The following is a 288,358-nucleotide window of genomic DNA, read 5'->3' on the forward strand; positions in this document are numbered from 1 at the left end:
ACACAGGGATCCTGTACAATTACCCTTACCCTGAATACACACGTACCCTGTACAGTGACCCTTACCCTGAATACACAGGGATCGTGTAAAATAGCCCTTACCCTGAATACACAGGGACCCTGTACAGTAACCCTTACCCTGAATACACAGGTATCCTGTACAGTGACCCTTACCCTGAATAAACAGCGATCCTGTACAATAACCCTTACCCTGAATACACAGGGACCCTATACAGTGACCCTTACACTGAATACACATGGATCCTGTACAATAACCCTTACCCTGAATACACAGGGACCCTGTACAGTAACCCTTACCATGAATACACAGGGGCACTGTACAATGACTCTTACCCTGAATATACAGGGACCCTGTACAGTAAACCTTACCCTGAAAACACAGGGGCCCTGTACAGTAAACCTTACCCTGAATACACAGGGACCCTGTACAGTAACCCTTACCCTGAATACACAGGGAGCCTGTACAGTAACCCTTACCCTGAATAAACAGGGACCCTGTACAGTAATCCTTATCCTGAATACACAGGGACCCTTTACAGTGACCCTTACCTTGAATTCACAGGGACCCTTTACAGTAACCCTTACCCTGAATACACAGGTATCCTGTACAATAACCCTTACCCTGAATACACAGGGACCCTGTACAGTAACCCTTACCCTGAATACACAGAGACCCGGTACAGTGACCCTTACCCTGAATACACAGGGAACCTGTACAGTGACCCTTACCCTGAATACATAGGGATCCGTACAGTGACCCTTACCCTGAATACACAGGGGCACTGTACAGTGACACTTAACCTGAATACGCAGGGACCCTGTAAGCGACCCTTACCCTGAATACACAGGGACCCTGTACAGTAACCATTACCCTGAATACACAGGGACCCTGTACAGTGAACCTTACCCTGAATACACAGTGACCCTGTACAGTGACACTTACGCTGAATACACAGGGTCTCTGTACAGTAACCCTTACCCTGAATACACAGGGAGCTGTACAGTGACTCTTACCCTGAATACACAGGGACCCTGTACAGTGATACTTACCCTGAATACACAGAGAGCCTGTACAGTAACCCTTACGCTGAATACACAGGGATCCTGTACAGTGACCCTTACTCTGAATACACAGGGTCCCTGTACTGTAACCCTTACCCTGAATACACAGGGATCCTGTACAATAGCCCTTACCCTGAATACACAGGGATCCTGTACAATAACCCTTACACTGAATACACAGAGACCCTGTACAGTAACCCTTACCCTGAATACACAGGGACCCTGTACACTGACCCTTACCCTGAATACACGGACTCTGTACAGTAACCCTTACCCTGAATACACAGGGATCCTGTACAATAACCCTTACCCTGAATACACAGGGACCCTGTACAGTAACCCTTACCCTGAATACACAGAGACCCTGTACAGTGACCCTTACCCTTAATACACAGGGACCCTGTACAGTGACCCTTACCCGGAATACACAGGGACCTGTACAGTGACCCTTAACCTGAATACACAGGGACACTCTATAGTGAAACTTAACCGGAATACACAGGGACCCTATAAGCGAACCTTACCCTGAATACACAGGGACCCTGTACAGTAACCCTTACCCTGAATACACAGTGACCTGTACAGTGACCCTTACCCTGAATACACAGGGACCCTGTACAGTGACACTTACCCTGAATACACAGGGACACTGTAAAGTAACACTTACCCTGAATACACAGGAATCCGGTACAATAACCCTTACCCTGAATACACAGGGACCCTGTACAGTAACCCTTACCCTGAATACAGAGGGACCCTGTACAGTGTCCCATACCCTGAATACACAGGGATCCTGTACAATAATCCTTACCCTGAATACACAGGGACCCTGTACAGTAACCCTTACCCTGAATACACAAGGACCCTGTACAGTGACCCTTACCTTGAATACACAGGGACCCTTTACAGTAACCCTTACCCTGAATACACAGGTATCCTTTAAATAACCCTTACCCTGAATACACAGGGACCCTGTACAGTAACCCTTACCCTGAATACACAGGGACCGTGTACAGTGACCCTTACCCTGAATACACAGGGACCCTGTACAGTGACCCTTACCCTGAATACACAGGGATCTGTACTGTGACCCTTACCCTGAATAGACAGGGGCACTGTACAGTGACACTTAACCTGAATACGCAGGGACCCTGTAAGCGATCCTTACCCTGAATACACAGGGATCCTGTACAGTAACCCTTACCCTGAATACTCAGGGACCTGTACAGTGAACATTACCCTGAATACACAGGGACTCTGTACAGTGACACTTACCCTGAATAAACAGGGACCCTGTACAGTGACACTTACCCTGAATACACAGTGACCCTGTACAGTGACACTTACGCTGAATACACAGGGTCTCTGTACAGTAACCCTTACCCTGAATACACAGGGAGCTGTACAGTGACTCTTACCCTGAATACACAGGGACCCTGTACAGTGATACTTACCCTGAATACACAGAGAGCCTGTACAGTAACCCTTACGCTGAATACACAGGGATCCTGTACAGTGACCCTTACTCTGAATACACAGGGTCCCTGTACTGTAACCCTTACCCTGAATACACAGGGATCCTGTACAATAGCCCTTACCCTGAATACACAGGGATCCTGTACAATAACCCTTACACTGAATACACAGAGACCCTGTACAGTAACCCTTACCCTGAATACACAGGGACCCTGTACACTGACCCTTACCCTGAATACACGGACTCTGTACAGTAACCCTTACCCTGAATACACAGGGATCCTGTACAATAACCCTTACCCTGAATACACAGGGACCCTGTACAGTAACCCTTACCCTGAATACACAGAGACCCTGTACAGTGACCCTTACCCTTAATACACAGGGACCCTGTACAGTGACCCTTACCCGGAATACACAGGGACCTGTACAGTGACCCTTAACCTGAATACACAGGGACACTCTATAGTGAAACTTAACCGGAATACACAGGGACCCTATAAGCGAACCTTACCCTGAATACACAGGGACCCTGTACAGTAACCCTTACCCTGAATACACAGTGACCTGTACAGTGACCCTTACCCTGAATACACAGGGACCCTGTACAGTGACACTTACCCTGAATACACAGGGACCCTGTAAAGTAACACTTACCCTGAATACACAGGAATCCGGTACAATAACCCTTACCCTGAATACACAGGGACCCTGTACAGTAACCCTTACCCTGAATACAGAGGGACCCTGTACAGTGTCCCATACCCTGAATACACAGGGATCCTGTACAATAATCCTTACCCTGAATACACAGGGACCCTGTACAGTAACCCTTACCCTGAATACACAAGGACCCTGTACAGTGACCCTTACCTTGAATACACAGGGACCCTTTACAGTAACCCTTACCCTGAATACACAGGTATCCTTTAAATAACCCTTACCCTGAATACACAGGGACCCTGTACAGTAACCCTTACCCTGAATACACAGGGACCGTGTACAGTGACCCTTACCCTGAATACACAGGGACCCTGTACAGTGACCCTTACCCTGAATACACAGGGATCTGTACTGTGACCCTTACCCTGAATAGACAGGGGCACTGTACAGTGACACTTAACCTGAATACGCAGGGACCCTGTAAGCGATCCTTACCCTGAATACACAGGGATCCTGTACAGTAACCCTTACCCTGAATACTCAGGGACCTGTACAGTGAACATTACCCTGAATACACAGGGACTCTGTACAGTGACACTTACCCTGAATAAACAGGGACCCTGTACAGTGACACTTACCCTGAATACACAGGGACCCTCTACAGTGATACTTACTCTGAATACAGAGGGTCCCTGTACAGTAACCCTTACCCTGAATACACAGGGACCCTCTACAGTGATACTTACTCTGAATACAGAGGGTCCCTGTACAGTAACCCTTACCCTGAATACACAGGGTCCCTGTACCGTAACCCTTACCCTGAATACACAGGGATCCTGTACAATAGCCCTTACCCTGAATACACAGGGACCCTGTACAGTAACCCTTACCATGAATACAAAGGGACCCTGTACAGTGACCCTTACCCTGAATACACAGGGATCCTGTACAATAAACCTTACCGTGAATACACAGGGACCCTTTATAGTGACCCTAACCCTGAATACACAGGGATCCTGTACAATAACCCTTACCCTGAATACACAGCGACCCTGTACAGTAACCATTACCATGAATACACAGGGTCACAGTACAGTGACCCATACCCTGAATATACAGGGACCCTGTACAGTAACCCTTACCCTGAATACACAGGGAACTTTTACAGTAAACCTTACCCTGAATACACAGGGTCCCTGTACAGTGACCCTTACCCTGAATAAACAGGGACACAGTACAGTAACCCTTACCCTGAATACACAGGGACCCTGTGCAGTGACACTTACCCTGAATACACAGGGACCCTGTACAGTAACCCTTACCCTGAATACACAGGAATCCTGTACAATAAACCTTACCCTGAATACACAGGGACCCTGTACAGTAACCCTTACCCTGAATACACAGGGACCCTGCACAGTGACGCTTACCCTGAATACACAGGGACCCTGTACAGTGATCCTTACACTGAATACACAGGGATCTGTACAGTGACCCTTACCCTGAATACACAGGGGCACTGTACAGTGACACTTAACCTGAATACGCAGGGATCCTGTAAGCAACCCTTACCCTGAATACACAGGGACCCTGTACAGTAAACCTTACCCTGAATACACAGGGACCTGTACAGTAAACCTTACCCTGAATACACAGGGACCCTGTACAATGACACTTACCCTGAATACACAGGGTCCCTGTACAGTAACCCTTACCCTGAATACACAGGGAGCTGTACAGTGACACTTACCCTGAATACACAGCGACCCTGTACAGTAACCCTTACGCTGAATACACAGGGATGCTGCAGAGTAACCCTTACCCTGAATACACAGGGTCCCTGTACCGTAACCCTTACCCTGAATACACAGGGATCCTGTACAATAGCCCTTACCCTGAATACACAGGGACCCTGTACAGTAACCCTTACCCTGAATACAAAGGGACCCTGTACAGTGACCCTTACCCTGAATACACAGGGATCCTGTACAATAACCCTTACCGTGAATACACAGGGACCCTGTATAGTGACCCTAACCCTGAATACACAGGGATCCTGTACAATAACCCTTACCCTGAATACACAGCGACCCTCTACAGTAACCCTTACCATGAATACGCAGGAATCCTGTACAATAACCCTTACCCTGAATACTCAGGGACCCTGTACAGTAACCCTTACCCTGAATAAAGAGGGACCCTGTACAGTGACCCTTACCCTGAATACACAGGGATCCTGTACAATAACCCTTACCCTGAATACACAGGGACCCTGTACAGTAACCCTTACCCTGAATACACAGGGACACTGTACAGTGACCCTTACCCTGAATACACAGGGATCCTGTACAATAACCCTTACCCTGAATACACAGGGACCCTGTACAGTGACCCTAACCCTGAATACACAGGGACCCTGTACAGTGATCCTTACCATGAATATACAGGGACCCTGTACAGTATCCCTTACCCTGAATACATAGGGACCCTGTACAGTAACCCTTACCCTGAATACACAGGGACCCTGTACAGTGATCCTTACCCTGAATACACAGGGATCCTGTAAATTACCCTTACCCTGAATACACACGTACCCTGTTCAGTGACCCTTACCCTGAATACACAGGGTTAGTTTACAATAGCCTTTACCCTGAATACACAGGGACCCTGTACAGTAATATTTACCCTGAATACACAGGTATCCTGTACAGTGACCCTTACCCTGAATAAACAGCGATCCTGTACAATAACCCTTACCCTGCATACACAGGGACCCTATACAGTGACCCTTACACTGAATACACAGGGATCCTGTACAATAACCCTTACCCTGAATACACAGGGACCCTGTACAGTAAAACTTACCATGAATACACAGGGACACTGTACAATGACTCTTACCCTGAATATACAGGGACCCTGTACAGTAAACCTTACCCTGAAAACACAAGGGCCCTGTACAGTAACCCTTACCCTGAATACACAGGGACCCTGTACAGTAACCCTTACCCTGAAAACACAGGGAGCCTGTACAGTAACCCTTACCCTGAATACACAGGGACCCTGTACAGTAACCCTTACCATGAATACACAGGGACCCTTTACAGTGACTCTTACCCTGAATACACAGGGACCCTTTACAGTAACCCTTACCCTGAATACACAGGTATCCTGTACAATAAACCTTACCCTGAATACACAGGGTCCCTGTACAGTAACCCTTACCCTGAATACATAGGGACCCGGTAGAGTGACCCTTACCCTGAATACACAGGGAACCTGTACAGTGACCCTTACCCTGAATACACAGGGATCTGTACAGTGACCCTTACCCTGAATACACAGGGGCACTGTACAGTGACACTTAACCTGAATAGGCAGGGACCCTGTAAGCGACCCTTACCCTGAATACACAGAGACCCTGTACAGTAACCCTTACCCTGAATACACAGGGACCCTGTACAGTGAACCTTACCCTGAATACACAGTGACCCTTTACAGTGACACTTACCCTGAATACACAGGGACCCTGTACAGTAACCCTTACGCTGAATACATAGGGATCCTGTACAGTGACCCTTACCCTGAATACACAGGGTCCCTGTACTGTAACCCTTACCCGGAATACACAGGGATCCTGTACAATAGCCCTTACCCTGAATACACAGGGATCCTGTACAATAAACCTTACCCTGAATACACAGAGACCCTGTACAGTAACCCTTACCCTGAATACACAGGGACCCTGTACACTGACCCTTACCCTGAATACACAGGGACTCTGTACCGTAACCCTTACCCTGAATACACAGGTATCCTGCACAGTGACCCTTATCCTGAATAAACAGCGATCCTGTACAATAACCCTTACCCTGAATACACAGGGACCCTATACAGTGACCCTTACACTGAATACACATGGATCCTGTACAATAAACCTTACCCTGAATACACAGGGACCCTGTACAGTAACCCTTACCCTGAATACACAGAGACCCTGTACAGTGACCCTTACCCTTAATACACAGGGACCCTGTACAGTGACACTTACCCTGAATACACAGGGACCCTGTACAGTTACCCTTACGCTGAATACACAGGGATCCTGTACAGTGACCCTTACCCTGAATACACAGGGTCCCTGTACAGTAACCCTTACCCTGAATACACAGAGATCCTGTACAGTGACCCTTACCCTTATTACACAGGGACCCTTTACAGTGACCCTTACACTGAATACACAGGGATCTCTACAGTGACCCTTACCCTGAATACACATGGACCCTGTACAGTGATCCTTACCCTGAATACACAGGGACACTGTACATTAACCCTTACCCTGAATACACACGGACACTTTACAGTAACCCATAGCCTGAATACACAGGGACCCTGTACAGTAACCCTTACCCAGAATACACAGGGACACTGTACACTGACCCTTACCCTGAATACACAGGGACCGTGTACAGTAACCTTTACCCTGAATACACAGGTACCCTGTACAGTAACCCTTACCCTGAATACACAGGGACCCTGTACAGTAACCCTTACCCTGAATACACAGGGACAATGTTCACTGACCCTTACCCTGAATACACAGGGACCGTGTACAGTAACCCATACCCTGAATACACAGGGACCCTGTACAGTAACCCTTACCCTGAATACACAGGGACTCTGTACAGTAAACCCTACCCTGAATAGACAGGGACCCTGTACAGTAACCCTTATCCTGAATACACAGGGTCCTGTACAATAACCCTTACCCTGAATACACAGGGACACTCTACAGTGACCCTTATCCTGAATACACAGGGTCCTGTACAATAACCCTTACCCTGAATACAGAGGGACCCTGTACAGTGTCCCATACCCTGAATACACAGGGATCCTGTACAATTACCCTTACCCTGAATACACACGTACCCTGTACAGTGACCCTTACCCTGAATACACAGGGATCGTGTAAAATAGCCCTTACCCTGAATACACAGGGACCCTGTACAGTAACCCTTACCCTGAATACACAGGTATCCTGTACAGTGACCCTTACCCTGAATAAACAGCGATCCTGTACAATAACCCTTACCCTGAATACACAGGGACCCTATACAGTGACCCTTACACTGAATACACATGGATCCTGTACAATAACCCTTACCCTGAATACACAGGGACCCTGTACAGTAACCCTTACCATGAATACACAGGGGCACTGTACAATGACTCTTACCCTGAATATACAGGGACCCTGTACAGTAAACCTTACCCTGAAAACACAGGGGCCCTGTACAGTAAACCTTACCCTGAATACACAGGGACCCTGTACAGTAACCCTTACCCTGAATACACAGGGAGCCTGTACAGTAACCCTTACCCTGAATAAACAGGGACCCTGTACAGTAATCCTTATCCTGAATACACAGGGACCCTTTACAGTGACCCTTACCTTGAATTCACAGGGACCCTTTACAGTAACCCTTACCCTGAATACACAGGTATCCTGTACAATAACCCTTACCCTGAATACACAGGGACCCTGTACAGTAACCCTTACCCTGAATACACAGAGACCCGGTACAGTGACCCTTACCCTGAATACACAGGGAACCTGTACAGTGACCCTTACCCTGAATACATAGGGATCCGTACAGTGACCCTTACCCTGAATACACAGGGGCACTGTACAGTGACACTTAACCTGAATACGCAGGGACCCTGTAAGCGACCCTTACCCTGAATACACAGGGACCCTGTACAGTAACCATTACCCTGAATACACAGGGACCCTGTACAGTGAACCTTACCCTGAATACACAGTGACCCTGTACAGTGACACTTACGCTGAATACACAGGGTCTCTGTACAGTAACCCTTACCCTGAATACACAGGGAGCTGTACAGTGACTCTTACCCTGAATACACAGGGACCCTGTACAGTGATACTTACCCTGAATACACAGAGAGCCTGTACAGTAACCCTTACGCTGAATACACAGGGATCCTGTACAGTGACCCTTACTCTGAATACACAGGGTCCCTGTACTGTAACCCTTACCCTGAATACACAGGGATCCTGTACAATAGCCCTTACCCTGAATACACAGGGATCCTGTACAATAACCCTTACACTGAATACACAGAGACCCTGTACAGTAACCCTTACCCTGAATACACAGGGACCCTGTACACTGACCCTTACCCTGAATACACGGACTCTGTACAGTAACCCTTACCCTGAATACACAGGGATCCTGTACAATAACCCTTACCCTGAATACACAGGGACCCTGTACAGTAACCCTTACCCTGAATACACAGAGACCCTGTACAGTGACCCTTACCCTTAATACACAGGGACCCTGTACAGTGACCCTTACCCGGAATACACAGGGACCTGTACAGTGACCCTTAACCTGAATACACAGGGACACTCTATAGTGAAACTTAACCGGAATACACAGGGACCCTATAAGCGAACCTTACCCTGAATACACAGGGACCCTGTACAGTAACCCTTACCCTGAATACACAGTGACCTGTACAGTGACCCTTACCCTGAATACACAGGGACCCTGTACAGTGACACTTACCCTGAATACACAGGGACCCTGTAAAGTAACACTTACCCTGAATACACAGGAATCCGGTACAATAACCCTTACCCTGAATACACAGGGACCCTGTACAGTAACCCTTACCCTGAATACAGAGGGACCCTGTACAGTGTCCCATACCCTGAATACACAGGGATCCTGTACAATAATCCTTACCCTGAATACACAGGGACCCTGTACAGTAACCCTTACCCTGAATACACAAGGACCCTGTACAGTGACCCTTACCTTGAATACACAGGGACCCTTTACAGTAACCCTTACCCTGAATACACAGGTATCCTTTAAATAACCCTTACCCTGAATACACAGGGACCCTGTACAGTAACCCTTACCCTGAATACACAGGGACCGTGTACAGTGACCCTTACCCTGAATACACAGGGACCCTGTACAGTGACCCTTACCCTGAATACACAGGGATCTGTACTGTGACCCTTACCCTGAATAGACAGGGGCACTGTACAGTGACACTTAACCTGAATACGCAGGGACCCTGTAAGCGATCCTTACCCTGAATACACAGGGATCCTGTACAGTAACCCTTACCCTGAATACTCAGGGACCTGTACAGTGAACATTACCCTGAATACACAGGGACTCTGTACAGTGACACTTACCCTGAATAAACAGGGACCCTGTACAGTGACACTTACCCTGAATACACAGGGACCCTCTACAGTGATACTTACTCTGAATACAGAGGGTCCCTGTACAGTAACCCTTACCCTGAATACACAGGGACCCTCTACAGTGATACTTACTCTGAATACAGAGGGTCCCTGTACAGTAACCCTTACCCTGAATACACAGGGTCCCTGTACCGTAACCCTTACCCTGAATACACAGGGATCCTGTACAATAGCCCTTACCCTGAATACACAGGGACCCTGTACAGTAACCCTTACCATGAATACAAAGGGACCCTGTACAGTGACCCTTACCCTGAATACACAGGGATCCTGTACAATAAACCTTACCGTGAATACACAGGGACCCTTTATAGTGACCCTAACCCTGAATACACAGGGATCCTGTACAATAACCCTTACCCTGAATACACAGCGACCCTGTACAGTAACCCTTACCATGAATACACAGGGTCACAGTACAGTGACCCATACCCTGAATATACAGGGACCCTGTACAGTAACCCTTACCCTGAATACACAGGGAACTTTTACAGTAAACCTTACCCTGAATACACAGGGTCCCTGTACAGTGACCCTTACCCTGAATAAACAGGGACACAGTACAGTAACCCTTACCCTGAATACACAGGGACCCTGTGCAGTGACACTTACCCTGAATACACAGGGACCCTGTACAGTAACCCTTACCCTGAATACACAGGAATCCTGTACAATATCCCTTACCCTGAATACACAGGGACCCTGTACAGTAATCCTTACCCTGAATACAGAGGGACCCTGTACAGTGACCCTTACCCTGAATACACAGGGATGCTGTACAATAACCCTTACCCTGAATACACAGGGACCCTGTACAGTAACCCTTACCCTGAATACACAGGGACCCTGTACAGTGACCCTTACCCTGAATACACAGGGACCCTTTACAGTAACCCTTACCCTGAATACACAGGTCTCCTGTACAATAAACCTTACCCTGAATACACAGGGACCCTGTACAGTAACCCTTACCCTGAATACACAGGGACCCTGCACAGTGACGCTTACCCTGAATACACAGGGACCCTGTACAGTGATCCTTACCCTGAATACACAGGGATCTGTACAGTGACCCTTAACCTGAATACACAGGTGCACTGTACAGTGACACTTAACCTGAATACGCAGGGATCCTGTAAGCACCCCTTACCCTGAATACACAGGGACCCTGTACAGTAAACCTTACCCTGAATACACAGGGACCTGTACAGTAAACCTTACCCTGAATACACAGGGACCCTGTACAATGACACTTACCCTGAATACACAGGGTCCCTGTACAGTAACCCTTACCCTGAATACACAGGGAGCTGTACAGTGACACTTACCCTGAATACACAGCGACCCTGTACAGTAACCCTTACGCTGAATACACAGGGATGCTGCAGAGTAACCCTTACCCTGAATACACAGGGTCCCTGTACCGTAACCCTTACCCTGAATACACAGGGATCCTGTACAATAGCCCTTACCCTGAATACACAGGGACCCTGTACAGTAACCCTTACCCTGAATACAAAGGGACCCTGTACAGTGACCCTTACCCTGAATACACAGGGATCCTGTACAATAACCCTTACCGTGAATACACAGGGACCCTGTATAGTGACCCTAACCCTGAATACACAGGGATCCTGTACAATAACCCTTACCCTGAATACACAGCGACCCTCTACAGTAACCCTTACCATGAATACGCAGGAATCCTGTACAATAACCCTTACCCTGAATACTCAGGGACCCTGTACAGTAACCCTTACCCTGAATAAAGACGGACCCTGTACAGTGACCCTTACCCTGAATACACAGGGATCCTGTACAATAACCTTTACCCTGAATACACAGGGACCCTGTACAGTAACCCTTACCCTGAATACACAGGGACACTGTACAGTGACCCTTACCCTGAATACACAGGGATCCTGTACAATAACCCTTACCCTGAATACACAGGGACCCTGTACAGTGACCCTAACCCTGAATACACAGGGATCCTGTACAATAACCCTTACCCTGAATACACAGGTACCCTGTACAGTAACCCTTACCCTGAATACACACCGACACTGTACAGTGTTCCTTACCATGAATATACAGGGACCCTGTACAGTATCCCTTACCCTGAATACATAGGGACCCTGTACAGTAACCCTTACCCTGAATACACAGGGACCCTGTACAGTGATCCTTACCCTGAATACACAGGGATCCTGTAAATTACCCTTACCCTGAATACACACGTACCCTGTTCAGTGACCCTTACCCTGAATACACAGGGTTAGTTTACAATAGCCCTTACCCTGAATACACAGGGACCCTGTACAGTAATATTTACCCTGAATACACAGGTATCCTGTACAGTGACCCTTACACTGAATAAACAGCGATCCTGTACAATAACCCTTACCCTGCATACACAGGGACCCTATACAGTGACCCTTACACTGAATACACAGGGATCCTGTACAATAACCCTTACCCTGAATACACAGGGACCCTGTACAGTAAAACTTACCATGAATACACAGGGACACTGTACAATGACTCTTACCCTGAATATACAGGGACCCTGTACAGTAAACCTTACCCTGAAAACACAAGGGCCCTGTACAGTAACCCTTACCCTGAATACACAGGGACCCTGTACAGTAACCCTTACCCTGAAAACACAGGGAGCCTGTACAGTAACCCTTACCCTGAATACACAGGGACCCTGTACAGTAACCCTTACCATGAATACACAGGGACCCTTTACAGTGACTCTTACCCTGAATACACAGGGACCCTTTACAGTAACCCTTACCCTGAATACACAGGTATCCTGTACAATAACCCTTACCCTGAATACACAGGGTCCCTGTACAGTAACCCTTACCCTGAATACATAGGGACCCGGTAGAGGGACCCTTACCCTGAATACACAGGGAACCTGTACAGTGACCCTTACCCTGAATACACAGGGATCTGTACAGTGACCCTTACCCTGAATACACAGGGGCACTGTACAGTGACACTTAACCTGAATAGGCAGGGACCCTGTAAGCGACCCTTACCCTGAATACACAGAGACCCTGTACAGTAACCCTTACCCTGAATACACAGGGACCCTGTACAGTGAACCTTACCCTGAATACACAGTGACCCTTTACAGTGACACTTACCCTGAATACACAGGGTCTCTGTACAGTAACCCTTACCCTGAATACACAGGGAGCTGTACAGTGACTCTTACCCTGAATACACAGGGACCCTGTACAGTGACACTTACCCTGAATACACAGGGACCCTGTACAGTAATCCTTACGCTGAATACACAGGGATCCTGTACAGTGACCCTTACCCTGAATACACAGGGTCCCTGTACTGTAACCCTTACCCTGAATACACAGGGATCCTGTACAATAGCCCTTACCCTGAATACACAGGGATCCTGTACAATAACCCTTACCCTGAATACACAGAGACCCTGTACAGTAACCCTTACCCTGAATACACAGGGACCCTGTACACAGACCCTTACCCTGAATACACAGGGACTCTATACAGTAACCCTTACCCTGAATACACAGGGATCCTGTAAAATAACCCTTACCCTGAATACACAGGTACCCTGTACAGTAACCCTTACCCTGAATACACAGAGACCCTGTACAGTGACCCTTACCCTTAATACACAGGGACCCTGTACAGTGACCCTTACCCTGAATACACGGGGACCTGTACAGTGACCCTTAACCTGAATACACAGGGACACTCCATAGTGAAACTTAACCGGAATACACAGGGACCCTATAAGCGAACCTTACCCTGAATACACAGGGACCCTGTACAGTAACCCTTACCCTGAATACACAGTGACCTGTACAGTGACCCTTACCCTGAATACACAGGGACCCTGTACAGTGACACTTACCCTGAATACACAGGGACCCTGTACAGTAACCCTTATCCTGAATATACAGGGACTCTGTACAGTAAACTTTACCCTGAATACACAGGGACCCGGTACAATAACCCTTACCCTAAATACACAGGTACCCTGTGCAGTGACCCTTACCCTGAATACACAGAGACCCTGTACAGTAACCCTTACCCTGAATACACAGGGACCCTGTACAGTGATCCTTACCCTGAATACACAGGGATCTGTACAGTGACCCTTACCCTGAATACACAGGGGCACTGTACAGTGACACTTAACCTGAATACGCAGGGACCCTGTAAGCACCCCTTACCCTGAATACACAGGGACCCTGAACAGTAAACCTTACCATGAATACACAGGGACCTGTACAGTAAACCTTACCCTGAATACACAGGGACCCTGTACAATGACACTTACCCTGAATACACAGGGTCCCTGTACAGTAACCCTTACCCTGAATACACAGGGAGCTGTACAGTGACTCTTACCCTGAATACACAGGGACCCTGTACAGTGACACTTACCCTGAATACACAGCGACCCTGTACAGTAACCCTTACGCTGAATACACAGGGATGCTGCAGAGTAACCCTTACCCTGAATACACAGGGTCCCTGTACCGTAACCCTTACCCTGAATACACAGAGATCCTGTACAATAGCCCTTACCCTGAATACACAGGGACCCTGTACAGTAACCCTTACCCTGAATACAAAGGGACCCTGTACAGTGACCCTTACCCTGAATACACAGGGATCCTGTACAATAACCCTTACCGTGAATACACAGGGACCCTGTATAGTGACCCTAACCCTGAATACACAGGGATCCTGTACAATAACCCTTACCCTGAATACACAGCGACCCTCTACAGTAACCCTTACCCTGAATACTCAGGGACCTGTACAGTGAACCTTAACCTGAATACACAGGGACTCTGTACAGTGACACTTACCCTGAATAAACAGGGACCCTGTACAGTGACACTTACCCTGAATACACAGGGACCCTCTACAGTGATACTTACCCTGAATACAGAGGGTCCCTGTACAGTAACCCTTACCCTGAATACACAGGGACCCTCTACAGTGATACTTACCCTGAATACAGAGGGTCCCTGTACAGTAACCCTTACCCTGAATACACAGGGTCCCTGTACCGTAACCCTTACCCTGAATACACAGAGATCCTGTACAATAGACCTTACCCTGAATACACAGGGACCCTGTACAGTAACCCTTACCCTGAATACAAAGGGACCCTGTACAGTGACCCTTACCCTGAATACACAGGGATCCTGTACAATAACCCTTACCGTGAATACACAGGGACCCTGTATAGTGACCCTAACCCTGAATACACAGGGATCCTGTACAATAACCCTTACCCTGAATACACAGCGACCCTCTACAGTAACCCTTACCCTGAATACTCAGGGACCTGTACAGTGAACCTTACCCTGAATACACAGGGACTCTGTACAGTGACACTTACCCTGAATAAACAGGGACCCTGTACAGTGACACTTACCCTGAATACACAGGGACCCTCTACAGTGATACTTACCCTGAATACAGAGGGTCCCTGTACAGTAACCCTTACCCTGAATACACAGGGACCCTCTACAGTGATACTTACCCTGAATACAGAGGGTCCCTGTACAGTAACCCTTACCCTGAATACACAGGGTCCCTGTACCGTAACCCTTACCCTGAATACACAGGGATCCTGTACAATAGCCCTTACCCTGAATACACAGGGACCCTGTACAGTAACCCTTACCATGAATACAAAGGGACCCTGTACAGTGACCCTTACCCTGAATACACAGGGATCCTGTACAATAAACCTTACCGTGAATACACAGGGACCCTTTATAGTGACCCTAACCCTGAATACACAGGGATCCTGTACAATAACCCTTACCCTGAATACACAGCGACCCTGTACAGTAACCCTTACCATGAATACACAGGGTCACAGTACAGTGACCCATACCCTGAATATACAGGGACCCTGTACATTAACCCTTACCCTGAATACACAGGGAACTTTTACAGTAAACCTTACCCTGAATACACAGGGTCCCTGTACAGTGACCCTTACCCTGAATAAACAGGGACACAGTACAGTAACCCTTACCCTGAATACACAGGGACCCTGTGCAGTGACACTTACCCTGAATACACAGGGACCCTGTACAGTAACCCTTACCCTGAATACACAGGAATCCTGTACAATATCCCTTACCCTCAATACACAGGGACCCTGTACAGTAATCCTTACCCTGAATACAGAGGGACCCTGTACAGTGACCCTTACCCTGAATACACAGGGATGCTGTACAATAACCCTTACCCTGAATACACAGGGACCCTGTACAGTAACCCTTACCCTGAATACACAGGGACCCTGTACAGTGACCCTTACCCTGAATACACAGGGACCCTTTACAGTAACCCTTACCCTGAATACACAGGTCTCCTGTACAATAAACCTTACCCTGAATACACAGGGACCCTGTACAGTAACCCTTACCCTGAATACACAGGGACCCTGCACAGTGACGCTTACCCTGAATACACAGGTACCCTGTACAGTGATCCTTACCCTGAATACACAGGGATCTGTACAGTGACCCTTACCCTGAATACACAGGGGCACTGTACAGTGACACTTAACCTGAATACGCAGGGACCCTGTAAGCACCCCTTACCCTGAATACACAGGGACCCTGTACAGTAAACCTTACCCTGAATACACAGGGACCTGTACAGTAAACCTTACCCTGAATACACAGGGACCCTGTACAATGACACTTACCCTGAATACACAGGGTCCCTGTACAGTAACCCTTACCCTGAATACACAGGGAGCTGTACAGTGACTCTTACCCTGAATACACAGGGACCCTGTACAGTGAAACTTACCCTGAATACACAGCGACCCTGTACAGTAACCCTTACGCTGAATACACAGGGATGCTGCAGAGTAACCCTTACCCTGAATACACAGGGTCCCTGTACCGTAACCCTTACCCTGAATACACAGGGATCCTGTACAATAGCCCTTACCCTGAATACACAGGGACCCTGTACAGTAACCCTTACCCTGAATACAAAGGGACCCTGTACAGTGACCCTTACCCTGAATACACAGGGATCCTGTACAATAACCCTTACCGTGAATACACAGGGACCCTGTATAGTGACCCTAACCCTGAATACACAGGGATCCTGTACAATAACCCTTACCCTGAATACACAGCGACCCTCTACAGTAACCCTTACCATGAATACGCAGGAATCCTGTACAATAACCCTTACCCTGAATACTCAGGGACCCTGTACAGTAACCCTTACCCTGAATAAAGAGGGACCCTGTACAGTGACCCTTACCCTGAATACACAGGGATCCTGTACAATAACCCTTACCCTGAATACACAGGGACCCTGTACAGTAACCCTTACCCTGAATACACAGGGACACTGTACAGTGACCCTTACCCTGAATACACAGGGATCCTGTACAATAACCCTTACCCTGAATACACAGGGACCCTGTACAGTGACCCTAACCCTGAATACACAGGGATCCTGTACAATAACCCTTACCCTGAATACACAGGTACCCTGTACAGTAACCCTTACCCTGAATACACACCGACACTGTACAGTGTTCCTTACCATGAATATACAGGGACCCTGTACAGTATCCCTTACCCTGAATACATAGGGACCCTGTACAGTAACCCTTACCCTGAATACACAGGGACCCTGTACAGTGATCCTTACCCTGAATACACAGGGATCCTGTAAATTACCCTTACCCTGAATACACACGTACCCTGTTCAGTGACCCTTACCCTGAATACACAGGGTTAGTTTACAATAGCCCTTACCCTGAATACACAGGGACCCTGTACAGTAATATTTACCTTGAATACACAGGTATCCTGTACAGTGACCCTTACCCTGAATAAACAGCGATCCTGTACAATAACCCTTACCCTGCATACACAGGGACCCTATACAGTGACCCTTACACTGAATACACAGGGTCCTGTACAATAACCCTTACCCTGAATACACAGGGACCCTGTACAGTAAAACTTACCATGAATACACAGGGACACTGTACAATGACTTTTACCCTGAATATACAGGGACCCTGTACAGTAAACCTTACCCTGAAAACACAAGGGCCCTGTACGGTAAACCTTACCCTGAATACACAGGGACCCTGTACAGTAACCCTTACCCTGAAAACACAGGGAGCCTGTACAGTAACCCTTACCCTGAATACACAGGGACCCTGTACAGTAACCCTTACCATGAATACACAGGGACCCTTTACAGTGACTCTTACCCTGAATACACAGGGACCCTTTACAGTAACCCTTACCCTGAATACACAGGTATCCTGTACAATAACCCTTACCCTGAATACACAGGGTCCCTGTACAGTAACCCTTACCCTGAATACATAGGGACCCGGTAGAGTGACCTTACCCTGAATACACAGGGAACCTGTACAGTGACCCTTACCCTGAATACACAGGGATCTGTACAGTGACCCTTACCCTGAATACACAGGGGCACTGTACAGTGACACTTAACCTGAATAGGCAGGGACCCTGTAAGCGAACCTTACCCTGAATACACAGAGACCCTGTACAGTAACCCTTACCCTGAATACACAGGGACCCTGTACAGTGAACCTTACCCTGAATACACAGTGACCCTTTACAGTGACACTTACCCTGAATACACAGGGTCTCTGTACAGTAACCCTTACCCTGAATACACAGGGAGCTGTACAGTGACTCTTACCCTGAATACACAGGGACCCTGTACAGTGACACTTACCCTGAATACACAGGGACCCTGTACAGTAATCCTTACGCTGAATACACAGGGATCCTGTACAGTGACCCTTACCCTGAATACACAGGGTCCCTGTACTGTAACCCTTACCCTGAATACACAGGGATCCTGTACAATAGCCCTTACCCTGAATACACAGGGATCCTGTACAATAACCCTTACCCTGAATACACAGAGACCCTGTACAGTAACCCTTACCCTGAATACACAGGGACCCTGTACACTGACCCTTACCCTGAATACACAGGGACTCTATACAGTAACCCTTACCCTGAATACACAGGGATCCTGTAAAATAACCCTTACCCTGAATACACAGGTACCCTGTACAGTAACCCTTACCCTGAATACACAGAGACCCTGTACAGTGACCCTTACCCTTAATACACTGGGACCCTGTACAGTGACCCTTACCCTGAATACACGGGGACCTGTACAGTGACCCTTAACCTGAATACACAGGGACACTCCATAGTGAAACTTAACCGGAATACACAGGGACCCTATAAGCGAACCTTACCCTGAATACACAGGGACCCTGTACAGTGAACCTTACCCTGAATACACAGTGACCTGTACAGTGACCCTTACCCTGAATACACAGGGACCCTGTACAGTGACACTTACCCTGAATACACAGGGACCCTGTACAGTAACCCTTATCCTGAATATACAGGGACTCTGTACAGTAAACGTTACCCTGAATACACAGGGACCCGGTACAATAACCCTTACCCTAAATACACAGGTACCCTGTGCAGTGACCCTTACCCTGAATCCACAGAGACCCTGTACAGTAACCCTTACCCGGAATACACAGGGATCCTGTACAGTGATCCTTACCCTGAATACACAGGGATCTGTACAGTGACCCTTACCCTGAATACACAGGGGCACTGTACAGTGACACTTAACCTGAATACGCAGGGACCCTGTAAGCACCCCTTACCCTGAATACACAGGGACCCTGTACAGTAAACATTACCCTGAATACACAGGGACCTGTACAGTAAACCTTACCCTGAATACACAGGGACCCTGTACAATGACACTTACCCTGAATACACAGGGTCCCTGTACAGTAACCCTTACCCTGAATACACAGGGAGCTGTACAGTGACTCTTACCCTGAATACACAGGGACCCTGTACAGTGACACTTACCCTGAATACACAGCGACCCTGTACAGTAACCCTTACGCTGAATACACAGGGATGCTGCAGAGTAACCCTTACCCTGAATACACAGGGTCCCTGTACCGTAACCCTTACCCTGAATACACAGAGATCCTGTACAATAGCCCTTACCCTGAATACACAGGGACCCTGTACAGTAACCCTTACCCTGAATACAAAGGGACCCTGTACAGTGACCCTTACCCTGAATACACAGGGATCCTGTACAATAACCCTTACCGTGAATACACAGGGACCCTGTATAGTGACCCTAACCCTGAATACACAGGGATCCTGTACAATAACCCTAACCCTGAATACACAGCGACCCTCTACAGTAACCCTTACCATGAATACGCAGGAATCCTGTACAATAACCCTTACCCTGAATACTCAGGGACACTGTACAGTAACCCTTACCCTGAATAAAGAGGGACCCTGTACAGTGACCATTACCCTGAATACACAGGGATCCTGTACAATAACCCTTACCCTGAATACACAGGGACCCTATACAGTAACCCTTACCCTGAATACACAGAGACACTGTACAGTGACCCTTACCCTGAATACACAGGGATCCTGTACAATAACCCTTACCCTGAATACACAGGGACCCTGTACAGTGACTCTAACCCTGAATACATAGGGATCCTGTACAATAACCCTTACCCTGAATACACAGGTACCCTGTACAGTAACCCTTACCCTGAATACACACCGACACTGTACAGTGTTCCTTACCATGAATATACAGGGACCCTGTACAGTATCCCTTACCCTGAATACATAGGGACCCTGTACAGTAACACTTACCCTGAATACACAGGGACCCTGTACAGTGATCCTTACCCTGAATACACAGGGATCCTGTAAATTACCCTTACCCTGAATACACACGTACCCTGTTCAGTGACCCTTACCCTGAATACACAGGGTTAGTTTACAATAGCCCTTACCCTGAATACACAGGGACCCTGTACAGTAATATTTACCCTGAATACACAGGTATCCTGTACAGTGACCCTTACCCTGAATAAACAGCGATCCTGTACAATAACCCTTACCCTGCATACACAGGGACCCTATACAGTGACCCTTACACTGAATACACAGGGATCCTGTACAATAACCCTTATCCTGAATACACAGGGACCCTGTACAGTAAAACTTACCATGAATACACAGGGACACTGTACAATGACTCTTACCCTGAATATACAGGGACCCTGTACAGTAAACCTTACCCTGAAAACACAAGGGCCCTGTACAGTAACCCTTACCCTGAATACACAGGGACCCTGTACAGTAACCCTTACCCTGAATACACAGGGAGCCTGTACAGTAACCCTTACCCTGAATACACAGGGACCCTGTACAGTAACCCTTACCATGAATACACAGGGACCCTTTACAGTGACTCTTACCCTGAATACACAGGGACCCTTTACAGTAACCCTTACCCTGAATACACAGGTATCCTGTACAATAACCCTTACCCTGAATACACAGGGTCCCTGTACAGTAACCCTTACCCTGAATACATAGGGACCCGGTAGAGTGACCCTTACCCTGAATACACAGGGAACCTGTACAGTGACCCTTACCCTGAATAAACAGGGATCTGTACAGTGACCCTTACCCTGAATACACAGGGGCACTGTACAGTGACACTTAACCTGAATAGGCAGGGACCCTGTAAGCGACCCTTACCCTGAATACACAGAGACCCTGTACAGTAACCCTTACCCTGAATACACAGGGACCCTGTACAGTGAACCTTACCCTGAATACACAGTGACCCTTTACAGTGACACTTACCCTGAATACACAGGGTCTCTGTACAGTAACCCTTACCCTGAATACACAGGGAGCTGTACAGTGACTCTTACCCTGAATACACAGGGACCCTGTACAGTGACACTTACCCTGAATACACAGGGACCCTGTACAGTAATCCTTACGCTGAATACACAGGGATCCTGTACAGTGACCCTTACCCTGAATACACAGGGTCCCTGTACTGTAACCCTTACCCTGAATACACAGGGATCCTGTACAATAGCCCTTACCCTGAATACACAGGGATCCTGTACAATAACCCTTACCCTGAATACACAGAGACCCTGTACAGTAACCCTTACCCTGAATACACAGGGACCCTGTACACTGACCCTTACCCTGAATACACAGGGACTCTATACAGTAACCCTTACCCTGAATACACAGGGATCCCGTAAAATAACCCTTACCCTGAATACACAGGTACCCTGTACAGTAACCCTTACCCTGAATACACAGAGACCCTGTACAGTGACCCTTACCCTTAATACACAGGGACCCTGTACAGTGACCCTTACCCTGAATACACGGGGACCTGTACAGTGACCCTTAACCTGAATACACAGGGACACTCCATAGTGAAACTTAACCGGAATACACAGGGACCCTATAAGCGAACCTTACCCTGAATACACAGGGACCCTGTACAGTGACCCTTACCCTGAATACACAGTGACCTGTACAGTGACCCTTACCCTGAATACACAGGGACCCTGTACAGTGACACTTACCCTGAATACACAGGGACCCTGTACAGTAACCCTTACCCTGAATACACAGGAATCATGTACAATAACCCTTACCCTGAATAAACAGGGACCCATTACAGTAACCCTTACCTTGAATACAGAGGGACCCTGTACAGTGTCCCTTACCCTTAATACACAGGGATCCTGTACAATAACACTTACCCTGAATACACAGGGACCCTGTACAGTAACCCTTACCCTGAATACACAGGAACCCTGTACAGTGACCCTTACCTTGAATACACAGGTATCCTTTACAATAACCCTTACCCTGAATACTCAGGGACCCTGTACAGTAACCCTTACCCTGAATACACAGGGACCGTGTACAGTGACCCTTACCCTGAATACACAGGGACCCTGTACAGTGACCCTTAAACTGAATACACAGGGATCTGTACAGTGACCCTTACCCTGAATACACAGGGGCACTGTACAGTGACACTTAACCTGAATACGCAGGGAACCTGTAAGCGATCCTTACCCTGAATACACAGGGACCCTGTACAGTAATCCTTACCCTGAATACACAGGGACCTGTACAGTGAACCTTACCCTGAATAAACAGGGACTCTGTACAGTGACACTTACCCTGAATACACAGGGTCCCTGTACAGTAACCCTTACCCTGAATACACAGGGAGCTGTACAGTGACTCTTACCCTGAATAAACAGGGACCCTGTACAGTGACACTTACCCTGAATACACAGGGAGCCTGTACAGTAACCCTTACGCTGAATACACAGGGATCCTGTACATTGACCCTTACCCTGAATACACAGGGTCCCTGTACCGTAAACCTTACCCTGAATACACAGGGATCCTGTACAATAGCCCTTACCCTGAATACACAGGGACCCTGTACAGTAACCCTTACCATGAATACAAAGGGACACTGTACAGTGACCCTTACCCTGAATACACAGGGATCCTGTACAATAACCCTTACCGTGAATACACAGGGACCCTGTATAGTGACCCTAACCCTGAATACACAGGGATCCTGTACAATAATCCTTACCCTGAATAAACAGGAACCCTGTACAATAACCCTTACCCTGAATACACAGCGACTCTGTACAGTAACCCTTACCCTGAATACACAGGTACCCTGTACAGTAAGCCTTACCCTGAAAACACAGGGAACTTGTACAGTAAACCTTACCCTGAATACACAGGGTCCGTGTACAGTGACCCTTACCCTGAATAAACAGGGACACAGTACAGTAACCCTTACCCTGAATACACAGGGTCCCTGTACAGTGACCATTACCCTGAATACACAGGGACCCTGTACAGTAACCCTCACCCTGCATACACAGGGACCTGTACAGTGACCCTTACCCTGAATACACAGGGACCCTGTGCAGTGACACTTACCCTGAATACACAGGGACCCTGTACAGTAACCCTTACCCTGAATACACAGGAATCCTGTACAATAACCCTTACCCTGAATACACAGGGAACCTGTACAGTAACCCTTACCCTGAATACAGAGGGACCCTGTACAGTGACCCTTACCCTGAATAAACAGGGATGCTGTACAATAACACTTACGCTGAATACACAGGGACCCTGTACAGTAACCCTTACCCTGAATACACAGGGACCCTGTACAGTGACCCTTACCCTGAATACACAGGGACCCTTTACAGTAACCCTTACCCTGAATATACAGGTATCCTGTACAATAAACCTTACCCTGAATACACAGGGACCTTGTACAGTAACCCTTACCCTGAATACACAGGGACCCTGCACAGTGACCCTTACCCTGAATACACAGGGACCCTGTACAGTGACCCTTACCCTGAATACACAGGGATCTGTACAGTGACCCTTACCCTGAATACACAGGGGCACTGTACAGTGAAACTTAACCGGAATACGCAGGGACCCTGTAAGCGACCCTTACCCTGAATACACAGGGACCCTGTACAGTAACCCTTACCCTGAATACACAGGGACCTGTACAGTAAACCTTACCCTGAATACACAGGGACACTGTACAGTGACACTTACCCTGAATACACACGGTCCCTGTACAGTAACCCTTACCCTGAATACACAGGGAGCTGTACAGTGACTCTTACCCTGAATACACAGGGACCCTGTACAGTGACACTTACCCTGAATACACAGCGACCCTTTACAATAACCCTTACGCTGAATACACAGGGATGCTGTAGAGTGATCCTTACCCTGAATACACAGGGTCCCTGTACCGTAACCCTTACCCTGAATACACAGGGATCCTGTACAATAGCCCTTACCATTAATACACAGGGACCCTGTACAGTAACCCATACCCTGAATACAAAGGGACCCTGTACAGTGACCCTTACCCTGAATACACAGGGATCCTGTACAATAACCCTTACCGTGAATACACAGGGACCCTGTGTAGTGACCCTAACCCTGAATACACAGGGATCCTGTACAATAACCCTTACCCTGAATACACAGCGACCCTGTACAGTAACCCTTACCCTGAATACACAGGGACCCTGTACAGTGACCCGTAACCTGAATACACAGGGACCCTTTACAGTAACCCTTACCCTGAATAAACAGTTATCCTGAACAATAACCCTTACCCTGAATACTCAGGGACCAGGTACAGTAACCCTTACCCTGAATACACAGGGACCCTGTACAGTGACCCGTAACCTGAATACACAGTGACCCTTTACAGTAACCCTTACCCTGAATAAACAGTTATCCTGAACAATAACCCTTACCCTGAATACTCAGGGACCAGGTACAGTAACCCTTACCCTGAATACACAGGGACCGTGTACAGTGACCCTTACCCTGAATACACAGGGACCATGTACAGTGACCCTTACCCTGAATACACAGGGATCTGTACCGTGACCCTTACCCTGAATACACAGGGGCACTGTACAATGACACTTAACCTGAATACGCAGGCACCCTGTAAGGGACGCTTAACCTGAATACACAGGGACCCTGTACAGTAACCCTTACCCTGAATACTCAGGGACCTGTACAGTGAACCTTACCCTGAATACACAGGGACCCTGTACAGTGACACTTACCCTGAATACACAGGTTCTCTGTACAGTAACCCTTACCCTGAATACACAGGGAGCTGTACAGTGAATCTTACGCTGAATACACAGGGACCCTGTACAGTGACACTTACCCTGAATACACAGGGACCCTGTACAGTAAACCTTACACTGAATACACAGGGAACCTGTACAATAACCCTTACCGTGAATACACAGGGATCCTGTATAGTGACCCTAACCCTGAATACACAGGGATCCTGTACAATAACCCTTACCCTGAATACACAGCGACCCTGTACAGTAACCCTTACCATGAATACGCAGGAATCCTGTACAATAACCCTTACCCTGAATATACAGGGACCCTGTACAGTAACCCTTACACTGAATACAGAGGGACCCTGTACAGTGAATCGTACCCTGAATACACAGGGACCCTGTACAGTGACCCTTACCCTGAATACACAGGGACCTGTACAATGACACTTAACCTGAATACGCAGGGACCCTGTAAGCGACCCTTACCCTGAATACACAGGGACCCTGTACAGTAACCCTTACCCTGACTACACAGGAAACTGTACAGTGACCCTTACCCTGAATACACAGGGACCCTGTACAGTGACACTTACCCTGAATACACAGGGACACTGTAAGCGACCCTTACCCTGAATACACAGGGACCCTGTACAGTAACCCTTACCCTGAATACAAAGGGACCCTGTACAGTGACCCTTACCCTGAATACACAGGGATCCTGTACAATAACACTTACAGTGAATACACAGGGAGCCTTATAGTGACCCTAACCCTGAATACACTGGGATCCTGTACAGCAACCCTTACCCTGAATACACAGGGACCTGTACAGTGACCCTTACCCTGAATACACAGTGACCCTGTACAGTGACATTTACCCTGAATACACAGCGACCCTGTACAGTAACCCTTACCCTGAATACACAGGGACCCTGTACAGTGACCCTTAACCTGAATACACAGGGACCCTTTACAGTAACCCTTACCCTGAATAAACAGGTATCCTGTACAATAACCCTTACCCTGAATACTCAGGGACCAGGTACAGTAAACCTTACCCAGAATACACAGGGACCCTGTACAGTGACCCTTACCCTGAATACACAGGGAACATGTACAGTGACCCTTACCCTGAATACACAGGGATCTGTACCATGACCCTTACCCTGAATACACAGGGGCACTGTACAATGACACTTAACCTGAATACGCAGGCACCCTGTAAGGGACGCTTAACCTGAATACACAGGGACCCTGTACAGTAACCCTTACCCTGAATACTCAGGGACCTGTACAGTGAACCTTACCCTGAATACACAGGGACCCTGTACAGTGACACTTACCCTGAATACACAGGGTCCCTGTACAGTAACCCTTACCCTGAATACACAGGGAGCTGTACAGTGAATCTTACGCTGAATACACAGGGACCCTGTACAGTGACACTTACCCTGAATACACAGGGACCCTGTACAGTAAACCTTACACAGAATACACAGGGAACCTGTACAATAACCCTTACCGTGAATACACAGGGATCCTGTATAGTGACCCGAACCCTGAATACACAGGGATCCTGTACAATAACCCTTACCCTGAATATACAGCGACCCTGTACAGTAACCCTTACCATGAATACAGAGGGACCCTGTACAGTGAATCGTACCCTGAATACACAGGGACCCTGTACAGTGACCCTTACCCTGAATACACAGGGGCACTGTACAATGACACTTAACCTGAATACGCAGGGACCCTGTAAGCGACCCTTACCCTGAATACACAGGGACCCTGTACAGTAACCCTTACCCTGAATACACAGGGACCTGTACAGTGACCCTTACCCTGAATACACAGGGACCCTGTACAGTGACACTTACCCTGAATACACAGGGTCCCTGTACAGTAACCCTTACCCTGAATACACAGGGAGCTGTACAGTGAATCTTACCCTGAATACACAGGGACCCTGTACAGTAACACTTACCCTGAATACACAGGGACCCTGTACAGTAAACCTTACACTGAATACACAGGGAACCTGTACAATAACCCTTACCGTGAATACACAGGGATCCTGTATAGTGACCCTAACCCTGAATACACAGGGATCCTGTACAATAACCCTTACCCTGAATACACAGCGACCCTGTACAGTAACCCTTACCATGAATACGCAGGAATCCTGTACAATAACCCTTACCCTGAATATACAGGGACCCTATACAGTAACCCTTACACTGAATACAGAGGGACCCTGTACAGTGAATCGTACCCTGAATACACTGGGACCCTGTACAGTGACCCTTACCCTGAATACACAGGGGAACTGTACAATGACACTTAACCTGAATACGCAGGGACCCTGTAAGCGACCCTTACCCTGAATACACAGGGACCCTGTACAGTAACCCTTACCCTGAATACACAGGGACCTGTACAGTGACCCTTACCCTGAATACACAGGGACCCTGTACAGTGACACTTACCCTGAATACACAGGGGCCCTGTACAGTAACCCTTACCCTGAATACACAGGGAGCTGTACAGTGACTCTTACCCTGAATACACAGGGACCCTGTACAGTGACACTTACCCTGAATACACAGGGTCCCTGTACAGTAACCCTTACCCTGAATACACAGGGACCCTGTACCGTAACCCTTACCCTGAATACACATGGATCCTGTACAATAGCCCTTACCCTGAATACACAGGGACCCTGTACAGTAACCCTTACCCTGAATACAAAGGGACCCTGTACAGTGACCCTTACCCTGAATACACAGGGATCCTGTACAATAACACTTACCGTGAATACACAGGGACCCTTATAGTGACCCTAACCCTGAATACACTGGGATCCTGTACAATAAACCTTACCCTGAATACATTGCGACCCTCTACAGTAACCCTTACCATGAATACACAGGGTCACTGTACAGTGACCCATACCCTGAATATACAGGGACCTGTACAGTAACCCTTACCCTGAATACACAGGGAACTTGTACAGTAACCCTTACCCTGAATACACAGGGACCCTGTACAGTGACCCTTACCCTGAATAAACAGGGACACTGTACTGTATCCCTTACACTGAATACACAGGGACCCTGTACTGTGACCCTAACCCTGAATACACAGGTACCCAGTAAAGTGATCCTTACCCTGAATACACAGGGACCCTGTACTGTAACCCATTCCCTGATTACACAGGGATCCTGTACAGTGACCCTAACCCTGAATACACAGGTACCCTGAGCAGTGACCCTTACCCTGAATACACAGGGACCCTGTACAGTGATCCTTACCCTGAATACACAGGGACTCTGTACATTAACCCTTACCCTGAATACACACGGACACTTTACAGTAACCCATACCCTGAATACACAGGGACCCTGTACAGTAACCCTTACCCAGAATACACAGGGTCCCTGTACAGTGACCCTTACCCTGAATAGACAGGGACCCTGTACAGTAACCCTTCCCCTGAATACACAGGGACCCTGTACTGTGACCCTAACCCTGAATACACAGGTACCCAGTAAAGTGATCCTTACCCTGAATACACAGGGACCCTGTACTGTAACCCATTCCCTGAATACACAGGGATCCTGTACAGTGACCCTAACCCTGAATACACAGGTACCCTGTGCAGTGACCCTTACCCTGAATACACAGGGACCCTGTACAGTGATCCTTACCCTGAATACACAGGGACTCTGTACATTAACCCTTACCCTGAATACACACGGACACTTTACAGTAACCCATACCCTGAATACACAGGGACCCTGTACAATAACCCTTACTCAGAATACACAGGGACACTGTACACTGACCGTTACCCTGAATACACAGGGACCGTGTACAGTAACCTTTACCCTGAATACACAGGTACCCTGTACAGTAACCCTTACCCTGAATACACAGGGACCCTGTACAGTAACCCTTACCCTGAATACACAGGAACAATGTTCACTGACCCTTACCCTGAATACACAGGGACCGTGTACAGTAACCCATACCCTGAATACACAGGGACCCTGTACAGTAAACCTTACCCTGAATACACAGCGACTCTGTACAGTAACCCTTACCCTGAATACACAGGGACCCTGTACAATAACCCTTACCCTGAATACACAGCGACTCTGTACAGTAACCCTTACCCTGAATACACAGGGACACTGTACAGTAAGCCTTACTCTGAAAACACAGGGAACTTGTACAGTAAACCTTACCCTGAATACACAGGGTCCGTGTACAGTGACCCTTACCCTGAATAAACAGGGACACAGTACATTAATCCTTACCCTGAATACACAGGGTCCCTGTACAGTGACCATTACCCTGAATACACAGGGACCCTGTACAGTAACCCTCACCCTGCATACACAGGAACCTGTACAGTGACCCTTACCCTGAATACACAGGGACCCTGTGCAGTGAAACTTACCCTGAATACACAGGGACCCTGTACAGTAACCCTTACCCTGAATACACAGGAATCCTGTACAATAACCCTTACCCTGAATACACAGGGAACCTGTACAGTAACCCTTACCCTGAATACAGAGGGACCCTGTACAGTGACCCTTACGCTGAATACACAGGGATGCTGTACAATAACACTTACCCTGAATACACAGGGACCCTGTACAGTAACCCTTACCCTGAATACACAGGGACCCTGTACAGTGACCCTTACCCTGAATACACAGGGACCTTTTACAGTAACCCTTACCCTGAATACACAGGTATCCTGTAAAATAAACCTTACCCTGAATACACAGGGACCTTGTACAGTAATCCTTACCCTGAATACACAGGGACCCTGCACAGTGACCCTTACCCTGAATACACAGGGACCCTGTACAGTGAACCTTACCCTGAATACACAGGGATCTGTACAGTGACCCTTACCCTGAATACACAGGGGCACTGTACAGTGAAACTTAACCGGAATACGCAGGGACCCTGTAAGCGACCCTTACCCTGAATACACAGGGACCCTGTACAGTAACCCTTACCTTGAATACACAGGGACCTGTACAGTAAACCTTACCCTGAATACACAGGGACACTGTACAGTGACACTTACCCTGAATACACAGGGTCCCTGTACAGTAACCCTTACCCTGAATACACAGGGAGCTGTACAGTGACTCTTACCCTGAATACACAGGGACCCTGTACAGTGACACTTACCCTGAATACACAGCGACCCTGTACAGTAACCCTTACGCTGAATACACAGGGATGCTGTAGAGTGACCCTTACCCTGAATACACAGGGTCCCTGTACCGTAACCCTTACCCTGAATACACAGGGATCCTGTACAATAGCCCTTACCCTGAATACACAGGGACCCTGTACAGTAACCCATACCCTGAATACAAAGGGACCCTGTACAGTGACCCTTACCCTGAATAAACAGGGATCCTGTACAATAACCCTTACCGTGAATACACAGGGACCCTGTGTAGTAACCCTAACCCTGAATACATAGGGATCCTGTACAATAACCCTTACCCTGAATACACAGCGACCCTGTACAGTAACCCTTACCCTGAATACACAGGCACCCTGTACAGTGACCCTTAACCTGAATACACAGGGACCCTTTACAGTAACCCTTACCCTGAATAAACAGGTATCCTGTACAATAACCCTTACCCTGAATACTCAGGGACCAGGTACAGTAACCCTTACCCTGAATACACAGGGACCCTGTACAGTGACCCTTACCCTGAATACACAGGGACCATGTACAGTGACCCTTACCCTGATTACACAGGGATCTGTACCATGACCCTTACCCTGAATACACAGGGGCACTGTACAATGGCACTTAACCTGAATACGCAGGCACCCTGTAAGGGACGCTTAACCTGAATACACAGGGACCCTGTACAGTAACCCTTACCCTGAATACTCAGGGACCTGTACAGTGAACCTTACACTGAATACACAGGGACCCTGTACAGTGACACTTACCCTGAATACACAGGGTCCCTGTACAGTAACCCTTACCCTGAATACACAGGGAGCTGTACAGTGAATCTTACGCTGAATACACAGGGACCCTGTACATTGACACTTACCCTGATTACACAGGGACCCTGTACAGTAAACATTACACTGAATACACAGGGAACCTGTACAATAACCCTTACCGTGAATACACAGGGATCCTGTATAGTGACCCTAACCATGAATACACAGGGATCCTGTACAATAACCCTTACCCTGAATACACAGCGACCCTGTACAATAACCCTTACCATGAATACGCAGGAATCCTGTACAATAACCCTTACCCTGAATATACAGGGACCCTGTACAGTAACCCTTACACTGAATACAGAGGGACCCTGTACAGTGAATCGTACCCTGAATACACAGGGACCCTGTACAGTGACCCTTACCCAGAATACACAGGGGCACTGTACAATGACACTTAACCTGAATACGCAGGGACCCTGTAAGCGACCCTTACCCTGAATACACAGGGACCCTGTACAGTAACCCTTACCCTGAATAAACAGGGACCTGTACAGTGACCCTTACCCTGAATACACAGGGACCCTGTACAGTAACCCTTACCATGAATACACAGGGACACTCTACAGTGACCCATACTCTGAATACACAGGGATCCTGTACAATAACCCTTACCGTGAATACACAGGGACACTGTGTAGTGACCCTAACCCTGAATACATAGGGATCCTGTACAATAACCCTTACCCTGAATACACAGCGACCCTGTACAGTAACACTTACCCTGAATACACAGGGACCCTGTACAGTGACCCTTAACCTGAATACACAGGGACCCTTTACAGTAACCCTTACCCTGAATAAACAGGTATCCTGTGCAATAACCCTTACCCTGAATACACAGGGACCAGGTACAGTAAACCTTACCCTGAATCCACAGGGACCCTGTACAGTGACCCTTACCCTGAATACACAGGGACCATGTACAGTGACCCTTACCCTGAATACACAGGGATCTGTACCATGACCCTTACCCTGAATACACAGGGGCACTGTACAATGACACTTAACCTGAATACGCAGGCACCCTGTAAGGGACGCTTAACCTGAATACACAGGGACCCTGTACAGTAACCCTTACCCTGAATACTCAGGGACCTGTACAGTGAACCTTACCCTGAATACACAGGGACCCTGTATAGTGACACTTACCCTGAATACACAGGGTCCCTGTACAGTAACCCTTACCCTGAATACACAGGGAGCTGTACAGTGAATCTTACGCTGAATACACAGGGACCCTGTACAGTGACACTTACCCTGAATACACAGGGACCCTGTACAGTAAACCTTACACTGAATACACAGGGAACCTGTACAATAACCCTTACCGTGAATACACAGGGATCCTGTATAGTGACCCTAACCCTGAATACACAGGGATCCTGTACAATAACCCTTACCCTGAATACACAGCGACCCTGTACAGTAACCCTTACCATGAATACAGAGGGACCCTGTACAGTGAATCGTACCCTGAATACACAGGGACCCTGTACAGTGACCCTTACCCTGAATACACAGGGGCACTGTACAATGACACTTAACCTGAATACGCAGGGACCCTGTAAGCGACCCTTACCCTGAATACACAGGGACCCTGTACAGTAACCCTTACCCTGAATACACAGGGACCTGTACAGTGACCCTTACCCTGAATACACAGGGACCCTGTACAGTGACACTTACCCTGAATACACAGGGTCCCTGTACAGTAACCCTTACCCTGAATACACAGGGAGCTGTACAGTGAATCTTACCCTGAATACACAGGGACCCTGTACAGTGACACTTACCCTGAATACACAGGGACCCTGTACAGTAAACCTTACACTGAATACACAGGGAACCTGTACAATAACCCTTACCGTGAATACACAGGGATCCTGTATAGTGACCCTAACCCTGAATACACAGGGATCCTGTACAATAACCCTTACCCTGAATACACAGCGACCCTGTACAGTAACCCTTACCATGAATACGCAGGAATCCTGTACAATAACCCTTACCCTGAATATACAGGGACCCTGTACAGTAACCCTTACACTGAATACAGAGGGACCCTGTACAGTGAATCGTACCCTGAATACACAGGGACCCTGTACAGTGACCCTTACCCTGAATACACAGGGGCACTGTACAATGACACTTAACCTGAATACGCAGGGACCCTGTAAGCGACCCTTACCCTGAATACACAGGGACCCTGTACAGTAACCCTTACCCTGAATACACAGGGACCTGTACAGTGACCCTTACCCTGAATACACAGGGACCCTGTACAGTGACACTTACCCTGAATACACAGGGTCCCTGTACAGTAACCCTTACCCTGAATACACAGGGAGCTGTACAGTGAATCTTACCCTGAATACACAGGGACCCTGTACAGTGACACTTACCCTGAATACACAGGGTCCCTGTACAGTAACCCTTACCCTGAATACACAGGGACCCTGTACCGTAACCCTTACCCTGAATACACATGGATCCTGTACAATAGCCCTTACCCTGAATACACAGGGACCCTGTACAGTAACCCTTACCCTGAATACAAAGGGACCCTGTACAGTGACCCTTACCCTGAATACACAGGGATCCTGTACAATAACACTTACCGTGAATACACAGGGACCCTTATAGTGACCCTAACCCTGAATACACTGGGATCCTGTACAATAAACCTTACCCTGAATACATAGCGACCCTCTACAGTAACCCTTACCATGAATACACAGGGTCACTGTACAGTGACCCATACCCTGAATATACAGGGACCTGTACAGTAACCCTTACCCTGAATACACAGGGAACTTGTACAGTAACCCTTACCCTGAATACACAGGGACCCTGTACAGTGACCCTTACCCTGAATAAACAGGGACACTGTACTGTATCCCTTACACTGAATACACAGGGACCCTGTACTGTGACCCTAACCCTGAATACACAGGTACCCAGTAAAGTGATCCTTACCCTGAATACACAGGGACCCTGTACTGTAACCCATTCCCTGATTACACAGGGATCCTGTACAGTGACCCTAACCCTGAATACACAGGTACCCTGAGCAGTGACCCTTACCCTGAATACACAGGGACACTGTACAGTGATCCTTACCCTGAATACACAGGGACTCTGTACATTAACCCTTACCCTGAATACACACGGACACTTTACAGTAACCCATACCCTGAATACACAGGGACCCTGTACAGTAACCCTTACCCTGAATACACAGGGTCCCTGTACAGTGACCGTTACCCTGAATACACAGGGACCGTGTACAGTAACCTTTACCCTGAATACACAGGTACCCTGTACAGTAACCCTTACCCTGAATACACAGGGACCCTGTACAGTAACCCTTACCCTGAATACACAGGCACCATGTTCACTGACCCTTACCCTGAATACACAGGGACCGTGTACAGTAACCCATACCCTGAATACGCAGGGACCCTTTACAGTAAACCTTACCCTGAATACACAGCGACTCTGTAGAGTAACCCTTACCCTGAATACACATGGACCCTGTGCAGTAACCCTTACCCTGAATACACAGGGACTCTGTACAGTAAACCTTACCCTGAATAAACAGGGACCCTGTACAGTAACCCTTATCCTGAATACAGAGGGTCCTGTACAATAACCCTTACCCTGAATACACAGGGACACTCTACAGTGACCCTTACCCTGAATACACAGGGTCCCTGTACCGTAACTCTTACCCTGAATACACAGGGATCCTGTACAACAGCCCTTACGTTGAATACACAGGGACCCTGTACAGTAACCCTTACCCTGAATACACAGGGACACTGTACAGTGACCCTTACCCTGAATACACAGGGATCCTGTACAATAACCCTTACCCTGAATACACAGGGACCCTGTACAGTGACGCTAACCCTGAATACACAGGGATCCTGTCCAATAACCCTTACCCTGAATAAACAGGTACCCTGTACAGTAACCCTTACCCTGAATACACAGCGAAACTGTACAGTGTTCCTTACCATGAATATACAGGGACCCTGTACAGTAACCCTTACCCTGAATACATAGGGACCCTCTACAGTAAACCTTACCCTGAATACACAGGGACCCTGTACAGTGATCCTTACCCTGAATACACAGGGATCCTGTACAATTACCCTTACCGTGATTACACACGTACCCTGTACAGTGACCCTTACCCTGAATACACAGGGATCGTGTACAATAGCCCTTACCCTGAATACACAGGGACACTGTACAGTAACCCTTACCCTGAATACACAGGTATCCTTTACAGTGACCCTTACCCTGAATAAACAGCGATCCTGTACAATAACCCTTACCCTGAATACACAGGGACCCTATACAGTGACCCTTACACTGAATACACATGGATCCTGTACAATAACCCTTACCCTGAATACACAGGGACCCTGAACAGTAACCCTTACCATGAATACACAGGGACACTGAACAATGACTCTTACCCTGAATATACAGGGACCCTGTACAGTAAACCTTACCCTGAAAACACAGGGGCCCTGTACAGTAACCCTTACCCTGAATACACAGGGACCCTGTACAGTAACCCTTACCCTGAATACACAGGGAGCCTGTACAGTAACCCTTACCCTGAATATACAGGGACCCTGTACAGTAACCCTTACCCTGAATACACAGGGACCCTTTACAGTGACCCTTACCCTGAATACGCAGGGACCCTTTACAGTAACCCTTACCCTGAATACACAGTCATCCTGTACAATAACCCTTACCCTGAATACACAGGGACCCTGTACAGTAACCCTTACCCTGAATACACAGGGACCCGGTACAGTGATCCTTACCCTGAATACACAGGGACCCTGTACAGTGACCCTTACCCTGAATACACAGGGATCTGTACAGTGACCCTTACCCTGAATACACAGGGGCACTGTACAGTGACACTTAACCTGAATACGCAGGGACCCTGTAAGCGACCCTTACCCTGAATACACAGGGACCCTGTACAGTTACCCTTACCATGAATAAACAGGGACCTGTACAGTGAACCTTACCCTGAATACACAGTGACCCTGTACAGTGACACTTACCCTGAATACACAGGGTCTCTGTACAGTAACCCTTACCCTGAATACACAGGGAGCTGTACAGTGACTCTTACCCTGAATACACAGGGACCCTGTACAGTGACACTTACCCTGAATACACAGGGACCCTGTACAGTAACCCTTACGCTGAATACACAGGGATCCTGTACAGTGACCCTTACACTGAATAAACAGGGTCCCCGTACTGTAACCCTTACCCTGAACACAGGGATCCTGTACAATAGCCCTTAGCCTGAATAAACAGGGATCCTGTACAATAACCCTTACCCTGAAAACACAGAGACCCTGTACAGTAACCCTAACCCTGAATACACAGGGACCCTGTACACTGACCCTTACGCTGAATACACAGGGACTCTGTAGAGTAACCCTTACCCTGAATACACAGGGATCCTGTACAATAACCCTTACCCTGAATACACAGGGACCCTGTACAGTAACCCTTACCCTGAATACACAGAGACAATGTACAGTGACCCTTACCCTTAATACACAGGGACCCTGTACAGTGATACTTACCCTGAATACACAGGGACCCTGTACAGTAACCCTTACGCTGAATACACAGGGATGCTGTACAGTGACCCTTACGCTGAATACACAGGGTCCCTGTACAGTAACCCTTACCCTGAATACACAGAGACCCTGTACAGTGACCCTTACCCTTAATACTCAGGGACCCTGTACAGTGACCCTTACCCTGAATACACAGGGACCTGTACAGTGACCCTTAACCTGAATACACAGGGACACTCTATAGTGAAACTTAACCGGAATACACAGGGACCCTATAAGAGAACCTTACCCTGAATAAACAGGGACCCTGTACAGTAACCCTTACCCTGAATACACAGAGACCTGTACAGTGACCCTTATCCAGAATACACAGGGACCCTGTACAGTGACACTTACCCTGAATACACAGGGACCCTGTACAGTAACCCTTACCCTGAATACACAGGAATCCTGTACAATAATCCTTACCCTGAATACACAGGGACCCTGTACAGTAACCCTTACCCTGAATACAGAGGGACCCTGTACAGTGTCCCATACCCTGAATACACAGGGATCCTGTACAATAACCCTTACCCTGAATACACAGGGACCCTGTACAGTAACCCTTACCCTGAATACACAGGGACCCTGTACAGTGACCCTTACCTTGAATACACAGGGACCCTTTACAGTAACCGTTACCCTGAATACACAGGTATCCTTTACAATAACCCTTACCATGAATACACAGGGACCCTGTACAGTAACCCTTACCCTGAATACACAGGGACCGTGTACATTGACCCTTACCCTGAATACACAGGGACCCTGTACAGTGACCCTTACCCTGAATACACAGGGATCTGTACAGTGACCCTTATCCTGAATACACATGGACCCTGTACAGTGATCCTTACCCTGAATACACAGGGACTCTGTACATTAACCCTTACCCTGAATACACACGGACACTTTACAGTAACCCATACCCTGAATACACAGGGACCCTGTACAGTAACCCTTACCCAGAATACACAGGGACACTGTACACTGACCCTTACCCTGAATACACAGGGACCGTGTACAGTAACCTTTACACTGAATACACAGGTACCCTGTACAGTAACCCTTACCCTGAATACACAGGGACCCTGTACAGTAACCCTTACCCTGAATACACAGGGACAATGTTCACTGACCCTTACCCTGAATACACAGGGACCGTGTACAGTAAACCATACCCTGAATACACAGGGACCCTGTACAGTAACCCTTATCCTGAATACACAGCGACTCTCTACAGTAACCCTTACCCTGAATACACATGGACCCTGTGCAGTAACCCTTACCCTGAATACACAGGGACTCTGTACAGTAAACCTTACCCTGAATACACAGGGACCCTGTACAGTAACCCTTATCCTGAATACACAGGGTCCTGTACAATAACCCTTACCCTGAATACACAGGGACACTCTACAGTGACCCTAATCCTGAATACACAGGGTCATATACAATAACCCTTACCCTGAATACAGAGGGACACTGTACAGTGTCCCATACCTTGAATACACAGGGATCCTGTACAACAGCCCTTACGCTGAATACACAGGGACCCTGTACAGTAACCCTTACCCTGAATACACAGGGACACTGTACAGTGACCCTTACCCTGAATACACAGGGATCCTGTACAATAACCCTTACCCTGAATACACAGGGATCCTGTACAGTGACCCTAACCCTGAATACACAGGGATCCTGTACAATAACCCTTACCCTGAATACACAGGTACCCTGTACAGTAACCCTTACCCTGAATACACAGCGACACTGTACAGTGTTCCTTACCATGAATATACAGGGTCCCTGTACAGTAACCCTTACCCTGAATACATAGGGACCCTGTACAGTAACCCTTACCCTGAATACACAGGGACCCTGTACAGTGATCCTTACCCTGAATACACAGGGATCCTGTACAATTACCCTTACCCTGAATACACACGTACCCTGTACAGTGACCCTTACCCTGAATGCACAGGGATCGTGTACAATAGCCCTTTCCCTGAATACACAGTGACCCTGTACAGTAACCCTTACCCTGAATACACAGGTATCCTGTACAGTGACCCTTACCCTGAATACACAGGGATCGTGTACAATAGCCCTTTCCCTGAATACACAGTGACCCTGTACTGTAAACCTTACCCTGAATACACAGGGATCCTGTACAATAGCCCTTACCCTGAATACACAGGGATCCTGTACAATAACGCTAACCCTGAATACACAGAGACCCTGTACAGTAACCCTTACCCTGAATACACAGGGACCCTGTACACTGACCCTTACCCTGAATACACAGGGACTCTGTACAGTAACCCTTACCCTGAATACACAGGGATCCTGTACAATAACCGTTACCCTGAATACACAGAGACCCTGTACAGTAACCCTTACCCTGAATACACAGAGACCCTGTACAGTGACCCTTACCCTTAATACACAGGGACCCTGTACAGTGACCCTTACCCTGAATACACAGGGACCTGTACAGTGCCCCTTAAACTGAATACACAGGGACACTCTATAGTGAAACTTAACCGGAATACACAGGGACCCTATAAACGAATCTTACCCTGAATACACAGGGACCCTGTACAGTAACCCTTACCCTGAATACACAGTGACCTGTACAGTGACCCTTACCCTGAATACACAGGGACCCTCTACAGTGACACTTACCCTGAATACACAGGGACCCTGTACAGTAACCCTTACCCTGAATACAGAGGGACCCTGTACATTGTCCCATACCCTGAATACACAGGGATCCTGTACAATAACCCTTACCCTGAATACACAGGGACCCTGTACAGTAACCCTTAACCTGAATACACAGGGACCCTGTACAGTGACCCTTACCTTGAATACACAGGGACCCTTTACAGTAACCCTTACCCTGAATACACAGGTATCCTTTACAATAATCCTTACCCTGAATACACAGGGACCTTGTACAGTAACCCTTACCGTGAATACACAGGGACCGTGTACAATGACCCTTACCCTGAATACACAGGGACCCTGTACAGTGACCCTTACCCTGAATACACAGGGATCTGTACAGTGATCCTTACCCTGAATATACAGGGCCACTGTACAGTGACACTTAACCTGAATACGCAGGGACCCTGTAAGCGATCCTTACCCTGAATACACAGGGACCCTGTACAGTAACCCTTACCCTGAATACAAAGCGACCTGTACAGTGAACCTTACCCTGAATACACAGGGACTCTGTACAGTGACACTTACCCTGAATACACAGGGTCCCTGTACAGTAACCCTTACCCTGAATACACAGGGAGCTGTAAAGTGACTCTTACCCTGAATACACAGGGACCCTGTACAGTGACACTTACCCTGAATACACAGGGATCCTGTACAGTAACCCTTACGCTGAATACACAGGGATCCTGTACATTGACCCTTACCCTGAATACACAGGGTCCCTGTACCGTAACCCTTACCCTGAATACACAGGGATCCTGTACAATAGCCCTTACCCTGAATACACAGGGACCCTGTACAGTAACCCTTACCATGAATACAAAGGGACCCTGTACAGTGACCCTTACCCTGAATACACAGGGATCCTGTACAATAACCCTTACCGTGAATACACAGGGACCCTGTATAGTGACCCTAACCCTGAATACACAGGGATCCTGTACAATAACCCTTAGCCTGAATACACAGCGACCCTGTACAGTAACCCTTACCATGAATAAACAGGGTCACTGTACAGTGACCCATACCCTAAATATACAGGGACACTGTACAGTAACCCTTACCCTGAATACACAGGGAACTTGTACAGTAACCCTTACCCTGAATACACAGGGTCCCTGTACAGTGACCATTACCCTGAATAGACAGGGACCCTGTACAGTAACCCTTGCCCTGAATACACAGGGACCCTGTACAGTGAACCTATCCCTGAATACACAGGTACCCTGTACAGTGATCCTTACCCTGAATAAACAGGGACCCTGTACAGTGACCCTTACCCTGAATACACAGGGACCGTGTACAGTAAACCTTACCCTGAATACACAGGGACACTGTACACAGACCCTTACCCTGAATACACAGGGACCGTGTCCAGTAACCCTTACCCTGAATACACAGGTACCCTGTACAGTAACCCTTACCCTGAATACACAGGGACCCTGTACAGTAATTCTTACCCTGAATACACAGGGACAATGTTCACTGACCCTTACTCTGAATAAACAGGGAACGTGTACAGTAACCCATACCCTGAATACACAGGGACCCTGTACAGTAACCGTTACGCTGAATACACAGCGACTCTGTACAGTAACCCTTACCCTGAATACACATGGACCCTGTGCAGTAACCCTTACCCTGAATACACAGGGACTCTGTACAGTAAACCTTACCCTGAATACACAGGGACCCTGTACAGTAACCTTACCCTGAATACACAGGGACCCTGTACAATAACCCTTTCCCTGAATATACAGGGACACTGTACAGTGACCCTTACCCTGAATACACAGGGTCCCTGTACCGTAACCCTTACCCTGAATACACAGGGATCCTGTACAATAGCCCTTACGCTGAATACACAGGGACCCTGTACAGTAACCCTTACCCTGAATACACAGGGACCCTGTACAGTGAACCTTACCCTGAATACACAGGGATCCTGTACAGTAACCCTTACCCTGAATACACAGGGACACTGTACAGTGTTCCTTACCATGAATATACAGGGACCCTGTACAGTAACCCTTACCCTGAATACATAGGGACCCTGTACAGTAACCCTTACCCTGAATACACAGGGACCATGTACAGTGACCCTTACCCTGAATACACAGGGATCCTTTACAATAACCCTTACCCTAAATATACAGGGACCCTGTACAGTGACCCTTACCCTGAATACACAGGGATCGTGTACAATAGCCCTTACCCTGAATACACAGGGACCCTGTACAGTAACCCTTACCCTGAATAGACAGGGACCCTGTACAGTGACGCTTACCCTGAATACACAGGGATCCTGTACAATAACCCTTACGGTGAATACACAGGGACCCTGTATAGTGACCCTAACCCAGAATACACAGGGATCCTGTACAATAACCCTTACCCTGAATACACAGGGAACTTTTACAGTAAACCTTACCCTGAACAAACATGGGTCCCTGTACAGTGACCCTTACCCTGAATAAACAGGGACACAGTACAGTAACCCTTACCCTGAATACACAGGGTCCCTGTACAGTGACCATTACCCTGAATAGACAGGGAGCCTGTACAGTAACCCTTACCCTGAATACACAGGGACACTGTACAGTGAACCTAACCCTGAATACACAGGGACACTGTACAGTGTTCCTTACCATGAATATACAGGGACCCTGTACAGTAACCCTTACCCTGAATACATAGGGACCCTGTACAGTAACCCTTACCCTGAATACACAGGGACGATGTACAGTGACCCTTACCCTGAATACACAGGGATCCTTTACAATAACCCTTACCCTAAATATACAGGGACCCTGTACAGTGACCCTTACCCTGAATACACAGGGATCGTTTACAATAGCCCTTACCCTGAATACACAGGGACCCTGTACAGTAACCCTTACCCTGAATAGACAGGGACCCTGTACAGTGACGCTTACCCTGAATACACAGGGATCCTGTACAATAACCCTTACCGTGAATACACAGGGACACTGTATAGTGACCCTAACCCAGAATACACAGGGATCCTGTACAATAACCCTTACCCTGAATACACAGCGACCCTGTACAGTAACCCTTACCATGAATACACAGGGTCACTGTACAGTGACCCATACCCAGAATAAAAAGATCCCCTGTACAGTAACCCTTACCCTGAATACACAGGGAACTTGTACAGTAAACCTTACCCTGAATAAACATGGGTCCCTGTACAGTGACCCTTACCCTGAATAAACAGGGACACAGTACAGTAACCCTTACCCTGAATACACAGGGTCCCTGTACAGTGACCATTACCCTGAATAGACAGGGAGCCTGTACAGTAACCCTTACCCTGAATACATAGGGACCCTGTACAATAACCCTTACCCTGAATACACTTGGACCCTGTACAGTGATCCTTACCCTGAATACACAGGGACTCTGTACATTAACCCTTACCCTGAATACACACGGACACTTTACAGTAACCCATACCCTGAATACACAGGGACCCTGTACAGTAACCCTTACCCAGAATACACAGGGACACTGTACACTGACCCTTACCCTGAATACACAGGGACCGTGTACAGTAACCTTTACACTGAATACACAGGTACCCTGTACAGTAACCCTTACCCAGAATACACAGGGACCCTGTACAGTAACCCTTACCCTGAATACACAGGGACAATGTTCACTGACCCTTACCCTGAATACACAGGGACCGTGTACAGTAAACCATACCCTGAATACACAGGGACCCTGTACAGTAACCCTTATCCTGAATACACAGCGACTCTCTACAGTAACCCTTACCCTGAATACACATGGACCCTGTGCAGTAACCCTTACCCTGAATACACAGGGACTCTGTACAGTAAACCTTACCCTGAATACACAGGGACCCTGTACAGTAACCCTTATCCTGAATAAACAGGGTCCTGTACAATAACCCTTACCCTGAATAAACAGGGACACTCTACAGTGACCCTTATCCTGAATACACAGGGTCATATACAATAACCCTTACCCTGAATACAGAGGGACCCTGTACAGTGTCCCATACCCTGAATACACAGGGATCCTGTACAACAGCCCTTACGCTGAATACACAGGGACCCTGTACAGTAACCCTTACCCTGAATACACAGGGTCACTGTACAGTGAACCTTACCCTGAATACACAGGGATCCTGTACAATAACCCTTACCCTGAATACACAGGGACCCTGTACAGTGACCCTAACCCTGAATACACAGGGATCCTGTACAATAACCCTTACCCTGAATACACAGGTACCCTGTACAGTAACCCTTACCCTGAATACACAGCGACACTGTACAGTGTTCCTTACCATGAATATACAGGGTCCCTGTACAGTAACCCTTACCCTGAATACATAGGGAACCTGTACAGTAACCCTTACCCTGAATATACAGGGACCCTGTACAGTGATCCTTACCCTGAATACACAGGGATCCTGTACAATTACCCTTACCCTGAATACACACGTACCCTGTACAGTGACCCTTACCCTGAATACACAGGGATCGTGTACAATAGCCCTTTCCCTGAATAAACAGTGACCCTGTACAGTAACCCTTACCCTGAATACACAGGTATCCTGTACAGTGACCCTTACCCTGAATAAACAGCGATCCTGTACAATAACCCTTACCCTGAATACACAGGAACCCTATACAGTGATCCTTACACTGAATACACAGGGATCCTGTACAATAACCCTTACCCTAAATACACAGGGACCCTGTACAGTAACCCTTACCATGAATACACAGGGACACTGTACAATGACTCTTACCCTGAATATACAGGGACCCTGTACAGTAAACCTTACCCTGAATACACAGCGACCATGTACAGTAACCCTTACCCTGAATACACAGGGTGCCTGTACGGTAACCCTTACCCTGAATACACAGTGTCCCTGTACAGTAACCCTTACCCTGAATACACAGGGACCCTTTACAGTGACCCTTACCCTGAATATACAGGGACCCTTTACAGTAACCCTTACCATGAATACACAGGTATCCTGTACAATAACCCTTACCCTGAATAAACAGGGACCCAGTACAGTAACCCTTACCCTGAATACACAGGGACCCGGTACAGTGACCCTTACCCTGAATACACAGGGAACCTGTACAGTGACCCTTACCCTGAATACACAGGGATCTGTACAGTGACCCTTACCCTGAATACACAGGGGCACTGTACAGTGACACTTAACCTGAATACGCAGGGACCCTGTAAGCGACCCTTACCCTGAATACACAGGGACCCTGTACAGTAACCCTTACCCTGAATACACAGTGACCCTGTACAGTGAACCTTACCCTGAATACACAGTGACCCTGTACAGTGACATATACCCTGAATACACAGGTCTCTGTACAGTAACCCTTACCCTGAATACACAGGGAGCTGTACAGTGACTCTTACCCTGAATACACAGGGGCCCTGTACAGTGACACTTACCCTGAATACACAGGGAACCTTTACAGTAACCCTTACGCTGAATACACAGGGATCCTGTACAGTGACCCTTACCCTGAATACACAGGGTCCCTGTACTGTAACCCTTACCCTGAATACACAGGGATCCTGTACAATAGCCCTTACCCTGAATACACAGGGATCCTGTACAATAACGCTAACCCTGAATACACAGAGACCCTGTACAGTAACCCTTACCCTGAATACACAGGGACCCTGTACACTGACCCTTACCCTGAATACACAGGGACTCTGTACAGTAACCCTTACCCTGAATACACAGGGATCCTGTACAATAACCCTTACCCTGAATACACAGAGACCCTGTACAGTAACCCTTACCCTGAATACACAGAGACCCTGTACAGTGACCCTTACCCTTAATACACAGGGACCCTGTACAGTGACCCTTACCCTGAATACACAGGGACCTGTACAGTGACCCTTAAACTGAATACACAGGGACACTCTATAGTGAAACTTAACCGGAATACACAGGGACCCTATAAACGAATCTTACCCTGAATACACAGGGACCCTGTACAGTAACCCTTACCCTGAATACACAGTGACCTGTACAGTGACCCTTACCCTGAATACACAGGGACCCTCTACAGTGACACTTACCCTGAATACACAGGGACCCTGTACAGTAACCCTTACCCTGAATACAGAGGGACCCTGTACAGTGTCCCATACCCTGAATACACAGGGATCCTGTACAATAACCCTTACCCTGAATACACAGGGACCCTGTACAGTAACCCTTAACCTGAATACACAGGGACCCTGTACAGTGACCCTTACCTTGAATACACAGGGACACTTTACAGTAACCCTTACCCTGAATATACAGGTATCCTTTACAATAATCCTTACCCTGAATACACAGGGACCCTGTACAGTAAACCTTTCCGTGAATACACAGGGTCCGTGTACAATGACCCTTACCCTGAATACACAGGGACCCTGTACAGTGACCCTTACCCTGAATACACAGGGATCTGTACAGTGATCCTTACCCTGAATATACAGGGGCACTGTACAGTGACACTTAACCTGAATACGCAGGGACCCTGTAAGCGATCCTTACCCTGAATACACAGGGACCCTGTACAGTAACCCTTACCCTGAATACAAAGCGACCTGTACAGTGAACCTTACCCTGAATACACAGGGACTCTGTACAGTGACACTTACCCTGAATACACAGGGTCCCTGTACAGTAACCCTTACCCTGAATACACAGGGAGCTGTACAGTGACTCTTACCCTGAATACACAGGGACCCTGTACAGTGACACTTACCCTGAATACACAGGGATCCTGTACAGTAACCCTTACGCTGAATACACAGGGATCCTGTACATTGACCCTTACCCTGAATACACAGGGTCCTTGTACCGTAACCCTTACCCTGAATACACAGGGATCCTGTACAATAGCCCTTACCCTGAATACACAGGGACCCTGTACAGTAACCCTTACCATGAATACAAAGGGACCCTGTACAGTGACCCTTACCCTGAATACACAGGGATCCTGTACAGTAATTCTTACCCTGAATACCAGGGACAATGTTCACTGACCCTTACTCTGAATAAACAGGGAACGTGTACAGTAACCCATACCCTGAATACACAGGGACCCTGTACAGTAACCGTTACGCTGAAAAGTACAGTAACCCTTACCCTGAATACACATGGTCCCTGTACCGTAACCCTTACCCTGAATACACAGGGATCCTGTACAATAGCCCTTACCCTGAATACACATGGACCCTGTACAGTAACCCTTACCATGAATACAAAGGGACCCTGTACAGTGACCCTAACCCTGAATACACAGGGATCCTGTACAATAACCCTTTCCCTGAATACACAGATACCCTGTACAGTGACCCATACCCTGAATATACAGGGTCCCTGTACAGTAAACCTTACCCTGAATACACAGGGAACTTGTACAGTAACCCTTACCCTGAATACACAGGGTCCCTGTACAGTGACCATTACCCTGAATAGACAGGGACCCTGTACAGTAACCCTTACCCTGAATACACAGGGACCCTGTACAGTGAACCTATCCCTGAATACACAGGTACCCTGTACAGTGATCCTTACCCTGAATAAACAGGGACCCTGTACAGTGACCCTTACCCTGAATACACAGGGACCGTGTACAGTAAACCTTACCCAGAATACACAGGGACACTGTACACAGACCCTTACCCTGAATACACAGGGACCGAGTCCAGTAACACTTACCCTGAATACACAGGTACCCTGTACAGTAACCCTTACCCTGAATACACAGGGACCCTGTACAGTAATTCTTACCCTGAATACACAGGGACAATGTTCTCTGACCCTTACTCTGAATAAACAGGGAACGTGTACAGTAACCCATACCCTGAATACACAGGGACCCTGTACAGTAACCGTTACGCTGAATACACAGCGACTCTGTACAGTAACCCTTACCCTGAATACACATGGACCCTGTGCAGTAACCCTTACCCTGAATACACAGGGACTCTGTACAGTAAACCTTACCCTGAATACACAGGGAGCCTGTACAGTAACCTTACCCTGAATGCACAGGGACCCTGTACAATAACCCTTTCCCTGAATATACAGGGACACTGTACAGTGACCCTTACCCTGAATACACAGGGTCCCTGTACCGTAACCCTTACCCTGAATACACAGGGATCCTGTACAATAGCCCTTACGCTGAATACACAGGGACCCTGTACAGTAACCCTTACCCTGAATACACAGGGACCCTGTACAGTGAACCTTACCCTGAATACACAGGGATCCTGTACAGTAACCCTTACCCTGAATACACAGGGACACTGTACAGTGTTCCTTACCATGAATATACAGGGACCCTGTACAGTAACCCTTACCCTGAATACATAGGGACCTTGTACAGTAACCCTTACCCTGAATACACAGGGACCATGTACAGTGACCCTTACCCTGAATACACAGGGATCCTTTACAATAACCCTTACCCTAAATATACAGGGACCCTGTACAGTGATCCTTACCCTGAATACACAGGGATCGTGTACAATAGCCCTTACCCTGAATACACAGGGACCCTGTACAGTAACCCTTACCCTGAATAGACAGGGACCCTGTACAGTGTCGCTTACCCTGAATACACAGGGATCCTGTACAATAACCCTTACCGTGAATACACAGGGATCGTGTACAATAGCCCTTACCCTGAATACACAGGGACCCTGTACAGTAACCCTTACCCTGAATAGACAGGGACCCTGTACAGTGTCGCTTACCCTGAATACACAGGGATCCTGTACAATAACCCTTACCGTGAATACACAGGGACCCTGTATAGTGACCCTAACCCTGAATACACAGGGATCCTGTACAATAAACCTTACCCTGAATACACAGCGACCCTGTACAGTAACCCTTACCATGAATACACAGGGTCACTGTACAGTGACCCATACCCTGAATATACAGGGACCCTGTACAGTAACCCTTACCCTGAATACACAGGGAACTTTTACAGTAAACCTTACCCTGAATAAACATGGGTCCCTGTACAGTGACCCTTACCCTGAATAAACAGGGACACAGTACAGTAACCCTTACCCTGAATACACAGGGTCCCTGTACAGTGACCATTACCCTGAATAGACAGGGAGCCTGTACAGTAACCCTTACCCTGAATACACAGGGACACTGTACAGTGAACCTAACCCTGAATACACAGGGACACTGTACAGTGTTCCTTACCATGAATATACAGGGACCCTGTACAGTAACCCTTACCCTGAATACATAGGGACCCTGTACAGTAACCCTTACCCTGAATACACAGGGACGATGTACAGTGACCCTTACCCTGAATACACAGGGATCCTTTACAATAACCCTTACCCTAAATATACAGGGACCCTGTACAGTGATCCTTACCCTGAATACACAGGGATCGTGTACAATAGCCCTTACCCTGAATACACAGGGACCCTGTACAGTAACCCTTACCCTGAATAGACAGGGACCCTGTACAGTGACGCTTACCCTGAATACACAGGGATCCTGTACAATAACCCTTACCGTGAATACACAGGGACACTGTATAGTGACCCTAACCCAGAATACACAGGGATCCTGTACAATAAACCTTACCCTGAATACACAGCGACCCTGTACAGTAACCCTTACCATGAATACACAGGGTCACTGTACAGTGACCCACACCCTGAATAAAAAGGTCCCCTGTACAGTAACCCTTACCCTGAATACACAGCAAACTTGTACAGTAAACCTTACCCTGAATAAACATGGGTCCCTGTACAGTGACCCTTACCCTGAATAAACAGGGACACAGTACAGTAACCCTTACCCTGAATACACAGTGTCCCTGTACAGTGACCATTACCCTGAATAGACAGGGAGCCTGTACAGTAACCCTTACCCTGAATACACAGGGACCCTGTACAGTGAACCTAACCCTGAATACACAGGTACCCAGTAAAGTGATCCTTACCATGAATACACAGGTACCCTATACAGTAACCCTTTCCCTGAATACACAGGGACTCTGTACAGTGACCCTAACCCTGAATACACAGGTACCCTGTACAGTGACCCTTACCCTGAATACACAGGTACCCTGTACAGTGATCCTTACCCTGAATAAACAGGAACCCTGTACAGTGACCCTTACCCTGAATACACAGGGACCGTGTACAGTAAACCTTAACTGAATAGACAGGGACACTGTACACTGACCCTTACCCTGAATACACAGGGACCGTGTACAGTAACCCTTACCCTGAATACACAGGTACCCTTTACAGTAACCCTTACTCTGAATACACAGGGACCCTGTACAGTATTGCTTACCCTGAATACACAGGGACAATGTTCACTGACCCTTACTCTGAATAAACAGGGACCGTGTACAGTAACCCATACCCTGAATACACAGGGACCCTGTACAATAATCGTTACCGTGAATACACAGCGACTCTGTACAGTAACCCTTACCCTGAATACACATGGACCCTGTGCAGTAACCCTTACCCTGAATACACAGGGACTCTGTACAGTAAAACTTACCCTGAATACACAGGGACCCTGTAGAGTAACCCTTACCCTGAATACACAGGTACCCTGTACAATAACCCTTTCCCTGAATACACAGGGACACTGTACAGTGACCCTTACCCTGAATACACAGGGACCCTGTACCGTAACCCTTACCCTGAATACACAGAGATCCTGTACAATAGCCCTTACGCTGAATACACAGGGACCCTGTGCAGTAACCCTTACCCTGAATACACAGGGACCCTGTACAGTGACCCTTACCCTGAATACACAGGGATCCTGTACAGTAACCCTTACCCTGAATACACAGGGACACTGTACAGTGTTCCTTACCATGAATATACAGGGACCCTGTACAGTAACCCTTACCCTGAATACATAGGGAACCTGTACAGTAACCCTTACCCTGAATACACAGGGACCCTGTACAGTGACCCTTACCCTGAATACACAGGGATCCTGTACAATAACCCTTACCCTAAATACACAGGGACCCTGTACAGTGACCCTTACCCTGAATACACAGGGATCGTGTACAATAGCCCTTACCCTGAATACGCAGGGATCCTGTACAGTAACCCTTACCCTGAATAGACAGGGACCCTGTACAGTGACCCTTACCCTGAATAAACAGGGATCCTGTACAATAAGCCTTACCCTCAATACACAGGGACCCTGTACAGTGACCCTTACCCTGAATACACAGGGATCCTGTACAATAACCCTTACCCTGAATACACAGGGACCCTGAACAGTAACCCTTACCATGAATACACAGGGATACTGTACAATGACTCTTACCCTGAATATACAGGGACCCTGTACAGTAAACCTTACCCTGAAAACACAGGGACCCTGTACAGTAAACCTTACCCTGAATACATAGGTACCCTGTGCAGTGATACTTACCCTGAATACACAGAGACCTTTACAGTTACCCTTACCCTGAATACACAGGGACCCTGTACAGTGACCCTTACCCTGAATACACAGGGACCTGTACAGTGACCCTTACCCTGAATACACAGGGACCCTGTACAGTGACACTTAACCTGAATACAGAGCGACACTGTAAGCGACCCTTAACTTAATACACAGGGACCCTGTACAGTGACCATTACCCTGAATACACAGGGACCTGTACAGTGACACTTACCCTGAATACACAGGGACACTGTACAGTGAAACTTAACCTGAGTACACAGGGACCCTGTAAGCGACCCTTACCCTGAATACACAGGGACCCTGTACAGTAACCCTTACCCTGAATACGCAGATACCCTATACAGTGACCCTTACCCTGAATACACAGGAACTGTACAGTGACCCTTACCCTGAATACACAGGGACCTGTACAGTGACACTTACCCGGAAAACACAGGGAACCTGTACAGTGATACTTAACCTGAATACACAGGTACGCTGTACAGTAACCCTAACCCTGCATACACAGAGACCTGTACCGTGACCCTTACCCTGAATACACAGGGACCCTGTACAGTGACACTTACCCTGAATACACAGGGACCCTGTACAGTAACCCTTACGCTGAATACACAGGGATCCTGTACAGTGACCCTTACCCTGAATACACAGGGTCCCTGTACAGTAACCCTTACCCTGAATATAGAGGGACCCGGTACAGTGAATCTTACCCTGAATACACAGGGACCCTGTACAGTACCCCTTACCCTGAATACACAGGGAAGCTGTACAGTAACTCTTACCCTGAATACATAGGGAGTCTGTAGAGTAACCCTTACCTTGCATACACAGGGACCCTCTACACTGACCCTTACCCTGAATACACAGGGACCCTGTACAGTAACCATTACCCTGAATACACGGGGATCCTGTACAATAATCCTTACCCTCAATACACAGGGACCCTGTACAGTAACCCTTACCCTGAATAAAGAGGGAGCCTGTACAGTGACCCTTACCCTGAATACACAGGGATCCTGTACAATAACCCTTACCCTGAATACACAGAGACCCTGTAGAGTAACCCTTACCCTGAATACACAGGGCCCCTGTACACTGATCCTTACCCTGAATACACAGGGTCCCTGTACAGTAACCCTTACCCTGAATATACAGGGACCCTGTACAGTGACCCTTGCCTGAATAAACAGGGACCCTGTACAGTGACCCTTACCCTGCATACACAGGGATCTGTACAGTGACCCTTACCCTGAATACACAGAGGCATTGTACAGTGACACTTAACCTGAATACGCAGGGACCATGTAAGTGACCCTTACCCTGAATACACAGGGACCCTGTACAGTAACCCTTACCCTGAATACACAGGGACCTTTACAGTGAACCTTACCCTGAATACACAGGGACCCTGTACAGTGACACTTACCCGGAATACACAGGGTCCCTGTACAGTAACCCTTACCCTGAATACACAGGGAGCTGTACAGTGAATCTTACCCTGAATACACAGGGACCCTGTACAGTAACCCTTACGCTGAATACACGGGGATCCTGTACAGTGACCCTTACCCTGAATATACAGGGTCCCTGTACCGTAACCCTTTCCCTGAATACACAGGGATCCTGGTCAATAGCCCTTACCCTGAATACACAGGGACCCTGTACAGTAACCCTTACCATGAATACAAAGGGACCCTGTACAGTGACCCTTACCCTGAATACACAGGGATCCTGTACAATAACCCATACCGTGAATACACAGGGACCCTGTATAGTGACCCTAACCCTGAATACACAGGGATCCTATACAATAACCCTTAGCCTGAATACACAGCGACCCATACAGTAACCCTTACCATGAATACACAGGGTCACTGTACAGTGACCCATACCCTGAATATACAGGGACCCTGTAAGTAACCCTTACCCTGAATACACAGGGAACTTGTACAGTAACCCTTACCCTGAATACGCAGGGACCCTGTACAGTGACCCTTACCCTGAATAAATAGGGACACTGTACAGTAACCCTTATCCTGAATACACAGGGTCCCTGTACAGTGACCCTTACCCTGAATAGACAGGGACCCTGTACAGTAACCCTTCCCCTGAATAAACAGGGACCCTGTACAGTGACCCTAACCCTGAATACACAGGTACCCAGTAAAGTGCTCCTTACCCTAAATACACAGGGACCCTGTACAGTAACCCTTTCCCTGAATGCACAGGGACCCTGTACAGTGACCCTAACTCTGAATACACAGGTACCCTGTACAGTGACCCTTATCCTGAATACACAGGGACCCTGTACAGTGATCCTTACCCTGAATACACAGGGACTCTGTACATTAACCCTTAACCTGAATACACAGGGACGGTGTACAGTAACCCTTACCCTGGATACACAGGTACCCTGTACAGTAACCCTTACCCTGAATACACAGGGACCCTGTACAGTAACCCTTACCCTGAATACACAGGGACAATGTTCACTGAACCTTACCCTGAATAAACAGGGACCGTGTACAGTAACCCATACCCTGAATACACAGGGACCCTGTACAGTAACCCTTACCCTGAACACACAGCGACTCTGTACAGTAACCCTTACCCTGAATACACATGGACCCTGTGCAGTAACCCTTACCCTGAATACAGAGGGACTCTTTACAGTAAACCTTACCCTGAATACACAGGGATCCTGTACAGTAACCCTTACCCTGAATACACAGGGACCCTGTACAATAAGCCTTTCCCTGAATACACAGGGACACTGTACAGTGACCCTTACCCTGAATACACAGGGTCCCTGTACCGTAACCCTTACCCTGAATACACAGGGATCCTTTACAATAGCCCTTACGCTGAATACACAGGAACACTGTACAATGATTCTTACCCTGAATATACAGGGACAATGTACAGTGACACTTAACCTGAACACACAGGGACCCTGTAAGCGACCCTTACCCTGAATACACAGGGACCTGTACAGTGAACCTTAGCCTGAATACACAGGGACCCTGTACATTGACACTTAACCTGAATACACAGGGACCCTGTAAGCGACCCTTACCCTGAATACACAGGGACCCTGTACAGTGACCATTACCCTGAATACACAGGGACCTGTACAGTGACACTTACCCTGAATACACAGGGACAATGTACAGTGACACTTAACCTGAATACACAGGGACCCTGTAAGCGACCCTTACCCTGAATACACAGGGACCCTGTACATTAACCCTTACCCTGAATACACAGGGAAGCTGTACAGTAATTCTTACCCTGAATACACAGGGAAACTGTACAGTGATACTTACCCTGAATACACAGGGACGCTGTACAGTAACCCTAACCCTGCATACACAGGGACCTGTACAGTGACCCTTACCCTGAATATAGAGGGACCCGGTACAGTGAACCTTACCCTGAATACACAGGGACCCTGTACAGTAACCCTTACCCTGAATACACAGGGAAGCTGTACAGTAACTCTTACCCTGAATAAATAGGGAGCCTGTACAGTAACCCTTACCCTGAATTCACAGGGGCCCTCTACACTGACCCATACCCTGAATACACAGGGACCCTGTACAGTAACCCTTACCCTGAATACACAGTGATCCTGTACAATAAACCTTACCCTGAATACACAGGGACCCTGTACAGTAATCCTTACCCTGAATACACAGGGACACTGTACAGTGTTCCTTACCATGAATATACAGGGACCCTGTAAAGTAACCCTTACCAAGAATACATAGGGACCCTGTACAGTAACCCTTACCCTGAATACACAGGGACCCTGTACAGTGACACTTATCCTGAATACACAGGGTTCCTGTACAATAACCCTTACCCTAAATACACAGGCACCCTGTACAGTGACCTTAACCTGAATACACAGGGATCGTGTACAATAGCCCTTACCCTGAATACACAGGTACCCTGTACAGTAAACCTTACCCTGAATAGACAGGGACCCTGTACAGTGACCCTTACTCTGAATAAACAGGGATCCTGTACAATAACACTTACCCTGAATACACAGGGACCATGTACAGTGACCCTTACCCTGAATACACAGGGATCATGTACATTAACCCTTACCCTGAATACACAGGGACCCTGTACACTAACCCTTACCATGAATACACAAAACACTGTACAATGACTCTTACCCTGAATATACAGGGACCCTGTACAGTAAACCTTACCCTGAAAACACAGGGACCCTGTACAGTAACCCTTACCCTGAATAGACAGGTACCCTGTGCAGTGACCCTTACCCTGAATACACAGAGACCCTGTACATTTACCCTTACCCTGAATACACAGGGACCCTGTACAGTGAGCCTTACTCTGAATACACAGGGACGTGTACAGTGAACCTTACCCTGAATACACAGGGACCCTGCACAGTGACACTTAACCTGAATACACAGGGACCCTGTAAGAGACCCTTACCCTGAATACACAGGGACCCTGTACAGTGACCATTACCCTGAATACACAGGGACCTGTACAGTGACACTTACCCTGAATAAACAGGGACACTGTACAGTGACACTTAACCTGAATACACAGGGACCCTGTAAGCGACCCTTACCCTGAATACACAGGGACCCTGTACAGTAACCCTTACCCTGAATACACAGGGAAGCTGTACATTAACTCTTACCCTGAATACACAGGGAAACTCTACAGTGAAACTTACCCTGAATACACAGGGACACTGTACAGTAAACCTAACCCTGCATACACAGGGACCTGTACAGTGACCCTTACCCTGAATACACAGGGACCCTGTACAGTGACACTTACCCTGAATACACAGGGACCCTGTACAATAACCCTTACGCTGAATACACAGGGATCCTGTACAGTGACCACTACCCTGAATACACAGGGTCCCTGTACAGTAACCCTTACACTGAATATAGAGGGCCCCGGTACAGTGAACCTTACCCTGAATACACAGGGACCCTGTACAGTAACCCTTACCCTGAATACACAGGGAAGCTGTACAGTAACTCTTACCCTGAATACATAGGGAACCTGTACAGTAAACCTTACCCTGAATACACAGGGCAGCTGTACAGTAACTCTTACCCTGAATGCATAGGGAGCCTGCACAGTAAACCTTACCCTGAATACACAGGGACCCTCTACACTGACCCTTACCCTGAATACACAGGGACCCTGTACAGTAACCATTACCCTGAATACACGGGGATCCTGTACAATAATCCTTACCCTCAATACACAGGGACCCTGTACAGTAACCCTTACCCTGAATAAAGAGGGAGCCTGTACAGTGACCCTTACCCTGAATACACAGGGATCCTGTACAATAACCCTTACCCTGAATACACAGAGACCCTGTAGAGTAACCCTTACCCTGAATACACAGGGCCCCTGTACACTGATCCTTACCCTGAATACACAGGGTCCCTGTACAGTAACCCTTACCCTGAATATACAGGGACCCTGTACAGTGACCCTTGCCCTGAATAAACAGGGACCCTGTACAGTGACCCTTACCCTGCATACACAGGGATCTGTACAGTGACCCTTACCCTGAATACACAGAGGCATTGTACAGTGACACTTAACCTGAATACGCAGGGACCATGTAAGTGACCCTTACCCTGAATACACAGGGACCCTGTACAGTAACCCTTACCCTGAATACACAGGGACCTTTACAGTGAACCTTACCCTGAATACACAGGGACCCTGTACAGTGACACTTACCCGGAATACACAGGGTCCCTGTACAGTAACCCTTACCCTGAATACACAGGGAGCTGTACAGTGAATCTTACCCTGAATACACAGGGACCCTGTACAGTAACCCTTACGCTGAATACACGGGGATCCTGTACAGTGACCCTTACCCTGAATATACAGGGTCCCTGTACCGTAACCCTTTCCCTGAATACACAGGGATCCTGTACAATAGCCCTTACCCTGAACACACAGCGACTCTGTACAGAAACCCTTACCCTGAATACACATGGACCCTGTGCAGTAACCCTTACCCTGAATACAGAGGGACTCTGTACAGTAAACCTTACCCTGAATACACAGGGATCCTGTACAGTAACCCTTACCCTGAATACACAGGGACCCTTTACAATAACCCTTTCCCTGAATACACAGGGACACTGTACAGTGACCCTTACCCTGAATACACAGGGTCCCTGTACCGTAACCCTTACCCTGAATACACAGGGATCCTTTACAATAGCCCTTACGCTGAATACACAGGAACACTGTACAATGATTCTTACCCTGAATATACAGGGACAATGTACAGTGACACTTAACCTGAATACACAGGGACCCTGTAAGCGACCCTTACCCTGAATACACAGGGACCTGTACAGTGAACCTTAGCCTGAATACACAGGGACCCTGTACATTGACACTTAACCTGAATACACAGGGACCCTGTAAGCGACCCTTACCCTGAATACACAGGGACCCTGTACAGTGACCATTACCCTGAATACACAGGGACCTGTACAGTGACACTTACCCTGAATACACAGGGACAATGTACAGTGACACTTAACCTGAATACACAGGGACCCTGTAAGCGACCCTTACCCTGAATACACAGGGACCCTGTACATTAACCCTTACCCTGAATACACAGGGAAGCTGTACAGTAATTCTTACCCTGAATACACAGGGAAACTGTACAGTGATACTTACCCTGAATACACAGGGACGCTGTACAGTAACCCTAACCCTGCATACACAGGGACATGTACAGTGACCCTTACCCTGAATATAGAGGGACCCGGTACAGTGAACCTTACCCTGAATACACAGGGACCCTGTACAGTAACCCTTACCCTGAATACACAGGGAAGCTGTACAGTAACTCTTACCCTGAATAAATAGGGAGCCTGTACAGTAACCCTTACCCTGAATTCACAGGGGCCCTCTACACTGACCCATACCCTGAATACACAGGGACCCTGTACAGTAACCCTTACCCTGAATACACAGTGATCCTGTACAATAAACCTTACCCTGAATACACAGGGACCCTGTACAGTAATCCTTACCCTGAATACACAGGGACACTGTACAGTGTTCCTTACCATGAATATACAGGGACCCTGTAAAGTAACCCTTACCAAGAATACATAGGGACCCTGTACAGTAACCCTTACCCTGAATACACAGGGACCCTGTACAGTGACACTTACCCTGAATACACAGGGATCCTGTACAATAACCCTTACCCTAAATACACAGGCACCCTGTACAGTGACCTTAACCTGAATACACAGGGATCGTGTACAATAGCCCTTACCCTGAATACACAGGTACCCTGTACAGTAAACCTTACCCTGAATAGACAGGGACCCTGTACAGTGACCCTTACTCTGAATAAACAGGGATCCTGTACAATAACACTTACCCTGAATACACAGGGACCATGTACAGTGACCCTTACCCTGAATACACAGGGATCATGTACATTAACCCTTACCCTGAATACACAGGGACCCTGTACACTAACCCTTACCATGAATACACAGGAACACTGTACAATGACTCTTACCCTGAATATACAGGGACCCTGTACAGTAAACCTTACCCTGAAAACACAGGGACCCTGTACAGTAACCCTTACCCTGAATACACAGGTACCCTGTGCAGTGACCCTTACCCTGAATACACAGAGACCCTGTACATTTACCCTTACCCTGAATACACAGGGACCCTGTACAGTGACCCTTACTCTGAATACACAGGGACGTGTACAGTGAACCTTACCCTGAATACACAGGGACCCTGCACAGTGACACTTAACCTGAATACACAGGGACCCTGTAAGAGACCCTTACCCTGAATACACAGGGACCCTGTACAGTGACCATTACCCTGAATACACAGGGACCTGTACAGTGACACTTACCCTGAATAAACAGGGACACTGTACAGTGACACTTAACCTGAATACACAGGGACCCTGTAAGCGACCCTTACCCTGAATACACAGGGACCCTGTACAGTAACCCTTACCCTGAATACACAGGGAAGCTGTACATTAACTCTTACCCTGAATACACAGGGAAACTCTACAGTGAAACTTACCCTGAATACACAGGGACACTGTACAGTAAACCTAACCCTGCATACACAGGGACCTGTACAGTGACCCTTACCCTGAATACACAGGGACCCTGTACAGTGACACTTACCCTGAATACACAGGGACCCTGTACAATAACCCTTACGCTGAATACACAGGGATCCTGTACAGTGACCACTACCCTGAATACACAGGGTCCCTGTACAGTAACCCTTACACTGAATATAGAGGGCCCCGGTACAGTGAACCTTACCCTGAATACACAGGGACCCTGTACAGTAACCCTTACCCTGAATACACAGGGAAGCTGTACAGTAACTCTTACCCTGAATACATAGGGAACCTGTACAGTAAACCTTACCCTGAATACACAGGGCAGCTGTACAGTAACTCTTACCCTGAATGCATAGGGAGCCTGCACAGTAAACCTTACCCTGAATACACAGGGACCCTCTACACTGACCCTTACCCTGAATACACAGGGACCCTGTACAGTAACCATTACCCTGAATACACGGGGATCCTGTACAATAATCCTTACCCTCAATACACAGGGACCCTGTACAGTAACCCTTACCCTGAATAAAGAGGGAGCCTGTACAGTGACCCTTACCCTGAATACACAGGGATCCTGTACAATAACCCTTACCCTGAATACACAGAGACCCTGTAGAGTAACCCTTACCCTGAATACACAGGGCCCCTGTACACTGATCCTTACCCTGAATACACAGGGTCCCTGTACAGTAACCCTTACCCTGAATATACAGGGACCCTGTACAGTGACCCTTGCCCTGAATAAACAGGGACCCTGTACAGTGACCCTTACCCTGCATACACAGGGATCTGTACAGTGACCCTTACCCTGAATACACAGAGGCATTGTACAGTGACACTTAACCTGAATACGCAGGGACCATGTAAGTGACCCTTACCCTGAATACACAGGGACCCTGTACAGTAACCCTTACCCTGAATACACAGGGACCTTTACAGTGAACCTTACCCTGAATACACAGGGACCCTGTACAGTGACACTTACCCGGAATACACAGGGTCCCTGTACAGTAACCCTTACCCTGAATACACAGGGAGCTGTACAGTGAATCTTACCCTCAATACACAGGGACCCTGTACAGTAACCCTTACGCTGAATACACGGGGATCCTGTACAGTGACCCTTACCCTGAATATACAGGGTCCCTGTACCGTAACCCTTTCCCTGAATACACAGGGATCCTGTACAATAGCCCTTACCCTGAACACACAGCGACTCTGTACAGAAACCCTTACCCTGAATACACATGGACCCTGTGCAGTAACCCTTACCCTGAATACAGAGGGACTCTGTACAGTAAACCTTACCCTGAATACACAGGGATCCTGTACAGTAACCCTTACCCTGAATACACAGGGACCCTGTACAATAACCCTTTCCCTGAATACACAGGGACACTGTACAGTGACCCTTACCCTGAATACACAGGGTCCCTGTACCGTAACCCTTACCCTGAATACACAGGGATCCTTTACAATAGCCCTTACGCTGAATACACAGGAACACTGTACAATGATTCTTACCCTGAATATACAGGGACAATGTACAGTGACACTTAACCTGAATACACAGGGACCCTGTAAGCGACCCTTACCCTGAATACACAGGGACCTGTACAGTGAACCTTAGCCTGAATACACAGGGACCCTGTACATTGACACTTAACCTGAATACACAGGGACCCTGTAAGCGACCCTTACCCTGAATACACAGGGACCCTGTACAGTGACCATTACCCTGAATACACAGGGACCTGTACAGTGACACTTACCCTGAATACACAGGGACAATGTACAGTGACACTTAACCTGAATACACAGGGACCCTGTAAGCGACCCTTACCCTGAATACACAGGGACCCTGTACATTAACCCTTACCCTGAATACACAGGGAAGCTGTACAGTAATTCTTACCCTGAATACACAGGGAAACTGTACAGTGATACTTACCCTGAATACACAGGGACGCTGTACAGTAACCCTAACCCTGCATACACAGGGACATGTACAGTGACCCTTACCCTGAATATAGAGGGACCCGGTACAGTGAACCTTACCCTGAATACACAGGGACCCTGTACAGTAACCCTTACCCTGAATACACAGGGAAGCTGTACAGTAACTCTTACCCTGAATAAATAGGGAGCCTGTACAGTAACCCTTACCCTGAATTCACAGGGGCCCTCTACACTGACCCATACCCTGAATACACAGGGACCCTGTACAGTAACCTTACCCTGAATACACAGTGATCCTGTACAATAAACCTTACCCTGAATACACAGGGACCCTGTACAGTAATCCTTACCCTGAATACACAGGGACACTGTACAGTGTTCCTTACCATGAATATACAGGGACCCTGTAAAGTAACCCTTACCAAGAATACATAGGGACCCTGTACAGTAACCCTTACCCTGAATACACAGGGACCCTGTACAGTGACACTTACCCTGAATACACAGGGATCCTGTACAATAACCCTTACCCTGAATACACAGGGAAGCTGTACAGTAACTCTTACCCTGAATACATAGGGAACCTGTACAGTAACCCTTACCCTGAATACACAGGGCAGCTGTACAGTAACTCTTACCCTGAATACATAGGGAGCCTGTACAGTAAACCTTACCCTGAATACACAGGGACCCTCTACACTGACCCTTACCCTGAATACACAGGGACCCTGTACAGTAACCCTTACACTGAATACACAGGGAAACTGTACAGTAACTCTTACCCTGAATACATAGGGAGCCTGTACAGTAACCCTTACCCTGAATACACAGGGATTCTCTACACTGACCCTTACCCTGAATACACAGGGATCCTGTACAATAGTCCTTACCCTGAATACACAGGGACCCTGTACAGTAACCCTTACCCTGAATACAGAGGGACCCTGTAGAGTGACCCTTACCCTGAATACACAGGGATCCTGTACAATAACCCTTACCCTGAATACACAGAGACCCTGTACAGTAACCCTTACCCTGAATACACAGGGATCCTGTACACTGACACTTACCCTGAATACACAGGGACCCTTTACAGTAACCCTTACCATGAATACACAGGGATCCTGTACAATAACCCTTACCCTGAATACACAGGGACCCTGTACAGTAACCCTTACCCTGAATACACAGAGACCCTGTACAGTGACCCTTACCCTGAATACACAGGGACCCTGTACAGTGACCCGTACCCTGAATACACAGGGACCTGTACATTGACCCTTACCCTGAATACACAGCGAGACTGTACAGTGAAACTTAACCGGAATACACAGGGACCCTCTAAGCGACCCTTACCCTGAATACACAGGGACCCTGTACAGCAACCCTTACCCTGAATACACAGGGACCTGTACAGTGACCCTTACCCTGAATACACAGGGACCCTGTACAGTGACATTTACCCTGAATACATTGGGACCCTGTACAGTAACCCTTACCCTGAATACACAGGGACCTGTACAGTGACCCTTACCCTGAATACACAGGGAAACTGTACAGTGACACCTATCCTGAATACACAGGGACCCTGTACAGTAACCCTTACGCTGAATACACAGGGATCCTGTACAGTGACCCTTACCCTGAATACACAGGGTCCCTGTACCGTAACCCTTACCCTGAATACACAGTGATCCTTTACAATAGCCCTTACCCTGAATACACAGGGACCCTTTACAATAACCCTTACCCTGAATACACAGGGACCCTTTACAGTGACCCTTACCCTGAATACACAGGGATCCTGTACAATAACCCTTACCCTGAATACACAGATACCCTGTACAGTAACCCTTACCCTGAATACACAGGGACCCTGTACAGTAACCCTTACCCTGAATACACAGGCCCCTGTACAGTAACCCTTACCCTGTATAAACAGGGACCCTGTACAGTAACCATTACCCTGAATACACAGGGACCCTGTACAGTGACCCTTACCATGAATACACAGGGATCCTGTACAATAACACTTACCCTGAATACACAGAGACCCTGTACAGTGACCCTTACCCTGAATACACAGGGATCGTGTACAATAGCCCTTACCCTGAATACACAGGGACCCTGTACAGTGACCCTTACCCTGAATACACAGGGATCGTGTACAATAGCCCTTACCCTGAATACACAGGGACCCTGTACAGTAACCCTTACCCTGAATACACAGGGACCCTGTACAGTGACCCTTACCCTGAATAGACAGGGATCCTGTAAAATAACCTTTACCCTGAATACACAGGGACCCTGTACAGTAACCCTTACCATGTATACACAGGGACTCTGTATAGTGACCCATACCCTGAATATTCAGGGACCCTTTACAATAACCCTTACCCTGAATACACAGGGACACTGTACAGTAACCCTTACCCTGAATACACAGGGTCCCTGTACAGTGACCGTTACCTGAATAAACAGGGACACTTTACAGTAACGCTTACACTGAATACACAGGGACCCTGTACAGTGACCCTTACCCTGAATAGACAGGGACCCTGTACAGTAACCCTTACCCTGAATACACAGGGACCCTGTACAGTGACCCTAACCATGAATACACAGGTACCCAGTAAAGTGACCCTTACCCTGAATACACAGGGACCCTGTACAGTAACCCTTTCCCTGAATAAACAGGGACCCTGTACAGTGACACTTACCCTGAATACACAGGGACCCTGTACAGTAACCCTTACCCTGAATACACAGGGACCTGTACAGTGACCCTTACCCTGAATACACAGGCATCCTGTACAATAACCCTTACCCTGAATACACAGGTACCCTGTACAGTAACCCTTACCCTGAATACATAGGGACCCTGTACAGTAATCCTTACCCTGAATACACAGGTATCCTGTACAATAGCCCTTACCCTGAATAAACAGGGACCCTATACAGTAACCCTTACCCTGAATACACAGGGACCCTGTACAGTGATCCTTACCCTGAATACACAGGGATCCAGTACAATAAACCTTACCGTGACAATACAGGGACCCTGTACAGTGACCCTAACCCTGAATACACAGGGATCCTGTACAATAACCCTTACCCTGAATACATAGATACCCTGTACAGTAACCCTTACCCTGAATACACAGGGACCCTGTACAGTAATCCTTACCCTGAATAAACAGGGACCCTGTACAGTAACCCTTATCCTGAATACACAGGGACCCTGTACAGTAACCCTTACCCTGAATACACAGGGACCCTGTACAGTGACCCTTACCCTGAATACACAGGGACCCTGTACAGTGACCCTTACCCTGAATACACAGGGATCCTTTACAATAACCCTTACCCTAAATATACAGGGACCCTGTACAGTGACCCTTACCCTGAATACACAGGGATCGTGTACAATAGCCCTTACCCTGAATACACAGGGACCCTGTACAGTAACCCTTACCCTGAATAGACAGGGACCCTGTACAGTGTCGCTTACCCTGAATACACAGGGATCCTGTACAATAACCCTTACCGTGAATACACAGGGACCCTGTATAGTGACCCTAACCCTGAATACACAGGGATCCTGTACAATAACCCTTACCCTGAATACACAGCGACCCTGTACAGTAACCCTTACCATGAATACACAGGGTCACTGTACAGTGACCCATACCCTGAATATACAGGGACCCTGTACAGTAACCCTTACCCTGAATTCACAGGGAACTTTTACAGTAAACCTTACCCTGAATAAACATGGGTCCCTGTACAGTGACCCTTACCCTGAATAAACAGGGACACAGTACAGTAACCCTTACCCTGAATACACAGGGTCCCTGTACAGTGACCATTACCCTGAATAGACAGGGAGCCTGTACAGTAACCCTTACCCTGAATACACAGGGACACTGTACAGTGAATCTAACCCTGAATACACAGGGACACTGTACAGTGTTCCTTACCATGAATATACAGGGACCCTGTACAGTAACCCTTACCCTGAATACATAGGGACCCTGTACAGTAGCCCTTACCCTGAATACACAGGGACGATGTACAGTGACCCTTACCCTGAATACACAGGGACCCTGTACAGTGACCCGTACCCTGAATACACAGGGACCTGTACATTGACCCTTACCCTGAATACACAGGGATCCTGTACACTGACACTTACCCTGAATACACAGGGACCCTTTACAGTAACCCTTACCATGAATACACAGGGATCCTGTACAATAACCCTTACCCTGAATACACAGGGACCCTGTACAGTAACCCTTACCCTGAATACACAGAGACCCTGTACAGTGACCCTTACCCTGAATACACAGGGACCCTGTACAGTGACCCGTACCCTGAATACACAGGGACCTGTACATTGACCCTTACCCTGAATACACAGCGAGACTGTACAGTGAAACTTAACCGGAATACACAGGGACCCTCTAAGCGACCCTTACCCTGAATACACAGGGACCCTGTACAGCAACCCTTACCCTGAATACACAGGGACCTGTACAGTGACCCTTACCCTGAATACACAGGGACCCTGTACAGTGACATTTACCCTGAATACATTGGGACCCTGTACAGTAACCCTTACCCTGAATACACAGGGACCTGTACAGTGACCCTTACCCTGAATACACAGGGAAACTGTACAGTGACACCTATCCTGAATACACAGGGACCCTGTACAGTAACCCTTACGCTGAATACACAGGGATCCTGTACAGTGACCCTTACCCTGAATACACAGGGTCCCTGTACCGTAACCCTTACCCTGAATACACAGTGATCCTTTACAATAGCCCTTACCCTGAATACACAGGGACCCTTTACAATAACCCTTACCCTGAATACACAGGGACCCTTTACAGTGACCCTTACCCTGAATACACAGGGATCCTGTACAATAACCCTTACCCTGAATACACAGATACCCTGTACAGTAACCCTTACCCTGAATACACAGGGACCCTGTACAGTAACCCTTACCCTGAATACACAGGCCCCTGTACAGTAACCCTTACCCTGTATAAACAGGGACCCTGTACAGTAACCATTACCCTGAATACACAGGGACCCTGTACAGTGACCCTTACCATGAATACACAGGGATCCTGTACAATAACACTTACCCTGAATACACAGAGACCCTGTACAGTGACCCTTACCCTGAATACACAGGGATCGTGTACAATAGCCCTTACCCTGAATACACAGGGACCCTGTACAGTGACCCTTACCCTGAATACACAGGGATCGTGTACAATAGCCCTTACCCTGAATACACAGGGACCCTGTACAGTAACCCTTACCCTGAATACACAGGGACCCTGTACAGTGACCCTTACCCTGAATAGACAGGGATCCTGTAAAATAACCTTTACCCTGAATACACAGGGACCCTGTACAGTAACCCTTACCATGTATACACAGGGACTCTGTATAGTGACCCATACCCTGAATATTCAGGGACCCTTTACAATAACCCTTACCCTGAATACACAGGGACACTGTACAGTAACCCTTACCCTGAATACACAGGGTCCCTGTACAGTGACCGTTACCTGAATAAACAGGGACACTTTACAGTAACGCTTACACTGAATACACAGGGACCCTGTACAGTGACCCTTACCCTGAATAGACAGGGACCCTGTACAGTAACCCTTACCCTGAATACACAGGGACCCTGTACAGTGACCCTAACCATGAATACACAGGTACCCAGTAAAGTGACCCTTACCCTGAATACACAGGGACCCTGTACAGTAACCCTTTCCCTGAATAAACAGGGACCCTGTACAGTGACACTTACCCTGAATACACAGGGACCCTGTACAGTAACCCTTACCCTGAATACACAGGGACCTGTACAGTGACCCTTACCCTGAATACACAGGCATCCTGTACAATAACCCTTACCCTGAATACACAGGTACCCTGTACAGTAACCCTTACCCTGAATACATAGGGACCCTGTACAGTAATCCTTACCCTGAATACACAGGTATCCTGTACAATAGCCCTTACCCTGAATAAACAGGGACCCTATACAGTAACCCTTACCCTGAATACACAGGGACCCTGTACAGTGATCCTTACCCTGAATACACAGGGATCCAGTACAATAAACCTTACCGTGACAATACAGGGACCCTGTACAGTGACCCTAACCCTGAATACACAGGGATCCTGTACAATAACCCTTACCCTGAATACATAGATACCCTGTACAGTAACCCTTACCCTGAATACACAGGGACCCTGTACAGTAATCCTTACCCTGAATAAACAGGGACCCTGTACAGTAACCCTTATCCTGAATACACAGGGACCCTGTACAGTAACCCTTACCCTGAATACACAGGGACCCTGTACAGTGACCCTTACCCTGAATACACAGGAATCCTGTACATTAACCCTTACCCTGAATAAACAGGGTCCCTGTACAGTAACCATTACCCTGAATACACAGGGACCCTGTACAGTGACCCTTACCCTGAATACACAGGGATCCTTTACAATAACCCTTACCCTAAATATACAGGGACCCTGTACAGTGACCCTTACCCTGAATACACAGGGATCGTGTACAATAGCCCTTACCCTGAATACACAGGGACCCTGTACAGTAACCCTTACCCTGAATAGACAGGGACCCTGTACAGTGTCGCTTACCCTGAATACACAGGGATCCTGTACAATAACCCTTACCGTGAATACACAGGGACCCTGTATAGTGACCCTAACCCTGAATACACAGGGATCCTGTACAATAACCCTTACCCTGAATACACAGCGACCCTGTACAGTAACCCTTACCATGAATACACAGGGTCACTGTACAGTGACCCATACCCTGAATATACAGGGACCCTGTACAGTAACCCTTACCCTGAATTCACAGGGAACTTTTACAGTAAACCTTACCCTGAATAAACATGGGTCCCTGTACAGTGACCCTTACCCTGAATAAACAGGGACACAGTACAGTAACCCTTACCCTGAATACACAGGGTCCCTGTACAGTGACCATTACCCTGAATAGACAGGGAGCCTGTACAGTAACCCTTACCCTGAATACACAGGGACACTGTACAGTGAATCAAACCCTGAATACACAGGGACACTGTACAGTGTTCCTTACCATGAATATACAGGGACCCTGTACAGTAACCCTTACCCTGAATACATAGGGACCCTGTACAGTAGCCCTTACCCTGAATACACAGGGACGATGTACAGTGACCCTTACCCTGAATACACAGGGATCCTTTACAATAACCCTTACCCTAAATATACAGGGACCCTGTACAGTGATCCTTACCCTGAATACACAGGGATCGTGTACAATAGCCCTTACCCTGAATACACAGGGACCCTGTACAGTAACCCTTACCCTGAATAGACAGGGACCCTGTACAGTGACGCTTACCCTGAATACACAGGGATCCTATACAATAACCCTTACCGTGAATACACAGGGACACTGTATAGTGACCCTAACCCAGAATACACAGGGATCCTGTACAATAACCCTTACCCTGGATACACAGCGACCCTGTAAAGTAACCCTTACCATGAATACACAGGGTCACTGTACAGTGACCCACACCCTGAATAAAAAGGTCCCCTGTACAGTAACCCTTACCCTGAATACACAGCAAACTTGTACAGTAAACCTTACCCTGAATAAACATGGGTCCCTGTACAGTGACCCTTACCCTGAATAAACAGGGACACAGTACAGTAACCCTTACCCTGAATACACAGTGTCCCTGTACAGTGACCATTACCCTGAATAGACAGGGAGCCTGTACAGTAACCCTTACCCTGAATACACAGGGACCCTGTACAGTGAACCTAACCCTGAATACACAGGTACCCAGTAAAGTGACCCTAACCCTGAATACACAGGTACCCTGTACAGTGACCCTTACCCTGAATACACAGGTACCCTGTACAGTGATCCTTACCCTGAATAAACAGGAACCCTGTACAGTGACCCTTACCCTGAATACAAAGGGACCGTGTACAGTAAACCTTACCCTGAATACACAGGGACACTGTACACTGACCCTTACCCTGAATACACAGGGACCGTGTACAGTAACCCTTACCCTGAATACACAGGTACCCTTTACAGTAACACTTACTCTGAATACACAGGGACCCTGTACAGTATTGCTTACCCTGAATACACAGGGACAATGTTCACTGACCCTTACTCTGAATAAACAGGGACCGTGTACAGTAACCCATACCCTGAATACACAGGGACCCTGTACAATAATCGTTACCGTGAATACACAGCGACTCTGTACAGTAACCCTTACCCTGAATACACATGGACCCTGTGCAGTAACCCTTACCCTGAATACACAGGGACTCTGTACAGTAAACCTTACCCTGAATACACAGGGACCCTGTAGAGTAACCCTTACCCTGAATACACAGGTACCCTGTACAATAACCCTTTCCCTGAATACACAGGGACACTGTACAGTGACCCTTACCCTGAATACACAGGGTCCCTGTACCGTAACCTTACCCTGAATACACAGGGATCCTGTACAATAGCCCTTACGCTGAATAGACAGGGACCCTGTGCAGTAACCCTTACCCTGAATACACAGGGACCCTGTACAGTGACCCTTACCCTGAATACACAGGGACCCTGTACAGTGACCCTTACCCTGAATACACAGGGATCCTGTACAGTAACCCTTACCCTGAATACACAGGGACACTGTACAGTGTTCCTTACCATGAATATACAGGGACCCTGTACAGTAACCCTTACCCTGAATACATAGGGAACCTGTACAGTAACCCTTACCCTGAATACACAGGGACCCTGTACAGTGACCCTTACCCTGAATACACAGGGATCCTGTACAATAACCCTTACCCTAAATACACAGGGACCCTGTACAGTGACCCTTACCCTGAATACACAGGGATCGTGTACAATAGCCCTTACCCTGAATACGCAGGGACCCTGTACAGTAACCCTTACCCTGAATAGACAGGGACCCTGTACAGTGACCCTTACCCTGAATAAACAGGGATCCTGTACAATAAGCCTTACCCTCAATACACAGGGACCCTGTACAGTGACCCTTACCCTGAATACACAGGGATCCTGTACAATAACCCTTACCCTGAATACACAGGGACCCTGAACAGTAACCCTTACCATGAATACACAGGGATACTGTACAATGACTCTTACCCTGAATATACAGGGACCCTGTACAGTAAACCTTACCCTGAAAACACAGGGACCCTGTACAGTAAACCTTACCCTGAATACATAGGTACCCTGTGCAGTGATACTTACCCTGAATACACAGAGACCTTTACAGTTACCCTTACCCTGAATACACAGGGACCCTGTACAGTGACCCTTACCCTGAATACACAGGGACCTGTACAGTGACCCTTACCCTGAATACACAGGGACCCTGTACAGTGACACTTAACCTGAATACAGAGCGACACTGTAAGCGACCCTTAACTTAATACACAGGGACCCTGTACAGTGACCATTACCCTGAATACACAGGGACCTGTACAGTGACACTTACCCTGAATACACAGGGACACTGTACAGTGAAACTTAACCTGAGTACACAGGGACCCTGTAAGCGACCCTTACCCTGAATACACAGGGACCCTGTACAGTAACCCTTACCCTGAATACGCAGATACCCTATACAGTGACCCTTACCCTGAATACACAGGAACTGTACAGTGACCCTTACCCTGAATACACAGGGACCTGTACAGTGACACTTACCCGGAAAACACAGGGAACCTGTACAGTGATACTTAACCTGAATACACAGGTACGCTGTACAGTAACCCTAACCCTGCATACACAGAGACCTGTACCGTGACCCTTACCCTGAATACACAGGGACCCTGTACAGTGACACTTACCCTGAATACACAGGGACCCTGTACAGTAACCCTTACGCTGAATACACAGGGATCCTGTACAGTGACCCTTACCCTGAATACACAGGGTCCCTGTACAGTAACCCTTACCCTGAATATAGAGGGACCCGGTACAGTGAATCTTACCCTGAATACACAGAGACCCTGTACATTACCCCTTACCCTGAATACACAGGGAAGCTGTACAGTAACTCTTACCCTGAATACATAGGGAGTCTGTAGAGTAACCCTTACCTTGCATACACAGGGACCCTCTACACTGACCCTTACCCTGAATACACAGGGACCCTGTACAGTAACCATTACCCTGAATACACGGGGATCCTGTACAATAATCCTTACCCTCAATACACAGGGACCCTGTACAGTAACCCTTACCCTGAATAAAGAGGGAGCCTGTACAGTGACCCTTACCCTGAATACACAGGGATCCTGTACAATAACCCTTACCCTGAATACACAGAGACCCTGTAGAGTAACCCTTACCCTGAATACACAGGGCCCCTGTACACTGATCCTTACCCTGAATACACAGGGTCCCTGTACAGTAACCCTTACCCTGAATATACAGGGACCCTGTACAGTGACCCTTGCCCTGAATAAACAGGGACCCTGTACAGTGACCCTTACCCTGCATACACAGGGATCTGTACAGTGACCCTTACCCTGAATACACAGAGGCATTGTACAGTGACACTTAACCTGAATACGCAGGGACCATGTAAGTGACCCTTACCCTGAATACACAGGGACCCTGTACAGTAACCCTTACCCTGAATACACAGGGACCTTTACAGTGAACCTTACCCTGAATACACAGGGACCCTGTACAGTGACACTTACCCGGAATACACAGGGTCCCTGTACAGTAACCCTTACCCTGAATACACAGGGAGCTGTACAGTGAATCTTACCCTGAATACACAGGGACCCTGTACAGTAACCCTTACGCTGAATACACGGGGATCCTGTACAGTGACCCTTACCCTGAATATACAGGGTCCCTGTACCGTAACCCTTTCCCTTCATACACAGGGATCCTGGTCAATAGCCCTTACCCTGAATACACAGGGACCCTGTACAGTAACCCTTACCATGAATACAAAGGGACCCTGTACAGTGACCCTTACCCTGAATACACAGGGATCCTGTACAATAACCCATACCGTGAATACACAGGGACCCTGTATAGTGACCCTAACCCTGAATACACAGGGATCCTATACAATAACCCTTAGCCTGAATACACAGCGACCCATACAGTAACCCTTACCATGAATACACAGGGTCACTGTACAGTGACCCATACCCTGAATATACAGGGACCCTGTAAGTAACCCTTACCCTGAATACACAGGGAACTTGTACAGTAACCCTTACCCTGAATACGCAGGGACCCTGTACAGTGACCCTTACCCTGAATAAATAGGGACACTGTACAGTAACCCTTATCCTGAATACACAGGGTCCCTGTACAGTGACCCTTACCCTGAATAGACAGGGACCCTGTACAGTAACCCTTCCCCTGAATACACAGGGACCCTGTACAGTGACCCTAACCCTGAATACACAGGTACCCAGTAAAGTGCTCCTTACCCTGAATACACAGGGACCCTGTACAGTAACCCTTTCCCTGAATGCACAGGGACCCTGTACAGTGACCCTAACTCTGAATACACAGGTACCCTGTACAGTGATCCTTATCCTGAATACACAGGGACCCTGTACAGTGATCCTTACCCTGAATACACAGGGACTCTGTACATTAACCCTTAACCTGAATACACAGGGACGGTGTACAGTAACCCTTACCCTGGATACACAGGTACCCTGTACAGTAACCCTTACCCTGAATACACAGGGACCCTGTACAGTAACCCTTACCCTGAATACACAGGGACAATGTTCACTGAACCTTACCCTGAATAAACAGGGACCGTGTACAGTAACCCATACCCTGAATACACAGGGACCCTGTACAGTAACCCTTACCCTGAACACACAGCGACTCTGTACAGTAACCCTTACCCTGAATACACATGGACCCTGTGCAGTAACCCTTACCCTGAATACAGAGGGACTCTTTACAGTAAACCTTACCCTGAATACACAGGGATCCTGTACAGTAACCCTTACCCTGAATACACAGGGACCCTGTACAATAACCCTTTCCCTGAATACACAGGGACACTGTACAGTGACCCTTACCCTGAATACACAGGGTCCCTGTACCGTAACCCTTACCCTGAATACACAGGGATCCTTTACAATAGCCCTTACGCTGAATACACAGGAACACTGTACAATGATTCTTACCCTGAATATACAGGGACAATGTACAGTGACACTTAACCTGAACACACAGGGACCCTGTAAGCGACCCTTACCCTGAATACACAGGGACCTGTACAGTGAACCTTAGCCTGAATACACAGGGACCCTGTACATTGACACTTAACCTGAATACACAGGGACCCTGTAAGCGGCCCTTACCCTGAATACACAGGGACCCTGTACAGTGACCATTACCCTGAATACACAGGGACTTGTACAGTGACACTTACCCTGAATACACAGGGACAATGTACAGTGACACTTAACCTGAATACACAGGGACCCTGTAAGCGACCCTTACCCTGAATACACAGGGACCCTGTACATTAACCCTTACCCTGAATACACAGGGAAGCTGTACAGTAATTCTTACCCTGAATACACAGGGAAACTGTACAGTGATACTTACCCTGAATACACAGGGACGCTGTACAGTAACCCTAACCCTGCATACACAGGGACCTGTACAGTGACCCTTACCCTGAATATAGAGGGACCCGGTACAGTGAACCTTACCCTGAATACACAGGGACCCTGTACAGTAACCCTTACCCTGAATACACAGGGAAGCTGTACAGTAACTCTTACCCTGAATAAATAGGGAGCCTGTACAGTAACCCTTACCCTGAATTCACAGGGGCCCTCTACACTGACCCATACCCTGAATACACAGGGACCCTGTACAGTAACCCTTACCCTGAATACACAGTGATCCTGTACAATAAACCTTACCCTGAATACACAGGGACCCTGTACAGTAATCCTTACCCTGAATACACAGGGACACTGTACAGTGTTCCTTACCATGAATATACAGGGACCCTGTAAAGTAACCCTTACCAAGAATACATAGGGACCCTGTACAGTAACCCTTACCCTGAATACACAGGGACCCTGTACAGTGACACTTATCCTGAATACACAGGGATCCTGTACAATAACCCTTACCCTAAATACACAGGCACCCTGTACAGTGACCTTAACCTGAATACACAGGGATCGTGTACAATAGCCCTTACCCTGAATACACAGGTACCCTGTACAGTAAACCTTACCCTGAATAGACAGGGACCCTGTACAGTGACCCTTACTCTGAATAAACAGGGATCCTGTACAATAACACTTACCCTGAATACACAGGGACCATGTACAGTGACCCTTACCCTGAATACACAGGGATCATGTACATTAACCCTTACCCTGAATACACAGGGACCCTGTACACTAACCCTTACCATGAATACACAGGAACACTGTACAATGACTCTTACCCTGAATATACAGGGACCCTGTACAGTAAACCTTACCCTGAAAACACAGGGACCCTGTACAGTAACCCTTACCCTGAATACACAGGTACCCTGTGCAGTGACCCTTACCCTGAATACACAGAGACCCTGTACATTTACCCTTACCCTGAATACACAGGGACCCTGTACAGTGACCCTTACTCTGAATACACAGGGACGTGTACAGTGAACCTTATCCTGAATACACAGGGACCCTGCACAGTGACACTTAACCTGAATACACAGGGACCCTGTAAGAGACCTTTACCCTGAATACACAGGGACCCTGTACAGTGACCATTACCCTGAATACACAGGGACCTGTACAGTGACACTTACCCTGAATAAACAGGGACACTGTACAGTGACACTTAACCTGAATACACAGGGACCCTGTAAGCGACCCTTACCCTGAATACACAGGGACCCTGTACAGTAACCCTTACCCTGAATACACAGGGAAGCTGTACATTAACTCTTACCCTGAATACACAGGGAAACTCTACAGTGAAACTTACCCTGAATACACAGGGACACTGTACAGTAAACCTAACCCTGCATACACAGGGACCTGTACAGTGACCCTTACCCTGAATACACAGGGACCCTGTACAGTGACACTTACCCTGAATACACAGGGACCCTGTACAATAACCCTTACGCTGAATACACAGGGATCCTGTACAGTGACCACTACCCTGAATACACAGGGTCCCTGTACAGTAACCCTTACACTGAATATAGAGGGCCCCGGTACAGTGAACCTTACCCTGAATACAGAGGGACCCTGTACAGTAACCCTTACCCTGAATACACAGGGAAGCTGTACAGTAACTCTTACCCTGAATAAATAGGGAACCTGTACAGTAACCCTTACCCTGAATACACAGGGCAGCTGTACAGTAACTCTTACCCTGAATACATAGGGAGCCTGCACAGTAAACCTTACCCTGAATACACAGGGACCCTCTACACTGACCCTTACCCTGAATACACAGGGACCCTGTACAGTAACCATTACCCTGAATACACGGGGATCCTGTACAATAATCCTTACCCTCAATACACAGGGATCCTGTACAGTAACCCTTACCCTGAATAAAGAGGGAGCCTGTACAGTGACCCTTACCCTGAATACACAGGGATCCTGTACAATAACCCTTACCCTGAATACACAGAGACCCTGTAGAGTAACCCTTACCCTGAATACACAGGGCCCCTGTACACTGATCCTTACCCTGAATACACAGGGTCCCTGTACAGTAACCCTTACCCTGAATATACAGGGACCCTGTACAGTGACCCTTGCCCTGAATAAACAGGGACCCTGTACAGTGACCCTTACCCTGCATACACAGGGATCTGTACAGTGACCCTTACCCTGAATACACAGAGGCATTGTACAGTGACACTTAACCTGAATACGCAGGGACCATGTAAGTGACCCTTACCCTGAATACACAGGGACCCTGTACAGTAACCCTTACCCTGAATACACAGGGACCTTTACAGTGAACCTTACCCTGAATACACAGGGACCCTGTACAGTGACACTTACCCGGAATACACAGGGTCCCTGTACAGTAACCCTTACCCTGAATACACAGGGAGCTGTACAGTGAATCTTACCCTGAATACACAGGGACCCTGTACAGTAACCCTTACGCTGAATACACGGGGATCCTGTACAGTGACCCTTACCCTGAATATACAGGGTCCCTGTACCGTAACCCTTTCCCTGAATACACAGGGATCCTGTACAATAGCCCTTACCCTGAATACACAGGGACCCTGTACAGTAACCCTTACCATGAATACAAAGGGACCCTGTACAGTGACCCTTACCCTGAATACACAGGGATCCTGTACAATAACCCATACCGTGAATACACAGGGACCCTGTATAGTGACCCTAACCCTGAATACACAGGGATCCTATACAATAACCCTTAGCCTGAATACACAGCGACCCATACAGTAACCCTTACCATGAATACACAGGGTCACTGTACAGTGACCCATACCTGAATATACAGGGACCCTGTAAGTAACCCTTACCCTGAATACACAGGGAACTTGTACAGTAACCCTTACCCTGAATACGCAGGGACCCTGTACAGTGACCCTTACCCTGAATAAATAGGGACACTGTACAGTAACCCTTATCCTGAATACACAGGGTCCCTGTACAGCGACCCTTACCCTGAATAGACAGGGACCCTGTACAGTAACCCTTCCCCTGAATACACAGGGACCCTGTACAGTGACCCTAACCCTGAATACACAGGTACCCAGTAAAGTGCTCCTTACCCTGAATACACAGGGACCCTGTACAGTAACCCTTTCCCTGAATGCTCAGGGACCCTGTACAGTGACCCTAACTCTGAATACACAGGTACCCTGTACAGTGACCCTTATCCTGAATACACAGGGACCCTGTACAGTGATCCTTACCCTGAATACACAGGGACTCTGTACATTAACCCTTAACCTGAATACACAGGGACGGTGTGCAGTAACCCTTACCCTGGATACACAGGTACCCTGTACAGTAAACCTTACCCTGAATACACAGGGACCCTGTACAGTAACCCTTACCCTGAATACACAGGGACAATGTTCACTGAAACTTACCCTGAATAAACAGGGACCGTGTACAGTAACCCATACCCTGAATACACAGGGACCCTGTACAGTAACCCTTACCCTGAACACACAGCGACTCTGTACAGTAACCCTTACCCTGAATACACATGGACCCTGTGCAGTAACCCTTACCCTGAATACAGAGGGACTCTGTACAGTAAACCTTACCCTGAATACACAGGGATCCTGTACAGTAACCCTTACCCTGAATACACAGGGACCCTGTACAATAACCCTTTCCCTGAATACACAGGGACACTGTACAGTGACCCTTACCCTGAATACACAGGGTCCCTGTACCGTAACCCTTACCCTGAATACACAGGGATCCTTTACAATAGCCCTTACGCTGAATACACAGGAACACTGTACAATGATTCTTACCCTGAATATACAGGGACAATGTACAGTGACACTTAACCTGAATACACAGGGACCCTGTAAGCGACCCTTACCCTGAATACACAGGGACCTGTACAGTGAACCTTAGCCTGAATACACAGGGACCCTGTACATTGACACTTAACCTGAATACACAGGGACCCTGTAAGCGACCCTTACCCTGAATACACAGGGACCCTGTACAGTGACCATTACCCTGAATACACAGGGACCTGTACAGTGACACTTACCCTGAATACACAGGGACAATGTACAGTGACACTTAACCTGAATACACAGGGACCCTGTAAGCGACCCTTAACCTGAATACACAGGGACCCTGTACATTAACCCTTACCCTGAATACACAGGGAAGCTGTACAGTAATTCTTACCCTGAATACACAGGGAAACTGTACAGTGATACTTACCCTGAATACACAGGGACGCTGTACAGTAACCCTAACCCTGCATATACAGGGACATGTACAGTGACCCTTACCCTGAATATAGAGGGACCCGGTACAGTGAACCATACCCTGAATACACAGGGACCCTGTACAGTAACCCTTACCCTGAATACACAGGGAAGCTGTACAGTAACTCTTACCCTGAATAAATAGGGAGCCTGTACAGTAACCCTTACCCTGAATTCACAGGGGCCCTCTACACTGACCCATACCCTGAATACACAGGGACCCTGTACAGTAACCCTTACCCTGAATACACAGTGATCCTGTACAATAAACCTTACCCTGAATACACAGGGACCCTGTACAGTAATCCTTTCCCTGAATACACAGGGACACTGTACAGTGTTCCTTACCATGAATATACAGGGACCCTGTAAAGTAACCCTTACCAAGAATACATAGGGACCCTGTACAGTAACCCTTACCCTGAATACACAGGGACCCTGTACAGTGACACTTACCCTGAATACACAGGGATCCTGTACAATAACCCTTACCCTAAATACACAGGCACCCTGTACAGTGACCTTAACCTGAATACACAGGGATCGTGTACAATAGCCCTTACCCTGAATACACAGGTACCCTGTACAGTAAACCTTACCCTGAATAGACAGGGACCCTGTACAGTGACCCTTACTCTGAATAAACAGGGATCCTGTACAATAACACTTACCCTGAATACACAGGGACCATGTACAGTGACCCTTACCCTGAATACACAGGGATCATGTACATTAACCCTTACCCTGAATACACAGGGACCCTGTACACTAACCCTTACCATGAATACACAGGAACACTGTACAATGACTCTTACCCTGAATATACAGGGACCCTGTACAGTAAACCTTACCCTGAAAACACAGGGACCCTGTACAGTAACCCTTACCCTGAATACACAGGTACCCTGTGCAGTGGCCCTTACCCTGAATACACAGAGACCCTGTACATTTACCCTTACCCTGAATACACAGGGACCCTGTACAGTGACCCTTACTCTGAATACACAGGGACGTGTACAGTGAACCTTACCCTGAATACACAGGGACCCTGCAGAGTGACACTTAACCTGAATACACAGGGACCCTGTAAGAGACCCTTACCCTGAATACACAGAGACCCTGTACAGTGACCATTACCCTGAATACACAGGGACCTGTACAGTGACACTTATCCTGAATAAACAGGGACACTGTACAGTGACACTTAACCTGAATACACAGGGACCCTGTAAGCGACCCTTACCCTGAATACACAGGGACCCTGTACAGTAACCCTTACCCTGAATACACAGGGAAGCTGTACATTAACTCTTACCCTGAATACACAGGGAAACTCTACAGTGAAACTTACCCTGAATACACAGGGACACTGTACAGTAAACCTAACCCTGCATACACAGGGACCTGTACAGTGACCCTTACCCTGAATACACAGGGACCCTGTACAGTGACACTTACCCTGAATACACAGGGACCCTGTACAATAACCCTTACGCTGAATACACAGGGATCCTGTACAGTGACCACTACCCTGAATACACATGGTCCCTGTACAGTAACCCTTACACTGAATATAGAGGGCCCCGGTACAGTGAACCTTACCCTGAATACACAGGGACCCTGTACAGTAACCCTTACCCTGAATACACAGGGAAGCTGTACAGTAACTCTTACCCTGAATACATAGGGAACCTGTACAGTAACCCTTACCCTGAATACACAGGGCAGCTGTACAGTAACTCTTACCCTGAATACATAGGGAGCCTGTACAGTAAACCTTACCCTGAATACACAGGGACCCTCTACACTGACCCTTACCCTGAATACACAGGGACCCTGTACAGTAACCCTTACACTGAATACACAGGGAAACTGTACAGTAACTCTTACCCTGAATACATAGGGAGCCTGTACAGTAACCCTTACCCTGAATACACAGGGATTCTCTACACTGACCCTTACCCTGAATACACAGGGATCCTGTACAATAGTCCTTACCCTGAATACACAGGGACCCTGTACAGTAACCCTTACCCTGAATACAGAGGGACCCTGTAGAGTGACCCTTACCCTGAATACACAGGGATCCTGTACAATAACCCTTACCCTGAATACACAGAGACCCTGTACAGTAACCCTTACCCTGAATACACAGGGATCCTGTACACTGACACTTACCCTGAATACACAGGGACCCTTTACAGTAACCCTTACCCTGAATACACAGGGATCCTGTACAATAACCCTTACCCTGAATACACAGGGACCCTGTACAGTAACCCTTACCCTGAATACACAGAGACCCTGTACAGTGACCCTTACCCTGAATACACAGGGACCCTGTACAGTGACCCGTACCCTGAATACACAGGAATCCTGTACATTAACCCTTACCCTGAATACACAGATACCCTGTACAGTAACCCTTACCCTGAATACACAGGGACCCTGTACAGTAACCCTTACCCTGAATACACAGGCCCCTGTACAGTAACCCTTACCCTGAATAAACAGGGACCCTGTACAGTAACCATTACCCTGAATACACAGGGACCCTGTACAGTGACCCTTACCCTGAATACACAGGGATCCTGTACAATAACACTTACCCTGAATACACAGAGACCCTGTACAGTGACCCTTACCCTGAATACACAGGGATCGTGTACAATAGCCCTTACCCTGAATACACAGGGACCCTGTACAGTGACCCTTACCCTGAATACACAGGGATCGTGTACAATAGCCCTTACCCTGAATACACAGGGACCCTGTACAGTAACCCTTACCCTGAATACACAGGGACCCTGTACAGTGACCCTTACCCTGAATAGACAGGGATCCTGTAAAATAACCTTTACCCTGAATACACAGGGACCCTGTACAGTAACCCTTACCATGTATACACAGGGACTCTGTATAGTGACCCATACCCTGAATATTCAGGGACCCTTTACAATAACCCTTACCCTGAATACACAGGGACACTGTACAGTAACCCTTACCCTGAATACACAGAGTCCCTGTACAGTGACCGTTACCTGAATAAACAGGGACACTTTACAGTAACGCTTACACTGAATACACAGGGACCCTGTACAGTGACCCTTACCCTGAATAGACAGGGACCCTGTACAGTAACCCTTACCCTGAATACACAGGGACCCTGTACAGTGACCCTAACCATGAATACACAGGTACCCAGTAAAGTGACCCTTACCCTGAATACACAGGGACCCTGTACAGTAACCCTTTCCCTGAATAAACAGGGACCCTGTACAGTGACACTTACCCTGAATACACAGGGACCCTGTACAGTAACCCTTACCCTGAATACACAGGGACCTGTACAGTGACCCTTACCCTGAATACACAGGCATCCTGTACAATAACCCTTACCCTGAATACACAGGTACCCTGTACAGTAACGCTTACCCTGAATACATAGGGACCCTGTACAGTAATCCTTACCCTGAATACACAGGTATCCTGTACAATAGCCCTTACCCTGAATAAACAGGGACCCTATACAGTAACCCTTACCCTGAATACACAGGGACCCTGTACAGTGATCCTTACCCTGAATACACAGGGATCCAGTACAATAAACCTTACCGTGACAATACAGGGACCCTGTACAGTGACCCTTACCCTGAATACACAGGGACCCTGTACAGTGATCCTTACCCTGAATACACAGGAATCCTGTACATTAACCCTTACCCTGAATAAACAGGGTCCCTGTACAGTAACCATTACCCTGAATACACAGGGACCCTGTACAGTGACCCTTACCCTGAATACACAGGGATCCTGTACAATAACACTTACCCTGAATAAACAGAGACCCTGTACAGTGACCCTTACCCTGAATACACAGGGATCGTGTACAATAGCCCTTACCCTGAATACACAGGGACCCTGTACAGTAACCCTTACCCTGAATACACAGGGACACTGTACAGTAACCCTTACCCTGAATACACAGGGACCTTGTACAGTGACCCTTACCCTGAATAAACAGGGACACATTACACTAACGCTTACACTGAATACACAGGGACCCTGTACAGTGACCCTTACCCTGAATAGACAGGGACCCTGTACAGTAACCCTTACCCTGAATACACAGGGACCCTGTACAGTGACCCTAACCATGAATACACAGGTACCCAGTAAAGTGACCCTTACCCTGAATACACAGGGACCCTGTACAGTAACCCTTTCCCTGAATACACAGGGACCCTGTACAGTGACCCTAACCGTGAATACACAGGTACCCTGTACAATGACCCTTACCCTGAATACACAGGGATCCTGTACAGTGATCCTTACCCTGAATACACAGGGACCCTGTACATTAACCCTTACCCTGAATACACACGGACACTTTATAGTAACCCTTACCCTAAAAACACAGGGATCCTGTAGAGTAACCCTTACCCTGAATAGACAGGGCGACTGTACAGTGACCCTTACCCTGAATAAACAGGGATCCTGTACAATAACCCTTACTCTGAATACACAGGGACCCTGTACAGTGATCCTTACCCTGAATACACAGTGACCCTGTACAGTAACCCTTACCCTGAATACAAAGGGACCCTGAACAGTAACCGTTAACATGAATACACAGGGACACTGTACAGTGACTCTTACTCTGAATACACAGGGACCCTGTACAGTAACTCTCACCCTGCAAACACAGGGACCTGTACAGTGACCCTTACCCTGAATACACAGGGACCCTGTACAGTAACCTTACCCTGAATACAGAGGTACCCGGTACAGTGACCCTTACCCTGAATACACAGGGACCCTGTACAGTAACCCTATCCTGAATACACAGGGAAACTGTACATTAACTCTTACCCTGAATACATAGGGAGCCTGTACAGTAACCCTTACCCTGAATACACAGGGACTCTCTACACTGAACCTTACCCTGAATGCAATGGGACCCTGTACAGTAACCCTTACCCTGAAGACAGAGGGATCCTGTACAATAATCCTTACCCTGAATATACAGGTATCCTGCACAATAGCCCTTACCCTGAATAAACAGGGACCCTGTACAGTAATCCTTACCCTGAATACACAGGGACCCTGTACAGTAACCCTTATCCTGAATACACGGGGACCCTGTACAGTAACCCTTACCCTGAATACACAGGGACCCTATACAGTGACCCTTACCCTGAATACACAGGAATCCTGTACAATAACCCTTACCCTGAATACACAGGGACCCTGTACAGTAACCCTTACGATGAATACACAGGGACACTGTACAGTGACTCTTACTCTGAATAAACAGGGACCCTGTACAGTGATCCTTACCCTGAATACACAGGGACACTTTACAGTAACCCTTACCCTGAATACACAGGGACCCTGTACAGTGACCCTTACACTGAATAACAGGGACACTTTACAGTAACCCTTACACTTTATACACAGGGACCCTGTACAGTGACCCTTACCCTGAATAGACAGGGACCCTGTACAGTAACCCTTACCCTGAATACACAGGGACCCTGTACAGTGACCCTAACCATGAATACACAGGTACCCAGTAAAGTGACCCTTACCCTGAATACACAGGGACCCTGTACAGTAACCCTTTCCCTGAATAAACAGGGACCCTGTGCAGTGACCCTAACCCTGAATACACAGATACCCTGTACAGTGACCCTTACCCTGAATACACAGGGACCCTGTACAGTGATCCTTACCCTGAATACACAGGGACCCTGTACATTAACCCTTACCCTGAATACACACGGACACTTTACAGTAACCCTTACCCTGAATACACAGGGACCGTGTACAGTAACCCTTACCCTGAATAGATAGGGACCCTGTACAGTGACCCTTACCCTGAATAAACAGGGATCCTGTACAATAACCCTTACCCTGAATACACAGGGAACATGTACAGTGACCCTTACCCTGAATACACAGGGACCCTGTACAGTAACCCTTACCCTGAATACACAGGGACCCTGTACAGTAACCCTTACCATGAATACACAGGGACACTGTACAGTGACTCTTACCCTGAATATACAGCGACCCATACAGTAACCCTCACCCTGCATACACAGGGACCTGTACAGTGACCCTTACCCTGAATACACAGGGACCCTGTACAGTGAGACTTACCCTGAATACACAGGGACCCTGTACAGTAACCCTTATGCTGAATACACAGGGATCCTGTACATTGACCCTTACCCTGAAAACATAGGGTCCCTGTACAGTAACCCATACCCTGAATACACAGGGTCCCTGTACAGTAACCCTTACCCTGAATACACAGGGAAACTGTACAGTAACTCTTAACCTGAATACATAGGGAGCCTGTACAGTAACCCTTACCCTGAATACACAGGGACCTTCTACACTGACCCTTACCCTGAATACACAGGGACCCTGTACAGTAACCCTTACCCTGAATACAGAGGGATCCTGTACAATAATCCTTACCCTGAATATACAGGGACTCTGTACATTAACCCTTACCCTGAATATACAGGGACCCTGTACAGTGACCGTTACCTTGAATACACAGGGATCCTGTACAATAACCCTTACCCTGAATACACAGGGACCCTGTACAGTAATCGTTACCCTGAATACACAGCGACCCTGTACACTGACCCTTACCCTGAATACACAGGGACCCTTTACAGTAACCCTTACCCTGAATACACAGGGATCCTGTACAATAACCCTTACCCTGAATACACAGGGACCCTTTACAGTAACCCTTACCCTGAATACACAGGGACCCTGTACAGTGACCCTTACCCTGAATACACAGGGACCCTGTACAGTGATCCTTACCCTGAATACACAGGGACACTTTACAGTAACCCTTACACTGAATACACAGGGACCCTGTACAGTGACCCTTACCCTGAATAGACAGGGACCCTGTACAGTAACCCTTACCCTGAATACACAGGGACCCTGTACAGTGACCCTAACCATGAATACACAGGTACCCAGTAAAGTGACCCTTACCCTGAATACACAGGGACCCTGTACACTGACCCTTACCCTGAATACACAGGGACCCTTTACAGTAACCCTTACCCTGAATACACAGGGATCGTGTACAATAACCCTTACCCTGAATATACAGGGACCCTGTACAGTAACCCTTACCCTGAATACACAGGGACCCTGTACAGTGACCCTTACCCTGAATACACAGGGACCCTGTACAGTGATCCTTACCCTGAATACACAGGGACACTTTACAGTAACCCTTACACTGAATACACAGGGACCCAGTACAGTGACCCTTACCCTGAATAGTCAGGGACCCTGTACAGTAAACCTTACCCTGAATACACAGAGACCCTGTACAGTGACCCTAACCATGAATACACAGGTACCCAGTAAAGTGACCCTTACCCTGAATACACAGGGACCCTGTACAGTAACCCTTTCCCTGAATACACAGGGACCCTGTACAGTGACCCTAACCCTGAATACCCAGGTACCCTGTACAGTGACCCTTCCCCTGAATACACAGGGACCCTGTACAGTGATACTTACCCTGAATACACAGGGACCCTGTACAATAACCCTTAACCTGTATACACACGGACACTTTACAGTAACCCTTACACTGAATACACAGGGACCCTGTACAGTAACCCTTAGCCTGAATAGACAGGGACCCTTTACAGTGACCCTTACCCTGAATAAATAGGGATCCTGTACAATAAGCCTTACCCTGAATACACATGGACCCTGTGCAGTAACCCTTACCCTGAATACACAGGGATCCTGTACAGTAACCCTTACCCTGAATTCACAGGGACCCTGTACAGTAACCGTAACCCTGAATACACTGGGACCCTGTACAGTGACCCTTACCCTGAATGCAAAGGGACCCTCTACACTGACCCTTACCCTGAATACACAGGGACCCTGTACAGTAACCCTTCCCTGAATACACAGGGATCCTGTACAATAATCCTTACCCTGTATACACAGGGACCCTGTACAGTAACCCTTACCCTGAATACAGAGGGACCCTGTACAGTGACCCTTACCCTCAATACACATGGATCCGGTACAATAACCCTTACCCTGAATACACGGAGACCCTGTACAGTAACACTTACCCTGAATACACAGGGATCCTGTACACTGACACTTACCCTGAATACACAGGGACACTTTACAGTAACCCTTACCCTGAATACACAAGGATCCTGTACAATAACCCTTACCCTGAGTACACAGGGACCCTGTACAGTAATCCTTACCCTGAATACACAGAGACCCTGTACAGTGACCCTTACCCTGAATACACAGGGACCCTGTACAGTGACCCTTACCCTGAATACACAGGGACCTCTACATTGATCATTACCCTGAATACACAGCGAGACTGTACAGTGAAACTTAACCGGAATACACAGGGACACTGTAAGCGACCCTTACCCTGAATACACAGGGACCCTGTACAGCAGCCCTTACCCTGAATACACAGGGACCTGTACAGTGACCCTTACCCTGAATACACAGGGACCCTGTACAGTGACACTTACCCTGAATACACAGGGACCCTGTACAGTAACCCTTACCCTGAATACACAGGGACCTGTACAGTGACCCTTACCGTGAATACACAGGGACCCTGTACAGTGACACTTATCCTGAATACACAGGGATCATGTATAGTAACCCTTACGCTGAATACACAGGTATCCTTTACAGTGACCCTTACCCTGAATACACAGGGTCCCTGTACCGTAAACCTTACCCTGAATACACAGGGATCCTTTACAATAGCCCTTACCCTGAATACACAGGGAGCCTGTACAATAACCCTTACCCTTATTACACAGGGACCCTGTACAGTAACCCTTACCCTGAATAAACAGGGACCCTGTACAGTAACCCTTACCCTGAATACACAGGGACGCTGTACAGTGACCCTTACCCTGAATACACAGGGATCCTGTACAATAACCCTTACCCTGAATACACAGAGACCCTGTACAGTGACCCTTACCCTGAATACATAGGGATCGTGTACAATAGCCCTTACCCTGAATACAGGGACCCTGTACAGTAACCCTTTCCCTGAATACACAGGGACCCTGTACAGTGACCCTTACCCTGAATACACAGGGATCCTGTAAAATAACCTTTACCCTGAATACACAGGGACCCTGTACAGTAACCCTTACCATGTATACACAGGGACACTGTACAGTGACCCATACCCTGAATATACAGGGACCCTGTACAGTAACCCTTACCCTGAATACACAGGGACCCTGTACAGTAAACCTTACACTGAATACACAGGGACCCTGTACAGTGACCCTTACCCTGAATAAACAGGGACACTTTACAGTAACCCTTAAACTGAATACACAGGGACCCTGTACAGTGACCCTTACTCTGAATAGACAGGGACCCTATACAGTAAACCTTACCCTGAATACACAGGGACCCTGTACAGTGACCCTAACCATGAATACACAGGTACCCAGTAAAGTGACCCTTACCCTGAATACACAGGGACCCTGTACAGTAACCCTTTCCCTGAATACACAGGGACCCTGTACAGTGACCCTAACCCTGAATACACAGGTAACCTGTACAATGACCCTTACCCTGAATACACAGGGATCCTGTACAGTGATCCTTACCCTGAATACACAGGGACCCTGTACATTAACCCTTACCCTGCATACACACGGACACTTTACAGTAACCCTTACCCTGAATACACAGGGACCAAGTACAGTGACCCTTACCCTGAATAAACAGGGACACTTTACAGTAACCCTTAAACTGAATACACAGGGACCCTGTACAGTGACCCTTACTCTGAATAGACAGGGACCCTATACAGTAAACCTTACCCTGAATACACAGGGACCCTGTACAGTGACCCTAACCATGAATACACAGGTACCCAGTAAAGTGACCCTTACCCTGAATACACAGGGACACTGTACAGTAACCCTTTCCCTGAATACACAGGGACCCTGTACAGTGACCCTAACCCTGAATAGACAGGGTACCTGTACAGTGACCCTTACCCTGAATAAACAGGGATCCTGTACAATAACTCTTACCCTGAATACACAGGGACCCTGTACAGTGACCCTTACCCTGAATACACAGTGACCCTGTACAGTAAACCTTACCCTGAATACACAGGGACCCTGTACAGTAACCCTTACGATGAATACACAGGGTCACTGTACAGTGACTCTTACTCTGAATAAACAGGGACCCTGTACAGTAACCCTCACCCTGCATACACAGGGACCTGTACATTGACAACTACCCTGAATACACAGGGACCCTGTACAGTGAGACTTACCCTGAATACACAGGGACCCTGTACACTAACCCTTACCCTGAATACACAGGGACCCTGTACACTGACCCTTACCCTGAATACACAGGGATCCTGTACAATAACCCTTACCCTGATTACACAGGGAACCTGTACAGTAACCCTTACCCTGAATACACAGGGATCCTGTACAGCAACCCTTAACCTGAATACACAGGGACCTGTACAGTGACCCTTACCCTGAATACACAGGGACCCTGTACAGTGACACTTATCCTGAATACACAGGGACCCTGTACAGTAATCCTTACCCTGAATACACAGGTATCCTGTACAATAGCCCTTACCCTGAATACACAGGGACCCTATACAGTAACCCTTACCCTAAATACACAGGGACCCTGTACAGTGACCCTTACCCTGAATACACAGGGATCCTGTACAATAAACATTACCATGAATACAGAGGGACCCTGTACAGTGACCCGAACCCTGAATACACAGGGATCCTGTACAATAACCCTTACCCTGAATACACAGGTAACCTGTACAGTAAACCTTACCCTGAATACACAGGGACCCTGTACAGTAATCCTTACCCTGAATACACAGGGACCCTGTACAGTAACCCTTACCCCGAATACACAGGGACCCTGTACAGTAACCCTCACCCTGAATACACAGGTTGCCTGCACAGTGACCCTTACCTGAATACACAGGGATCCTGTACAATAACCCTTACCCTGAATAATCAGAAACCCTGTACAGTGACCTTACCCTGAATACACAGGGATCATGTACAATAGCCCTTACCCTGAATACACAGGGACCCTGTACACTAACCCTTACCCTGAATACACAGGGTCCCTGTACAGTGACCCTTACCCTGAATACACAAGGATCCTGTAAAATAAGCTTTACCCTGGATAAACAGGGACACTTTACAGTAACCCTTACACTGAATACACAGGGACCCTGTACAGTGACCCTTACCCTGAATAGACAGGGACCCTGTACAGTAACACTTACCCTGAATACAGAGGTACCCGGTACAGTGACCCTTACACTGAATAAACAGGGACCCTGTACAGTAAACCTTACCCTGAATACACAGGGAAACTGTACAGTAACTCTTACCCCCAAAATACATAGGGAGCCTGTACAGTAACCCTTACCCTGAATACACAGGGACCCTCAACACTGACCCTTACCCTGAATACACAGGGACCCTGTACAGTAACCCTTGCCCTGAATAGAGAGGGATCCTGTACAATAACCCTTACCCTGAATACACAGGGACCCTGTACAGTAACCCTTACCCTGAATACACAGAGACCCTGTACAGTGACCCTTACCCTGAATACACAGGGACCCTGTACAGTGACCCGTACCCTGAATACACAGGGACCTGTACATTGACCCTTACCCTGAATACACAGCGAGACTGTACAGAGAAACTTAACCGGAATACACAGGGACCCTCTAAGCGACCCTTACCCTGAATACACAGGGACCCTGTACAGCAACCCTTACCCTGAATACACAGGGACCTGTACAGTGACCCTTACCCTGAATACACAGGGACCCTGTACAGTGACATTTACCCTGAATACATTGGGACCCTGTACAGTAACCCTTACCCTGAATACACAGGGACCTGTACAGTGACCCTTACCCTGAATACACAGGGAAACTGTACAGTGACACTTATCCTGAATACACAGGGACCCTGTACAGTAACCCTTACGCTGAATACACAGGGATCCTGTACAGTGACCCTTACCCTGAATACACAGGGTCCCTGTACCGTAACCCTTACCCTGAATACACAGTGATCCTTTACAATAGCCCTTACCCTGAATACACAGGGACCATTTACAATAACCCTTACCCTGAATACACAGGGACCCTTTACAGTGACCCTTACCCTGAATACACAGGGATCCTGTACAATAACCCTTACCCTGAATACACAGATACCCTGTACAGTAACCCTTACCCTGAATACACAGGGACCCTGTACAGTAACCCTTACCCTGAATACACAGGGACCCTGTACAGTAACCCTTACCCTGAATAAACAGGGACCCTGTACAGTAACCATTACCCTGAATACACAGGGACCCTGTACAGTGACCCTTACCCTGAATACACAGGGATCCTGTACAATAACACTTACCCTGAATACACAGAGACCCTGTACAGTGACCCTTACCCTGAATACACAGGGATCGTGTACAATAGCCCTTACCCTGAATACACAGGGACCCTGTACAGTGACCCTTACCCTGAATACACAGGGATCGTGTACAATTGCCCTTACCCTGAATACACAGGGACCCTGTACAGTAACCCTTACCCTGAATACACAGGGACCCTGTACAGTGACCCTTACCGTGAATAGACAGGGATCCTGTAAAATAATCTTTACCCTGAATACACAGGGACCCTGTACAGTAACCCTTACCATGTATACACAGGGACACTGTACAGTGACCCATACCCTTAATATTCAGGGACCCTTTACAATAACCCTTACCCTGAATACACAGGGACACTGTACAGTAACCCTTACCCTGAATACACAGGGTCCCTGTACAGTGACCGTTACCCTGAATAAACAGGGTCACTTTACAGTAACGCTTACACTGAATACACAGGGACCCTGTACAGTGACCCTTACCCTGAATAGACAGGGACCCTGTACAGTAACCCTTACCCTGAATACACAGGGACCCTGTACAGTGACCCTAACCATGAATACACAGGTACCCTGTACAGTAACCCTTACCCTGAATACACAGGGACCTGTACAGTGACCCTTACCCTGAATACACAGGCATCCTGTACAATAACCCTTACCCTGAATACACAGGTATCCTGTACAGTAACCCTTACCCTGAATACATAGGGACCCTGTACAGTAATCCTTACCCTGAATACACAGGTAACCTGTACAATAGCCCTTACCCTGAATAAACAGGGACCCTATACAGTAACCCTTACCCTGAATACACAGGGACCCTGTACAGTGATCCTTACCCTGAATACACAGGGATCCAGTACAATAAACCTTACCGTGAAAATACAGGGACCCTGTACAGTGACCCTAACCCTGAATACACAGGGATCCTGTACAATAACCCTTACCCTGAATACACAGATACCCTGCACAGTAACCCTTACCCTGAATACACAGGGACCCTGTACAGTAATCCTTACCCTGAATAAACAGGGACCCTGTACAGTAACCCTTATCCTGAATATACAGGGACCCTGTACAGTAACCCTTACCCTGAATACACAGGGACCCTATACAGAGACCCTTACCCTGAATACACAGGAATCCTGTACAATAACCCTTACCCTGAATAAACAGGGTCCCTGTACAGTAACCATTACCCTGAATACACAGGGACCCTGTACAGTGACCCTTACCCTGAATACACAGGGATCCTGTACAATAACACTTACCCTGAATAAACAGAGACCCTGTACAGTGACCCTTACCCTGAATACACAGGGATCGTGTACAATAGCCCTTACCCTGAATACACAGGGACCCTGTACAGTAACCCTTACCCTGAATACACAGGGACCCTGTACAGTGACCCTTACCCTGAATACACAGGGATCCTGTAAAATAACCTTTACCCTGAATACACAGGGACCCTGTACAGTAACCCTTACCATGTATACACAGGGACACTGTACAGTGACCCATACCCTGAATATACAGGGACCCTTTACAGTAACCCTTACCCTGAATACACAGGGACACTGTACAGTAACCCTTACCCTGAATACACAGGGACCCTGTACAGTGACCCTTACCCTGAATAAACAGGGACACTTTACAGTAACGCTTACATTGAATACACAGGGACCCTGTACAGTGACCCTTACCCTGAATAGACAGGGACCCTGTACAGTAACCCTTACCCTGAATACACAGGGACCCTGTACAGTGACCCTAACCATGAATACACAGGTACCCAGTAAAGTGACCCTTACCCTGAATACACAGGGACCCTCTACAGTAACCCTTTCCCTGAATACACAGGGACACTGTACAGTGACCCTAACCCTGAATACACAGGTACCCTGTACAATGACCCTTACCCTGAATACACAGGGATCCTGTACAGTGATCCTTACCCTGAATACACAGGGACCCTGTACATTAACCCTTACCCTGAATACACACGGACACTTTATAGTAACCCTTACCCTAAAAACACAGAGATCCTGTAGAGTAACCCTTACCCTGAATAGACAGGACGACTGTACAGTGACCCATACCCTGAATAAACAGGGATCCTGTACAATAACCCTTACCCTGAATACACAGGGACCCTGTACAGTGATCCTTACCCTGAATACACAGTGACCCTGTACAGTAACCCTTACCCTGAATACAAAGGGACCCTGAACAGTAACCGTTAACATGAATACACAGGGACACTGTACAGTGACTCTTGCTCTGAATACACAGGGACCCTGTACAGTAACCCTCACCCTGCAAACACAGGGACCTGTACAGTGACCCTTACCCTGAATACACAGGGACCCTGTACAGTAAACTTACCCTGAATACAGAGGTACCCGGTACAGTGACCCTTACCCTGAATACACAGGGACCCTGTACAGTAACCCTATCCTGAATACACAGGGAAACTGTACATTAACTCTTACCCTGAATACATAGGGAGCCTGTACAGTAACCCTTACCCTGAATACACAGGGACTCTCTACACTGAACCTTACCCTGAATGCAAAGGGACCCTGTACATTAACCCTTACCCTGAAGACAGAGGGATCCTGTACAATAATCCTTACCCTGAATACACAGGTATCCTGTACAATAGCCCTTACCCTGAATAAACAGGGACCCTGTACAGTAATCCTTACCCTGAATACACAGGGACCCTGTACAGTAACCCTTATCCTGAATACACGGGGACCCTGTACAGTAACCCTTACCCTGAATACACAGGGACCCTATACAGTGACCCTTACCCTGAATACACAGGAATCCTGTACAATAACCCTTACCCTGAATACACAGGGACCCTGTACAGTGACCCTTACACTGAATAAACAGGGACACTTTACAGTAACCCTTACACTGAATACACAGGGACCCTGTACAGTGACCCTTACCCTGAATAGACAGGGACCCTGTACAGTAACCCTTACCCTGAATACACAGGGACCCTGTACAGTGACCCTAACCATGAATACACAGGTACCCAGTAAAGTGACCCTTACCCTGAATACACAGGGACCCTGTACAGTAACCCTTTCCCTGAATAAACAGGGACCCTGTGCAGTGACCCTAACCCTGAATACACAGATACCCTGTACAGTGACCCTTACCCTGAATACACAGGGACCCTGTACAGTGATCCTTACCCTGAATACACAGGGACCCTGTACATTAACCCTTACCCTGAATACACACGGACACTTTACAGTAACCCTTACCCTGAATACACAGGGACCGTGTACAGTAACCCTTACCCTGAATAGATAGGGACCCTGTACAGTGACCCTTACCCTGAATAAACATGGATCCTGTACAATAACCCTTACCCTGAATACACAGGGAACCTGTACAGTGATCCTTACCCTGAATACACAGTGACCCTGTACAGTAACCCTTACCCTGAATACACAGGGACCCTGTACAGTAACCCTTACCATGAATACACAGGGACACTGTACAGTGACTCTTACCCTGAATATACAGCGACCCATACAGTAACCCTCACCCTGCATACACAGGGACCTGTACAGTGACCCTTACCCTGAATACACAGGGACCCTGTACAGTGAGACTTACCCTGAATACACAGGGACCCTGTACAGTAACCCTTATGCTGAATACACAGGGATCCTGTACATTGACCCTTACCCTGAAAACATAGGGTCCCTGTACAGTAACCCTTACCCTGAATACACAGGGACCATGTACAGTAACCCTTACCCTGAATACACAGGGAAACTGTACAGTAACTCTTACCCTGAATACATAGGGAGCCTGTACAGTAACCCTTACCCTGAATACACAGGGACCTTCTACACTGAACCTTACCCTGAATACACAGGGACCCTGTACAGTAACCCTTACCCTGAATACAGAGGGATCCTGTACAATAATCCTTACCCTGAATATACAGGGACTCTGTACATTAACCCTTACCCTGAATATACAGGGACCCTGTACAGTGACCGTTACCTTGAATACACAGGGATCCTGTACAATAATCCTTACCCTGAATACACAGGGACCCTGTACAGTAATCCTTACCCTGAATACACAGGGACCCTGTACACTGACCCTTACCCTGAATACACAGGGACCCTTTACAGTAACCCTTAACCTGAATACACAGGGATTCTGTACAATAACCCTTACCCTGAATACACAGGGACCCTGTACAGTAACCCTTACCCTGAATACACAGGGACCCTGTACAGTGACCCTTACCCTGAATACACAGGGACCCTGTACAGTGATCCTTACCCTGAATACACAGGGACACTTTACAGTAACCCTTACACTGAATACACAGGGACCCTGTACAGTGACCCTGACCCTGAATAGACAGGGACCCTGTACAGTAACCCTTACCCTGAATACACAGGGACCCTGTACAGTGACCCTAACCATTAATACACAGGTACCCAGTAAAGTGACCCTTACCCTGAATACACAGGGACCCTGTACACTGACCCTTACCCTGAATACACAGGGACCCTTTACAGTAACCCTTACCCTGAATACACAGGGATCCTGTACAATAACCCTTACCCTGAATACACAGGGACCCTGTACAGTAACCCTTACCCTGAATACACAGGGACCCTGTACAGTGACCCTTACCCTGAATACACAGGGACCCTGTACAGTGATCCTTACCCTGAATACACAGGGACACTTTACAGTAACCCTTACACTGAATACACAGGGACCCAGTACAGTGACCCTTACCCTGAATAGACAGGGACCCTGTACAGTAACCCTTACCCTGAATACACAGGGACCCTGTACAGTGACCCTAACCATGAATACACAGGTACCCAGTAAAGTGACCCTTACCCTGAATACACAGGGACCCTGTACAGTAACCCTTTCCCTGAATACACAGGGACCCTGTACAGTGACCCTAACCCTGAATACGCAGGTACCCTGTACAGTGACCCTTCCCCTGAATACACAGGGACCCTGTACAGTGATACTTACCCTGAATACACAGGGACCCTGTACATTAACCCTTAACCTGAATACACACGGACACTTTACAGTAACCCTTACACTGAATACACAGGGACCCTGTACAGTAACCCTTAGCCTGAATAGACAGGGACCCTTTACAGTGACCCTTACCCTGAATAAATAGGGATCCTGTACAATAAGCCTTACCCTGAATACACATGGACCCTGTGCAGTAACCCTTACCCTGAATACACAGGGACCCTGTACAGTAACCCTTACCCTGAATTCACAGGGACCCTGTACAGTAACCGTAACCCTGAATACACTGGGACCCTGTACAGTGACCCTTACCCTGAATGCAAAGGGACCCTCTACACTGACCCTTACCCTGAATACACAGGGACCCTGTACAGTAACCCTTACCCTGAATACACAGGGATCCTGTACAATAATCCTTACCCTGTATACACAGGGACCCTGTACAGTAACCCTTACCCTGAATACAGAGGGACCCTGTACAGTGACCCTTACCCTCAATACACATGGATCCGGTACAATAACCCTTACCCTGAATACACAGAGACCCTGTACAGTAACACTTACCCTGAATACACAGGGATCCTGTACACTGACACTTACCCTGAATACACAGGGACACTTTACAGTAACCCTTACCCTGAATACACAGGGATCCTGTACAATAACCCTTACCCTGAGTACACAGGGACCCTGTACAGTAACCCTTACCCTGAATACACAGAGACCCTGTACAGTGACCCTTACCCTGAATACACAGGGACCCTGTACAGTGACCCTTACCCTGAATACACAGGGACCTCTACATTGATCATTACCCTGAATATACAGCGAGACCTTACAGTGAAACTTAACCGGAATACACAGGGACCCTGTAAGCGACCCTTACCCTGAATACACAGGGACCTTGTACAGCAGCCCTTACCCTGAATACACAGGGACCTGTACAGTGACCCTTACCCTGAATACACAGGGACCCTGTACAGTGACACTTACCCTGAATACACAGGGACCCTGTACAGTAACCCTTACCCTGAATACACAGGGACCTGTACAGTGACCCTTACCGGGAATACACAGGGACCCTGTACAGTGACACTTATCCTGAATACACAGGGATCATGTACAGTAACCCTTACGCTGAATACACAGGTATCCTTTACAGTGACCCTTACCCTGAATACACAGGGTCCCTGTACCGTAACCCTTACCCTGAATACACAGGGATCCTTTACAATAGCCCTTACCCTGAATACACAGGGACCCTGTACAATAACCCTTACCCTTATTACACAGGGACCCTGTACAATGACCCTTACCCTGAATACACAGGGATCCTGTACAATAAACCTTACCGTGAATACACAGGGACCCAGTACAGTGACCCTAACCCTGAATACACAGGGATCCTGTACAATAACCTTTACCCTGAATACACAGGGGCCCTGTACAGTAACCCTTACCCTGAATACACAGGGACCCTGTACAGTAACCCTTACCCTGAATACACAGGGACCCTGTACAGTAACCCTTACCCTGAATAAACAGGGACCCTGTACAGTAACCCTTACCCTGAATACACAGGGACCCTGTACAGTGACCCTTACCCTGAATACACAGGGATCCTGTACAATAACCCTTACCCTGAATACACAGAGACCCTGTACAGTGACCCTTACCCTGAATACATAGGGATCGTGTACAATAGCCCTTACCCTGAATAAACAGGGACCCTCTACAGTAACCCTTTCCCTGAATACACAGGGACCCTGTACAGTGACCCTTACCCTGAATACACAGGGATCCTGTAAAATAAACTTTACCCTGAATACACAGGGACCCTGTACAGTAACCCTTACCATGTATACACAGGGACACTGTACAGTGACCCATACCCTGAATATACAGGGACCCTGTACAGTAACCCTTACCCTGAATACACAGGGACCCTGTACAGTAAATCTTACCCTGAATACACAGGGACCCTGTACAGTGACCCTTACCCTGAATAAACAGGGACACTTTACAGTAACCCATAAACTGAATACACAGGGATCCTGTACAGTGACCCTTACTCTGAATAGACAGGGACCCTATACAGTAAACCTTACCCTGAATACACAGGGACCCTGTACAGTGACCCTAACCATGAATACACAGGTACCCAGTAAAGTGATCCTTACCCTGAATACACAGGGACCCTGTACAGTAACCCTTTCCCTGAATACACAGGGACCCTGTACAGTGACCCTAACCCTGAATACACAGGTACCCTGTACAATGACCCTTACCCTGAATACACAGGGATCCTGTACAGTGATCCTTACCCTGAATACACAGGGACCCTGTACATTAACCCTTACCCTGCATACACACGGACACTTTACAGTAACCCTTACCCTGAATACACAGGGACCCTGTACAGTGACCCTTACCCTGAATAAACAGGGACACTTTACAGTAACCCTTAAACTGAATACACAGGGACCCTGTACAGTGACCCTTACTCTGAATAGACAGGGACCCTATACAGTAAACCTTACCCTGAATACACAGGGACCCTGTACAGTGACCCTAACCATGAATACACAGGTACCCAGTAAAGTGACCCTTACCCTGAATACACAGGGACCCTGTACAGTAATCCTTACCCTGAATAAACAGGGACCCTGTACAGTAACCCTTATCCTGAATATACAGGGACCCTGTACAGTAACCCTTACCCTGAATACACAGGGACCCTATACAGTGACCCTTACCCTGAATACACAGGAATCCTGTACAATAACCCTTACCCTGAATAAACAGGGTCCCTGTACAGTAACCATTACCCTGAATACACAGGGACCCTGTACAGTGACCCTTACCCTGAATACACAGGGGTCCTGTACAATAACACTTACCCTGAATAAACAGAGACCCTGTACAGTGACCCTTACCCTGAATACACAGGGATCGTGTACAATAGCCCTTACCCTGAATACACAGGGACCCTGTACAGTAACCCTTACCCTGAATACACAGGGACCCTGTACAGTGACCCTTACCCTGAATACACAGGGATCCTGTAAAATAACCTTTACCCTGAATACACAGGGACCCTGTACAGTAACCCTTACCATGTATACACAGGGACACTGTACAGTGACCCATACCCTGAATATACAGGGACCCTTTACAGTAACCCTTACCCTGAATACACAGGGACACTGTACAGTAACCGTTACCCTGAATACACAGGGACCCTGTACAGTGACCCTTACCCTGAATAAACAGGGACACTTTACAGTAACGCTTACATTGAATACACAGGGACCCTGTACAGTGACCCTTACCCTGAATAGACAGGGACGCTGTACAGTAACCCTTACCCTGAATACACAGGGACCCTGTACAGTGACCCTAACCATGAATACACAGGTACCCAGTAAAGTGACCCTTACCCTGAATACACAGGGACCCTGTACAGTAACCCTTTCCCTGAATACACAGGGACCCTGTACAGTGACCCTAACCCTGAATACACAGGTACCCTGTACAATGACCCTTACCCTGAATACACAGGGATCCTGTACAGTGATCCTTACCCTGAATACACAGGGACCCTGTACATTAACCCTTACCCTGAATACACACGGACACTTTATAGTAACCCTTACCCTAAAAACACAGGGATCCTGTAGAGTAACCCTTACCCTGAATAGACAGGACGACTGTACAGTGACCCTTACCCTGAATAAACAGGGATCCTGTACAATAACCCTTACCCTGAATACACAGGGACCCTGTACAGTGATCCTTACCCTGAATACACAGTGACCCTGTACAGTAACCCTTACCCTGAATACAAAGGGACCCTGAACAGTAACCGTTAACATGAATACACAGGGACACTGTACAGTGACTCTTGCTCTGAATACACAGGGACCCTGTACAGTAACCCTCACCCTGCAAACACAGGGACCTGTACAGTGACCCTTACCCTGAATACACAGGGACCCTGTACAGTAACATTACCCTGAATACAGAGGTACCCGGTACAGTGACCCTTACCCTGAATACACAGGGACCCTGTACAGTAACCCTATCCTGAATACACAGGGAAACTGTACATTAACTCTTACCCTGAATACATAGGGAGCCTGTACAGTAACCCTTACCCTGAATACACAGGGACTCTCTACACTGAACCTTACCCTGAATGCAAAGGGACCCTGTACAGTAACCCTTACCCTGAAGACAGAGGGATCCTGTACAATAATCCTTACCCTGAATACACAGGTATCCTGTACAATAGCCCTTACCCTGAATAAACAGGGACCCTGTACAGTAATCTTTACCCTGAATACACAGGGACCCTATACAGTAACCCTGATCCTGAATACACGGGGACCCTGTACAGTAACCCTTACCCTGAATACACAGGGACCCTATACAGTGACCCTTACCCTGAATACACAGGAATCCTGTACAATAACCCTTACCCTGAATACACAGGGACCCTGTACAGTGACCCTTACACTGAATAAACAGGGACACTTTACAGTAACCCTTACACTGAATACACAGGGACCCTGTACAGTGACCCTTACCCTGAATAGACAGGGACCCTGTACAGTAACCCTTACCCTGAATACACAGGGACCCTGTACAGTGACCCTAACCATGAATACACAGGTACCCAGTAAAGTGACCCTTACCCTGAATACACAGGGACCCTGTACAGTAACCCTTTCCCTGAATAAACAGGGACCCTGTGCAGTGACCCTAACCCTGAATACACAGATACCCTGTACAGTGACCCTTACCCTGAATACACAGGGACCCTGTACAGTGATCCTTACCCTGAATACACAGGGACCCTGTACATTAACCCTTACCCTGAATACACACGGACACTTTACAGTAACCCTTACCCTGAATACACAGGGACCGTGTACAGTAACCCTTACCCTGAATAGATAGGGACACTGTACAGTGACCCTTTCCCTGAATAAACAGGGATCCTGTACAATAACCCTTACCCTGAATACACAGGGAACCTGTACAGTGATCCTTACCCTGAATACACAGTGACCCTGTACAGTAACCCTTACCCTGAATACACAGGGACCCTGTACAGTAACCCTTACCATGAATATACAGGGACACTGTACAGTAACCCTTACCATGTATACACAGGGACACTGTACAGTGACCCATACCCTGAATATACAGGGACCCTTTACAGTAACCCTTACCCTGAATACACAGGGACACTGTACAGTAACCCTTACCCTGAATACACAGGGACCCTGTACAGTGACCCTTACCCTGAATAAACAGGGACACTTTACAGTAACGCTTACATTGAATACACAGGGACCCTGTACAGTGACCCTTACCCTGAATAGACAGGGACCCTGTACAGTAACCCTTACCCTGAATACACAGGGACCCTGTACAGTGACCCTAACCATGAATACACAGGTACCCAGTAAAGTGACCCTTACCCTGAATACACAGGGACCATGTACAGTAACCCTTTCCCTGAATACACAGGGACCCTGTACAGTGACCCTAACCCTGAATACACAGGTACCCTGTACAATGACCCTTACCCTGAATACACAGGGATCCTGTACAGTGATCCTTACCCTGAATACACAGGGACCCTGTACATTAACCCTTACCCTGAATACACACGGACACTTTATAGTAACCCTTACCCTAAAAACACAGGGATCCTGTAGAGTAACCCTTACCCTGAATAGACAGGACGACTGTACAGTGACCCTTACCCTGAATAAACAGGGATCCTGTACAATAACCCTTACCCTGAATACACAGGGACCCTGTACAGTGATCCTTACCCTGAATACACAGTGACCCTGTACAGTAACCCTTACCCTGAATACAAAGGGACCCTGAACAGTAACCGTTAACATGAATACACAGGGACACTGTACAGTGACTCTTGCTCTGAATACACAGGGACCCTGTACAGTAACCCTCACCCTGCAAACACAGGGACCTGTACAGTGACCCTTACCCTGAATACACAGGGACCCTGTACAGTAACATTACCCTGAATACAGAGGTACCCGGTACAGTGACCCTTACCCTGAATACACAGGGACCCTGTACAGTAACCCTATCCTGAATACACAGGGAAACTGTACATTAACTCTTACCCTGAATACATAGGGAGCCTGTACAGTAACCCTTACCCTGAATACACAGGGACTCTCTACACTGAACCTTACCCTGAATGCAAAGGGACCCTGTACAGTAACCCTTACCCTGAAGACAGAGGGATCCTGTACAATAATCCTTACCCTGAATACACAGGTATCCTGTACAATAGCCCTTACCCTGAATAAACAGGGACCCTGTACAGTAATCTTTACCCTGAATACACAGGGATCCTGTACAGTAACCCTGATCCTGAATACACGGGGACCCTGTACAGTAACCCTTACCCTGAATACACAGGGACCCTATACAGTGACCCTTACCCTGAATACACAGGAATCCTGTACAATAACCCTTACCCTGAATACACAGGGACCCTGTACAGTGACCCTTACACTGAATAAACAGGGACACTTTACAGTAACCCTTACACTGAATACACAGGGACCCTGTACAGTGACCCTTACCCTGAATAGACAGGGACCCTGTACAGTAACCCTTACCCTGAATACACAGGGACCCTGTACAGTGACCCTAACCATGAATACACAGGTACCCAGTAAAGTGACCCTTACCCTGAATACACAGGGACCCTGTACAGTAACCCTTTCCCTGAATAAACAGGGACCCTGTGCAGTGACCCTAACCCTGAATACACAGATACCCTGTACAGTGACCCTTACCCTGAATACACAGGGACCCTGTACAGTGATCCTTACCCTGAATACACAGGGACCCTGTACATTAACCCTTACCCTGAATACACACGGACACTTTACAGTAACCCTTACCCTGAATACACAGGGACCGTGTACAGTAACCCTTACCCTGAATAGATAGGGACACTGTACAGTGACCCTTACCCTGAATAAACAGGGATCCTGTACAATAACCCTTACCCTGAATACACAGGGAACCTGTACAGTGATCCTTACCCTGAATACACAGTGACCCTGTACAGTAACCCTTACCCTGAATACACAGGGACCCTGTACAGTAACCCTTACCATGAATATACAGGGACACTGTACAGTGACTCTTACCCTGAATATACAGCGACCCATACAGTAACCCTCACCCTGCATACACAGGGACCTGTACAGTGACCCTTACCCTGAATACACAGGGACCCTGTACAGTGAGACTTACACTGAATACACAGGGACCCTGTACAGTAACCCTTATGCTGAATACACAGGGATCCTGTACATTGACCCTTACCCTGAAAACATAGGGTCCCTGTACAGTAACCCTTACCCTGAATACACAGGGAAACTGTACAGTAACTCTTACCCTGAATACATAGGGAGCATGTACAGTAACCCTTACCCTGAATACACAGGGACCTTCTACACTGAACCTTACCCTGAATACACAGGGACCCTGTACAGTAACCCTTACCCTGAATACAGAGGGATCCTGTACAATAATCCTTACCCTGAATATACAGGGACTCTGTACATTAACCCTTACCCTGAATATACAGGGACCCTGTACAGTGACCGTTACCTTGAATACACAGGGATCCTGTACAATAATCCTTACCCTGAATACACAGGGACCCTGTACAGTAATCCTTACCCTGAATACACAGGGACCCTGTACACTGACCCTTACCCTGAATACACAGGGACCCTTTACAGTAACCCTTACCCTGAATACACAGGGACCCTGTACAGTAACCCTTTCCCTGAATACACAGGGACCCTGTACAGTGACCCTAACCCTGAATACCCAGGTACCCTGTACAGTGACCCTTCCCCTGAATACACAGGGACCCTGTACAGTGATACTTACCCTGAATACACAGGGACCCTGTACATTAACCCTTAACCTGAATACACACGGACACTTTACAGTAACCCTTACACTGAATACACAGGGACCCTGTACAGTAACCCTTAGCCTGAATAGACAGGGACTCTTTACAGTGACCCTTACCCTGAATAAATAGGGATCCTGTACAATAAGCCTTACCCTGAATACACATGGACCCTGTGCAGTAACCCTTACCCTGAATAAACAGGGACCCTGTACAGTAACCCTTACCCTGAATTCACAGGGACCCTGTACAGTAACCGTAACCCTGAATACACTGGGACCCTGTACAGTGACCCTTACCCTGAATGCAAAGGGACCCTCTACACTGACCCTTACCCTGAATACACAGGGACCCTGTACAGTAACCCTTACCCTGAATACACAGGGATCCTGTACAATAATCCTTACCCTGTATACACAGGGACCCTGTACAGTAACCCTTACCCTGAATACAGAGGGACCCTGTACAGTGACCCTTACCCTCAATACACATGGATCCGGTACAATAACCCTTACCCTGAATACACAGAGACCCTGTACAGTAACACTTACCCTGAATACACAGGGATCCTATACACTGACACTTACCCTGAATACACAGGGACACTTTACAGTAACCCTTACCCTGAATACACAGGGATCCTGTACAATAACCCTTACCCTGAGTACACAGGGACCCTGTACAGTAACCCTTACCCTGAATACACAGAGACCCTGTACAGTGACCCTTACCCTGAATACACAGGGACCCTGTACAGTGACCCTTACCCTGAATACACAGGGACCTCTACATTGATCATTACGCTGAATACACAGCGAGACTGTACAGTGAAACTTAACCGGAATACACAGGGACCCTGTAAGCGACCCTTACCCTGAATACACAGGGACCTTGTACAGCAGCCCTTACCCTGACTACACAGGGACCTGTACAGTGACCCTTACCCTGAATACACAGGGACCCTGTACAGTGACACTTACCCTGAATACACAGGGACCCTGTACAGTAACCCTTACCCTGAATACACAGGGACCTGTACAGTGACCCTTACCGTGAATACACAGGGACCCTGTACAGTGACACTTATCCTGAATACACAGGGATCATGTACAGTAACCCTTACGCTGAATACACAGGTATCCTTTACAGTGACCCTTACCCTGAATACACAGGGTCCCTGTACCGTAACCCTTACCCTGAATACACAGGGATCCTTTACAATAGCCCTTACCCTGAATACACAGGGACCCTGTACAATAACCCTTACCCTTATTACACAGGGACCCTGTACAGTGACCCTTATCCTGAATACACAGGGATCCTGTACAATAAACCTTACCGTGAATACACATTGACCCAGTACAGTGACCCTAACCCTGAATACACAGGGATCCTGTACAATAACCCTTACCCTGAATACACAGGGACCCTGTACAGTAACCCTTACCCTGAATACACAGGGACCCTGTACAGTAACCCTTACCCTGAATACACAGGGACCCTGTACAGTAACCCTTACCCTGAATAAACAGGGACCCTGTACAGTAACCCTTACCCTGAATACACAGGGACCCTGTACAGTGACCCTTACCCTGAATACACAGGGATCCTGTACAATAACCCTTACCCTGAATACACAGAGACCCTGTACAGTGACCCTTACCCTGAATACAAAGGGATCGTGTCCAATAGCCCTTACCCTGAATAAACAGGGTCCCTGTACAGTAACCCTTTCCCTGAATACACAGGGACCCTGTACAGTGACCCTTACCCTGAATACACAGGGATCCTGTAAAATAACCTTTACCCTGAATACACAGGGACCCTGTACAGTAACCCTTACCATGTATACACAGGGACACTGTACAGTGACCCATACCCTGAATATACAGGGACCCTGTACAGTAACCCTTACCCTGAATACACAGGGACCCTGTACAGTAAACCTTACCCTGAATACACAGGGACCCTGTACAGTGACCCTTACCCTGAATAAACAGGGACACTTTACAGTAACCCTTAAACTGAATACACAGGGACCCTGTACACTGACCCTTACTCTGAATAGACAGGGACCCTATACAGTAAACCTTACCCTGAATACACAGGGACCCTGTACAGTGACCCTAACCATGAATACACAGGTACCCAGTAAAGTGATCCTTACCCTGAATACACAGGGACCCTGTACAGTAACCCTTTCCCTGAATACACAGGAACCCTGTACAGTGACCCTAACCCTGAATACACAGGTACCCTGTACAATGACCCTTACCCTGAATACACAGGGATCCTGTACAGTGATCCTTACCCTGAATACACAGGGACCCTGTACATTAACCCTTACCCTGCATACACACGGACACTTTACAGTAACCCTTACCCTGAATACACAGGGACCCTGTACAGTGACCCTTACCCTGAATAAACAGGGACACTTTACAGTAACCCTTAAACTGAATACACAGGGACCCTGTACAGTGACCCTTACTCTGAATAGACAGGGACCCTATACAGTAAACCTTACCCTGAATACACAGGGACCCTGTACAGTGACCCTAACCATGAATACACAGGTACCCAGTAAAGTGACCCTTACCCTGAATACACAGGGACCCTGTACAGTAACCCTTTCCCTGAATACACAGGGACCCTGTACAGTGACCCTAACCCTGAATAGACAGGGTACCTGTACAGTGACCCTTACCCTGAATAAACAGGGATCCTGTACAATAACCCTTACCCTGAATACACAGGGACCCTGTACAGTGACCCTTACCCTGAATACACAGTGACCCTGTACAGTAAACCTTACCCTGAATACACAGGGACCCTGTACAGTAACCCTTACGATGAATACACAGGGACACTGTACAGTGACTCTTACTCTGAATAAACAGGGACCCTGTACAGTAACCCTCACCCTGCATACACAGGGACCTGTATATTGACAACTACCCTGAATACACAGGGACCCTGTACAGTGAGACTTACCCTGAATACACAGGGACCCTGTACACTAACCCTTACCCTGAATACACAGGGACCCTGTACACTGACCCTTACCCTGAATACACAGGGATCCTGTACAATAACCCTTACCCTGATTACACAGGGAACCTGTACAGTAACCCTTACCCTGAATACACAGGGATCCTGTACAGCAACCCTTACCCTGAATACACAGGGACCTGTACAGTGACCCTTACCCTGAATACACAGGGACCCTGTACAGTGACACTTATCCTGAATACACAGGGACCCTGTACAGTAACCTTTACCCTGAATACACAGGGACCACAGTGACCCTTACCCTGAATACACAGGGATCCTGTACAATAACCCTTACCCTGAATACACAGGTACCCTGTACAGTAACCCTTACCCTGAATACACAGGGACCCTGTACAGTAATCCTTACCCTGAATACACAGGTATCCTGTACAATAGCCCTTACCCTGAATACACAGGGACCCTATACAGTAACCCTTACCCTAAATACACAGGGACCCTGTACAGTGACCCTTACCCTGAATACACAGGGATCCTGTACAATAAACCTTACCATGAATACAGAGGGACCCTGTACAGTGACCCGAACCCTGAATACACAGGGATCCTGTACAATAACCCTTACCCTGAATACACAGGTAGCCTGTACAGTAAACCTTACCCTGAATACACAGGGACCCTGTACAGTAATCCTTACCCTGAATACACAGGGACCCTGTACAGTAACCCTTACCCCGAATACACAGGGACCCTGTACAGTAACCCTCACCCTGAATACACAGGTTCCCTGCACAGTGACCCTTACCTGAATACACAGGGATCCTGTACAATAACCCTTACCCTGAATAATCAGAAACCCTGTACAGTGACCTTACCCTGAATACACAGGGATGATGTACAATAGCCCTTACCCTGAATACACAGGGACCCTGTACAGTAACCCTTACCCTGAATACACAGGGTCCCTGTACAGTGACCCTTACCAGGAATACACAAGGATCCTGTAAAATAACCTTTACCCTGAATAAACAGGGACACTTTACAGTAACCCTTACACTGAATACACAGGGACCCTGTACAGTGACCCTTACCCTGAATAGACAGGGATCCTGTACAGTAACACTTACCCTGAATACAGAGGTACCCGGTACAGTGACCCTTACACTGAATAAACAGGGACCCTGTACAGTAAACCTTACCCTGAATACACAGGGAAACTGTACAGTAACTCTTACCCCCAAAATACATAGGGAGCCTGTACAGTAACCCTTACCCTGAATACACAGGGCCCCTCAACACTGACCCTTACCCTGAATTCACAGGGACCCTGTACAGTAACCCTTGCCCTGAATAGAGAGGGATCCTGTACAATAACCCTTACCTTGAATACACAGGGACTCTGTACAGTAACCCTTACCCTGAATACACAGGGACCCTGTACAGTGACCGTTACCCTGAATACACAGGGATCCTGTACAATAACCCTTACCCTGAATGCACAGGGACCCTGTACAGTAACCATTACCCTGAATACAAAGGGACCCTGTACACTGACCCTTACCCTGAATACACAGGGACCCTTTACAGTAACCCTTACCATTAATACACAGGGATCCTGTACAATAAACCTTACCCTGAATACACAGGGACCCTGTACAGTAACCCTTACCCTGAATACACAGGGACCCTGTACAGTGACCCATACCCTGAATACACAGGGACCCTGTACAGTGACCCTTACCCTGAATACACAGGGACACTTTACAGTAACCCTTACACTGAATACACAGGGACCCTGTACAGTGACCCTTACCCTGAATAGACAGGGACCCAGTACAGTAACCCTTACCATGAATACACAGGGACCCTGTACAGTGACCCTAACCATGAATACACAGTTACCCAGTAAAGTGACCCTTACCCTGAATACACAGGGACCCTGTACAGTAAACCTTTCCCTGAATAAACAGGGACCCTGTACAGTGACGCTAACCCTGAATACACAGGTACCCTGTACAGTGACCCTTACCCTGAATACACAGGGACCCTGTACAGTGATCCTTACCCTGAATACACAGGGACCCTGTACAGTAACCCTTACCATGAATACACAGGGACACTGTACAGTGAGACTTACCCTGAATACACAGGGACCCTGTACAGTAACCATTACGCTGAATACACAGGGATCCTGTACAATGACCCTTACCCTGAAAACACAGGGTCCCTGTACAGTAACCCTTACCCTGAATACAGAGGTACCCGGTACAGTGACCCTTACCCTGAATACACAGGGACCCTGTACAGTAACCCTTACCCTGAATACACAGGGACCCTTACAGTAAACCTTACCCTGAATAAACAGGGACCCTGTACAGTAACCCTTACCCTGAATACACAGGGACCCTGTACAGTGACCCTTACCCTGAATAAACAGGGACCCTGTACAGTAACCCTTACCATGAATACACAGGGACACTGTACAGTGACTCTTACCCTCAATATACAGGGACCCATACAGTAACCCTCACCCTGCATACACAGTGACCTGTACAGTGACCCTTACCCTGAATACACAGGGACCCTGTACAGTGAGACTTACCCTGAATACACAGGGACCCTGTACAGTAACCATTACGCTGAATACACAGGGATCCTGTACAATGACCCTTACCCTGAAAACACAGGGTCCCTGTACAGTAACCCTTACCCTGAATACAGAGGTACCCGGTACAGTGACCCTTACCCTGAATACACAGGGACCCTGTACAGTAACCCTTACCCTGAATACACAGGGACCCTTACAGTAAACCTTACCCTGAATAAACAGGGACCCTGTACAGTAACCCTTACCCTGAATACACAGGGACCCTGTACAGTGACCCTTACCCTGAATACACAGGGATCCTGTACAATAACCCTTACCCTGAATACACAGAGACCCTGTACAGTGACCCTTACCCTGAATACACAGGGATCGTGTACAATAGCCCTTACCCTGAATACACAGGGACCCTGTACAGTAACCCTTTCCCTGAATACACAGGGACCCTGTACAGTGACCCTTACCCTGAATACACAGGGATCCTGTAAAATAACCTTTACCCTGAATACACAGGGACCCTGTACAGTAACCCTTACCATGTATACACAGGGACACTGTACAGTGACCCATACCCTGAATATACAGGGACCCTGTACAGTAACCCTTACCCTGAATACACAGGGACCCTCTACAGTAAACCTTACCCTGAATACACAGGGACCCTGTACAGTGACCCTTACCCTGAATAAACAGGGACACTTTACAGTGACTCTTACCCTGAATATACAGCGACCCATACAGTAACCCTCACCCTGCATACACAGGGACCTGTACAGTGACCCTTACCCTGAATACACAGGGACTCTGTACAGTGAGACTTACCCTGAATACACAGGGACCCTGTACAGTAACCCTTATGCTGAATACACAGGGATCCTGTACATTGACCCTTACCCTGAAAACATAGGGTCCCTGTACAGTAACCCTTACCCTGAATACACAGGGACCATGTACAGTAACCCTTACCCTGAATACACAGGGAAACTGTACAGTAACTCTTACCCTGAATACATAGGGAGCCTGTACAGTAACCCTTACCCTGAATACACAGGGACCTTCTACACTGAACCTTACCCTGAATACACAGGGACCCTGTACAGTGACCCTTACCCTGAATACAGAGGGATCCTGTACAATAATCCTTACACTGAATATACAGGGACTCTGTACATTAACCCTTACCCTGAATATACAGGGACCCTGTACAGTGACCGTTACCTTGAATACACAGGGATCCTGTACAATAATCCTTACCCTGAATACACAGGGACCCTGTACAGTAATCCTTACCCTGAATACACAGGGACCCTGTACACTGACCCTTACCCTGAATACACAGGGACACTTTACAGTAACCCTTACCCTGAATACACAGGGATCCTGTACAATAACCCTTACCCTGAATACACAGGGACCCTGTACAGTAACCCTTACCCTGAATACACAGGGACCCTGTACAGTGACCCTTACCCTGAATACACAGGGACCCTGTACAGTGATCCTTACCTGAATACACAGGGACACTTTACAGTAACCCTTACACTGAATACACAGGGACCCTGTACAGTGACCCTTACCCTGAATAGACAGGGACCCTGTACAGTAACCCTTACCCTGAATAGACAGGGACCCTGTACAGTGACCCTAACCATTAATACACAGGTACCCAGTAAAGTGACCCTTACCCTGAATACACAGGGACCCTGTACACTGACCCTTACCCTGAATACACAGGGACCCTTTACAGTAACCCTTACCCTGAATACACAGGGATCCTGTACAATAACCCTTACCCTGAATACACAGGGACCCTGTACAGTAACCCTTACCCTGAATACACAGGGACCCTGTACAGTGACCCTTACCCTGAATACACAGGGACCCTGTACAGTGATCCTTACCCTGAATACACAGGGACACTTTACAGTAACCCTTACACTGAATACACAGGGACCCAGTACAGTGACCCTTACCCTGAATAGACAGGGACCCTGTACAGTAACCCTTACCCTGAATACACAGGGACCCTGTACAGTGACCCTAACCATGAATACACAGGTACCCAGTAAAGTGACCCTTACCCTGAATACACAGGGACCCTGTACAGTAACCCTTTACCTGAATACACAGGGACCCTGTACAGTGACCCTAACCCTGAATACCCAGGTACCCTGTACAGTGACCCTTCCCCTGAATACACAGGGACCCTGTACAGTGATACTTACCCTGAATACACAGGGACCCTGTACATTAACCCTTAACCTGAATACACACGGACACTTTACAGTAACCCTTACACTGAATACACAGGGACCCTGTACAGTAACCCTTAGCCTGAATAGACAGGGACCCTTTACAGTGACCCTTACCCTGAATAAATAGGGATCCTGTACAATAAGCCTTACCCTGAATACACATGGACCCTGTGCAGTAACCCTTACCCTGAATACACAGGGACCCTGTACAGTAACCCTTACCCTGAATTCACAGGGACCCTGTACAGTAACCGTAACCCTGAATACACTGGGACCCTGTACAGTGACCCTTACCCTGAATGCAAAGGGACCCTCTACACTGACCCTTACCCTGAATACACAGGGACCCTGTACAGTAACCCTTACCCTGAATACACAGGGATCCTGTACATTAATCCTTACCCTGTATACACAGGGACCCTGTACAGTAACCCTTACCCTGAATACAGAGGGACCCTGTACAGTGACCCTTACCCTCAATACACATGGATCCGGTACAATAACCCTTACCCTGAATACACAGAGACCCTGTACAGTAACACTTACCCTGAATACACAGGGATCCTGTACACTGACACTTACCCTGAATACACAGGGACACTTTACAGTAACCCTTACCCTGAATACACAGGGATCCTGTACAATAACCCTTACCCTGAATACACAGAGACCCTGTACAGTGACCCTTACCCTGAATACACAGGGACCCTGTACAGTGACCCTTACCCTGAATACACAGGGACCTCTACATTGATCATTACCCTGAATACACAGCGAGACTGTACAGTGAAACTTAACCGGAATACACAGGGACCCTGTAAGCGACCCTTACCCTGAATACACAGGGACCTTGTACAGCAGCCCTTACCCTGAATACACAGGGACCTGTACAGTGACCCTTACCCTGAATACACAGGGACCCTGTACAGTGACACTTACCCTGAATACACAGGGTGCCTGTACAGTAACCCTTACCCTGAATACACAGGGCCCTGTACAGTGACCCTTACCGTGAATACACAGGGACCCTGTACAGTGACACTTATCCTGAATACACAGGGATCATGTACAGTAACCCTTACGCTGAATACACATGTATCCTTTACAGTGACCCTTACCCTGAATACACAGGGTCCCTGTACCGTAACCCTTACCCTGAATACACAGGGATCCTTTACAATAGCCCTTACCCTGAATACACAGGGACACTGTACAATAACCCTTACCTTTATTACACAGGGACCCTGTACAGTGACCCTTACCCTGAATACACAGGGATCCTGTACAATAAACCTTACCGTGAATACACAGGGACCCAGTACAGTGACCCTAACCCTGAATACACAGGGATCCTGTACAATAACCCTTACCCTGAATACACAGGGACCCTGTACAGTAACCCTTACCCTGAATACACAGGGACCCTGTACAGTAACCCTTACCCTGAATACACAGGGACCCTGTACAGTAACCCTTACCCTGAATAAACAGGGACCCTGTACAGTAACCCTTACCCTGAATACACAGGGACCCTGTACAGTGACCCTTACCCTGAATACACAGGGATCCTGTACAATAACCCTTACCCTGAATACACAGAAACCCTGTACAGTGACCCTTATCCTGAATACATAGGGATCGTGTACAATAGCCCTTACCCTGAATAAACAGGGACCCTGTACAGTGACCCTTACCCTGAATACACAGGGATCCTGTAAAATAACCTTTACCCTGAATACACAGGGACCCTGTACAGTAACCCTTACCATGTATACACAGGGACACTGTACAGTGACCCATACCCTGAATATACAGGGACCCTGTACAGTAACCCTTACCCTGAATACACAGGGACCCTGTACAGTAAACCTTACCCTGAATACACAGGGACCCTGTACAGTGACCCTTACCCTGAATAAACAGGGACACTTTACAGTAACCCTTAAACTGAATACACAGGGATCCTGTACAGTGACCCTTACTCTGAATAGACAGGGACCCTATACAGTAAACCTTACCCTGAATACACAGGGACCCTGTACAGTGACCCTAACCATGAATACACAGGTACCCAGTAAAGTGATCCTTACCCTGAATACACAGGGACCCTGTACAGTAACCCTTTCCCTGAATACACAGGGACCCTGTACAGTGACCCTAACCCTGAATACACAGGTACCCTGTACAATGACCCTTACCCTGAATACACAGGGATCCTGTACAGTGATCCTTACCCTGAATACACAGGGACCCTGTACATTAACCCTTACCCTGCATACACACGGACACTTTACAGTAACCCTTACCCTGAATACACAGGGACCCTGTACAGTGACCCTTACCCTGAATAAACAGGGACACTTTACAGTAACCCTTAAACTGAATACACAGGGACCCTGTACAGTGACCCTTACTCTGAATAGACAGGGACCCTATACAGTAAACCTTACCCTGAATACACAGGGACCCTGTACAGTGACCCTAACCATGAATACACAGGTACCCAGTAAAGTGACCCTTACCCTGAATACACAGGGACCCTGTACAGTAACCCTTTCCCTGAATACACAGGGACCCTGTACAGTGACCCTAACCCTGAATAGACAGGGTACCTGTACAGTGACCCTTACCCTGAATAAACAGGGATCCTGTACAATAACCCTTACCCTGAATACACAGGGACCCTGTACAGTGACCCTTAGCCTGAATACACAGTGACCCTGTACAGTAAACCTTACCCTGAATACACAGGGACCCTGTACAGTAACCCTTACGATGAATACACAGGGACACTGTACAGTGACTCTTACTCTGAATAAACAGGGACCCTGTACAGTAACCCTCACCCTGCATACACAGGGACCTGTACATTGACAACTACCCTGAATACACAGGGACCCTGTACAGTGAGACTTACCCTGAATACACAGGGACCCTGTACACTAACCCTTACCCTGAATACACAGGGACCCTGTACACTGACCCTTACCCTGAATACACAGGGATCCTGTACAATAACCCTTACCCTGATTACACAGGGAACCTGTACAGTAACCCTTACCCTGAATACACAGGGATCCTGTACAGCAACCCTTACCCTGAATACACAGGGACCTGTACAGTGACCCTTACCCTGAATACACAGGGACCCTGTACAGTGACACTTATCCTGAATACACAGGGACCCTGTACAGTAACCTTTACCCTGAATACACAGGGACCACAGTGACCCTTACCCTGAATACACAGGGATCCTGTACAATAACCCTTACCCTGAATACACAGGTACCCTGTACAGTAACCCTTACCCTGAATACACAGGGACCCTGTACAGTAATCCTTACCCTGAATACACAGGTATCCTGTACAATAGCCCTTACCCTGAATACACAGGGACCCTATACAGTAACCCTTACCCTAAATACACAGGGACCCTGTACAGTAACCCTTACCATGTATACACAGGGACACTGTACAGTGACCCATACCCTGAATATACAGGGACCCTGTACAGTAACCCTTACCCTGAATACACAGGGACCCTGTACAGTAAACCTTACCCTGAATACACAGGGACCCTGTACAGTGACCCTTACCCTGAATAAACAGGGACACTTTACAGTAACCCTTAAACTGAATACACAGGGACCCTGTACAGTGACCCTTACTCTGAATAGACAGGGACCCTATACAGTAAACCTTACCCTGAATACACAGGGACCCTGTACAGTGACCCTAACCATGAATACACAGGTACCCAGTAAAGTGATCCTTACCCTGAATACACAGGGACCCTGTACAGTAACCCTTTCCCTGAATACACAGGGACCCTGTACAGTGACCCTAACCCTGAATACACAGGTACCCTGTACAATGACCCTTACCCTGAATACACAGGGATCCTGTACAGTGATCCTTACCCTGAATACACAGGGACCCTGTACATTAACCCTTACCCTGCATACACACGGACACTTTACAGTAACCCTTACCCTGAATACACAGGGACCCTGTACAGTGACCCTTACCCTGAATAAACAGGGACACTTTACAGTAACCCTTAAACTGAATACACAGGGACCCTGTACAGTGACCCTTACTCTGAATAGACAGGGACCCTATACAGTAAACCTTACCCTGAATACACAGGGACCCTGTACAGTGACCCTAACCATGAATACACAGGTACCCAGTAAAGTGACTCTTACCCCGAATACACAGGGACCCTGTACAGTAATCCTTACCCTGAATAAACAGGGACCCTGTACAGTGACCCTTATCCTGAATATACAGGGACCCTGTACAGTAACCCTTACCCTGAATACACAGGGACCCTATACAGTGACCCTTACCCTGAATACACAGGAATCCTGTACAATAACCCTTACCCTGAATAAACAGGGTCCCTGTACAGTAACCATTACCCTGAATACACAGGGACCCTGTACAGTGACCCTTACCCTGAATACACAGGGATCCTGTACAATAACACTTACCCTGAATAATCAGAGACCCTGTACAGTGACCCTTACCCTGAATACACAGGGATCGTGTACAATAGCCCTTACCCTGAATACACAGGGACCCTGTACAGTAACCCTTACCCTGAATACACAGGGACCCTGTACAGTGACCCTTACCCTGAATACACAGGGATCCTGTAAAATAACCTTTACCCTGAATACACAGGGACCCTGTACAGTAACCCTTACCATGTATACACAGGGACACTGTACAGTGACCCATACCCTGAATATACAGGGACCCTTTACAGTAACCCTTACCCTGAATACACAGGGACACTGTACAGTAACCCTTACCCTGAATACACAGGGACCCTGTACAGTGACCCTTACCCTGAATAAACAGGGACACTTTACAGTAACGCTTACATTGAATACACAGGGACCCTGTACAGTGACCCTTACCCTGAATAGACAGGGACCCTGTACAGTAACCCTTACCCTGAATACACAGGGACCCTGTACAGTGACCCTAACCATGAATACACAGGTACCCAGTAAAGTGACCCTTACCCTGAATACACAGGGACCCTGTACAGTAACCCTTTCCCTGAATACACAGGGACCCTGTACTGTGACCCTAACCCTGAATACACAGGTACCCTGTACAATGACCCTTACCCTGAATACACAGGGATCCTGTACAGTGATCCTTACCCTGAATACACAGGGACCCTGTACATTAACCCTTACCCTGAATACACACGGACACTTTATAGTAACCCTTACCCTAAAAACACAGGGATCCTGTAGAGTAACCCTTACCCTGAATAGACAGGACGACTGTACAGTGACCCTTACCCTGAATAAACAGGGATCCTGTACAATAACCCTTACCCTGAATACACAGGGACCCTGTACAGTGATCCTTACCCTGAATACACAGTGACCCTGTACAGTAACCCTTACCCTGAATACAAAGGGACCCTGAACAGTAACCGTTAACATGAATACACAGGGACACTGTACAGTGACTCTTGCTCTGAATACACAGGGACCCTGTACAGTAACCCTCACCCTGCAAACACAGGGACCTGTACAGTGACCCTTACCCTGAATACACAGGGACCCTGTACAGTAACATTACCCTGAATACAGAGGTACCCGGTACAGTGACCCTTACCCTGAATACACAGGGACCCTGTACAGTAACCCTATCCTGAATACACAGGGAAACTGTACATTAACTCTTACCCTGAATACATAGGGAGCCTGTACAGTAACCCTTACCCTGAAGACAGAGGGATCCTGTACAATAATCCTTACCCTGAATACACAGGTATCCTGTACAATAGCCCTTACCCTGAATAAACAGGGACCCTGTACAGTAATCTTTACCCTGAATACACAGGGACCCTGTACAGTAACCCTGATCCTGAATACACGGGGACCCTGTACAGTAACCCTTACCCTGAATACACAGGGACCCTATACAGTGACCCTTACCCTGAATACACAGGAATCCTGTACAATAACCCTTACCCTGAATACACAGGGACCCTGTACAGTGACCCTTACACTGAATAAACAGGGACACTTTACAGTAACCCTTACACTGAATACACAGGGACCCTGTACAGTGACCCTTACCCTGAATAGACAGGGACCCTGTACAGTAACCCTTACCCTGAATACACAGGGACCCTGTACAGTGACCCTAACCATGAAAACACAGGTACCCAGTAAAGTGACCCTTACCCTGAATACACAGGGACCCTGTACAGTAACCCTTTCCCTGAATAAACAGGGACCCTGTGCAGTGACCCTAACCCTGAATACACAGATACCCTGTACAGTGACCCTTACCCTGAATACACAGGGACCCTGTACAGTGATCCTTACCCTGAATACACAGGGACCCTGTACATTAACCCTTACCCTGAATACACACGGACACTTTACAGTAACCCTTACCCTGAATACACAGGGACCGTGTACAGTAACCCTTACCCTGAATAGATAGGGACACTGTACAGTGACCCTTACCCTGAATAAACAGGGATCCTGTACAATAACCCTTACCCTGAATACACAGGGAACCTGTACAGTGATCCTTACCCTGAATACACAGTGACCCTGTACAGTAACCCTTACCCTGAATACACAGGGACCCTGTACAGTAACCCTTACCATGAATACACAGGGACACTGTACAGTGACTCTTACCCTGAATATACAGCGACCCATACAGTAACCCTCACCCTGCATACACAGGGACCTGTACAGTGACCCTTACCCTGAATACACAGGGACCCTGTACAGTGAGACTTACACTGAATACACAGGGACCCTGTACAGTAACCCTTATGCTGAATACACAGGGATCCTGTACATTGACCCTTACCCTGAAAACATAGGGTCCCTGTACAGTAACCCTTACCCTGAATACACAGGGACCATGTACAGTAACCCTTACCCTGAATACACAGGGAAACTGTACAGTAACTCTTACCCTGAATACATAGGGAGCATGTACAGTAACCCTTACCCTGAATACACAGGGACCTTCTACACTGAACCTTACCCTGAATACACAGGGACCCTGTACAGTAACCCTTACCCTGAATACAGAGGGATCCTGTACAATAATCCTTACCCTGAATATACAGGGACTCTGTACATTAACCCTTACCCTGAATATACAGGGACCCTGTACAGTGACCGTTACCTTGAATACACAGGGATCCTGTACAATAATCCTTACCCTGAATACACAGGGACCCTGTACAGTAATCCTTACCCTGAATACACAGGGACCCTGTACACTGACCCTTACCCTGAATACACAGGGACCCTTTACAGTAACCCTTACCCTGAATACACAGGGATCCTGTACAATAACCCTTACCCTGAATACACAGGGACCCTGTACAGTAACCCTTACCCTGAATACACAGGGACCCTGTACAGTGACCCTTACCCTGAATACACAGGGACCCTGTACAGTGATCCTTACCCTGAATACACAGGGACACTTTACAGTAACCCTTACACTGAATACACAGGGACCCTGTACAGTGACCATGACCCTGAATAGACAGGGACCCTGTACAGTAACCCTTACCCTAAATACACAGGGACCCTGTACAGTGACCCTAACCATTAATACACAGGTACCCAGTAAAGTGACCCTTACCCTGAATACACAGGGACCCTGTACACTGACCCTTACCCTGAATACACAGGGACCCTTTACAGTAACCCTTACCCTGAATACACAGGGATCCTGTACAATAACCCTTACCCTGAATACACAGGGACCCTGTACAGTAACCCTTACCCTGAATACACAGGGACCCTGTACAGTGACCCTTACCCTGAATACACCGGGACCCTGTACAGTGATCCTTACCCTGAATACACAGGGACACTTTACAGTAACCCTTACACTGAATACACAGGGACCCAGTACAGTGACCCTTACCCTGAATAGACAGGGACCCTGTACAGTAACCCTTACCCTGAATACACAGGGACCCTGTACAGTGACCCTAACCATGAATACACAGGTACCCAGTAAAGTGACCCTTACCCTGAATACACAGGGACCCTGTACAGTAACCCTTTCCCTGAATACACAGGGACCCTGTACAGTGACCCTAACCCTGAATACCCAGGTACCCTGTACAGTGACCCTTCCCCTGAATACACAGGGACCCTGTACAGTGATACTTACCCTGAATACACAGGGACCCTGTACATTAACCCTTAACCTGAATACACACGGACACTTTACAGTAACCCTTACACTGAATACACAGGGACCCTGTACAGTAACCCTTAGCCTGAATAGACAGGGACTCTTTACAGTGACCCTTACCCTGAATAAATAGGGATCCTGTACAATAAGCCTTACCCTGAATACACATGGACCCTGTGCAGTAACCCTTACCCTGAATACACAGGGACCCTGTACAGTAACCCTTACCCTGAATTCACAGGGACCCTGTACAGTAACCGTAACCCTGAATACACTGGGACCCTGTACAGTGACCCTTACCCTGAATGCAAAGGGACCCTCTACACTGACCCTTACCCTGAATACACAGGGACCCTGTACAGTAACCCTTACCCTGAATACACAGGGATCCTGTACAATAATCCTTACCCTGTATACACAGGGACCCTGTACAGTAACCCTTACCCTGAATACAGAGGGACCCTGTACAGTGACCCTTACCCTCAATACACATGGATCCGGTACAATAACCCTTACCCTGAATACACAGAGACCCTGTACAGTAACACTTACCCTGAATACACAGGGATCCTGTACACTGACACTTACCCTGAATACACAGGGACACTTTACAGTAACCCTTACCCTGAATACACAGGGATCCTGTACAATAACCCTTACCCTGAGTACACAGGGACCCTGTACAGTAACCCTTACCCTGAATACACAGAGACCCTGTACAGTGACCCTTACCCTGAATACACAGGGACCCTGTACAGTGACCCTTACCCTGAATACACAGGGACCTCTACATTGATCATTACCCTGAATACACAGCGAGACTGTACAGTGAAACTTAACCGGAATACACAGGGACCCTGTAAGCGACCCTTACCCTGAATACACAGGGACCTTGTACAGCAGCCCTTACCCTGACTACACAGGGACCTGTACAGTGACCCTTACCCTGAATACACAGGGACCCTGTACAGTGACACTTACCCTGAATACACAGGGACCCTGTACAGTAACCCTTACCCTGAATACACAGGGACCTGTACAGTGACCCTTACCGTGAATACACAGGGACCCTGTACAGTGACACTTATCCTGAATACACAGGGATCATGTACAGTAACCCTTACGCTGAATACACAGGTATCCTTTACAGTGACCCTTACCCTGAATACACAGGGTCCCTGTACCGTAACCCTTACCCTGAATACACAGGGATCCTTTACAATAGCCCTTACCCTGAATACACAGGGACCCTGTACAATAACCCTTACCCTTATTACACAGGGACCCTGTACAGTGACCCTTACCCTGAATACACAGGGATCCTGTACAATAAACCTTACCGTGAATACACAGGGACCCAGTACAGTGACCCTAACCCTGAATACACAGGGATCCTGTACAATAACCCTTACCCTGAATACACAGGGACCCTGTACAGTAACCCTTACCCTGAATACACAGGGACCCTGTACAGTAACCCTTACCCTGAATACACAGGGACCCTGTACAGTAACCCTTACCCTGAATAAACAGGGACCCTGTACAGTAACCCTTACCCTGAATACACAGGGACCCTGTACAGTGACCCTTACCCTGAATACACAGGGATCCTGTACAATAACCCTTACCCTGAATACACAGAGACCCTGTACAGTGACCCTTACCCTGAATACATAGGGATCGTGTACAATAGCCCTTACCCTGAATAAACAGGGACCCTGTACAGTAACCCTTTCCCTGAATACACAGGGACCCTGTACAGTGACCCTTACCCTGAATACACAGGGATCCTGTAAAATAACCTTTACCCTGAATACACAGGGACCCTGTACAGTAACCCTTACCATGTATACACAGGGACACTGTACAGTGACCCATACCCTGAATATACAGGGACCCTGTACAGTAACCCTTACCCTGAATACACAGGGACCCTGTACAGTAAACCTTACCCTGAATACACAGGGACCCTGTACAGTGACCCTTACCCTGAATAAACAGGGACACTTTACAGTAACCCTTAAACTGAATACACAGGGACCCTGTACAGTGACCCTTACTCTGAATAGACAGGGACCCTATACAGTAAACCTTACCCTGAATACACAGGGACCCTGTACAGTGACCCTAACCATGAATACACAGGTACCCAGTAAAGTGATCCTTACCCTGAATACACAGGGACCCTGTACAGTAACCCTTTCCCTGAATACACAGGAACCCTGTACAGTGACCCTAACCCTGAATACACAGGTACCCTGTACAATGACCCTTACCCTGAATACACAGGGATCCTGTACAGTGATCCTTACCCTGAATACACAGGGACCCTGTACATTAACCCTTACCCTGCATACACACGGACACTTTACAGTAACCCTTACCCTGAATACACAGGGACCCTGTACAGTGACCCTTACCCTGAATAAACAGGGACACTTTACAGTAACCCTTAAACTGAATACACAGGGACCCTGTACAGTGACCCTTACTCTGAATAGACAGGGACCCTATACAGTAAACCTTACCCTGAATACACAGGGACCCTGTACAGTGACCCTAACCATGAATACACAGGTACCCAGTAAAGTGACCCTTACCCTGAATACACAGGGACCCTGTACAGTAACCCTTTCCCTGAATACACAGGGACCCTGTACAGTGACCCTAACCCTGAATAGACAGGGTACCTGTACAGTGACCCTTACCCTGAATAAACAGGGATCCTGTACAATAACCCTTACCCTGAATACACAGGGACCCTGTACAGTGACCCTTACCCTGAATACACAGTGACCCTGTACAGTAAACCTTACCCTGAATACACAGGGACCCTGTACAGTAACCCTTACGATGAATACACAGGGACACTGTACAGTGACTCTTACTCTGAATAAACAGGGACCCTGTACAGTAACCCTCACCCTGCATACACAGGGACCTGTACATTGACAACTACCCTGAATACACAGGGACCCTGTACAGTGAGACTTACCCTGAATACACAGGGACCCTGTACACTAACCCTTACCCTGAATACACAGGGACCCTGTACACTGACCCTTACCCTGAATACACAGGGATCCTGTACAATAACCCTTACCCTGATTACACAGGGAACCTATACAGTAACCCTTACCCTGAATACACAGGGATCCTGTACAGGAACCCTTACCCTGAATACACAGGGACCTGTACAGTGACCCTTACCCTGAATACACAGGGACCCTGTACAGTGACACTTATCCTGAATACACAGGGACCCTGTACAGTAACCTTTACCCTGAATACACAGGGACCACAGTGACCCTTACCCTGAATACACAGGGATCCTGTACAATAACCCTTACCCTGAATACACAGGTACCCTGTACAGTAATCCTTACCCTGAATACACAGGGACCCTGTACAGTAATCCTTACCCTGAATACACAGGTATCCTGTACAATAGCCCTTACCCTGAATACACAGGGACCCTATACAGTAACCCTTACCCTAAATACACAGGGACCCTGTACAGTGACCCTTACCCTGAATACACAGGGATCCTGTACAATAAACCTTACCATGAATACAGAAGGAACCCTGTACAGTGACCCGAACCCTGAATACACAGGGATCCTGTACAATAACCCTTACCCTGAATACACAGGTAGCCTGTACAGTAAACCTTACCCTGAATACACAGGGACCCTGTACAGTAATCCTTACCCTGAATACACAGGGACCCTGTACAGTAACCCTTACCCCGAATACACAGGGACCCTGTACAGTAACCCTCACCCTGAATACACAGGTTCCCTGCACAGTGACCCTTACCTGAATACACAGGGATCCTGTACAATAACCCTTACCCTGAATAATCAGAAACCCTGTACAGTGACCTTACCCTGAATACACAGGGATGATGTACAATAGCCCTTACCCTGAATACACAGGGACCCTGTACAGTAACCCTTACCCTGAATACACAGGGTCCCTGTACAGTGACCCTTACCCTGAATACACAAGGATCCTGTAAAATAACCTTTACCCTGAATAAACAGGGACACTTTACAGTAACCCTTACACTGAATACACAGGGACCCTGTACAGTGACCCTTACCCTGAATAGACAGGGATCCTGTACAGTAACACTTACCCTGAATACAGAGGTACCCGGTACAGTGACCCTTACACTGAATAAACAGGGACCCTGTACAGTAAACCTTACCCTGAATACACAGGGAAAGTGTACAGTAACTCTTACCCCCAAAATACATAGGGAGCCTGTACAGTAACCCTTACCCTGAATACACAGGGCCGCTCAACACTGACCCTTACCCTGAATACACAGGGACCCTGTACAGTAACCCTTGCCCTGAATAGAGAGGGATCCTGTACAATAACCCTTACCTTGAATACACAGGGACTCTGTACAGTAACCCTTACCCTGAATACACAGGGACCCTGTACAGTGACCGTTACCCTGAATACACAGGGATCCTGTACAATAACCCTTACCCTGAATGCACAGGGACCCTGTACAGTAACCATTACCCTGAATACAAAGGGACCCTGTACACTGACCCTTACCCTGAATACACAGGGACCCTTTACAGTAACCCTTACCCTGAATACACAGGGATCCTGTACAATAAACCTTACCCTGAATACACAGGGACCCTGTACAGTAACCCTTACCCTGAATACACAGGGACCCTGTACAGTGACCCTTACCCTGAATACACAGGGACCCTGTACAGTGACCCTTACCCTGAATACACAGGGACACTTTACAGTAACCCTTACACTGAATACACAGGGACCCTGTACAGTGACCCTTACCCTGAATAGACAGGGAGCCAGTACAGTAACCCTTACCATGAATACACAGGGACCCTGTACAGTGACCCTAACCATGAATACACAGTTACCCAGTAAAGTGACCCTTACCCTGAATACACAGGGACCCTGTACAGTAACCCTTTCCCTGAATAAACAGGGACCCTGTACAGTGACGCTAACCCTGAATACACAGGTACCCTGTACAGTGACCCTTACCCTGAATACACAGGGACCCTGTACAGTGATCCTTACCCTGAATACACAGGGACCCTGTACAGTAACCCTTACCATGAATACACAGGGACACTGTACAGTGAGACTTACCCTGAATACACAGGGACCCTGTACAGTAACCATTACGCTGAATACACAGGGATCCTGTACAATGACCCTTACCCTGAAAACACAGGGTCCCTGTACAGTAACCCTTACCCTGAATACAGAGGTACCCGGTACAGTGACCCTTACCCTGAATACACAGGGACCCTGTACAGTAACCCTTACCCTGAATACACAGGGACCCTTACAGTAAACCTTACCCTGAATAAACAGGGACCCTGTACAGTAACCCTTACCCTGAATACACAGGGACCCTGTACAGTGACCCTTACCCTGAATAAACAGGGACCCTGTACAGTAACCCTTACCATGAATACACAGGGACACTGTACAGTGACTCTTACCCTCAATATACAGGGACCCATACAGTAACCCTCACCCTGCATACACAGTGACCTGTACAGTGACCCTTACCCTGAATACACAGGGACCCTGTACAGTGAGACTTACCCTGAATACACAGGGACCCTGTACAGTAACCATTACGCTGAATACACAGGGATCCTGTACAATGACCCTTACCCTGAAAACACAGGGTCCCTGTACAGTAACCCTTACCCTGAATACACAGGGATCCTGTACATTGACCCTTACCCTGAAAACATAGGGTCCCTGTACAGTAACCCTTACCCTGAATACACAGGGACCATGTACAGTAACCCTTACCCTGAATAAACAGGGAAACTGTACAGTATCTCTTACCCTGAATACATAGGGAGCATGTACAGTAACCCTTACCCTGAATACACAGGGACCTTCTACACTGAACCTTACCCTGAATACACAGGGACCCTGTACAGTAACCCTTACCCTGAATACAGAGGGATCCTGTACAATAATCCTTACCCTGAATATACAGGGACGCTGTACATTAACCCTTACCCTGAATATACAGGGACCCTGTACAGTGACCGTTACCTTGAATACACAGGGATCCTGTACAATAATCCTTACCCTGAATACACAGGGACCCTGTACAGTAATCCTTACCCTGAATACACAGGGACCCTGTACACTGACCCTTACCCTGAATACACAGGGACCCTTTACAGTAACCCTTACCCTGAATACACAGGGATCCTGTACAATAACCCTTACCCTGAATACACAGGGACCCTGTACAGTAACCCTTACCCTGAATACACAGGGACCCTGTACAGTGACCCTTACCCTGAATACACAGGGACCCTGTACAGTGATCCTTACCCTGAATACACAGGGACACTTTACAGTAACCCTTACACTGAATACACAGGGACCCTGTACAGTGACCCTGACCCTGAATAGACAGGGACCCTGTACAGTAACCCTTACCCTAAATACACAGGGACCCTGTACAGTGACCCTAACCATTAATACACAGGTACCCAGTAAAGTGACCCTTACCCTGAATACACAGGGACCCTGTACACTGACCCTTACCCTGAATACACAGGGACCCTTTACAGTAACCCTTACCCTGAATACACAGGGATCCTGTACAATAACCCTTACCCTGAATACACAGGGACCCTGTACAGTAACCCTTACCCTGAATACACAGGGACCCTGTACAGTGACCCTTACCCTGAATACACCGGGACCCTGTACAGTGATCCTTACCCTGAATACACAGGGACACTTTACAGTAACCCTTACACTGAATACACAGGGACCCAGTACAGTGACCCTTACCCTGAATAGACAGGGACCCTGTACAGTAACCCTTACCCTGAATACACAGGGACCCTGTACAGTGACCCTAACCATGAATACACAGGTACCCAGTAAAGTGACCCTTACCCTGAATACACAGGGACCCTGTACAGTAACCCTTTCCCTGAATACACAGGGACCCTGTACAGTGACCCTAACCCTGAATACCCAGGTACCCTGTACAGTGACCCTTCCCCTGAATACACAGGGACCCTGTACAGTGATACTTACCCTGAATACACAGGGACCCTGTACATTAACCCTTAACCTGAATACACACGGACACTTTACATTAACCCTTACACTGAATACACAGGGACCCTGTACAGTAACCCTTAGCCTGAATAGACAGGGACTCTTTACAGTGACCCTTACCCTGAATAAATAGGGATCCTGTACAATAAGCCTTACCCTGAATACACATGGACCCTGTGCAGTAACCCTTACCCTGAATACACAGGGACCCTGTACAGTAACCCTTACCCTGAATTCACAGGGACCCTGTACAGTAACCGTAACCCTGAATACACTGGGACCCTGTACAGTGACCCTTACCCTGAATGCAAAGGGACCCTCTACACTGACCCTTACCCTGAATACACAGGGACCCTGTACAGTAACCCTTACCCTGAATACACAGGGATCCTGTACAATAATCCTTACCCTGTATACACAGGGACCCTGTACAGTAACCCTTACCCTGAATACAGAGGGACCCTGTACAGTGACCCTTACCCTCAATACACATGGATCCGGTACAATAACCCTTACCCTGAATACACAGAGACCCTGTACAGTAACACTTACCCTGAATACACAGGGATCCTGTACACTGACACTTACCCTGAATACACAGGGACACTTTACAGTAACCCTTACCCTGAATACACAGGGATCCTGTACAATAACCCTTACCCTGAGTACACAGGGACCCTGTACAGTAACCCTTACCCTGAATACACAGAGACCCTGTACAGTGACCCTTACCCTGAATACACAGGGACCCTGTACAGTGACCCTTACCCTGAATACACAGGGACCTCTACATTGATCATTACCCTGAATACACAGCGAGACTGTACAGTGAAACTTAACCGGAATACACAGGGACCCTGTAAGCGACCCTTACCCTGAATACACAGGGACCTTGTACAGCAGCCCTTACCGTGACTACACAGGGACCTGTACAGTGACCCTTACCCTGAATACACAGGGACCCTGTACAGTGAAACTTACCCTGAATACACAGGGACCCTGTACAGTAACCCTTACCCTGAATACACAGGGACCTGTACAGTGACCCTTACCGTGAATACACAGGGACCCTGTACAGTGACACTTATCCTGAATACACAGGGATCATGTACAGTAACCCTTACGCTGAATACACAGGTATCCTTTACAGTGACCCTTACCCTGAATACACAGGGTCCCTGTACCGTAACCCTTACCCTGAATACACAGGGATCCTTTACAATAGCCCTTACCCTGAATACACAGGGACCCTGTACAATAACCCTTACCCTTATTACACAGGGACCCTGTACAGTGACCCTTACCCTGAATACACAGGGATCCTGTACAATAAACCTTACCGTGAATACACAGGGACCCAGTACAGTGACCCTAACCCTGAATACACAGGGATCCTGTACAATAACCCTTACCCTGAATACACAGGGACCCTGTACAGTAACCCTTACCCTGAATACACAGGGACCCTGTACAGTAACCCTTACCCTGAATACACAGGGACCCTGTACAGTAACCCTTACCCTGAATAAACAGGGACCCTGTACAGTAACCCTTACCCTGAATACACAGGGACCCTGTACAGTGACCCTTACCCTGAATACACAGGGATCCTGTACAATAACCCTTACCCTGAATACACAGAGACCCTGTACAGTGACCCTTACCCTGAATACATAGGGATCTTGTACAATAGCCCTTACCCTGAATAAACAGGGACCCTGTACAGTAACCCTTTCCCTGAATACACAGGGACCCTGTACAGTGACCCTTACCCTGAATACACAGGGATCCTGTAAAATAACCTTTACCCTGAATACACAGGGACCCTGTACAGTAACCCTTACCATGTATACACAGGGACACTGTACAGTGACCCATACCCTGAATATACAGGGACCCTGTACAGTAACCCTTACCCTGAATACACAGGGACCCTGTACAGTAAACCTTACCCTGAATACACAGGGACCCTGTACAGTGACCCTTACCCTGAATAAACAGGGACACTTTACAGTAACCCTTAAACTGAATACACAGGGACCCTGTACAGTGACCCTTACTCTGAATAGACAGGGACCCTATACAGTAAACCTTACCCTGAATACACAGGGACCCTGTACAGTGACCCTAACCATGAATACACAGGTTCCCAGTAAAGTGATCCTTACCCTGAATACACAGGGACCCTGTACAGTAACCCTTTCCCTGAATACACAGGAACCCTGTACAGTGACCCTAACCCTGAATACACAGGTACCCTGTACAATGACCCTTACCCTGAATACACAGGGATCCTGTACAGTGATCCTTACCCTGAATACACAGGGACCCTGTACATTAACCCTTACCCTGCATACACACGGACACTTTACAGTAACCCTTACCCTGAATACACAGGGACCCTGTACAGTGACCCTTACCCTGAATAAACAGGGACACTTTACAGTAACCCTTAAACTGAATACACAGGGACCCTGTACAGTGACCCTTACTCTGAATAGACAGGGACCCTATACAGTAAACCTTACCCTGAATACACAGGGACCCTGTACAGTGACCCTAACCATGAATACACAGGTACCCAGTAAAGTGACCCTTACCCTGAATACACAGGGACCCTGTACAGTAACCCTTTCCCTGAATACACAGGGACCCTGTACAGTGACCCTAACCCTGAATAGACAGGGTACCTGTACAGTGACCCTTACCCTGAATAAACAGGGATCCTGTACAATAACCCTTACCCTGAATACACAGGGACCCTGTACAGTGACCCTTACCCTGAATACACAGTGACCCTGTACAGTAAACCTTACCCTGAATACACAGGGACCCTGTACAGTAACCCTTACGATGAATACACAGGGACACTGTACAGTGACTCTTACTCTGAATAAACAGGGACCCTGTACAGTAACCCTCACCCTGCATACACAGGGACCTGTACATTGACAACTACCCTGAATACACAGGGACCCTGTACAGTGAGACTTACCCTGAATACACAGGGACCCTGTACACTAACCCTTACCCTGAATACACAGGGACCCTGTACACTGACCCTTACCCTGAATACACAGGGATCCTGTACAATAACCATTACCCTGATTACACAGGGAACCTGTACAGTAACCCTTACCCTGAATACACAGGGATCCTGTACAGCAACCCTTACCCTGAATACACAGGGACCTGTACAGTGACCCTTACCCTGAATACACAGGGTCCCTGTACAGTGACACTTATCCTGAATACACAGGGACCCTGTACAGTAACCTTTACCCTGAATACACAGGGACCACAGTGACCCTTACCCTGAATACACAGGGATCCTGTACAATAACCCTTACCCTGAATACACAGGTACCCTGTACAGTAACCCTTACCCTGAATACACAGGGACCCTGTACAGTAATCCTTACCCTGAATACACAGGTATCCTGTACAATAGCCCTTACCCTGAATAAACAGGGACCCTATACAGTAACCCTTACCCTAAATACACAGGGACCCTGTACAGTGACCCTTACCCTGAATAAACAGGGATCCTGTACAATAAACCTTACCATGAATACAGAGGGACCCTGTACAGTGACCCGAACCCTGAATACACAGGGATCCTGTACAATAACCCTTACCCTGAATACACAGGTAGCCTGTACAGTAAACCTTACCCTGAATACACAGGGACCCTGTACAGTAATCCTTACCCTGAATACACAGGGACCCTGTACAGTAACCCTTACCCCGAATACACAGGGACCCTGTACAGTAACCCTCACCTTGAATACACAGGTTCCCTGCACAGTGACCCTTACCTGAATACACAGGGATCCTGTACAATAACCCTTACCCTGAATAATCAGAAACCCTGTACAGTAACCCTTACCCTGAATACACAGGGTCCCTGTACAGTGACCCTTACCCTGAATACACAAGGATCCTGTAAAATAACCTTTACCCTGAATAAACAGGGACACTTTACAGTAACCCTTACACTGAATACACAGGGACCCTGTACAGTGACCCTTACCCTGAATAGACAGGGATCCTGTACAGTAACACTTACCCTGAATACAGAGGTACCCGGTACAGTGACCCTTACACTGAATAAACAGGGACCCTGTACAGTAAACCTTACCCTGAATACACAGGGAAACTGTACAGTAACTCTTACCCCCAAAATACATAGGGAGCCTGTACAGTAACCCTTACCCTGAATACACAGGGCCCCTCAACACTGACCCTTACCCTGAATACACAGGGACCCTGTACAGTAACCCTTGCCCTGAATAGAGAGGGATCCTGTACAATAACCCTTACCTTGAATACACAGGGACTCTGTACAGTAACCCTTACCCTGAATACACAGGGACCCTGTACAGTGACCGTTACCCTGAATACACAGGGATCCTGTACAATAACCCTTACCCTGAATGCACAGGGACCCTGTACAGTAACCATTACCCTGAATACAAAGGGACCCTGTACACTGACCCTTACCCTGAATACACAGGGACCCTTTACAGTAACCCTTACCCTGAATACACAGGGATCCTGTACAATAAACCTTACCCTGAATACACAGGGACCCTGTACAGTAACCCTTACCCTGAATACACAGGGACCCTGTACAGTGACCCTTACCCTGAATACACAGGGACCCTGTACAGTGACCCTTACCCTGAATACACAGGGACACTTTACAGTAACCCTTACACTGAATACACAGGGACCCTGTACAGTGACCCTTACCCTGAATAGACAGGGACCCAGTACAGTAACCCTTACCATGAATACACAGGGACCCTGTACAGTGACCCCAGCCATGAATACACAGTTACCCAGTAAAGTGACCCTTACCCTGAATACACAGGGACCCTGTACAGTAACCCTTTCCCTGAATAAACAGGGACCCTGTACAGTGACGCTAACCCTGAATACACAGGTACCCTGTACAGTGACCCTTACCCTGAATACACAGGGACCCTGTACAGTGATCCTTACCCTGAATACACAGGGACCCTGTACAGTAACCCTTACCATGAATACACAGGGACACTGTACAGTGAGACTTACCCTGAATACACAGGGACCCTGTACAGTAACCATTACGCTGAATACACAGGGATCCTGTACAATGACCCTTACCCTGAAAACACAGGGTCCCTGTACAGTAACCCTTACCCTGAATACAGAGGTACCCGGTACAGTGACCCTTACCCTGAATACACAGGGACCCTGTACAGTAACCCTTACCCTGAATACACAGGGACCCTTACAGTAAACCTTACCCTGAATAAACAGGGACCCTGTACAGTAACCCTTACCCTGAATACACAGGGACCCTGTACAGTGACCCTTACCCTGAATAAACAGGGACCCTGTACAGTAACCCTTACCATGAATACACAGGGACACTGTACAGTGACTCTTACCCTCAATATACAGGGACCCATACAGTAACCCTCACCCTGCATACACAGTGACCTGTACAGTGACCCTTACCCTGAATACACAGGGACCCTGTACAGTGAGACTTACCCTGAATACACAGGGACCCTGTACAGTAACCATTACGCTGAATACACAGGGATCCTGTACAATGACCCTTACCCTGAAAACACAGGGTCCCTGTACAGTAACCCTTACCCTGAATACAGAGGTACCCGGTACAGTGACCCTTACCCTGAATACACAGGGACCCTGTACAGTAACCCTTACCCTGAATACACAGGGACCCTTACAGTAAACCTTACCCTGAATAAACAGGGACCCTGTACAGTAACCCTTACCCTGAATACACAGGGACCCTGTACAGTGACCCTTACCCTGAATACACAGGGATCCTGTACAATAACCCTTACCCTGAATACACAGAGACCCTGTACAGTGACCCTTACCCTGAATACACAGGGATCGTGTACAATAGCCCTTACCCTGAATACACAGGGACCCTGTACAGTAACCCTTTCCCTGAATACACAGGGACCCTGTACAGTGACCCTTACCCTGAATACACAGGGATCCTGTAAAATAACCTTTACCCTGAATACACAGGGACCCTGTACAGTAACCCTTACCATGTATACACAGGGACACTGTACAGTGACCCATACCCTGAATATACAGGGACCCTGTACAGTAACCCTTACCCTGAATACACAGGGACCCTGTACAGTAAACCTTACCCTGAATACACAGGGACCCTGTACAGTGACCCTTACCCTGAATAAACAGGGACACTTTACAGTGACTCTTACCCTGAATATACAGCGACCCATACAGTAACCCTCACCCTGCATACACAGGGACCTGTACAGTGACCCTTACCCTGAATACACAGGGACCCTGTACAGTGAGACTTACCCTGAATACACAGGGACCCTGTACAGTAACCCTTATGCTGAATACACAGGGATCCTGTACATTGACCCTTACCCTGAAAACATAGGGTCCCTGTACAGTAACCCTTACCCTGAATACACAGGGACCATGTACAGTAACCCTTACCCTGAATACACAGGGAAACTGTACAGTAACTCTTACCCTGAATACATAGGGAGCCTGTACAGTAACCCTTACCCTGAATACACAGGGACCTTCTACACTGAACCTTACCCTGAATACACAGGGACCCTGTACAGTAACCCTTACCCTGAATACAGAGGGATCCTGTACAATAATCCTTACCCTGAATATACAGGGACTCTGTACATTAACCCTCACCCTGAATATACAGGTACCCTGTACAGTGACCGTTACCTTGAATACACAGGGATCCTGTACAATAATCCTTACCCTGAATACACAGGGACCCTGTACAGTAATCCTTACCCTGAATACACAGGGACCCTGTACACTGACCCTTACCCTGAATACACAGGGACACTTTACAGTAACCCTTACCCTGAATACACAGGGATCCTGTACAATAACCCTTACCCTGAATACACAGGGACCCTGTACAGTAACCCTTACCCTGAATACACAGGGACCCTGTACAGTGACCCTTACCCTGAATACACAGGGACCCTGTACAGTGATCCTTACCTGAATACACAGGGACACTTTACAGTAACCCTTACACTGAATACACAGGGACCCTGTACAGTGACCCTTACCCTGAATAGACAGGGACCCTGTACAGTAACCCTTACCCTGAATAGACAGGGACCCTGTACAGTGACCCTAACCATTAATACACAGGTACCCATTAAAGTGACCCTTACCTTGAATACACAGGGACCCTGTACACTGACCCTTACCCTGAATACACAGGGACCCTTTACAGTAACCCTTACCCTGAATACACAGGGATCCTGTACAATAACCCTTACCCTGAATACACAGGGACCCTGTACAGTAACCCTTACCCTGAATACACAGGGACCCTGTACAGTGACCCTTACCCTGAATACACAGGGACCCTGTACAGTGATCCTTACCCTGAATACACAGGGACACTTTACAGTAACCCTTACACTGAATACACAGGGACCCAGTACAGTGACCCTTACCCTGAATAGACAGGGACCCTGTACAGTAACCCTTACCCTGAATACACAGGGACCCTGTACAGTGACCCTAACCATGAATACACAGGTACCCAGTAAAGTGACCCTTACCCTGAATACACAGGGACCCTGTACAGTAACCCTTTCCCTGAATACACAGGGACCCTGTACAGTGACCCTAACCCTGAATACCCAGGTACCCTGTACAGTGACCCTTCCCCTGAATACACAGGGACCCTGTACAGTGATACTTACCCTGAATACACAGGGAACCTGTACATTAACCCTTAACCTGAATACACACGGACACTTTACAGTAATCCTTACACTGAATACACAGGGACCCTGTACAGTAACCCTTAGCCTGAATAGACAGGGACCCTTTACAGTGACCCTTACCCTGAATAAATAGGGATCCTGTACAATAAGCCTTACCCTGAATACACATGGACCCTGTGCAGTAACCCTTACCCTGAACACACAGGGACCCTGTACAGTAACCCTTACCCTGAATTCACAGGGACCCTGTACAGTAACCGTAACCCTGAATACACTGGGACCCTGTACAGTGACCCTTACCCTGAATGCAAAGGGACCCTCTACACTGACCCTTACCCTGAATACACAGGGACCCTGTACAGTAACCCTTACCCTGAATACACAGGGATCCTGTACATTAATCCTTACCCTGTATACACAGGGACCCTGTACAGTAACCCTTACCCTGAATACAGAGGGACCCTGTACAGTGACCCTTACCCTCAATACACATGGATCCGGTACAATAACCCTTACCCTGAATACACAGAGACCCTGTACAGTAACACTTACCCTGAATACACAGGGATCCTGTACACTGACACTTACCCTGAATACACAGGGACACTTTACAGTAACCCTTACCCTGAATACACAGGGATCCTGTACAATAACCCTTACCCTGAGTACACAGGGACCCTGTACAGTAACCCTTACCCTGAATACACAGGGACCCTGTACAGTGACCCTTACCCTGAATACACAGGGACCTCTACATTGATCATTACCCTGAATACACAGCGAGACTGTACAGTGAAACTTAACCGGAATACACAGGGACCCTGTAAGCGACCCTTACCCTGAATACACAGGGACCTTGTACAGCAGCCCTTACCCTGAATACACAGGGACCTGTACAGTGACCCTTACCCTGAATACACAGGGACCCTGTACAGTGACACTTACCCTGAATACACAGGGAGCCTGTACAGTAACCCTTACCCTGAATACACAGGGACCTGTACAGTGACCCTTACCGTGAATACACAGGGACCCTGTACAGTGACACTTATCCTGAATACACAGGGATCATGTACAGTAACCCTTACGCTGAATACACAGGTATCCTTTACAGTGACCCTTACCCTGAATACACAGGGTCCCTGTACCGTAACCCTTACCCTGAATACACAGGGATCCTTTACAATAGCCCTTACCCTGAATACACAGGGACACTGTACAATAACCCTTACCTTTATTACACAGGGACCCTGTACAGTGACCCTTACCCTGAATACACAGGGATCCTGTACAATAAACCTTACCGTGAATACACAGGGACCCAGTACAGTGACCCTAACCCTGAATACACAGGGATCCTGTACAATAACCCTTACCCTGAATACACAGGGACCCTGTACAGTAACCCTTACCCTGAATACACAGGGACCCTGTACAGTAACCCTTACCCTGAATACACAGGGACCCTGTACAGTAACCCTTACCCTGAATAAACAGGGACCCTGTACAGTAACCCTTACCCTGAATACACAGGGACCCTGTACAGTGACCCTTACCCTGAATACACAGGGATCCTGTACAATAACCCTTACCCTGAATACACAGAGACCCTGTACAGTGACCCTTACCCTGAATACATAGGGATCGTGTACAATAGCCCTTACCCTGAATAAACAGGGACCCTGTACAGTAACCCTTTCCCTGAATACACAGGGACCCTGTACAGTGACCCTTACCCTGAATACACAGGGATCCTGTAAAATAACCTTTACCTGAATACACAGGGACCCTGTACAGTAACCCTTACCATGTATACACAGGGACACTGTACAGTGACCCATACCCTGAATATACAGGGACCCTGTACAGTAACCCTTACCCTGAATACACAGGGACCCTGTACAGTAAACCTTACCCTGAATACACAGGGACCCTGTACAGTGACCCTTACCCTGAATAAACAGGGACACTTTACAGTAACCCTTAAACTGAATACACAGGGATCCTGTACAGTGACCCTTACTCTGAATAGACAGGGACCCTATACAGTAAACCTTACCCTGAATACACAGGGACCCTGTACAGTGACCCTAACCATGAATACACAGGTACCCAGTAAAGTGATCCTTACCCTGAATACACAGGGACCCTGTACAGTAACCCTTTCCCTGAATAAACAGGGACCCTGTACAGTGACCCTAACCCTGAATACACAGGTACCCTGTACAATGACCCTTACCCTGAATACACAGGGATCCTGTACAGTGATCCTTACCCTGAATACACAGGGACCCTGTACATTAACCCTTACCCTGCATACACACGGACACTTTACAGTAACCCTTACCCTGAATACACAGGGACCCTGTACAGTGACCCTTACCCTGAATAAACAGGGACACTTTACAGTAACCCTTAAACTGAATACACAGGGACCCTGTACAGTGACCCTTACTCTGAATAGACAGGGACCCTATACAGTAAACCTTACCCTGAATACACAGGGACCCTGTACAGTGACCCTAACCATGAATACACAGGTACCCAGTAAAGTGACCCTTACCCTGAATACACAGGGACCCTGTACAGTAACCCTTTCCCTGAATACACAGGGATCCTGTACAGTGACCCTAACCCTGAATAGACAGGGTACCTGTACAGTGACCCTTACCCTGAATAAACAGGGATCCTGTACAATAACCCTTACCCTGAATACACAGGGACCCTGTACAGTGACCCTTACCCTGAATACACAGTGACCCTGTACAGTAAACCTTACCCTGAATACACAGGGACCCTGTACAGTAACCCTTACGATGAATACACAGGGACACTGTACAGTGACTCTTACTCTGAATAAACAGGGACCCTGTACAGTAACCCTCACCCTGCATACACAGGGACCTGTACATTGACAACTACCCTGAATACACAGGGACCCTGTACAGTGAGACTTACCCTGAATACACAGGGACCCTGTACACTAACCCTTACCCTGAATACACAGGGACCCTGTACACTGACCCTTACCCTGAATACACAGGGATCCTGTACAATAACCCTTACCCTGATTACACAGGGAACCTGTACAGTAACCCTTACCCTCAATACACAGGGATCCTGTACAGCAACCCTTACCCTGAATACACAGGGACCTGTACAGTGACCCTTACCCTGAATACACAGGGACCCTGTACAGTGACACTTATCCTGAATACACAGGGACCCTGTACAGTAACCTTTACCCTGAATACACAGGGACCACAGTGACCCTTACCCTGAATACACAGGGATCCTGTACAATAACCCTTACCCTGAATACACAGGTACCCTGTACAGTAACCCTTACCCTGAATACACAGGGACCCTGTACAGTAATCCTTACCCTGAATACACAGGTATCCTGTACAATAGCCCTTACCCTGAATACACAGGGACCCTATACAGTAACCCTTACCCTAAATACACAGGGACCCTGTACAGTGACCCTTACCCTGAATACACAGGGATCCTGTACAATAAACCTTACCATGAATACAGAGGGACCCTGTACAGTGACCCGAACCCTGAATACACAGGGATCCTGTACAATAACCCTTACCCTGAATACACAGGTAGCCTGTACAGTAAACCTTACCCTGAATACACAGGGACCCTGTACAGTAATCCTTACCCTGAATACACAGGGACCCTGTACAGTAACCCTTACCCCGAATACACATGGACCCTGTACAGTAAACCTCACCCTGAATACACAGGTTCCCTGCACAGTGACCCTTACCTGAATACACAGGGATCCTGTACAATAACCCTTACCCTGAATAATCAGAAACCCTGTACAGTGACCTTACCCTGAATACACAGGGATCATGTACAATAGCCCTTACCCTGACTACACAGGGACCCTGTACAGTAACCCTTACCCTGAATACACAGGGTCCCTGTACAGTGACCCTTACCCTGAATACACAAGGATCCTGTAAAATAACCTTTACCCTGAATAAACAGGGACACTTTACAGTAACCCTTACACTGAATACACAGGGACCCTGTACAGTGACCCTTACCCTGAATAGACAGGGATCCTGTACAGTAACACTTACCCTGAATACAGAGGTACCCGGTACAGTGACCCTTACACTGAATAAACAGGGACCCTGTACAGTAAACCTTACCCTGAATACACAGGGAAACTGTACAGTAACTCTTACCCCCAAAATACATAGGGAGCCTGTACAGTAACCCTTACCCTGAATACACAGGGACCCTCAACACTGACCCTTACCCTGAATACACAGGGACCCTGTACAGTAACCCTTGCCCTGAATAGAGAGGGATCCTGTACAATAACCCTTACCTTGAATACACAGGGACTCTGTACAGTAACCCTTACCCTGAATACACAGGGACCCTGTACAGTGACCGTTACCCTGAATACACAGGGATCCTGTACAATAACCCTTACCCTGAATGCACAGGGACCCTGTACAGTAACCATTACCCTGAATACAAAGGGACCCTGTACACTGACCCTTACCCTGAATACACAGGGACCCTTTACAGTAAACCTTACCCTGAATACACAGGGATCCTGTACAATAAACCTTACCCTGAATACACAGGGACCCTGTACAGTAACCCTTACCCTGAATACACAGGGACCCTGTACAGTGACCCTTACCCTGAATACACAGGGACCCTGTACAGTGACCCTTACCCTGAATACACAGGGACACTTTACAGTAACCCTTACACTGAATACACAGGGACCCTGTACAGTGACCCTTTCCCTGAATAGACAGGGACCCAGTACAGTAACCCTTACCATGAATACACAAGGACCCTGTACAGTAACCCTTACCCTGAATACAGAGGTACCCGGTACAGTGACCCTTACCCTGAATACACAGGGACCCTGTACAGTAACCCTTACCCTGAATACACAGGGACCCTTACAGTAAACCTTACCCTGAATAAACAGGGACCCTGTACAGTAACCCTTACCCTGAATACACAGGGACCCTGTACAGTGACCCTTACCCTGAATACACAGGGATCCTGTACAATAACCCTTACCCTGAATAAACAGAGACCCTGTACAGTGACCCTTACCCTGAATACACAGGGATCGTGTACAATAGCCCTTACCCTGAATACACAGGGACCCTGTACAGTAACCCTTTCCCTGAATACACAGGGACCCTGTACAGTGACCCTTACCCTGAATACACAGGGATCCTGTAAAATAACCTTTACCCTGAATACACAGGGACCCTGTACAGTAACCCTTACCATGTATACACAGGGACACTGTACAGTGACCCATACCCTGAATATGCAGGGACCCTGTACAGTAACCCTTACCCTGAATACACAGGGACCCTGTACAGTAAACCTTACCCTGAATACACAGGGACCCTGTACAGTGACCTTACCCTGAATAAACAGGGACACTTTACAGTAACCCTTAAACTGAATACACAGGGACCCTGTACAGTGACCCTTACCCTGAATAGACAGGGACCCTATACAGTAAACCTTACCCTGAATACACAGGGGCCCTGTACAGTGACCCTAACCATGAATACACAGGTACCCAGTAAAGTGACCCTTACCCTGAATACACAGGGACCCTGTACAGTAACCCTTTCCCTGAATACACAGGGACCCTGTAGAGTGACCCTAACCCTGAATACACAGGTACCCTGTAAAGTGACCCATACCATGAATACACAGGGACCCTGTACAGTGATCCTTACCCTGAATACACAAGGACCCTGTACTATAACCCTTACCCTGAAAACACACGGACACTTTACAGTAAACCTTACCCTGAATACACAGGGACCCTGTACAGTAACCCTTACCCTGAATAGACAGGGTCCCTGTACAGTGACCCTTACCCTGAATAAACAGGGATCCTGTACAATAACCCTTACCCTGAATACGCAGGGAACCTGTACAGTGAACCTTACCCTGAATACACAGGCGCCCTGTACAGTAACCCTTACCCTGAATACACAGGGACCCTGTACACTAACCCTTACCATGAATACACAGGTTCACTGTACAGTGACTCTTACCATGAATATACAGGGACCCATACAGTAACCCTCACCCTGCATACACAGGGACCTGTACAGTGACCCTTACCCTGAATACACAGGGACCCTGTACAGTGAGACTTACCCTGAATACACAGGGACCCTGTACAGTAACCCTAACGCTGAATACACAGGGATCCTGTACATTGACCCTTACCCTGAAAACACAGGGTCCCTGTACATTAACACTTACCCTGAATACAGAGGTACCCGGTACAGTGACCCTTACACTGAATAAACAGGGACCCTGTACAGTAAACCTTACCCTGAATACACAGTGAAACTGTACAGTAACTTTTACCCCCAAAATACATAGGGAGCCTGTACAGTAATCCTTACCCTGAATACACAGGGACCCTCTACACTGACCCTTACCCTGAATACACAGGGACCCTGTACAGTAACCCTTGCCCTGAATAGAGAGGGATCCTGTACAATAACCCTTACCCTGAATACACAGGGAGTCTGTACAGTAACCCTTACCCTGAATACACAAAGACCCTGTACAATGACCGTTACCCTGAATACACAGGGATCCTGTACAATAACCCTTACCTGAATACACAGGGACCCTGTACAGTAACCATTACCCTGAATACACAGGGACCCTGTACACTGACCCTTACCCTGAATACACAGGGACCCTTTACAGTAACCCTTACCCTGAATACACAGGGATCCTGTACAATAACCCTTACCCTGAATACACAGGGACCCTGTACAGTAACCCTTACCCTGAATACACAGGGACCCTGTACAGTGACCCTTACCCTGAATACACAGGGACCCTGTACAGTGACCCTTACCCTGAATACACAGGGACACTTTACAGTAACCCTTACACTGAATACACAGGGACCCTGTACAGTGACCCTTACCCTGAATAGACAGGGACCCAGTACAGTAACCCTTACCATGAATACACAGGGACCCTGTACAGTGACCCTAACCATGAATACACAGTTACCCAGTAAAGTGACCCTTACCCTGAATACACAGGGACCCTGTACAGTAACCCTTTCCCTGAATACACAGGGACCCTGTACAGTGACCCTAACCCTGAATACACAGGTACCCTGTACAGTGACCCTTACCCTGAATACACAGGGACCCTGTACAGTGATCCTTACCCTGAATACACAGGGACCCTGTACATTAACCCTTACCCTGAATACACACGGACACTTTACAGTAACCCTTACCCTGAATACACAGGGACCCTGTACAGTAACCCTTACCCTGAATAGACAGGGACCCTGTACAGTGACCAATACGATGAATAAACAGGGATCCTGTACAATAACCCTTACCCTGAATACACAGGGACCCTGTACAGTGACCCTTACCCTGAATAAACAGGGACCCTGTACAGTAACCCTTACCATGAATACACAGGGACACTGTACAGTGACTCTTACCCTGAATATACAGGGACCCATACAGTAACCCTCACCCTGCATTCACAGTGACCTGTACAGTGACCCTTACCCTGAATACACAGGGACCATGTACAGTGAGACTTACCCTGAATACACAGGGACCCTGTACAGTAACCATTACGCTGAAAACACAGGGATCCTGTACATTGACCCTTACCCTGAAAACACAGGGTCCCTGTACAGTAACCCTTACCCTGAATACAGAGGTACCCGGTACAGTGACCCTTACCCTGAATACACAGGGACCCTGTACAGTAACCGTTACCCTGAATACACAGGGACGCTGTACAGTAACCCTTACCCTGAATAAACAGGGACCCTGTACAGTAACCCTTACCCTGAATACACAGGGACCCTGTACAGTGACCCTTACCCTGAATACACAGGGATCCTGTACAATAACCCTTACCCTGAATACACAGAGACCCTGTACAGTGACCCTTACCCTGAATACACAGGGATCGTGTACATTAGCCCTTACCCTGAATACACAGGGACCCTGTACAGTAACCCTTTCCCTGAATACACAGGGACCCTGTACAGTGACCCTTACCCTGAATACACAGGGATCCTGTAAAATAACCTTTACCCTGAATACACAGGGACCTGTACAGTAACCCTTACCATGTATACACAGGGACACTGTACAGTGACCCATACCCTGAATATACAGGGACCCTGTACAGTAACCCTTACCCTGAATACACAGGGACCCTGTACAGTAAACCTTACCCTGAATACACAGGGACCCTGTACAGTGACCCTTACCCTGAATAAACAGGGACACTTTACAGTAACCCTTAAACTGAATACACAGGGACCCTGTACAGTGACCCTTACCCTGAATAGACAGGGACCCTATACAGTAAACCTTACCCTGAATACACAGGGACCCTGTACAGTGACCCTAACCATGAATACACAGGTACCCAGTAAAGTGACCCTTACCCTGAATACACAGGGACCCTGTACAGTAACCCTTTCCCTGAATACACAGGGACCCTGTAGAGTGACCCTAACCCTGAATACACAGGTACCCTGTACAATGACCCTTACCCTGAATACACAGGGATCCTGTACAGTGATCCTTACCCTGAATACACAGGGACCCTGTACATTAACCCTTACCCTGCATACACACGGACACTTTACAGTAACCCTTACCCTGAATACACAGGGACCATGTAGAGTAACCCTTACCCTGAATAGACAGGTTACCTGTACATGAACCTTACCCTGAATAAACAGGGATCCTGTACAATAACACTTACCCTGAATACACAGGGACCCTGTACAGTGACCCTTACCCTGAATACACAGTGACCCTGTACAGTAAACCTTACCCTGAATACACAGGGACCCTGTACAGTAACCCTTACGATGAATACACAGGGACACTGTACAGTGACTCTTACTCTGAATACACAGGGACCCTGTACAGTAACCCTCACCCTGCATACACAGGGACCTGTACATTGACCCTTACCCTGAATACACAGGGACCCTGTACAGTGAGACTTACCCTGAATACACAGGGACCCTGTACACTAACCCTTACCCTGAATACACAGGGACCCTGTACACTGACCCTTACCCTGAATACACAGGGATCCTGTACAATAACCCTTACCCTGATTACACAGGGAACCTGTACAGTAACCCTTACCCTGAATACACAGGGATCCTGTACACCAACCCTTACCCTGAATACACAGGGACCTGTACAGTGACCCTTACCCTGAATACACAGGGACCCTGTACAGTGACACCTATCCTGAATACACAGGGACCCTGTACAGTAACCTTTACCCTGAATACACAGGGACCACAGTGATCCTTACCCTGAATACACAGGGATCCTGTACAATAAACCTTACCCTGAATACACAGGTACCCTGTACAGTAACCCTTACCCTGAATACACAGGGACCCTGTACAGTAATCCTTACCCTGAATACACAGGTATCCTGTACAATAGCCCTTACCCTGAATACACAGGGACCCTATACAGTAACCCCTACCCTGAATACACAGGGACCCTGTACAGTGGCCCTTACCCTGAATACACAGGGATCCTGTACAATAAACCTTACCATGAATACAGAGGGACCCTGTACAGTGACCCGAACCCTGAATACACAGGGATCCTGTACAATAACCCTTACCCTGAATACACAGGTACCCTGTACAGTAAACCTTACCCTGAATACACAGGGACCCTGTACAGTAATCCTTACCCTGAATACACAGGGACCCTGTACAGTAACCCTTTACCCGAATACACAGGGACCCTGTACAGTAACCCTCACCCTGAATACACAGGTTCCCTGCACAGTGACCCTTACCTGAATACACAGGGATCCTGTACAATAACCCTTACCCTGAATACACAGAGACCCTGTACAGTGACCTTACCCGAATACACAGGGACCCTGTACAGTGACCCTTACCCTGAATACACAAGGATCCTGTAAAATAACCTTTACCCTGAATAAACAGGGACACTTTACAGTAACCCATACCATGAATACACAGGGACCCTGTACAGTGATCCTTACCCTGAATACACAGGGACCCTGTACTATAACCCTTACCCTGAAAACACACGGACACTTTACAGTAACCCTTACCCTGAATACACAGGGACCCTGTACAGTAATCCTTACCCTGAATAGACAGGGACCCTGTACAGTGACCCTTACCCTGAATAAACAGGGATCCTGTACAATAATCCTTACCCTGAATACGCAGGGAACCTGTAGAGTGAACCTTACCCTGAATACACAGGGACCCTGTACAGTAACCCTTACCCTGAATACACAGGGACCCTGTACACTAACCCTTACCCTGAATACACAGGGACCCTGTACAGTGAGACTTACCCTGAATACACAGGGACCCTGTACAGTAACCCTTACGCTGAATACACAGGGATCCTGTACATTGACCCTTACCTTGAAAACACAGGGTCCCTGTACAGTAACACTTACCCTGAATACAGAGGTACCCGGTACAGTGACCCTTACACTGAATACACTGGGACCCTGTACAGTAACCCTTGCCCTGAATAGAGAGGGATCCTGTACAATAACCCTTACCCTGAATAAACAGGGACTCTGTACAGTAACCCGTACCCTGAAGACACAGGGACCCTGTACAGTGACCGTTACCCTGAATACACAGGGATCCTGTACAATAACCCTTACCCTGAATACACAGGGACCCTGTACAGTAACCATTACCCTGAATACACAGGGACCCTGTACACTGACCCTTACCCTGAATACACAGGGACCCTTTACAGTAACCCTTACCCTGAATACACAGGGATCCTGTACAATAACCCTTACCCTGAATACACAGGGACCCTGTACAGTAACCCTTACCCTGAATACACAGGGACCCTGTACAGTGACCCTTACCCTGAATACACAGGGACCCTGTACAGTGACCCTTACCCTGAATACACAGGGACACTTTACAGTAACCCTTACACTGAATACACAGGGACCCTGTACAGTGACCCTTACCCTGAATAGACAGGGACCCAGTACAGTAACCCTTACCATGAATACACAGGGAGCCTGTACAGTGACCCTAACCATGAATACACAGTTACCCAGTAAAGTGACCCTTACCCTGAATAGACAGGGACCCTGTACAGTAACCCTTTCCCTGAATACACAGGGAAGCTGTACAGTAACTCCTACCCTGAATACATACGGAGCCTTTACAGTAACCCTTACCCTGAATACACAGGGACCCTCTACACTGAACCTTACCCTGAATACACAGTAACCCTGTACTGTAACCCTTACCCTGAATACAGAGGAATCCTGTACAATAACCCTTACCCTGAATATACAGGGACCCTGTACAGTAACCCTTACCCTGAATACTGAGTGACACTGTAACGTGACCATTACCCTGAATACACAGGTATCCTGTACAATAACCCTTACCCTGAATAAACAGGGACCCTATACAGTAACCCTTACCCTGAATACACAGGGACCCTGTACACTGACCCTTACCCTGAATACACATGGACCCTTTACAGTAACCCTTACCCTGAATACACAGGGATCCTGTACAATAACCCTTACCCTGAATACACAGGGACCCTGTACAGTAACCCTTACCCTGAATACACAGGGACCCTGTACAGTGACCCTTACCCTGAATACACAGGGACCTGTACAGTGACTCTTACCCTGAATACACAGGGACACTGTACAGTGAAACTTAACCTGAATACACAGGAACCCTGTAAGCGACCCTTACCCAGAATACACAGGGACCCTGTACAGTAACCCTTACCCTGAATACACAGGGACCTGTAAAGTGACCCTTACCATGAATACACAGGGACCCTGTACAGTGACACTTAACCTGAATACACAGGGACCCTGTACAGTAACCCTTACCCTGAATACACAGGGACCTGTACAGTAACCCTTACCCTGAATTCACAGGGGCCCTGTTCCGTAACCCTTACCCTGAATACACAGGGATACTGTACAATAGCCCTTACCCTGAATAAACAGGGATCCTGTACAATAACCCTTACCCTGAATACACAGGGACAATGTACAGTGACCCTTACCCTGTATACACAGGGATCCTGTACAATAACCCTTACCCTGAATACACAGGGACCCTGTACAGTAACCCTTACCATGAATACACAGGGACACTCTACAGTGACCCATACCCTGAATATACAGGGACCCTGTACAGTAACCCTTACCCTGAATAAACAGGGACCCTGTACAGTGACCCTTACCCTGAATAGACAGGGTCCCTATACAGTAACACTTACCCTGAATACACAGGGACCCTGTACAGTGACCGTAACCCTGAATACACAGGTACCCAGTAAAGTGACCCTTAGCCTGAATACACAGGGACCCTGTACAGTAACCCTTTCCCTGAATAAACAGGGACCCTGTACAGTGACCCTAACCCTTAATACACAGGTACCCTGTACAGTGTCCCTTACACTGAATACACAGGGACCCTGTACAGTGATCCTTACCCTGAATACACAGGGATACTATACATTAACCCTTACCCTGAATACACACGGACACTTTACAGTAATCCTTACCCTGAATACACAGGGACCCTGTACAGTGACCCTAACCCTGAATAAACAGGGACCCTGTACAGTGATCCTTACCTTGAATACACAGGGACCCTGTACAGTAACCCTTACCCTGAATACACAGGGACACTGTACACTGACCCTTACCCTGAATACACAGGGACAGTTTACAGTAACCCTTACCCTGAATACACAGGTACCCTGTACAGTAACCCTTACCCTGAATATACAGGGACCCTGTACAGTAACCCTTACCCTGAATACACAGGGACACTGTTAACTGACCCTTACCATGAATACACAGGGACCGTGTACAGTAACCCTTAACCTGAATACACAGGGACACTGTACACTGACCCTTACCCTGAATACACAGGGACCCTGTACAGTGATCCTTACCCTGAATACACAGCGACCCTGTACAGTAAGCCTTACCCTGAATAAACAGGGACCGTGAACTGTAACCCTTACCCTGAATGCACAGGGACCCTGTACAGTGACCCTTACCATGAATACACAGGGACCCGGTGCACTGACCCTTAACCTGAATACACAGGGACCCTCTAAGCGAACCTTACCCTGAATACACAGGGACCCGGTACAGTAACCCTTACCCTGAATACACAGGGACCTGTGCAGTGACCCTTACCCTGAATACACAGGGATATTGTACAACAACCCTTACCCTGAATACACAGCGACCCTGTACAGTGACCCTTAACCTGAATACACAGTGATCCTGTACAATAGCCCTTATCCTGAATACACAGGGACCCTGTACAGTGAACCTTACCCTGAATACACAGGGACCCTGTACAGTGACCCTTACCCTGAATACACAGGGACCCTGTACAGTGACCCTTACCCTGAATACACAGGGACCTGTACAGTGACTCTTACCCCGAATACACAGGGACACTGTACAGTGACACTTAACCTGAATACATAGGAACCCTGTAAGCGACCCTTACCCAGAATACACAGGGACCCTGTACAGTAACCCTTACCCTGAATACACAGGGACTCTGTACAGTGACCATTACCCTGAATACACAGGGACCCTGTACAGTGACACTTACCCTGAATACACAGGGACCCTGTACAGTAACCATTACCCTGAATACACAGATACCCTGTACAGTGACCCTTACCCTGAATACACAGGGTCCCTGTACAGTAACCCTTACCCTGAATACACAGGGACCCGGTACAGTGACCCTTACCCTAAATACACAGGGAACCTGTACAGTAACCCTTACCCTGAATACGCAGGGAAACTGTACAGTAACCCTTACCCAGAATATACAGGGACCCTCTACAATAAACCTTACCCTGAATACACAGGGACCCAGTACACTGGCCATTACCCTGAATACACAGGCTCCCTGTACAATAACCCTTACCCTGAATACACAGGGACCCTGTACAGTAACCATTACCCTGAATATACAGGGACCCTGTGCAGTGACCCTTACCCTGAATACACAGGGATATTGTACAACAACCCTTACCCTGAATACACAGCGACACTGTACAGTGACCCTTAACCTGAATAAACAGTGATCCTGTACAATAGCCCTTATCCTGAATACACAGGGACCCTGTACAGTGAACCTTACCCTGAATACACAGGGATCCTGTACAATAACCCTTACCCTTAATACACAGGGACCCTGTACAGTAACCCTTACCCTGAATAAACAGGGACACAATACAGTGACCTTTTCCCTGAATACACAGGGACCCTGTACAATAACCCTTACCCTGAATACACAGGGACCCTGTACAGTAACCATTTCCCTGAATACACAGCGACCATGTACAGTGACCCTTACCCTGAATACACAGGGATATTGTGCAATAACCCTTACCCTGAATACACAGGGACACTGTACAGTGACCCTTACCCTGAATACACAGGGACACAGTACAGTGATCCTAAACCTGAATTCACAGGGACACTGTACAGTAACCATTACCCTGAATACACAGGGACCCTGTACAGTAACCCTTACCCTGAATACACAGGGACCCTGTACAGTGACCCTAACCCTGAATACACAGGGACCTTGTACAGTGATCCTAACCCTGAATACACAGGTACCCTGTACAGTGACCCTTACCCTGAATACACAGGGACCCTGTACAGTAACCCTTGCCCTGAATACACAGGTACCCTGTACAGTGACCCTTACCCTTAATACACAGGGACCCTGTACAGTAACCCTTTTTCTGAATACACAGGGACACTTTACACTAACCCTTACCCTGAATACACAGGGACCCTGTACAGTGACACTTACCCTGAATACACAGGGACCCTGTACAGTGACCCTTACCCTGAATACACAGAGACCCTGTAAAGTTACCCTTATCCTGAATAAACAGGGACCCTGTAGAGTGACACTTACCCTAAAAACACAGCGACCCTGTACAGTGACACTTACACTCTATACACAGGTACCCTGTACATTAACCCTTACCCTGAATACACAGGGACCCTGTACAATAACCCTTACCCTGAATACACAGGGACACTGTACAGTAACCCTTACCCTGAATACACAGGGACCCTGTACAGTAACACTTACCATGAATACACAGGGACACTGTACAGTGACCCATTCCCTGAATATACAGGGACCCTGTACAGTAACCCTTACCCTGAATACACAGGGACCCTGTACAGTGACCCTTACCCTGAATAAACAGGGACACTTTACAGTAACCCTTACCCTGAATTCACAGGGACCCTGTACATTCACCCTTACCCTGAATAGTCAGGGACCCTGTACAGTAACCCTTACCCTGAACTCACAGGTACCCTGTACAGTGACCCTAACAGTGAATACACAGGTACCCAGTAAAGTGACCCTTACCCTGAATACACAGGGACTCTGTACAGTAAACCTTTCCCTGAATACACAGGGACCCTGTACAGTGACCCTAACCCTGAATACACAGGTACCCTGTACAGTGACCCTTACCCTGAATACACAGGGACCCTGTACAGTGATCCTTATCCTGAATACACATGGACCCTGTACAGTGACCCTAACCCTGAATACACAGCTACGCTGTACAGTGACCCTTACCCTGAATACACAGGGACCCTGTACAGTGATCCTTACCGTGAATACACAGGGACGCTGTACATTAACCCTTACCCTGAATAGACACGGACACTTTACAGTAACCCTTACTCTGAATACACAGGGACCCTCTACAGTAACCCTTACCCTGAATAGACAGGGACGCTGTAGAGTGACCCTACCCTGAATAAACAGGGATCCTGTACAATAACCCTTACCCTGAATACACAGGGACCCTGTACAATAACCCTTACCCTGAATACACAGGGACCCGGTACAGTGACCCTTACCCTGAATACACAGGCACCCTGTACATTAACCCTTACCCTGAATACACAGGGAAGCTGTACAGTAACTCTTACCCTGAATACACAGGGACCCTGTACTGTAACCTTTACCCTGAATACAGAGGAATCCTGTACAATAACCCTTACCCTGAATATACAGGGACTCTGTACAGTAACCCTTACCCTGAATACACAGGGACACTGTACAGTGACCCTTACCCTGAATACACAGGGACCCTGTACTATAACCCTTACCCTGAAAACACACGGACACTTTACAGTAACCCTTACCCTGAATACACAGGGACCCTGTACAGTAACCCTTACCCTGAATAGACAGGGACCCTGTACAGTGACCCTTACCCTGAATAAACAGGGATCCTGTACAATAACCCTTACCCTGAATACGCAGGGAACCTGTAGAGTGAACCTTACCCTGAATACACAGGGACCCCTGTAGAGTAACCCTTACCCTGAATACACAGGGACCCTGTACACTAACCCTTACCATGAATACACAGGATCACTGTACAGTGACTCTTACCATGAATATACAGGGACCCATACAGTAACCCTCACCCTGCATACACAGGGACCTGTACAGTGACCCTTACCCTGAATACACAGGGACCCTGTACAGTAACCCTTGCCCTGAATAGAGAGGGATCCTGTACAATAACCCTTACCCTGAATAAACAGGGACTCTGTACAGTAACCCTTACCCTGAATACACAGGGACCCTGTACAGTGACCGTTACCCTGAATACACAATAATCCTGTACAATAACCCTTACCCTGAATACACAGGGACCCTGTACAGTAACCATTACCCTGAATACACAGGGACCCTGTACACTGACCCTTACCCTGAATACACAGGGACCCTTTACAGTAACCCTTACCCTGAATACACAGGGATCCTGTACAATAACCCTTACCCTGAATACACAGGGACCCTGTACAGTAACCCTTACCCTGAATACACAGGGACCCTGTACAGTGACCCTTACCCTGAATACACAGGGACCCTGTACAGTGACCCTTACCCTGAATACACAGGGACACTTTACAGTAACCCTTACACTGAATACACAGGGACCCTGTACAGTGACCCTTACCCTGAATAGACAGGGACCCAGTACAGTAACCCTTACCCTGAATACACAGGGACCCTGTACAATAACCCTTACCCTGAATACACAGGGACACTGTACAGTAACCCTTACCCTGAATACACAGGGACCCTGTACAGTAACACTTACCATGAATACACAGGGACACTGTACAGTGACCCATTCCCTGAATATACAGGGACCCTGTACAGTAACCCTTACCCTGAATACACAGGGACCCTGTACAGTGACCCTTACCCTGAATAAACAGGGACACTTTACAGTAACCCTTACCCTGAATTCACAGGGACCCTGTACATTCACCCTTACCCTGAATAGTCAGGGACCCTGTACAGTAACCCTTACCCTGAACTCACAGGTACCCTGTACAGTGACCCTAACAGTGAATACACAGGTACCCAGTAAAGTGACCCTTACCCTGAATACACAGGGACTCTGTACAGTAAACCTTTCCCTGAATACACAGGGACCCTGTACAGTGACCCTAACCCTGAATAAACAGGTACCCTGTACAGTGACCCTTACCCTGAATACACAGGGACCCTGTACAGTGATCCTTATCCTGAATACACATGGACCCTGTACAGTGACCCTAACCCTGAATACACAGGTACGCTGTACAGTGACCCTTACCCTGAATACACAGGGACCCTGTACAGTGATCCTTACCGTGAATACACAGGGACGCTGTACATTAACCCTTACCCTGAATAGACACGGACACTTTACAGTAACCCTTACTCTGAATACACAGGGACCCTCTACAGTAACCCTTACCCTGAATAGACAGGGACGCTGTAGAGTGACCCTACCCTGAATAAACAGGGATCCTGTACAATAACCCTTACCCTGAATACACAGGGACCCTGTACAGTAACCCTTACCCTGAATACACAGGGACCCGGTACAGTGACCCTTACCCTGAATACACAGGCACCCTGTACATTAACCCTTACCCTGAATACACAGGGAAGCTGTACAGTAACTCTTACCCTGAATACACAGGGACCCTGTACTGTAACCTTTACCCTGAATACAGAGGAATCCTGTACAATAACCCTTACCCTGAATATACAGGGACTCTGTACAGTAAACCTTACCCTGAATACACAGGGACACTGTACAGTGACCCTTACCCTGAATACACAGGGACCCTGTACTATAACCCTTACCCTGAAAACACACGGACACTTTACAGTAACCCTTACCCTGAATACACAGGGACCCTGTACAGTAACCCTTACCCTGAATAGACAGGGACCCTGTACAGTGACCCTTACCCTGAATAAACAGGGATCCTGTACAATAACCCTTACCCTGAATACGCAGGGAACCTGTAGAGTGAACCTTACCCTGAATACACAGGGACCCCTGTAGAGTAACCCTTACCCTGAATACACAGGGACCCTGTACACTAACCCTTACCATGAATACACAGGGTCACTGTACAGTGACTCTTACCATGAATATACAGGGACCCATACAGTAACCCTCACCCTGCATACACAGGGACCTGTACAGTGACCCTTACCCTGAATACACAGGGACCCTGTACAGTAACCCTTGCCCTGAATAGAGAGGGATCCTGTACAATAACCCTTACCCTGAATAAACAGGGACTCTGTACAGTAACCCTTACCCTGAATACACAGGGACCCTGTACAGTGACCGTTACCCTGAATACACAGGGATCCTGTACAATAACCCTTACCCTGAATACACAGGGACCCTGTACAGTAACCATTACCCTGAATACACAGGGACCCTGTACACTGACCCTTACCCTGAATACACAGGGACCCTTTACAGTAACCCTTACCCTGAATACACAGGGATCCTGTACAATAACCCTTACCCTGAATACACAGGGACCCTGTACAGTAACCCTTACCCTGAATACACAGGGACCCTGTACAGTGACCCTTACCCTGAATACACAGGGACCCTGTACAGTGACCCTTACCCTGAATACACAGGGACACTTTACAGTAACCCTTACACTGAATACACAGGGACCCTGTACAGTGACCCTTACCCTGAATAGACAGGGACCCAGTACAGTAACCCTTACCATGAATACACAGGGACCCTGTACAGTGACCCTAACCATGAATACACAGTTACCCAGTAAAGTGACCCTTACCCTGAATAGACAGGGACCCTGTACAGTAACCCTTTCCCTGAATACACAGGGACCCTGTACAGTGACCCTAACCCTGAATACACAGTTACCCTGTACAGTAACCCTTACCCTGAATAGACAGGGACCCTGTACAGTGACCAATACGATGAATAAACAGGGATCCTGTACAATAACCCTTACCCTGAATACACAGGGACCCTGTACAGTGACCCTTACCCTGAATAAACAGGGACCCTGTACAGTAACCCTTACCATGAATACACAGGGACACTGTACAGTGACTCTTACCCTGAATATACAGGGACCCATACAGTAACCCTCACCCTGCATACACAGGGACCTGTACAGTGACCCTAACCCTGAATAAACAGGGACCCTGTACAGTAACCCTTACCCTGAATAGACAGGGACACTGTAGATTGACCCTTACCCTGAATAAACAGGGATCCTGTACAATAACCCTTATCCTGAATACAAAGGGACCCTGTACAATAACCCTTACCCTGAATACACAGGGACCCGGTACAGTGACCCTTACCCTGAATACACAGGCACCCTGTACAGTAACCCTTACCCTGAATACACAGGGAAGCTGTACAGTAACTCTTACCCTGAATACATACGGAGCCTTTACAGTAACCCTTACCCTGAATACACAGGGACCCTCTACACTGAACCTTACCCTGAATACACCGTAACCCTGTACTGTAACCCTTACCCTGAATGCAGAGGAATCCTGTACAATAACCCTTACCCTGAATATACAGGGACCCTGTACAGTAACCCTTACCCTGAATACTGAGTGACACTGTAACGTGACCATTACCCTGAATACACAGGTATCCTGTACAATAACCCTTACCCTGAATAAACAGAGACCCTATACAGTAACCCTTACCCTGAATACACAAGGACCCTGTACACTGACCCTTACCCTGAATACACAGGGACCCTTTACAGTAACCCTTACCCTGAATACACAGGGATCCTGTACAATAACCCTTACCCTGAATACACAGCGACCCTGTACAGTAACCCTTACCCTGAATACACAGGGACCCTGTACAGTGACCCTTACCCTGAATACACAGGGACCTGTACAGTGACTCTTACCCTGAATACACAGGGACACTGTACAGTGAAACTTAACCTGAATACACAGGAACCCTGTAAGCGACCCTTACCCAGAATACACAGGGACCCTGTACAGTAACCCTTACCCTGAATACACAGGGACCTGTACAGTGACCCTTACCATGAATACACAGGGACCCTGTACAGTGACACTTAACCTGAATACACAGGGACCCTGTACAGTAACCCTTACCCTGAATACACAGGGACCTGTACAGTAACCCTTACCCTGAATACACAGGGGCCCTGTTCCGTAACCCTTACCCTGAATACACAGGGATCCTGTACAATAGCCCTTACCCTGAATAAACAGGGATCCTGTACAATAACCCTTACCCTGAATACACAGGGACAATGTACAGTGACCCTTACCCTGTATACACAGGGATCCTGTACAATAACCCTTACCCTGAATACACAGGGACCCTGTACAGTAACCCTTACCATGAATACACAGGGACACTCTACAGTGACCCATACCCTGAATATACAGGGACCCTGTACAGTAACCCTTACCCTGAATAAACAGGGACCCTGTACAGTGACCCTTACCCTGAATAGACAGGGTCCCTATACAGTAACACTTACCCTGAATACACAGGGACCCTGTACAGTGACCCTAACCCTGAATACACAGGTACCCAGTAAAGTGACCCTTAGCCTGAATACACAGGGACCCTGTACAGTAACCCTTTCCCTGAATAAACAGGGACCCTGTACAGTGACGCTCACCCTGAATACACAGGTACCCTGTACAGTGTCCCTTACACTGAATACACAGGGACCCTGTACAGTGATCCTTACCCTGAATACACAGGGATACTATACATTAACCCTTACCCTGAATACACACGGACACTTTACAGTAATCCTTACCCTGAATACACAGGGACCCTGTACAGTGACCCTAACCCTGAATAAACAGGGACCCTGTACAGTGATCCTTACCTTGAATACACAGGGACCCTGTACAGTAAACCTTACCCTGAATACACAGGGACACTATACACTGACCCTTACCCTGAATACACAGGGACAGTTTACAGTAACCCTTACCCTGAATACACAGGTACCCTGTACAGTAACCCTTACCCTGAATATACAGGGACCCTGTACAGTAACCCTTACCCTGAATACACAGGGACACTGTTAACTGACCCTTACCATGAATACACAGGGACCGTGTACATTAAACCTTAACCTGAATACACAGGGACACTGTACACTGACCCTTACCCTGAATACACAGGGACCCTGTACAGTGATCCTTACCCTGAATACACAGCGACCCTGTACAGTAAGCCTTACCCTGAATAAACAGGGACCGTGAACAGTAACCCTTACCCTGAATGCACAGGGACCCTGTACAGTGACCCTTACCATGAATACACAGGGACCCGGTGCACTGACCCTTACCCTGAATACACAGGGACCCTGTACAGTGACCCTTACTCTGAATTTACAGTGACCCTGTGCACTGACCCTTACCCTGAATATACCCGGACACTGTACAGTGACCCTTACCCTGAATACACAGGGACCCTGTACAGTGACCCTTAACCTGAATACACAGGGACCCTCAAAGCGAACCTTACCCTGAATACACAGGGACCCGGTACAGTAACCCTTACCCTGAATACACAGGGACCTGTGCAGTGACCCTTACCCTGAATACACAGGGATATTGTACAACAACCCTTACCCTGAATACACAGCGACCCTGTACAGTGACCCTTAACCTGAATACACAGTGATCCAGTACAATAGCCCTTATCCTGAATACACAGGGACCCTGTACAGTGAACCTTACCCTGAATACACAGGGACCCTGTACAGTGACCCTTACCCTGAATACACAGGGTCCCTGTACAGTGACCCTTACCCTGGATACACAGGGACCTGTACAGTGATTCTTACCCCGAATACACAGGGACACTGTACAGTGACACTTAACCTGAATACATAGGAACCCTGTAAGCGACCCTTACCCAGAATACACAGGGACCCTGTACAGTAACCCTTACCCTGAATACACAGGGTCTCTGTACAGTGACCATTACCCTGAATACACAGGGACCCTGTACAGTGACACTTACCCTGAATACACAGGGACCCTGTACAGTAACCATTACCCTGAATACACAGATACCCTGTACAGTGACCCTTACCCTGAATACACAGGGTCCCTGTACAGTAACCCTTACCCTGAATACACAGGGACCCGGTACAGTGACCCTTACCCTAAATACACAGGGAACCTGTACAGTAACCCTTACCCTGAATACGCAGGGAAACTGTACAGTAACCCTTACCCAGAATATACAGGGACCCTCTACAATAAACCTTACCCTGAATACACAGGGACCCAGTACACTGGCCCTTACCCTGAATACACAGGCTCCCTGTACAATAACCCTTACCCTGAATACACAGGGACCCTGTACAATAACCATTACCCTGAATATACAGGGACCCTGTGCAGTGACCCTTACCCTGAATACACAGGGATATTGTACAACAACCCTTACCCTGAATACACAGCGACACTGTACAGTGACCCTTAACCTGAATAAACAGTGATCCTGTACAATAGCCCTTATCCTGAATACACAGGGACCCTGTACAGTGAACCTTACCCTGAATACACAGGGATCCTGTACAATAACCCTTACCCTTAATACACAGGGACCCTGTACAGTAACCCTTACCCTGAATAAACAGGGACACAATACAGTGACCTTTTCCCTGAATACACAGGGACCCTGTACAATAACCCTTACCCTGAATACACAGGGACCCTGTACAGTAACCATTTCCCTGAATACACAGCGACCATGTACAGTGACCCTTACCCTGAATACACAGGGATATTGTGCAATAACCCTTACCCTGAATACACAGGGACACTGTACAGTGACCCTTACCCTGAATACACAGGGACACAGTACAGTGATCCTAAACCTGAATTCACAGGGACACTGTACAGTGACTCTTACCCTGAATATACAGGGACCCATACAGTAACCCTCACCCTGCATACACAGGGACCTGTACAGTGACCCTAACCCTGAATAAACAGGGACCCTGTACAGTAACCCTTACCCTGAATAGACAGGGACCCTGTAGATTGACCCTTACCCTGAATAAACAGGGATCCTGTACAATAACCCTTATCCTGAATACACAGGGACCCTGTACAATAACCCTTACCCTGAATACACAGGGACCCGGTACAGTGACCCTTACCCTGAATACACAGGCACCCTGTACAGTAACCCTTACCCTGAATTCACAGGGAAGCTGTACAGTAACTCTTACCCTGAATACATACGGAGCCTTTACAGTAACCCTTACCCTGAATACACAGGGACCCTCTACACTGAACCTTACCCTGAATACACAGTAACCCTGTACTGTAACCCTTACCCTGAATACAGAGGAATCCTGTACAATAACCCTTACCCTGAATATACAGGGACCCTGTACAGTAACCCTTACCCTGAATACTGAGTGACACTGTAACGTGACCATTACCCTGAATACACAGGTATCCTGTACAATAACCCTTACCCTGAATAAACAGGGACCCTATACAGTAACCCTTACCCTGAATACACAAGGACCCTGTACACTGACCCTTACCCTGAATACACAGGGACCCTTTACAGTAACCCTTACCCTGAATACACAGGGATCCTGTACAATAACCCTTACCCTGAATACACAGGGACCCTGTACAGTAACATTATCCTGAATACACAGGGACCCTGTACAGTGACCCTTACCCTGAATACACAGGGACCTGTACAGTGACTCTTACCCTGAATACACAGGGACACTGTACAGTGAAACTTAACCTGAATACACAGGAACCCTGTAAGCGACCCTTACCCAGAATACACAGGGACCCTGTACAGTAACCCTTACCCTGAATACACAGGGACCTGTACAGTGACCCTTACCATGAATACACAGAGACCCTGTACAGTGACACTTAACCTGAATACACAGGGACCCTGTACAGTAACCCTTACCCTGAATACACAGGGACCTGTACAGTAACCCTTACCCTGAATACACAGGGGCCCTGTTCCGTAACCCATACCCTGAATACACAGGGATACTGTACAATAGCCCTTACCCTGAATAAAAAGGGATCCTGTACAATAACCCTTACCCTGAATACACAGGGTCCCTGTACAGGGACCCTTACCCTGAATACACAGGGATCCTGTACAATAGCCCTTACCCTGAATAAACAGGGATCCTGTACAATAACCCTTACCCTGAATACACAGGGACAATGTACAGTGACCCTTACCCTGTATACACAGGGATCCTGTACAATAACCCTTACCCTGAATACACAGGGACCCTGTACAGTAACCCTTACCATGAATACACAGGGACACTCTACAGTGACCCATACCCTGAATATACAGGGACCCTGTACAGTAACCCTTACCCTGAATAAACAGGGACCCTGTACAGTGACCCTTACCCTGAATAGACAGGGTCCCTATACAGTAACACTTACCCTGAATACACAGGGACCCTGTACAGTGACCCTAACCCTGAATACACAGGTACCCAGTAAAGTGACCCTTAGCCTGAATACACAGGGACCCTGTACAGTAACCCTTTCCCTGAATAAACAGGGACCCTGTACAGTGACCCTAACCCTGAATACACAGATACCCTGTACAGTGTCCCTTACACTGAATACACAGGGACCCTGTACAGTGATCCTTACCCTGAATACACAGGGATACTATACATTAACCCTTACCCTGAATACACACGGACACTTTACAGTAATCCTTACCCTGAATACACAGGGACCCTGTACAGTGACCCTAACCCTGAATAAACAGGGACCCTGTACAGTGATCCTTACCTTGAATACACAGGGATCCTCTACAGTAACCCTTACCCTGAATACACAGGGACACTATACACTGACCCTTACCCTGAATACACAGGGACAGTTTACAGTAACCCTTACCCTGAATACACAGGTACCCTGTACAGTAACCCTTACCCTGAATATACAGGGACCCTGTACAGTAACCCTTACCCTGAATACACAGGGACACTGTTAACTGACCCTTACCATGAATACACAGGGACCGTGTACATTAACCCTTAACCTGAATACACAGGGACACTGTACACTGACCCTTACCCTGAATACACAGGGACCCTGTACAGTGATCCTTACCCTGAATACACAGCGACCCTGTACAGTAAGCCTTACCCTGAATAAACAGGGACCGTGAACAGTAACCCTTACCCTGAATGCACAGGGACCCTGTACAGTGACCCTTACCATGAATACACAGGGACCCGGTGCACTGACCCTTACCCTGAATACACAGGGACCCTGTACAGTGACCCTTACCCTGAATTTACAGTGACCCTGTGCACTGACCCTTACCCTGAATATACCCGGACACTGTACAGTGACCCTTACCCTGAATACACAGGGACCCTGTACAGTGACCCTTAACCTGAATACACAGGGACCCTCTAAGCGAACCTTACCCTGAATACACAGGGACCCGGTACAGTAACCCTTACCCTGAATACACAGGGACCTGTGCAGTGACCCTTACCCTGAATACACAGAGATATTGTACAACAACCCTTACCCTGAATACACAGCGACCCTGTACAGTGACCCTTAACCTGAATACACAGTGATCCAGTACAATAGCCCTTATCCTGAATACACAGGGACCCTGTACAGTGAACCTTACCCTGAATACACAGGGACCCTGTACAGTGACCCTTACCCTGAATACACAGGGTCCCTGTACAGTGACCCTTACCCTGAATACACAGGGACCTGTACAGTGACTCTTACCCCGAATACACAGGGACACTGTACAGTGACACTTAACCTGAATACATAGGAACCCTGTAAGCGACCCTTACCCAGAATACACAGGGACCCTGTACAGTAACCCTTACCCTGAATACACAGGGACTCTGTACAGTGACCATTACCCTGAATACACAGGGACCCTGTACAGTGACACTTACCCTGAATACACAGGGACCCTGTACAGTAACCATTACCCTGAATACACAGATACCCTGTACAGTGACCCTTACCCTGAATACACAGGATCCCTGTACAGTAACCCTTACCCTGAATACACAGGGACCCGGTACAGTGACCCTTACCCTAAATACACAGGGAACCTGTACAGTAACCCTTACCCTGAATACGCAGGGAAACTGTACAGTAACCCTTACCCAGAATATACAGGGACCCTCTACAATAAACCTTACCCTGAATACACAGGGACCCAGTACACTGGCCCTTACCCTGAATACACAGGCTCCCTGTACAATAACCCTTACCCTGAATACACAGGGACCCTGTACAATAACCATTACCCTGAATATACAGGGACCCTGTGCAGTGACCCTTACCCTGAATACACAGGGATATTGTACAACAACCCTTACCCTGAATACACAGCGACACTGTACAGTGACCCTTAACCTGAATAAACAGTGATCCTGTACAATAGTCCTTATCCTGAATACACAGGGACCCTGTACAGTGAACCTTACCCTGAATACACAGGGATCCTGTACAATAACCCTTACCCTTAATACACAGGGACCCTGTACAGTAACCCTTACCCTGAATAAACAGGGACACAATACAGTGACCTTTTCCCTGAATACACAGGGACCCTGTACAATAACCCTTACCCTGAATACACAGGGACCCTGTACAGTAACCATTTCCCTGAATACACAGCGACCATGTACAGTGACCCTTACCCTGAATACACAGGGATATTGTGCAATAACCCTTACCCTGAATACACAGGGACACTGTACAGTGACCCTTACCCTGAATACACAGGGACACAGTACAGTGATCCTAAACCTGAATTCACAGGGACACTGTACAGTGACTCTTACCCTGAATATACAGGGACCCATACAGTAACCCTCACCCTGCATACACAGGGACCTGTACAGTGACCCTAACCCTGAATAAACAGGGACCCTGTACAGTAACCCTTACCCTGAATAGACAGGGACCCTGTAGATTGACCCTTACCCTGAATAAACAGGGATCCTGTACAATAACCCTTATCCTGAATACACAGGGACCCTGTACAATAACCCTTACCCTGAATACACAGGGACCCGGTACAGTGACCCTTACCCTGAATACACAGGCACCCTGTACAGTAACCCTACCCTGAATTCACAGGGAAGCTGTACAGTAACTCTTACCCTGAATACATACGGAGCCTTTACAGTAACCCTTACCCTGAATACACAGGGACCCTCTACACTGAACCTTACCCTGAATACACAGTAACCCTGTACTGTAACCCTTACCCTGAATAGAGAGGAATCCTGTACAATAACCCTTACCCTGAATATACAGGGACCCTGTACAGTTACCCGTACCCTGAATACTGAGTGACACTGTAACGTGACCATTACCCTGAATACACAGGTATCCTGTACAATAACCCTTACCCTGAATAAACAGGGACCCTATACAGTAACCCTTACCCTGAATACACAGGGACCCTGTACACTGACCCTTACCCTGAATACACAGGGACCCTTTACAGTAACCCTTACCCTGAATACACAGGGATCCTGTACAATAACCCTTACCCTGAATACACAGGGACCCTGTACAGTAACCCTTACCCTGAATATACAGGGACCCTGTACAGTGACCCTTACCCTGAATACACAGGGACCTGTACAGTGACTCTTACCCTGAATACACAGGAACACTGTACAGTGAAACTTAACCTGAATACACAGGAACCCTGTAAGCGACCCTTACCCAGAATACACAGGGACCCTGTACAGTAACCCTTACCCTGAATACACAGGGACCTGTACAGTGACCCTTACCATGAATACACAGGGACCCTGTACAGTGACACTTAACCTGAATACACAGGGACCCTGTACAGTAACCCTTACCCTGAATACACAGGGACCTGTACAGTAACCCTTACCCTGAATACACAGGGGCCCTGTTCCGTAACCCTTACCCTAAATACACAGGGATACTGTACAATAGCCCTTACCCTGAATAAACAGGGATCCTGTACAATAACCCTTACCCTGAATACACAGGGTCCCTGTACAGGGACCCTTACCCTGAATACACAGGGATCCTGTACAATAGCCCTTACCCTGAATAAACAGGGATCCTGTACAATAACCCTTACCCTGAATACACAGGGACAATGTACAGTGACCCTTACCCTGTATACACAGGGATCCTGTACAATAACCCTTACCCTGAATACACAGGGACCCTGTACAGTAACCCTTACCATGAATACACAGGGACACTCTACAGTGACCCATACCCTGAATATACAGGGACCCTGTACAGTAACCCTTACCCTGAATAAACAGGGACCCTGTACAGTGACCCTTACCCTGAATAGACAGGGTCCCTATACAGTAACACTTACCCTGAATACACAGGGACCCTGTACAGTGACCCTAACCCTGAATACACAGGTACCCAGTAAAGTGACCATTAGCCTGAATACACAGGGACCCTGTACAGTAACCCTTTCCCTGAATAAACAGGGACCCTGTACAGTGACCCTAACCGTGAATACACAGGTACCCTGTACAGTGTCCCTTACACTGAATACACAGGGACCCTGTACAGTGACCTTACCCTGAATACACAGGGATACTATACATTAACCCTTACCCTGAATACACATGGACACTTTACAGTAATCCTTACCCTGAATACACAGGGACCCTGTACAGTGACCCTAACCCTGAATAAACAGGGACCCTGTACAGTGATCCTTACCTTGAATACACAGGGACCCTGTACAGTAACCCTTACCCTGAATACACAGGGACACTATACACTGACCCTTACCCTGAATACACAGGGACAGTTTACAGTAACCCTTACCCTGAATACACAGGTACCCTGTACAGTAACCCTTACCCTGAATATACAGGGACCCTGTACAGTAACCCTTACCCTGAATACACAGGGACACTGTTAACTGACCCTTACCATGAATACACAGGGACCGTGTACAGTAACCCTTAACCTGAATACACAGGGACACTGTACACTGAACCTTACCCTGAATACACAGGGACCCTGTACAGTGATCCTTACCCTGAATACACAGCGACCCTGTACAGTAAGCCTTACCCTGAAAAACAGGGACCGTGAACAGTAACCCTTACCCTGAATGCACAGGGACCCTGTACAGTGACCCTTACCATGAATACACAGGGACCCGGTGCACTGACGCTTACCCTGAATACACAGGGACCCTGTACAGTGACCCTTACCCTGAATTTACAGTGACCCTGTGCACTGACCCTTACCCTGAATATACCCGGACACTGTACAGTGACCCTTACCCTGAATACACAGGGACCCTGTACAGTGACCCTTAACCTGAATACACAGGGACCCTCTAAGCGAACCTTACCCTGAATACACAGGGACCCGGTACAGTAACCCTTACCCTGAATACACAGGGACCTGTGCAGTGACCCTTACCCTGAATACACAGGGATATTGTACAACAACCCTTACCCTGAATACACAGCGACCCTGTACAGTGACCCTTAACCTGAATACACAGTGATCCTGTACAATAGCCCTTATCCTGAATACACAGGGACCCTGTACAGTGAACCTTACCCTGAATACACAGGGACCCTGTACAGTGACCCTTACCCTGAATACACAGGGACCCTGTACAGTGACCCTTACCCTGAATACACAGGGACCTGTACAGTGACTCTTACCCCGAATACACAGGGACACTGTACAGTGATACTTAACCTGAATACATAGGAACCCTGTAAGCGACCCTTACCCAGAATACACAGGGACCCTGTACAGTAACCCTTACCCTGAATACACAGGGACTCTGTACAGTGACCATTACCCTGAATACACAGGGACCCTGTACAGTGACACTTACCCTGAATACACAGGGACCCTGTACAGTAACCATTACCCTGAATACACAGATACCCTGTACAGTGACCCTTACCCTGAATACACAGGGTCCCTGTACAGTAACCCTTACCCTGAATACACAGGGACCCGGTACAGTGACCCTTACCCTAAATACACAGGGAACCTGTACAGTAACCCTTACCCTGAATACGCAGGGAAACTGTACAGTAACCCTTACCCAGAATATACAGGGACCCTCTACAATAAACCTTACCCTGAATACACAGGGACCCAGTACACTGGCCCTTACCCTGAATAAACAGGCTCCCTGTACAATAACCCTTACCCTGAATACACAGGGACCCTGTACAGTAACCATTACCCTGAATATACAGGGACCCTGTGCAGTGACCCTTACCCTGAATACACAGGGATATTGTACAACAACCCTTACCCTGAATACACAGCGACACTGTACAGTGACCCTTAACCTGAATAAACAGTGATCCTGTACAATAGCCCTTATCCTGAATACACAGGGACCCTGTACAGTGAACCTTACCCTGAATACACAGGGATCCTTTACAATAACCCTTACCCTTAATACACAGGGACACTGTACAGTAACCCTTACCCTGAATAAACAGGGATACAATACAGTGACCTTTTCCCTGAATACACAGGGACCCTGTACAATAACCCTTACCCTGAATACACAGGGACCCTGTACAGTAACCATTTCCCTGAATACACAGCGACCATGTACAGTGACCCTTACCCTAAATACACAGGGATATTGTGCAATAACCCTTACCCTGAATACACAGGGACACTGTACAGTGACCCTTACCCTGAATACACAGGGACACAGTACAGTGATCCTAAACCTGAATTCACAGGGACACTGTACAGTAACCATTACCCTGAATACACAGGGACCCTGTACAGTAACCCTTACCCTGAATACACAGGGACCCTATACAGTGACCCTAACCCTGAATACACAGGGACCTTGTACAGTGATCCTAACCCTGAATACACAGGTACCCTGTACAGTGACCCTTACCCTGAATACACAGGGACCCTGTACAGTAACCCTTGCCCTGAATACACAGGTACCCTGTACAGTGACCCTTACCCTGAATACACAGGGACCCTGTACAGTAACCCTTTTTCTGAATACACAGGGACACTTTACACTAACCCTTACCCTGAATACACAGGGACCCTGTACAGTGACACTTACCCTGAATACACAGGGACCCTGTACAGTGACCCTTACCCTGAATACACAGAGACACTGTAAAGTTACCCTTATCCTGAATAAACAGGGACCCTGTAGAGTGACACTTACCCTAAAAACACAGCGACCCTGTACAGTGACACTTACACTCTATACACAGGTACCCTGTACATTAACCCTTACCCTGAATACACAGGGACCCTGTACAATAACCCTTACCCTGAATACACAGGGACACTGTACAGTGACCCTTACCCTGAATACACAGGGACCCTGTACAGTAACCCTTGCCCTGAATACACAGGTACCCTGTACAGTGACCCTTACCCTGAATACACAGGGACACTGTACAGTGACCCATTCCCTGAATATACAGGGACCCTGTACAGTAACCCTTACCCTGAATACACAGGGACCCTGTACAGTGACCCTTACCCTGAATAAACAGGGACACTTTATGTAACCCTTACCCTGAATTCACAGGGACCCTGTACATTCACCCTTACCCTGAATAGTCAGGGACCCTGTACAGTAACCCTTACCCTGAATTCACAGGTACCCTGTACAGTGGCCCTAACAGTGAATACACAGGTACCCAGTAAAGTGACCCTTACCCTGAATACACAGGACTCTGTACAGTAAACCTTTCCCTGAATACACAGGGACCCTGTACAGTGACCCTAACCCTGAATACACAGGTACCCTGTACAGTGACCCTTACCCTGAATACACAGGGACCCTGTACAGTGATCCTTATCCTGAATACACATGGACCCTGTACAGTGACCCTAACCCTGAATACACAGGTACGCTGTACAGTGACCCTTACCCTGAATACACAGGGACGCTGTACATTAACCCTTACCCTGAATAGACACGGACACTTTACAGTAACCCTTACTCTGAATACACAGGGACCCTCTACAGTAACCCTTACCCTGAATAGACAGGGACGCTGTAGAGTGACCCTACCCTGAATAAACAGGGATCCTGTACAATAACCCTTACCCTGAATACACAGGGACCCTGTACAATAACCCTTACCCTGAATACACAGGGACCCGGAACAGTGACCCTTACCCTGAATACACAGGCACCCTGTACAGTAACCCTTACCCTGAATACACAGGGAAGCTGTACAGTAACTCTTACCCTGAATACACAGGGACCCTGTACTGTAACCTTTACCCTGAATACAGAGGAATCCTGTACAATAACCCTTACCCTGAATATACAGGGACTCTGTACAGTAACCCTTACCCTGAATACACAGGGACACTGTACAGTGACCCTTACCCTGAATACACAGGGACCCTGTACTATAACCCTTACCCTGAAAACACACGGACACTTTACAGTAACCCTTACCCTGAATACACAGGGACCCTGTACAGTAACCCTTACCCTGAATAGACAGGGACCCTGTACAGTGACCCTTACCCTGAATAAACAGGGATCCTGTACAATAACCCTTACCCTGAATACGCAGGGAACCTGTAGAGTGAACCTTACCCTGAATACACAGGGACCCCTGTAGAGTAACCCTTACCCTGAATACACAGGGACCCTGTACACTAACCCTTACCATGAATACACAGGGTCACTGTACAGTGACTCTTACCATGAATATACAGGGACCCATACAGTAACCCTCACCCTGCATACACAGGGACCTGTACAGTGACCCTTACCCTGAATACACAGGGACCCTGTACAGTGAGACTTACCCTGAATACACAGGGACCCTGTACAGTAACCCTTACGCTGAATACACAGGGATCCTGTACATTGACCCTTACCCTGAAAACACAGGGTCCCTGTACAGTAACACTTACCCTGAATACAGAGGTACCCGGTACAGTGACCCTTACACTGAATACACAGGGACCCTGTACAGTAACCCTTGCCCTGAATAGAGAGGGATCCTGTACAATAACCCTTACCCTGAATAAACAGGGACTCTGTACAGTAACCCTTACCCTGAATACACAGGGACCATGTACAGTGACCGTTACCCTGAATACACAGGGATCCTGTACAATAACCCTTACCCTGAATACACAGGGACCCTGTACAGTAACCATTACCCTGAATACACAGGGACCCTGTACACTGACCCTTACCCTGAATACACAGGGACCCTTTACAGTAACCCTTACCCTGAATACACAGGGATCCTGTACAATAACCCTTACCCTGAATACACAGGGACCCTGTACAGTAACCCTTACCCTGAATACACAGGGACCCTGTACAGTGACCCTTACCCTGAATACACAGGGACCCTGTACAGTGACCCTTACCCTGAATACACAGGGACACTTTACAGTAACCCTTACACTGAATACACAGGGACCCTGTACAGTGACCCTTACCCTGAATAGACAGGGACCCAGTACAGTAACCCTTACCATGAATACACAGGGACCCTGTACAGTGACCCTAACCATGAATACACAGTTACCCAGTAAAGTGACCCTTACCCTGAATAGACAGGGACCCTGTACAGTAACCCTTTCCCTGAATACACAGGGACCCTGTACAGTGACCCTAACCCTGAATACACAGTTACCCTGTACAGTAACCCTTACCCTGAATAGACAGGTACCCTGTACAGTGACCAATACGATGAATAAACAGGGATCCTGTACAATAACCCTTACCCTGAATACACAGGGACCCTGTACAGTGACCCTTACCCTGAATAAACAGGGACCCTGTACAGTAACCCTTACCATGAATACACAGGGACACTGTACAGTGACTCTTACCCTGAATATACAGGGACCCATACAGTAACCCTCACCCTGCATACACAGGGACCTGTACAGTGACCCTAACCCTGAATAAACAGGGACCCTGTACAGTAACCCTTACCCTGAATAGACAGGGACCCTGTAGATTGACCCTTACCCTGAATAAACAGGGATCCTGTACAATAACCCTTATCCTGAATACACAGGGACCCTGTACAATAACCCTTACCCTGAATACACAGGGACCCGGTACAGTGACCCTTACCCTGAATACACAGGCACCCTGTACAGTAACCCTTACCCTGAATACACAGGGAAGCTGTACAGTAACTCTTACCCTGAATACATACGGAGCCTTTACAGTAACCCTTACCCTGAATACACAGGGACCCTCTACACTGAACCTTACCCTGAATACACAGTAACCCTGTACTGTAACCCTTACCCTGAATACAGAGGAATCCTGTACAATAACCCTTACCCTGAATATACAGGGACCCTGAAGAGTAACCCTTACCCTGAATACTGAGTGACACTGTAACGTGACCCTTACCCTGAATACACAGGTATCCTGTACAATAACCCTTACCCTGAATACACAGGGACCCTATACAGTAACCCTTACCCTGAATACACAGGGACCCTGTACACTGACCCTTACCCTGAATACACAGGGACCCTTTACAGTAACCCTTACCCTGAATACACAGGGATCCTGTACAATAACCCTTACCCTGAATACACAGGGACCCTGTACAGTAACCCTTACCCTGAATACACAGGGACCCTGTACAGTGACCCTTACCCTGAATACACAGGGACCTGTACAGTGACTCTTACCCTGAATACACAGGGACACTGTACAGTGAAACTTAACCTGAATACACAGGAACCCTGTAAGCGACCCTTACCCAGAATACACAGGGACCCTGTACAGTAACCCTTACCCTGAATACACAGGGACCTGTACAGTGACCCTTACCATGAATACACAGGGACCCTGTACAGTGACACTTAACCTGAATACACAGGGACCCTGTACAGTAACCCTTACCCTGAATACTCAGGGACCTGTACAGTAACCCTTACCCTGAATACACAGGGGCCCTGTTCCGTAACCCTTACCCTGAATACACAGGGATACTGTACAATAGCCCTTACCCTGAATAAACAGGGATCCTGTACAATAACCCTTACCCTGAATACACAGGGACAATGTACAGTGACCCTTACCCTGTATACACAGGGATCCTGTACAATAACCCTTACCCTGAATACACAGGGACCCTGTACAGTAACCCTTACCATGAATACACAGGGACACTCTACAGTGACCCATACCCTGAATATACAGGGACCCTGTACAGTAACCCTTACCCTGAATAAACAGTGACCCTGTACAGTGACCCTTACCCTGAATAGACAGGGTCCCTATACAGTAACACTTACCCTGAATACACAGGGACCCTGTACAGTGACCCTAACCCTGAATACACAGGTACCCAGTAAAGTGACCCTTAGCCTGAATACACAGGGACCCTGTACAGTAACCCTTTCCCTGAATAAACAGGGACCCTGTACAGTGACCCTAACCCTGAATACACAGGGACCCTGTACAGTGTCCCTTACACTGAATACACAGGGACCCTGTACAGTGATCCTTACCCTGAATACACAGGGATACTATACATTAACCCTTACCCTGTATACACACGGACACTTTACAGTAACCCTTACCCTGAATACACAGGGACCCTGTACAGTGACCCTAACCCTGAATAAACAGGGACCCTGTACAGTGATCCTTACCTTGAATACACAGGGACCCTGTACAGTAACCCTTACCCTGAATACACAGGGACACTGTACACTGACCCTTACCCTGAATACACAGGGACAGTTTACAGTAACCCTTACCCTGAATACACAGGTACCCTGTACAGTAACCCTTACCGTGAATATACAGGGACCCTGTACAGTAACCCTTACCCTGAATACACAGGGACACTGTTAACTGACCCTTACCCTGAATACACAGGGACCGTGTACAGTAACCCTTAACCTGAATACACAGGGACACTGTACACTGACCCTTACCCTGAATACACAGGGACCCTGTACAGTGATCCTTACCCTGAATACACAGCGACCCTGTACAGTAAGCCTTACCCTGAATAAACAGGGACCGTGAACTGTAACCCTTACCCTGAATGCACAGGGACCCTGTACAGTGACCCTTACCATGAATACACAGGGACCCTGTGCACTGACCCTTACCCTGAATACACAGGGACCCTGTACAGTGAACCTTACCCTGAATTTACAGTGACCCTGTGCACTGACCCTTACCCTGAATATACCCGGACACTGTACAGTGACCCTTACCCTGAATACACAGGGACCCTGTACAGTGACCCTTAACCTGAATACACAGGGACCCTCTAAGCGAACCTTACCCTGAATACACAGGGACCCGGTACAGTAACCCTTACCCTGAATACACAGGGACCTGTGCAGTGACCCTTACCCTGAATACACAGGGATATTGTACAACAACCCTTAACCTGAATACACAGCGACCCTGTACAGTGACCCTTAACCTGAATACACAGTGATCCTGTACAATAGCCCTTATCCTGAATACACAGGGACCCTGTACAGTGAACCTTACCCTGAATACACAGGGACCCTGTACAGTGACCCTTACCCTGAATACACAGGGACCCTGTACAGTGACCCTTACCCTGAATACACAGGGACCTGTACAGTGACTCTTACCCCGAATACACAGGGACACTGTACAGTGACACTTAACCTGAATACATAGGAACCCTGTAAGCGACCCTTACCCAGAATACACAGGGACCCTGTACAGTAACCCTTACCCTGAATACACAGGGACTCTGTACAGTGACCATTACCCTGAATACACAGGGACCCTGTACAGTGACACTTACCCTGAATACACAGGGACCCTGTACAGTAACCATTACCCTGAATACACAGATACCCTGTACAGTGACCCTTACCCTGAATACACAGGGTCCCTGTACAGTAACCCTTACCCTGAATACACAGGGACCCGGTACAGTGACCCTTACCCTAAATACACAGGGAACCTGTACAGTAACCCTTACCCTGAATACGCAGGGAACCTCTACAGTAACCCTTACCCAGAATATACAGGGACCCTCTACAATAAACCTTACCCTGAATACACAGGGACCCAGTACACTGGCCCTTACCCTGAATACACAGGGTCCCTGTACAATAACCCTTACCCTGAATACACAGGGACCCTGTACAGTAACCATTACCCTGAATATACAGGGACCCTGTGCAGTGACCCTTACCCTGAATACACAGGGATATTGTACAACAACTCTTACCCTGAATACACAGCGACACTGTACAGTGACCCTTAACCTGAATAAACAGTGATCCTGTACAATAGCCCTTATCCTGAATACACAGGGACCCTGTACAGTGAACCTTACCCTGAATACACAGGGATCCTGTACAATAACCCTTACCCTTAATACACAGGGACCCTGTACAGTAACCCTTACCCTGAATAAACAGGGACACAATACAGTGACCTTTTCCCTGAATACACAGGGACCCTGTACAATAACCCTTACCCTGAATACACAGGGACCCTGTACAGTAACCATTTCCCTGAATACACAGCGACCATGTACAGTGACCCTTACCCTGAATACACAGGAATATTGTGCAATAACCCTTACCCTGAATACACAGGGACACTGTACAGTGACCCTTACCCTGAATACACAGGGACACAGTACAGTGATCCTAAACCCGAATTCACAGGGACACTGTACAGTAACCATTACCCTGAATACACAGGGACCCTGTACAGTAACCCTTACCCTGAATACACAGGGACCCTGTACAGTGACCCTAACCCTGAATTCACAGGGACCTTGTACAGTGATCCTAACCCTGAATACACAGGTACCCTGTACAGTGACCCTTACCCTGAATACACAGGGACCCTGTACAGTAATCCTTGCCCTGAATACACAGGTACCCTGTACAGTGACCCTTACCCTGAATACACAGGGACCCTGTACAGTAACCCTTTTCCTGAATACACAGGGACACTTTACACTAACCCTTACCCTGAATACACAGGGACCCTGTACAGTGACACTTACCCTGAATACACAGGGACCCTGTACAGGGACCCTTACCCTGAATACACAGAGACACTGTAAAGTTACCCTTATCCTGAATAAACAGGGACCCTGTAGAGTGACACTTACCCTAAAAACACAGCGACCCTGTACAGTGACACTTACACTCTATACACAGGTATCCTGTACATTAACCCTTACCCTGAATACACAGGGACCCTGTACAATAACCCTTACCCTGAATACACAGGGACACTGTACAGTAACCCTTACCCTGAATACACAGGGACCCTGTACAGTAACACTTACCATGAATACACAGGGACACTGTACAGTGACCCATACCCTGAATATACAGGGACCCTGTACAGTAACCCTTACCCTGAATACACAGGGACCCTGTACAGTGACCCTAACCCTGAATACACAGGTACCCTGTACAGTGACCCTTACCCTGAATACACAGGGACCCTGTACAGTGATCCTTATCCTGAATACACATGGACCCTGTACAGTGACCCTAACCCTGAATACACAGGTACGCTGTACAGTGACCCTTACCCTGAATACACAGGGACCCTGTACAGTGATCCTTACCGTGAATACACAGGGACGCTGTACATTAACCCTTACCCTGAATAGACACGGACACTTTACAGTAACCCTTACTCTGAATACACAGGGACCCTCTACAGTAACCCTTACCCTGAATAGACAGGGACGCTGTAGAGTGACCCTTACCCTGAATAAACAGGGATCCTGTACAATAACCCTTACCCTGAATACACAGGGACCCTGTACAATAACCCTTACCCTGAATACACAGGGACCCGGTACAGTGACCCTTACCCTGAATACACAGGCACCCTGTACAGTAACCCTTACCCTGAATACACAGGGAAGCTGTACAGTAACTCTTACCCTGAATACTCAGGGACCCTGTACTGTAACCTTTACCCTGAATACAGAGGAATCCTGTACAATAACCCTTACCCTGAATATACAGGGACTCTGTACAGTAACCCTTACCCTGAATACACAGGGACACTGTACAGTGACCCTTACCCTGAATACACAGGTATCCTGTACAATAACCCTTACCCTGAATACACAGGGACCCTATACAGTAACCCTTACCCTGAATACACAGGGACCCTGTACACTGACCCTTACCCTGAATACACAGGGACCCTTTACAGTAACCCTTACCCTGAATAAACAGGGATCCTGTACAATAACCCTTACCCTGAATACACAGGGACCCTGTACAGTAACCCTTACCCTGAATACACAGGGACCCTGTACAGTGACCCTTACCCTGAATAGACAGGGACCCTGTACAATGATTCTTACCCTGAATACACAGGGACCTGTACAGTGACCCTTACCCTGAATATACCCGGACACTGTACAGTGACCCTTACCCTGAATACACAGGGACCCTGTACAGTGACCCTTAACCTGAATACACAGGGACCCTCTAAGCGAAGCTTACCCTGAATACACAGGGACCCTGTACAGTAACCCTTACCCTGAATACACAGGGACCTGTAAAGTGACACTTTCCCTGAATGCACAGGGACCCTGTACTGTGACACTTACCCTGAATACACAGTTACCCTGTACAGTAACCCTTACCCTGAATAGACAGGGACCCTGTACAGTGACCAATACGATGAATAAACAGGGATCCTGTACAATAACCCTTACCCTGAATACACAGGGACCCTGTACAGTGACCCTTACCCTGAATAAACAGGGACCCTGTACAGTAACCCTTACCATGAATACACAGGGACACTGTACAGTGACTCTTACCCTGAATATACAGGGACCCATACAGTAACCCTCACCCTGCATACACAGGGACCTGTACAGTGACCCTAACCCTGAATAAACAGGGACCCTGTACAGTAACCCTTACCCTGAATAGACAGGGACCCTGTAGATTGACCCTTACCCTGAATAAACAGGGATCCTGTACAATAACCCTTATCCTGAATACACAGGGACCCTGTACAATAACCCTTACCCTGAATACACAGGGACCCGGTACAGTGACCCTTACCCTGAATACACAGGCACCCTGTACAGTAACCCTTACGCTGAATACACAGGGAAGCTGTACAGTAACTCTTACCCTGAATACATACGGAGCCTTTACAGTAACCCTTACCCTGAATACACAGGGACCCTCTACACTGAACCTTACCCTGAATACACAGTAACCCTGTACTGTAACCCTTACCCTGAATACAGAGGAATCCTGTACAATAACCCTTACCCTGAATATACAGGGACCCTGAAGAGTAACCCTTACCCTGAATACTGAGTGACACTGTAACGTGACCCTTACCCTGAATACACAGGTATCCTGTACAATAACCCTTACCCTGAATACACAGGGACCCTATACAGTAACCCTTACCCTGAATACACAGGGACCCTGTACACTGACCCTTACCCTGAATACACAGGGACCCTTTACAGTAACCCTTACCCTGAATACACATGGATCCTGTACAATAACCCTTACCCTGAATACACAGGGACCCTGTACAGTAACCCTTACCCTGAATACACAGGGACCCTGTACAGTGAACCTTACCCTGAATACACAGGGACCTGTACAGTGACTCTTACCCTGAATACACAGGGACACTGTACAGTGAAACTTAACCTGAATACACAGGAACCCTGTAAGTGACCCTTACCCAGAATACACAGGGACCCTGTACAGTAACCCTTACCCTGAATACACAGGGACCTGTACAGTGACCCTTACCATGAATACACAGGGACCCTGTACAGTGACACTTAACCTGAATACACAGGGACCCTGTACAGTAACCCTTACCCTGAATACTCAGGGACCTGTACAGTAACCCTTACCCTGAATACACAGGGGCCCTGTTCCGTAACCCTTACCCTGAATACACAGGGATACTGTACAATAGCCCTTACCCTGAATAAACAGGGATCCTGTACAATAACCCTTACCCTGAATACACAGGGTCCCTGTACAGGGACCCTTACCCTGAATACACAGGGATCCTGTACAATAGCCCTTACCCTGAATAAACAGGGATCCTGTACAATAACCCTTACCCTGAATACACAGGGACAATGTACAGTGACCCTTACCCTGTATACGCAGGGATCCTGTACAATAACCCTTACCCTGAATACACAGGGACCCTGTACAGTAACCCTTACCATGAATACACAGGGACACTCTACAGTGACCCATACCCTGAATATACAGGGACCCTGTACAGTAACCCTTACCCTGAATAAACAGGGACCCTGTACAGTGACCCTTACCCTGAATAGACAGGGTCCCTATACAGTAACACTTACCCTGAATACACAGGGACCCTGTACAGTGACCCTAACCCTGAATACACAGGTACCCAGTAAAGTGACCCTTAGCCTGAATACACAGGGACCCTGTACAGTAACCCTTTCCCTGAATAAACAGGGACCCTGTACAGTGACCCTAACCCTGAATACACAGGGACCCTGTACAGTGTCCCTTACACTGAATACACAGGGACCCTGTACAGTGATCCTTACCCTGAATACACAGGGATACTATACATTAACCCTTACCCTGTATACACACGGACACTTTACAGTAACCCTTACCCTGAATACACAGGGACCCTGTACAGTGACCCTAACCCTGAATAAACAGGGACCCTGTACAGTGATCCTTACCTTGAATACACAGGGACCCTGTACAGTAACCCTTACCCTGAATACACAGGGACACTGTACACTGACCCTTACCCTGAATACACAGGGACAGTTTACAGTAACCCTTACCCTGAATACACAGGTACCCTGTACAGTAACCCTTACCCTGAATATACAGGGACCCTGTACAGTAACCCTTACCCTGAATACACAGGGACACTGTTAACTGACCCTTACCCTGAATACACAGGGACCGTGTACAGTAACCCTTAACCTGAATACACAGGGACACTGTACACTGACCCTTACCCTGAATACACAGGGACCCTGTACAGTGATCCTTACCCTGAATACACAGCGACCCTGTACAGTAAGCCTTACCCTGAATAAACAGGGACCGTGAACTGTAACCCTTACCCTGAATGCACAGGGACCCTGTACAGTGACCCTTACCATGAATACACAGGGACCCTGTGCACTGACCCTTACCCTGAATACACAGGGACCCTGTACAGTGACCCTTACCCTGAATTTACAGTGACCCTGTGCACTGACCCTTACCCTGAATATACCCGGACACTGTACAGTGACCCTTACCCTGAATACACAGGGACCCTGTACAGTGACCCTTAACCTGAATACACAGGGACCCTCTAAGCGAACCTTACCCTGAATACACAGGGACCCGGTACAGTAACCCTTACCCTGAATACACAGGGACCTGTGCAGTGACCCTTACCCTGAAAACACAGGGATATTGTACAACAACCCTTACCCTGAATACACAGCGACCCTGTACAGTGACCCTTAACCTGAATACACAGTGATCCTGTACAATAGCCCTTATCCTGAATACACAGGGACCCTGTACAGTGAACCTTACCCTGAATACACAGGGACCCTGTACAGTGACCCTTACCCTGAATACACAGGGACCCTGTACAGTGACCCTTACCCTGAATACACAGGGACCTGTACAGTGACTCTTACCCCGAATACACAGGGACACTGTACAGTGACACTTAACCTGAATACATAGGAACCCTGTAAGCGACCCTTACCCAGAATACACAGGGACCCTGTACAGTAACCCTTACCCTGAATACACAGGGACTCTGTACAGTGACCATTACCCTGAATACACAGGGACCCTGTACAGTGACACTTACCCTGAATACACAGGGACCCTGTACAGTAACCATTACCCTGAATACACAGATACCCTGTACAGTGACCCTTACCCTGAATACACAGGGTCCCTGTACAGTAACCCTTACCCTGAATACACAGGGACCCGGTACAGTGACCCTTACCCTAAATACACAGGGAACCTGTACAGTAACCCTTACCCTGAATACGCAGGGAACCTCTACAGTAACCCTTACCCAGAATATACAGGGACCCTCTACAATAAACCTTACCCTGAATACACAGGGATCCAGTACACTGGCCCTTACCCTGAATACACAGGGTCCCTGTACAATAACCCTTACCCTGAATACACAGGGACCCTGTACAGTAACCATTACCCTGAATATACAGGGACCCTGTGCAGTGACCCTTACCCTGAATACACAGGGATATTGTACAACAACCCTTACCCTGAATACACAGCGACACTGTACAGTGACCCTTAACCTGAATAAACAGTGATCCTGTACAATAGCCCTTATCCTGAATACACAGGGACCCTGTACAGTGAACCTTACCCTGAATACACAGGGATCCTGTACAATAACCCTTACCCTTAATACACAGGGACCCTGTACAGTAACCCTTATCCTGAATAAACAGGGACACAATACAGTGACCTTTTCCCTGAATACACAGGGACCCTGTACAATAACCCTTACCCTGAATACACAGGGACCCTGTACAGTAACCATTTCCCTGAATACACAGCGACCATGTACAGTGACCCTTACCCTGAATACACAGGGATATTGTGCAATAACCCTTACCCTGAATACACAGGGACACTGTACAGTGACCCTTACCCTGAATACACAGGGACACAGTACAGTGATCCTAAACCCGAATTCACAGGGACACTGTACAGTAACCATTACCCTGAATACACAGGGACCCTGTACAGTAACCCTTACCCTGAATACACAGGGACCCTGTACAGTGACCCTAACCCTGAATTCACAGGGACCTTGTACAGTGATCCTAACCCTGAATACACAGGTACCCTGTACAGTGACCCTTACCCTGAATACACAGGGACCCTGTACAGTAACCCTTGCCCTGAATACACAGGTACCCTGTACAGTGACCCTTACCCTGAATACACAGGGACCCTGTACAGTAACCCTTTTCCTGAATACACAGGGACACGTTACACTAACCCTTACCCTGAATACACAGGGACCCTGTACAGTGACACTTACCCTGAATACACAGGGACCCTGTACAGTGACCCTTACCCTGAATACACAGAGACACTGTAAAGTTACCCTTATCCTGAATAAACAGGGACCCTGTAGAGTGACACTTACCCTGAAAACACAGCGACCCTGTACAGTGACACTTACACTCTATACACAGGTACCCTGTACATTAACCCTTACCCTGAATACACAGGGACCCTGTACAATAACCCTTACCCTGAATACACAGGGACACTGTACAGTAACCCTTACCCTGAATACACAGGGACCCTGTACAGTAACACTGACCATGAATACACAGGGACACTGTACAGTGACCCATACCCTGAATATACAGGGACCCTGTACAGTAACCCTTACCCTGAATACACAGGGACCCTGTACAGTGACCCTAACCCTGAATACACAGGTACCCTGTACAGTGACCCTTACCCTGAATACACAGGGACCCTGTACAGTGATCCTTATCCTGAATACACATGGACCCTGTACAGTGACCCTAACCCTGAATACACAGGTACGCTGTACAGTGACCCTTACCCTGAATACACAGGGACCCTGTACAGTGATCCTTACCGTGAATACACAGGGACGCTGTACATTAACCCTTACCCTGAATAGACACGGACACTTTACAGTAACCCTTACTCTGAATACACAGGGACCCTCTACAGTAACCCTTACCCTGAATAGACAGGGACGCTGTAGAGTGACCCTTACCCTGAATACACAGGCACCCTGTACAGTAACCCTTACCCTGAATACACAGGGAAGCTGTACAGTAACTCTTACCCTGAATACTCAGGGACCCTGTACTGTAACCTTTACCCTGAATACAGAGGAATCCTGTACAATAACCCTTACCCTGAATATACAGGGACTCTGTACAGTAACCCTTACCCTGAATACACAGGGACACTGTACAGTGACCCTTACCCTGAATACACAGGTATCCTGTACAATAACCCTTACCCTGAATACACAGGGACCCTATACAGTAACCCTTACCCTGAATACACAGGGACCCTGTACACTGACCCTTACCCTGAATACACAGGGACCCTTTACAGTAACCCTTACCCTGAATAAACAGGGATCCTGTACAATAAACCTTACCCTGAATACACAGGGACCCTGTACAGTAACCCTTACCCTGAATACACAGGGACCCTGTACAGTGACCCTTACCCTGAATAGACAGGGACCCTGTACAATGACTCTTACCCTGAATACACAGGGACCTGTACAGTGACCCTTACCCTGAATATACCCGGACACTGTACAGTGACCCTTACCCTGAATACACAGGGACCCTGTACAGTGACCCTTAACCTGAATACACAGGGACCCTCTAAGCGAAGCTTACCCTGAATACACAGGGACCCTGTACAGTAACCCTTACCCTGAATACACAGGGACCTGTAAAGTGACACTTACCCTGAATGCACAGGGACCCTGTACTGTGACACTTACCCTGAATACACAGGGACCCCCCTGTACAGTAACCCTTACCCTGAATACACAGGGACTATTTACAGTGACCATTACCCTGAATACACAGGGACCCTGTACAGTGACACTTACCCTGAATACACAGGGACCCTGTACAGTAACCATTACCCTGAATACACAGATACCCTGTACAGTGACCCTTACACTGAATACACAGGGTCCCTGTACAGTAACCCTTACCCTGAATACACAGGGACCCAGTACAGTGACCCTTACCCTGAATACACAGGGACCCTGTACAGTGACCCTTACCCTGAATAAACAGGGACACGTTACAGTAACCCTTACCCTGAATACACAGGGACCCTGTACAGTGACACTTACCCTGAATACACAGGGACCCTGTACAGTAACCCTTACCCTGAATACACAGGTACCCTGTACAGTGACCCTAACAGTGAATACACAGGTACCCAGTAAAGTGACCCTTACCCTGAATACACAGGGACTCTGTACAAAAAACCTTTCCCTGAATACACAGGGACCCTGTACAGTGACCCTAACCCTGAATACACAGGTACCCTGTACAGTGACCCTTACCCTGAATACACAGGGACCCTGTACAGTGATCCTTACCCTGAATACACATGGACCCTGTACAGTGACCCTAACCCTGAATACACAGGTACGCTGTACAGTGACCCTTACCCTGAATCCACAGGGACCCTGTACAGTGATTCTTACCGTGAATACACAGGGACGCTGTACATTAACCCTTACCCTGAATAGACACGGACACTTTACAGTAACCCTTACTCTGAATACACAGGGACCCTCTGCAGTAACCCTTACCCTGAATAGACAGGGACGCTGTAGAGTGACCCTTACCCTGAATAAACAGGGATCCTGTACAATAACCCTTACCCTGAATACACAGGGACCCTGTACAATAACCCTTACCCTGAATACACAGGGACCCGGTACAGTGACCCTTACCCTGAAAAAACAGGCACCCTGTACAGTAACCCTTACCCTGAATACACAGCGAAGCTGTACAGTAACTCTTAGCCTGAATACATAGGGAGCCTTTACAGTAAACCTTACCCTGAATACACAGGGACCCTCTACACTGAACCTTACCCTGAATACACAGGGACCCTGTACTGTAACCCTTACCCTGAATACAGAGGAATCCTGTACAATAACCCTTACCCTGAATATACAGGGACTCTGTACAGTAACCCTTAACCTGAATACACAGGGACACTGTACAGTGACCCTTACCCTGAATACACAGGTATCCTGTACAATAACCCTTACCCTGAATACACAGGGACCCTATACAGTAACCCTTACCCTGAATACACAGGGACCCTGTACACTGACCCTTACCCTGAATACACAGGGACTCTTTACAGTAAACCTTACCCTGAATACACAGGGATCCTATACAATAACCCTTACCCTGAATACACAGGGACCCTGTACAGTAACCCTTACCCTGAATACACAGGGACCCTGTACAGTGACCTTACCCTGAATACACAGGGACCCTGTACAGTGACCCTTACCCTGAATACACAGGGACCTGTACAGTGACCCTTAACCTGAATATACCCGGACACTGTACAGTGACCCTTACCCTGAATACACAGGGACCCTGTACAGTGACCCTTAACCTGAATACACAGGGACCCTCTAAGCGAACCTTACCCTGAATACACAGGGACCCTGTACAGTAACCCTTACCCTGAATACACAGGGACCTGTAAAGTGACCCTTACCCTGAATGCACAGGTTCCCTGTACTGTGACACTTACCCTGAATACACAGGGACCCCCCTGTACAGTAACCCTTACCCTGAATACACAGGGACTCTGTACAGTGACCATTACCCTGAATACACAGGGACCCTGTACAGTGACACTTACCCTGAATACACAGGGACCCTGTACAGTAACCATTACCCTGAATACACAGATACCCTGTACAGTGACCCTTACACTGAATACACAGGGTCCCTGTACAGTAACCCTTACCCTGAATACACAGGGACCCGGTACAGTGACCCTTACCCTGAATACACAGGGAACCTGTACAGTAACCCTTACCCTGAATACGCAGGGAACCTATACAGTAACCCTTACCCAGAATATACAGGGACCCTCTACAATAACCCTTACCCTGAATACACAGGGACCCAGTACACTGACCCTTACCCTGAATACACAGGGTCCCTGTACAATAACCCTTACCCTGAATACACAGGGATCCTATACAGTAACCATTACCCTGAATACACAGGGACCCTGTGCAGTGACCCTTACCCTGAATACACAGGGATATTGTACAACAACGCTTACCCTGAATACACAGCGACCCTGTACAGTGACCCTTAACCTGATTACACAGTGATCCTGTACAATAGCCCTTATCCTGAATACACAGGGACCCTGTACAGTGAACCTTACCCTGAATACACAGGGACCCTGTACAGTGACCCTTACCCTGAATACACAGGAACCCTGTACAGTGAACCTTACCCTGAATACACAGGGACCTGTACAGTAACTCTTACCTCGAATACACAGGGACACTGTACAGTGACACTTAACCTGAATACACTGGAACCCTGTAAGCGACCCTTACCCAGAATACACAGGGACCCTGTACAATATACCTTACCCTGAATAAACAGGGATCCTGTACAATAACCCTTACCCTGAATACACAGGGACAATGTACAGTGACCCTTACCCTGTATACACAGGGATCCTGTACTGTAACCCTTACCATGAATACACAGGGACACTCTACAGTGACCCATACTCTGAATATACAGGGACCCTGTACAGTAACCCTTACCCTGAATACACAGGGACCCTGTACAGTAACCCTTACCCTGAATACACAGGGCCCCTGTACAGTGACCCTTACCCTGAATCAACAGGGACACTGTACAGTAACCCTTTCCCTGAATACACAGGGACCCTGTACAGTGACCCTTACCCTGAATAGACAGGGTCCCTGTACAGTAGCCCTTACCCTGAATACACAGGGACCCTGTAAAGTTACCCTAACCCTGAATACACAGATACCCAGTAAAGTGACCGTTACCCTGAATACACAGGGACCCTGTACAGTAACCCTTTCCCTGAATAAACAGGGACCCTGTACAGTGACCCTAACCCTGAATACACAGGTACCCTGTACAGTGTCCCTTACACTGAATACACAGGGACCCTGTACAGTGATCCTTACCCTGAATACACAGGGATCCTATACATTAACCCTTACCCTGAATACACACGGACACTTTACAGTAACCCTTACCCTGAATACACAGAGACCCTGTACAGTGACCCTAACCCTGAATAAACATGGACCCTGTACAGTGACCCTTACCTTGAATACACAGGGACCCTTTACAGTAACCCTTACCCTGAATACACAGGGACACTTTACACTGACCCTTACCCTGAATACACAGGGACAGTTTACAGTAACCCTTACCCTGAATACACAGGTACCCTGTACAGTAACCCTTACCCTGAATACACAGGGACCCTGTACAGTAACCCTTACCCTGAATACGCAGGGACACTGTTCACTGACCTTTACCCTGAATACACAGGGACCGTGTACAGTAACCCTTACCCTGAATACACAGGGACACTGTACACTGACCCTTACCCTGAATACACAGGGACCCTGTACAGTGATCCTTACCCTGAATACACAGGGACCCTGTACAGTAACCCTTACCCTGAATACACAGGGACCGTGAACAGTAACCCTTACCCTGAATGCACAGGGACCCTGTACAGTGACCCTTACCCTGAATACACAGGGACCCTGTGCACTGACCCTTACCATGAATACACAGGGACCCTGTACAGTGACCCTTACCCTGAATTTACAGTGACCCTGTGCACTGACCCTTACCCTTAATATACCCGGACACTGCACAGTGACCCTTACCCTGAATACACAGGGACCCTGTACAGTGACCCTTAACCTGAATACACAGGGACCCTCTAAGCGAACCTTACCCTGAATACACAGGGACCCTCTACAGTAACCCTTACCCTGAATACACAGGGACCTGTACAGTGACCCTTACCCTGAATGCACAGGGACCCTGTACTGTGACACTTACCTGAATACACAGGGACCCTGTACAGTAAACCTTACCCTGAATACACAGGGACTCTGTACAGTGACCATTACCCTGAATACACAGGGACCCTGTACAGTGACACTTACCCTGAATACACAGGGACCCTGTACAGTAACCATTACCCTGAATACACAGATACCCTGTACAGTGACCCTTACACTGAATACACAGGGTCCCTGTACAGTAACCCTTACCCTGAATACACAGGGACCCGGTACAGTGACCCTTACCCTGAATACACAGGGAACCTGTACCGTAAGCCTTACCCTGAATACACAGTGATCCTGTACAATAGCCCTTATCCTGAATACACAGGGACCCTGTACAGTGAACCTTACCCTGAATACACAGGGATCCTGTACAATAACCCTTACCGTTAATACACAGGGACCCTGTACAATATCCCTTACCCTGAATAAACAGGGACACAATACAGTGACCGTTTCCCTGAATACACAGGGACCCTGTACAATAACCCTTATCCTGAATACACAGGGACCCTGAACAGTAACCATTTCCCTGAATACACAGGGACCCTGTACAGTGACCCTTACCCTGAATACACAGGGATATTGTGCAATAACCCTTACCCTGAATACACAGGGACCCTGTACAGTGACCCTTACCCTGAATACACAGGGACACAGTACAGTGATCCTAAACCTGAATTCACAGGAACACTGTACAGTACCCATTACCGTGAATACACAGGGACACTGTACAGTAAACCTTACCCTGAATACACAGGGACCCTGTACAGTGACCCTAACCCTGAATACACAGGGACCTTGTACAGTGATCCTAACCCTGAATACACAGGTACCCTGTACAGTGACCCTTGCAATGAATACACAGGTACCCCGTACAGTGACCCTTACCCTGAATACACAGGGACACTGTACAGTGACCCTTACCCTGAATACACAGGTATCCTGTACAATAACCATTACCCTGAATACACAGGGACCCTGTACAGTATCCCGTCCCCTGAATACACAGAACCTGTACAGTAACCCTTACCCTGAATACACAGGGTCCCTGTTCCGTAACCCTTACCCTGAATACACAGGGTTCCTGTACAATAGCCCTTACCCTGAATAAACAGGGATCCTGTACAATAACCCTTACCCTGAATACACAGGGACAATGTACAGTGACCCTTACCCTGTATACACAGGGATCCTGTACAATAACCCTTACCCTGAATACACAGGGACCCTGTACAGTAACCCTTACCATGAATACACAGAGACACTCTACAGTGACCCATACTCTGAATATACAGGGACCCTGTACAGTAACCCTTACCCTGAATACACAGGGACCCTGTACAGTAACCCTTACCCTGAATACACAGGGCCCCTGTACAGTGACCCTTACCCTGAATCAACAGGGACACTCTACAGTATTCCTTTCCCTGAATACACAGGGACCCTATACAGTGAACCTTACCCTGAATAGACAGGGTCCCTGTACAGTAGCCCTTACCCTGAATACACAGGGACCCTGTAAAGTTACCCTAACCCTGAATACACAGGTACCCAGTAAAGTGACCGTTACCCTGAATACACAGGGACCCTGTACAGTAACCCTTTCCCTAAATACACAGGGACCCTCTACAGTGACCCTAACCCTGAATACACAGGTACCCTGTACAGTGTCCCTTACACTGAATACACAGGGACACTGTACAGTGATCCTTACCCTGAATACACAGGGATCCTATACATTAACCCTTACCCTGAATACACACGGACACTTTACAGTAACCCTTACCCTGAATACACAGGGACCCTGTACAGTGACCCTAACCCTGAATAAACATGGACCCTGTACAGTGACCCTTACCTTGAATACACAGGGACCCTGTACAGTAACCCTTACCCTGAATACACAGGGCCCCTGTACAGTGACCCTTACCCTGAATCAACAGGGACACTGTACAGTAACCCTTTCCCTGAATACACAGGGACCCTGTACAGTGACCCTTACCCTGAATAGACAGGGTCCCTGTACAGTAGCCCTTACCCTGAATACACAGGGACCCTGTAAAGTTACCCTAACCCTTAATACACAGATACCCAGTAAAGTGACCGTTACCCTGAATACACAGGGACCCTGTACAGTAACCCTTTCCCTGAATAAACAGGGACCCTGTACAGTGACCCTAACCCTGAATACACAGGTACCCTGTACAGTGTCCCTTACACTGAATACACAGGGACCCTGTACAGTGATCCTTACCCTGAATACACAGGGATCCTATACATTAACCCTTACCCTGAATACACACGGACACTTTACAGTAACCCTTACCCTGAATACACAGAGACCCTGTACAGTGACCCTAACCCTGAATAAACATGGACCCTGTACAGTGACCCTTACCTTGAATACACAGGGACCCTGTACAGTAACCCTTACCCTGAATACACAGGGACACTTTACACTGACCCTTACCCTGAATACACAGGGACAGTTTACAGTAACCCTTACCCTGAATACACAGGTACCCTGTACAGTAACCCTTACCCTGAATACACAGGGACCCTGTACAGTAACCCTTACCCTGAATACGCAGGGACACTGTTCACTGACCTTTACCCTGAATACACAGGGACCGTGTACAGTAACCCTTACCCTGAATACACAGGGACACTGTACACTGACCCTTACCCTGAATACACAGGGACCCTGTACAGTGATCCTTACCCTGAATACACAGGGACCCTGTACAGTAACCCTTACCCTGAATACACAGGGACCGTGAACAGTAACCCTTACCCTGAATGCACAGGGACCCTGTACAGTGACCCTTACCCTGAATACACAGGGACCCTGTGCACTGACCCTTACCCTGAATACACAGGGACCCTGTACAGTGACCCTTACCCTGAATTTACAGTGACCCTGTGCACTGACCCTTACCCTTAATATACCCGGACACTGTACAGTGACCCTTACCCTGAATACACAGGGACCCTGTACAGTGACCCTTAACCTGAATACACAGGGACCCTCTAAGCGAACCTTACCCTGAATACACAGGGACCCTCTACAGTAACCCTTACCCTGAATACACAGGGACCTGTACAGTGACCCTTACCCTGAATGCACAGGGACCCTGTACTGTGACACTTACCTGAATACACAGGGACCCTGTACAGTAAACCTTACCCTGAATACACAGGGACTCTGTACAGTGACCATTACCCTGAATACACAGGGACCCTGTACAGTGACACTTACCCTGAATACACAGGGACCCTGTACAGTAACCATTACCCTGAATACACAGATACCCTGTACAGTGACCCTTACACTGAATACACAGGGTCCCTGTACAGTAACCCTTACCCTGAATACACAGGGACCCGGTACAGTGACCCTTACCCTGAATACACAGGGAACCTGTACAGTAACCCTTACCCTGAATACACAGTGATCCTGTACAATAGCCCTTATCCTGAATACACAGGGACCCTGTACAGTGAACCTTACCCTGAATACACAGGGATCCTGTACAATAACCCTTACCCTTAATACACAGGGACCCTGTACAATATCCCTTACCCTGAATAAACAGGGACACAATACAGTGACCGTTTCCCTGAATACACAGGGACCCTGTACAATAACCCTTATCCTGAATACACAGGGACCCTGAACAGTAACCATTTCCCTGAATACACAGGGACCCTGTACAGTGACCCTTACCCTGAATACACAGGGATATTGTGCAATAACCCTTACCCTGAATACACAGGGACCCTGTACAGTGACCCTTACCCTGAATACACAGGGACACAGTACAGTGATCCTAAACCTGAATTCACAGGAACACTGTACAGTACCCATTACCGTGAATACACAGGGACACTGTACAGTAAACCTTACCCTGAATACACAGGGACCCTGTACAGTGACACTAACCCTGAATACACAGGGACCTTGTACAGTGATCCTAACCCTGAATACACAGGTACCCTGTACAGTGACCCTTGCAATGAATACACAGGTACCCCGTACAGTGACCCTTACCCTGAATACACAGGGACACTGTACAGTGACCCTTACCCTGAATACACAGGTATCCTGTACAATAACCATTACCCTGAATACACAGGGACCCTGTACAGTATCCCGTCCCCTGAATACACAGAACCTGTACAGTAACCCTTACCCTGAATACACAGGGTCCCTGTTCCGTAACCCTTACCCTGAATACACAGGGATCCTCTACAATAGCCCTTACCCTGAATAAACAGGGATCCTGTACAATAACCCTTACCCTGAATACACAGGGAAAATGTACAGTGACCCTTACCCTGTATACACAGGGATCCTGTACAATAACCCTTACCCTGAATACACAGGGACCCTGTACAGTAACCCTTACCATGAATACACAGGGACACTCTACAGTGACCCATACTCTGAATATACAGGGACCCTGTACAGTAACCCTTACCCTGAATACACAGGGACCCTGTACAGTAACCCTTACCCTGAATACACAGGGCCCCTGTACAGTGACCCATACCCTGAATCAAGAGGGACACTCTACAGTATTCCTTTCCCTGAATACACAGGGACCCTGTACAGTGAACCTTACCCTGAATAGACAGGGTCCCTGTACAGTAGCCCTTACCCTGAATACACAGGGACCCTGTAAAGTTACCCTAACCCTGAATACACAGGTACCCAGTAAAGTGACCGTTACCCTGAATACACAGGGACCCTGTACAGTAACCCTTTCCCTAAATACACAGGGACCCTCTACAGTGACCCTAACCCTGAATACACAGGTACCCTGTACAGTGTCCCTTACACTGAATACACAGGGACCCTGTACAGTGATCCTTACCCTGAATACACAGGGATCCTATACATTAACCCTTACCCTGAATACACACGGACACTTTACAGTAACCCTTACCCTGAATACACAGGGACCCTGTACAGTGACCCTAACCCTGAATAAACATGGACCCTGTACAGTGACCCTTACCTTGAATACACAGGGACCCTGTACAGTAACCCTTACCCTGAATACACAGGGACACTTTACACTGACCCTTACCCTGAATACACAGGGACAGTTTACAGTAACCCTTACCCTGAATACACAGGTACCCTGTACTGTAACCCTTACCCTGAATACACAGGGACCCTGTACAGTAACCCTTACCCTGAATACGCAGGGACATTGTTCACTGACCTTTACCCTGAATACACAGGGACCGTGTACAGTAACCCTTACCCTGAATACACAGGGACACTGTACACTGACCCTTACCCTGAATACACAGGGACCCTGTACAGTGATCCTTACCCTGAATACACAGGGACCCTGTACAGTAACCCTTACCCTGAATACACAGGGACCGTGAACAGTGACCCTTAACCTGAATACACAGGGACCCTCTAAGCGAACCTTACCCTGAATACACAGGGACCCTGTACAGTAACCCTTACCCTGAATACACAGGGACCTGTACAGTGATCCTTACCCTGAATGCACAGGGACCCTGTATTGTGACACTTACCCTGAATACAAAGGGACCCTGTACAGTAAACCTTACACTGAATACACAGGGACTCTGTACAGGGACCATTACCCTGAATACACAGGGACCCTGTACAGTGACACTTACCCTGAATACACAGGGACCCTGTACAGTAACCATTACCCTGAATACACAGATACCCTGTTCAGTGACCCTTACCCTGAATACACAGGGATATTGTACAACAACCCTTACCCTGAATACACAGCGACCCTGTACAGTGACCCATAACCTGAATACACAGTGATCCTGTACAATAGCCCTTATCCTGAATACACAGGGACCCTGTACAGTGAACCTTACCCTGAATACACAGGGTTCCTGTACAATAACCCTTACCCTTAATACACAGGGACCCTGTACAGTAACCCTTACCCTGAATAAACAGGGACACAATACAGTGACCGTTTCCCTGAATACACAGGGACCCTGTACAATAACTCTTATCCTGAATACACAGGGACCCTGTACAGTAACCATTTCCCTGAATACAGAGGGACCCTGTACAGTGACCCTTACCCTGAATACACAGGGATATAGTGCAATAACCCTTACACTGAATACACAGGGACCCTGTACAGTGACCCTTACCCTGAATACACAGGGACACAGTACAGTGATCCTAAACCTGAATTCACAGGGACACTGTACAGTAACCATTACCGTGAATACACAGGGTCCCTGTACAGTAAACCTTACCCTGAATACACAGGGACCCTGTACAGTGACCCTAACCCTAATACACAGGGACCTTGTACAGTGATCCTAACCCTGAATACACAGGTACCCTGTACAGTGACACTTGCAATGAATACACAGGTACCCTGTACAGTGACCCTTACCCTGAATACACAGGGACACTGTACAGTGACCCTTACCCTGAATACACAGGTATCCTGTACAATAACCCTTACCCTGAATACACAGGGACCCTATACAGTAACCCTTACCCTGAATACACAGGGACCCTGTACACTGACCCTTACCCTGAATACACAGGGACCCTTTACAGTAACCCTTACCCTGAATACACAGGGATCCTGTACAATAACCCTTACCCTGAATACACAGGGACCCTGTACAGTAAACCTTACCCTGAATACACAGGGACCCTGTACAGTGACCCTTACCCTGAATACACAGGGACCCTGTGCACTGACCCTTACCCTGAATACACAGGGACCCTGTACAGTGACCCTTACCCTGAATTTACAGTGACCCTGTGCACTGACCCTTACCCTTAATATACCCGGACACTGTACAGTGACCCTTACCCTGAATACACAGGGACCCTGTACAGTGACCCTTAACCTGAATACACAGGGACCCTCTAAGCGAACCTTACCCTGAATACACAGGGACCCTCTACAGTAACCCTTACCCTGAATACACAGGGACCTGTACAGTGACCCTTACCCTGAATGCACAGGGACCCTGTACTGTGACACTTACCTGAATACACAGGGACCCTGTACAGTAAACCTTACCCTGAATACACAGGGACTCTGTACAGTGACCATTACCCTGAATACACAGGGACCCTGTACAGTGACACTTACCCTGAATACACAGGGACCCTGTACAGTAACCATTACCCTGAATACACAGATACCCTGTACAGTGACCCTTACACTGAATACACAGGGTCCCTGTACAGTAACCCTTACCCTGAATACACAGGGACCCGGTACAGTGACCCTTACCCTGAATACACAGGGAACCTGTACAGTAACCCTTACCCTGAATACACAGTGATCCTGTACAATAGCCCTTATCCTGAATACACAGGGACCCTGTACAGTGAACCTTACCCTGAATACACAGGGATCCTGTACAATAACCCTTACCCTTAATACACAGGGACCCTGTACAATATCCCTTACCCTGAATAAACAGGGACACAATACAGTGACCGTTTCCCTGAATACACAGGGACCCTGTACAATAACCCTTATCCTGAATACACAGGGACCCTGAACAGTAACCATTTCCCTGAATACACAGGGACCCTGTACAGTGACCCTTACCCTGAATACACAGGGATATTGTGCAATAACCCTTACCCTGAATACACAGGGACCCTGTACAGTGACCCTTACCCTGAATACACAGGGACACAGTACAGTGATCCTAAACCTGAATTCACAGGAACACTGTACAGTACCCATTACCGTGAATACACAGGGACACTGTACAGTAAACCTTACCCTGAATACACAGGGACCCTGTACAGTGACACTAACCCTGAATACACAGGGACCTTGTACAGTGATCCTAACCCTGAATACACAGGTACCCTGTACAGTGACCCTTGCAATGAATACACAGGTACCCCGTACAGTGACCCTTACCCTGAATACACAGGGACACTGTACAGTGACCCTTACCCTGAATACACAGGTATCCTGTACAATAACCATTACCCTGAATACACAGGGACCCTGTACAGTATCCCGTCCCCTGAATACACAGAACCTGTACAGTAACCCTTACCCTGAATACACAGGGTCCCTGTTCCGTAACCCTTACCCTGAATACACAGGGATCCTCTACAATAGCCCTTACCCTGAATAAACAGGGATCCTGTACAATAACCCTTACCCTGAATACACAGGGACAATGTACAGTGACCCTTACCCTGTATACACAGGGATCCTGTACAATAACCCTTACCCTGAATACACAGGGACCCTGTACAGTAACCCTTACCATGAATACACAGGGACACTCTACAGTGACCCATACTCTGAATATACAGGGACCCTGTACAGTAACCCTTACCCTGAATACACAGGGACCCTGTACAGTAACCCTTACCCTGAATACACAGGGCCCCTGTACAGTGACCCTTACCCTGAATCAAGAGGGACACTCTACAGTATTCCTTTCCCTGAATACACAGGGACCCTGTACAGTGAACCTTACCCTGAATAGACAGGGTCCCTGTACAGTAGCCCTTACCCTGAATACACAGGGACCCTGTAAAGTTACCCTAACCCTGAATACACAGGTACCCAGTAAAGTGACCGTTACCCTGAATACACAGGGACCCTGTACAGTAACCCTTTCCCTAAATACACAGGGACCCTCTACAGTGACCCTAACCCTGAATACACAGGTACCCTGTACAGTGTCCCTTACACTGAATACACAGGGACCCTGTACAGTGATCCTTACCCTGAATACACAGGGATCCTATACATTAACCCTTACCCTGAATACACACGGACACTTTACAGTAACCCTTACCCTGAATACACAGGGACCCTGTACAGTGACCCTAACCCTGAATAAACATGGACCCTGTACAGTGACCCTTACCTTGAATACACAGGGACCCTGTACAGTAACCCTTACCCTGAATACACAGGGACACTTTACACTGACCCTTACCCTGAATACACAGGGACAGTTTACAGTAACCCTTACCCTGAATACACAGGTACCCTGTACTGTAACCCTTACCCTGAATACACAGGGACCCTGTACAGTAACCCTTACCCTGAATACGCAGGGACATTGTTCACTGACCTTTACCCTGAATACACAGGGACCGTGTACAGTAACCCTTACCCTGAATACACAGGGACACTGTACACTGACCCTTACCCTGAATACACAGGGACCCTGTACAGTGATCCTTACCCTGAATACACAGGGACCCTGTACAGTAACCCTTACCCTGAATACACAGGGACCGTGAACAGTGACCCTTAACCTGAATACACAGGGACCCTCTAAGCGAACCTTACCCTGAATACACAGGGACCCTGTACAGTAACCCTTACCCTGAATACACAGGGACCTGTACAGTGATCCTTACCCTGAATGCACAGGGACCCTGTATTGTGACACTTACCCTGAATACAAAGGGACCCTGTACAGTAAACCTTACCCTGAATACACAGGGACTCTGTACAGGGACCATTACCCTGAATACACAGGGACCCTGTACAGTGACACTTACCCTGAATACACAGGGACCCTGTACAGTAACCATTACCCTGAATACACAGATACCCTGTTCAGTGACCCTTACCCTGAATACACAGGGATATTGTACAACAACCCTTACCCTGAATACACAGCGACCCTGTACAGTGACCCATAACCTGAATACACAGTGATCCTGTACAATAGCCCTTATCCTGAATACACAGGGACCCTGTACAGTGAACCTTACCCTGAATACACAGGGTTCCTGTACAATAACCCTTACCCTTAATACACAGGGACCCTGTACAGTAACCCTTACCCTGAATAAACAGGGACACAATACAGTGACCGTTTCCCTGAATACACAGGGACCCTGTACAATAACTCTTATCCTGAATACACAGGGACCCTGTACAGTAACCATTTCCCTGAATACAGAGGGACCCTGTACAGTGACCCTTACCCTGAATACACAGGGATATAGTGCAATAACCCTTACCCTGAATACACAGGGACCCTGTACAGTGACCCTTACCCTGAATACACAGGGACACAGTACAGTGATCCTAAACCTGAATTCACAGGGACACTGTACAGTAACCATTACCGTGAATACACAGGGTCCCTGTACAGTAAACCTTACCCTGAATACACAGGGACCCTGTACAGTGACCCTAACCCTAATACACAGGGACCTTGTACAGTGATCCTAACCCTGAATACACAGGTACCCTGTACAGTGACACTTGCAATGAATACACAGGTACCCTGTACAGTGACCCTTACCCTGAATACACAGGTATCCTGTACAATAACCCTTACCCTGAATACACAGGGACCCTATACAGTAACCCTTACCCTGAATACACAGGGACCCTGTACACTGACCCTTACCCTGAATACACAGGGACCCTTTACAGTAACCCTTACCCTGAATACACAGGGATCCTGTACAATAACCCTTACCCTGAATACACAGGGACCCTGTACAGTAAACCTTACCCTGAATACACAGGGACCCTGTACAGTGACCCTTACCCTGAATACACAGGGACCCTGTGCACTGACCCTTACCCTGAATACACAGGGACCCTGTACAGTGACCCTTACCCTGAATTTACAGTGACCCTGTGCACTGACCCTTACCCTTAATATACCCGGACACTGTACAGTGACCCTTACCCTGAATACACAGGGACCCTGTACAGTGACCCTTAACCTGAATACACAGGGACCCTCTAAGCGAACCTTACCCTGAATACACAGGGACCCTCTACAGTAACCCTTACCCTGAATACACAGGGACCTGTACAGTGACCCTTACCCTGAATGCACAGGGACCCTGTACTGTGACACTTACCTGAATACACAGGGACCCTGTACAGTAAACCTTACCCTGAATACACAGGGACTCTGTACAGTGACCATTACCCTGAATACACAGGGACCCTGTACAGTGACACTTACCCTGAATACACAGGGACCCTGTACAGTAACCATTACCCTGAATACACAGATACCCTGTACAGTGACCCTTACACTGAATACACAGGGTCCCTGTACAGTAACCCTTACCCTGAATACACAGGGACCCGGTACAGTGACCCTTACCCTGAATACACAGTGAACCTGTACAGTAACCCTTACCCTGAATACACAGTGATCCTGTACAATAGCCCTTATCCTGCATACACAGGGACCCTGTACAGTGAACCTTACCCTGAATACACAGGGATCCTGTACAATAACCCTTACCCTTAATACACAGGGACCCTGTACAATATCCCTTACCCTGAATAAACAGGGACACAATACAGTGACCGTTTCCCTGAATACACAGGGACCCTGTACAATAACCCTTATCCTGAATACACAGGGACCCTGAACAGTAACCATTTCCCTGAATACACAGGGACCCTGTACAGTGACCCTTACCCTGAATACACAGGGATATTGTGCAATAACCCTTACCCTGAATACACAGGGACCCTGTACAGTGACCCTTACCCTGAATACACAGGGACACAGTACAGTGATCCTAAACCTGAATTCACAGGAACACTGTACAGTACCCATTACCGTGAATACACAGGGACACTGTACAGTAAACCTTACCCTGAATACACAGGGACCCTGTACAGTGACACTAACCCTGAATACACAGGGACCTTGTACAGTGATCCTAACCCTGAATACACAGGTACCCTGTACAGTGACCCTTGCAATGAATACACAGGTACCCCGTACAGTGACCCTTACCCTGAATACACAGGGACACTGTACAGTGACCCTTACCCTGAATACACAGGTATCCTGTACAATAACCATTACCCTGAATACACAGGGACCCTGTACAGTATCCCGTCCCCTGAATACACAGAACCTGTACAGTAACCCTTACCCTGAATACACAGGGTCCCTGTTCCGTAACCCTTACCCTGAATACACAGGGATCCTCTACAATAGCCCTTACCCTGAATAAACAGGGATCCTGTACAATAACCCTTACCCTGAATACACAGGGACAATGTACAGTGACCCTTACCCTGTATACACAGGGATCCTGTACAATAACCCTTACCCTGAATACACAGGGACCCTGTACAGTAACCCTTACCATGAATACACAGGGACACTCTACAGTGACCCATACTCTGAATATACAGGGACCCTGTACAGTAACCCTTACCCTGAATACACAGGGACCCTGTACAGTAACCCTTACCCTGAATACACAGGGCCCCTGTACAGTGACCCTTACCCTGAATCAAGAGGGACACTCTACAGTATTCCTTTCCCTGAATACACAGGGACCCTGTACAGTGAACCTTACCCTGAATAGACAGGGTCCCTGTACAGTAGCCCTTACCCTGAATACACAGGGACCCTGTAAAGTTACCCTAACCCTGAATACACAGGTACCCAGTAAAGTGACCGTTACCCTGAATACACAGGGACCCTGTACAGTAACCCTTTCCCTAAATACACAGGGACCCTCTACAGTGACCCTAACCCTGAATACACAGGTACCCTGTACAGTGTCCCTTACACTGAATACACAGGGACCCTGTACAGTGATCCTTACCCTGAATACACAGGGATCCTATACATTAACCCTTACCCTGAATACACACGGACACTTTACAGTAACCCTTACCCTGAATACACAGGGACCCTGTACAGTGACCCTAACCCTGAATAAACATGGACCCTGTACAGTGACCCTTACCTTGAATACACAGGGACCCTGTACAGTAACCCTTACCCTGAATACACAGGGACACTTTACACTGACCCTTACCCTGAATACACAGGGACAGTTTACAGTAACCCTTACCCTGAATACACAGGTACCCTGTACTGTAACCCTTACCCTGAATACACAGGGACCCTGTACAGTAACCCTTACCCTGAATACGCAGGGACATTGTTCACTGACCTTTACCCTGAATACACAGGGACCGTGTACAGTAACCCTTACCCTGAATACACAGGGACACTGTACACTGACCCTTACCCTGAATACACAGGGACCCTGTACAGTGATCCTTACCCTGAATACACAGGGACCCTGTACAGTAACCCTTACCCTGAATACACAGGGACCGTGAACAGTGACCCTTAACCTGAATACACAGGGACCCTCTAAGCGAACCTTACCCTGAATACACAGGGACCCTGTACAGTAACCCTTACCCTGAATACACAGGGACCTGTACAGTGATCCTTACCCTGAATGCACAGGGACCCTGTATTGTGACACTTACCCTGAATACAAAGGGACCCTGTACAGTAAACCTTACCCTGAATACACAGGGACTCTGTACAGTGACCATTACCCTGAATACACAGGGACCCTGTACAGTGACACTTACCCTGAATACACAGGGACCCTGTACAGTAACCATTACCCTGAATACACAGATACCCTGTTCAGTGACCCTTACCCTGAATACACAGGGATATTGTACAACAACCCTTACCCTGAATACACAGCGACCCTGTACAGTGACCCTTAACCTGAATACACAGTGATCCTGTACAATAGCCCTTATCCTGAATACACAGGGACCCTGTACAGTGAACCTTACCCTGAATACACAGGGTTCCTGTACAATAACCCTTACCCTTAATACACAGGGACCCTGTACAGTAACCCTTACCCTGAATAAACAGGGACACAATACAGTGACCGTTTCCCTGAATACACAGGGACCCTGTACAATAACTCTTATCCTGAATACACAGGGACCCTGTACAGTAACCATTTCCCTGAATACACAGGGACCCTGTACAGTGACCCTTACCCTGAATACACAGGGATATAGTGCAATAACCCTTACCCTGAATACACAGGGACCCTGTACAGTGACCCTTACCCTGAATACACAGGGACACAGTACAGTGATCCTAAACCTGAATTCACAGGGACACTGTACAGTAACCATTACCGTGAATACACAGGGTCCCTGTACAGTAAACCTTACCCTGAATACACAGGGACCCTGTACAGTGACCCTAACCCTGAATACACAGGGACCTTGTACAGTGATCCTAACCCTGAATACACAGGTACCCTGTACAGTGACACTTGCAATGAATACACAGGCACCCTGTACAGTGACCCTTACCCTGAATACACAGGGACACTGTACAGTGACCCTTACCCTGAATACACAGGTATCCTGTACAATAACCCTTACCCTGAATACACAGGGACCCTATACAGTAACCCTTACCCTGAATAAACAGGGACCCTGTACACTGACCCTTACCCTGAATACACAGGGACCCTTTACAGTAACCCTTACCCTGAATACACAGGGATCCTGCACAATAACCCTTACCCTGAATACACAGGGACCCTGTACAGTAAACCTTACCCTGAATACACAGGGACCCTGTACAGTGACCCTTACCCTGAATACACAGGGACCCTTTACAGTGACCCTTACCCTGAATACACAGGGACCCTCTAAGCGAACCTTACCCTGAATACACAGGGACCCTGTACAGTAACCCTTACCCTGAATACACAGGTACCCTGTACTGTAACCCTTACCCTGAATACACAGGGACCCTGTACAGTAACCCTTACCCTGAATACGCAGGGACACTGTTCACTGATCTTTACCCTGAATACACAGGGACCGTGTACAGTAACCCTTACCCTGAATACACAGGGACACTGTACACTGACCCTTACCCTGAATACACAGGGACCCTGTACAGTGATCCTTACCCTGAATACACAGGGACCCTGTACAGTAACCCTTACCCTGAATACACAGGGATACTGAACAGTGACCCTTAACCTGAATACACAGGGACCCTCTAAGCGAACCTTACCCTGAATACACAGGGACCCTGTACAGTAACCCTTACCCTGAATACACAGGGACCCTGTACAGTAACCCTTACCCTGAATACACAGGGACCTGTACAGTGACCCTTACCCTGAATGCACAGGGACCCTGTATTGTGACACTTACCCTGAATACAAAGGGACCCTGTACAGTAAACCTTACCCTGAATACACAGGGACTCTGTACAGTAACCCTTACCCTGAATACACAGGTACCCGGTACAGTGACCCTTACCCTGAATACACAGGGAACCTGTACAGTAACCCTTACCCTGAATATGCAGAGATCCTGTACAGTAACCATTACCCTGAATACACAGGGACCCTGTGCAGTGAGCCTTACCCTGAATACACAGGGATATTGTACAACAACCCTTACCCTGAATACACAGCGACCCTGTACAGTGACCCTTAACCTGAATACACAGTGATCCTGTACAATAGCCCTTATCCTGAATACACAGGGACCCTGTACAGTGAACCTTACCCTGAATACACAGGGATCCTGTACAATAACCCTTACCCTTAATACACAGGGACCCTGTACAGTAACCCTTACACTGAATAAACAGGGACACAATACAGTGACCGTTTCCCTGAATACACAGGGACCCTGTACAATAACTCTTATCCTGAATACACAGGGACCCTGTACAGTAACCATTTCCCTGAATACACAGGGACCCTGTACAGTGACCCTTACCCTGAATACACAGGGATATAGTGCAATAACCCTTACCCTGAATACACAGGGACCCTGTACAGTGACCCTTACCCTGAATACACAGGGACACAGTACAGTGATCCTAAACCTGAATTCACAGGGACACTGTACAGTAACCATTACCGTGAATACACAGGGACCCTGTACAGTAAACCTTACCCTGAATACACAGGGACCCTGTACAGTGACCCTAACCCTGAATACACAGGGACCTTGTACAGTGATCCTAACCCTGAATACACAGGTACCCTGTACAGTGACACTTGCAATGAATACACAGGTACCCTGTACAGTGACCCTTACCCTGAATACACAGGGACACTGAACAGTGACCCTTACCCTGAATACACAGGTATCCTGTACAATAACCCTTACCCTGAATACACAGGGACCCTATACAGTAACCCTTACCCTGAATACACAGGGACACTGTACACTGACCCTTACCCTGAATACACAGGGACCCTTTACAGTAACCCTTACCCTGAATACACAGGGATCCTGTACAATAACCCTTACCCTGAATACACAGGGACCCTGTACAGTAACCCTTACCCTGAATACACAGGGACCCTGTACAGTGACCCTTACCCTGAATACACAGGGACCCTGTACAGTGACCCTTACCCTGAATAAACAGGGACCTGTACAGTGACGCTTACCCTGAATATACCCGGACACTGTACAGTGACCCTTACCCTGAATACACAGGGACCCTGTACAGTGACCCTTAACCTGAATACACAGGGACCCTCTAAGCGAACCTTACCCTGAATACACAGGGACCCTGTACAGTAACCCTTACCCTGAATACACAGGGACCTGTAAAGTGACCCTTACCCTGAATGCACAGGGACCCTGTACTGTGACACTTACCCTGAATACACAGGGACCCCCCTGTACAGTAACCCTTACCCTGAATACACAGGGACTCTGTACAGTGACCATTACCCTGAATACACAGGGACCCTGTACAGTGACACTTACCCTGAATACACAGGGACCCTGTACAGTAACCATTACCCTGAATACACAGATACCCTGTACAGTGACCCTTACACTGAATACACAGGGTCCCTGTACAGTAACCCTTACCCTGAATACACAGGGACCCGGTACAGTGACCCTTACCCTGAATACACAGGGAACATGTACAGTAACCCTTACCCTGAATACGCAGGGAAACTATACAGTAACCCTTACCCAGAATATACAGGGACCCTCTACAATAACCCTTACCCTGAATACACAGGGACCCAGTACACTGACCCTTACCCTGAATACACAAGGTCCCTGTACAATAACCCTTACCCTGAATACACAGGGATCCTATACAGTAACCATTACCCTGAATACACAGGGACCCTGTGCAGTGACCCTTACCCTGAATACACAGGGATATTGTACAACAACGCTTACCCTGAATACACAGCGACCCTGTACAGTGACCCTTAACCTGATTACACAGTGATCCTGTACAATAGCCCTTATCCTGAATACACAGGGACCCTGTACAGTGAACCTTACCCTGAATACACAGGGACCCTGTACAGTGACCCTTACCCTGAATACACAGGATCCCTGTACAGTGAACCTTACCCTGAATACACAGGAACCTGTACAGTGACTCTTACCCCGAATACACAGGGACACTGTACAGTGACACTTAACCTGAATATACAGGAACCCTGTAAGCGACCCTTACCCAGAATACACAGGGACCCTGTACAGTAACCCTTACCCTGAATACACAGGGACCTGTACAGTGACCCTTACCATGAATACACAGGGACCCTGTACAGCGAAACTTACCCTGAATATACAGGAACCCTGTAAGCGACCCTTACCCAGAATACACAGGGACCCTGTACAGTAACCCTTACCCTGAATACACAGGGACCTGTACAGTGACCCTTACCATGAATACACAGGGACCCTGTACAGTGACACTTACCCTGAATATACAGGGACCCTGTACAGTATCCCTTACCCTGAATACACAGGGACCAGTACAGTAACCCTTACCCTGAATACACAGGGTCCCTGTTCCGTAACCCTTACCCTGAATACACAGGGATCCTGTACAATAGCCCTTACCCTGAATAAACAGGGATCCTGTACAATAACCCTTACCCTGAATACACAGGGACAATGTACAGTGAGCCTTACCCTGTGTACACAGTGATCCTGTACAATAACCCTTACCCTGAATAAACAGGGACCCTGTACAGTAACCCTTACCATGAATACACAGGGACAATCTACAGTGACCCATACTCTGAATATACAGGGACCCTGTACAGTAACCCTTACCCTGAATACACAGGGACCCTGTACAGTAACCCTTACCCTGAATACACAGGGCCCCTGTACAGTGACCCTTACCCTGAATCAACAGGGACACTGTACAGTAACCCTTTCCCTGAATACACAGGGACCCTGTACAGTGACCCTTACCCTGAATAGACAGGGTCTCTCTACAGTAACCCTTACCCTGAATACACAGGGACCCTGTAAATTTACCCTAACCCTGAATACACAGGTACCCAGTAAAGTGACCGCTACCCTGAATACACAGGGACCCTGTACAGTAACCCTTTCCCTGAATACACAGGGGCCCTGTACAGTGACCCTAACCCTGAATACACAGGTACCCTGTACAGTGTCCCTTACACTGAATACACAGGGACCCTGTACAGTGATCCTTACCCTGAATACACAGGGATCCTATACATTAACCCTTACCCTGAATACACACGGACACTTTACAGTAACCCTTACCCTGAATACACAGGGACCCTGTACAGTGACCCTAACCCTGAATAAACATGGACCCTGTACAGTGACCCTTACCTTGAATACACAGGGATCCTCTACAGTAACCCTTACCCTGAATACACAGGGACACTTTACACTGACCCTTACCCTGAATACACAGGGACAGTTTACAGTAACCCTTACCCTGAATACACAGGTACCCTGTACAGTAACCCTTACCCTGAATACACAGGGACCCTGTACAGTAACCCTTACCCTGATTACGCAGGGACACTGTTCACTGACCCTTACCCTGAATACACAGGGACCGTGTACAGTAACCCTTACCCTGAATACACAGGGACACTGTACACTGACCCTTACCCTGAATACACAGGGACCCTGTACAGTGATCCTTACCCTGAATACACAGGGACCCTGTACAGTAACCCTTACCCTGAATACACAGGGACCGTGAACAGTAACCCTTACCCTGAATGCACAGGGACCCTGTACAGTGACCCTTACCCTGAATACACAGGGACCCTGTGCACTGACCCTTACCCTGAATACACAGGGACCCTGTACAGTGAACCTTACCCTGAATTTACAGTGACCCTGTGCACTGACCCATACCCTTAATATACCCGGACACTGTACAGTGACCCTTACCCTGAATACACAGGGACCCTGTACAGTGACCCTTAACCTGAATACACAGGGACCCTCTAAGCGAACCTTACCCTGAATACACAGGTACCCTGTACAGTAACCCTTACCCTGAATACACAGGGACCTGTACAGTGACCCTTACCCTGAATGCACAGGAACCCTGTACTGTGACACTTACCCTGAAAACACAGGGACCCTGTACAGTAAACCTTACCCTGAATACACAGGGACTCTGTACAGTGACCATTACCCTGAATACACAGGGACCCTGTACAGTGACACTTACCCTGAATACACAGGGATCCTGTACAGTAACCATTACCCTGAATACACAGATACCCTGTACAGTGACCCTTACACTGAATACACAGGGTCCCTGTACAGTAACCCTTACCCTGAACACACAGGGACCCGGTACAGTGACCCTTACCCTGAATACACAGGGAACCTGTACAGTAACCCTTACCCTGAATATGCAGGGATCCTGTACAGTAACCATTACCCTGAATACACAGGGACCCTGTGCAGTGAGCCTTACCCTGAATACACAGGGATATTTTAAAACAACCCTTACCCTGAATACACAGCGACCCTGTACAGTGACCCTTAACCTGAATACACAGTGATCCTGTACAATAGCCCTTATCCTGAATACACAGGGACCCTGTACAGTGAACCTTACCCTGAATACACAGGGATCCTGTACAATAACCCTTACCCTTAATACACAGGGACCCTGTACAGTAACCCTTACCCTGAATAAACAGGGACACAATACAGTGACCGTTTCCCTGAATACACAGGGTCCCTGTACAATAACCCTTATCCTGAATACACAGGGACCCTGTACAGTAACCATTTCCCTGAATACACAGGGACCCTGTACAGTGACCCTTACCCTGAATACACAGGGATATTGTGCAATAACCCTTACCCTGAATACACAGGGACCCTGTACAGTAACACTTACCCTGAATGCACAGGGACCCTGTACTGTGACACTTACCCTGAATACACAGGGACCCTGTACAGTAAACCTTACCCTGAATACACAGGGACTCTGTACAGTGACCATTACCCTGAATACACAGGGACCCTGTACAGTGACACTTACCCTGAATACACAGGGACCCTGTACAGTAACCATTACCCTGAATACACAGATACCCTATACAGTGACCCTTACAATGAATACACAGGGTCCCTGTACAGTAACCCTTACCCTGAATACACAGGGACCCGTTACAGTGACCCTTACCCTGAATACACAGATACCCTATACAGTGACCCTTACACTGAATACACAGGGTCCCTGTACAGTAACCCTTACCCTGAATACACAAGGACCCGGTACAGTGACCCTTACCCTGAATACACAGGGAACCTGTACAGTAACCCTTACCCTGAATACGCAGGGAACCTGTACAGTAACCCTTACCCAGAATATACAGGGACCCTCTACAATAACCCTTACCCTGAATACACAGGGACCCAGTACACTGACCCTTACCCTGAATACACAGGGTCCTGTACAATAACCCTTACCCTGAATACACAGGGATCCTGTACAGTAACCATTACCCTGAATACACAGGGACCCTGTACAGTGAACCATACCCTGAATACACAGGGATATTGTACAACAACCCTTTCCCTGAAAACACAGCGACCCTGTACAGTGACCCTTAACCTGAATACACAGTGATCCTGTACAATAGCCCTTATCCTGAATACACAGGAACCCTGTACAGTGAACCTTACCCTGAATACACAGGGACCCTTTACAGTGACCCTTACCCTGAATACACACGGACCCTGTACAGTGACCCTTACCCTGAATACACAGGGACCTGTACAGTGACTCTTACCCTGAATACACAGGGACACTGTACAGTGACACTTAACCTGAATACACAGGAACCCTGTAAGCGACCCTTACCCAGAATACACAGGGACCCTGTACAGTAACCCTTACCCTGAATACACAGGGACCTGTACAGTGACCCTTACCATGAATACACAGGGACCCTGTACAGTGACACTTACCCTGAATACACAGGGACCCTGTACAGTAATCCTTACCCTGAATACACAGGGAACTTTATAGTAACCCTTACCCTGAAAACACAGGGTCCCTGTTACGTAACCCTTACCCTGAATACACAGGGATCCTGTACAATAGCCCTTACCCTGAATAAACGGGGATCCTGTACAATAACCCTTACCCTGAATACACATGGTCCCTGTACAGGGACCCTTACCCTGAATACACAGGGATCCTGTGCAATAGCCCTTACCCTGAATAAACAGGGATCCTGTACAATAATCCTTACCCTGAATACACAGGGACAATGTACAGTGACGCTTACCCTGTATACACAGGGATCCTGTACAATAAACCTTACCCTGAATACACAAGGACCCTGTACAGTAACCCTTACCATGAATACACAGGGACACTCTACAGTGACCCATACCCTGAATATACAGGGACCCTGTACAGTAACCCTTACCCTGAATACACAGGGACCCTGTACAGTAACCCTTACCCTGAATACACAGGGACCCTGTACAGTGACCCTTACCCTGAATCAACAGGGACACTGTACAGTAACCCTTTCCCTGAATACACAGGGACCCTGTACAGTGACCCTTACCCTGAATAGACAGGGTCCCTGTACAGTAACCCTTACCCTGAATACACAGGGACCGTGTACAGTAACCCTTACCCTGAATACACAGGGACACTGTACATTGACCCTTACCCTGAATACACAGGGACCCTGTACAGTGATCCTTACCCTGAATACACAGGGACCCTGTACAGTAACCCTTACCCTGAATACACAGGGACCGTGAACAGTAACCCTTACCCTGAATGCACAGGGACCCTGTACAGTGACCCTTACCCTGATTACACAGGGACCCTGTGCACTGACCCTTACCCTGAATACACAGGGACCCTGTACAGTGACCCTTACCCTGAATTTACAGTGACCCTGTGCACTGACTCTTACCCTGAATATACCCGGACACTGTACAGTGACCCTTACCCTGAATACACAGGGACCCTGTACAGTGACCCTTAACCTGAATACACAGGGACCCTCTAAGCGAACCTTACCCTGAATATACAGGGACCCTGTACAGTAACCGTTACCCTGAATACACAGGGAACTGTACAGTGACCCTTACCCTGAATGCACAGGGACCCTGTACTGTGAAACTTACCCTGAATACACAGGGACCCTGTACAGTAACCCTTACCCTGAATACACAGGGACTCTGTACAGTGACCATTACCCTGAATACACAGGGACCCTGTACAGTGACACTTACCCTGAATACACAGGGACCCTGTACAGTAACCATTACCCTGAATACACAGATACCCTATACAGTGACCCTTACACTGAATACACAGGGTCCCTGTACAGTAACCCTTACCCTGAATACACAGGGACCCGTTACAGTGACCCTTACCCTGAATACACAGATACCCTATACAGTGACACTTAACCTGAATACACAGGAACCCTGTAAGCGACCCTTACCCAGAATACACAGGGACCCTGTACAGTAACCCTTACCCTGAATACACAGGGACCTGTACAGTGACCCTTACCATGAATACACAGGGACCCTGTACAGTGACACTTACCCTGAATACACAGGGACCCTGTACAGTAATCCTTACCCTGAATAAACAGGGACCTTTACAGTAACCCTTACCCTGATTACACAGGGACCCTGTGCACTGACCCTTACCCTGAATACACAGGGACCCTGTACAGTGACCCTTACCCTGAATTTACAGTGACCCTGTGCACTGACCCTTACCCTGAATATACCCGGACACTGTACAGTGACCCTTACCCTGAATACACAGGGACCCTGTACAGTGACCCTTAACCTGAATACACAGGGACCCTCTAAGCGAACCTTACCCTGAATACACAGGGACCCTGTACAGTAACCCTTACCCTGAATACACAGGGACCTGTACAGTGACCCTTACCCTGAATGCACAGGGACCCTGTACTGTGACACTTACCCTGAATACACAGGGACCCTGTACAGTAACCCTTACCCTGAATACACAGGGACTCTGTACAGTGACCATTACCCTGAATACACAGGGACCCTGTACAGTGACACTTACCCTGAATACACAGGGACCCTGTACAGTAACCATTACCCTGAATACACAGATACCCTGTACAGTGACCCTTACACTGAATACACAGGGTCCCTGTACAGTAACCCTTACCCTGAATACACAGGGACCCGGTACAGTGAACCTTACCCTGAATACACAGGGAACCTGTACAGTAACCCTTACCCTGAATACGCAGGGAACCTATACAGTAACCCTTACCCAGAATATACAGGGACCCTCTACAATAACCCTTACCCTGAATACACAGGGACCCAGTACACTGACCCTTACGCTGAATACACAGGGTCCCTGTACAATAACCTTTACCCTGAATACACAGGGATCCTATACAGTAACCATTACCCTGAATACACAGGGACCCTGTGCAGTGACCCTTACCCTGAATACACAGGGATATTGTACAACAACGCTTACCCTGAATACACAGCGACCCTGTACAGTGACCCTTAACCTGATTACACAGTGATCCTGTACAATAGCCCTTATCCTGAATACACAGGGACCCTGTACAGTGAACCTTACCCTGAATACACAGGGACCCTGTACAGTGACCCTTACCCTGAATACACAGGAACCCTGTACAGTGAACCTTACCCTGAATACACAGGGACCTGTACAGTGACTCTTACCCCGAATACACAGGGACACTGTACAGTGACACTTAACCTGAATATACAGGAACCCTGTAAGCGACCCTTACCCAGAATACACAGGGACCCTGTACAGTAACCCTTACCCTGAATACACAGGGACCTGTACAGTGACCCTTACCATGAATACACAGGGACCCTTTACAGTGACACTTACCCTGAATATACAGGGACCCTGTACAGTATCCCTTTCCCTGAATACACAGGGACCTGTACAGTAACCCTTACCCTGAATACACAGGGTCCCTGTTCCGTAACCCTTACCCTGAATACACAGGGATCCTGTACAATAGCCCTTACCCTGAATAAACAGGGATCCTGTACAATAACCCTTACCCTGAATACACAGGGACAATGTACAGTGAGCCTTACCCTGTATACACAGGGATCCTGTACAATAACCCTTACCCTGAATAAACAGGGACCCTGTACAGTAACCCTTACCATGAATACACAGGGACACTCTACAGTGAACAATACTCTGAATATACAGGGACCCTGTACAGTAACCCTTACCCTGAATACACAGGGACCCTGTACAGTAACCCTTACCCTGAATACACAGGGCCCCTGTACAGTGACCCTTACCCGGAATCAACAGGGACACTGTACAGTAACCCTTTCCCTGAATACACAGGGACCCTGTACAGTGACCCTTACCCTGAATAGACAGGGTCTCTCTACAGTAACCCTTATCCTGAATACACAGGGACCCTGTAAAGTTACCCTAACCCTGAATACACAGGTACCCAGTAAAGTGACCGCTACCCTGAATACACAGGGACCCTGTACAGTAACCCTTTCCCTGAATACACAGGGGCCCTGTACAGTGACCCTAACCCTGAATACACAGGTAACCTGTACAGTGTCCCTTACACTGAATACACAGGGACCCTGTACAGTGATCCTTACCCTGAATACACAGGGATCCTATACATTAACCCTTACCCTGAATACACACGGACACTTTACAGTAACCCTTACCCTGAATACACAGGGACCCTGTACAGTGACCCTAACCCTGAATAAACATGGACCCTGTACAGTGACCCTTACCTTGAATACACAGGGATCCTCTACAGTAACCCTTACCCTGAATACACAGGGACACTTTACACTGACCCTTACCCTGAATACACAGGGACAGTTTACAGTAACCCTTACCCTGAATACACAGGTACCCTGTACAGTAACCCTTACCCTGAATACACAGGGACCCTGTACAGTAACCCTTACCCTGAATACGCAGGGACACTGTTCACTGACCCTTACCCTGAATACACAGGGACCGTGTACAGTAACCCTTACCCTGAATACACAGGGACACTGTACACTGACTCTTACCCTGAATACACAGGGACCCTGTACAGTGATCCTTACCCTGAATACACAGGGACCCTGTACAGTAACCCTTACCCTGAATACACAGGGACCGTGAACAGTAACCCTTACCCTGAATGCACAGGGAGCCTGTACAGTGACCCTTACCCTGAATACACAGGGACCCTGTGCACTGACCCTTACCCTGAATACACAGGGACCCTGTACAGTGACCCTTACCCTGAATTTACAGTGACCCTTTGCACTGACCCTTACCCTTAATATACCCGGACACTGTACAGTGACCCTTACCCTGAATACACAGGGACCCTGTACAGTGACCCTTAACCTGAATACACAGGGACCCTCTAAGCGAACCTTACCCTGAATACACAGGTACCCTGTACAGTAACCCTTACCCTGAATACACAGGGACCTGTACAGTGACCCTTACCCTGAATGCACAGGAACCCTGTACTGTGACACTTACCCTGAATACACAGGGACCCTGTACAGTAAACCTTACCCTGAATACACAGGGACTCTGTACAGTGACCATTACACTGAATACACAGGGACCCTGTACAGTGACACTTACCCTGAATACACAGGGACCCTGTACAGTAACCATTACCCTGAATACACAGATACCCTGTACAGTGACCCTTACACTGAATACACAGGGTCCCTGTACAGTAACCCTTACCCTGAACACACAGGGACCCGGTACAGTGACCCTTACCCTGAATACACAGGGAACCTGTACAATAACCCTTACCCTGAATACACAGGGATATTGTACAACAACCCTTACCCTGAATACACAGCGACCCTGTACAGTGACCCTTAACCTGAATACACAGTGATCCTGTACAATAGCCCTTATCCTGAATACACAGGGACCCTGTACAGTGAACCTTACCCTGAATACACAGGGATCCTGTACAATAACCCTTACCCTTAATACACAGGGACCCTGTACAGTAACCCTTACCCTGAATAAACAGGGACACAATACAGTGACCGTTTCCCTGAATACAAAGGGACCCTGTACAATAACCCTTATCCTGAATACACAGGGACCCTGTACAGTAACCATTTCCCTGAATACACAGGGACCCTGTACAGTGACCCTTACCCTGAATACACAGGGATATTGTGCAATAACCCTTACCCTGAATACACAGGGACCCTGTACAGTGACACTTACCCTGAATGCACAGGGACCCTGTACTGTGACACTTACCCTGAATACACAGGGACCCTGTACAGTAACCCTTACCCTGAATACACAGGGACTCTGTACAGTGACCATTACCCTGAATACACAGGGACCCTGTACAGTGACACTTACCCTGAATACACAGGGACCCTCTACAGTAACCATTACCCTGAATACACAGATACCCTATACAGTGACCCTTACACTGAATACACAGGGTCCCTGTACAGTAACCCTTACCCTGAATACACAGGGACCCGTTACAGTGACCCTTACCCTGAATACACAGATACCCTATACAGTGACCCTTACACTGAATACATAGGGTCCCTGTACAGTAACCCTTACCCTGAATACACAAGGACCCGGTACAGTGACCCTTACCCTGAATACACGGGGAACCTGTACAGTAACCCTTACCCTGAATACGCAGGGAACCTGTACAGTAACCCTTACCCAGAATATACAGGGACCCTCTACAATAACCCTTACCCTGAATACACAGGGACCCAGTACACTGACCCTTACCCTGAATACACAGGGTCCTGTACAATAACCCTTACCCTGAATACACAGCGATCCTGTACAGTAACCATTACCCTGAATACACAGGGACACTGTGCAGTGAACCATACCCTGAATACACAGGGATATTGTACAACAACCCTTACCCTGAATACACAGCGACCCTGTACAGTGACCCTTAACCTGAGTACACAGTGATCCTGTACAATAGCCCTTATCCTGAATACACAGGGACCCTGTACAGTGAACCTTACCCTGAATACACAGGGACCCTTTACAGTGACCCTTACCCTGAATACACACGGACCCTGTACAGTGACCCTTACCCTGAATACACAGGGACCTGTACAGTGACTCTTACCCTGAATACACAGGGACACTGTACAGTGACACTTAACCTGAATACACAGGAAACCTGTAAGCGACCCTTACCCAGAATACACAGGGACCCTGTACAGTAACCCTTACCCTGAATACACAGGGACCTGTACAGTGACCCTTACCATGAATACACAGGGACCCTGTACAGTGACACTTACCCTGAATACACAGGGACCCTGTACAGTAATCCTTACCCTGAATACACAGGGAACTTTACAGTGACCCTTACCCTGAATACACAGATACCCTATAAAGTGACCCTTACACTGAATACACAGGGTCCCTGTAGAGTAACCCTTACCCTGAATACACAGGGACCCGGTACAGTGACCCTTACCCTGAATACACAGGGAACCTGTACAGTAACCCTTACCCAGAATATACAGGGACCCTCTACAATAACCCTTACCCTGAATACACAGGGACCCATACACTGACCCTTACCCTGAATACACAGGGACCTGTACAGTGACCCTTACCATGAATACACAGGGACCCTGTACAGTGACACTTACCCTGAATACACAGGGACCCTGTACAGTAATCCTTACCCTGAATACACAGGGACCTTTACAGTAACCCTTACCCTGATTGCACAGGGACCCTGTGCACTGACCCTTATCCTGAATACACAGGGACCCTGTACAGTAACCATTTCCCTGAATACACAGGGACCCTGTACAGTGACCCTTACCCTGAATACACAGGGATATTGTGCAATAACCCTTACCCTGAATACACAGGGACCCTGTACAGTGACACTTACCCTGAATGCACAGGGACCCTGTACTGTGACACTTACCCTGAATACACAGGGACCCTGTACAGTAACCCTTACCCTGAATACACAGGGACTCTGTACAGTGACCATTACCCTGAATACACAGGGACCCTGTACAGTGATACTTACCCTGAATACACAGGGACCCTCTACAGTAACCATTACCCTGAATACACAGATACCCTATACAGTGACCCTTACACTGAATACACAGGGTCCCTGTACAGTAACCCTTACCCTGAATACACAGGGACCCGTTACAGTGACCCTTACCCTGAATACACAGATACCCTATACAGTGACCCTTACACTGAATACATAGGGTCGCTGTACAGTAACCCTTACCCTGAATACACAAGGACCCGGTACAGTGACCCTTACCCTGAATACACGGGGAACCTGTACAGTAACCCTTACCCTGAATACGCAGGGAACCTGTACAGTAACCCTTACCCAGAATATACAGGGACCCTCTACAATAACCCTTACCCTGAATACACAGGGACCCAGTACACTGACCCTTACCCTGAATACACAGGGTCCTGTACAATAACCCTTACCCTGAATACACAGCGATCCTGTACAGTATCCATTACCCTGAATACACAGGGACACTGTGCAGTGAACCATACCCTGAATACACAGGGATATTGTACAACAACCCTTACCCTGAATACACAGCGACCCTGTACAGTGACCCTTAACCTGAATACACAGTGATCCTGTACAATAGCCCTTATCCTGAATACACAGGGACCCTGTACAGTGAACCTTACCCTGAATACACAGGGACCCTTTACAGTGACCCTTACCCTGAATACACACGGACCCTGTACAGTGACCCTTACCCTGAATACACAGGGACCTGTACAGTGACTCTTACCCTGAATACACAGGGACACTGTACAGTGACACTTAACCTGAATACACAGGAAACCTGTAAGCGACCCTTACCCAGAATACACAGGGACCCTGTACAGTAACCCTTACCCTGAATACACAGGGACCTGTACAGTGACCCTTACCATGAATACACAGGGACCCTGTACAGTGACACTTACCCTGAATACACAGGGACCCTGTACAGTAATCCTTACCCTGAATACACAGGGAACTTTACAGTGACCCTTACCCTGAATACACAGATACCCTATAAAGTGACCCTTACACTGAATACACAGGGTCCCTGTACAGTAACCCTTACCTTGAATACACAGGGACCCGGTACAGTGACCCTTACCCTGAATACACAGGGAACCTGTACAGTAACCCTTACCCTGAATACGCAGGGAACCTGTACAGTAACCCTTACCCAGAATATACAGGGACCCTCTACAATAACCCTTACCCTGAATACACAGGGACCCAGTACACTGACCCTTACCCTGAATACACAGGGACCTGTACAGTGACCCTTACCATGAATACACAGGGACCCTGTACAGTGACACTTACCCTGAATACACAGGGACCCTGTACAGTAATCCTTACCCTGAATACACAGGGACCTTTACAGTAACCCTTACCCTCATTGCACAGGGACCCTGTGCACTGACCCTTACCCTGAATACACAGGGACCCTGTACAGTGACCCTTACCCTGAATTTACAGTGACCCTGTGCACTGACCCTTACCCTGAATATACCCGGACACTGTACAGTGACCCTTACCCTGAATACACAGGGACCCTGTACAGTGACCCTTAACCTGAATACACAGGGACCCTCTAAGCGAACCTTACCCTGAATACACAGGGACCCTGTACAGTAACCCTTACCCTGAATACACAGGGACCTGTACAGTGACCCTTACCCTGAATGCACAGGGACCCTGTACTGTGACACTTACCCTGAATACACAGGGACCCTGTACAGTAACCCTTACCCTGAATACACAGGGACTCTGTACAGTGACCATTACCCTGAATACACAGGGACCCTGTACAGTGACACTTACCCTGAATACACAGGGACCCTGTACAGTAACCATTACCCTGAATACACAGATACCCTATACAGTGACCCTTACACTGAATACACAGGGTCCCTGTACAGTAACCCTTACCCTGAATACACAGGGACCCGTTACAGTGACCCTTACCCTGAATACACAGATACCCTATACAGTAACCCTTACCCTGAATACACAGGGTCCCTGTACAGTAACCCTTACCCTGAATATACAGGGACCCTCTACAATAAGCCTTCCCCTGAATACACAGGGACCCAGTACACAGACCCTTACCCTGAATACACAGGGTCCCTGTACAATAACCCTTACCCTGAATACACAGGGATCCTGTACAGTAAGCATTACCCTGAATACACAGGGACCCTGTGCAGTGACCCATACCCTGAATACACAGGGATATTGTACAACAACCCTTACCCTGAATACACAGCGACCCTGTACAGTGACCCTTAACCTGAATACACAGTGATCCTGTACAATAGCCCTTATCCTGAATACACAGGGACCCTGTACAGTGAACCTTACTCTGAATACACAGGGACCCTGTACAGTGACCCTTACCCTGAATACACAGGGACCCTGTACAGTGAACCTTACCCTGAATACACAGAGACCTGTACAGTGACTCTTACCCTGAATACACAGGGACACTGTACAGTGACACTTAACCTGAATAGACAGGAACCCTGTAAGCGATCCTTACCCAGAATACACAGGGACCCTGTACAGTAACCCTTATCCTGAATACACAGGGACCTGTACAGTGACCCTTACCATGAATACACAGGGACCATGTACAGTGACACTTACCCTGAATACACAGGGACCCTGTACAGTAACCCTTACCCTGAATACACAGGGACCTGTACAGTAACCCTTACCCTGAATACACAGTGTCCCTGTTCCGTAACCCTTACCCTGAATACACAGGGATCCTGTACAATAGCCCTTACCCTGAATAAACAGGGATCCTGTACAATAACCCGTACCCTGAATAAACAGGGATCCTGTACAATAATCCTTACCCTGAATACACAGGGACAATGTACAGTGACCCTTACCCTGTATACACAGGGATCCTGTACAATAATCCTTACCCTGAATACACAGCGACCCTGTACAGTTACCCTTACCATGAATACACAGGGACACTCTACAGTGACCCATACCCTGAATATACAGGGACACTCTACAGTAACCCTTACCCTGAATACACAGGGACCCTGTACAGTAACCCTTACCCTCAATACACAGGGACCCTGTACAGTGACCCTTACCCTGAATCAACAGGGCCACTGTACAGTAACCCTTTCCCTGAATACACAGGGACCCTGTACAGTGACCCTTACCCTGAATAGACAGGGTCCCTGTACAGTAACCCTTACCCTGAATACACAGGGACCCTGTACAGTGACCCTAACCCTGAATACACAGGTACCCAGTAAAGTGACCGTTACCCTGAATACACAGGGACCCTGTACAGTAACCCTTTCCCTGAATACTCAGGGACCCTGTACAGTGAACCTAACCCTGAATACACAGGTACCCTGTACAGTGTCCCTTACACTGAATACACAGGGACCCTGTACAGTGATCCTTACCCTGAATACACAGGGATCCTATACATTAACCCTTACCCTGAATACACACGGACACTTTACAGTAACCCTTACCCTGAATACACAGGGACCCTGTACAGTGACCCTAACCCTGAATACACAGGGACCCTGTACAGTAACCATTTCCCTGAATACACAGGGACCCTGTACAGTGACCCTTACCCTGAATACACAGGGATATTGTGCAATAACCCTTACCCTGAATACACAGGGACCCTGTACAGTGACCCTTACCCTGAATACACAGAGACACAGTACAGTGATCCTAAACCTGAATTCACAGGGACACTGTACAATAACCATTACCCTGAATACACAGGGACCCTGTACAGTAAACCTTACCCTGAATACACAGGGACCCTGTACAGTGACCCTTACCTTGAATACACAGGGACCCTGTACAGTAACCCTTACCCTGAATACACACGGACACTGTACACTGACCCTTACCCTGAATACACAGGGACACAATACAGTGACCATTTCCCTGAATACACAGGGACCCTGTACAATAACCCTTATCCTGAATACACAGGGACCCTGTACAGTAACCATTTCCCTGAATACACAGGGACCCTGTACAGTGACCCTTACCCTGAATACACAGGGATTTTGTGCAATAACCCTTACCCTGAATACACAGGGACACAGTACAGTGATCCTAAACCTGAATTCACAGGGACACTGTACAGTAACCATTACCCTGAATACACAGGGACCCTTTACAGTAAACCTTACCCTGAATACACAGGGACCCTGTACAGTGACCCTAACCCTGAATACACAGGGACCCTGTACAGTGACCCTTACCCTGAATACACAGAGACACTGTAAAGTAATCATTATCCTGAATAAACAGGGACCCTGTAGAGTGACACGTACTCTAAAAACACAGCGACCCATTGCAGTGACACTTACACTCTATACACAGGTACCCTGTACATTAACCCTTACCCTGAATACACAGGGACCCTGTACAATAACCCTTACCCTGAATACACAGGGACACTGTACAGTAACCCTTACCCTGAATACACAGGGACCCAGTACAGTAACACTTACCATGAATACACAGGGAAACTGTACAGTGACCCATAACCTGAATATACAGGGACCCTGTTCAGTAACCCTTACCCTGAATACACATGGACCCTGTACAGTGACCCTTACCCTGAATAAACAGGGAGACTTTACAGTAACCCTTACCCTGAATTCACAGGGACCCTGTACATTCACCCTTACCCTGAATAGACAGGGACCCTGTACAGTAACCCTTACCCTGAATACACAGAGACCCTGTACAGTTACCCTAACAGTGAATACACAGGTACCCAGTAAAGTGACCCTTACCCTGAATACACAGGGACCCTGTACAGTAAACCTTTCCCTGAATACACAGGGACCCTGTACAGTGACCCTAACCCTGAATACACAGGTACCCTTTACAGTGACCCTTACCCTGAATACACAGAGACCCTGTACAGTGATCCTTACCCTGAATACACAGGGACGCTGTACATTAACCGTTACCCTGAATAGACACGGACACTTTACAGTAACCCTTACCCTGAATACACAGGGACCCTGTACAGTAACCCTTACCCTGAATAGACAGGGACCCTGTAGAGTGACCCTTACCCTGAATAAACAGGGAAGCTGTACAGTAACTCTTACCCTGAATACATAGGGAGCCTTTACAGTAACCCTTACCCTGAATACACAGGGACCCTCTACACTGACCCTTACCCTGAATACACAGGGACCCTGTACTGAAACCGTTACCCTGAATACAGAAGAATCCTGTACAATAACCCTTACCCTGAATATACAGGGACCCTATACAGTAACCCTTACCCTGAATACACAGGGACACTGTACAGTGACCCTTACCCTGAATACACAGGTATCCTGTACAATAACCCTTACCCTGAATACACAGGGACCCTATACAGTAACCCTTACCCTGAATACAAAGGGACCCTGTACACTGACCCTTACCCTGAATACACAGGGACCCTTTACAGTAACCCTTACCCTGAATACACAGGGATCCTGTACAATAACCCTTACCCTGAATAAACAGGGACCCTGTACAGTAACCCTTACCCTGAATACACAGGGACCCTGTACAGTGACCCTTACCCTGAATACACAGGGACGCTCTACTGTGACCCTTACCCTGAATACACAGGGACCTGTACAGTGACTCTTACCCTGAATACACAGGGACACTGTACAGTGACACTTAACCTGAATACACAGGAACCCTGTAAGCGACCCTTACCCTGAATACACAGGTATCCTGTACAATAACCCTTACCCTGAATACACAGGGACACAATACAGTGACCATTTCCCTGAATACACAGGGACCCTGTACAATAACCCTTATCCTGAATACACAGGGACCCTGTACAGTAACCATTTCCCTGAATACACAGGGACCCTGTACAGTGACCCTTACCCTGAATACACAGGGATTTTGTGCAATAACCCTTACCCTGAATACACAGGGACACAGTACAGTGATCCTAAACCTGAATTCACAGGGACACTGTACAGTAACCATTACCCTGAATACACAGGGACCCTTTACAGTAAACCTTACCCTGAATACACAGGGACCCTGTACAGTGACCCTAACCCTGAATACACAGGGACCTTGTACAGTGATCCTAACCCTGAATACACAGGTACCCTGTACAGTGACCCTTGCACTGAATACACAGGTACCCTGTACAGTGACCCTTACCCTGAATACACAGGGACCCTGTACAGTAAACCTTATCCTGAATACACAGGGACACTTTACACTAACCCTTACCCTGAATACACAGGGACCCTGTACAGTGACCCTTACCCTGAATACACAGAGACACTGTAAAGTAACCATTATCCTGAATAAACAGGGACCCTGTAGAGTGACACGTACTCTAAAAACACAGCGACCCATTGCAGTGACACTGACACTCTATACACAGGTACCCTGTACATTAACCCTTACCCTGAATACACAGGGACCCTGTACAATAACCCTTACCCTGAATACACAGGGACACTGTACAGTAACCCTTACCCTGAATACACAGGGACCCAGTACAGTAACACTTACCATGAATACACAGGGACACTGTACAGTGACCCATAACCTGAATATACAGGGACCCTGTTCAGTAACCCTTACCCTGAATACACATGGACCCTGTACAGTGACCCTTACCCTGAATAAACAGGGAGACTTTACAGTAACCCTTACCCTGAATTCACAGGGACCCTGTACATTCACCCTTACCCTGAATAGACAGGGACCCTGTACAGTAACCCTTACCCTGAATACACAGGGACACTGTACAGTGACCCTAACAGTGAATACACAGGTACCCAGTAAAGTGACCCTTACCCTGAATACACAGGGACCCTGTACAGTAAACCTTTCCCTGAATACACAGGGACCCTGTACAGTGACCCTAACCCTGAATACACAGGTACCCTTTACAGTGACCCTTACCCTGAATACACAGAGACCCTGTACAGTGATCCTTACCCTGAATACACAGGGACGCTGTACATTAACCGTTACCCTGAATAGACATGGACACTTTACAGTAACCCTTACCCTGAATACACAGGGACCCTGTACAGTAACCCTTACCCTGAATAGACAGGGACCCTGTAGAGTGACCCTTACCCTGAATAAACAGGGAAGCTGTACAGTAACTCTTACCCTGAATACATAGGGAGCCTTTACAGTAACCCTTACCCTGAATACACAGGGACCCTCTACACTGACCCTTACCCTGAATACACAGGGACCCTGTACTGAAACCGTTACCCTGAATACAGAAGAATCCTGTACAATAACCCTTACCCTGAATATACAGGGACCCTATACAGTAACCCTTACCCTGAATACACAGGGACACTGTACAGTGACCCTTACCCTGAATACACAGGTATCCTGTACAATAACCCTTACCCTGAATACACAGGGACCCTATACAGTAACCCTTACCCTGAATACACAGGGACCCTGTATACTGACCCTTACCCTGAATACACAGGGACCCTTTACAGTAACCCTTACCCTGAATACACAGGGATCCTGTACAATAACCCTTACCCTGAATACACAGGGACCCTGTACAGTAACCCTTACCCTGAATACACAGGGACCCTGTACAGTGACCCTTACCCTGAATACACAGGGACGCTCTACTGTGACCCTTACCCTGAATACACAGGGACCTGTACAGTGACTCTTAACCTGAATACACAGGGACACTGTACAGTGACACTTAACCTGAATACACAGGAACCCTGTAAGCGACCCTTACCCAGAATACACAGGGATCCTGTACAGTAACCCTTACCCTGAATACACAGGGACCTGTACAGTGATCCTTACCATGAATACACAGGGACCCTGTACAATAGCCCTTACCCTGAATAAACAGGGATCCTGTACAATAACCCTTACCCTGAATACACAGGATACCTGTACAGTGACCCTTACCCTGAATACACAGGGATCCTGTACAATAGCCCTTACCCTGAATAAACAGGGATCCTGTACAATAGACCTTACCCTGAATACACAGGGACAATTTACAGTGACCCTTACCCTGAATACACAGGGATCCTGTACAATAACGCTGACCCTGAATACACAGGGACCCTGTATAGTAACCCTTACCATGAATACACAGGGACACTCTACAGTGACCCATACCCTGAATATACAGGGACCCTGTACAGTAACCCTTACCCTGAATACACAGGGACCCTGTACAGTAACCCTTACCCTGAATACACAGGGACCCTGTACAGTAACCCTTACCCTGAATACACAGTGACCCTCTACACTGACCCTTACCCTGAATACACAGGGACCCTGTACAGTAACCCTTACCCTGAATATAGAGGGATCCTGTACAATAACCCTTACCATGAATACACAGGGACTCTGTACAGTAACCCTTACCCTGAATACACAGGGACCCTGTACAGTGACCGTTACCCTGAATACACAGGGATCCTGTACAATAACCCTTACCCTGAATACACAGGGACCCTGTACAGTAACCCTTACCCTGAATACACAGGAACCCTGTACACTGACTCTTACCCTGAATACACAGGGACCCTTTACAGTAATCCTTACCCTGAATACACAGGGATCCTGTACAATAACCCTTACCCTGAATACACAGGGACCCTGTACAGTAACCCTTACCCTGAATATACAGGGACACTCTACAGTAACCCTTACCCTGAATACACAGGGACCCTGTACAGTAATCCTTACCCTCAATACACAGGGACCCTGTACAGTGACCCTTACCCTGAATCAACAGGGACACTGTACAGTAACCCTTTCCCTGAATACACAGGGACCCTGTACAGTGACCCTTACCCTGAATAGACAGGGTCCCTGTACAGTAACCCTTACCCTGAATACACAGGGATCCTGTACAGTGACCCTAACCCTGAATACATAGGTACCCAGTAAAGTGACCGTTACCCTGAATACACAGGGACCCTGTACAGTAACCCTTTCCCTGAATACACAGGGACCCTGTACAGTGACCCTAACCCTGAATGCACAGGTACCCAGTAAAGTGACCGTTACCCTGAATACACAGGGACCCTGTACAGTAACCCTTTCCCTGAATACACAGGGACCCTGTACAGTGACCCTAACCCTGAATACACAGGTACCCTGTACAGTGTCCCTTACACTGAATACACAGGGACCCTGTACAGTGATCCTTACCCTGAATACACAGGGATCCTATACATTACCCCTTACCCTGAATACACACGGACACTTTACAGTAACCCTTACCCTGAATACACAGGGACCCTGTACAGTGACCCTAACCCTGAATAAACATGGACCCTGTACAGTGACCCTTACCTTGAATACACAGGGACCCTGTACAGTAACCCTTAACCTGAATACACACGGACACTGTACACTGACCCTTACCCTGAATACACAGGGACACAATACAGTGACCATTTCCCTGAATACACAGGGACCCTGTACAATAACACTTATCCTGAATACACAGGGAGCCTGTACATTAACCATTTCCCTGAATACACAGGGACCCTGTACAGTGACCCTTACCCTGAATACACAGGGATATTGTGCAATAACCCTTACCCTGAATACACAGGGACCCTGTACAGTGACCCTTACCCTGAATACACAGGGACACAGTACAGTGATCCTAAACCTGAATTCACAGGGACACTGTACAGTAACCATTACCCTGAATACACAGGGACCCTGTACAGTAAACCTTACCCTGAATACACAGGGACCCTGTACAGTGACCCTTACCTTGAATACACAGGGACCCTGTACAGTAAACCTTACCCTGAATACACACGGACACTGTACACTGACCCTTACCCTGAATACACAGGGACACAATACAGTGACCATTTCCCTGAATACACAGGGACCCTGTACAATAACCCTTATCCTGAATACACAGGGACCCTGTACAGTAACCATTTCCCTGAATACACAGGGACCCTGTACAGTGACCCTTACCCTGAATACACAGGGATATTGTGCAATAACCCTTACCCTGAATACACAGGGACCCTGTACAGTGACCCTTACCCTGAATACACAGGGACACAATACAGTGATCCTAAACCTGAATTCACAGGGACACTGTACAGTAACCATTACCCTGAATACACAGGGACCCTGTACAGTAAACCTTACCCTGAATACACAGGGACCCTGTACAGTGACCCTAACCCTGAATACACAGGGATCTTGTACAGTGATCCTAACCCTGAATACACAGGTACCCTGTACAGTGACCCTTGCACTGAATACACAGGTACCCTGTACAGTGACCCTTACCCTGAATACACAGGGTCCCTGTACAGTAACCCTTATCCTGAATACACAGGGACACTTTACACTAACCCTTACCCTGAATACACAGCGACCCTGTACAGTGACCCTTACCCTGAATACACAGAGACACTGTAATGTAACCCTTATCCTGAATAAACAGGGACCCTGTAGAGTGACACGTACTCTAAAAACATAGCGACCCATTGCAGTGACACTTACACTCTATACACAGGTACCCTGTACATTAACCCTTACCCTGAATGCACAGGGACCCTGTACAATAACCCTTACCCTGAATACACAGGGACACTGTACAGTAACCCTTACCCTGAATACACAGGGACCCTGTACAGTAACACTTACGATGAATACACAGGGACATTGTACAGTGACCCATACCCTGAATATACAGGGACCCTGTTCAGTAACCCTTACCCTGAATACACATGGACCCTGTACAGTGACCCTTACCCTGAATAAACAGGGAGACTTTACAGTAACCCTTACCCTGAATTCACAGGGTCCCTGTACATTCACCCTTACCCTGAATAGACAGGGACCCTGTACAGTAACCCTTACCCTGAATACACAGGGACCCTGTACAGTGACCCTAACAGTGAATACACAGGTACCCAGTAAAGTGACCCTTACCCTGAATACACAGGGACCCTGTACAGTAAACCTTTCCCTGAATACACAGGGACCCTGTACAGTGACCCTAACCCTGAATACACAGGTACCCTTTACAGTGACCCTTACCCTGAATACACAGGGACCCTGTACCGTGATCCTTACCCTGAATACACAGGGACGCTGTACAGTAACCCTTACCCTGAATATAGAGGGATCCTGTACAATAACCCTTACCATGAATACACAGGGACTCTGTACAGTAACCCTTACCCTGAATACACAGGGACCCTGTACAGTGACCGTTACCCTGAATACACAGGGATCCTGTACAATAACCCTTACCCTGAATACACAGGGACCCTGTACAGTAACCCTTACCCTGAATACACAGGAACCCTGTACACTGACTCTTACCCTGAATACACAGGGACCCTTTACAGTAATCCTTACCCTGAATACACAGGGATCCTGTACAATAACCCTTACCCTGAATACACAGGGACCCTGTACAGTAACCCTTACCCTGAATATACAGGGACACTCTACAGTAACCCTTACCCTGAATACACAGGGACCCTGTACAGTAATCCTTACCCTCAATACACAGGGACCCTGTACAGTGACCCTTACCCTGAATCAACAGGGACACTGTACAGTAACCCTTTCCCTGAATACACAGGGACCCTGTACAGTGACCCTTACCCTGAATAGACAGGGTCCCTGTACAGTAACCCTTACCCTGAATACACAGGGATCCTGTACAGTGACCCTAACCCTGAATACATAGGTACCCAGTAAAGTGACCGTTACCCTGAATACACAGGGACCCTGTACAGTAACCCTTTCCCTGAATACACAGGGACCCTGTACAGTGACCCTAACCCTGAATGCACAGGTACCCAGTAAAGTGACCGTTACCCTGAATACACAGGGACCCTGTACAGTAACCCTTTCCCTGAATACACAGGGACCCTGTACAGTGACCCTAACCCTGAATACACAGGTACCCTGTACAGTGTCCCTTACACTGAATACACAGGGACCCTGTACAGTGATCCTTACCCTGAATACACAGGGATCCTATACATTACCCCTTACCCTGAATACACACGGACACTTTACAGTAACCCTTACCCTGAATACACAGGGACCCTGTACAGTGACCCTAACCCTGAATAAACATGGACCCTGTACAGTGACCCTTACCTTGAATACACAGGGACCCTGTACAGTAACCCTTAACCTGAATACACACGGACACTGTACACTGACCCTTACCCTGAATACACAGGGACACAATACAGTGACCATTTCCCTGAATACACAGGGACCCTGTACAATAACACTTATCCTGAATACACAGGGAGCCTGTACATTAACCATTTCCCTGAATACACAGGGACCCTGTACAGTGACCCTTACCCTGAATACACAGGGATATTGTGCAATAACCCTTACCCTGAATACACAGGGACCCTGTACAGTGACCCTTACCCTGAATACACAGGGACACAGTACAGTGATCCTAAACCTGAATTCACAGGGACACTGTACAGTAACCATTACCCTGAATACACAGGGACCCTGTACAGTAAACCTTACCCTGAATACACAGGGACCCTGTACAGTGACCCTTACCTTGAATACACAGGGACCCTGTACAGTAAACCTTACCCTGAATACACACGGACACTGTACACTGACCCTTACCCTGAATACACAGGGACACAATACAGTGACCATTTCCCTGAATACACAGGGACCCTGTACAATAACCCTTATCCTGAATACACAGGGACCCTGTACAGTAACCATTTCCCTGAATACACAGGGACCCTGTACAGTGACCCTTACCCTGAATACACAGGGATATTGTGCAATAACCCTTACCCTGAATACACAGGGACCCTGTACAGTGACCCTTACCCTGAATACACAGGGACACAGTACAGTGATCCTAAACCTGAATTCACAGGGACACTGTACAGTAACCATTACCCTGAATACACAGGGACCCTGTACAGTAAACCTTACCCTGAATACACAGGGACCCTGTACAGTGACCCTAACCCTGAATACACAGGGATCTTGTACAGTGATCCTAACCCTGAATACACAGGTACCCTGTACAGTGACCCTTGCACTGAATACACAGGTACCCTGTACAGTGACCCTTACCCTGAATACACAGGGTCCCTGTACAGTAACCCTTATCCTGAATACACAGGGACACTTTACACTAACCCTTACCCTGAATACACAGCGACCCTGTACAGTGACCCTTACCCTGAATACACAGAGACACTGTAATGTAACCCTTATCCTGAATAAACAGGGACCCTGTAGAGTGACACGTACTCTAAAAACATAGCGACCCATTGCAGTGACACTTACACTCTATACACAGGTACCCTGTACATTAACCCTTACCCTGAATGCACAGGGACCCTGTACAATAACCCTTACCCTGAATACACAGGGACACTGTACAGTAACCCTTACCCTGAATACACAGGGACCCTGTACAGTAACACTTACGATGAATACACAGGGACATTGTACAGTGACCCATACCCTGAATATACAGGGACCCTGTTCAGTAACCCTTACCCTGAATACACATGGACCCTGTACAGTGACCCTTACCCTGAATAAACAGGGAGACTTTACAGTAACCCTTACCCTGAATTCACAGGGTCCCTGTACATTCACCCTTACCCTGAATAGACAGGGACCCTGTACAGTAACCCTTACCCTGAATACACAGGGACCCTGTACAGTGACCCTAACAGTGAATACACAGGTACCCAGTAAAGTGACCCTTACCCTGAATACACAGGGACCCTGTACAGTAAACCTTTCCCTGAATACACAGGGACCCTGTACAGTGACCCTAACCCTGAATACACAGGTACCCTTTACAGTGACCCTTACCCTGAATACACAGGGACCCTGTACCGTGATCCTTACCCTGAATACACAGGGACGCTGTACATTAACCGTTACCATGAATAGACACGGACACTTTACATTAACCCTTACCCTGAATACACAGGGACCCTGTACAGTAACCCTTACCCTGAATAGACAGGGACCCTGTAGAGTGACCCTTACCCTGAATAAACAGGGAAGCTGTACAGTAACTCTTACCCTGAATACATAGGTTGCCTTTACAGTAACCCTTACCCTGAATACACAGGGACCCTCTACACTGACCCTTACCCGGAATACACAGGGACCCTGTACTGTAACCCTTACCCTGAATACAGAAGAATCCTGTACAATAACCCTTACCCTGAATATACAGGGGCCCTGTACAGTAACCCTTACCCTGAATACACAGTGACACTGTACAGTGACCCTTACCCTGAATACTCAGGTATCCTGTACAATAACCCTTACCCTGAATACACAGGGACCCTATACAGTAACCCTTACCCTGAATACACAGGGACCCTGTACACTGACCATTTCCCTGAATACACAGGGACCCTTTACAGTAACCCTTACCCTGAATACACAGGGATCCTGTACAATAACCCTTACCCTGAATACACAGGGAACCTTTACAGTAACCCTTACCCTGAATACACAGGGACCCTGTACAGTGACCCTTACCCTGAATACACAGGGACCCTCTACTGTGACCCTTACCCTGAATACACAGTGACCTGTACAGTGACTCTTACCCTGAATACACAGGGACACTGTACAGTGACACTTAACCTGAATACACAGGAACCCTGTAAGCGACCCTTACCCAGAATACACAGGGACCCTGTACAGTAACCCTTACCCTGAATACACAGGGACCTGTACAGTGATCCTTACCATGAATACACAGGGACCCTGTACAGTGACATTTACCCTGAATACACAGGGACCCTTTACAGTAACCCTTACCCTGAATACACAGGGACCTGTACAGTAACCCTTACCCTGAATACACAGGGTCCCTGTTCCGGAACCATTACCCTGAATACACAGGGATCCTGTACAATAGCCCTTACCATGAATAAACAGGGTCCTGTACAATAACCCTTACCCTGAATACACAGGATACCTGTACAGTGATCCTTACCCTGAATACAGAGGGATCCTGTACAATAGCCCTTACCCTGAATAAACAGGGATACTGTACAATAGACCTTACCCTGAATACACAGGGCAATTTACAGTGACCCTTACCCTGAATACACAGGGATCCTGTACAATAACCCTTACCCTGAATACACAGGGACACTGTACAGTAACCCTTACCCTGAATACACAGGGACACTCTACAGTGACCGTTACACTGAATACACAGGGATCCTGTACAATAACCCTTTCCCTGAATACACAGGGACCCTGTACACTAACCCTTACCCTGAATACACAGGAACCCTGTACACTGACTCTTACCCTGAATACACAGAGACCCTTTACAGTAATCCTTACCCTGAATACACAGGGATCCTGTACAATAACCCTTACCCTGAATACACAGGGACCCTGTACAGTAACCCTTACCCTGAATACACAGGGACACTGTACAGTGACCTTACCCTGAATACACAGGTATCCTGTACAATAACCCTTACCCTGAATACACAGGGACCTGTGCAGTGACACTTAACCTGAATACACAGGGACCCTGTAAGCGACCCTTACCCTGAATACACAGGGACCCTGTACAGTAACCCTTACCCTGAATACACAGGGACCTGTACAGTGACCCTTACCATGAATACACAGGGACCCTGTACAGTGAAACTTACCCTGAATACACAGGGACCCTTTACAGTAACCCTTACCCTGAATACACAGGGACCTGTACAGTGACCCTTACACTGAATACACAGGGACACTCTACAGTGACCCATACCCTGAATATACAGGTACCCTGTACAGTAACCCTTACCCTGAATACTCAGGGACCCTGTACAGTAACCCTTACCCTGAATACACAGGGACCCTGTACAGTAACCCTTACCCTGAATACACAGTGACCCTCTACACTGACCCTTACCCTGAATACACAGGGACCCTCTACAGTAACCCTTACCCTGAATACAGAGGGATCCTGTACAATAACCCTTACCCTGAATACACAGGGACACTGTACAGTAACCCTTACCCTGAATACACAGGGACCCTGTACAGTGACCGTTACCCTGAATACACAGGGATCCTGTACAATAACCCTTACCCTGAATACACAGGGACCCTGTACACTAACCCTTACCCTGAATACACAGGAACCCTGTACACTGACTCTTACCCTGAATACACAGAGACCCTTTACAGTAATCCTTACCCTGAATACACAGGGATCCTGTACAATAACCCTTACCCTGAATACACAGGGACCCTGTACAGTAACCCTTACCCTGAATACACAGGGACACTGTACAGTGACCTTACCCTGAATACACAGGTATCCTGTACAATAACCCTTACCCTGAATACACAGGGACCTGTGCAGTGACACTTAACCTGAATACACAGGGACCCTGTAAGCGACCCTTACCCTGAATACACAGGGACCCTGTACAGTAACCCTTACCCTGAATACACAGGGACCTGTACAGTGACCCTTACCATGAATACACAGGGACCCTGTACAGTGAAACTTACCCTGAATACACAGGGACCCTTTACAGTAACCCTTACCCTGAATACACAGGGACCTGTACAGTGACCCTTACACTGAATACACAGGGACACTCTACAGTGACCCATACCCTGAATATACAGGTACCCTGTACAGTAACCCTTACCCTGAATACTCAGGGACCCTGTACAGTAACCCTTACCCTGAATACACAGGGACCCTGTACAGTAACCCTTACCCTGAATACACAGTGACCCTCTACACTGACCCTTACCCTGAATACACAGGGACCCTCTACAGTAACCCTTACCCTGAATACAGAGGGATCCTGTACAATAACCCTTACCCTGAATACACAGGGACACTGTACAGTAACCCTTACCCTGAATACACAGGGACCCTGTACAGTGACCGTTACACTGAATACACAGGGATCCTGTACAATAACCCTTACCCTGAATACACAGGGACCCTGTACACTAACCCTTACCCTGAATACACAGGAACCCTGTACACTGACTCTTACCCTGAATACACAGAGACCCTTTACAGTAATCCTTACCCTGAATACACAGGGATCCTGTACAATAACCCTTACCCTGAATACACAGGGACCCTGTACAGTAACCCTTACCCTGAATACACAGGGACACTGTACAGTGACCTTACCCTGAATACACAGGTATCCTGTACAATAACCCTTACCCTGAATACACAGGGACCTGTGCAGTGACACTTAACCTGAATACACAGGGACCCTGTAAGCGACCCTTACCCTGAATACACAGGGACCCTGTACAGTAACCCTTACCCTGAATACACAGGGACCTGTACAGTGACCCTTACCATGAATACACAGGGACCCTGTACAGTGAAACTTACCCTGAATACACAGGGACCCTTTACAGTAACCCTTACCCTGAATACACAGGGACCTGTACAGTGACCCTTACACTGAATACACAGGGATCCTGTACAGTTATACTTACCCTGAATACACAAGGACCCTGTACAGTAACCCTTACCCTGAATACACAGGGACCTGTACAGTGACCCTTACCCTGAATACACAGGGACCCTGTACAGTGACACTTATCCTGAATAAACCGGGACCCTGTACAGTAACCCTTACGCTGAATACACAGGGATCCTGTACAGTAACCCTTACCCTGAATACACAGGGATCCTGTATAACAGCCCTTACCCTGAATACACAGTGACCCTTTACAGTAACCTTTACCCTGAATACACAGGGACCCTGTACAGTGACCCTTACCCTGAATACACAGGGATCCTGTACAATAAACCTTACCATGAATACAATGGGACGCTGTACAGTGAACCTAACCCTGAATACACAGGGATCCTGTACAATAACCCTTACCCTGAATAAACAGGGACCTGTACAGTGACACTTAACCTGAATACACAGGGACCCTGTAAGCGACCCTTACCCTGAATACACAGGGACCCTGTACAGTGAACCTTACCCAGAATAAACAGGGATCCTGTACAATAACCTTTACCCAGAATACACAGGGACCCTGTACAGTGACCCTTACCCTGAATACACAGGGATCCTGCACAATAACCTTTACCCTGAATACACAGGGACACTCTACATTAACCCTTACCCTGAATAGACACGGACACTTTACAGTAACCCTTACCCTGAATAAACAGGGACCCTGTACAGTAACCCTTACCCTGAAAAGACAGGGACCCTGTAGAGTGACCCTTACCCTGAATAAACAGGGATCCTGTACAATAACCCTTACCCTGAATACACAGGGACCCTGTACAATAACCCTTACCCTGAATACACAGGGACCCGTTACAGTAACCCTTACCCTGAATACACAGGGATACTGTACAGTGACCCTTACCCTGAATACACAGGTATCCTGTACAATAACCCTTACCCTGAATACACAGGGACACTATACAGTAACCCTTACCCTGAATACACAGGGACCCTGTACAGTGACCCTAACCCTGAATACACAGGTACCCTGTACAGTGACCCTTACCCTGAATACACAGGGACCCTGTACAGTGATCCTTACCCTGAATACACAGGGACCCTGTACAGTGACCCTAACCCTGAATATACAGGTACCCTGTACAGTGACCCTTACCCTGAATACACAGGGACCCTCTACAGTGATCCTTATCCTGAATACACAGGGACGCTGTACATTATCCCTTACCCTGAATAGACACGGACACTTTACAGTAACCCTTACTCTGAATACACAGGGACCCTGTACAGTAACCCTTACCCTGAATAGACAGGGACCCTGTAGAGTGACCCTTACCCTGAATAAATAGGGATCCTGTACAATAACCCTTACCCTGAATACAGAGGGACCCTGTACAATAACCCTTACCCTGAATACACAGGGACCCGGTACAGTGACCCTTACCCTGAATACACAGGCACCCTGTACAGTAACCCTTACCCTGAATACACAGGGAAGCTGTACAGTAACTCTTACCCTGAATACATAGGGAGCCTTTACAGTAACCCTTACCCTGAATAAACAGTGACCCTCTACACTGAACCTTACCCTGAATACACAGGGACCCTGTACTGTAACCCTTACCCTGAATACAGAGGGATCCTGTACAATAACCCTTACCCTGAATATACAGGGACCCTGTACAGTAAACCTTACCCTGAATACACAGGGACACTGTACAGTGATCCTTACCCTGAATACACAGGTATCCTGTACAATAACCCTTACCCTGAATACACAGGGACCATATACAGTAACCCTTACCCTGAATACACAGGGACCCTGTACACTGACCCTTACCCTGAATACACAGGGACACTTTACAATAACCCTTACCCTGAATACACAGGGATCCTGTACAATAACCCTTACCCTGAATACACAGGGACCCTGTACAGTGACCCTTACCCTGAATACACAGGGACCCTGTACAGTAACCCTTACCCTGAATACACAGGGACCTGTACAGTGACTCTTACCCTGAATACACAGGGACACTGTACAGTGACACTTAACCTGAATACACAGGAACCCTGTTAGCGACCCTTACCCAGAATACACAGGGACCCTGTACAGTAACCCTTACCCTGAATACACAGGGACCTGTACAGTGACCCTTACCATGAATACACAGGGACCCTGTACAGTGAAACTTACCCTGAATACACAGGGACCCTGTACAGTAACCCTTACCCTGAATACACAGGGACCTGTACAGTAACCCTTACCCTGAATACACAGGGTCCCTGTTCCGTAATACTTACCCTGAATACACAGGGATCCTGCACAATAGCCCTTACCCTGAATAAACAGGGATCCTGTACAATAACCCTTACCCTGAATACACAGGGTCCCTGTACAGGGATCCTTACCCTGAATACACAGGGATCCTGTACAATAGCCCTTACCCTGAATAAACAGGGATCCTGTACAATAATCCTTACCCTGAATACACAGGGACAATGTACAGTGAACCTTACCCTTTATACACAGGGATCCTGTACAATAACCCTTACCCTGAATACACAGGGACCCTGTACAGTAACCCTTACCATGAATACACAGGGACATTCTACAGTGACCCATACCCTGAATATACAGGGACCCTGTACAGTAACCCTTACCCTGAATACACAGGGACCCTGTACAGTAACCCTTACCCTGAATACACAGGGACCCTGTACAGTGACCCTTACCCTGAATCAACAGGGACACTGTACAGTAACCCTTTCCCTGAATACACAGGGACCCTGTACAGTGACCCTTACCCTGAATAGACAGGGTCCCTGTACAGTAACACTTACCCTGAATACACAGGGACCCTGTACAGTGATCCTAACCCTGAATACACAGGTACCCAGTAAAGTGACCCTTACCCTGAATACACAGGGACCCTGTACAGTAACCCTTTCCCTGAATACACAGGGACCCTGTACAGTGCCTCTTACCCTGAATACACAGGTACCCTGTACAGTGTCCCTTACACTGAATACACAGGGACCCTGTACAGTGATCCTTACCCTGAATACACAGGGATCCTATACATTAACACTTACCCTGAATACACACGGACACTTTACAGTAACCCTTACCCTGAATACACAGGGACCCTATACAGTGACCCTAACCCTGAATAAACATGGCCCCTGTAAAGTGACCCTTACCTTGAATACACAGGGACCCTGTACAGTAACCCTTACCCTGAATACACAGGGTCACTGTACACTGACCCTTACCCTGAATATACAGGGACAGTTTACAGTAACCCTTACCCTGAATACACAGGGACACTGTTCACTGACCCTTACCCTGAATACACAGGGACCCTGTACAGTGATCCTTACCCTGAATACACAGGGACCCTGTACAGTAAACCTTACCCTGAATACACAGGGACCGTGAACAGTAACCCTTACCCTGAATGCACAGGGACCCTGTACAGTGACCCTTACGCTGAATACACAGGGACCCTGTGCACTGACCCTTACCCTGAATACACAGGGACCCTGTACAGTGACCCTTACCCTGAATTTACAGTGACCCTGTGCACTGACCCTTACCCTGAATATACCCGGACACTGTACAGTGACCCTTACCCTGAATACACAGGGACCCTGTACAGTGACCCTTAACCTGAATACACAGGGACCCTCTAAGCGAACCTTACCCTGAATACACAGGGACCCTGTACAGTAACCCTTACCCTGAATACACAGGGACCTGTACAGTGACCCTTACCCTGAATGCACAGGGACCCTGTACAGTGACACTTACCCTGAATACACAGGGTCCCTGTACAGTAACCCTTACCCTGAATACACAGGGACTCTGTATAGTGACCATTACCCTGAATACACAGGGACCCTGTACAGTGACACTTACCCTGAATACACAGGGACCCTGTACAGTAACCATTACCCTGAATACACAGATACCCTATACAGTGACCCTTACACTGAATACACAGGGTCCCTGTACAGTAACCCTTACCCTGAATACACAGGGACCCGGTACAGTGACCCTTACCCTGAATACACAGGGAACCTGTACAGTAACCCTTACCCTGAATACGCAGGGAACCTGTACAGTAACCCTTACCCAGAATATACAGGGACCCTCTACAATAACCCTTACCCTGAATACACAGGGACCCAGTACCCTGACCCTTACCCTGAATACACAGGGTCCCTGTACAATAACCCTTACCCTGAATACACAGGGATCCTGTACAGTAACCATTACCCTGAATACACAGGGACCCTGTGTAGTGACCCATACCCTGAATACACAGGGATATTGTACAACAACCCTTACCCTGAATACACAGCGACGCTGTACAGTGACCCTTAACCTGAATACACAGTGATCCTGTACAATAGCCCTTATCCTGAATACACAGGGACCCTGTACAGTGAACCTTATCCTTAATACACAGGGACCATGTACAGTGACCCTTACCCTGAATACAAAGGGACCCTGTACAGTGACCCTTACCCTGAATACACAGGGACCTGTACAGTGACTCCTACCCTGAATACACAGGGATACTGCACAGTGACACTTAACCTGAATACACAGGAACCCTGTAAGCGACCCTTACCCAGAATACACAGGGACCCTGTACAGTAACCCTTACCCTGAATACACAGGGACCTGTACAGTGAACCTTACCATGAATACACAGGAACCCTGTACATTGACACTTACCCTGAATACACAGGGACCCTGTACAGTAACCCTTACCCTGAATACACAGGGATCCTGTACAATAGCCCTTACCCTGAATAAACAGGGATCCTGTACAATAATCCTTACCCTGAATACACAGGGACAATGTACAGTGATCCTTAACCTGTATACACAGGGATCCTGTACAATAATCCTTACCCTGAATACACAGGGACCCTGTACAGTAACCCTTACCATGAATACACAGGGACACTCTACAGTGACCCATACCCTGAATATACAGGGACACTGTACAGTAACCCTTACCCTGAATACACAGGGACCCTGTACAGTAACCCGTACCCTCAATACACAGGGACCCTCTACACTGACCCTTACCCTGAATCAACAGGGACACTGTACAGTAACCCTTTCCGTGAATACACAGGGACCCTGTACAGTGACCCTTACCCTGAATAGACAGGGTCCCTGTACAGTAACCCTTACCGTGAATACACAGGGACCCTGTACAGTGACCCTAACCCTGAATACACAGGTACCCAGTAAAGTGACCGTTACCCTGAATACACAGGGACCCTGTACAGTAACCCTTTCCCTGAATACACAGGGACCCTGTACAGTGACCCTAACCCTGAATACCCAGGTACCCTGTACAGTGTCCCTTACACTGAATACACAGGGACCCTGTACAGTGATCCTTACCCGGAATACACAGGGATCCTATACATTAACCCTTACCCTGAATACACACGGACACTTTACAGTAACCCTTACCCTGAATACACAGGGACCCTGTACAGTGACCCTAACCCTGAATAAACATGGACCCTGTACAGTGACCCTTACCTTGAATACACAGGGACCCTGTACAGTAACCCTTACCCTGAATACACACGGACACTGTACACTGACCCTTACCCTGAATACACAGGGACAGTTTACAGTAACCCTTACCCTGAATACACAGGTACCCTGTACAGTAACCCTTACCCTGAATACACAGGGACCCTGTACAGTAACCGTTACCCTGAATACACAGGGACACTGTTCACTGACCCTTACCCTGAATACACAGGGACCGTGTACAGTAACCCTTACCCTGAATACACAGGGACACTGTACAATGACCCTTACCCTGAATACACAGGGACCCTGTACAGTGATCCTTACCATGAATACACAGGGACCCTGTACAGTAACCCTTACCCTGAATACACAGGGACCGTGAACAGTAACCCTTACCCTGAATGCACAGGGACCCTGTAGAGTGACCCTTACCCTGAATAAACAGGGAAGCTGTACAGTAACTCTTACCCTGAATACATAGGGAGCCTTTACAGTAACCCTTACCCTGAATACACAGGGACCCTCTACACTGACCCTTACCCGGAATACACAGGGACCCTGTACTGTAACCCTTACCCTGAATACAGAAGAATCCTGTACAATAACCCTTACCCTGAATATACAGGGACCCTGTACAGTAACCCTTACCCTGAATACACAGTGACACTGTACAGTGACCCTTACCCTGAATACTCAGGTATCCTGTACAATAACCCTTACCCTGAATACACAGGGACCCTATACAGTAACCCTTACCCTGAATACACAGGGACCCTGTACACTGACCCTTTCCCTGAATACACAGGGACCCTTTACAGTAACCCTTACCCTGAATACACAGGGATCCTGTACAATAACCCTTACCCTGAATACACAGGGAACCTTTACAGTAAACCTTACCCTGAATACACAGGGACCCTGTACAGTGACCCTTACCCTGAATACACAGGGACCCTCTACTGTGACCCTTACCCTGAATACACAGGGACCTGTACAGTGACTCTTACCCTGAATACACAGGGACACTGTACAGTGACACTTAACCTGAATACACAGGAACCCTGTAAGCGACCCTTACCCAGAATACACAGGGACCCTGTACAGTAACCCTTACCCTGAATACACAGGGACCTGTACAGTGATCCTTACCATGAATACACAGGGACCCTGTACAGTGACATTTACCCTGAATACACAGGGACCCTTTACAGTAACCCTTACCCTGAATACACAGGGACCTGTACAGTAACCCTTACCCTGAATACACAGGGTCCCTGTTCCGGAACCATTACCCTGAATACACAGGGATCCTGTACAATAACCCTTACCCTGAATACACAGGATACCTGTACAGTGATCCTTACCCTGAATACAGAGGGATCCTGTACAATAGCCCTTACCCTGAATAAACAGGGATACTGTACAATAGACCTTACCCTGAATACACAGGGCAATTTACAGTGACCCTTACCCTGAATACACAGGGATCCTGTACAATAACCCTGACCCTGAATACACAGGGACCCTGTACAGTAACCCTTACCATGAATACACAGGGACACTCTACAGTGACCCATACCCTGAATATACAGGTACCCTGTACAGTAACCCTTACCCTGAATACTCAGGGACCCTGTACAGTAACCCTTACCCTGAATACACAGGGACCCTGTACAGTAACCCTTACCCTGAATACACAGTGACCCTCTACACTGACCCTTACCCTGAATACACAGGGACCCTCTACAGTAACCCTTACCCTGAATACAGAGGGATCCTGTACAATAACCCTTACCCTGAATACACAGGGGCACTGTACAGTAACCCTTACCCTGAATACACAGGGACCCTGTACAGTGACCGTTACCCTGAATACACAGGGATCCTGTACAATAACCCTTACCCTGAATACACAGGGACCCTGTACACTAACCCTTACCCTGAATACACAGGAACCCTGTACACTGACTCTTACCCTGAATACACAGAGACCCTTTACAGTAATCCTTACCCTGAATACACAGGGATCCTGTACAATAACCCTTACCCTGAATACACAGGGACCCTGTACAGTAACCCTTACCCTGAATACACAGGGACACTGTACAGTGACCTTACCCTGAATACACAGGTATCCTGTACAATAACCCTTACCCTGAATACACAGGGACCTGTGCAGTGACACTTAACCTGAATACACAGGGACCCTGTAAGCGACCCTTACCCTGAATACACAGGCACCCTGTACAGTAACCCTTACCCTGAATACACAGGGACCCTTTACAGTAACCCTTACCCTGAATACACAGGGACCTGTACAGTGACCCTTACACTGAATACACAGGGATCCTGTACAGTTATACTTACCCTGAATACACAAGGACCCTGTACAGTAACCCTTACCCTGAATACACAGGGACCTGTACAGTGACCCTTACCCTGAATACACAGGGACCCTGTACAGTGACACTTATCCTGAATAAACAGGGACCCTGTACAGTAACCCTTACGCTGAATACACAGGGATCCTGTACAGTAACCCTTACCCTGAATACACAGGGATCCTGTATAACAGCCCTTACCCTGAATACACAGTGACCCTTTACAGTAACCTTTACCCTGAATACACAGGGACCCTGTACAGTGACCCTTACCCTGAATACACAGGGATCCTGTACAATAAACCTTACCATGAATACAATGGGACGCTGTACAGTGAACCTAACCCTGAATACACAGGGATCCTGTACAATAACCCTTACCCTGAATAAACAGGGACCTGTACAGTGACACTTAACCTGAATACACAGGGACCCTGTAAGCGACCCTTACCCTGAATACACAGGGACCCTGTACAGTGAACCTTACCCAGAATAAACAGGGATCCTGTACAATAACCTTTACCCAGAATACACAGGGACCCTGTACAGTGACCCTTACCCTGAATACACAGGGATCCTGCACAATAACCTTTACCCTGAATACACAGGGACACTCTACATTAACCCTTACCCTGAATAGACACGGACACTTTACAGTAACCCTTACCCTGAATAAACAGGGACCCTGTACAGTAACCCTTACCCTGAAAAGACAGGGACCCTGTAGAGTGACCCTTACCCTGAATAAACAGGGATCCTGTACAATAACCCTTACCCTGAATACACAGGGACCCTGTACAATAACCCTTACCCTGAATACACAGGGACCCGTTACAGTGACCCTTACCCTGAATACACAGGCACCCTGTACAGTAAACCTTACCCTGAATACACAGGGAAGCTGTACAGTAACTCTTACCCTGAATACATAGGGAGCCTTTACAGTAACCCTTACCCTGAATACACAGGGATACTGTACAGTGACCCTTACCCTGAATACACAGGTATCCTGTACAATAACCCTTACCCTGAATACACAGGGACACTATACAGTAACCCTTACCCTGAATACACAGGGACCCTGTACAGTGACCCTAACCCTGAATACACAGGTACCCTGTACAGTGACCCTTACCCTGAATACACAGGGACCCTGTACAGTGATCCTTACCCTGAATACACAGGGACCCTGTACAGTGACCCTAACCCTGAATATACAGGTACCCTGTACAGTGACCCTTACCCTGAATACACAGGGACCCTCTACAGTGATCCTTATCCTGAATACACAGGGACGCTGTACATTATCCCTTACCCTGAATAGACACGGACACTTTACAGTAAACCTTACTCTGAATACACAGGGACCCTGTACAGTAACCCTTACCCTGAATAGACAGGGACCCTGTAGAGTGACCCTTACCCTGAATAAATAGGGATCCTGTACAATAACCCTTACCCTGAATACAGAGGGACCCTGTACAATAACCCTTACCCTGAATACACAGGGACCCGGTACAGTGACCCTTACCCTGAATACACAGGCACCCTGTACAGTAACCCTTACCCTGAATACACAGGGAAGCTGTACAGTAACTCTTACCCTGAATACATAGGGAGCCTTTACAGTAACCCTTACCCTGAATAAACAGTGACCCTCTACACTGAACCTTACCCTGAATACACAGGGACCCTGTACTGTAACCCTTACCCTGAATACAGAGGGATCCTGTACAATAACCCTTACCCTGAATATACAGGGACCCTGTACTGTAAACCTTACCCTGAATACACAGGGACACTGTACAGTGATCCTTACCCTGAATACACAGGTATCCTGTACAATAACCCTTACCCTGAATACACAGCGACCATATACAGTAACCCTTACCCTGAATACACAGGGACCCTGTACACTGATCCTTACCCTGAATACACAGGGACACTTTACAATAACCCTTACCCTGAATACACAGGGATGCTGTACAATAACCCTTACCCTGAATACACAGGGACCCTGTACAGTGACCCTTACCCTGAATACACAGGGACCCTGTACAGTAACCCTTACCCTGAATACACAGGGACCTGTACAGTGACTCTTACCATGAATACACAGGGACACTGTACAGTGACACTTAACCTGAATACACAGGAACCCTGTTAGCGACCCTTACCCAGAATACACAGGGACCCTGTACAGTAACCCTTACCCTGAATACACAGGGACCTGTACAGTGACCCTTACCATGAATACACAGGGACCCTGTACAGTGAAACTTACCCTGAATACACAGGGACCCTGTACAGTAACCCTTACCCTGAATACACAGGGACCTGTACAGTAACCCTTACCCTGAATACACAGGGTCCCTGTTCCGTAATACTTACCCTGAATACACAGGGATCCTGCACAATAGCCCTTACCCTGAATAAACAGGGATCCTGTACAATAACCCTTACCCTGAATACACAGGGTCCCTGTACAGGGATCCTTACCCTGAATACACAGGGATCCTGTACAATAGCCCTTACCCTGAATAAACAGGGATCCTGTACAATAATCCTTACCCTGAATACACAGGGACAATGTACAGTGAACCTTACCCTTTATACACAGGGATCCTGTACAATAACCCTTACCCTGAATACACAGGGACCCTGTACAGTAACCCTTACCATGAATACACAGGGACATTCTACAGTGACCCATACCCTGAATATACAGGGACCCTGTACAGTAACCCTTACCCTGAATACACAGGGACCCTGTACAGTAACCCTTACCCTGAATACACAGGGACCCTGTACAGTGACCCTTACCCTGAATCAACAGGGACACTGTACAGTAACCCTTTCCCTGAATACACAGGGACCCTGTACAGTGACCCTTACCCTGAATAGACAGGGTCCCTGTACAGTAACACTTACCCTGAATACACAGGGACCCTGTACAGTGATCCTAACCCTGAATACATAGGTACCCAGTAAAGTGACCCTTACCCTGAATACACAGGGACCCTGTACAGTAACCCTTTCCCTGAATACACAGGGACCCTGTACAGTGACTCTTACCCTGAATACACAGGTACCCTGTACAGTGTCCCTTACACTAAATACACAGGGACCCTGTACAGTGATCCTTACCCTGAATACACAGGGATCCTATACATTAACACTTACCCTGAATACACACGGACACTTTACAGTAACCCTTACCCTGAATACACAGGGACCCTGTACAGTAACCCTTACCCTGAATACACAGGGACCGTGAATAGTAACCCTTACCCTGAATGCACAGGGACCCTGTACAGTGACCCTTACCCTGAATACACAGGGACCCTGTGCACTGACCCTTACCCTGAATACACAGGGACCCTGTACAGTGACCGTTACCCTGAATTTACAGTGACCCTGTGCACTGACCCTTACCCTGAATATACCCGGACACTGTACAGTGACCCTTACCCTGAATACACAGGGACCCTGTACAGTGACCCTTAACCTGAATACACAGGGACCCTCTAAGCGAACCTTACCCTGAATACACAGGGACCCTGTACAGTAACCCTTACCCTGAATACACAGGGACCTGTACAGTGACCCTTACCCTGAATGCACAGGGACCCTGTACAGTGACACTTACCCTGAATACACAGGGTCCCTGTACAGTAACCCTTACCCTGAATACACAGGGACTCTGTATAGTGACCATTACCCTGAATACACAGGGACCCTGTACAGTGACACTTACCCTGAATACACAGGGACCCTGTACAGTAACCATTACCCTGAATACACAGATACCCTATACAGTGACCCTTACACTGAATACACAGGGTCCCTGTACAGTAACCCTTACCCTGAATACACAGGGACCCGGTACAGTGACCCTTACCCTGAATACACAGGGAACCTGTACAGTAACCCTTACCCTGAATACGCAGGGAACCTGTACAGTAACCCTTACCCAGAATATACAGGGACCCTCTACAATAACCCTTACCCTGAATACACAGGGACCCAGTACCCTGACCCTTACCCTGAATACACAGGGTCCCTGTACAATAACCCTTACCCTGAATACACAGGGATCCTGTACAGTAACCATTACCCTGAATACACAGGGACCCTGTGTAGTGACCCATACCCTGAATACACAGGGATATTGTACAACAACCCTTACCCTGAATACACAGCGACGCTGTACAGTGACCCTTAACCTGAATACACAGTGATCCTGTACAATAGCCCTTATCTTGAATACACAGGGACCCTGTACAGTGAACCTTATCCTGAATACACAGGGACCCTGTACAGTGACCCTTACCCTGAATACAAAGGGACCCTGTACAGTGACCCTTACCCTGAATACACAGAGACCTGTACAGTGACTCCTACCCTGAATACACAGGGATACTGCACAGTGACACTTAACCTGAATACACAGGAACCCTGTAAGCGACCCTTACCCAGAATACACAGGGACCCTGTACAGTAACCCTTACCCTGAATACACAGGGACCTGTACAGTGAACCTTACCATGAATACACAGGAACCCTGTACATTGACACTTACCCTGAATACACAGGGACCCTGTACAGTAACCCTTACCCTGAATACACAGGGACCTGTACAGTAACCCTTACCCTGAATACACAGGGTCCCTGTTCCGTAACCCTTACCCTGAATACACAGGGATCCTGTACAATAGCCCTTACCCTGAATAAACAGGGATCCTGTACAATAATCCTTACCCTGAATACACAGGGACAATGTACAGTGACCCTTACCCTGTATACACAGGGATCCTGTACAATAATCCTTACCCTGAATACACAGGGACCCTGTACAGTAACCCTTACCATGAATACACAGGGACACTCTACAGTGACCCATACCCTGAATATACAGGGACACTGTACAGTAACCCTTACCCTGAATACACAGGGACCCTGTACAGTAACCCGTACCCTCAATACACAGGGACCCTCTACACTGACCCTTACCCTGAATCAACAGGGACACTGTACAGTAACCCTTTCCCTGAATACACAGGGACCCTGTACAGTGACCCTTACCCTGAATAGACAGGGTCCCTGTACAGTAACCCTTACCGTGAATACACAGGGACCCTGTACAGTGACCCTAACCCTGAATACACAGGTACCCAGTAAAGTGACCGTTACCCTGAATACACAGGGACCCTGTACAGTAACCCTTTCCCTGAATACACAGGGACCCTGTACAGTGACCCTAACCCTGAATACACAGGTACCCTGTACAGTGTCCCTTACAATGAATACACAGGGACCCTGTACAGTGATCCTTACCCGGAATACACAGGGATCCTATACATTAACCCTTACCCTGAATACACACGGACACTTTACAGTAACCCTTACCCTGAATACACAGGGACCCTGTACAGTGACCCTAACCCTGAATAACCATGGACCCTGTACAGTGACCCTTACCTTGAATACACAGGGACCCTGTACAGTAACCCTTACCCTGAATACACACGGACACTGTACACTGACCCTTACCCTGAATACACAGGGACAGTTTACAGTAACCCTTACCCTGAATACACAGGTACCCTGTACAGTAACCCTTACCCTGAATACACAGGGACCCTGTACAGTAACCGTTACCCTGAATACACAGGGACACTGTTCACTGACCCTTACCCTGAATACACAGGGACCGTGTACAGTAACCCTTACCCTGAATGCACAGGGACACTGTACAATGACCCTTACCCTGAATACACAGGGACCCTGTACAGTGATCCTTACCATGAATACACAGGGACCCTGTACAGTAACCCTTACCCTGAATACACAGGGACCGTGAACAGTAACCCTTACCCTGAATGCACAGGGACCCTGTACAGTGACCCTTACCCTGAATACACAGGGACCCTGTGCACTGACCCTTACCCTGAATACACAGGGACCCTGTACAGTGACCCTTACCCTGAATTTACAGTGACCCTGTGCACTGACCCTTACCCTGAATATACCCGGACACTGTACAGTGACCCTTACCCTGAATACACAGGGACCCTGTACAGTGACCCTTAACCTGAACACACAGGGACACTGTACAGTGACCCATACCCTGAATACACAGGGACCCTGTACAGTAACCCTTACCCTGAATACACAGGGACCGGTACAGTGACCCTTACCCTGAATGCACAGGGTCCCTTTACTGTGACACTTACCCTGAATACACAGGGACCCTGTACAGTAACCCTTACCCTGAATACACAGGGACCCAGTACTGTGACCCTTACCCTGAATACACAGGGAACCTGTACAGTAACCCTTACCCTGAATACGCAGGGAACCTGTACAGTAACCCTTACCCAGAATATACAGGGACCCTCTACAATAATCCTTACCCTGAATACACAGGGACCCAGTACACTGACCCTTACCCTGAATACACAGGGTCCCTGTACAATAACCCTTACCCTGAATACACAGGGATCCTGTACAGTGAACCTTACCCTGAATAAACAGGGATCCTGTACAATAACCCTTACCCTTAATACACAGGGACCGTGTACAGTAACCCTTACCCTGAATACACAGGGACACAATACAGTGACCGTTTCCCTGAATACACAGGGACCCTGTACAATAACCCTTACCCTTAATATACAGGGACCCTGTACAGTAACCCTTACCCTGAATACACATGGACACAATACAGTGACCCTTACCCTGAATACACAGGGATATTGTGCAATAACCCTTACCCTGAATACACAGGGACCCTGTACAGTGACCCTTACCCTGAATACACAGGGACACAGTACAGTGATCCTAAACCTGAATTCACAGGTACCCTGTACAGTGACCCTTGCCCTGAATACACAGGTACCCTGTACAGTGACCCTTACCCTGAATACACAGGGACCTTGTACAGTGATCCTAACCCTGAATACACAGGTACCCTGTACAGTGACCCTTGCCCTGAATACACAGGTACCCTGTACAGTGACCCTTACCCTGAATACACAGGGACCCTGTACAGTGACCCTTACCCTGAATACACAGGGACCCTGTACAGTGACCCTTACCCTGAATACTCAGGGACCCTGTACAGTTACCCTTACCCTGAATACACAGGGATCCTGTACAGTAATCCTTACCCTGAATACACAGGCACCCTGTACAGTGACCCTAACCCTGAATACACAGGGACCTTGTACAGTGATCCTAACCCTGAATACACAGGTACCCTGTACAGTGACCCTTGCCCTGAATACACAGGTACCCTGTACAGTGACCCTTACCCTGAATACACAGGGACCCTGTACAGTAATCCTTATCCTGAATACACAGGGACACTTTACACTAACCCTTACCCTGCATACACAGGGACCCTGTACAGTGACACTTACCCTGAATACACAGGGACCCTGTACAGTGACCCTTACCCTGAATACACAGAGACACTGTAAAGTAACCCTTATCCTGAATAAACAGGGACCCTGTAGAGTGACACTTACCCTAAAAACACAGCGACCCTGTACAGTGACACTTACACTCTATACACAGGTACCCTGTACATTAACCCTTACCCTGAATACACAGGGACCCTGTACAGTAACCCTTACCCTGAATACACAGGGACCCTGTACAGTGACCATTACCCTGAATACACAGGGACCTGTACAGTAACCCTTACCCTGAATACACAGGGTCCCTGTTCCGTAACCCTTACCCTGAATACACAGGGATCCTGTACAATAGCCCTTACCCTGAATAAACAGGGATCCTGTACAATAGACCTTACCCTGAATACACAGGGACAATGTACAGTGACCCTAACAGTGAATACACAGGTACCCAGTAAAGTGACCCTTACCCTGAATACACAGGGATCCTGTACAATAAACCTTACCGTGAATACACTGGGACCTGTACAGTAACCCTTACCCTGAATACACAGGGACCTGTACAGTGACCCATACCCTGAATATACAACGACCCTGTACAGTACCCTTACCCTGAATACACAGGGACCCTGTACAGTAACCCTTACCCTGAATACAGAGGGATCCTGTACAATAACCCTTACCCTGAATACACAGGGACTCTGTACAGTAACCCTTACCCTGAATACACAGGGACCCTGTACAGTGACCGTTACCCTGAATACACAGGTATCCTGTACAATAACCCTTACCCTGAATACACAGGGACCCTGTACAGTAACCCTTACCCTGAATACACAGGGATCCTGTACAATAACCCTTACCCTGAATACACAGGGACCCTGTACAGTAACCCTTACCCTGAATACACAGGGACACTGTACAGTGACCCTTACCCTGAATACACAGGTATCCTGTACAATAACCCTTACCCTGAATACACAGGGACCTGTACAGTGACACTTAACCTGAATACACAGGGAACCTGTAAGCGACCCTTACCCTGAATACACAGGGACCCTGTACAGTAACCCTTACCCTGAATACACAGGGACCTGTACAGTGACCCTTACCATGAATACACAGGGACCCTGTACAGTGAAACCTACCCTGAATACACAGGGACCCTGTTCAGTAACCCTTACCCTGAATACACAGGGAACTGTACAGTGACCCTTACACTGAACACACAGGGATCCTGTACAGTGATACTTACCCTGAATACACAGGGACCCTGTACAGTAACCCTTACCCTGAATACACAGGGACCTGTACAGTGACCCTTACCCTGAATACACAGGGACCCTGTACAGTGACACGTATCCTGAATACACAGGGACCCTGTACAGTAACCCTTACGCTGAATACACAGGGATCCTTAACAGTGACCCTTATCCTGAATACACAGGGTCCCTGTACCGTAACCCTTACCCTGAATACACAGGGATCCTGTACAATAGCCCTTACCCTGAATACACAGGGACCCTGTACAGTAACCTTTACCCTGAATACACAGTGACCCTGTACAGTGACCCTTACCCTGAATACACAGGGATCCTGTACAATAAACCTTACCGTGAATACACTGGGACCTGCACAGTGACACTTAACCTGAATACACAGGGACCCTGTAAGCGATCCTTACCCTGAATACACAGGGACCCTGTACAGTGAACCTTACCCAGAATAAAAAGGGATCCTGTACAATAACCTTTACCTGAATACACAGGGACCCTGTACAGTGACCCTTACCCTGAATACACAGGGATCCTGTACAATAACCTTTACCCTGAATACACAGGGACCCTGTACATTAACCCTTACCCTGAATAGACACGGATACTTTACAGTAACCCTTACCCTGAATACACAGGGACCCTGTACAGTAACCCTTACCCTGAATAGACAGGGACCCTGTAGAGTGACCCTTACCCTGAATAAACAGGGATCCTGTACAATAACCCTTACCCTGAATACACAGGGACCCTGTACAATAACCCTTACCCTGAATACACAGGGACCCGATACAGTGACCCTTACCCTGAATACACAGGCACCCTGTACAGTAACCCTTACCCTGAATACACAGGGAAGCTGTACAGTAACTCTTACCCTGAATACGTAGGGAGCCTTTACAGTAACCCTTACCCTGAATACACAGGGACCCTCTACACTGACCCTTATCCTGAATACACAGGGACCCTGTACTGTAACCCTTACCCTGAATACACAGGCACCCTGTACAGTAACCCTTACCCTGAATACACAGGGAAGCTGTACAGTAACTCTTACCCTGAATACATAGGGAGCCTTTACAGTAACCCGTACCCTGTATACACAGGGACACTGTACACTGACCCTTACCCTGAATACACAGGTATCCTGTACAATAACCCTTACCCTGAATACACAGGGACACTATACAGTAACCCTTACCCTGAATACACAGGGACCCTGTACACTGACCCTTACCCTGAATACACAGGGACTCTTTACAGTAACCCTTACCCTGAATACACAGGGATCCTGTACAATAACCCTTACTCTGAATACACAGGGACCCTGTACAGTAACCCTTAATCTGAATACACAGGGACCCTGTACAGTGACCCTTACCCTGAATACACAGGGACCCTTTACAGTGACCCTTACCCTGAATACACAGGGACCTGTACAGTGACTCTTACCCTGAATACACAGGGCCACTGTAAAGTGACACTTAACCTGAATACACAGGAACCCTGTAAGCGAAACTTACCATGAATACACAGGGACCCTGTACAGTAACCCTTACCCTGAATACACAGGGACCTGTACAGTAACCCTTACCCTGAATACACAGGGTCCCTGTTCCGTAACCCTTACCCTGAATACACAGGGATCCTGTACAATAGCCCATACCCTGAATAAACAGCGATCCTGTACAATAACCCTTACCCTGAATACACATGGTCCCTGTACAGTGACCCTTACCCTGAATACACAGGGATCCTTTACAATAGCCCTTACCCTGAATAAACAGGGATCCTGTACAATAACCCTTACCCTGAATACACAGGGACAATGTACAGTGACGCTTACCCTGAATACACAGGGATCCTGTACAATAACCCTTACCCTGAATACACAGGGACCCTGTACAGTAACCCTTACCATGAATACACAGGGAGACTCTACAGTGACCCATACCCTGAATATACAGTGACCCTGTACAGTAACCCTTACCCTGAATACACATGGACCCTGTACAGTAACCCTTACCCTGAATACACAGGGACCCTGTACAGTGACCCTTACCCTGAATCAACAGGGACACTGTACAGTAACCCTTTCCCTGAATACACAGTGACCCTGTACAGTGACCCTTACCCTGAATACACAGGTACCCAGTAAAGTGAACCTTACCCTGAATACACAGGGACCCTGTACAGTAACCCTTTCCCTGAATACACAGGGACCCTTTACAGTGACCCTAACCCTGAATACACAGGTACCCTGTACAGTGTCCCTTACCCTGAATGCACAGGGACCCTGTACAGTGATCCTTACCTTGAATACACAGGGATCCTATACATTAACCCTTACCCTGAATACACACGGACACTTTACAGTAACCCTTACCCTGAATATACAGGGACCCTGTACAGTGACCCTTACCCTGAATCAACAGGGACACTGTACAGTAACCCTTTCCCTGAATACACAGTGACCCTGTACAGTGACCCTTACCCTGAATAGACAGGGTCCCTGTACAGTAACCCTTACCCTGAATACACAGGGACCCTGTACAGTGACCCTAACCCTGAATACACAGGTACCCAGTAAAGTGAACCTTACCCTTAATACACAGGGACCCTGTACAGTAACCCTTTCCCTGAATACACAGGGACCCTGTACAGTGACCCTAACCCTGAATACACAGGTACCCTGTACAGTGTCCCTTACCCTGAATGCACAGGGACCCTGTACAGTGATCCTTACCTTGAATACACAGGGATCCTATACATTAACCCTTACCCTGAATACACAGGGACACTGTACACTGACCCTTACCCTGTATACACAGGGACCGTTTACAGTAACCCTTACCCTGAATACACAGGTACCCTGTACAGTAACCCTTACCCTGAATACACAGGGACCCTGTACAGTAACCCTTACCCTGAATACACAGGGACACTGTTCACTGACTCTTACCCTGAATACACAGGTACGTGTACAGTAACCCTTACCCTGAATACACAGGGACACTGTACACTGACCCTTACCCTGAATACACAGGGACCCTGTACAGTGATCCTTACCATGAATACACAGGGACCCTGTACAGTAACTTTTACCCTGAATACACAGGGACCGTGAACAGTAACCCTTACCATGAATGCACAGGGACCCTGTACAGTGACCCTTACCCTGAATACACAGGGACCCTGTGAACTGACCCTTACACTGAATACACAGGGACCCAGTACAGTGACCCTTACCCTGAATTTGCAGTGACCCTGTGCACTGACCCTTACCCTGAATATACCCGGACACTGTACAGTGATTCTTACCCTGAATACACAGGGACCCTGTACAGTGACCCTTAACCTGAATACACAGGGACCCAAGTAAGCGTACCTTACCCTGAATACACAGGGACCCTGTACAGTAACCCTTACCCTGAATACATAGGGACCTGTACAGTGACCCTTACCCTGAATGCACAGGGACCCTGTACTGTGATACTTACCCTGAATACACAGGGATCCTGTACAGTAACCCTTACTCTGAATACACAGGGACTCTGTACAGTGACCCTTATCCTGAATATACAGGGACCCTGTACAGTGACACTTACCCTGAATACACAGGGACCCTGTACAGTAACCCTTACCCTGAATACACAGCATCCCTCTACAGTAACCCTTACCCTGAATACACAGGGACCCGGTACAGTGACCCTTACACTGAATACACAGGGAACCTGTACAGTAACCCTTACCCTGAATACGCAGGGAACCTGTACAGTAACCCTTACCCAGAATATACAGGGACCCTGTACAATAACCCTTACCCTGAATACACAGGGACCCAGTACACTGACCCTTAACCTGAATACACAGGGGCCCTGTACAATAACCCTTATCCTGAATACACAGGGACCCTGTACAGTAACATTTACCCTGAAAACACAGGGACCCTGTACAGTAACCCTTACCCTGAATACACAGGGACCCTGTACAGTGACCCTTACACTGAATACACAGGGACCCAGTACAGTGACCCTTACCCTGAATTTGCAGTGACCCTGTGCACTGACCCTTACCCTGAATATATCCGGAAACTGTACAGTGACCCTTACCCTGAATACACAGGGATGCTGTACAGTGACCCTTAACCTGAATACACAGGGACCCAAGTAAGCGAACCTTACCCTGAATACACAGGGACCCTGTACAGTAACCCTTACCCTGAATAAACAGGGACCTGTACAGTGACCCTTACCCTGAATGCACAGGGACCCTGTACTGTGACACTTACCCTGAATACACAGGGACCCTGTACAGTAACACTTACTCTGAATACACAAGGACTCTGTACAGTGACCCTTACCCTGAATATACAGGGACCCTGTACAGTGACACTTACCCTGAATACACAGGGACCCTTTACAGTAACCCTTACCCTGAATACACAGGGTCCCTCTACAGTAACCCTTACCCTGAATACACAGGGACCCGGTACAGTGACCCTTACACTGAATACACAGGGAACCTATACAGTACCCCTTACCCTGAACACGCAGGGAACCTGTACAGTAAACCTTACCCAGAATATACAGGGACCCTGTACAATAACCCTTACCCTGAATACACAGGGTCCCAGTACACTGACCCTTAACCTGAATACACAGGGGCCCTGTACAATAACCCTTACCCTGAATACACAGGGACCCTGTACAGTAACCATTACCCTGTATATACAGGGAGCCTGTGCAGTGACCCTTACCCTGAATACACAGGCATATTGTACAACAACCCTTACCCTGAATACACAGCGACCCTGTACAGTGACCCTTAACCTGAATACACAGTGATCCTGTACAATAGCCCTTATCCTGAATACACAGGGACCCTGTACAGTGAACCTTACCCTGAATACACAGGGATCCTGTACAATAACCCTTACCCTTAATACACAGGGACCCTGTACAGTAACCCTTACCCTGAATACACAGCGACACAATACAGTGACCGTTTCCCTGAATACACAGGGACCCTGTACAATAAACCTTACCCTGAATACACAGGGACCCTGTACAGTAACCATTTCCCTGAATACATAGGGACCCTTTACAGTGAACGTTACCCTGAATACACAGGGATATTGAGCAATAACCCTTACCCTGAATACACAGGGACCCTGTACAGTGACCATTACCCTGAATACACAGGGACACAGTACAGTGATCCTAAACCTGAATTCACAGGGACACTGTACAGTAACCATTACCCTGAATACACAGGGACCCTGTACAGTAACCTTACCCTGAATACACAGGGACCCTGTACAGTGACCCTAACCCTGAATACAAAGGGACATTGTACAGTGATCCTAACCCTGAATACACAGGTACCCTGTACAGTGACCCTTACCCTGAATACACTGGGACCCTGTACAGTAACACTTGCCCTGAATACACAGGTACCCTGTACAGTGACCCTTACCCTGAATACACAGGGACCCTGTACAGTAACCCTTATCCTGAATACACAGGGACACTTTACACTAACCCTTACCCTGAATACACAGGGACCCTGTACAGTGACACTTACCCTGAATACACAGGGACCCTGTACAGTGACCCTTACCCTGAATACACAGAGACACTGTAAAGTAACCCTTATCCTGAATAAACAGGGACCCTGTAGAGTGACACTTACCCTAAAAACACAGCGACCCTGAACAGTGACACTTACACTCTATACACAGGGATCCTCTACAGTGATCCTTACCCTGTATAAACAGGGATCCTGTACAATAACCCTTACCCTGAATACACAGGGACCCTGTACAGTGACCCTTACTCTGAATACACAGGTATCCTGTACAATAACCCTTACCCTGAATACACAGGGACCTGTACAGTGACACTTAACCTGAATACACAGGGACCCTGTAAGCGACCCTTATCCTGAATACACATGACCCTGTACAGTGAACCTTACCCAGAATAAACAGGGATCCTGTACAATAACCTTTACCCTGAATACACAGGGACCCTGTACAGTGACCCTTACCCTGAATAAACAGGGATCCTGTACAATAACCTTTACCCTGAATACACAGGGACCCTGTACAGTAACCCTTACCCTGAATACGCAGGGACCCTATACAGTGAACCTTACCCTGAATAAACAGGGATCCTGTAGAGTGACACTTACCCTAAAAACACAGCGACCCTGAACAGTGAAACTTACACTCTATACACAGGGACCCTCTACAGTGACCCATACCCTGAATATACAGGGACCCTGTACAGTAACCCTTACCATGAATACACAGGGACCCTGTACATTGACCCTTACCCTGAATAAACAGGGACACTTTACAGTAACCCTTACCCTGAATTCACAGGGACCCTGTACAGTCACCCTTACCCTGAATAGACAGGGACCCTGTACAGTAAACCTTACCCTGAATAGACAGGGACCCTGTACAGTGACTCTAACAGTGAATACACAGGTATCCAGTAAAGTGACCCTTACCCTGAATACACAGGGACCCTGTACAGTAACCCTTTCCCTGAATACACAGGGATCCTGTACAGTGACCCTAACCCTGAATACACAGGTACCCTGTACAGTGACCCTTACCCTGAATACACAGGAACCCTGTAAGCGACCCTTACCCAGAATACACAGGGATCCTGTACAGTAAACCTTACCCTGAATACACAGGGACCTGTACAGTGACCCTTACCATGAATACACAGGGACCCTCTACAGTGACACTTACCCTGAATACACAGGGACCCTGTACAGTAACCCTTACCCTGAATACACAGGGACCTGTACAGTAACCCTTACCCTGAATACACAGGGTCCCTGTTCCGTAACCCTTACCCTGAATACACAGGGATCCTGTACAATAGCCCTTACCCTGAATTAACAGGGATCCTGTACAATAACCCTTACCCTGAATACACATGGTCCCTGTACAGTGACCCTTACCCTGAATACACAGGGATCCTGTACAATAGCCCTTACCCTGAATAAACAGGGATCCTGTACAATAACCCTTACCCTGAATACACAGGGACAATGTACAGTGACCCTTACCCTGAATAAACAGGGATCCTGTACAATAACCCTTACCCTGAATACACAGGGATTCTGTACAGTAACCCTTACCCTGAATACACAGGGACCCTGTACAGTAACCCTTACCCTTAATACACAGGGACCCTGTACAGTGACCCTTACCCTGAATCAACAGGGACACTGTACAGTAACCCTTTCCCTGAATACACAGTGATCCTTACCCTGAATACACAGGGATCCTATACATTAACCGTTACCCTGAATACACACGGACACTTTACAGTAACCCTTACCCTGAATACACAGGGACCCTGTACAATGACCCTAACCCTGAATAAACAGGGACCCTGTACAGTGACCATTAACTTGAATACACAGGGACCCTGTACAGTAACCCTTACCCTGAATACACAGGGACACTGTACACTGACCCTTACCCTGAATACACAGGGACCGTTTACAGTAACCCTTACCCTGAATAAACAGGTACCCTGTACAGTAACGCTTACCCTGAATACAAAGGTACCCTGTACAGTAACCCTTACCCTGAATACACAGGGACACTGTTCACTGACCCTTACCCTGAATACACAGGGACACTGTACACTGAACCTTACCCTGAATACACAGGGACCGTTTACAGTAACCCTTAGCCTGAATACACAGTTACCCTGTACAGTAACGCTTACCCTGAATACACAGGGACCCTGTACAGTAACCCTTACCCTGAATACACAGGGACACTGTTCACTGACCCTTACCCTGAATACACAGGGACGTGTACAGTAACCCTTACTCTGAATACACAGGGACACTGTACACTGACCCTTACCCTGAATACACAGGGACCCTGTACAGTGATCCTTACCCTGAATACACAGGGACCCTGTACAGTAACCCTTACCCTGAATACACAGGGACCGTCAACAGTATCCCTTACCCTGAATGCACAGGGACCCTGTACAGAGACCCTTACCCTGAATATACAGGGACCCTGTGCACTGACCCTTACTCTGAATACACAGCGACCCTGTACAGTGACCCTTACCCTGAATTTACAGTGACCCTTTACACTGACCCTTACCCTGAATATACCCGGACACTGTACAGTGACCCTTACCCTGAATACACAGGGACCCTGTACAGTGACCCTTAACCTGAATACACACGGACCCTGTAAGCGAACCTTATCCTGAATATACAGGGACCCTGTACAGTAACCCTTACCCTGAATACACAGGGATCTGTACAGTGACCCTTACCCTGAATGCACAGGGACCCTGTACTGTGACACTTACCCTGAATACACAGGGACCCTGTACAGTAACCCTTACCCTGAATACACAGGGACTCTGTACAGTGACCCTTACCCTGAATACACAGGGACCCTGTACAGTGACACTTACCCTGAATACACAGGGACCCTGTACAGTAACCCTTACCCTGAATACACAGGGTCCCTGTACAGTAACCCTTACCCTGAATACACAGGGACCCGGTACATGACCCTTACCCTGAATACACAGGGAATCTGTACAGTAACCCTTACCCTGAATACGCAGGGAACCTGTACAGTAAACCTTACCCAGAATATACAGGGACCCTGTACAATAACCCTTACCCTGAATACACAGGGACCCAGTACACTGACCCTTACCCTGAATACACAGGGACCCTGTACAATAACCCTTACCCTGAATACACAGGGACCCTGTACAGTAACCATTACCCTGAATATACAGGGACCCTGTGCAGTGACTCTTACCCTGAATACACAGGGATATTTACAACAACCCTTACCCTGAATACACAGCGACCCTGTACAGTGACCCTTAACCTGAATACACAGTGATCCTGTACAATAGCCCTTATCCTGAATACACAGGGACCCTGTACAGTGAACCTTACCCTGAATACACAGGGATCCTGTACAATAACCCTTTCCCTTAATACACAGGGACCCTGTACAGTAACCCTTACCCTGAATACACAGCGACACAATACAGTGACCGTTTCCCTGAATACACAGGCACACTCTAAAATAGCCCTTACCCTGAATACACAGGGACCCTGTACAGTAACCATTTCCCTGAATACACAGGGACCCTGTACAGTAACCCTTACCCTGAATACACAGCGACACAATACAGTGACCGTTTCCCTGAATACACAGGCACACTCTAAAATAGCCCTTACCCTGAATACACAGGGACCATGTACAGTGACCCTAACCCTGAATACACAGGGACCTTGTACAGTGATCCTAACCCTGAATACACAGGTACCCTGTACAGTGACCCTTACCCTGAATACATAGGGACCCTGTACAATAACCCTGGCCCTGAATACACAGGTACCCTGTACAGTGACCCTTACCCTGAATACACAGGGACCCTGTACAGTAACCCTTATCCTGAATAAACAGGGACACTTTACACTATCCCTTACCCTGAATACACAGGGACCCTGTACAGTGACACTTACCCTGAATACACAGGGACCCTGTATAGTGACCCTTACCCTGAATTCACAGAGACACTGTAAAGTAACCCTTATCCTGAATAAACAGGGACCCTGTAGAGTGACACTTACCCTAAAAATACAGCGACCCTGTACAGTGACACTTACACTCTATACACAGGTACCCTGTACATTAAACCTTACCCTGAATACACAGGGATCCTGTACAATAACCCTTACCCTGAATACACAGGGACACTGTCCAGTAACCCTTACCCTGTATACACAGGGACCCTGTACAGTGACACTTAACCTGAATACACAGGAACCCTGTACAGTAACCCTTACCCTGAATACTCAGGGACCCTGTACAATAATCCTTACCCTGAATACACAGGGACCCTGTTCAGTAACCCTTACCCTGAATACACAGGGACCCTGTACAGTAACCTTTACCCTGAATACACAGGGACCCTGTACAGTGACCCTTACCCTGAATAAACAGGATTCCTGTACAATAACCCTTACCCTGAATACACAGGGACCCTGTACAGTGAACCTTACTCTGAATACACAGGGATCCTGTACAATAACCCTTACCCTGAATACACAGGGACCCTGTACAGTAACCCTTACCATGAATACACAGGGACACTGTACAGTGACCCATACCCTGAATATACAGTGACCCTGTACAGTAACCCTTACCCTGAATAGACAGGGACCCTGTACAGTAATCCTTACCCGGAATACACAGGGACCCTGTACATTGACCCTTACCCTGAATAAACAGGGACACTGTACAGTAACCCTTACCCTGAATACTCAGGGATCCTGTACAGTGACCCTAACCCTGAATAGACAGGGACCCTGTACAGTAACCCTAACCCTGAATAAACAGGGACCCTGTACAGTAAGCCTTACCCTGAATACACAGGAACCGTGTACAGTAACCCTTACCCTGAATACACAGGTACCCTGTACAGTAACCCTTACCCTGAATAAACAGGGACCCTGTACAGTAACCCTTACCCTGAATACACAGGGACACTGTTCACTGATCCTTACCCTGAATACACAGGGACCGTGTACAGTAACCCATACCCTGAATACACAGGGACATTCTACAGTAACGCTTACGCTGAATACACAGGGACACTGTTCACTGACCCATACCCTAAATACACAGGGATCGTGTACAGTAACCCTTACCCTGAATACACAGGGACCCTGTACAATAATCGTTACCATGAATACATAGTGAGCCTGTACAATAACCCTTTCCCTGAATAAACAGGGACCCTGTACAGTAACCCTTACCCTGAATACACAGGGACACTGTACACTGACACTTACCCTGAATACACAGGGACCCTTTACAGTGATCCTTACCCTGAATACACAGGGACCCTGTACAGTAACCCTTACCCTGAATACACAGGGACCGTGTACAATAACCCTAACCCTGAATGCACAGGGACCCTGTACAGTGATCTTTACCCTGAATACACAGGGACCCTGTGCACTGACCCTTACCCTGTATACACAGGGAACCTGTACAGTAACCCTTACCCTGAATACACAGGGACTCTGTACAGTAAACCTTACCCTGAATACGCAGGGAACCTGTACAGTAACCCTTACCCTGAATACACAGGGACCCTGTACAGTAACCCTTACGCTGAATACAAAGGGACCCTGTACACTTACCCATACCCTGAATACACAGGGACCCTGTACATTAACCCTTACCCTGAATACACAGGGACCCTGCACAGTGACCCTTACCGTGAATACTCAGGGATATTGTACAATAACCCTTACCCTGAATACACAAGGACCCTGTACAGTGACCCTTACCCTGAATACACAGTGATCCTGTACAATAGCCCTTATCCTGAATACACAGGGACCCTGTACAGTGAACCTTACCCTGAATACACAGGGATCCTGTACAATAACCCTTACCTGAATACACAGGGACCCTGTTCAGTAACCCTTACCCTGAATACACAGGGACACAGTACAGTGACCGTTTCCCTGAATACACAGGGACCCTGTACAATAACCCTTACCCTGAATATACAGGGAACCTGTACAGTAACCATTACACTGAATAGACAGGGATCCTGTACAGTTAACCTTACCCTGAATACACAGGGATATTGTGCAATAACCCTTACCCTGAATAAACAGGGACACTGTACAGTGACCCTTACCCTGAATACACAGGGACCCTGTACAGTGATCCTAAACCTGAATACACAGGGACACTCTAGAGTAACCCTTACCCTGAATACACAGGGACCCTGTACAGAAACCCTTACCCTGAATACGCAGGGACTATGTACAGTGACCCTAAACCTGAATACACAGGGACACTGTACAGTAACCCTTACCCTGAATACACAGGGACCGTGTACAGTAACCCTTACCCTGAATGCACAGGGACCCTGTACAGTGATCCTTACCCTGAATACACAGCGACCCTGTGCACTGACCCTTACCCTGAATACACAGGGAACCTGTACAGTAACCCTTACCCTGAATACACAGGGACTCTGTACAGTAACCTTTACCCTGAATACGCAGCGAACCTGTACAGTAATCCTTACCCTGAATACACAGGGACTCTGTACAGTAAACCTTACCCTGAATACGCAGGGAACCTGTACAGTAACCCTTACCCTGAATACACAGGGACCCTGTACAATAACCCTTACGCTGAATACACAGGAACCCTGTACAGTGACCCTTACCCTGAATAAACAGGGACATTGTACAGTAACCCTTACCCTGAATACTCAGGGATCCTGTACAGTGACCCATACCCTGAATAGACAGGGACCCTGTACAGTAATCCTAACCCTGAATAAACAGGGACCCTGTACAGTGACCCTTACCTTGAATACACAAGGACCCTGTACAGTAACCCTTACCTGAATACACAGGGACCGTGTACAGTAACCCTTACCCTGAATACACAGGTACCCTGTACAGTAACCCTTACCCTGAATAAACAGGGACCCTGTACAGTAACCCTTACCCTGAATACACAGGGACACTGTTCACTGATCCTTACCCTGAATACACAGGGACCGTGTACAGTAACCCATACCCTGAATACACAGGGACATTCTACAGTAACCCTTACGCTGAATACACAGGGACACTGTTCACTGACCCATACCCTAAATACACAGGGATCGTGTACAGTAACCCTTACACTGAATACACAGGGACCCTGTACAATAATCGTTACCCTGAATACATAGTGAGCCTGTACAATAACCCTTACCCTGAATAAACAGGGACCCTGAACAGTACGCCTTACCCTGAATACACAGGGACACTGTACACTAACCCTTACACTGAATACACAGGGACCCTTTACAGTGATCCTTACCCTGAATACACAGGGACCCTGTACAGTAACCCTTACCCTGAATACACAGGGACCGTGTACAGTAACCCTTACCCTGAATGCACAGGGACCCTGTACAGTGATCCTTACCCTGAATACACAGGGACACTGTGCACTGACCCTTACCCTGAATACACAGGGAACCTGTACAGTAACCCTTACCCTGAATACACAGGGATTCTGTACAGTAAACCTTACCCTGAATACGCAGGGAACCTGTACAGTAACCCTTACCCTGAATACACAGGGACTCTGTACAGTAACCCTTACGCTGAATAGACAGGGACCCTGTACACTGACCCATACCCTGAATACACAGGGACCCTGTACAATAACTCTTACCCTGAATACACAGGGACCCTGTACAGTAAACATTACCCTGAATATACAGGGACCCTGTACAGTAACCCTTACCCTGAATACACAGGGACACAGTACAGTGACCGTTTCCCTGAATACACAGGGACCCTGTACAATAACCCTTACCCTGAATATACAGGGAACCTGTACAGTAACCATTACACTGAATAGACAGGGATCCTGTACAGTTAACCTTACCCTGAATACACAGGGATATTGTGCAATAACCCTTACCCTGAATAAACAGGGACACTGTACAGTGACCCTTACCCTGAATACACAGGGACCCTGTACAGTGATCCTAAACCTGAATACACAGGGACACTCTAGAGTAACCCTTACCCTGAATACACAGGGACCCTGTACAGAAACCCTTACCCTGAATACGCAGGGACTATGTACAGTGACCCTAAACCTGAATACACAGGGACACTGTACAGTAACCCTTACCCTGAATACACAGGGACCGTGTACAGTAACCCTTACCCTGAATGCACAGGGACCCTGTACAGTGATCCTTACCCTGAATACACAGCGACCCTGTGCACTGACCCTTACCCTGAATACACAGGGAACCTGTACAGTAACCCTTACCCTGAATACACAGGGACTCTGTACAGTAACCTTTACCCTGAATACGCAGCGAACCTGTACAGTAATCCTTACCCTGAATACACAGGGACTCTGTACAGTAAACCTTACCCTGAATACGCAGGGAACCTGTACAGTAACCCTTACCCTGAATACACAGGGACCCTGTACAATAACCCTTACGCTGAATACACAGGAACCCTGTACAGTGACCCTTACCCTGAATAAACAGGGACATTGTACAGTAACCCTTACCCTGAATACTCAGGGATCCTGTACAGTGACCCATACTCTGAATAGACAGGGACCCTGTACAGTAATCCTAACCCTGAATAAACAGGGACCCTGTACAGTGACCCTTACCTTGAATACACAAGGACCCTGTACAGTAACCCTTACCTGAATACACAGGGACCGTGTACAGTAACCCTTACCCTGAATACACAGGTACCCTGTACAGTAACCCTTACCCTGAATAAACAGGGACCCTGTACAGTAACCCTTACCCTGAATACACAGGGACACTGTTCACTGATCCTTACCCTGAATACACAGGGACCGTGTACAGTAACCCATACCCTGAATACACAGGGACATTCTACAGTAACCCTTACGCTGAATACACAGGGACACTGTTCACTGACCCATACCCTAAATACACAGGGATCGTGTACAGTAACCCTTACACTGAATACACAGGGACCCTGTACAATAATCGTTACCCTGAATACATAGTGAGCCTGTACAATAACCCTTACCCTGAATAAACAGGGACCCTGTACAGTACGCCTTACCCTGAATACACAGGGACACTGTACACTAACCCTTACACTGAATACACAGGGACCCTTTACAGTGATCCTTACCCTGAATACACAGGGACCCTGTACAGTAACCCTTACCCTGAATACAGAGGGACCGTGTACAGTAACCCTTACCCTGAATGCACAGGGACCCTGTACAGTGATCCTTACCCTGAATACACAGGGACACTCTGCACTGACCCTTACCCTGAATACACAGGGAACCTGTACAGTAACACTTACCCTGAATACACAGGGATTCTGTACAGTAAACCTTACCCTGAATACGCAGGGAACCTGTACAGTAACCCTTACCCTGAATACACAGGGACTCTGTACAGTAACCCTTACGCTGAATAGACAGGGACCCTGTACACTGACCCATACCCTGAATACACAGGGACCCTGTACAATAACTCTTACCCTGAATACACAGGGACCCTGTACAGTAAACATTACCCTGAATATACAGGGACCCTGTACAGTGACCCTTAACCTGAATACACAGGGACCCTGTAAGCGACCCTTACCCTGAATACACAGGGACCCTGTACAGTAATCCTTACCCTGAATACACAGGGACCCTGTACACTGACCCTTACCCTGAATACACAGGGACACTGTACAATAACCCTTACCCTGAATACACAGGGACCCTGTACAGTAACCATTACCCTGAATACACATCGACCCTGCACAGTGACCCTTACCCTGAATACACAGGGATATTGTACAATAACCCTTACCCTGAATACACAAGGACCCTGTACAGTACCCCTTACCCTGAATACACAGTGATCCTGTACAATAGCCCTTATCCTGAATACACAGGGACCCTGTACAGTGAACCTTACCCTGAATACACAGGGATCCTGTACAATAACCCTTACCTGAATACACAGGGACCCTGTTCAGTAACCCTTACCCTGAATACACAGGGACACAGTACAGTGACAGTTTCCCTGAATAAACAGGGACCCTGTACAATAACCCTTACCCTGAATATTCAGGGAACCTGTACAGTAACCATTACACTGAATAAACAGGGATCCTGTACAGTTAACGTTACCCTGAATACACAGGGATATTGTGCAATAAACCTTACCGTGAATAAACAGGGACACTGTACAGTGACCCTTACCCTGAATACACAGGGACCCTGTACAGTGATCCTAAACCTGAATACACAGGGACACTCTAGAGTAACCCTTACCCTGAATACACAGGGACCCTGTACAGTAACCGTTACCCTGAATACACAGGGACCCTGTACAGTGACCCTAACCCTGAATACACAGGGACACTGTACAGTAACCCTTACCCTGAATACACAGGGACCGTGTACAGTAACCCTTACCCTGAATGCACAGGGACCCTGTACAGTGATCCTTACCCTGAATACACAGCGACCCTGTGCACTGACCCTTACCCTGAATACACAGGGAACCTGTACAGTAACCCTTACCCTGAATACACAGGGACTCTGTACAGTAACCTTTACCCTGAATACGCAGGGAACCTCTACAGTAATCCTTACCCTGAATACACAGGGACTCTGTACAGTAAACCTTACCCTGAATACGCAGGGAACCTGTACAGTAACCCTTACCCTGAATACACAGGGACCCTGTACATTAACCCTTACGCTGAATACACAGGGACCCTGTACATTGAGCCTTACCCTGAATAAACAGGGACATTGTACAGTAACCCTTACCCTGAATACTCAGGGATCCTGTACAGTGACCCTTACCCTGAATAGACAGGGACCCTGTACAGTAACCCTAACCCTGAATAAACGGGGACCCTGTACAGTGACCCTTACCTTGAATACACAAGGACCCTGTACAGTAACCCTTACCCTGAATACACAGGGACCGTGTACAGTAACCCTTACCCTGAATACACAGGTACCCTGTACAGTAACCCTTACCCTGAATAAACAGGGACCCTGTACAATAACCCTTACCCTGAATACACAGGTACACTGTTCACTGATCCTTACCCTGAATACACAGGGACCGTGTACAGTAACCCATACCCTGAATACACAGGGACATTCTACAGTAACACTTACGCTGAATACACAGGGACACTGTTCACTGACCCATACCCTAAATACACAGGGATCGTGTACAGTAACCCTTACCCTGAATACACAGGGACCCTGTACAATAATCGTTACCCTGAATACATAGTGTGCCTGTAAAATAACCCTTACCCTGAATAAACAGGGACCCTGTACAGTAAGCCTTACCCTGAATACACAGGGACACTGTACACTGACCCTTACCCTGAATACACAGGGACCCTTTACAGTGATCCTTACCCTGAATACACAGGGACACTTTACAGTAACCCTTACCATGAATACACAGGGACCGTGTACAGTAACCCTTACCCTGAATGCACAGGGACCCTGTACAGTGATCCTTACCCTGAATACACAGGGACCCTGTGCACTGACCCTTACCCTGAATACACAGGGAACCTGTACAGTAACCCTTACCCTGAATACACAGGGACTCTGTACAGTAAACCTTACCCTGAATACGCAAGGAACCTGTACAGTAACCTTTACGCTGAATACACAGGGACCCTGTACAGTAACCCTTACGCTGAATACACAGGGACCCTGTACACTGACCCATACCCTGAATACACAGGGACCCTGTACAGTAACCTTTACCCTGAATACGCAGGGAACCTGTACAGTAATCCTTACCCTGAATACACAGGGACCCTGTACACTGACCCTTACCCTGAATACACAGGGACACTGTACAATAACCCTTACCCTGAATACACAGGGACCCTGTACATTAACCATTACCCTGAATACACAGGGACCATGTACAGTGACCCTTACCCTGAATACACAGGGATATTGTACAATACACCTTACCCTGAATACACAAGGACCCTGTACAGTGACCCTTACCCTGAATACACAGTGATCCTGTACAATAGCCCTTATCCTGAATACACAGGGACCCTGTACAGTGAACCTTACCCTGAATACACAGGGACCCTGTACAATAACCCTTACCCTGAATACACAGGGAACCTGTACAGTAACCTTTACACTGAATAGACAGAGACCCTGTACAGTTACCCTTACCCGGAATACACAGGGATAATGTGCAATAACCCTTACCCTGAATACATAGGGACATTGTACAGTGACCCTTAACCTGAATACACAGGAACCCTGTACAGTGATCCTAAACCTGAACACAGGGACACTCTACAGTAACCCTTACCCTGAATACACAGGGACCCTGTACAGTAACCCTTACCCTGAATACACAGGGATCCTGTACAATAACCCTTACCCTGAATACACAGGGACCGTGTACAGTAACCCTTACCCTGAATGCACAGGGACCCTGTACAGTGATCCTTACCCTGAATACACAGCGACCCTGTGCACTGACCCTTACCCTGAATACACAGGGAACCTGTACAGTAACCCTTACCCTGAATACACAGGGACTCTGTACAGTAACCTTTACCCTGAATACGCAGGGAACCTGTACAGTAATCCTTACCCTGAATACACAGGGACTCTGTACAGTAAACCTTACCCTGAATACGCAGGGAACCTGTACAGTAACCCTTACCCTGAATACACAGGGACCCTGTACAATAACCCTTACGCTGAATACACAGGAACCCTGTACAGTGACCCTTACCCTGAATAAACAGGGACATTGTACAGTAACCCTTACCCTGAATACTCAGGGATCCTGTACAGTGACCCTTACCCTGAATAGACAGGGACCCTGTACAGTAACCCTAACCCTGAATAAACAGGGACACTGTACAGTGACCCTTACCTTGAATACACAAGGACCCTGTACAGTAACCCTTACCCTGAATACACAGGGACCGTGTACAGTAACCCTTACCCTGAATACACAGGTACCCTGTACAGTAAACCTTACCCTGAATAAACAGGGACCCTGTACAGTAACCCTTACCCTGAATACACAGGGACACTGTTCACTGATCCTTACCCTGAATACACAGGGACCGTGTACAGTAACCCATACCCTGAATACACAGGGACATTCTACAGTAACCCTTACGCTGAATACACAGGGACACTGTTCACTGACCCATACCCTAAATACACAGGGATCGTGTACAGTAACCCTTACACTGAATACACAGGGACCCTGTACAATAATCGTTACCCTGAATACATAGTGAGCCTGTACAATAACCCTTACCCTGAATAAACAGCGACCCTGTACAGTAAGCCTTACCCTGAATAGACAGGGACACTCTACACTGACCCTTACGCTGAATACACAGGGACCCTTTACAGTGATCCTTACCCTGAATACACAGGGACCCTGTACAGTAACCCTTACCCTGAATACACAGGGACCGTGTACAGTAACCCTTACCCTGAATGCACAGGGACCCTGTACAGTGATCCTTACCCTGAATACACAGGGACCCTTTGCACTGACCCTTACCCTGAATACACAGGGAACCTGTACAGTAACCCTTACCCTGAATACACAGGGATTCTGTACAGTACACCTTAACCTGAATACGCAGGGAAACTGTACAGTAACCCTTACCCTGAATACACAGTGACTCTGTACAGTAACCCTTACGCTGAATACACAGGGACCCTGTACACTGACCCATACCCTGAATACACAGGGACCCTGTACAATAACTCTTACCCTGAATACACAGGGACCCTGTACAGTAAACATTACCCTGAATATACAGGGAACCTGTACAGTGACCCTTAACCTGAATACACAGGGACCCTGTAAGCGACCCTTACCCTGAATACACAGGGACCCTGTACAGTAATCCTTACCCTGAATACACAGGGACCCTGTACACTGACCCTTACCCTGAATACACAGGGACACTGTACAATAACCCTTACCCTGAATACACAGGGACCCTATACAGTAACAATTACCCTGAATACACAGGGACCCTGCACAGTGACCCTTACCCTGAATACACAGGGATATTGTACAATAACCCTTACCCTGAATACACAAGGACCCTGTACAGTGACCCTTACCCTGAATACACAGTGATCCTGTACAATAGCCCTTATCCTGAATACACAGGGACCCTGTACAGTGAACCTTACACTGAATACACAGGGATCCTGTACAATAACCCTTACCTGAATACACAGGGACCCTGTTCAGTAACCCTTACCCTGAATACACAGGGACACAGTACAGTGACCGTTTCCCTGAATACACAGGGACCCTGTACAATAACCCTTACCCTGAATATACAGGGAACCTGTACAGTAACCATTACACTGAATAGACAGGGATCCTGTACAGTTAACCTTACCCTGAATACACAGGGATATTGTGCAATAACCCTTACCCTGAATAAACAGGGACACTGTACAGTGACCCTTACCCTGAATACACAGGGACCCTGTACAGTGATCCTAAACCTGAATACACAGGGACACTCTAGAGTAACCCTTACCCTGAATACACAGGGAACCTGTACAGTAACCCTTACCCTGAATACACAGGGACCCTGTACAGTGACCCTAACCCTGAATACACAGGGACACTGTACAGTAACCCTTACCCTGAATACACAGGGACCGTGTACAGTAACCCTTACCCTGAATGCACAGGGACCCTGTACAGTGATCCTTACCCTGAATACACAGCGACCCTGTGCACTGACCCTTACCCTGAATACACAGGGAACCTGTACACTAACCCTTACCCTGAATACACAGGGACGCTGTACAGTAACCTTTACCCTGAATACGCAGGGAACCTGTACAGTAATCCTTACCCTGAATACACAGGGACTCTGTACAGTAAACCTTACCCTGAATACGCAGGCAACCTGTACAGTAACCCTTACCCTGAATACACAGGGACCCTGTACAATAACCCTTACGCTGAATACACAGGGACCCTGTACATTGACCCTTACCCTGAATAAACAGGGACATTGTACAGTAACCCTTACCCTGAATACACAGGGACCCTGTACAGTGTCCCTAATTCTGAATACACAGGTACCCTGTAAAGTGACCCTTACCCTGAATACACAGTGACCCTGTACAGTAACCCTTACCCTGAATACACAGGTACCTTGTACAGTGACCCTTACACTGAATACACAGGGACCCTGTACAGTAACCCTTATCCTGAATACACAGGGACCCTGTACAATAACCCTTACGCTGAATACACAGGGACCCTGTACACTGACCCATACCCTGAATACACAGGGACCCTGTACAATAAGCCTTACCCTGAATACACAGGGACCCTGTACAGTAAACATTACCCTGAATATACAAGGATCCTGTACAGTGACCCTTAACCTGAATACACAGGGACCCTGTAAGCGACCCTTACCCTGAATACACAGGGACCCTGTACAGTAATCCTTACCCTGAATACACAGGGACCCTGTACACTGACCCTTACCCTGAATACACAGGGACACTGTACAATAACCCTTACCCTGAATACACAGGGACCCTGTACATTAACCATTACCCTGAATACACAGGGACCATGTACAGTGATCCTTATCCTGAATACACAGGGATATTGTACAATAAACCTTACCCTGAATACACAAGGACCCTGTACAGTGACCCTTACCCTGAATACACAGTGATCCTGTACAATAGCCCTTATCCTGAATAAACAGGGACCCTGTACAGTGAACCTTACCCTGAATACACAGGGACCCTGTACAATAACCCTTACCCTGAATACACAGGGAACCTGTACAGTAACCATTACACTGAATAGACAGGGACCCTCTACAGTTACCCTTACCCTGAATACACAGGGATAATGTGCAATAACCCTTACCCTGAATACACAGGGACATTGTACAGTGACCCTTACCCTGAATACACAGGGACCCTGTACAGTGATCCTAAACCTGAACACAGGGACACTCTATAGTAACCCTTACCCTGAATACACAGGGACCCTGTACAGTAACCCTTACCCTGAATACACAGGTACCTTGTACAGTGACCCTTACACTGAATAAACGGGGACCCTGTACAGTGACCCTTACCTTGAATACACAAGGACCCTGTACAGTAACCCTTACCCTGAATACACAGGGACCGTGTACAGTAACCCTTACCCTGAATACACAGGTACCCTGTACAGTAACCCTTACCCTGAATAAACAGGGACCCTGTACAATAACCCTTACCCTGAATACACAGGTACACTGTTCACTGATCCTTACCCTGAATACACAGGGACCGTGTACAGTAACCCATACCCTGAATACACAGGGACATTCTACAGTAACACTTACGCTGAATACACAGGGACACTGTTCACTGACCCATACCCTAAATACACAGGGATCGTGTACAGTAACCCTTACCCTGAATACACAGGGACCCTGTACAATAATCGTTACCCTGAATACATAGTGTGCCTGTAAAATAACCCTTACCCTGAATAAACAGGGACCCTGTACAGTAAGCCTTACCCTGAATACACAGGGACACTGTACACTGACCCTTACCCTGAATACACAGGGACCCTTTACAGTGATCCTTACCCTGAATACACAGGGACACTTTACAGTAACCCTTACCATGAATACACAGGGACCGTGTACAGTAACCCTTACCCTGAATGCACAGGGACCCTGTACAGTGATCCTTACCCTGAATACACAGGGACCCTGTGCACTGACCCTTACCCTGAATACACAGGGAACCTGTACAGTAACCCTTACCCTGAATACACAGGGACTCTGTACAGTAAACCTTACCCTGAATACGCAAGGAACCTGTACAGTAACCTTTACGCTGAATACACAGGGACCCTGTACAGTAACCCTTACGCTGAATACACAGGGACCCTGTACACTGACCCATACCCTGAATACACAGGGACCCTGTACAGTAACCTTTACCCTGAATACGCAGGGAACCTGTACAGTAATCCTTACCCTGAATACACAGGGACCCTGTACACTGACCCTTACCCTGAATACACAGGGACACTGTACAATAACCCTTACCCTGAATACACAGGGACCCTGTACATTAACCATTACCCTGAATACACAGGGACCATGTACAGTGACCCTTACCCTGAATACACAGGGATATTGTACAATACACCTTACCCTGAATACACAAGGACCCTGTACAGTGACCCTTACCCTGAATACACAGTGATCCTGTACAATAGCCCTTATCCTGAATACACAGGGACCCTGTACAGTGAACCTTACCCTGAATACACAGGGACCCTGTACAATAACCCTTACCCTGAATACACAGGGAACCTGTACAGTAACCTTTACACTGAATAGACAGAGACCCTGTACAGTTACCCTTACCCGGAATACACAGGGATAATGTGCAATAACCCTTACCCTGAATACATAGGGACATTGTACAGTGACCCTTAACCTGAATACACAGGAACCCTGTACAGTGATCCTAAACCTGAACACAGGGACACTCTACAGTAACCCTTACCCTGAATACACAGGGACCCTGTACAGTAACCCTTACCCTGAATACACAGGGATCCTGTACAATAACCCTTACCCTGAATACACAGGGACCGTGTACAGTAACCCTTACCCTGAATGCACATGGGACCCTGTACAGTGATCCTTACCCTGAATACACAGCGACCCTGTGCACTGACCCTTACCCTGAATACACAGGGAACCTGTACAGTAACCCTTACCCTGAATACACAGGGACTCTGTACAGTAACCTTTACCCTGAATACGCAGGGAACCTGTACAGTAATCATTACCCTGAATACACAGGGACTCTGTACAGTAAACCTTACCCTGAATACGCAGGGAACCTGTACAGTAACCCTTACCCTGAATACACAGGGACCCTGTACAATAACCCTTACGCTGAATACACAGGAACCCTGTACAGTGACCCTTACCCTGAATAAACAGGGACATTGTACAGTAACCCTTACCCTGAATACTCAGGGATCCTGTACAGTGACCCTTACCCTGAATAGACAGGGACCCTGTACAGTAACCCTAACCCTGAATAAACAGGGACACTGTACAGTGACCCTTACCTTGAATACACAAGGACCCTGTACAGTAACCCTTACCCTGAATACACAGGGACCGTGTACAGTAACCCTTACCCTGAATACACAGGTACCCTGTACAGTAAACCTTACCCTGAATAAACAGGGACCCTGTACAGTAACCCTTACCCTGAATACACAGGGACACTGTTCACTGATCCTTACCCTGAATACACAGGGACCGTGTACAGTAACCCATACCCTGAATACACAGGGACATTCTACAGTAACCCTTACGCTGAATACACAGGGACACTGTTCACTGACCCATACCCTAAATACACAGGGATCGTGTACAGTAACCCTTACACTGAATACACAGGGACCCTGTACAATAATCGTTACCCTGAATACATAGTGAGCCTGTACAATAACCCTTACCCTGAATAAACAGCGACCCTGTACAGTAAGCCTTACCCTGAATAGACAGGGACACTCTACACTGACCCTTACGCTGAATACACAGGGACCCTTTACAGTGATCCTTACCCTGAATACACAGGGACCCTGTACAGTAACCCTTACCCTGAATACACAGGGACCGTGTACAGTAACCCTTACCCTGAATGCACAGGGACCCTGTACAGTGATCCTTACCCTGAATACACAGGGACCCTTTGCACTGACCCTTACCCTGAATACACAGGGAACCTGTACAGTAACCCTTACCCTGAATACACAGGGATTCTGTACAGTACACCTTAACCTGAATACGCAGGGAAACTGTACAGTAACCCTTACCCTGAATACACAGTGACTCTGTACAGTAACCCTTACGCTGAATACACAGGGACCCTGTACACTGACCCATACCCTGAATACACAGGGACCCTGTACAATAACTCTTACCCTGAATACACTGGGACCCTGTACAGTAAACATTACCCTGAATATACAGGGAACCTGTACAGTGACCCTTAACCTGAATACACAGGGACCCTGTAAGCGACCCTTACCCTGAATACACAGGGACCCTGTACAGTAATCCTTACCCTGAATACACAGGGACCCTGTACACTGACCCTTACCCTGAATACACAGGGACACTGTACAATAACCCTTACCCTGAATACACAGGGACCCTATACAGTAACAATTACCCTGAATACACAGGGACCCTGCACAGTGACCCTTACCCTGAATACACAGGGATATTGTACAATAACCCTTACCCTGAATACACAAGGACCCTGTACAGTGACCCTTACCCTGAATACACAGTGATCCTGTACAATAGCCCTTATCCTGAATACACAGGGACCCTGTACAGTGAACCTTACACTGAATACACAGGGATCCTGTACAATAACCCTTACCTGAATACACAGGGACCCTGTTCAGTAACCCTTACCCTGAATACACAGGGACACAGTACAGTGACCGTTTCCCTGAATACACAGGGACCCTGTACAATAACCCTTACCCTGAATATACAGGGAACCTGTACAGTAACCATTACACTGAATAGACAGGGATCCTGTACAGTTAACCTTACCCTGAATACACAGGGATATTGTGCAATAACCCTTACCCTGAATAAACAGGGACACTGTACAGTGACCCTTACCCTGAATACACAGGGACCCTGTACAGTGATCCTAAACCTGAATACACAGGGACACTCTAGAGTAACCCTTACCCTGAATACACAGGGAACCTGTACAGTAACCCTTACCCTGAATACACAGGGACCCTGTACAGTGACCCTAACCCTGAATACACAGGGACACTGTACAGTAACCCTTACCCTGAATACACAGGGACCGTGTACAGTAACCCTTACCCTGAATGCACAGGGACCCTGTACAGTGATCCTTACCCTGAATACACAGCGACCCTGTGCACTGACCCTTACCCTGAATACACAGGGAACCTGTACACTAACCCTTACCCTGAATACACAGGGACGCTGTACAGTAACCTTTACCCTGAATACGCAGGGAACCTGTACAGTAATCCTTACCCTGAATACACAGGGACTCTGTACAGTAAACCTTACCCTGAATACGCAGGCAACCTGTACAGTAACCCTTACCCTGAATACACAGGGACCCTGTACAATAACCCTTACGCTGAATACACAGGGACCCTGTACATTGACCCTTACCCTGAATAAACAGGGACATTGTACAGTAACCCTTACCCTGAATACACAGGGACCCTGTACAGTGTCCCTAATTCTGAATACACAGGTACCCTGTAAAGTGACCCTTACCCTGAATACACAGTGACCCTGTACAGTAACCCTTACCCTGAATACACAGGTACCTTGTACAGTGACCCTTACACTGAATACACAGGGACCCTGTACAGTAACCCTTATCCTGAATACACAGGGACCCTGTACAATAACCCTTACGCTGAATACACAGGGACCCTGTACACTGACCCATACCCTGAATACACAGGGACCCTGTACAATAAGCCTTACCCTGAATACACAGGGACCCTGTACAGTAAACATTACCCTGAATATACAAGGATCCTGTACAGTGACCCTTAACCTGAATACACAGGGACCCTGTAAGCGACCCTTACCCTGAATACACAGGGACCCTGTACAGTAATCCTTACCCTGAATACACAGGGACCCTGTACACTGACCCTTACCCTGAATACACAGGGACACTGTACAATAACCCTTACCCTGAATACACAGGGACCCTGTACATTAACCATTACCCTGAATACACAGGGACCATGTACAGTGATCCTTATCCTGAATACACAGGGATATTGTACAATAAACCTTACCCTGAATACACAAGGACCCTGTACAGTGACCCTTACCCTGAATACACAGTGATCCTGTACAATAGCCCTTATCCTGAATAAACAGGGACCCTGTACAGTGAACCTTACCCTGAATACACAGGGACCCTGTACAATAACCCTTACCCTGAATACACAGGGAACCTGTACAGTAACCATTACACTGAATAGACAGGGACCCTCTACAGTTACCCTTACCCTGAATACACAGGGATAATGTGCAATAACCCTTACCCTGAATACACAGGGACATTGTACAGTGACCCTTACCCTGAATATACAGGGACCCTGTACAGTGATCCTAAACCTGAACACAGGGACACTCTATAGTAACCCTTACCCTGAATACACAGGGACCCTGTACAGTAACCCTTACCCTGAATACACAGGTACCTTGTACAGTGACCCTTACACTGAATACACAGGGACCCTGAACATTAACACTTATCCTGAATACACAGGGACACTTTACACTAACCCTTACCCTGAATACACAGGGACCCTGTACAGTGACACTTACCCTGAAAATACAGGGACCCTGTACAGTGACCCTTACCCTGAATACACAGAGACACTGTAAAGTAAACCTTACCCTGAATACACAGGGACCCTGGAGAGTGACACTTACCCTAAATACACAGGGACCCTTTACAGTGACACTTACACTAAATACACAGGTACCCTGTACATTAACCCTTACCCTGAATACACAGGGACCCTGTACATTAACCCTTACCCTGAATACACAGGGACCCTGTACAGTAACCCTTACTCTGAATACACAGGGACACTGTACAGTAACCCTTACCCTGAATGCACAGGGACCGTGTACAGTGATCCTTACCCTGAATACACAGCGACCCTGTGCACTGACCCTTACCCTGAATACACAGGGATCTTCTATAATAACCCTTACCCTGAATACACAGGGACCCTGTACAGTGACCCTTACCCTGAATAGACAGGGATCGTGTACAATAGCCCTTACCCTGAATACACAGGGACCCTGTACAGTAACCATTACCCTGAATAGACAGGGACCCTGTACAGTGAACCTTACCCTGAATAAACAGGGATCCTGTACAATAACCCTTACTCTGAATACACAGCGACCCTGTACAGTGACCCTTACCCTGAATACACAGGGATCCTGTACAGTAACCCTTACCCTGAATACACAGGGACCTGTAGAGTGACCCTTACCCTGAATACACAGAGACACTTTACAGTGACACTTAACCTGAATACACAGGGACCCTGTAAGCGACCCTTACCCTGAATACACAGGGACCCTGTACAGTAATCCTTACCCTGAATACACAGGGACCCTGTACACTGACCCTTACCCTGAATACACAGGGACATTGTACAATAACCCTTACCCTGAATACACAGGGACCCTGTACATTAACCATTACCCTGAATACACAGGGACCGTGTACAGTGACCCTTACCCTGAATAGACAGGGATATTGTACAATAAACCTTACCCTGAATACACAAGGACCCTGTACAGTGACCCTTACCCTGAATACACAATGATCCTGTACAATAGCCCTTATCCTGAATACACAGGGACCCTGTACAGTGAACCTTACCCTGAATACACAGGGACCATGTACAATAACCCTTACCCTGAATACACAGGGAACCTGTACAGTAACCATTACACTGAATAGACAGGGACCCTGTACAGTTACCCTTACCCTGAATACACAGGGATAATATGCAATAACCCTTACCCTGAATACACAGGGACATTGTACAGTGACCCTTAACCTGAATACACAGGAACCCTGTACAGTGATCCTAAACCTGAACACAGGGACACTCTACAGTAACCCTTACCCTGAATACACAGGGACCCTGTACAGTAACCCTTACCCTGAATACACAGGGATCCTGTACAATAACCCTTACCCTGAATACACAGGGACCCTGTACAGTGTCCCTAATTCTGAATACACAGGTACCCTGTACAGTGACCCTTACCCTGAATACACAGTGACCCTGTACAGTAACCCTTACCCTGAAAACACAGGTACCTTGTACAGTGACCCTTACACTGAATACACAGGGACCCTGTACAGTAACCCTTATCCTGAATACACAGGGACCCTGTACAATAACCCTTACGCTGAATACACAGGGACCCTGTACACTGACCCATACCCTGAATACACAGGGACACTGTACAATAAGCCTTACCCTGAATACACAGGGTCCCTGTACAGTAAACATTACCCTGAATATACAAGGATCCTGTACAGTGACCCTTAACCTGAATACACAGGGATCTGTAAGCGACCCTTACCCTGAATACACAGGGAGCCTGTACAGTAATCCTTACCCTGAATACACAGGGACCCTGTACACTGACCCTTACCCTGAATACACAGGGACCCTGTACATTAACCCTTACCCTGAATACACAGGGACATTGTACAGTGACCCTTACCCTGAATACACAGGGACCCTGTACAGTGATCCTAAACATGAACACAGGGACACTCTACAGTAACCCTTACCCTGAATACACAGGGACCCTGTACAGTAACCCTTAGCCTGAATACACAGGTACCTTGTACAGTGATCCTTACACTGAATACACAGGGACCCTGTACATTAACACTTATCCTGAATACACAGGGACACTTTACACTAACCCTTACCCTGAATACACAGGGACCCTGTACAGTGACACTTACCCTAAATACACAGGGACCCTGTACAGTGACACTTACACTAAATACACAGGTACCCTGTACATTAACCCTTACCCTGAATACACAGGGACCCTGTACATTAACCCTTACCCTGAATACACAGGGACCCTGTACAGTAACCCTTACTCTGAATACACAGGGACACTGTACAGTAACCCTTACCCTGAATACACAGGGACCCTTTACAGTGACACTTAACCTGAATACACAGGAACCCTGTTCAGTAACCCTTACCCTGAATACACAGGGACACTGTACAGTAACCCTTACACTGAATACACAGAGACCCTGTGCACAGACCCTTACCCTGAATACACAGGGTCCCTGTGGACTGACCCTTACCCTGAATACACCCGGAAACTGTACAGTGCCCCTTACCATGAATATACAGGGACCCTGTACAGTAACCCTTAACCTGAATACACAGGGACCCTGTACAGTAACCCTTACCCTGAATACACAGGGACCCTGTAGAGTGACCCTTACCCTGAATACACAGGGATCTTCTATAATAACCCTTACCCTGAATACACAGGGACCCTGTACAGTGACCCTTACCCTGAATACACAGGGATCGTGTACAATAGCCCTTACCCTGAATACACAGGGACCCTGTACAGTAACCCTTACCCTGAATAGACAGGGACCCTGTACAGTGACCCTTACCCTGAATACACAGGGATCCTGTACAGTAACCCTTACCCTGAATACAAAGGGACACTGTTCACTGACCCTTACCCTGAATACACAGGGACCGTGAACAGTAACCCATACCCTGAATAGACAGGGACCCTGTACAGTAAACCTTACCCTGAATACACAGGGACACTCTTCACTGACCCTTACCCTGAATACACAGGGACCGTGTCCAGTAACCCTTACCCTGAATACATAGGGACACTGTACAGTAACCCTTACCCTGAATAAACAGGGACCGTGTAACGTAACCCTTACCCTGAATGCACAGGGACCCTGTACAGTGACCCTTAACCTGAATACACAGGGACCCTGTGCACTGACCCTTACCCTGAATACACAGGGACCCTGTACAGTGACCCTTACCCTGAATACACAGCGACCCTGTGCACTGACCCTTACCCTGAATACACCCGCATACTGTACAGTGACCCTTACCCTGAATACACAGGGACCCTGTACAGTGACCCTTAACCTGAATACACAGGGACCCTGTAAGCGACTCTTACCCTGAATACACAGGGACCCTGTACAGTAACCCTTACCCTGAATCACAGGGACCTGTACAGTGACCCTTACCCTGAATGCACAGGGACCCTGTACAGTGAAACTTACCCTGAATACACAGGGACCCTGTACAGTAACCCTTACCCTGAATACACAGGGACTCTGTACAGTGACCCTTACCCTGAATATACAGGGACCCTGTACAGTGACACTTACCCTGAATACAAAGGGACACTGTACAGTAACCCTTACCCTGAATACACAGGGTCCCTGTACAGTGACCCTTACCCTGAATACACAGGGTCCCTGTACAGTAAACCTTAACCTGAATACACAAGGACCCGGTACAGTGACCCTTACCCTGAATACACAGGGAACCTGTACAGTAACCCTTACCCTGAATACGTAGGGAACCTCTACAGTAAACCTTACCCTGAATACACAGGGACCCTGTACAGTAACCCTTACCCTGAATACACAGGGACCCTGTACACTGACCCTTACCCTGAATACACAGGCACACAGTACAATAACCCTTACCCTGAATACACAGGGACACTCTACAGTAACCCTTACACTGAATACACAGGGACCCTGTGCACTGAGCCTTACCCTGAATATACAGGGACCCTGTGCACTGACCCTTACACTGAATACACAGGGCCCCTGTACAATGACCCTTACCCTGAATACACAGTGATCCTGTACAATAGCCCTTATCCTGAATACACAGGGACCCTGTACAGTGAACCTTACCCTGAATACACAGGGATCCTGCACAATAACCCTTACCCTGAATACACAGTGATCCTGTACAATAGCCCTTATCTTGAATACACAGGGACCCTGTACATTGAACCTTACCCTGAATACACAGGGATCCTGCACAATAACCCTTACCCTGAATAGACAGGGATCCTGTACAGTAACCCTTACCCTGAATAGACAGGGACCCTGTACAGTAACCCTTACCCTGAATACACAGGGACCCTGTACAGTAATCCTTACCCTGAATACACAGGGACCCTGTACACTGACCCTTACCCTGAATACACAGGGACACTGTACAATAACCCTTACCCTGAATACACAGGGACCCTGTACATTAACCATTACCCTGAATACACAGGGACCATGTACAGTGACCCTTACCCTGAATACACAGGGATATTGTACAATAAACCTTACCCTGAATACACAAGGACCCTGTACAGTGACCCTTACCCTGAATACACAGTGATCGTGTACAATAGCCCTTATCCTGAATACACAGGGACCCTGTACAGTGAACCTTACCCTGAATACACAGGGACCCTGTACAATAACCCTTACCCTGAATACACAGGGAACCTGTACAGTAACCATTACACTGAATAGACAGGGACCCTCTACAGTTACCCTTACCCTGAATACACAGGGATAATGTGCAATAACCCTTACCCTGAATACACAGGGACATTGTACAGTGACCCTTACCCTGAATACACAGGGACCCTGTACAGTGATCCTAAACCTGAACACAGGGACACTCTACAGTAACCCTTACCCTGAATACACAGGGACCCTGTACAGTAACCCTTACCCTGAATACACAGGTACCTTGTACAGTGACCCTTACACTGAATACACAGGGACCCTGTACATTAACACTTATCCTGAATACACAGGGACACTTTACACTAACCCTTACCCTGAATACACAGGGACCCTGTACAGTGACACTTACCCTGAAAATACAGGGACCCTGTACAGTGACCCTTACCCTGAATACACAGAGACACTGTAAAGTAAACCTTACCCTGAATAAACAGGGACCCTGTAGAGTGACACTTACCCTAAATACACAGGGACCCTGTACAGTGACACTTACACTAAATACACAGGTACCCTATACATTAACCCTTACCCTGAATACACAGGGACCCTGTACATTAACCCTTACCCTGAATACACTGGGACCCTGTACAGTAATCCTTACTCTGAATACACAGGGACACTGTACAATAACCCTTACCCTGAATACACAGGGACCCTTTACAGTGACACTTAACCTGAATACACAGGAACCCTGTTCAGTAACCCTTACCCTGAATACACAGGGACACTGTACAGTAACCCTTACACTGAATACACAGAGACCCTGTGCACTGACCCTTACCCTGAATACACAGGGTCCCTGTGCACTGACCCTTACCCTGAATACACCCGGAAACTGTACAGTGTCCCTTACCATGAATATACAGGGACCCTGTACAGTAACCCTTAACCTGAATACACAGGGACCCTGTACAGTAACCCTTACTCTGAATACACAGGGAGCCTATAGAGTGACCCTTACCCTGAATACACAGGGATCTTCTATAATAACCCTTACCCTGAATACACAGGGACCCTGTACAGTGACCCTTACCCTGAATACACAGGGATCGTGTACAATAGCCCTTACCCTGAATACACAGGGACCCTGTACAGTAACCCTTACCCTGAAAAGACAGGGACCCTGTACAGTGAACCTTACACTAAATAAACAGGGATCCTGTACAATAACCCTTACTCTGAATACTCAGCGACCCTGTACAGTGACCCTTACCCTGAATACACAGGGATCCTGTACAGTAACCCTTACCCTGAATACACAGGGACACTTTTCACTGACCCTTAACCTGAATACACAGGGACCGTGAACAGTAACCCATACCCTGAATAGACAGGGACCCTGTACAGTACACCTTACCCTGAATACACAGGGACACTGTTCACTGACCCTTACCCTGAATACACAGGGACCGTGTCCAGTAACCCTTACCCTGAATACATAGGGACCCTGTACAGTAACCCTTACCCTGAATAATCAGGGACCGTGTAACGTAACCCTTACCCTGAATGCACAGGGACCCTGTACAGTGACCCTTACCCTGAATACACACGGACCCTGTGCACTGACCCTTACCCTGAATACACAGGGACCCTGTACAGTGACCCTTACCCTGAATACACAGCGACCCTGTGCACTGACCCTTACCATGAATACACCCGCATACTGTACAGTGACCCTTACCCTGAATACACAGGGACCCTGTACAGTGACCCATAACCTGAATACACAGGGACCCTGTAAGCGACCCTTACCCTGAATACACAGGGACCCTGTACAGTAACCCTTACCCTGAATACACAGGGACCTGTACAGTGACCCTTACCCTGAATGCACAGGGACCCTGTACAGTGAAACTTACCCTGAATAAACAGGGACCCTGTACAGTAACCCTTACCCTGAATACACAGGGACTCTGTACAGTGACCCTTACCCTGAATATACAGGGACCAAAACAGTGACACTTACCCTGAATACAAAGGGACACTGTACAGTAACCCTTACCCTGAATACACAGGGTCCCTGTACAGTGACCCTTACCCTGAATACACAGGGTCCCTGTACAGTAAACCTTAACCTGAATACACAGGGACCCGGTACAGTGACCCTTACCCTGAATACACAGGGAACCTGTACAGTAACCCTTACCCTGAATACGTAGGGAACCTCTACAGTAAACCTTACCCTGAATACACAGGGACCCTGTACAGTAACCCTTACCCTGAATACACAGGGACCCTGTACACTGACCGTTACCCTGAATACACAGGCACACAGTACAGTAACCCTTACCCTGAATACACAGGGACACTCTACAGTAACCCTTACACTGAATACACAGAGACCCTGTGCACTGACCCTTACCCTGAATACACAGGGTCCCTGTGCACTGACCCTTACCCTGAATACACCCGGAAACTGTACAGTGTCCCTTACCATGAATATACAGGGACCCTGTATAGTAACCCTTAACCTGAATACACAGGGACCCTGTACAGTAACCCTTACTCTGAATACACAGGGACCCTGTAGAGTGACCCTTACCCTGAATACACAGGGATCTTCTATAATAACCCTTATCCTGAATACACAGGGACCCTGTACAGTGACCCTTACCCTGAATACACAGGGATCGTGTACAATAGCCCTTACCCTGAATACACAGGGACCCTGTACAGTAACCCTTACCCTGAATAGACAGGGACCCTGTACAGTGAACCTTACCCTGAATAAACAGGGATCCTGTACAATAACCCTTACTCTGAATACACAGCGACCCTGTACAGTGACCCTTACCCTGAATACACAGGGATCCTGTACAGTAACCCTTACCCTGAATACACAGGGACACTGTTCACTGACCCTTACCCTGAATACACAGGGACCGTGAACAGTAACCCATACACTGAATAGACAGGGACCCTGTACAGTAAACCTTACCCTGAATACACAGGGACACTGTTCACTGAACCTTACCCTGAATACACAGGGACCGTGTCCAGTAACCCTTACCCTGAATACATAGGGACCCTGTACAGTAACCCTTACCCTGAATAAACAGGGACCGTGTAACGTAACCCTTACCCTGAATGCACAGGGACCCTGTACAGTGACCCTTACCCTGAATACACACGGACCCTGTGCACTGACCCTTACCCTGAATACACAGGGACCCTGTACAGTGACCCTTACCCTGAATACACAGGGACCCTGTACAGTGACCCTTAACCTGAATACACAGGGACCCTGTAAGCGACCCTTACCCTGAATACACAGGGACCCTGTACAGTAACCCTTACCCTGAATCCACAGGGACCTGTACAGTGACCCTTACCCTGAATGCACAGGGACCCTGTACAGTGAAACTTACCCTGAATACACAGGGACCCTGTACAGTAACCCTTACCCTGAATACACAGGGACTCTGTACAGTGACCCTTACCCTGAATATACAGGGACCCTCTACAGTGACACTTACCCTGAATACAAAGGGACACTGTATAGTAACCCTTACCCTGAATACACAGGGACCCTGTACAGTGACCCTTACCCTGAATACACAGGGTCCCTGTACAGTAAACCTTAACCTGAATACACAGGGACCCGGTACAGTGACCCTTACCCTGAATACACAGGGAACCTGTACAGTAACCCTTACCCTGAATACGTAGTGAACCTCTACAGTAAACCTTACCCTGAATACACAGGGACCCTGTACAGTAACCCTTACCCTGAATAGACAGGGACCCTGTACACTGACCGTTACCCTGAATACACAGGCACACAGTACAATAACCCTTACCCTGAATACACAGGGACACTCTACAGTAACCCTTACACTGAATACACAGGGACCCTGTGCACTGAGCCTTACCCTGAATATACAGGGACCCTGTGCACTGACCCTTACACTGAATACACAGGGCCCCTGAACAATGACCCTTACCCTGAATACACAGTGATCCTGTACAATAGCCTTTATCCTGAATACACAGGGACCCTGTACAGTGAACCTTACCCTGAATACACAGGGATCCTGCACAATAACCCTTACCCTGAATACACAGTGATCCTGTACAATAGCCCTTATCTTGAATACACAGGGACCCTGTACAGTGAACCTTACCCTGAATACACAGGGATCCTGCACAATAACCCTTACCCTGAATACACAGGGATCCTGTACAGTAACCCTTACCCTGAATAGACAGGGACACAGTACAGTGACCGTTTCCCTGAATACACAGGGACCCTGTACAATAACCCTTACCCTGAATACAGAGGGACCCTGTACAGTTACCCTTACCCTGAATACACAGGGATATTGTGCAATAACCCTTACCCTGAATACACAGGAACCCTGTACAGTGACCCTTACCCTGAATACACAGGGACCCTGTACAGTGATCCTAAACCTGAATACACAGGGACACTGTACAGTAATCCTTACCCTGAATACACAGGGTCCCTATACAGTAACCCTTACCCTGAATACACAGGGACCCTGTACAGTGACCCTAACCCTGAATACACAGGGACCCTGTACAGTGTTCCTAACCCTGAATACACAGGTACCCTGTACAGTGACCCTTACCCTGAATACACAGGGGCCCTGTACAGTAACCCTTATCCTGAATACACAGGGACATTCACACTAACCCTTACCCTGAATACACAGGGACCCTGTACAGTGATCCTAAACCTGAATACACAGGGACACTGTACAGTAATCCTTACCCTGAATACACAGGGTCCCTATACAGTAACCCTTACCCTGAATACACAGGGACCCTGTACAGTGGCACTTACCCTGAATACACAGGGACCCTGTACAGTGACCCTTACCCTGAATACACAGAGACACTGTAAAGTAACCCTTACCGTGAATAAACAGGGACCATGTAGAGTGACTCTTAAACTGAATAAACAGGTATCCTGTACATTAACCCTTACCCTGAATACACAGCGACCCTGTACAGTGTTCCTAACCCTGAATACACAGGTACCCTGTACAGTGACCCTTACCCTGAATACACAGGGGCCCTTTACAGTAACCCTTATCCTGAATACACAGGGACATTTACACTAACCCTTACCCTGAATACACAAGGACCCTGTACAGTGGCACTTACCCTGAATACACAGGGACCCTGTACAGTAAACCTTACCCTGAATACACAGGGACCCTGTACAGTAACCCTTACCCTGAATACACAGGGACCCTTTACAGTAACCCTTACCCTGAATACACAGGGATCCTGTACAGTAAACCTTACCCTGAATAAACAGGGACCCTGTACAGTAACCCTTATCCTGAATACACAGGGACCCTGTACAGTAAATCTTACCCTGAATACACAGGAACACTGTACAGTAACCCTTACCCTGAATACACAGGGACCCTGTACAGTAACCCATACCCTGAATACACAGGGACCCTGTACAGTAACTCTTACCCTGAATACACAGGGATGCTGTACAGTAAATCTTACCCTGAATACACAGGGACACTCTACAGTAACCCTTACCCTGAATACACAGGGACCCTGTACAGTAAATCTTACCCTGAATACACAGGAACACTGTACAGTAACCCTTAACTTGAATACACAGGGATCCTGTACAATAACCCTTACCGTGAATACACAGTGTCCCTGTACAGTGACCCAAACCCTGAATACACAGGGATCCTGTACAATAACCCTTACCCTGAATACACAGGTACCCTGTTCAGTAACCCTTACCCTGAATACACAGGGTCCCTTTACAGTAACCCTTACCCTGAATACACAGGGATCCTGTACAGTAAACCTTACCCTGAATAAACAGGGACCCTGTACAGTAACCCTTATCCTGAATACACAGGGACCCTGTACAGTGACCCTTACCCTGAATACACAGGGATCCTGTACAATAACCCTTACCCTGAATACACAGAGACCCTTTACAGTGACCCTTACCCTGAATACACAGGGATTGTGTACAATAGCCCTTACCCTGAATACACAGGGGCCCTGTACAGTAACCCTTACCCTGAGTACGTAGGGAACATCTACAGTGAACCTTGCCCTGAATACACAGGGACCCTGTACAGTAACCCTTACCCTGAATACACAGGGACCATGTACACTGACCCTTACCCTGAATACACAGGAACACTGTACAATAACCCTTACCCTGAATACACAGGGACCCTTTACAGTAACCATTACCCTGAATACACAGGGACCCTGTACAGTGATCCTTACCCTGAATACACAGGGATATTGTACAATAACACTTACCCTGAATACACAGGGACCCTGTACAGTGACCTTTAACCTGAATACACAGTGATCCTGTACAATAGCCCTTATCCTGAATACACAGGGACCCTGTACAGTGAACCTTACCCTGAATACACAGGGATCCTGCACAATAACCCTTACCCTGAATACACAGGGACCCTGTACAGTAACCCTTACCCTGAATAGACAGGGACTCTGTACAGTTACCCTTACCCTGAATACACAGGGAATTGTGCAATAACCCTTACCTTGAATACACAGGGACCCTGTACAGTGACCCTTACCCTGAATACACAGGGACCCTGTACAGTGATCCTAAACCTGAATACACAGGAACACTGTACAGTAACCCTTACCCTGAATACACAGGGTCCCTGTACAGTAACCCTTACCCTGAATACACAGGGACCCTTTACAGTGACCCTAACCCTGAATACACAGGGACCCTGTACAGTGTCCCTAACCCTGAATACACAGGCACCCTGTACAGTGACCCTTACCCTGAATATACAGGGACCCTGTACAGTAACCATTATCCTGAATACACAGGGACACTTTACACTAACCCTTACCCTGAATACACAGGGACCCTGTACAGTGACACTTACCCTGAATACACAGGGACCCTCTATAGTGACCCTTACCCTGAATACACAGAGACACTGTAAAGTAACCCATACCGTGAATACACAGGGACCCTGTAGAGTGACACTTACCCTAAAAACACAGGGACCCGGTACAGTGACACTTAAACTGAATACACTGGTATCCTGTACATTAACCCTTACCCTGAATACACAGGGACCCTGTACAGTAAACCTTACCCTGAATACACGGGGACACTGTACAGTAACCCTTACCCTGAATACACAGGGACCCTTTACAGTGACACTTAACCTGAATACACAGGAACCCTGTTCAGTAACCCTTACCCTGAATACACAGGGACACTCTACAGTAACCCTTACACTGAATACACAGGGACCCTGTGCACTGACCCTTACCCTGAATATACAGGGACCCTGTGCACTGAACCTTACACTGAATACACAGGGCCCCTGTACAATGACCCTTACCCTGAATACACAGGGATCCTGTACAGTAAACCTTACCCTGAATAAACAGGGACCCTGTACAGTAACCCTTATCCTGAATACACAGGGACCCTGTACAGTGACCCTTACCCTGAATACACAGGGATCCTGTACAATAACCCTTACCCTGAATACACAGAGACCCTTTACAGTGATCCTTACCCTGAATACACAGGGATTGTGTACAATAGCCCTTACCCTGAATACACAGGGACCCTGTACAGTAACCCTTACCCTGAGTACGTAGGGAACATCTACAGTGAACCTTGCCCTGAATACA

The sequence above is a fragment of the Pristiophorus japonicus genome, chromosome Y, assembly GCF_044704955.1.
Source record: "Pristiophorus japonicus isolate sPriJap1 chromosome Y, sPriJap1.hap1, whole genome shotgun sequence".
In the NCBI taxonomy this organism is placed as follows: Eukaryota; Metazoa; Chordata; class Chondrichthyes; family Pristiophoridae; genus Pristiophorus; species Pristiophorus japonicus.